The sequence below is a fragment of the Podarcis raffonei genome, chromosome 6 (genome assembly GCF_027172205.1).
Source record: "Podarcis raffonei isolate rPodRaf1 chromosome 6, rPodRaf1.pri, whole genome shotgun sequence".
NCBI lineage: Eukaryota > Metazoa > Chordata > Lepidosauria > Squamata > Lacertidae > Podarcis > Podarcis raffonei.
Genome location: NC_070607.1, coordinates 71,450,827 through 71,739,184, shown reverse-complemented (window position 1 = coordinate 71,739,184; position 288,358 = coordinate 71,450,827). Strand labels below are relative to the sequence as shown.

At 42.2% G+C, this 288,358-nt stretch overlaps 6 protein-coding genes and 2 long non-coding RNA genes across 11 annotated transcripts; 3 read left to right on the top strand and 5 right to left on the bottom strand.

Annotated features, from left to right (window-relative positions):
* The first annotated feature begins 9,849 nt into the window (after window positions 1–9,849).
* PIGU (phosphatidylinositol glycan anchor biosynthesis class U) lies at window positions 9,850–38,711 on the top strand. The gene is made up of 12 exons (XM_053393966.1): window positions 9,850–10,050; window positions 12,008–12,072; window positions 14,879–14,938; window positions 17,509–17,571; window positions 19,126–19,235; window positions 22,162–22,262; window positions 22,798–22,895; window positions 23,674–23,828; window positions 25,749–25,892; window positions 29,006–29,130; window positions 30,424–30,566; window positions 37,185–38,711. The coding sequence occupies exons 1-12, from the start codon at window positions 9,921–9,923 to the stop codon at window positions 37,296–37,298; spliced, it is 1,308 nt and encodes a 435-aa protein (XP_053249941.1). The 5' UTR covers window positions 9,850–9,920; the 3' UTR covers window positions 37,299–38,711.
* Window positions 23,293–24,733, bottom strand: LOC128416341 (uncharacterized). The gene is made up of 3 exons (XR_008331192.1): window positions 24,478–24,733; window positions 23,647–23,897; window positions 23,293–23,383 (listed from the first exon to the last, which is right to left on the bottom strand). It is a non-coding gene; the product is annotated as an uncharacterized LOC128416341 (long non-coding RNA).
* A 5,866-nt stretch (window positions 38,712–44,577) lies between the features above and the next one.
* Window positions 44,578–83,366, bottom strand: MAP1LC3A (microtubule associated protein 1 light chain 3 alpha). Its single transcript, XM_053393973.1, has 4 exons — window positions 82,989–83,366; window positions 61,441–61,496; window positions 46,867–46,973; window positions 44,578–45,768 (listed from the first exon to the last, which is right to left on the bottom strand). The coding sequence occupies exons 1-4, from the start codon at window positions 83,026–83,028 to the stop codon at window positions 45,606–45,608; spliced, it is 366 nt and encodes a 121-aa protein (XP_053249948.1). The 5' UTR covers window positions 83,029–83,366; the 3' UTR covers window positions 44,578–45,605.
* Window positions 83,367–88,035: 4,669 nt separating this feature from the next.
* Window positions 88,036–94,235, bottom strand: DYNLRB1 (dynein light chain roadblock-type 1). Its single transcript, XM_053393956.1, has 4 exons — window positions 94,112–94,235; window positions 90,891–90,966; window positions 88,938–89,105; window positions 88,036–88,442 (listed from the first exon to the last, which is right to left on the bottom strand). The coding sequence occupies exons 1-4, from the start codon at window positions 94,112–94,114 to the stop codon at window positions 88,399–88,401; spliced, it is 291 nt and encodes a 96-aa protein (XP_053249931.1). The 5' UTR covers window positions 94,115–94,235; the 3' UTR covers window positions 88,036–88,398.
* A 4,876-nt stretch (window positions 94,236–99,111) lies between these two features.
* ITCH (itchy E3 ubiquitin protein ligase) lies at window positions 99,112–147,537 on the bottom strand. Of its 2 annotated transcripts, XM_053393954.1 has the most exons (24): window positions 147,365–147,537; window positions 132,521–132,611; window positions 128,956–129,097; window positions 127,032–127,156; window positions 126,033–126,170; window positions 125,077–125,119; window positions 120,668–120,837; window positions 119,637–119,859; window positions 117,434–117,529; window positions 116,556–116,730; window positions 115,641–115,701; window positions 114,489–114,573; window positions 110,866–110,994; window positions 110,062–110,134; window positions 108,871–108,942; window positions 108,520–108,608; window positions 106,885–107,044; window positions 105,805–105,938; window positions 105,015–105,155; window positions 104,459–104,579; window positions 103,820–103,924; window positions 102,535–102,631; window positions 101,412–101,484; window positions 99,112–100,130 (listed from the first exon to the last, which is right to left on the bottom strand). In XM_053393954.1, the coding sequence occupies exons 2-24, from the start codon at window positions 132,588–132,590 to the stop codon at window positions 100,031–100,033; spliced, it is 2,622 nt and encodes an 873-aa protein (XP_053249929.1). In that variant the 5' UTR covers window positions 132,591–132,611; window positions 147,365–147,537; the 3' UTR covers window positions 99,112–100,030. The 2 variants fall into 2 exon arrangements, with proteins under 2 accessions (XP_053249929.1, XP_053249930.1); XM_053393955.1 differs by lacking the exons at window positions 128,956–129,097; window positions 147,365–147,537 and having other exon boundaries at window positions 132,521–132,612.
* Window positions 147,538–157,648: 10,111 nt separating this feature from the next.
* AHCY (adenosylhomocysteinase) lies at window positions 157,649–187,437 on the top strand. Its single transcript, XM_053393952.1, has 10 exons — window positions 157,649–157,769; window positions 161,675–161,865; window positions 163,294–163,369; window positions 166,227–166,379; window positions 172,135–172,247; window positions 172,953–173,160; window positions 174,294–174,381; window positions 176,137–176,254; window positions 184,478–184,672; window positions 186,518–187,437. The coding sequence occupies exons 1-10, from the start codon at window positions 157,742–157,744 to the stop codon at window positions 186,647–186,649; spliced, it is 1,302 nt and encodes a 433-aa protein (XP_053249927.1). The 5' UTR covers window positions 157,649–157,741; the 3' UTR covers window positions 186,650–187,437.
* A 17,887-nt stretch (window positions 187,438–205,324) lies between these two features.
* On the bottom strand, window positions 205,325–287,619 carry ASIP (agouti signaling protein). 2 transcript variants are annotated; one of them, XM_053393950.1, is made up of 4 exons: window positions 287,501–287,619; window positions 214,210–214,370; window positions 209,576–209,637; window positions 205,325–207,822 (listed from the first exon to the last, which is right to left on the bottom strand). In XM_053393950.1, exons 2-4 carry the CDS (start codon window positions 214,367–214,369, stop codon window positions 207,646–207,648), a joined length of 399 nt encoding a protein of 132 aa, XP_053249925.1. In that variant the 5' UTR covers window position 214,370; window positions 287,501–287,619; the 3' UTR covers window positions 205,325–207,645. The 2 variants fall into 2 exon arrangements, with proteins under 2 accessions (XP_053249925.1, XP_053249926.1); XM_053393951.1 differs by lacking the exon at window positions 287,501–287,619 and adding an exon at window positions 226,883–228,394.
* Window positions 208,759–226,219, top strand: LOC128416330 (uncharacterized). Of its 2 annotated transcripts, none has more exons than XR_008331191.1 (3): window positions 208,759–208,896; window positions 212,968–213,099; window positions 226,144–226,219. It is a non-coding gene; the product is annotated as an uncharacterized LOC128416330 (long non-coding RNA). The 2 variants fall into 2 exon arrangements; XR_008331190.1 differs by lacking the exon at window positions 226,144–226,219 and adding an exon at window positions 224,312–224,417.
* Window positions 287,620–288,358: the final 739 nt, after the last annotated feature.

Genomic DNA, 288,358 nt, shown 5'->3' with positions numbered 1-288,358 from the left:
AACCACCCTGAACAAAAGTGTTTCATTAAAACATTGTATTTTTAATTCTACAGTTATAATTATAAAGCTATACAAGTCCTGCTGAAAACCTGTCATGGTAAAAGCCTCAGAAAGGGGGGGGGGATAGGAAATGCACAGGCTCCATTTTCACTGAGAGAAAGCCAGTATGGTGTAGTGGTTGAGAGCGGTAGACTCGTAATCTGGTGAACCGGGTTCACTTCCCTGCTCCTCTACATGTAGCTGCTGGGTGACCTTGAGCTAGTCACACCTCTTTGAAGTCTCTCAGCCCCACTCACCTCACAGAGTGTTCGTTGTGGAGGAGGAAGGGAAAGGAGAATGTTAGCCGCTTTGAGACTCCTTAGGGTAGTGATAAAACGGGATATCAAATCCAAACTCTTCTTCTTTTTCTTTTTCTTCTTCTTCTTCTCTGGCATAGTTATACAGAGCTAACCTTAGCATGGGACAGGCACACTGCAAATGAGGCTTTGCCTTATCCAGCAACATTTTGGTTGTATATTTCTGTCTGCCAGGATGAACAAAAGGAAAAGGATGGAAAACGTAATGCACCCTTTAAGGTTAATGGAATACCCTCCCCAGGAAGACCTGCCCTAGCACCCACCTTTTTTGGGGGGGTGCCAAGCAAAGATGGCAAGAGTGCCAACATCTTGTCCCATTCAGCTGGCAGCAAGAGGGTTCTTTGAATTAACATCTCCAGCCTAAATGAATCACATATAGAGTTGAATATTATCCTGTCTGCTAAATGTTATCAGCCATGTGTATATGGATACCTGACTATTTGACAGTGACGAAATCAATATGGGCTTCATGTTCAAGGGCCTAGACAGATAAATCTACCTATGGGGAAGATAATTTTTAAAAGACAAATAAACATATTCAGACAGATGCATTACATGGCAGCAGATGTACAAACATATAAGAATATTATTAATCACACTAGCATTTTAATAGCTGACGAGAGATGTAGGATGGCACATATGTTGTATCCTGTCACTGGCATAGTAACGTGGCTCTCTTCCTTGTGGAAAGCAGAAGGGGATTGATAGCAATATGGTTCATTGCTTTTTCATTAGCTGATATGCTCAATACATCCAGGTGTTTGAATTGTCTGCCTGTAGAACATTCATAATTGGAAAAATCTAGGACTGAACATGTTCAAAATGTTGCTGCAGAGTAACAGTTGTATTTAACATTTCATCAAGTTAATTGCTAGCACTTTGGAGCTCTTTAGAAGGTCACATAAATCATGACTAGATAGGTCACTGGTGGCAAAAGAACATTCCCAAGAGTAATGGAAAAGGAGATTTATAGAAAATAAAGCACAACAGTTCTTGGGTTAGAACAAACTAACTTGAAACCACTACCATCCAGTATATATGAATAGCAGAATAGGGGATCCTGAAGTTGCCAAAATCTGTGGCACCATCCATGCAAAAGAGAGGGGTAAACACAGGCATAGGGGTACCCTAAGACTTGCAGAGCCCAAAAAATATTTTGTGGAAACCTAAAGGAAGTACCATCTTGGCTGTCTCTTGGTGCAGATCAGGTCATTGAGCCTAACTGCTTGGGGAGGAGGAATAAAAACTCACAGGGAGAGGGAATAGAATGGAGTATCCTGTTCAGGGTATGGCTGGATGGCTGGTACCCTGAACAAGAATACTCCACACTGCAACATTTTGTTGCAGGACTCCTCTTTAGAATCAAGGAAATTGCATCATTGCTATTCTCCAACTATTCTATTGCCTTCAATGTTTGCCTACAGGCATTCTCTCCTCCCTCCTCCACAAGCCTCAAGTTTTCCTTGCTTAGAAAAAAAATCCCTTAGGGATGCATTCTTAAGCTAGAGGTCAAATTCATTTGATTTGCTTGGAAGATTTATTTTTTTAAAAAAAACAGTAAGATGCTTAAGGGATATGCAAAAGCTTACTTGTGCATATATGATATATAGATGCCTCACTAAAGTTGGATAAATAGGAATGCAAAGAAATTTCAAGGGTCCCATATTTTGCAGCCTCTGTTGATGTGACTTGCCACAAATACGTTTGCCTGTGAAAATAAAGGACATTCATGTGAAACTCAGAAGCAGTTATACTTTTTAGTCTTCTAATCTGCTGCTGCTTTGGTTTTGTTGTCTTTGGCAGATTGCGTTATTTTAAATTGTTTCTGCTTTTGCTGTTTTACTGTTAGAGAGCCTTAGGACATTTGGTTTACACTGAAAAGTGATGTACCGTATTTTTTGCTCTATAAAACTCACTTTTGCCCTCCTAAAAAGTTAGGGGAAATGTGTGTGCGTCTTATGGAACGAATGCAGCCTGCGCAGCTATCCCAGAAGCCAGAACAGCAAGAGGGATCGCTGCTTTCACTGCACAGTGATCCCTCTTGCTGTTCTGGCTTCTGGGCTTCAGAATATTTTTTTCTTGTTTTCCTCCTCCAAAAACTAGGTGCGTCTTATGGTCTGGTGCGTCTTATGGGGTGAAAAATACGGTGCCAATTTGAGATATCAGGGTGTGTACTGTAAGTGTGTGAAGGAGCGTGATTGCAGCCTTAGTCCAGCTTTCTGCTTGTGTGTAAACCCTCCATGTGAGTTGTGTGTGTGTGTGTGTGTGTGTGTGTGTGTGTGTGTGTGTAATTTGCTCACCTCCCTGAAGCCCCAACTCCAGCTTGTGGGAGGTGACAGTCTGAAGTAGGGAGCCTAATCTACCCATGGCATTTCCCTGCAAAACAGTTCTCCACTGTAGAGTGGAGAAGGATCCCTGCTTCACACAATGCCCTCCATGACATCTCTTCCACTTACCAAGACACGTGCCAAGACAACGGTTGAAGCTTAGTGTGGACCGACCACCCCACTTGCCAAGTTCATGTGGACGACCTACATCTGAGCAGACTACGTAAACAGGGCCTGTGCTTCTTCATCAGTGATGCAGAAAAGTGTTGACTAAAAGACGCCAGTATGTTCTGAACCAAAAAGTCTGTTGATCAGAAAAAATGCAAAATGGCTAATATTTTAAAAAAGCTCCCTACTGTACATTGTCCAATTTTGATCCCCTCACTCCCAGTTGTAACTCCTTTAAACATTCTATTGCTCTACATTGCAGCAGAGTGAGCTTGGCTTGGTTGTTGGCACCACCGTGACAATGAGTGTTGTGGCCCCACCTGCACTTTCCAGCTTTCAGAGTGTAAACAAGGAAAGAAAAGATTTTAAAGAACCTAATACAAGCTGTACAGGGATATAAGATACACAAAACACCTGAGCTTGGAGATTAATTGACTCTAAACATCTGATCTGCATGCGTAAGTGGAAGAGATGTCATTAGCAGGAGTCAATTAGGGCTTAAATGGTTTCAACAAATGCTGGCTCATAGTATTTACAGAAGCTCAGCAGCGAAGCCACATTTCCCCCATTTTCGTAAACTCTGTAATTTAGCATTTGGTGGAAAGGAGTCATATCCTCTGGCTTCTCATAGCATTATGAAATATATTTCAAAGCTCCACTAACAGGCATCTAAATAAATAAATAAATAAATAAATAAATAAATAAATAAATACATACATACAATTTACACATATCTATTAGCAATCACATCCCCAGCTTGCTATTCAAAATAATATAATAGCAGCCCTTTGGACTGAGACGAAACATCCATTTACTCTAGCATACTGTTACCCCAAAGTGATCTGGCAGGTACTGGCTATGCACATGCCAAATATTCAAAGCACATTTAAAGCGCTACTAATCACCGAGCTGTAGTTTGCTAAAGGTGTCAGGGACTGTAGCTCTCTATAGGGGGTAAACTATAGTGTGCAGGGTTCTTTTTTTGGTGGAGAAATGTGCTTTAAATTTGCTTTTAATGCATGGTGGGTATGCACTTGGTGGAAGTACACAAAACAGACACTAAGGGAATAGATCTCCTGCACCGTTGCTACCCTAATACATGGCAGGACTGACCCTACTATGTGGCAGGGCGAAGCAGCTGCCTCAGGCGACAGATTATCCGGGGCAAGGAGCAGCAGTGAGGTGTTGGGAGGACAGAGCGATGCTTGCTGTGGATGCCACGTATGTAAAGAAACCACACATACATACACACTGGGCTCTGTTTTCAGAATATGTATTTACTGTACTGTATTCAAATAAATGGGGATAGAACTTGCTCCTTAATTGTTTTTGTTGAAAGATTACAACTGCTTCCTTTTGAAGCAAAGGCATTACAGTGGTACTTCAGGTTAAGTACTTAATTTGTTCCGGAGGTCCGTTCTTTTTTCCTTTTCCCCCGGAGGTCCGTTCTTAACCTGAAACTGTTCTTAACCTGAAGCACCACTTTAGCTAATGGGGCCTCCTGCTGCTGCCATGCCGCTGGAGCACGATTTCTGTTCTCATCCTGAAGCAAAGTTCTTAACCCGAGGTACTATTTCTGGGTTAGCGGAGTCTGTAACCTGAAGCATATGTAACCTCGGGTACCACTGTATATACATGATCAGAAATTCTAAATAAAACACATAGTGGTTGAGGGGTCATGACCTCAGATGTAAGGGGTGGTTCTAAATTGGTGTAGTTAAAGGAGGGGATGACTACAAAACCAAGATAGTTTTTCTCCTTACCCTACTGAGTAAGGGAAGGGAAGGTTGTTAGCTTTGGAGATGTACCTCTCATGTTGCTAAACATGTCAAACAATTTGGACAATATATTTCAGTGTCCTCCAAACACATTACACTCTGTGAACCTTTTTATTTACTATTGCATTTTCCTTTTAGTATAAAACAGCAGCCACGATACAGCACTTTAAGCAGAAGATAATGAGTCATTAAGAGAAGATATTCAGTAAATACCTGCATCTGTGTTTAGGCCATTAAAATGCCCTGGAATTGTTTAGTAGTTTCTGCTGCAAAGGAAAGTATGGCACATCCTTGATCTTAAAGTGGTTTGGGGCTAATGTGTTAGCATTCTGGATGAACAGATTCGGTCCATGTTTATCCTGCTGCACTCTCTGGCAGTAATAAACCTATCAAGTGATTAGACTTGTGTCAACATAGAGGACTACATGGTGGCCAAAATACGCTGAGGATGTTGCGTGTAAGTCCCCATGAAAACAGTGGATACTACTTCTGAGTAAACAGATTTAAAATTATGCAACATGTTAGCAAGACTAATGTAACACAGTGACTAAGGGTGAAACTGGATGTGACTTTTATCACGTAGTTTGGTGCTGCATAGCTGTTTCTTGTTTAATAAATGGGGTGGGGTGGGGAGCAGGACTGGGAAATTGGCACCGTGAAGGAAGCTTTAACCCCCGGTGTTATGTACTGAAGTTCCCCCAGCAGGGGGATACTGTAGATAGTTTTCACTCAGGTCCACATATGCAAATAAGGGATTGAAAGTGACGTTCAGTGATTGGATAGTTACAGAAAGTTGTTATAGTTGCGTTGTACTGGAGCTCTATATAAGCAGGCTGGCTGAGCCCTTCCGTTCAGTTCTGTTCAGGCCTGTGAATAAACAAGAACAGTTTGAAAAATCGCTGTGTCGTCTGATATGTTCACCTACAACTCAACACCCTGCTTGCCTGAGTCCCAGTTGGAATCAAGCCTACCCCTTATGCCTGCTATTCACTATGCAAGAAAAAAGACAGGTATATGGACATGGAAATAGGTGAGCCTGTATTTTATTTTGACAGCCAGCACAGTAACCCATAAGATAGACCCCTACCCCTAAGTTAGCCTTGCAAATTGCCGTATAACTCTGCTTATGTCTTAAAGGAGGCTTACCTCTGAATACTGTAGTTCTGCAATTGATTTATCTAGCTCTGTAAAGAGACTTGCTTTTACAACCGAGTATTTCCCCCTTTTGTCCCATTAAAACCTTTGAAGGGCTGTCTTTTGTGGGGAATTATATTCCGTTCTTCTCCAAGGAGGCTCACCTGGCTCCTTCGTTACATATCTTTAGATGCCAGGCATTCCTCTTCTCTCAGGCCTTTGGCTAATTGAGCAGTCTATGGCCTTTTGAAATGTGTTTGTGGGATGTGTGGATTGGTTTTGTTTCTTATTAGGGCATGTGTTTTGTGTTTTTATATAGTAAACTGCCCCGTGGTCTTCAGATGAAGCATGGTATAGAAATTTAATGAAACAAATAAATGAATAAATTCTTACCACAGTGTAAACTTTAGCTCTTCCTAGATCTGTTACAGTTTCTGCTGCAAGACACAAGCACCATGGCCAGCCCCACCGTTAGGCAAAGTGAGGTGACTGCCTCAAGTGGCATAGAGTGTAGTAGCAATAGCCCCTGGCTCTTCCTCCTTAGCTCCCCAGCCATTTGTGGCATCTCCTTATCCCTCATTAAATACTCTTATTCACAGACAAGTCCTACTCAACAGCTTAGTGTACGTAATCTTACATAATAATCCTTGGATGCATTCTCAGAAGTGCCAATGAAAATTTATACTTGTGTCTGTTGGTATCATTTCTGCTGCCATTGCCCAGATTTGCTCATGTTTTCAGCACAACAATAGGATGTAACGTTATCATGACAACAAATGTCAGTACTGTATTATGACTGCTGGGGGGGGGGGAGGCTGTTCAGAAGCTGCTCCAAAACTGTTCAGAAGCTTCCAAACTCTGGTTAGATGCAATGCACTACATAAATATTTGCTTTAGAATGACACTCCAGAGAGATGTGCAGGGAATCTTAGCCCCTCTACATTGCTGGTGGTGATTCAGAGGCTCCTAAAGTAGAATTTAGCTTGTAAACTGTACTTTGTTGTTAAGCCCGGTGCATCACAGTCACAAGAAAAGAATTTGAGTAAATGTCATATCAGGTGATTCACTGTTACACTTCCCAAATATTACTCATTTGGGGTGTGTGTGTGTGTGTGTGTGTGTGTGTGTGTGTGTGTATGCCTGCATGCAAGCAGGCTGTTAAGATCCAACTAAAGAAGGTCTTAATAATGACAAAATGGAAGTGACATATGGTTGGCGCTTGCCTTGTTAGGGTATTAGGATTTCCTAGGTGCTCTTGCCTCAAGATAATTGTCCTTTTGTGATCACATGCATAGCACAGCAAAGACTGATAAAATTGACATGCACAATCATATGGATTAGGCATGAGAAAACATAAGACATTGCTAGGGGAAATCTTATCAAGTCTATCCTTGACTCCCTCTCCCCTACTGTAGTTTGTGCACATAACAAATGGGTATATACTGCTTTGGTTTGGAATATAAACCTCTCCTCCTCCAGCTTAGCAGAACATGAGATCAAGTGTGTTATAATTAATGGACTCAGGAGATCTGGGTTTAAATGTTTGCTCAGCCATGAAATTCATTGAGTCGGTCATTATATCACACCTCAAGTAGCTGTTCAGAAAATAAAAATGGCCAGAGCTCATGTGTGCTCTGCTGAGCTCTTTGGAGAAAAGATACACTACAAACATGAATAATAAATAAGCATGTGTATTGGTGGATTATGCTGATGGGTGTGATTAATAGAGATAATATATTTTTTTATATGCTTTCTTTTTTTCTAGAACTCTAATTGTTGTTGTTTAGTCGTTTAGTCGTGTCCGACTCTTCGTGACCCCATGGACCAGAGCACGCCAGGCACTCCTGTCTTCCACTGCCTCCCGCAGTTTGGTCAAACTCATGCTGGTAGCTTCGAGAACACTATCCAACCATCTCGTCCTCTGTCGTCCCCTTCTCCTTGTGCCTTCCATCTTTCCCAACATCAGGGTCTTTTCCAGGGAGTCTTCTCTTCTCATGAGGTGGCCAAAGTATTGGAGCCTCAGCTTCACGATCTGTCCTTCCAGTGAGCACTCAGGGCTGATTTCCTTAAGAATGGATACGTTTGATCTTCTTGCAGTCCATGGGACTCTCAAGAGTCTCCTCCAGCACCATAATTCAAAAACATCAATTCTTCGGCGATCAGCCTTCTTTATGGTCCAACTCTCACTTCCATACATCACTACTGGGAAAACCATAGCTTTTACTATACGGACCTTTGTTGGCAAGGTGATGTCTCTGCTTTTTAAGATGTTGTCTAGGTTTGCCATCGCCTTTCTCCCAAGGAGCAGGCGTCTTTTAATTTCATGGCTGCTGTCACCATCTGCAGTGATCATGGAGCCCAAGAAAGTAAAATCTCTCACTGCCTCCATTACTTCCCCTTCTATTTGCCAGGAGGTTATGGGACCAGTGGCCATGATCTTTGTTTTTTTGATGTTGAGCTTCAGACCATATTTTGTGCTCTCCTCTTTCACCCTCAATAAAAGGGTGAACTCTAATACATGTTGTATAATGTCTAATAGAACTCTAATACATGTTGTATAATACCTTTTCTGCCATCCTGCTCTGCTTTATGCAAGGCTCGTTTTAGGTTGAACATTATCTAAACATGCCTATGTCTTTGTTTTGACTTAGTTATACTTGAGGAAATTCACCTTTTTTGTCATCTTGTAGGGAAGCTCACACACTTTGGGAAGCCTTGTTTCATAGTACTCCACCTATAGGCAGATGCTCAGATTGTTAAATTTAGTCTGTTAATAAAATTCAGAGGCAGTTTTACACTATTGAATTGCACAGGAAGCATTTCTTTGGATCAGTAGTACTTCGTAGAAAATTTTGTTTACTAACATTCAAGTTAAAGAGCTTGTATGGTTTTTATATATAAAAAGGAGATGTTCCTAAATTAAATTATGTATTCCAGATATTAGCACCTTTCACTTGTGGCAAAATGAACAAAATGAATGAAACAACTGGAAGATTCACCAAAGGAAATTTATAAGAATTAGTGAAATTCTAAATACTGTAAGTAACTTTTCCAGTAAGATTAAAGAAAGTATAATCTTCCCAGAGGTATTCAGCTTCTGACTCCCTGCAGAATGAGTATATACCATGATGCCACCTGCAGTAAAAGCAGAAGCACTACATTAGTCTTTAATTATTATTTCTGTAGCAGTTGAAGAAGCCTATAATTTGTAGTCCCCTTTCTTACAGAGTGCACACAGTCTCCAAACAAGTTATTGTGCATTTAAACATGCACTCCATTTGAGACGCATGTAGTTTATCCCAAAATAAGGAACATTAGTGGAAAATAAACTGATTGTTGTATGATTGTATACAGTGCTTTTTTCAGGGGGACGGGGATGCGGGACTACACATACCCCTAAACATTTTGTGAATCTAAGCGTGGCCTCCTTGAGGGGCAGTATTTCAATATGAGTAGGAAAATGAGAGTACCCCTAAACAATTTTTAAAGAAAAAAAAGCACTGATTGTATATACTTATTTCCAGAGGGGTAGCAAAATCAACAAAGTCTTGTGCCACCTTAAAGACTCACACATTTTTTTTATAGCATCAGTTTTCATGGACTCCAGTGCACTTCACTTCGTGCATCTAATGAAGTGGACTCACTAGGTTCGTCTTAATTTTAATTAAATGTCGCAAAGCCTTACACTGCACCCTGTGCAAGCCTCATTTAGTTATGGGACTTACTTCCATTTAGGCAGGTAAAAGGACTGCAGCCTAACAAGGGAGCTTACTCCCAGGTAAACGCATATGCCCCTGACTGTAGGAGTTTTTGAATGAATTGGAAATTGCAAGGGGACATCTGCTTCAGGAAAGCGACATTGAAATGCACTGAGCTGCTGAAAGAAGCTGCTGAAATAAGCATCCTGATTCTGTAACTAAAGAAGCTCAACGCGCGCACAGCCCTCCCCTAAGAAGAGCAACTCTCCGCTCGTTGTTAGGCCGGCTTTATTTTGTCCCGCTTCCCTTGCCGTCGGTCTTCGGGAAGTAAAGGCTTCCTCAGCCGATGGGATTCTGGGAGTTGTAGTCTCTTCACCCCAGCCCGCTCTGTAGACGCCCAGCTGTAGGGGCGAGCCTGGGAACTACCGCTGGCATAGGCCGGTGTGTCCTGCCGCTAAGATGGCGGCTCCCTTGGTGCTGGTGCTCTTGGTGGCCGTGACAGTTCGGGCCGTGCTGTTTCGCTCCAGCCTGGCCGGGCTCATCTCGGAGAGGGTGGAGGTCGCGTCCCCTTTAAATGCCTGGAAGCGAGGTGAGAGGCCTGAGGTTAGGAGGGGGCGGCGGGGGGAGGTGGGCATCTTCGCCCGCTCCTGGGTGGCTCCCTCGAAGGAGGGGACCCCAAGCCCTCCTCGTGGGCTGCCTTCTGACGGCCGGACCCAGAACCTCTCGTGGGAAGGGGGGTGGGCGATTTGCAGCCGCCCTTCGGCCTGTGCCCTGGTGCTAAGCGCTCCTTGGGCGCGGAGAGGGTTTCAAAAAGTGCACCCGCGGGATAGGTTGCCAAAAGGGCTCCTCTTCCCATTGAATAGCAGAAGCCTTTCTTCGCATGGAGAAACAGTACTGTAATTAATAGGGGGAAACTTCACCTGTTGAATTTGTTTGTTTTTTTCAAAAAAAATTATTGATTCTCCAAAAAAATGTAAACAAATAAACAAACAAACATAAATCTCAACCGTATTTAAACCAAACTTAGTAACATTGTTAAGTGACTTCCTCGTACCCCCCTGGTTGAATTTCAGTGTATATCATTTTAACGGTTTTCCAAAACCAATATTCTTATAAAATTAACTTAACCACTTAACATATTTCTTTCTTTCCAATACAGCATTAAACATATTAATTCATCATATTACATATTTAAATCCTAAGCCTATCTGGTATTTGCAAGCTTTTCCAATTAATTTGTTTTATTTCTTTTTACCTGTTCTTCAAGTCCCAAGGGCACAGGAGTTTGCAAAGTAAACGAAACAAAAATAAGTTAACTCTGTTTTCTCTCTGTACGGTTAATGTCTGCAGAAAAGGGCCACGTGGTAAAAAGGTGTAAATAGGAAGAGGGCTCTTCTGAGCAACAGAAAACAACCTGCTGAGCTCTAGTCAACTGTTTGCTGTTGTTAAAGGTTACAATTAAAGCCATTCGAATTTCTTTTTACTTTATTTCTGTCCTCCTGTATCCCTGTGATCAAATACCACATAAGGCACATAGAACATTCAAGGGGTGTTTACCCAGCTGCTACCATCAAAAGAACTGGTAGCTAAAAATATGACTTCTCTTTGTAAAACTTCTGTTATAAAAGAAATAATAATTTGCTTTCTCTGTGTTAGTTAATAATGGAAAACTCTGGCAACTGGAAGTATGTCATCTGACAACTAGTACGATATAATGTACCAGTTATATCAGACATAGGCAAACTTCGGCCCTCCAGATGTTTGGGACTACAATTCCCATCATCCGTAGCTAACAGGACAAGTGGTCAGGGATGATGGGAATTGTAGTCCGAAACATCTGGAGGGCCGGAGTTTGCCTATGCCTGAGTTATATGAAATGCATATGTATGTATGTATTTGGTCAGGAAAATTTTCAAAACCAAAAACAATTCAATTCAAAATGCTGTTTTTGACCTTTCAAGCGCATGCAACAGCAATACCTGAAGGATCACCTCTCCCCATGAGGACCAGCCCATGCCCTGCAATCATCATCAGAGTGTGTTCTCTGTGTGGCCCACCTGAGAGAAGAGTGAAGGGTGGCAAAACAAGAAGGGGCTTTTTCAGTGTTGCCCCTGCATCTGTAGAATGCTGTTTTCAGGAAGGTGCTCCTGGTGCCATTCTGTCAGTTTTTAGGTGCCATGCTAAGACTGGTTAATTAAAGTTGTCTCCTGTGGTGATGCTCATCAATTAGTGGGATGGGTAAGACTTTGCCCATATGAATTTACTCTTGGATGAGAATTTCTATGTCTTGTGTATTTAGTCTTTCAAATTTACTCTGATTTTAAATTGTTTTTATATGCTGTGATTTATTGTTGTCAATGTCACTTTAAGACTTTTTAATGTAAAAAGCAACTCGTGAAACAGAATAACTAATAAAATAATAATACATAGGGTATGTTTAAGTGGTGAATTTGTGTTTGGATCTATATGAGTGAACCCTCACTATTTTCAATCTTGGGCATTTAAACATTTAAACCAATAACAGCGATTTTGCATGTTTTTTTCAGTGGTTGAGGGGCTAGCCTTACTTGATTTGGGCGTGTCTCCATACTCTGGTGATGTATTTCATGAAGTAAGTATGCAGTGATTCATTTTTATAAAATATATTGAAATGCTATTTATCTTGGAAATTCTGAAGTCAGGAGGATATGGTAACTGATGTGGAGGGTCTTTGAGACACTGCACAGAATCCTGTTAATCCCTTCTCACTTCTGATAGGATGAGATGGGATTGGCTGGTTTTAACATTTTGGCATCATGCTAATTGGTTATTTCTGGTGATTTGTCATCCTTGGGCAGAGCAGAGGTTGCATTGTTTTTGTCCTTGGTATATTTTAATTGCTGCAAATTTTTTTTTAAGAAAAAGGTATTTAATAAATTTACTGAAGTTATATGTGAACATACAGTTAGTGTAACAGGGCAATCTGGGGAATGGAAGGGTTGTCTGCATCTTTCATATCCTCATCCAGCTTTTCCTCAAAGTACTGTGGAAGTTACTGAATCTCTGAATCTCAAGTAACTGATACTCAAGTAATTTATTCTTTTATTCTGTTGTTATTCACTCTGGAAGTTTATTTTCAAATGAAAAGACTGCTATAAAATATTAATTAAAATAAATGAGCCGATACAATTCCACATTGTGAGTGAGAATTGCATACAGGGAGCTCACAAAGATCTGCTCAGGACTGGTCCAAGACTTCCTGAGGCAAAGGTCAAGATGGCAACCTTTCCATGTACAGTACATGAGTTGCCCAGTCTGACAGCTGAATTTTATTTCAACACTGGTGATGGTACAATGCCAGCAGTAGCAATTTTAGGGCAGTAGGCTGGCTTAGGAGTGCAGGCCAGGCCATGTGACACACACAGCTCTGTCTTCCTATATCCTGCTGCTTCTGTCTGCTCCTCAGAACTTGCCACCTGAAGTGGCTGCCTTACTCTTACTCTGCCTTACATTTAGAAGACATCTGAAGGCAGCCCTGTTTAGGGAAGTTTTTTATGTGTGACATTTTAATGTATTTTTAATCTTTGTTGGAAGCCACCCAGAGTGGCTGGGGAAACCCAGCCAGATGGGCGAGGTACAAATAAATTATTATTATTATTATTACTCTACCTAATACTAGGGTTGGCCCTACTCCCGTTACTCCGATCACCTTGATACAAGGAAGGAAATACCCAGGGGGTTTTTTCCCCAGGAACAGCTTTCCATAATTTTAATTGCTATATAAACTTCTTTTGGATGGGAAATCCTATTTGTCCAGTGTAAACTTAGAGAATTTGTTGTTATTTTTTAGCCTGAAGAAGGCAGTAGCTGACCTAACTATGCATTATCATTGGAGCATAACTAGAAATGTAAAAGCAACTGGTGTTTGCTCCGTAAGATAAAAGGAACGCGGGTGGCACTGTGGGTTAAACTAGAGCCTAGGACTTGCTGATCAGAAAGTCGCCGGTTCAAATCCCCACGACGGGGTGAGCTCCCATTGCTTGGTCCCAGCTCCTGCCAACCTAGCAGTTCAAAAGCACGTCAAAGTGCAAGTAGATAAATAGGTACCGCTCCGGCGGGAAGGTAAACGGCGTTTCCGTGCGCTGCTCTGGTTCGCCAGAAGTGGCTTAGTCATGCTGGCCACATGACCCGGAAGCTGTACGCCGGCTGCCTCGGTCAATAAAGCGAGATGAGCGCCGCAATCCCAGAGTCGGCCATGACTGGACATAATGGTCAAGGGTCCCTTTACCTTTACCTTTTACTGTAAGATAGAATTGAAATTAGGCTGGTAGCTAAAGTGCAATCTTATGCTTGATGGGGGAAGGGGCAGAGCTTTCTAGTTTGGCCCTATATGCCACCAAATTACTCCTTATGCAGATAGGCTCTATAATTTGGGAGGGGAGGCAGGAGATGTTCTCCACCTATTCCCATCCCCAACACTTTCAGAGTGTGAGGAATGCTCGCTTGCCTCTTCACCAAAATGATATTGAAGGGCAATTGGTTATTTGTTTTGGAGTGGGGGGCAAGAAGAGGGGCACAAAAGAGTTATCCTCCCCTTTCCTCAATGCTTGTGAGTCCCTTCTTGTAATATTAAAGGCAAAGGCACAGCTTCTCCAAAGAGGAGGCTGTGGGGCTGTTCGAGTTGCCTTTGGGAATAACAGTCCTCTTCCTTGCCCTTCTTTGCCTATGTCAGTACAGTGTTTATACCAGAGGTCAGCAGACTTTTTCAGCGGGGGGCCGGTCCACTGTCCCTCGGACCTTGTGGGGGGCCGGACTACATTGGGGTGGGGGGGAATGAATGAATTCCTATGCCCCACAAATAATCCAGAGATGCATATTCAATAAAAACACACATTCTACTCATATAAAAACACACTGATTCCCGGACCGTCTGCAGGCCGGATTTAGAAGGCGATTGGGCTGGATCCAGCCCCCAGACCTTAGTTTGCCTACCCATGGTATATACTCTTGTGGGGCACTTAACAAAGTACACAGGAAGTCAGGAGCAATCATAAACGCCACAGCTCTAACATCAGTCACAGCTGCAGCATTGGTTGAGTTGCAATAGCACAGATATGAATGATATGTGGATTAGTGGTTCTGCATTACATGTCATGCCATACTCTGAAGATACCATGGGTTGCATTCAACTAAACTTTACTCTGAGTAGACCAATTGAAATTCATGTAGGTCTATTAATTTCAATAGGTCTGCTCTGAGTAAATGTTAACTCAATGCATCCCTAAGTAACACAATTATATGAAGCTAAAGTGTAGATTTTGTGTCATTTCCAGGAAATAGTGTGTTTGTTTGTTTGTTTGTTTGTTTGTTTGTGTTGCTTTGATTTGAAAGCAGTTTGCTCAGGTTAATTGTATTTCTCTCTTTGTTTCCCCCCTTAGACTCCACTAATAATATACCTCTTTCATTTCCTGATTGATTATGCTGAGCTAGTATTTATGGTAAGTATTTCTTTCATTTTCATCCACAGCTCAATTGCCTCCCTTTCAGAGCTTATTCCTTGTTTTATTGAGCATGTAGAGTACACTTTCCTATATATATATTGTACTCTTATAAATTCACACACACAGAGATATATATATGAATTTCTAAGAGTACAAAATACAGAACTGAAGAATATAAAACAAAAAAGTGAAAGAAAAAGAAGGGAAAAATTAGATATATTACATCAATCCATATTTTTGTGAACCGCCCTGAGACCTCTGGGTATCGGACAGTATATAAATTCAATAAATAGATAATTCTGTTCCATCGACTTCCCATCCATCCTTCCATGGCTCCCGAAAGTTTCCCATTCCTGCTGCATATGCTTTCTTTTCCCTAACTATTCAAACATTCAAATTCTACAGTACACTTTCCTAAACAAGGTGGTAGTTGTAATTTTTCCTCCAGAAAGCCTTTGATTATATGATAGTCTGTCGACATGTGGCATATCCTAGAATGCATTAAATCTATACATATTTTTTCCTTTTTAAAAAAAGTTATCATGGGATGTTTGCTTGCCAAGAAAGACAGAAGTGGAGAGTTTATAAATCCCAGCTTTATTGCTTTTTATACTGCCTTAGAGATAATAATAATAATAATAATAATAATTTTTTATTTATACCCCGCCCTCCCCAGCCAAGGCCGGGCTCAGAGCGGCTTACAAGCAATAATAAAAACAAGTTGAATGATTACAACTTAAAAACAAAATTAAAATACAACATTAAAATATTACAACATTAAAATAAAATGTAGCCTCAACGCAGGAGGAGAAGCAAAGAACAAAAGAAAGGGAGGGAATCAAATTGGCTCCAAGCCAAAGGCCAGGCGGAATAACTCTGTCTTACAGGCCCTGCGGAAAGAAATCAAATCCTGCAGGGCCCTGGTGTCATGAGGCAGAGCGTTCCACCAGGCCAGAGCCAGAGTTGAAAAGGCCCTGGCTCTGGTTGAAGCCAATCTAACATCCTTAGGGCCCGGGACCACTAGGGTGTTGCTATTTATGGACCTTGAGGCTCTCCGTGGGGCATACCGGGAGAGGCGGTCTCGTAGATACGAGGGTCCTAGGCCGTGAAGGGCTTTAAAGGTCAAAAGCAGCACCTTAAATCTGACCCTGTACTCTACCAGGAGCCAGTGCATCTGGAAAAGCACTGGGTGAATATGCTCCCATGGCAGAGACCCCGTGAGGAGCCTTGCTGCAGCATTCTGCACCCACTAATCTTAATTTACTGTGTGATAGGGGTTTGCTGCTTCACAAACAAATACTTCTGCTATCTGGTTCTAGTCTTGCCTGAATTTAAAAAGACCCGCCCGTGATAAATTTTTCTTTTCGTTCCAAGTATCGGGTCACAGCTGCAATTATCACACATTTAACATGATGGCGTGGATGAACTCTGAAACAGAGTTTGTCAAGCTGTTTGAACTCGCATGGGCCTTGATGAATGAGCTCCACTGTCGACTAGGTTCTCAAAATGCTCCGTTTCCTAGATCCTTCCAGGGAGATTGATGAGCCAATGATACTGTTTTACCTGGGACTGCCTTTAAATGTGATCTAGAAACTTTCGTTGGTTCAACATAGGGCTACAAGATTGTTAACTCTGGGACTGGCTGATATGATCATATTACACCAGTATTTTACCATCCGCGCTGACTTCCAGTCTGTTTCTAGCCCAATTCAATATGCTGATAGTGACCTTTAAAATCTTAAATGGCTTTGTGCAGACAATTTGAAGGATTACCTGCTCCCTGGAGGCCTTTCTCTGGCTTTTCTGCAGGTACTCCTACCAATTGAGATTTAGTGGGTGGCTTCCAGAGAGAGAGGACATTTTCGGCTATGGAACCTCAGTTCCAGACTATCTGCCTTACTGCCACCTGGTGCCTGAATTGTGGGCTCTTTGGTGCCAGGCAGATACCTTTGTTTTTTCTCATTTTTTTAAAATCTTAAAATTTTCAGGACTTTTAAGGTCTTTTGAACTGCTGTTGTTTCTCATTGCCAGTTTTTAATCAGTATTTATTCTTCTGCTGGCTTTATACTGTTTTGGATTTTATGCTTATGCAGTATTGTGGTTTTTAAAATTTTGTCTTTTTACTGTAACCCACCTGAGGGTATACTGGGAATTTTACACTTGAGATGTATATTTTTAGAACCCACTTTATTTCTGAATTTTATGTTGCTTTAAACTGTTCTTAATAATGCGTCTTAATTGTTGTAACCTGCCCTGGAATCTTGGGGTTAAGGGTGGGTAGTAAATTGTGGTTGTAGTTGTTGTAATAATAATAATAATAATAATTTTTTAAAAAGGGTGCTGTAGAAATGAATTAAAATATATAAATCAACTCATTATAATTTAAACTTACAGGTAGAAAAATACAATTTTAATATGTTTTTGGCCCTTGATGTTTGCATTGCTGAACATTGCAAATTGCAAAGCTGATGTTACTTTTTAAAAAACATTTTGTAAAGTAATATGTTTCATTGTGATCCTTTACATTCTCAAGTGTTTTTCATTAATATTGGTGATATTTTTTTCAGATTACAGATATGTTGACTGCTGTCGCTCTCTATTTGGCCGTTCAGGATTACAACAAAGTTACGGTAAGTAAACATGTGTCATTTGTTTATTTGGTTACTGTCCACATTGATAGGGCATTTGCTGTGTGTTGTCTTCGCTTTCCTCATTTTTCTTTCTAATAAGCATTTTCTTTACTTGTTGGGTTACCCACCTGCTATGTGGTGTAATTTGCGCATCTGTTGTGTATGAATATCTGCTCCCACATATTGAAATTTACTGTCACAGATCTTCACAATAGTTACATTATTTTGCAGTCATTGAGTACTGAAACCACACAGTATCCCTCTCACACACAAAGAGAAAGAGAGAATATAAGAGGGAAGCAGGACAATAATTGGGCAAGAGAGGGCAAAAGGCTGCATTTGACTCTGCTCACGAGCTCCACTTTTGTTACGTTGCTGCTGGATTTGCATCCAAATGCATTTTTGCAGCATAATGTTGGAGTGGGAAATTAGCCTTTCTTAGGCACGTGGCAATACCTGCACCCACTCTTTCAGTTTTTTCAATGCTGACTGCAGTGCATGCCTCATGTGCAGTAAGTAGGCAGTGCAGACAAGGTCATACAGCACTCGCTGCTTTTCTTGCTGTTCCCCTTTGCCTTCCCTTTGCATGAGCTGTGCTTAAACCAAGAAGCGTTTAATTGACTATAGCTTCCCATTTCATCCAAACTGGGAGACCATAGTTGCCAGTGCCATAACAATCCAGGACATTAAGTCCTGGTTTGAAGTTGGGTTAATATTCTAGCTTGCTTGGAAGCTGGTGACCATAGTTTCCCAGTTTGAACGAAAAATGGGAAACTATGGTTAATTAGAGATGTTATGGTTTGTTTGCTCACAACAGAAAGCAGAAAGGGACTGTGGGTGCAGGGGGGAAATATTGTAAATATTTTGGCTTCAAGGTATTATTGTCCCAACTCAGCCTGTCTAGTCTAGTATTCCAGCAGGACTGATTAATCCATACCAATCCCTTTGAAATACCATTGAATGGAATATGAAACTAAAAACCCTCTCTGGAAAGGAGAGGATAATACTTTCCTTATGGTCAGTAGAAGAGATCCTTAATATAGATTGATATGCCCATTATCTTGGTGAATCATTTTCCAGTACAAATAGGAGGCAGAGATACACAGTCAGTATCCACCCAATAAATCTCAATCTAGATTGTGACTTGACCTTTTCCTTATTAACTCATGAAAACTGAAAGGAAACTACTGAAGCTGTAATTGCTTGCAATTCAAGCAGTTTTGAATGCTCTCTTCTGAAAGGTCAGTATTGATTTATCTAGCGAGTGACATTTTAAATATATAATTACATCAATATATTTCTGAAATTGTCCTCAAATGAATCTGATGCAGTGTTGAGGGGGGAAACTGCTGTGGTTTGTAGATGTTCATGTCACGCAATATACGGTCGTTCTGCCTGTGAAAAGCTAGTAACAAAAAAATCTAAGTTAAGTACTAAGTTTATAAGCTTTGGGCTATAGTAAAAAGAAATTTTCTTCAGGCAGCACAATAATGAGGCTCGGTAACTTATACAAATACAGTGATTTGTGACATCTCATTTTTTTCCCCTATCCAGTTTAAGAAGCAAAAGCTACTAATAGAACTGGATAAATATGCACCTGATGCAGCTGAGCTTATTCGGACCCCCATGGAAATGTACTATATCCCTCTCAAGGTTGCACTGTTGTAAGTATTGCCTTCAGTGGGTAAAAATCTTCTAATACACAGAACGTTTGTTATTACTAATTATATTGGCTTGGATCCAGAGAAGTACTAGTGGAATCTTGTTCACACAGCTGGGCTTTCCTGTCTCCTCATTCTGCCAAGCATACCATCTCCTAACCAGCAAACTATGGTTTGATTACGACAGGAAATAATGAATTATGCCCTGTCCACGAGGGGAGGGGAGGCCCGGGAAGAAAATGGCATAGAAGCCCACTGCTCATTCACAGTTCTCAAAACTATGTTTTGGAGCATTGTCTGCTACACAACCATCCTGTCCATTCCAAAGGTGCACAAGACCGTTATGGTTTGTGGTTTTCCCCTCTCTTTTCCCCCAGTAAACATTTCTGCCCTTTCCTTCTTGTCCCTCCAACAAGAGGGAAAGAGGATGAGCTTCATGAACCCAATGAATAGTGTACTACCTTCTGCTAAAATTGCAGACTTCTTTCCCAAAACTACCTTCACAAGTTTGACTTTCAGAAACAGAGAATCTCTCCTTCCTCCTGCCCTGATCCAGTTTCTTGAAGGAGCTGCCTAGGGCTTATCCCAGGATAGCACCCAAGGAAAGGGCTTTTAACTCACACACCTTATCTTGCTGTGTCTTTATTACTAATAGTTTTATTATAATGGTAATGATTCACCCAGAATCTCACCTACTGAGCAATAATCTATCTGTGCGTCCCTTTTGAGCCTAGTGAAAAGAAACAACTGAATTGCTCATTTTTATCATTATTAAGGAACTGTATCTTAAAATAATTAAAAAGAACCATCCTCTGGAAGATATACAGTGATGTGTGTGTGCTTTTTAATCTTGTAATCTCTCAGCCGCTCTAACTCAGCTGTGTTCAAGGCTTGCAACACCTCCCACAAAGCCTGCCACCCACACAGTTGCAATCCAGCCCATTGTAAGTGTTCTCCTGTTAGCACATAATTGTCCTTGAATCATCTTCTCTGTGTTCCCTTAATTTCTTTAATAAAACCTATTCAGTGGCAGACCATATTTTTTCTTAAAGATGTTGCATGCTATTTTCTCCCTGTTTTTACTGTTTATCCATTACCAAATGTGGAAGGACAAGTATTAGTAATTGTATATTAAGAAATGGGGCCTCCATCAAGGTGTTACTCATCTCTCAGTAAGACTGCTTCTGTTCAGTGTGCTAGCCAACCAGCCAGCTAGCCATGCCCTCTTCCCCCAGGCCATTCCACTCAGTCTTTCCCCAGTTTTCTATTTTTCTTTTCTTGCAGAAAACTGAACATGCTCAGTCCTTATTGAGCTTTTCTGGGAGGGAGCTGCCCCTTTGGGGTCTTCCTGTACTCTGGCAAAACTCAGGGTTTCCCTGCGCATTTTGATACCCCCCTTTTGTTTCTCAGTGACCATGGTTAGCTACAACAATGTTTTAATATTCTGTTGGGAGCTGCCCAGAATGGCTGGGGAAACCCAGGCAGATGGGTGGGGTATAAATAAATTTTTTATTATTATTATTATTATTATTATTATTATTATTATTATTATTATTATTACATTCACCACCTGAATTTACAATTAGAGGGAATGATAGGTAGGTGAAGTCTCAAGGTCTGAAAGGCTCGCAGCCTGACAGTGCAATCACATACACGTCTGCTCAGAAGTACATCCCACTGGCTTCATTCCCAGATAAGTGTGTACAAAATTGTAGTCTTAGTCAAAAAGAATATGCATAAATGAAAGAAGAAATGCATAGGGGGAAAGGGAAAACATAATCTTTCTAATACTTCATCAACCTGGTTCCCATGTAACGCTAAGCCAAACCATGATGTATCTTACGTAAGCAAACCTTGGTTCCCAAAGAGAACATGGTGGCTACTCTGGTCCTGCTCTGGTCCTATCGCTACCATACTGTGAGCTAAGCCATGCTTTGGGTCAGGGTTACATTTGACAGTGGGCTGATGGTTTATCTCCCCCAGACAAACCATGATTGCTGAATCATAGGAAACAAACTTGGCTACAGCTCATGGTTTGTCTTGAGTCACAAACTCTGGTTCAAATGTAATGCTAGGCCAAACCATGGCATAGCTCACAGTAGTGCACCTTCAGCAGCGAGACCGGTGGAGGAGCAAAGCAACCATGATCTTTTCTTTAGGAACCCACACATTTGCTCGTTTGCACTACTAAACCATGGTTTGGCTTAGTGTTGCGTGCAAACTGAACGAGTATAAAATATATCAATCCAGCCCTTTCAAACTCACATTTTTTTGTTCCGCTACATATAAAGTTTCCATTCCTCTACCCATCCTAATCTCACCCCCTGCCAATCTCACTTTGCGTTCAAAAGGTCAGTTTCCCCTATTACATCATCATGCTTCCGAATGAGATTGCATTTTAAATGTACTCTTTCTCCTCTAACATTCTCCTTTCCTCCTTAGACACTTGTAATTGTCTTGTACTGTGCTGGAAAATAGGTTTGTCTGCAAGGGCAGTACTTAACTTGGCAGGGTCCCAAAGGTACCATTTCAGTTCAGGGTCTTGGATGACAAAGCATGCGCAACCCAGAAATAAAAAAGAGATGGCAGAATCCTGATTGCTTGGGGTTTGTTTTAACTCCTTATCTGCAGCTGCTTATTTTATACAGTGCCCTTAATGTACAGAGTAGCATAAGCAGAAAGAAAAAGTACAAGTCTCTACCCTAAGCAGCTTATAACCTCCTTTTGATGAAGGAGAAGGAAAGGAGAGGCTAGATAAGCAAAGGGTGAATGTGCCAATACAATTATGCATACTTAAGGTTTGTATCGGGTGGGGATGCGAATTACAGGGTTAGGCCAAAGGTTTCACAGAAGAACCAGGTCAGAGGAGGAAGTGGGAGATAGAGTAGGCATTCTGGGACCTTGACTTTGCGTTTTTGCTCTTTTCCAGTTATCTCTTGAATCCATATACTGTGATGTCTTGCGTTGCAAAGTCCACTTGTGCCATCAACAATACCGTAATTGCATTCTTCATTTTGGCAACGATTAAAGGTAATTGATCTGGGGGAAACGGGCATACCTCTCAGCTTATCTTTTTATAACAGTTGAAAAATGTGCCACTTTAAATGCGGAAAATAAGTGTGTGGTTGTGTTTGAGCTGTCAGGCAAACCAGATCGCAGATAGGTTTGTGGTTCTGCAGTCTTTGATGTCACAACTGAAAACCTTTTCGGTCTGAAGGCCACATTCGCTTTTGGGCAGCTTTCTGAGAGCCACATTGCCAGTTGTGGGCGGGGCCAGAGGCAAAAACGGACTTCCGCTTGCGCAATGGTTCTTCATCCCGCCCCCCCACATGCCCCCTGAAATTGGTTTGGGGTGTGTAGTATTGTCAGGTTAAAAGCACACAGAGGGAGGAGAGGGAAGACCATTCCATCTGGCTATCTGCAATGCTTACATGGAGGGAATGTTTGTCTTAGCACCCTTCAATCTCCTTTTTTGACCAAATGCTTCCATTTTAGAAGCCCATTTGACTATGGAAATTCTAGTGAATATTAGCTGTTGCAATTATTTTGTTTTCCTGTTTTGCAGGTAGTGCCTTGCTCAGTGCTGTATTTCTGGCCTTAGCAACATACCAGTCCCTGTACCCTCTCACCTTGTTTGCACCAGCCGTTCTGTATTTATTGCAGGTAAACATTCTACAAGAGCAAAAGCTATGTTTTTAATACGGCTTCTGCTATCAACCATCAGCAAACAGAAGCTGATGCAGCAAGCACAAACTGATAGGTACCAGAATGGCACCGGTTGCCAACAGTTTGCAAGACTTCCTTGGGGGCAGACGGCTCAAACTGGAAAGCAACCTGCAAGTTGTTTTCAGCTCATCTTGTCTGAAACAGAGCACTCTTCCATTCTCTCGTGGCCAATGTTACTGAGCAAATTGTGAAACGCCAGGCATTTGCCTGTGCTGATCTAGCTAAAGTGGGGAGAGTTTTGATGACTGTCTTTTCTTCTGAATCAACTAAGTCTAGGAAGGCCCTACAGTTGGCAACAATTCTCTTTCTTGCCCTTCTGTAGAAGATGACAAGCATCCGGCTTCTCTCTTTCTGAATGTTGATCTGAGTCCTTGAGGGAGTCAGATGCGGTTGGAATCTTGAATTGTTCATGTATATACACAGCCCTGTAAAACAGATTAAATGAGATTCTCAGAGGGCACAGGATATTTCCCCAAGATTTGGGGATTGATAATAAAATTTTGCAAACCATTTTTTAGTGGTTTTTAGCCCATTGTTACCCTACCATTCCCAGATATTTAGGATTTTGCACTATTATTAAAATACAAGCGCCTTCTGTATTACAGGCGCTCTTCCATAAATATGCAAACCCTGATCTGGAAAAGGTGGGTTTTTTTCATATTATATGTTTCCATTTCAAAAAACTTACTTTGCGATGTTGTTTGTTCCCCAATAGCGTCAGTTCATACCAGTGAAAATGAAAAGCAAAGGCTTCTGGCTTTACACCATGCAGTATGCAGCTCTGTATTTGGGAAGCCTGGTGGTGATTATTTGTCTCTCATTCTTCCTCCTCAACTCTTGGGATTTTATTCCGTCTGTGTATGGTTTCATGTAAGTAGAACTTGCACTGGATCTATCCATCTATAAAACCACCGTCCCCCTTAAGAGCTTCTTATTGTACTTGTGAGTTCAGAACACAAAACAGTAGAACAATTAAAATATTGAATTAAGCCTCCTGTTGTTAAAAGATACGTATGTTTGTTCAATGTCATGTTAATTAGGGGTGATTCATTGCTAGGTGAATAGCATAACTTCATTTATCTGAATGGTTTGGAAGATAAACAGTTTGGAAGATGGTTTGGAAGATACTGGATAAACGAGCTCAAGTAAATTGATGTACAGTACTAATTATGTAGCGCTGTACTGGCATTTTAACTGAGGAGCATGCAGTGATGTTTGGATAAGACGCATTTATAAGGCTGAGATTTGTTATAATGGAGATCCTGTAAATTAAGAGAAGCTGTGTTCAAAGGCTCTTTAAGAGCAGTTGTGTGCTTCCCATAGACATCTGATTGGCCATGGAGAGAACAGGACTAGATGGGCCCCTGGCCTGATCCAGAAGGACCATCTTATATTCTTAATTCAAGTAGTCACAATTCCTGGAGAAAGCCAATGTCTAAGAGGAGTTTAGATTATGTGTGGATTAAACATGGCTCAATGTATTAAATGCTAACAAGAAAGGAAAAGCAATAAACAATACCCGATGTTGCTCTGCTTGTTGCATCCTTTAGGTAAGCATAGCTTCTGATACATAGTTCAGTCAGTAGGGCGTGAGACACTTAGTATCAGGGTCATGGGTTTGAACCCCACATGAGCAAAAGATTCCTGCATTGCAGGGGGTTGGACTACATGACCCACGTGATCCCTTCCAACTCTGCAATTCTGTGATTCTATAAGGAGCACTGCCTCAAAGGCACCAGTTCTTTGGACAGGTTATACAGAATGTGCTTGCACACAGTGGGAAGGTGAGAAGCCCCACAGCCTCCAGATATTCCAACCTGAAATGTTAGAAATGGAAAGATGTGGAACTAAATGTTTGCCCCCAGTGCATTGTGTTGTTGTTGTTGTTCCTCAGAGTCATTATTGTTTACCTAACACAGGACAACGGTGTTCCTTGAATAAGCCAATAGGTGTCACTGTTTTCCCACAGAAATAAATTTGTGGTTGAAATGGAACTGCAAATGCCATAGTGAAGATAATGGGGGAAAGCCTAGCTTTGGGTGGGTGGGAGAGGCAATGCTTTGTTTATTTTTTATAAAAATATATGTATTGCTTTTCAAACCAAATTGTTCCCCAAACAGTTTGCAAATATATATACAAAAAGCTAAACCACAGTTCAGTGTTATAACTAGATGAAAAACCAGACCTTTTAAATAGTCCAAAGTACTGCTAAACCCAGCAGAAGCTGACATGAGTGTGGCAAAAAGAGAGAGAGAGAGAAATACAGACTAGCTGCTAAAAGCAGCAGTAAAAAGATTGATCTTTAAGGCCTGTTTAGAAAGGATGGAGCAAAAGGATGGAGGCTTCCTAACTTCATATAGAATTGAGTTCTAAATTGTGAGGCCACAGCCAAGAAGTCCCTATTCCATGTTCACAACAGCCTATCTTTATAGGTGGGCACCTAAGTGGGGCATCTGAAGCAGATTTTAAGGCAGGGAACGAGGTCCTTTAAATATGAGCTGGGTCTCAAACTATTTAGGGCCTTAAATGTCATCACGAGCACTTTCAGTCAGGCTCAGACACTGGTATAATATGGGTGTAATATGCTCCAGCTTCCCAGCCACAACCTGTGGGTGGGCAGTTATATTTTGCACCAATTGAACTTTCTGAACCATTTTTAAAGGCAGTCCCAGGTCTTCGTAATGTCTTTGTCTTTAACATGCTGCTTTTACTCTCAATTGTTCGTTGATCTACTGTTCTACTAAGCTGTATTTATACTCCCTGATTCTGACATTGTGCCATCCATTCCAGCCTTTCCGTCCCAGACCTGACACCCAACGTCGGCCTCTTCTGGTACTTCTTTGCTGAAATGTTTGAGCACTTCAGCCTCTTTTTCGTGTGCGTCTTTCAGATCAACGTCTTCTTTTATACTATTCCCTTGTCGGTGAAACTAAAGTAAGTAGACTCTCTTCCTCTTGCCTCTCTCTTTGTTGCTGCTGCTGCTTCCTCAGTTTCTGCTGGCCAGGAGTGTTAATTTTTAATGCTGCTGACAAAAGCTTTTGCTGCGCAAGGTGGTGTAAAACCATCACCAGGAGTGATCACTGTTCTCTTCGGGGGGGGGGGCTCTTATTGCTCACTTTAGCTTGGCTAATCCTTGTTGAACATCACTATTATTCTTTTAGCTGAAGCTTGGTTTAACATAATGCTGTGCGTGTAAGAGAAAAATGTGCTGCATTCCGCATAGCTGGCTTCATGTTTCAGCCAGAATCTTCAACTGCTATCCATGGTGCTCACCTGGACCATGAAGCCATAGCATGCTTACACAGCACATGCAATCCAATTTAAATGAGATGGAGCAAACATACGTAAGATTTTCTTACAATTCTGATGCTGTGCTTACAATTGAGCCTTATTCGTTGTATAAAAGGGACTCTGCATATAACAGCAGAATTATTCAGTGTTGAGTTTGAGGTTTTAATTTAACTCCTGTATACCTCCTGAGGAATAATGGTGTAGTTAGGGTTGACAGTGCTGTGTAGCTCAAAATATGATCCCCTTCCCCTGGCAAATGCAAATTAAATAAAGTGACATAAACATTGCTTTGTATGCATTATTTATTTATATATTAGAAATGTTGTGTCTTTCAAATAATTTGGAGCTACAGAGGACGAAAAAGATACGAAAGTATGGATGAGGTTTCATGTGTCGCAACCTGTTGTTACAAAACTATACACAGGCTGTTTCATCATTTAACTTCATTTATTGTTATTATTTAGGTATCTGCATGCCTCTCAAGTGGGTGGTTTGCAATAAAAAAAATTAAGATATTAAAATAAGACTTTCATAATAACAGTTCAATCTAAAAATCAGAGTAGTTATATTATGCTTAAGAGCCTAGACTGTTCAGAGTTGTTCAGCTCATAAATGTACCACTTTGTCAATCTGTTTCATGCATCTTATAAAAGCATCTTGCTCGCAAAATAAGTAAGCTGTCTCTGAGGCGCTATCAAAGCATTGCCATGTTGTGTATTGATTTGTTGACCGTGGGTCAACAGAGGCAATTTGGTGGGACAGAGGGTGCATGTGGGGGCAGAAGGCAGAAACCCCACTGTGCAGGTGGAAGTCCTTATGCAGGGCTTCCGCTGATGGGACTCAGGTGAATGCTTCCCTCTGCAGCTATATTTTATCTGTATAAGTGCTGAAAATGAAAGCTATGAGATCAAACTTGAGAAATCACTATACATAGTTGTGCAAATCAGAACTTAAAGTCACTGTGGGTTTTTTTACTTGTCCTTGGAAGACCTGGGTTAAAATACCCTGGCTTCAGCCGTGAAATTAGCTTGGTAGCCTTGTTATCTCACAGGGTGGTTGTGAAGATATAATGCAACGATGGCTGGGAAATGCATAGAAGCCTAGAAGCCTCCATTATTAAGTAGCAGTCTTGGGAGATCCATTTTGTCCTTCTTGGTTGGAGTCATGCCACACTCTGCCTGTCCCATGTGCTTGCAAAGCTAAGAATAGCATGGAAGGGATTCATGTGACCCCATGTTGTGACTGCAGTGTGATGGCACAATAGTCTCTCTCAGTTTGAAGGCACCGTCGTCTGCCCCTTTCACACCATGCTTTCACTTCCCAGCAACTGTGGTCAGTCTGACTTTGCCAAGGTATTTCAATCTAGTTTAATATCTTCTTTCCTCATCAACTGTAGCCACAACACATACTATAGGCCCAGTTTCACATGAAGTTATTCTGAAAAGGGATGCGATTGCCATTCAGTTTGTAGGCATCATCTTTGCCCTGTCGAAGTCAGAAGGCAGCCATGCTTCTTCCTGCTTCTTGCACAAGGACTCCCAGCGTGATGTATGGGAGGTAGAGCAATGGAGCCGGGCCATGAATCTTAGCGGGTGGCCTTGGGCAAGTCTCTCGGCCTAAGTTAGCTCACAGGTCACCCAGCTTGCAATTTATTGTGAGGATAAATCAGGACAGCTACATTCACACCACTCCTGAGTTCCTTGGTGGAAGGGTGGGAGATTTATTTTATTTTTCCATTTCCTCCAGAGAGCTCAAGGTGACATACGTGGCTCTCTTCCTCCCCATTTTATTCTCCTGACAGCCCTGTAAAGTAGATAAGACTGTGAGAGTGGCTTTCAGTCAACGTAGGGATAAGAAAATGTTCTGTCAGGGCAAGGATTGCTCATTGTTCTATAAAATGTTCTCCTTCCTCTCTGTTCCCCTTAAATACGTTCCAGGGGTACCTTCAATCCTCTGAAGAAGATTTGGGGATGGCACATGGCGCTCATTGGTGGAGGAAAGGGAGGGGATCTGCCTTTGCACAAGCAGAAATCCTTGTGTAAATATGTGGAATACTGTTCAATGGCTAACCCAAGGTCACCCAGTGAGCTTCATGGCTGATAAGGGATTTGAACCCTCATCTCCCAGGTCCTACTTGAAGACGTCAGCTGCTACACCACACTGGTGCAGCAGTCAGAGCTTCGTACATTGGAAGGGTACAGCATAAGAGTTTGCCCATCTCTCCGACTGTATTGCTAGACTCTCAAGTTGTGGTGTAGGTCTTTCTGCACACATGCACTCTGCTGCCTCTGTCGTTGTCTACACCCAATTCTGTCCACCATGTTTCCTTACGCAACCAAACCTGTACTCATGTTGAGTGCATATGATGTCATCTAATGAAATAATGGTGGCAATACGACAAAAACTCATAGCTAGAGTGTATATATCACAGGTGAGGCTAAACTATGTCTGAATGCTGGAAGAAGGAGGGGGGCAGATTTTGTATTTTAAATACTCCTGGTGGCAGGGAGCACAAACCACAGAAGGCTAGGCTCCATCCTGACATGGCAGATTTCCCCAGGCAAAGATCTTTGATGCAGGGAGTGTTCAAACATTTGATTTCCACCCCAGTGTGAAATGGTGCTATCCCTGCCTAAAGGTTTTAATTTTGCTGTTAGAAGGCCAGCTGGTTACACTGATAGTACAGCAGCCTCTACCGTTCCTGCAGCATCTACATCATCCAGTTATTTACAACCTTTTCTGTTTCCCCCCTCTAGGGAGCACCCCATTTTCTTCATGTTTGTTCAACTTGCCATAATTTCCATCTTCAAGTCCTACCCAACTGTGGGAGACATTGCCCTTTACATGGCCTTCCTTCCACTCTGGAGCCACCTGTATCAGTGTAAGTTATTTTGCGTTTTATTCTTTCCCCTCCTCCATCCCTAATCCGGTCGTTTTTGCCCACCTTGGAAAAGCCATTAGTGACTGCCGTTCCTTGTTGAAAAGCGAGTGTAAAGTAGCATTTAAAACGACAGAGGAATGATTCAGCCAAAGTTCTAAGACCTTTTGATTTCAGTAGGAGAGATCCAAGCGCATGCTTATCTTTCCCAGTGAGATCAATGGAATTCAAAAGTGATTCGTTTGTGCTGATCTAAAATTGGACCGGAGCGTGTATGTGTGTGTGCGTGTTGCAGCTCAGAGCTCTGGCATTTCATCACTCTGGCTGTTCAGCTGCAGCTTCCAATTGACACTTGCTCTTCTTCTTTCTCCCTCCCTGTATGTGTGCAGACTGAGAATAAATCATTCTTCAAGATGGCTTTAATTGCCTGCTGTGATGACGTTGACAAATTCTAGTGATCCAGCCTCCTTTCACAACAGGAAGCATTTGTTTTTCTTCCTGGAGTGACTTGCTTGGGGGCAGGTTTTGTAATCTCAATTGTTCAGCTGTGGCTGACTGTATTTTGGATTAAGAATTTAACCTGATTCTTTTTTAGTTCACTTCTGAGTTCAGCCTGGATATGCAAGCAATTTTGGTAGGATCAAGTATCATGAAATCTAATTAGTTTCATCAGAATGCATAAAAAGAATTTCCAAAACCTCCCCCCTCCCCAGTTTTACTTTAAAAATGTTTAAATTGGTTTTGTCAGTGAATCACCTTGGGAATTTTTTTTTTTTTTGTTAAAAGGCGCTATGTCAGAAGCAAGTAAGCAAATTGAAATGCTTCACCAACAACCAATATTATTTATGGGAATTGTCTTGTGCTGGCATGACTAGTGTGTCTGAAAAGTAAAAAAGGAAATGCTCTACAAAAGCTATACAAAATGTTTCATTGTATTTTAGGACGGGAAAAGTTTGGTCCAAATTTAGCTTTCCATTCAGTCCCCATCTTTATTTATCTTCCAGTGTTATTGCTTAGACTTTTTGTATGTTGCACCTGCTAAAATAAAAAATGTGGAAGCGATGGGGTGGTGGCATTGGGAAATGAGTGCAGAATAAGCCTGTCAAAGCTTTCATGTGACACAGGAGTTGCAGTTAATTATTTATTCTAACTAGAGGGATTTCTATAGCAGCTGTCTCTGGAACAACCCTCTAAATTAGTATCTGCCACCCCATTGTAGTTGGTATGGTACAATGCCAAGGACTCATTAGTATACCAGCTAACCACTTTTAATGACGCCTCTGCTTTTTGTTGCAGTCCTCCGGAATGTCTTCATCCTTTCCTGTGTGCTCATTGTTTGCTCCCTGCTCTTCCCGGTTTTATGGCATCTCTGGATTTACGCAGGAAGTGCCAACTCAAATTTTTATTATGCCATCACTTTGACGTTCAACGTAGGACAGGTTAGTAAAACAAGGTGGTGGGTGAGGTTTAAGTAGTCCTCTTTTAAGTTCCTTGTAACAGATTTTGTACTGGACACAGAAATCAAATATCATTGGCATTACAGCAATAGGCTAGAAAGTGTTTGTGCGCGTGCATGTGTGTGCGCGCGCACGCATGTGTAATATCTAGTGAAATCTCCAGAGTCGGAGGGGAATGTGTAAGATTTCATTGTTAAGTTGCCTCACACAGTTCCATGCCTGTCCCATGGGCCAGAGCTTAGTTGGAGAATATCTCCTTTGTATACAGAAGGTCCCAGATTCAAAGCTCGGCATCTCCAGGTAAAGTCTGGAGGAACACTTGTCTTAAATCCTCAAGAGTTGCTGCCTGTGCCAGTTTTGACAATACTAAGTGGACCAATGGTCTGTCTCAGCATGAAGCTACTTCCTAAATTCCTATATAATGCCTGGAATAAATTTAATAATAATATAGTCAGGTATGCTCAGTTTGCATAATTTATTCATGTTTTCTTGGCGCATATTTTATGTTTAGTGAAGACAGGGCTGCCTAGCTAGCATCTTACCTTTGAAAAGTAATTTGTCAAAATGTGTTCATGTTGTGTGTTTTGTCCTGCATCTCCTGTCTCTCTTTTGGTCCTAGATCTATATGGCATAAGAACAAAAATGGGGAAGTGTAACTGCAGGATCTTGTTATCTGAATGCTATTCTTGTACATTCTGATTTGGGGCATGGCAGCTTTGAAAAGCAGTTGTTTCCCTTGTTATAGGTGGATTTTTCGATTTGGCTTGCTAGCTCCCTGGACCCATCTGCTCTTATCTGGCTCACCACATTTCACTGAGCAGCCAGGAGTGCTCCACTATTACTAAATGTTGGGTCACCAGGAATGGGAAGGGGCACCGCAGCAATCTTGCAATTGCTTTAGATCTCCTTCTTAGCTGTATTGCTCACTGTGCTGGAGTGTTCTGTATCAGAGGTTCCAAATTTCCTTTGCATTAAGCAGATTTTGCTGTGAACTAGTAGGGAGCGGAGTATTACAGATGTGACTGTGGGCCTCCCATGATTTGTGCATCCTTGCATGGTATGTAAGCTAATGCCAAAGGGGTGTCACATAGTCATCTTTTGTTCTCCTTGTGCTCAGTACATCAAGGTAATAATCCACTTCAGTGGAGATTTTGGCTTCTAGACTAGGTCTCCTGTTACTCCATCTGTCTACTTTAATTGTATATTTCATCATTTGAAGCAACGCCCCTCTCCAAATTTCATCGTTGCATCTATTTCTGTTCCAACAAAAACAATTAAATTTCTCCCTGTTGCTGATCTCCTGTTAGCTTCAAGATAATTTCTTGCAAAACAGTTTGGTTTGATTTTTCTCCTGAAAGGTATTAAACGTTCATTTTAATATTAAAAGGGACATATAGTTGCTTTGCCAGTCTCTGGGGTTGGCAAATTGGTTATTTGCACTGAGCATTCTTCTAACCTGGGCCTGCTTAGGGGGGGAAAAGCTGATATATTAAAGAAATTAGAATAAAAACTGTTGTGAGTGTTTGGTACAAAGGCAGAGGAGATCGTTAGAAATACATCACTTTCAGGAACCCCACTGGAGAGCAATAGGCCCTGAGATACTTATCCAAACTGCAGCTTTAAAGATATGGGGTAATTAGTGAAACAACAATTTTTCTGCAGTCCCTAACTGATATGTTATATACATACCACAGATTGTTATATACATACTCTGATCAACCTAGTTAAATTTAATTGAACTGCATATTAAATTTAATTGAACTGCATATTGTGTGCATGAATCTTGTCAATACCAGTATTTAGTGAATGTGTGGGACTTACTGTCTGATAACTTTTACACTAGAATTTCTAACTTGAAAAGACAAAAATGACTGTGTTCCTCCATCCCTAAACTGCCTATGACATAGGCTTAGAAATAGCAAGATTGCAACGCAGAGTGAATTCAGTGTATACTTGTCCACTTTTTATTAGCTTTGTGGTGTCTTTTTTAAAGCATTTATTGTCTTTGTAACCGACTTGGTCTCCAGTGGTTCTTGCTTTAGATGCAAGAGGTTCTGGGTTTGAATCCCATATGGGACCTTGAATTGGAAAAAAAGAGGGTCTAAACTTCTAGAATTTGGGGAGGGGCCATAGAGCACATACATTGCACACTAAAGGATCCCTGGAATCTTCATTTGTGTTGGGAAAGGCTCCTACTTTAAACCCTGGAGAACTGTTGCCAGACAGTGCCTATGCTACTAAGCTACAAGCTTAGTAAGCTTACTAAGCTACAGCGTCCCATGGTCATTGCAAATATAGCTAGCGGGTTTCTTAACAAATTAAAACAGAAGTGCTCTGAGGACCAGTATGAGCCTGCAGGCTGGACAGAAGTATTTGGGAAGCTGTGCATTCCAAATCCAATTGCAAGAGTCATAAGTTGTTTCTGCCACTATTCTTCATCTCCTCTAGCAGCCTGAGCCTAGATATGCTTCCGCAGTTCAGTGGGGATATTTTCCAAGGAGAGTGTACCTTGGATTTCAGCCTAAGCCGCAGTCCTTCACTTTGTCCAGTATGTCTAAGGCAGGGTTTCCCAAACTTGGGTCTCCAGCTGTTTTTGGACTACAATTCCCATCATCCCTGACCACTTGTACTGCTAACTATCAACCTCCCATCAACCTCTGGGGATCAATATTGACCACTTTGGGAAACCTTGATGTACACAGAAGGCTCCAGGTTTCCATGCAGAAGGTCCAGGTTCTCTAGGTAGCACTGGGAGAGTTTCCCAGCACAAATCCAGAAATGCCGCCATCAGTCTGTGGAAACAGCACTAAAGTAGATGCTCTGATTCGGAATAAGGTAGCTTCCTATGAAGATTTTTGTGAGCCTTCAGCTGCAGTCTGGAGTTGTGCAGTCCACACTGGTCTATCATCTTATCTGCTGTTTGTGTAAACTGGTTGAGAGTGTTAGGTTTTGAAGTTCAAATCTCCATTCAGAGTCACTCCATACTGTATGTGACACTGTTTGACTGATGACTACTTTATCCCTTCACCGCTTGTCCCTAAGGTTTCCGGGAATCCACATCTCCTCTTCATCTTTTGAGTTTAACCATGGAAGACCTGCAGTATATAAATATGGAGTGACTTACAGCTGGATATATTTAGGTCAGGGATGGGAACCTATGGCTCCCATCAGCCCCAGCCAGCATGACCTCTGTTTGTGTTTAAAAGTGTACCTTGGAAATTGCAAGCTTTTTAGGTCCTCTTGGTTTCTTTTGCTTGAGTAGATGGTTTTCTGCACAGATGGTTACTTTCAGTCTCCTATATGCAGAGTGACAGGTCTGCTGTCTTTTTGAATATTAATTGCAAGAGGAAGAATTGGGTCAAAATGAAATGCTCCAGGGGTCAGGTGCACAGCACACTGGAAGCCATTAAAACATTTGCTGCTGTGTTGGAGAAATATAAGGTGCCTATGTTCTGAATGCAAATAAGTGTGGGGGACACTTCTGTCCTGTCCACTCCCCAAGCTCTCAGCCTTCATGCTTCTTTTGCTGGTGTGGACAGTAGCAGCCAACTGTAGCAGAAAGGGTTAGTGGAAAGGGTGCTGATAAATTCTTATATTTTAAAAAAATTGCTGGGATATGTTGGCTGAATGCATACGTGGTTTCTATTAGACCTTGCACTCTCACAAACTATGATGCAACAATATATTTATTCAGAGAATGATAGAGTTGGAAGGGACCCAAGGGTTATCTAGTCCAACTCCCTGCAATGCAAGAATCTCAGCTAAAGCATCCGTGACAGATGACCATCCAATCTCTGCTTAAAAACCTCCAAGGAAAGAGAGTCCACAACCTCTTTTGGGAGTCTGTTTCACTGTCGCACAGCTCTTACTGTCAGAAAGTTTTTCCGAATGTTTAGTCGGAATCTCTTTTCTTGCAACTTGAAGCCATCGGTTCGAGTCCTACCCTCCAGAACAGGAGAAAACAAGCATGTGACAGCCCTTTAGATATTTGAAGATGTCTATCATATCTCCTCTCAGTCTCCTCTTTTCCAGGCTAAACATGGCCAACTCTTTTATTTATTTATTTATTTATTTATAAAATTTTCAAATTTAACAATAAAAGAAAAACATTCCATTTGAATTATACATCCAATTCTAATCTTTCCACTTTCAGACTTCCTTTAGTCTATCTGGAAATTTTCATGTTTTCACAGTTATTCACATTTCTTGCATCTGTATTGTTTTGTTTTGTTTTTAACCAAATTAATCTTAACAATTATTATTAAACAATATTTCTTTCCATTATTATCACAGAGCTTCTTGAAAACCTACAAACGTTAATTGACCTTCACATATATTCTTAATATACTCTGTAAATTTATTCCAGTCCTCGGTAAATCTCTGGTCTCGCCGGTTCCGAATTCTCCCCGTTAGCTTGTCTAATTCTGCGTATTCCATCAACTTCATTCTCCATTCTTCTTTTGTTTCCATTTTTGTGCCACCAAAATTCTTGCCGCTGTTACTGCATATAAAAACAACTTCTCATCCTTCTTTTTTATGTCATTTCTTAGTATTCCTAACAGAAAAGTTTCTGGTTTTTTAACAAAGGTATATTTCAACATTTTTTTCAATTCATTATAAATCATTTCCCAGAAACCTTTCATTTTTTTACATTCCCACCACATATGATAGAATGTTCCTTCTTTTTCCTGACATTTCCAACATTTATTACTCACTTTATACATCTTTCCAAGTTTTACTGGTGTAACATACCATCTATATAACATTTTCATAACATTTTCTTTTATTGTAGTACATGCAGTAAATTTCATTCCTTCTTTCCACAATCTTATCCAATCATCAAATTGAATATTATAACCAAAGTCTTTGGCCCACTGAATCATTGCAACTTTAACCTCTTCATCCTTAGTATGCTACTCAAGTAGTAATTTATACATTTTTGATAAAATTTTAACATCATTATTCACAATTTCTTTTTGAAATCTAGATTTTTCATCTTGAAAACCTCTTTCCAGCATCTCTTTTTTAAACATCGCATTCAGTTGGAAGTAGTGTAACCAATCAAACACATATTCTTTAACTTCATAGTATGGCTTCAATTTCCATTTATTTCCTTCTTTTATAATTAAATTCTCATATGTAATCCAACTCCCCGTCATATTGATCTTCTTAACACTCATTACCTCTAATGGCGACAGCCAGAATGGAGTTTTAAACTCTAATAAATTTTTGTACCTATTCCATACTTCAGTCAGTGGACCTCGGAAAATGTGATTTTCAAAACCTTTATGCACTCTTTTTTTCATACCATAAATATGCGTGCCAACCAAATCTATTATCATATCCTTCTAAATCCAAAAGTTCTGAATTTTCCAACTTTATCCATTCTTTCACCCAGCAAAGACATGCAGCCTCAAAATATAACTTTAGGTCTGGCAGGGCAAAGCCTCCTCTATCTTTTGCATCCGTTAAAATCTTAAATTTTATTCTAGGCTTCTTGCCCTGCCAGACATATCTTGATAATGCTCTTTGCCATTCTTTAAATATCGTAACACCCTTAATTATTGGTATTGATTGATTGATTGATTGATTGATTGTTTCTTATATTGTCTTTCATCTGCCTCCCTGGCAGAAACATGCCCAACTCTTTCAAGTGCTCCTGGTAAGGCTTAGTTTCCAGACCCTTGATCATCTTGGTTGCCCTCTTCCACACATGTTCCAGCTTGTCAACATCCTTATTAAACTGTGGTGCCCAGAATTGGATACAGTATTCCAGGTGTAGTCTGACCAAGGCAGAATAGAGTGGTACTATTACTTCTCTTGATCTGGACGCTATACTTCTGTTGATGCAGCCTAGAATAGCGTTACCTTTTTTTGCTGCTGCATCACACTGTTGTTGACTCTTGTTAAGCTTGTGGTCCACCAAGACCCCTAAATCCTTTTCACATGTACTGCTAGTAAGCCAGGTGTCCCCCATCCTATATTTGTGCATCTGGTTCTTCCTGCCTAAGTGCAGAATGTTACATTTCTCCCTATTGAAATTCATTTTGTTAGCTTGTGCCCAGTTCTCCAATCTGTTAAGGTCATTTTGAATTCCCCCAGCTACACTTTGATATGTCACTGAGTTCTAAAAAGAAAATGCATTTAAGGAGGATTGTTTATAGTGCTGCTTCTGAAGAAATTAATCTTCCTAGGAAATCAGGACATTGGGTAGCCTTACAGGTCAGGAGTTGCTGGTCTCTTTCAGCCTGAGGGTTGTTAGCCACAGCATCTATGGCAGCTCTTCTCAGAACAGATTGAGCATTCCAGAATAAATTTGTTAAGATAATGCAGCATTGTTGGGTTTTTCTTTACTGCTTCAACACACAATCTGGCTATTCTTGAGTAGCTTTATCGTCCTTTTGTTACTGGTAATGTTTTTATGGTTTAAAAGCCTTACTGCTATGCAGGTTGGCTTGTGTCTATAATAGTTCAGTAAATATAAACCAAATAAACATTGATAGTGTAAAGTACAGCATGTCTTGGTCTGGATGTGCAGCCATTTTGTTCCGAATGAATCAGGTGTCACTCCTGCATGTGTTTTCTTCTCTTCCCCTGCAGATCTTGCTCATCTCAGACTATTTCTACGCCTTCCTGCAGAGGGAGTACTACCTCACTCACGGAATCTACTTAATTCGAAAAGACAGGACAGACCCCATGCTGGTTCTCAAATAAAGTTGGCATTTGATGCGACTGCGGGAACAGACAACGGATGATACTTGGGGAGGGGTGGGGAGATACCTTTTTTTGCGTATGGTGAACGGGCTCCTGTTTGGGGAATAACCAATTCAGTGCTGGAACAAAGCGTGATGCAGAGAGCATGAGAACGGGTTGAACAGCCCACCTGGGTGGCCCACAGCCGCATCAGAATCTTCTTGTCACCGCTGCGAATGCCACTCATCAGTTCTGGATAATTCCTCAGGACTTGGTGAAATGCATTTGAACTGACACCAAGGAGGAGTCTTGCATCCAGGCAAGTGACAAGGCCATGGGTGGTGATTTTTATTATTATTATTATTATTATTTCTTGGGGAAACTCCTGGGAATTTTCTCCTTGAGGAAAGGAATAACTTCAGCAAGCGTTTATTTGGTTCCTCTTGCTGCTCTGCTTCCATTGCTTGAATTGGCAGCTCGTCTGCCTGATGTACAGGGATCCTTGCGTCCTCGGGAGAGAATGGGCAGCTACTCTTGGACACTTATTCTCCTTGCACTGATACTGGAGACTGGGAGGCCCCAAGTATTCTGTGTGCAGTTTTGTGCTCTGGACAAATGGTCAGTTTGATGTGCGTCAGAGTGGAGCTGCCCAGTGGAACCAGCCTGGGAGTCATGGAGATTTGCATTCTGCTGCTTGTAACCCAGGAATTCGGAGGACGTTTGGTGGAATCACCAGGTGGATCAAACTTGTTCACTTTTCTTTAACGGGGAAACACTATGGACATGCAAATGAATCATTCATGTGCAGTCTTACAAAAATGAAAATTAAGAGTTACAGAAAACCCAAAGTGAATGCATATTGACCAGAGAAGTCATGGCTGGGCTACATAATCCATTCAGCTTTTAAGATTCATAGGAAAATTATTCTTCCAAGCTCTTCCCAACCTGAGATTTGAGGCCAGAAAGCACAAAAGTGGGAGCGCTGTCAATGGAATGTTTGGGCCCAACAGTAGTTATAACCATTACATATTCTACCCAAAGTGTTACTGTTTTAGTAGGAGAAGCAGTAAATTGTGACTGTATTAGAAAAGCAGCTATGCAAAAATGGCTACCCCATCCCACCTGCTTTTAATGCTTGTGTGTTCAGTTGGTTCACTTCCCTTCAGTAACCAAGAGACAGGTATTTTTGTTTGGAGATGGCTGCTATTTTTAACTCTTCTAACCCAGCACAGCTACGGCTAGTTTCTTTCTCTGACATTTTAATTTTACCAATGGTGTGGTTCCCTCACCGGGTAGCCAAACGAGACCCAGCCAAACTCCTAAAGCCCAGAAGAGGCCCAGTAACAAAACCACTCCACCTTTATAACTATAAGCAGAAGAGATTAATTTCAGACCCACTGAACCTGCAATTTAATGTGCCCTCTGTCTTTCTTTTTTTTCAAAGTTGCTCCACAGGCTATAGCTTCCTTTCTCTTACAGTGTATTAAAGCAATCTTTCAGAAGGGATTTTTTAAAAATAAAAATAAAAAAGCTTGCCTTATTAAATTGCACTTTTAGTGATTTTCTAGAACAGGGGTGGGGAAGTTCAGACCCAGGGGCCTTCTTGGAATGCGCCTTTGAATTCTGATGAGCAAGAGGTATTGTCTGGATGGAAAAGAGAGGTGTGTGAAACTAGCCTACCTTACAAAGGCAAAATTTATATTCATTGCTCTGTCCACTTTTTGCCTGTGGCCCCACCCACCATAAGAAGTGGCCAAGAAAGGAATGTGACCTTTGCCTAAAAAGGCTCCTCCAACCCTAATCTAGAAGACCTCCATAACGGGGTGGCTTTTACCTAGGCAGGGCTTCCAGGACATAACCTTGTCTGAAAGAAGTGCATGGGGACTATGGTACTTGAGTCTGAGTTTTGATGGGCTTTCTGAAGAAGACTCTTTCAGCTCGATTGTACAGGTGGGTTGGGGGCACAGTGTAACTCAAGCAATATTCCGACGACGTTTCCACTCCTGACTTGTGTGTGCTCCCTGTACCGCCTGTCTCGTTCTCTCCCTCTTTCAGGGTTCATCTGAATTTAGGGCAGATAATATTTTGGGTTTGTCCGTCAGATGGCAGGGGGTGTCAGCACAAAGTGATTCCTGATGCTTTCGAGAAGAGCCTTACAGTGGCAGCAGGGAAGGCGTGTTACCTGTATTTCCCCCTTTTTGTCTCCCCCTACACACCTTAAAATAAAATAAAAAAGCCACCAACTCTCAGCAGCTTGGACAGGATGACAAGAGAGCTCTGAGCTTCCTTCCTGAAAAGATGCAAGCAGAGATGGATTTAGGGGACCATGACTGGTGCGGTCGCACTGGGTGCAGATTGCCACCAGGGGCACCACAACTATGATTTACAATGGAGTGTGAGAGGTGAAGGGGCGCCAAATTTTGGGATCGCACAGGCTGCCGCTGAAATTTGAGACCCCAAGATCCGCCATTGATGCAAGCGTGTATGATGAGCACTTCTAAATTTGAAAGCGCTCAGAAGCTCCCTCACCCCACCACTGCCCTTGTGCCTCCTAAATGACCACCTCCCAATATGCCGCCAGTAAACAAGGTGATGAATTGAAGGTTGGCTGTTTCAGGGCCCCACCACCCTTATGTTCGTGCTAACTGCATGTGTATAGACTCAGTGCATGCACCCAGGTTGGGGTGCAGGACCCTGTACCGGGATCCAGCTCATCCACCGCCTTCTTGCATGCACCTCCACTCCACGAGCATTCGGTTCACTTCTGTTGCAGGTAAAATGTCTGGCTTTTCCAACACTCTTGTCGCCATTGAAGAACCTGCCAGGGGTACGCAACCTGACCAAGGTTCAGAAAATTCTGACGAAAAACGGCAGTCATAGCGGTTTAAGCACTGTGCATTGTGAGGCAGGCATCATATATTTACAACCATTTTTGTGTCTTACCAAGGCATTTTATAAATGTATGGTATTGGCTGCTCGTGTGAAAAAATGCAAGGGTATTGCAAGGGTGTAGCTTTTTCTGGTTTGGATAAAATTGGGGGATTTCGGGTTCCTATTTTAATCAGCCATTTACTGAGGGTATGTTTTGCAACACAACACTCTTGGGTGGATTGATGCCTCCCTGGTTGAGCCTGTTTCCCAAAAGAAATATATCAGTTTTCAGCGCTCAACAGCAGTGGAAGACAATAAACGGGGGAGGGAGCCTCTGTGAATGTTGCATGTGTTTATGAAGTACTGCTGCATCTGTTTGATGTCCTTCTCTGTGTGTGTGTGTGTAAAAGAGAGAGGCTGAGAGGCCACATTCAAACCATGCATTTATCATAGTCTCTGGTTTTGTAGTCTCTGGCTTGGCTCACCGTAGTGCTCTTCTCAAGGCATGATCACCTGACTGCGAGAACAGTGGACTACATTACAGGGTTGTCGTAAGCCAGGCATGACTAAACTTGGCCCTCCAGCTGTTTTGGGACTACAATTCCCATCATCCCTAACCACTGGTCCTGTTAGCTAGGGATGATGGGAGTTGTAGTCCCAAAACAGCTGGAGGGCCAAGTTTGGCCATGCCTGTGTAAGCCATTCTGCCTCAGCATTACCATCACCCTTTGGGAGCAGTATGGGAATCGCAAGAACAAATGACACTGTATGCCTAGTCTACTTTTTGAACCAAAGGTCAAAAATAATAAAAGATGGCCTACCTTACAGGGTTTGGCATAAAGGTTGCTAGGATATGTGACATGCTTTAACCAACGTAAAAGTGAAGCATAAATACTATTATAGAGTTGTGGTTAAATGCTGTCGTTTGTTAAAAACATCTGGTTCTGCCCAGCTGTTGAACATCCCCGATGGTCACTGATGCTTCAGAATGTTGCAGTCCACCGAACAAAATGGATGTCCTTCATTTGAGTCCAAATGTATCACTTATTTAGGGGAAAGCATAAGCTGGCAGAGCCGTCTGAGCCATGTGTCAGCATTACCTGATAGCTTTTGGCTTTCAAAATGGCTGCCTTGTCAGAAGACTTAAGCCCGTGGTTGTGAACGGGAAAACTGATCAATTGACATAAAGATTACCGTGGTCTGCAATACAGTTCATTTCCCTCTCAGCTGGACTGCCCCTTTCACTTATGGGCGTTTTGAGGATTCATGCTGTCTTTGTAAACTGGAGAATGACCACTGCCTCAGGTGCATTATTCTATTTAGGACTGAGAGTGGAATGATGGTCTAATGGTATTTATATTATTTGCAGTACATAAGAGATAATTGGAAGCTGACATTGGAAGTGTGCACGTGTAATGGTTAGTCGAGAGCGTCTCTAGTCCGTCCTTACCCAAGGGCTATTAAAACCTTTTAGCTAAATGTAATTAATGTAACATAATATTTCCCCCTGCTTTAGCTCGGCGGTGTCCTGATTCTAGAGTTTCTCTCCCCATCCCCCTCGCTTTCATCCTCTTAAATCCTAATCTGGGCTGGCATGCAGAAGCCCTGGAGCTGCAGCATCTTGGCACTGAGCGGTTGCCATGGCATCAGCCATTTTGTTTCCAATGTGAACCGTGTAGAATAATTTGAGGCTTGCACTTGTCCTTCTCCAATGCAGGTGGCCATTTTTGCAGAGGGTCAATAACTTGCTAGGCTGTGACAGGGAAATAAAAAAGCAAAGGCTGCACACATACCCCCCAAGAAGTGAAAAAGGAGGTTGTTTAGGGGAAGAGGAAAAGAGAAAGAGAACCAGGTATGTTAGAACGAGAGGAAGAGGCAAGTCAAGAAGCAGGAGAATGTTTGGTATGGATTTGGTACAGAATTATAGGGCAAGTTTTAGACCCAACCTAGGTTGTCGGACCTGTTGCTTACCGACGTGGATCATAGCCAACACTCACATGCAATGAAAGATGGATGGCAAGCAGCTGGCAATCTTCCTTTTAGAGCATCTTACTATTGCTGATCTCATGGAGGGATCTTTGAGAAGCTTCCAAAAAACCCTAGGGTTTCTCACAGCGCAGTTTGCGAATGGCAGGAGCTGAATCTGGACCCGGATTCCTAATGACTGTACCAGCACGCCATCCCAAATTAGTTTGGGTCCATAAGCTCAGGACAGGTCAAACTCAGGCTTCCCAAGTGGGGCAAAGGCTATGAGGAGCAGCAATGGACTGAATTAGGATTACTTTTAACAGGGAAGGGTTTGTTCTAATAACGAGATTGCTTTCCTACACATGGAAGGATCTGTACAGCAGGCTGTCAAGCTGGCAGGCTATAAAAGCTATACGGCATGAATAAATTGGTGCCAGCAGCCATGGGGAAGTGGCTTCTGCCTGCACCGAGGAGGATGAAAGTGTTGCTGAGCTATTTTCTCACAGAACGGAAGGCATGGTTGCACAAAGCGGGGGGGGGGGGGGGAGCTGGTGTGTTCAGAGGCTCCCATCCAGATAGAAACTACATTGCTTCACTGTACGACTGGTACTATCCAATTCTGTTCCAAGATTTTAATTGTAAACCTGTTGCTGGTCGACATGCTGCTCTCAGCAGTTTTTCTTGTGGGCGTGATGTATTTTGTGAATCTGCTCAAGGAAAGAAGTTGGCATTTGGCAGCAAATTCAGTCTTAACTTTTGTAAGCATATTTCTAACCCTTATGGCTGCCAACGTAGGCTTTAAAGGGTGTTTGCAATTGCGGGTGAATTCTAAAAAACCAGGAGGAGTTCCGGGGTGGGGGGGTGGGGGCTCTCCGTATTACTCAATGGTCCTATGAGAAGCAAAAGTAGAATAAATGGTGCAAATTGACAATTTGCATCACTTATACTAATAATAATTTATTAATTATACCCTGCCCATCTGGCTGGGTTTCCCCAGCCACTCTGGGCGGCTTCCAAGAAAATATTTAAAATACAATAAAACATCAAACATTTAAAACTTCCCTAAACGGCGCTGCCTTCAGATGTTTTCTAAAAGTCAGGTAGTTGTTTATTTCCTTGACATCTAATGGGAGGGTGTTCCACAAGGTGGGCGCCACTACTGAGAAGGCCCTCATGGTGTTGAGACCTTTGAGCCTATGCAGAATGTACAGTTACGCTGTCAACATGAGTTAGAGCATGTAGCCTGGCTTCTCATAGATCTCCCAATAGCAGCAACTGTGAACTTGAAGGCAAGTTTCAAAGATACAGGAAGCATATGTGACACAAGACCTCATAGGTCTCATGTATCACACTGCTCTCATGAGAAGATCTCCTTTGGGAGCTTTCTATATTTACAGGAGCAATGCCTAACTTAGCACAACCAAGTCTGTTGCTGCATTTCTCTTCCTTTAAGAGACCTAAAGTTCAGCTTTTCCCCTTTGCCTCTTCTGTGTGGTCTTACAGACATCTGAAGGCAGCCCTTTTTAGGGAAGCTTTTAATGTTTAATAGGTTATTGTATTTTAATATTCTGTTGGAAGCCACCCAGAGTGGCTGGAGAAACCCAGCCAGATGGGCAGGGTATAAATAAAATATAATAATAATTAATAATGATGATGATGATGTACATGTGCAGAATGGCACGGTTCTTCCCACTTTCTGCTTTGCTCATGTGGCAAAGGGAATGAAATTACTAGTGGCACCAAACGGCTCAATTTCATTTTTTTTGTGTGTGGCCCTTTCTGAGCACCTGAAAGGGCTAATAGTCGAAGAGGTTTACAGTAGTCAGTGAGCCTCATGCCTCCCCATCACTGCAGCAGAGCTCATGAACAAGAACAAGAACTACATTACAGCTTGGTTCCTTGGGGTACTGAGGAAGTCCTTTAGACACCTATGAGTCTCAACCAGCAGGGCTAAGGGCAAGGGACGTTGGGAGTTATAGTCACAGAGGTTCCCAATCCCTAGACAGTAACAAGGGAACAGGCCTAATAGGCCCAGAAGCCATCTTCTGGTTTACTAAAAAAAACCCAGTGGTTCCATTAGCCAAATACATTCTCTAGGGCTGCAGTGTGTAGATGTGTAATTCTCTTCCCAGGGCTAGTTTAATCTCCCACTTGCTAATAAAACTGAATTACTGTGTCATGATATGATGCACATCTAAACACTGTGTCACTGACATGAAAAGTTTGGAAAGCTCTACTCCAGGGCTACAAAATTGCACAGAGGTTTGTGCACATGTTCCATTTACAGCTCCATTTACACTGCACAACTAGGTTCAGCATTTCCGTGGAAGTTTGTGGCACAAGGACACGAGCAGAGAACAGGCGTGCTGTCACGACTCCTCGTCACCAGCTCCTTTCAGTCTGACTGTATGGTATGTCTGAGATTGGAGCAGATGAAATCTACTGCTCTGACAACAAGACACAATTTTAACTTATCTTTATTTATATAGTTATTTGTATAGATTCAACTGGGTGGGGAGTTTTTCCTGTCATACACACACGTTTTTGGTATCATAAATTTAAAAAAAGAGAGGAAAAAAGCAATATAAATCAGTACATTCCTTGAGTGAATGGTCTGCTTGCCACAATGGGACAAAGAAAATTAGAAAAAAAAGGAAAAGAAACTCGTGCATGCAAGAAAGGAGAGGGGATGGCTTTAAAAAAACGAAACAAAAACAATCCTAAAAAGGCAAGTATAAATATCGACAGAGACACAGCACAGGGTACGGCAGATCTGTGAAAATTAAGCTAATTCCACGCTCACCTCTACTACGTTTTAAAGTGCAAAGAAGCTTGGGCTTGGTTTGTTTGTTTTTCAAAATCTACATAATACAAGCAAATTATATTCCCCCGTCGTGCTTACAAAATAAAATAAATCTAAGAGATATACATTATACACAGTCCTGTAGAAGACGCCTACATCTACTCTGTAGCACCAAGAATTGATATGCAAGTAATTAAAAACGCAAGAGCAGTGGTAGTTATTTGTTTTTGTTTGTTTGCCTTCAGATTTCTGGCCCTTTAATAAAAGTTCAGCGGATAAGCCCCTCCCCTTGCTGTAGCGGTGGCGTTTTGCTTCCTCCGCCTGCCACAAGCTCCATCAATTTGGCATTGGACTAAGAAAAAAGGACATGATGACAATAGAGACAGAAAAGGAGACAGAGAAAGCGCACGCAGCGGGGAAGGAAGGGGGACGCAACCAGTGTTCCACACGGGGGGTCAAGGGCAAGGAAGTAGAGACTTGTGGGTCACGCAATCATACACACACGGAACTAGCTTGGTCTGTTGCACTGCAAAGGTGGAGGCACACCAGTTGCTTTTTGTGCTGCTCCCGAGCCACAGGCCTCTGTCTGCACTGGTGTGCCAAGGGGGGGGGCAGGGGGAGTGTTGGGGAGGCAGGGATGTCGACGCAACAGTTTGTGGAGTCAGTCCTCTGGTGCGGACAGGCGCTCAGTAGCCAAAGGTCTCCTGCGAGGCGTAGACCATGTAGAGGAAGCCGTCTTCGTCCTTCTCTTGCTCATAGATCTCAGAGATAGGGGTGGAAACGCTCACCATGCTGTGCTGGTTCACCAACAGGAAGAAGGCCTGGGTGGGATTCAGCTGCAGCCGGCGACTGGTGGAGAGGGGTAGAAGGAAGTTCAGGATTAATCAATTTATTCCATTTCTGTGCTGCCCTTCGCCCGAGCGTCACAGGGCAGTTTACAGCGGAACAACACAAAAACACACAAACCAAAATAATAACATACCTGAGCACAACAAACACAGTTTAAAGGGCCATAGGTTGTTTAATTAGCCAAAGGCTTGGGAGAAGAGGAATGTTTTGGCCTGGTACCCAAGGATATGTAATGAAGGCATCTGGCGGGCCTTCCTGGGGAGAGCATTCCACAAGTGTGGGGCCACTGCAGAAAAGGCCTGCTCTCGTGTTGCCGCCCTCTGTGTTCCACGTAAAGAGGGCACATGAAGAAGGGCCTCTGATGATGGTTGCAGGGTCCAGGTCAGTTCATATGAGAGAAGGTGGTCCTTGGGTCCTTGAGGTATTGCAGTCCTGAGCCGTTTAAGCTTTATAGGTCAAAACTAGCAATTTGAATTGGGCCCAGAAACTAAACTGGCTGCCAGTGCAATTGGGCCAGGAGTGGCATTAAATGCTCAAACTGTCTTCCCCCAGTGAGCAGCTCGGCTTCTGAATTCTGTACTGGCTAAACTTTCCGAACCGTCTTCAGTGGCAGCCCCATTTATAATATGCTGCAGAAATCTAACCTAGAAGCAGTTACTTCAGCAGAGCTAACAGGCGGACCTGCACTGTAGAATCCAATTCACTTACTTGTTCAGACCCAAAGATGCCACAAATAGCTCAAAAGAGAGAGATGGCATCTTTTGGTGGCAAACCTGGTCGGCATCTGGAGTGCCTACAGAACTGATGATGGTATAGATTCAGGGAAATATTCTTTCTGCTTCCCCCAAGCAGCAGCACTACCTGCTGTTCCTTCAGCTCATTAAGTCAGTGCATGATGAGAAGCCACGCTGCACCCTTTGCAGCTGCCCCATCACCCTTCTAATTCATAGAAGAGGACTGCCCTATCCCCATGTCCTACTTTAGGAAGCTAGTTAGAAGGGCAAGGAAGGGCAAGCTGTTCCCATGCCAAAAAAATAACCCTTGATTTGCACTATCAGGAGCAGATCACAGCTGGCTGCTTTGAGGCCTTTCACTTACCGGATTATTTTTACCAATTCACTCATGTTGACATGGTCAGGGACTAGGAATTTGGTCTTATCCAGCACAGGCAGCTGCTTCTCCCCCTTGTATCTTTCAATAATGACCTGATGAGAGAGAAATGGGCGCAGTCAGGTTTCTTCTTATCCAACTCTATCACGGCAGCCCTTAAGGAGACAGCCTTTCAAACAGCAAACAAACCCAAGGATGTGAAGATAATTAAAAATCAAGAACCAAACCACATCAAAGCTTTTCCCAATTGGCACCTTGAAGTCAGGAGTGGCTTCTGTCTGGTTTTACAAGAACCCCTTTTGAAAGCTGTACTGTAATCAACAAATTGAATGCTGACTCCACATTCGGTCTTGCTCCTCTCTCCTTCAGATTGCTTGCGCCAACCTTCTTAAAACTTATTTTAAATGATAGCCTGAACATTCAGTCATTAGCATGTTTGTTCCATATCTTATTTGTAAAAGCAGACAAATGAAAAGTTTAAAAGAAAATTATTTCCATGATCTTGAATGAAAGCCAGCATTTTTTTAAAAAAGTGTTTTATTGGCTCGTTCACTGCTCAAATTATATGTGCCTGTCCACAGCCTTAGCATCAGTGAGAATTCAGTAGGTCCAGGTCCCCTTTGGTGTTGTGTACAACACAAAATGTATGCCACTGCTCACAAAAAGGAGAATCTTCTGAATCAATAAAGGCAACAAGATGGTGCGACAGCCACTCGGCAGTGAAGCACAGAGATGGCACAGCTCTGTGGCATGGTGATGGTGGTAATAATAATAATAATTAATAATAATAATAATTTTATTCATTCATACATTCATACATTCATACATACATACATACATACTTACATACATACTTCCCCAGCCACTCTGGGCGGCTTCCAACAAATATTAAAATACAATAGTCCTTCAGATATTAAAAGCTTCCCTAAAGCTTTTGATGATGACACGGAAGGACCACCAAGTTGATATTTAAAAGGCAAATGTGAAGGCGCTGGCAGTAAGCAGCCAGCTCAGATCTGCTGAGTCTCCATCTTTTCCCCTCCCACTATCTCAAATTTTGAAATGCGACCACTGGTTCAACCCCTGGACAGAAGAAATCCTTTTAAGCATCCATATTCACTAGTGTCACAAACTCAAAGCCACACAACTGCCCTTTTTGTTTAAATACAGTGGTGCCTTGGGTTACAGACGCTTCAGGTTACAGACTCCGCTAACCCAGAAATAGTACCTCGGGTTAAGAACTTTGCTTCAGGAAGAGAACAGAAATCACACAGCAGAGGCGCGGCGGCAGCGGGAGGCCCCATTAGCTGAAGTGGTACCTCAGGTTAAGAACAGTTGCAGGTTAAGAACGGACCTCTAGAACGAATTAAGTTCATAACCTGAAGTACCACTGTACTATGAAATAAAAGGTATCCCTGATGGGGCTTTGCAGAGGGGCAGGGCTGCTTCATCCACAGACCTGCCATGCATGAAAGCCAAAGCAACAGGTGGAGGGGCAAGCAGACCACAATGCCGGCCTGGAGCTGGCACAGCAATTTGGCACAGATTGGGATCAATACCATTTAACAGCAGCAGTGGGGCTGGCTTCAGAACTAACAGATCCTGCCCTTTCTCTGGAAAGCCCTGATTTGGAGGGTTTTGCTGGCTGCCACTGGCATGGATCCCACCAGCTGCCCTTCTGCTCACTCTGCAGGTGAGGGACGGATGCCGCTCACTCCATTGGATTGCCCTTGGAGGGAAAAACCAGATAGATGGACAAGATGAAGTTAACAGTGGACACCTAGGTGCCCTTGGCATGCTCATAACAAAGGCAGGCCTGAGTGCCCATCTTTCAAGGGCCATTTCTAGCTACGGCCAATAGCGGTAGACTGCCTTTGTAGGCCTGTTAGTTAATAGCCACTGAAAGACTTTTCTCTGTGAATCGATCTAATTTGCTCCTTTGCAGGGTAAAGTCATCTGTAAGAACAGCCACCACAACACCCTGGAGCTGTGCAACCATGTTAATTTCATGCAATTTTGAAAAGAAAAGTTTTCTTTTATCTGCCCTGAACCTGCTGCCAATCAGTTTTGCTGGATAATTCTACGCCACGAGACCGGTTTTAGCGTCCAGAGTGACATTTTCGTCTAGTCAGCTCTAGACAAAAACAATTGTGGGCCAGAGAAAGGGAACAACTGCCAAGCAATGTGGGAATCACATCTGCTCTGCGTATCTTGGGATATGAATTATTCAACCACTGTGCCCGTACATAAAGTGTGTCTCTTATTAGATAGGAAGCAGCCAGAGAATAGGCCAAAGAGTAAATGCAAACAGGCAGTGTGCACTGTACCCAGCACAGAGTGGTAGTCACCAACAGAGGCTTTAGCAGACATGCAGTAGTGGTTGTAATACTGTCTTCCTACTGAATCAGTTGTAGAGCACCTGCACTTCATGCAGAACATGCCAGGTTCCATGGCAATTTCCAGGCAAGACAGGGAAAGACGAAACCCACTGGCAGTCAGAGTGGGCAACAGTGACAATGCTAAATGGGTCAGTGGTCTGACTCTATATGAAGCAGCTTCTGACCCAGAGGCATCTACTCACAGAAGGTACCAGTTTCAGTCTGCTTATCTAGGAAGGCACATGGCTGCAGACTTGGCCCAGAAGTAGAAAAGCATGGCATCTGCACTCAACTCGTGGACATCAGGGCAAGAGTGGTGTCAGGGCAGGCCCTGTGGCGTCGCCCTGCTCCTGCTCCCGTGTATGTGTGAGAGTCCTCTATGTGAATAACACGTGAAGACAAGTAGAATGTGAAACAAAGGATGATAACCACACCAGAATGACGGTGGGGTTGTGGAGTCAACATGTTCTATTTATCTTATGTTAAGAAAAAGCTCGGGCCTCCAATTGACAGCTAGAGTATCAGAGAAAAGGGGTTAAGCCTAACTGTTCCTTGGATATACTAGCTTTTCCCATGCAGAAGAGTACCCAATCATTATATACCCTATATATATACACACACACCTAAAAAGCTTTTATCCAAACTGAAAGCATAGTTCAACTCTAAGCAGTAAGTGGATTTTGTTTTTCACCTACATATACGGTATATGCCAGTGTACTGGAAGAAGCAAAGATCACAAGTGTCAAAGCAATGATTCTTCAATATCAACTTCAATTGACTGGTCATGTTGTGCAGATCCCTGATTATTGTCTTCCAAAGCAAATACTCTATTCTGAACTTAAAAATGGAAAGCGTAATGCTGGTGGTCAACAAAAGAGGCTTAGAGACTCTCTCTCAAATCTTAAAAAATGTAGTATAAACACCGACTGGCCTGTGAGCACTCCAATCGCAGAACAGCCTTTACCAAAGGGGTCATGGACTTTGAAGACACTCGGACTCAGGATGAAAGGGAGAAACGTGCTAAGAGGAAGGAATGTTTGGCAAACCCTCACCATGATCAACTCCCGCCCGGAAACCTACGTCCCCACTGTGGAAGGACGTGTGGATCCAGAATTGGCCTCCACAGTCACTTACGGACTCAACTGTTAAGACCGTGTTCATGGAAGACACTCTTACTCAGCTACGAGTGAACACCAAAGAAGAAGATTATGCATCCATCATACATATACAGTCATACCTTGGGGTGAAGTAGCTTCGGGATGAATATTTTCAGGTTTTACTCTGCGGCGACCCGGAAGTAATGGAGCGCGTTACTTCTGGGTTTCGCCGCTCGTGCATGCGCAGACACTCAAAATGACGTCACGCACATGTGTGGAAGTGGTGAACTGCGACCCTTGCACGCACAGACGCGGGTTGCGTTTGCTTCAGGATGCGAACAGGGCTCTGGAACAGATCCCGTTCACATCCAGAGGTACCACTGTACATATATGTGCATTTGTATGTATGTGAGATACATATGTGTATATCCCCCTGCCTCTCATAACCAAATAAACTGTTCGCTAATCTTGTTATTCTCACAGTCCTTACTTGCATATTATTGTGATCACTGAAATCTAATGTGCCAACCCTGCATTTATCTATTTACAAACTGAGCTGAGCAGAACCTGCTGCCATGAGTTTGCCCCCCGCCCCACCACAAAAGAAATGTCTTCTGAGGTTTCTGACAATCCTCTGGAGCAGATTTGGAAGGGGTTCATGTGGAAAGTACCACTGTGCAGGCAGCAGCCCTTGTGCTAAATACAACCCAGTATGCATCTGAATGAATACCAGTTACTGGGGGACATAAATGACACAGGGCGGGTGTTGCTGCATTCATGTGGGCTTCCCAGAGGCATCTGGTTTTTGTTTCATCAACCCCTTTTGGGGAATTAATTTGATTCAGTGTTGGCCATATGTTCTGTATTTTATGATGTTTTGATGCTTGTATAGTACACTTCCACGGTATTTTTCTCAGGCGTTGGCAGCTTACAAATACTTGTATAAATAAATAAAAATCTGGCTGGTTAATATTAGAGAAGAATGCTAGATTGGATGGGCCTCTGGTCTGCTCCAGCTTCTTAACATCATTTCATTTACAGACCCGAGAAGCTATATAGGTACGTAATGGGGAAGGCCCTGATCCCCAATTACTGATGTGTGGGAATGGTTTGGGTTGCTCACTAGTTAGGAAAAGGAACTCTGCACATCCTCAGTAGTTCTGCTGCTTCACTAGATGACCCTCACGGTCCCCTCCAACTCTACGATTCTATATATGCTCAAGGGCTGGGCCCCCAAACTGAAAACAGGTTCTGGGGCTGAGTTCCAGCTGAATGCTGATCTACCCTCATTCACCCCCCATTTTCAGTCCAGATTTTATTTTTATCTCTCCTTCTAGGAACAGAAGTGCTACTTCAACAGAAAAATGTCTGAAGCCTTTTTTACAGATAATAAATGCAGTTATTGTGCAAATGCATGATTGTTTGCAAAAAAAGGGGGGTGTCCTAGTGTAAGAATTGGCCTTAAAAGATCAGGCCAAGGTCCATCTGGCCCAGACGTCCATCTGAACCACTGCCAACCAGCTGCCTTTGGGAAGAGCCAAGAAGCAAGGCATTCAAATACATGTTCAGGGCATTGAATCACGTCTGTTCAATGTCTCCTTGCCATGCAGTTATTAAAAAGCATAGTGAATAATCGCCTTCAATCAGAGCCTTTTAGGATACAATGGATGTTGCCCCTCTGCTCCTTGCCAAAGGTCCTTCCAGATGGGAGCTTATTGTAGATTTGGTGCGGCTCATGCCTGCAAAATATTTTTTTCCAGCATCCACACAATGATCCCACTGTCAAAATGCCAAGCCATACTTTTAAAGATTTTCTTTCACTGCAGAAAAATCTATTAAGTAAAAGCTACCCATTCCATCTGCAGTATGGAAGCTCACTGTTTCCCTCTCTCTCTCTCTCTCTCTCTCTCTCTCTCTCTCTCTCCCTCCCATATATATATATATATATATATATATATATATATATATATATATATCTATTGGTAGCTAATTTGGGGTGTGTGTATGTGTTGCCAGTCTGATAGGTGGCCTCTACTGCCACAGCCCTACTTACATTTGCTCCAATCCAGTACAATCCAGCCATTTTATTTCCAGCAGCCCAAAAGATACTAGAATGCCTAATTCCATCAACTGTTGCATAATGAGGGCATGTTTGAATTTCAATGACCCATTCTCTCAAGATCTCAACATGTGGGGGATAATTTTGGGGACTGTAATTGTGGTATATAAACCAGGCTTTTAGAATAATAAAATAATAATAATAATTATAATAATAATAATAATAAAAATAATATAGTGCCTTTGCACAAGGCTTCTTCATCACTCTTGCACAAACCTTAATCAGGAAACTATCAGTTCTCGAACTTAATCCATTCTGGGAGTCTGTTCGACTCCCGAAACGGTTCGAAACCCAAGGCACAGCTTCCAATTGGCTGCAAGAGCTTTCTGCACTCAAGCGGACTCCACGCTGAACATTCGGCTTTCAAAAAATGTTTGCAAACTGGAACACTTACTTCCAGGTTTGCGGCATTTGGGAGCTGATTTGTTCGGCAACTAAGTTGTTCGGGAACCAAGATGCCACTGTATTGTGAAACGTGATAACTAAGGCTGGTAACATTTGCTTTTGCACTTGGGTGCACTACGTAGGATTTTTCATTTTAAAGGTGTGCATATACACAGAGAGATACAGAAACACCTGCATGCGTGTCCCCAGACTGAAAAAGGGTAGTGAAGGATAGAGTGAGAGTGACTGAAGGGGTGGCACACATCTGCCTGCACAGATGGTGATAAGTGCCTAGCTACTGTCAACCGTCTGAGTTTAGGAAATCCTTATGTTCTACTATTAGACAAATGGAAGATGACAAGAGCACAGCATAAGCGTTGCTGGCTTCAATAGCTTCCTCTCTGGATCCTCACCATTCATCTTCCTCTCTGCTAAAGTCCTTACCGGTGTCTAATGGCAACAGTAGGAGATAAGAGGCATCCTTTTAATTACCAATCCCACCCACCATCCTCACAGGAGGAAATCATTCCTCCTGCAATGAGAGTAGGCAGAGTAGGAGCCCTTGCTGTTTCTGCTGCTGCTGTCCACAGCTTGGAGATTACAGTGACAGCTGATGCCATTCAGAGATTTATGACAAGACTCTGTTTCTGCACCCGTGGGCTGAGAGGCACCCAGGAGAAGTGAATGGGAGACTGCTTACTACAGCAAATTTGCTACTCGCTTAGCTCTAACAGCATCCTGGGTGCCCTAGGGAATACAGAGGTGACACAACTCCAGGCTTATTTATCTACAATCTAAGCAGTGCAGGCAGGACAAAAAATGAAGGATGGAGAGGACTTTGGTGGGGGAACAGAGAATAAGGAGATGTTGCTTTCTCTCTCAAAATTCTAGAGCCCAGGGTCACCCAATGAAACTGAGTAGAGGAAGAATCAAGACAGACTATTAGGCTGAGGGTGGCATGATATTAAGGTAGGAAAGGGAGTTTTTTATATACAGTGGTACCTCGGGTTACAGATGCTTCAGGTTACAGACTCCGCTAACCCAGAAATAGTACCTTGGGTTAAGAACTTTGCTTCAGGATGAGAACAGAAACTGCGTGGTGGCGTCACAGTGGCAGCGGGAGGCCCCATTAGATAAAGTGGTACCTCAGGTTAAGAACAGTATCAGGTTAAGTACGGACCTTCAGAACTAATTAAGTTCTTAACCCGAGGTACCACTGTATATACCGAAGGCAGTTGTCTTCATTCTTAAGGAAGAGCATGGATTAAGACGGGAGTGGGGGAAAGGGAGACAATAAATGAGGTATAGAGTCGGACAAGAAAGAATGTGAACCTTATGCAAAAGCTCCAGAAAAAAATAGTTTAGGGTCTCTGAGTCTTCATGCATGAACACTTGAAATGTGTTAACATCACAGTGCAGCAACAGAGCAGCATTGACGACATGCACACACAGACTGAGTGTGGACCTGTGGAAAGTTGTCAGTTGAAAGCAACCTTAGGAATAAGTGCAGGAAAAGAAGAAGCTGAAGGTGTGTGTGTGTGTGTGTGTGTGTGTGTGTGTGAGAGAGAGAGAGAGAGAGAGAGAGAGAGAGAGAGAGAGAGAGAGAGAGAAGCAGAACTGAACAATGACACAGAAGTGTGGAGTGGCAGGCGATGGGCAATAGATAAGGATTATGCGTTCTGCTTTCAAACACATTCAGGTTAAGAGTATGGCATGACTGAGATGGCTAGGATGAAATTTCAGAGCCAGCTAGAGATACTGTATTGAGCAGAGGAGGTGGGGGAAATGTCAAGAGCAGAAAGTTAAATTTGTGGTTGAAGGAAATTATCTAATGTTTTTTTCTCAAGCGGCACTTAAATCTCTTTCTTTGTGTGCTTCCCCATGTTTGCAAAGTAGATGGAGATCTTGACAGTGACCAGAACAGTGTTGTTGTTTTTTCTTCAAACTATGTTGCTTGGATCCCTGGGGTTCCCTGGAAAGTAACAGGGGGTTCCTCAAGGAAAATATCAGTAATGGCGGATACATCTTCTGGAAAGGCAGCTTGCCCACCACTGATTTTTCCTCTGCAATGTGCAGCTACAGAAGAATGCTGTACATGTTCTCGGCTGCATTTGTAGTTCTGGCAAGGGCGATGGCAAGACCCAACACGCCTTGCTAGCACCATGCATCAGATGAGTGTGCGTCCTAGAACACATACCCAAATCCTCTGCAGTGTGCATGAGATCCTTGGAAGACTCTAGAAACAGATCCCTCAAGATTGAAAGGCTGCAAAACCGCTCAGCTAAAACACTGATTTGCAAAGGGCGCTCTTTTCCTTTTTTAAAAAAAGCATCCATATTAACAAACAACACATTCTGCAGTAATAGGCATTCTTCACACCTTGCAACATTATTTTTCTAAATTATTTCCCCTTGCCCATATTCCATCTAATTTGAAGGTAGGAGGGACTGAAGGCTGTTCACCTACAAAGCTCCAAAAATACTGTCCACAGTGACTTTGAGCCACAGTTATTTGTTGGTTGGTGCTGCTGTGATCATTGCAATCTGTTGTCAAAGGCTGCCTTGTATTGTAACTTCCCATAGGGCATTTGGAGAGAATGTGGCAGATAGCAGCCACGACACTGATGGCATCCAGGACTGTGGGGAGGAATGCAGAGACGATAGCACTGCTGGCACTGGAGAGAGAACCATCACTCTATCCGCAGCTAGTAACATCATGAGCTGCTCTTGTGTGGTGCTGCTGGGAAAGAGCCATAGCTCAGTGGCAGAGCATCCTCATGATGCGCATAGTTAAACGATGGAACTTGCTTCCTCAAGAGGCTGTAATGGCCACCAACTCTGATGGCTTTCAAAGAGGATTAGACAATTTCATGGAGGATGAGCCTATCAAAGGCTACTGGCCCTGATGGCTATGCTCTCCCTCCACGCTTGGAGGCAGCAATGCTTCTGAATACCATTGTTGGAAGAGTATACTTGTGCTCAAGTCCTGCTTGTGAGTTTCACACAAGCACCTGAGTGACCACGATGAGAACAGGGTGCTGGACTGGATGAGCCACTGGCCTGATTCAGCAGGCTCCTCTTATGTGGAAGGATCCAGTTTCAATTCCCAGCATCTCCAGGCAGGCCTGGCAAGCATCCGGTTCTGAATCTCTAGAGAGCTACTGCCAGTCAGGCACTGACAATACTCAGCTAGATGTACCAAAGGACTGAGCTAAACAGCTTCCCATGTAGCTATGTAAACCAAACCAAACAGTTATTCAAGTATCAGTAGCAGAGAACAGATGGGTGTACATACAAGCACACCAGATATCATGCTTGTGGCATTTTAGAGTCCAATAGCTAAAGAGCTGTTGGCTAGGGAGCTGTGTACTTTGCAATACTGAATGAACACTATGCAAGGTACAGGATTTGGTACCAACCACAAAGTTCAGAATCTTAGCGTTGTAGGAATGCCTTTCCATTTTGCAGATATGTGGTCAATGCCTAGTGAAATCCAAGGAGCTAGAGGGGATGCTGAATAAGATGCCTACTTGTCAGCACTGCCGATTGGATTTCAAAATCCTGCATAGCCTCCCTTCAGTTTCCTCACTGACCAGCAGCGGTGGAATTATGCAAAATATCACAAACCAACTCATTTTCCAAGTGGTGATCCTTATGTAGCCTAAACAGCACCACACATGAACAAGGAAGAATTACCAGGATGCCTGGATAATCAAGATTTATAGAGCTACAAATAAAATGTTAAGGGGAGCAAATCTGAAGGAGTCCAAAATACCCCAATGAGAACTGAACATGCTGATAGTTGAGAAGATGAAGAACATATATTTTTTACAAAACTAGAGAGGAAGGGGATGGAGTATCCTGAGAGCGCGCATGGTTGGCTGCCTTGAACCCCAAAAGGAGCAATCCACACACTGCAATGTTTTGCTGCTGGTCTCACTTGTAAGAAAATACAATGCAGACTGGGTTAATTTGCATAGACAGCAGAATGCAGCTCAGTAGCGGCAAATAGTTAAACTATGGAACTCATTCCTGCAGGACGCAGTGATGGCCACCAAGTTGGTTGGCTTTAAAGGAGATTTAGACAAGTTCATGAAGGACAAGTCTATTAGCGGCTACTCGCCATGATGCCTATATTCTACCTCCACTGGCAGTGGCAGCTGGCCTCTGAACACCAGTTGCCAGAAACTGCAGAAGGGAAGAGTGCTGTTTTTGCTCATGTACTGCTTGCAGACTTTCCACAGGCATCTGGTTGGCCACAGTGAGAACAGGGTGCTGGACTCGATGTGCCTTTGACTTGATCCAGCAGGGTTCTTCTTACTTTAAAAAGAGCTTGGCTCCCTCTAGCCAGGAGAACCTGTCCCCGTTCCTTCTCAAATCAAGCAGCTGACAGCAGAGATTATAAACAGGCAACCACTGTGTGGTCACAAGATTAGCGCTGACCCAGCATGGACTCTCAAGCAGGAGAGGCTAGTGAGAGACAGGTGGAGAAGAAAGAAAGACGGCCAAGGAGACAGCTGGGGAGAGCAGAACGATTCTGTCCAGTCATTGCAGGAGCAAAACAAGACAGGATTGTCATATCCCATCTCTCCATTTAAAAAGGAAAGAAGCAAGAAGACTTCAAGGCCATCTTACAATATGAAAAAAGAAAATAAAGGTATTACAACGAAGATGTGAAATACCATTTAAAACCCTCAGGCAAACAAGACAGACTTGGCCTAGTGCCCAGAAGAAGTAACAATGATAGCGTCCAGGGACAGTGTTTCTTCCATAGCTAGGGATTTAAAGGGTTGCTCCTGAATAAACATTTTCCAGGTTTGCACTGGGGCAGAGCATCCATCTGAAACTAGGTGCTTGAGACAAAATCACCCTTTGTTTTTATTTTATTTTAAATTCTTACATATATATCTCACTTTTCTTCCATCATGGAATCCAGAAGGACAGAGAGTCAGGTCAAAGGTCAAAGGCCAGTCTAGTAGCCCAGCATCCTGTTCTCACAGTAGCCAGCCTATGGGAAGCCTGAAAAATACACTTGAGTGCAACACAACACTGTTCTCCTCACTGAATTCCTAGTCCTCATAATTTACTGCATGAATGATCCTGGAAGTATGTCTGGTGAAGTCTGAAGGAGCGTTAAAGATTTCCCTACTCCCACATACCCCTCTCCAAATAAATTTCCTTTTATAGCTGGGCATTTAGCTTCTTCGGCTTAAACATGAAATTCTCACTAAAATTTTCCCCATGACTGCCCCTCGTGTTATAACACTATCCATTGTATTATAATGATATTTCACGACGTTTCATTAAGTTCAGTGTCCTGTGGACTCTGGCAAAGTAAAGTTCCTCTTGTTCATTTCCTCCCCAGAGGTGGACTGAAGCTCAGAAACTCCACAAGCAGCTAGTCAAACTAGGAATTGGCAAGAGTTTCATTCCGTCTGGTGGTAGCCTAATTTTCTGGATGGGGAGCAGGGACATATAAAAATGGGGTCTGCTAGTAATCCCCCCCCCCCGATGTGTCACAACCCCTTTGGATTCTAGAATGCTATGGTTTTTGTTTTTTTTTTCACTCGCAGCACAGTTTGTCTGCATGATCCCTAAACTATAAGCAGAAAATATTTTCCACCCTTTTCTTTTGTCTAGTCACCTGCCATTCACATCTTGCCCAGATTAAGTGACAAGTTGATTGTATTCAGCTTCTGATTTTGGCCACATTTCCTCAAGCATGGCACCTGGCACTTAAGAGAATGTAACTTAGACATACAAAATTGTGCTGGGGCAGCTGCTAAAAATGGCAAAATTGTGATCGGCTGTCTCCTTTCTCCCCATAATGCATAGATTAGTTTTGCCTGCTCTTGCGCCATTTTCATAGACAGGCAGCAATGGTTCCATTGACCTTTGTGCAATTGCTACCCAGCGACAATGGCTAAGTATTTATGAAGGAAGTTAAGTTTCGCAGTATTTGGAGACTGGATGAGAGAACAGCGCAAGTCTAGAGCCAACAGTGTTATTTTTCAAGAACTCATATTTCAATGGAACAATATGCTCATAACAAAAGAGCTAGTATACATTTCTCTGAGCCACGGCAGAAGGAATCTGACATTGCTGGAGCTGTCAACAGAACAAAGCAGCAAAGCGGAGGCCCTGAATGCTCATAAAAAGGAAATACAGTTCTTTTGAGAGCAGTGACTCTCATGCCAATATATACCGTAACTCACAATCTAGTAATTCACCAACCAGCCATTCTGGCAGACTCCCTCTGTTCTTTCCCTACCTGCTAGCCATGCCTATTGCCCATCTGAACTGTTGCCCTGTTCCAACCCAAGGTTTGGCAAGTTTCAGTAGACAATTTGGGTATCCCTGTTGACTAAATTTTAGATCTTCTATCAGAATTTATTCTGTTCCTCTTGACACATTCTTCCTCAAGTTGTTGCCTCAAACAAACCCATGTCCAACATGATGGAAATCTATGAGCAGTGGCAAAGGACATTAGTAGCCCACAATTATTAGAAACATTCACGGAAATCTGATTTAACAATGAGAATAGCTCCACACAGGCAAGATCTGTTAAATTCTTCTGCCACTTCAGGCAAAAATTATGATTTGGGCACTCTCCCTCTCTCCTCTTCATCCAAGAGCAAGAGAACTACTGCATTCAACCTTCAAGGGGATGCTTGGCTGCAGCCCCCTCCTCTTCCTCTGCTCCATGCAAGTGAATGGAACAAGGAAGAAAGGGCTGCAATCCGGAGAATAGGGAGCTTTTAAGGAGGTCAAGTACCCCTTCCCAGAGACCCTGCTCTTCCACGGGCCAACACTACAAATGAGTTAATTGCAACAGGTTTCTTTGATTTCTCAAATTAAAAGATTAACTTCAGATTAATGTGGGGTGGGGAGTAAATGTGGGGTGGGGAGGTAGAGGAAACATAGGCTAACATCTTGATGGCAACATCTTTGTGCAGATGCAAAAAAAGAAAAGGAAGCTTGCGCACCCATCCAGAAGCACTCATAGATATCCAGATGACAGTTTAGCCTGGACATTGAGGTCCAGCTCCAAGGGCCTTCTGGCGGTTCCCTCACTGCAAGAAGTGAGGTTATAGGGAACCAGGCAGAGGAGCTTCTCAGTAGTGGTGCCTGCCCTGTGGAACGCCCTCCCATCAGATGTCAAGGAAATAAACAACTATCTGACTTTTAGAAGACATCTGAAGGCAGCCCTGCTTAGGGAAGTTTTAAATGTCTGTTGTTTTATTGTATTTTTAAGATTTTGTTGGAAGCCGCCCAGAGTGGCTGGGGAAACCCAGCCAGATGGGTGGGGTATAAATAATAAATTATTATTATTATTTAATTTACATTATTCTTTCAGTTGGGGACAAACAAAGAGGAGGAGGAATAAGTATATGATCACAACCAAAAAAACAGTTCAGAGGATAATTTCCTGGAAAGTCTCTCCCATGCAAAAATTACTGCTTTCTAGTTTAGACTCTCCAGTTCGTCCTTTGATAAGGCTGGAGTACCAGGTACGCTTTTGCTTTGGCACAAGTGAAAGAGATTGCAGTAATGTTTGTGCCTTGAGGCAACTACCTCCCCAGAGAAACTTGAATTTCTCTTTGGCATTCACTTGATTACTTCAAGGTTAAAGCCAGGAGGATAGAATCATGGATAGAATCAATCGAGAAGATAAATGTTTGATAATGTTGTAATTAGAATCCCAAGCCCAAAGAAGTGTTTGGGAAGGAAAGTTCGAAATAGGATGGGGTGGTGAGCAAAAGAGAGCCACAAACCATGTAGGAAGTAAACGGAGCATGCTCAGCCCTTGTAATTAAAAGGACTGCTGTTTCTTTTTGCTGCTTCCTTTGGTTAGGAAATAATAAACGTTGCCAGCAGCTGGCAGAGGGGGTCACTTACAGGGGCCTAGTTATATTTCCCAGAGATTCCTGGGAAGAGGGACTGACTATTAAACCACTCTGGCAATTGTAGCTCTGTGAGGGGAGGAAGGGTTTTCTAAGAACTCTCAGCACCCTTAAACTGCAGTTTGCATGATTCTTTGGAGGAAAGCCATGACAGATTGATGTGGTATAATACTGCTTTAAATGTATAGTGCAGATAAGGCCTAAACCAGGCAGCTGAGGCTCCCTGGAGTAAATAAGACCTTGTACCAGCAGTTTGAAGTTTATTGTCAAATTTCTTTTAGCTTTGTACTTACGTATTTCATTTAAGATTGCTTCTTTTGCAACATTGAATTTATTGAATGTTTGCTAAATTGTTGGGTTTTGTCTTCTTTGAACTTATTGGCATGCCTTGTAAACTGCTTTCTCCCTAAACATCCATTTCCACCTTCAACCTGCAGAGTGCATATCCTTGCCCTCAAATATTGGCTATAATTTTTATAAGGGGACAGGCCCCATTTTATTATTTTCTGCTTTCAAGATGTTGAGTCTTAACAATACAGCGATTCCATCTCGGCCCATGTAAGGGGAAAATGAGCAACTTTAGCAGGCTGGCACTGAGAGCAAAACCGAAGCATGGAACACAGGAACACAGAAGTTCAAACAAAAGCACACACACCACACAACCATCCGTTCTATACTCACTGGAATTTTGTTTGGATGTTGTTCTCGGATCTGCTGTACTTCTTTACAACGATCCGCTGTAAAAGGGGAAAAATAGCAGATTTAGGAATTTGGAAGACTTTTCCTGGCTATTTTTTTCAATAAAAAATTGGGGGGGGGGGAACCTTGCAAATGTTTGCAAGCAGGATTATACAACTCATACCAAACTGGGACAGTGGTCAGAATGTAGCAGTTACAGCAATAAATAAGAATATTTGCTATTTATATAGCAATCCCCCCATCTAGGGGAAGTCTTGTATATCACCTGACGTCCACCCACACCCAAGTAGCATGCAGATTAGCAAGCTAGATAACACAAAGTATGCTTCTAGACAAGTGCTTATTATGGAATCGGTGCTGCTCATGCACACAATGTTGTTGTTTATTTGCCACATCCACATGAGGCCATTGGCATCAAAATGCCACCCTGAATCCTCCATCCCTGCCCCATTTAATCCCAATTTCCCCCTTCCCATGGAAAATCAGAAAACCTGCTGCCAATGACTGGCTTGCAACATTAAGTCCTTGTCTGGAAACACCAAAGTACAGAGCTGCTACAGCAATGAGATGGTAATTTACATTGACGTGGGTGGCGCTGTGGGTAAAAGCCTCAGCGCCTAGGGCTTGCCGATCGAAAGGTCGGTGGTTTGAATCCCCGCGGCGGGGTGCGCTCCCGTTGCTCGGTCCCAGCGCCTGCCAACCTAGCAGTTCGAAAGCACATCAAAGTGCAAGTAGATAAATAGGTACCACTCCGGCGGGAAGGTAAACGGCGTTTCCGTGTGTGGCTCTGGCTCGCCAGAGCAGCGATGTCACGCTGGCCACGTGACCCAGAAGTGTCTCCGGACAGCGCTGGCCCCCGGCCTCTTGAGTGAGATGGGCGCACAACCCCAGAGTCTGGCAAGACTGGCCCGTATGGGCAGGGGTACCTTTACCTTTACCTTACATGTAACTAAGCTGGACATTATCCACATTGTGAAAGGCTTATGCCAGCTCATCAGGAAAGCATTCAGGAAGGAAGCCAAACTTCTGATGTAAAAGGATGCCTTAGCCTATGCAGATTACAGTGGTACCTCGGGTTAAGAACTTAATTCGTTCTGGAGGTCCGTTCTTAACCTGAAACTGTTCTTAACCTGAGCTACCACTTTAGCTAATGGGGCCTCCTGCTGCAGCCCAATTTCTGTTCTCATCCTGAAGCAAAGTTCTTAACCCGAGGTAATATTTTTGGGTTAGCTGAGTCTGTAACCTGAAGCGTATGTAACCTGAAGCATCTGTAACATGAGGTATCACTGTATTATTTACGGGATGTCTATGCTATTTTTCCGTCACTCAGCGCCCTCAAAGCAGCTTACAAAACACACATGCTCCATCTCCTTATAACTAGGACAATCAGGAAGACTACTTTATACGTTCGTTTTTTAAGGCATATCCATGAAGTCTCAGATAAACATCTGAAAACATGTGGATGGGACATGCATTTGAAAACAAGCAGATCATACACCTGCCCTCACCAGGGCATCACGAATAGCTGCAGCTCTCTGCTGAGTACACACTGCAGCAAATCCAGGTTTGTCCCTATAGAACATGTGAAACAGCCCACATAAATTAGTAGACTCAAAAAATGCAGAATGAAATACTCTATGCCAGACATCCCCCAACTCGGCCCTCCAGCTGTTTTGGGACTACAATTCCCATCATCCCTGACCACTGGTCCTGTTAGCTAGGGATGATAGGAGTTGTAGTCCCGAAACAGCTGGAGGGCTGAGTTTGGGGATGCCTGCTCTATGCACATTCATTAGGAGGGAAAGAAAAATCTTCTTAGTTCCGTTCAGGCATGGTTTCCACATTGTTACAGAGATTTCACTGCTTGTGTCTCCTGATGCCAGATATATTTCTGATAAACTGAGTCCTTTCTGTTGGGGATAATTCAGACTGAAATTCCCAGGTGTCAAAAAAGGTTATTTATGTATGCTACTACTGTGGCCCGTATTTTGTTAGTCCCCAAATGGAAAATGAGTGAGGTCCCAACCAAAGAAGAATGGCGACTTAAGTAGATAGAATATGCACAACTTGCAGACTTAACATATAGAATAAGAGAACAAGAAGAATGTATGTTTAAAGAAGATTGGAAAATGTTAATTGTGTACAGCTGAAAACGCTGGCAACATTAAGATAAATTCAACAGTGTAAATAAGTTCTGATGGATGCAATAATGAAATACTGATTGGTATAGTTTTTGTAAAATATGCAGGAATTTATAATATGTAAAGTGAACCATGGAAAGAGAAGAAGGGAAGTCACTGATACCTTAAGGATGTAAAATGAGTATTTTAAATTGTAAAACAGAAGATTCAATAAAAAATACATTTAAAAAAGGAAATAATTATTATTTTAACAAGTGTTTGAAGTGCTTCCAATGGTCCATAAAACAAGTATATAAAATTAAGGCCAGTATTATTATTATCATCATCCCTGTATAACAGATGGGAGGCTGAGAACAGAGACAAGTCCAAAACTATCAGGTGATTTTGAGATGACCCAACATAACCCAAACTAGGGAGTTCCAGCACCCAACTGGTACCCTTAACTACCATAGTAGCTCACATACACCTATAGTTCTGCACATTAGCTGCAACCCTCTTGCTCATGGTGCATTTCCAATATCTAGGAGAAGTTGTCTCCTTCAGGCTTGGGACTTAGGATATAGCTAAGCCAGCCTTTTTCATGCAAACTCGGCATGACATGTTATTCTGCAGTGACACAAGAATTTAAATGAGAAAGAAGTGGAAGGGTCCGTCCGGTGTATTTGTGAGTAATGAGCCAGCCCAAGTGTAAAGCTCAGCGCTACTGCACCATCAAAGACCATTCAAATTTAGTATAATCTATATGTCACCCATTTGCGCACTACAAATGCATATGCTGTCAGCTGCTCACAGTATGTCACGGGTGAACCAGACACACACGCACACACCAGTAATTTATATGCATGAATATTTTTCACATAAAAGCATTGAAGTGAGGATAGAAATAATAGAGCCAGTAAAGCCCAAAAGCACTTTTGGATCCACTGAGATTACAGGGATTGAAGAAATGTGCAAATATTTCTAGTTTCAACATACGAACCCCCCCTCCCCAATAAGCAGACCATTTCTCTGCATTCACCCTCATGGTTCCATCACAGCTAATGGCTACCCAGCATCTGATACAAGTGAAGATGAGAGTTGACTGTTCTGTGTCAGATCCACTGTGGAAAAGTCAGCCAAGCTAAAATTGCCAACAAGCACCCAGATCACTGGGAGGAGGGGGAGGGAAGCAATCTGCAAGCCATTATCCTACAGATCAAGCAAGTTTAAACTGGAATGAGGAATAAAAGGGAGGAATTTAGTACAGAGAGGTATTAAATCTATTGCCATCTTTAGAACACATATTTTTTATGTAGGAAGAAACTGAAAGGCAAAGGACTATGGAAAACTGATAAGAAGAAGAAGCAGCAGCGTTTGGATTTGATATCCCGCTTTATCACTACCCTTGGGAGTCTCAAAGCGGCAAACATTCTCCTTTCCCTTCCTCCCCCACAACAAACACTCTGTGAGGTGAGTGGGGCTGAGAGACTTCAGAGAAGTGTGACTAGCCCAAGGTCACCCAGCAGCTGCATGTGGAGGAGCGGAGACGCATGTGGGGGTTTTCCTGGCTGTGGGAGCTGCAGGTGGCCATCTATGTTTCCCACAATGCCCTGGAGCCATCGACGGCACTATGGGAATTTGAGTATGGCTTGTATCCAATGCGGCACTAAGTAAGCATCCCATCAGTGCAAGTATTCATGCTTGCACAGCAATACAGATACTCCCTCTTTACCAAAGTGTTAGAAGCCATAATCCTCAAACATCCAGAGCAGCTTCATTAAATAAGAAAGAAATTGATAGCCAGGACAGAAGGACTGGGAGAAAAGGAGTAGGAGTCCTTTCTTGAACATTTGAGACCAACATTCTACATCTCTGCTTGGAATGGACCAGGAGTCAACATGGATAACTAATACTGTATAACCTCTCTCTTAAGGAACATTCCAAGGCTAAAATACTGTATTTTTCGCTCTATAAGACGCACCAGACCATAAGACACACCTAGTTTTTGGAGGAGGAAAACAAGAAAAAAAATATATTGAATCCCAGAAGCACAAACAGCAAGAGGGATCGCTGTGCAGCGAAAGTAGCGATCCCTCTTGCTGTTTGGCTTCTGGGATAGCTGTGCAGCCTGCATTCGCTCCATAAGACGCACACACATTTCCCCTTACTTTTTAGGAGGGAAAAAGTGAGTCTTATAGAGCAAAAAATACGGTACCCCTCTCAGCTCCTTGGAGGAAGACTGCGATACAAGTGGTACCAATAGATGCTCTATCAAAAGACAGCTACTCTATTTATTGGTAGCAGCAGAAGGGAGTTTAGGTCAAATGAGAAGATGTGTGTGAGGCATGTATGGCCCTAGTTTCAGTTATGTTGAACGCTTGCAATTAATTTCAGTGGAAAGAACAATCAAGAGGAGTAAGTGAATGTGGGTGGCAATCCTGGCTCCAGTGCATGATCAGCAGGGCCGATATGGCTGGATAAGAAGGTCTCCTCCTCCCTCTTTGCTCCATGCACATCCCTACAGAAACTGTGCACTTGGTGGAAGAAAGTGACCTCGCCAGAATGAAAAATGCCACACCAGCAACATTATGTTTATAAGCTGCACTGCCTCACAGTAACTTCTGTTTCAACTGGGAAGTGAGGGATGTTATACCTGACAAAACAAAACAGTAAAAATAAAATAAAAAAATACTTCCACTTAGTTACAAAAGTAGCTGGAGGTGATTTTGTATTGGTAAACAGGAATCCGCCAGGAGTAAACGAAGCCTGCCACTAGTATAATATCCCATCAGTCACTGTTGAAAATGGGATGCTGGACTTGAAGGTTGCACAAAGATAAATCCAAAAGAAAGAACAAGACTAAAATCAAATTATCACATGCAAACTATCTCAGGTAACCTCCAGCCCCAGCAAAGCTGACAGTAAGCAGAGAGGTCGGAGCTTTGTTTGCAAGGGGATTTCATTATTAGCAGCAAGGTAGATAAGAACACTAACTCTGTGCAATATCTGTTATCATTCCACTTGCCGTCAAGCAGGAACAGCAAGTTCTTGGGGAAACAGGGCACAAGGTTGCCTCACTGCAATCAACAAACCAAGACAGTGTTACTGAGGGGGTCTTGCAAGTGTTTTCTAAACTCGCAAAGAATCTAATTAATCAACCATGTCCTCAAATGGGTAACCTTAATAAGGGGGCGCACAAAGCAGATCCTAGCCTTTTAGTTGGCTAGGTTTATTTATGTTTCTGCAGGCTCGTCACTTCTGTGGGTTTACAAGAGTAGGACCATCCAGATATTGTTGAACTTCAATTTCCTATATAACCAATGGTTATATAATCCAGCAACATATGGAGGGCCACAAACACTTGTTTGCAAGGTTACTGTAAGGATTACTCTCTAGCCACCAACCTCCCAGAAACCTATATAAGGAGGATTCTCCCCTAACTATCACAAACAATTTTTCCTTTCCCACTTGGCTCCCTTCCACAGCATACCAGAAACAGGAAGTATTCTTTGTTGGTGTCCCTTGCTGTATTCTTGTGAGTGCAATCCAGTGGTATGCCTGAGCCTCTCCCTTTCCAACCCCATTTTGGATAGCAAGGAAGCAGGGAGCAGCTGCTGGTTTTCCCCCACCCAACTCTCACTTTTAGCAATGGCTCACTGCTAAATTATCACAGCAAGGCAGTATCACAGAAATGAGAGGGTTGGTAAGCTGCATAGGGTCATGCTACAGAGTAAAATTCTACATCCCAGTCTCCTTATGTGAATAAATAGAGGTCCAGCATGCCGCAATCAGAGAGCAATGATGAACCTAGAGAGCTACAAGAAAACCAAGTCACGCAAGATCAAAACACCCTCCTGGAGTGGTTGGTGCATCCTGGAAGAAAAATGCTATCCGAACACCAAGAGAAAATGGTAAGCAAGACTTTGAGTGTGAAGCAAAACAGACCCTTCCACTAAGTGAAACCCATGGAGCACTGCTTTGCTGCAGACAAAAGCACCAAGCACTGCTTGGCTAACCATCAGAATTTGTCCCTGTGGATCCAGTTTTGGTTTTCATATGCAGGCACATATGCACAAAAAAGGGGAACAGAAAAGTACTTCTAAACTGAAGCATTTTGTCGGCCCAAGAGGCAGAACTGGGACAAAATATTTGGAGACATAACACAAATGGAAAACACCAGGCCCAGCAACATCTATCCATCCTCCCACCCACCAGCACCCAATCTAAGAGTCTTTTGTGGCTTGAAAACTGCCACCCAAACTTTCAATTGTAAGTTGGTCCACATAAATTCATTATTGCAACTTGCTAAGTTTGTAGAGCTCGGAAAGGGATTTGCTTGGAAAGGGATTTGCGAATCATTGACTGCAAACACTGGCAAGAAATCTGCTCCTTGGGGCTATCATTTTGTTTGCCCTGTGCTTTATCGTTGCAACAAAAGACAAAGATGACTCTTGTGGCACAGTCAGGGTTAACATGTTTATTGTGGTAGCAGATGGCATACACACCTGATTAAGTAGACAGGGCTTAGCCCATGAAAGCTTATGCCATAATAAATTTGTTAGTCTTGATAGAGGTGCCGCAAGTCTGAGTTGTTATTGTTGGATAGTTACACCCACTACATGCTAATCTTTTAAATGGGTGCCAATGCACCAAGCCAAATTACCTCTGAGTTAGAGGACACCAAACCTGCCAGTTCCATCGCCAGCCAGCACCTCCCCGCTTCTGTTAATACATTACACGTCACATTGCAATCAAGCAAGTCAGGACATTTCATAAGTGGCTGGCGTTTTCTCAAAACAGGTCAGCCATAAGTTAGGCAGCTTCAGCTTCACTGTAGCCCCAGTAATGGTAGATGACAGAGAGAGGTTTGGTCCCAATAAGGTTTCCAAAAGGGGAAACGGATAAATATTAAAACACAAGTCTGACAGATGGATATTTTTGCACAGAGGCTGTTAGTTACACATGCTACAAAGAGATTTATGTCACAATCCTGGAGAGTCATGTACTGTATTATAATTGTACCAGAAGCTACAAACAAAAGCCAATCAGGCCTAGCTGATTAAGTACTTGCAGTTCTGTCCTATGCGCTTTCTGGGAAGGAGCCCTGATCAAGGACAGTTTAAAGACCTTGATTTCATGGTCACTGATGGAGAGACAACCAACCCCTGGTCACATGTTCAGGGGAGAAGAGAAGCTGGAGTGTCAACAGCACAGTCAAACTCAGAGTCTCTCTTTCCAAGATAAATAATAATGGAAATAGCAGGAGGCTGTTTATATCTGATGTTAACAGTTCCAGTGAGAACACAGTGACCTGTGAATAAACCCAAGATAATAAAGGGGGTGCGTCTAGGACATCTTAGAAGCACAAGTTCCCATCGATAATCTCTGAAACCTGATTGCTTAAGTCCTAAAGCCAAGAGATGAAGAAGAGGGAGAGTGGCAATGTACAAGAAAACAAAATCCACAAGGAGTCCTGTGCAGATATTCGATAGTGTAAACAACTGAACTTGTGAAGAGTGCCTTGGGAGACACCTGCTCATTAACGGTTCCTCATCATCCTGGAAAAATGATAAACAAAACTGGGGGAGTGGGGGTTGATTTTGAGGAAGGATAACTGTAATGAGTGTTTTCCTCACACTCTGTGACATCTGGTGGGGAGAAAGCTCTTGGCTTTCCCACCATCCAACAGGCTGGTGGCCACTCCATAACGTTCTTTCAGGGGTGGCTGGCTAGAACCAGTTACCAAATTCAGTGGTAGATCTGGGAAAACCGGTCCTTTTACATGAGCTGCCAAGACCACTCTCTTTAGGCAAAGCTCTTAAAAGAAAGATGTTGCTTTAATGCCACCCCTCTGATTTAATTTGTATTAACAATGTTTTGTTGTGATGGCTGCTAATTTTTATGAAGACATTTTATGGGATGGGGTTTGGAGCTAAATGACATCTCAGGGGTCCCAGTGAGAAGATTTTGGAAAAGACTCAGGATTAAAAAGTGCAGAGAGTATATAGGAAACCAGTTGGGCCATGTTTGGGCCTTTGCCTGGTCATGATGCAGGTTTAACAAAACTATTATTGGTCTGGAGGGATCTGGAAAGATGACACATTGGGATTCCCCTTCCCTCCTCAAAACTATGGAATGTATTCATGCAGTTGTCTGCGAATGGAAAGGACAAGGCACGCAGCTTGTACTTTGGAACAGAGAATCAGAAAGCAAATCCAGAGGTCTGAGATTTTTTGGGGGGAGGGGATCTGTTGGGAGTGCTAAGCTGTGATCCACCTGTACCCAGCTTGTTAAATAAATACAAATACTACAAAACACCTAAGACCTCATTCCTAGTGCTGCTCCCCTGAAACCTCATAGCTTGGAGGACTGGGCTAAGCACACAACTATATTTTTCTTTGCTTGTTAACACATTTTGAGAACAGTAAGTAGGATATAATTTTTTTGCCAAAGAAACAAATAAAGTTGCTGTTTTCTTGGATGTTAATGAAAGGCACTTGCGCTTTGAGTACCTTACTGCTGTAGGAAAGAGAAGACCAAGTAATTCTGGCAAAGCCACCAATGACATACAGTAGTACCTCTGGTTACGAGCTTAATTCGTTCCGGAGGTCCATTCTTAACCTGAAACCGTTCTTAACCTGAGGTAACACTTTAGCTAATGAGGCCTACCGCTGCCCCGCCGCACAATTTCTGTCTCATCCTGAGGCAAAGTTCTTAACCTGAGGTACTACGTCTGGGTTAGCAGAGTCTGTAACCCGAAGTGTTTGTAACCCAATTTGTTTGTAACCCAAGGTACCACTGTACTTCCCTTGCAGCCTGTGACTTGGGGTCACTTCCACACCATGTTTAGAGCACATGACTTCCCCCAAATAATAATAGGAACAATAATTTACCCCTTGTAGAACTACGTTTCCCAGGATTCTTTGGAAGAAGCTATGTGCTTTAAATATATGGCATGGATGCAACTCAAGAAATGGGGAGAGGGGTATCAACAGCTTATAGCCATGGCAATATGAAGTTTGGCGAGAGAATAAGCAAGCAATGTTCCAGTGACACCACTGAATGACTGTAGCTTCAAAACTATCTAGCAACCAGCTGAATCCTCTCTTACCACTACATGTTTATTTCCCTCCTTCTTTTCAGAGTGGAAATATTACAGGTAGATAGTTTAAGAGGGTGTATTACCTGCCCACTCACAAAAGTCTTCAAACAAAACCTCTCTGCAGCATAAAATTATTATCAGTTGTTACTGCTGTTTTTTAAAAAGTTCTCTTCTTGAAGTTCAAGTGTCCCAATGTTAGAGAAGAATGAAGAGGATACTTATGCCAGATCAGAGCCTTTAGGTTGTCATTTTTCAAAAATAACCTCTCTTGCCCCAGTCCTAAAGTTTAACACACACTTTTGAACGCGGCATTAAGAGGGGGGAGGTGTCTCAATCCGCTTTCATACATGCATGCAATCTGTTTATGGGAGAACAACAGTTTTGTTGAATGAGGACCTTCTGATCGGGGCTGTAGCATTGTTAAAGCTCTTAAATGTATGGAAGAATAGGTTCTGCAAAGGAAGAATAAGCTTGGCTTTTGCAAAGGGAAGTTTGGCATGACTCACCCTATGTTATTCGAAGCATTATTAAGTATGCAGTTGGAACAGGGCCCATGGGCACATTCAGATACCCAAGAAACAATTGTGGGCCCTCACCCACCACATGCACCCCTCAATGCAAGGAAGTGTTTTAGCTTTTCCCAAACCTAAAGAGGGGAAGAAGTGATATTCCTGGACAGCACAGCCTACAGGGAACCCACCCTTGCTTACTGAAGTCTCTAAAAGACAACAGGTTTAGAAAAAAAGCCTTCTCTTGGAGCCAAAAGACTTCTTTTGAGCCTAACTACAATTGCCGCGGGGTGGGGGTGGGGGTGGGGGGTGGCTCTTTTTGGTGGGATTGCTGCTAGAAAGAAAGCATTAACCCTTCCCCAGTGGTGACTCCAAAATTTCCAACACACATCAACTAGCCTTCTATTGGCTACAACAGATGGCTTTTTTCAACCCTAATTTCAGCAAAGGAAGGGGCAGGGTGAAGGGTCCTCACGGTGGGGGTGGCGGCGGCCAGGAATGCTTTGGTAGGTTAATTCCATGCACTGGGCTGTTGAACCCTATCAAGAAAATGGTGCCATCACTTGTGCCTTGGGGTAAAAACTGGTCTCTGGAAGGGAAGCTACTTCCTAACAACTGGAATGATCTCAGCAAGTTGAGACACCTGTGTTATCTGGACATATTATGCTTTAAGGCCAGAGGGCAAGCTATCTGGGAACTAGTTTCAGCTATGAGAAAACACGTACACCAAATTGCTAGAAGATTCTAGCTTTTGAGACTTCTGGTTGGCTCACGGGGTTCCCCTGAGTTTTTATACCTTTGCATTTTCCTCTGCCTCCTGTTTTCTGTCATCTGTTACAGCCTTTAAAATCAACGCTCAATGGGATGGACAGAGTTAGGATCAGTTAACTTTTGTCATTATATTCTGGTTCATAATTCCTAACCATTCTTTCTAATCTACAGTGGTACCTCGGGTTACATATGCTTCAGGTTACATACGCTTCAGGTTACAGACTCCGCTAACCCAGAAATAGTATCTCGGGTTAAGAGCTTTGCTTCAGGGTGAGAACAGAAATCGTGTGGCGGTGGCACAGCGGCAGCAGGAGGCCCCATTAGCTAAAGTGGTGCTTCAGGTTAAGAACAGTTTCAGGTTAAGAACGGACCTTGGGAACAAATTAAGTACTTAACCTGAGGTACCACTGTATAACTTTTATGGGCCTTTGATTATCTCAAATGCTGCTCTCTTTTCTTTTCGTTTTTAAACGAAATCTACATCATTTAAATCCGGCGTTCTGTCTCTCTGGGGAACTGAATCCAGTTCCTAACTTCTTGTTTACTTGATTTTATCATCATTTTAACCAGTCCTTCACCTTTAGGTTCCAGGGACAGTCACATTAAAACTCAATGTTAAAAACAGTTTAAAACAACATACTGTGTAAGTTGGCAGCCTGAGGCTCAGGAAGCAGAAAGCCCCGTTCATACTTGCTTCTTTGGAATCTTAGGGATAGCTAGTAAAGTATGGGCCCAGGCAGGTTGGACAAAAAGAGTGTTGTGTTGTGGTGTATTATATAATACTTGGACTTAATTATTGGATTCTCATCCCTGTTTTCAATTCAAAGCATCTCACAGTATTAACAAAGTACACTAAATACATTTAGAATAGCTATAGCTCTGAATAGCAAAGAGTAAACAACTCAGAAGGGATATTGCTGCCACACCCTGCTTTTGTTTTCCCCAAAGTCATCTGGTTGGCCATTGTGAGTGAGAAATAAGGTGCTGGACTGGACGGACCCTGGGTCTGATCCAGTCAAGTTCCTCTTCAGGTAACCAGAAATTCTAGAAGACAGGTGAGCAAACAGTGGCCTTCACATCCCTTTCAAGTGGCCCTTAAAGTTAATATCAGGTGGGTAGCAAAGAAGGTGAAATTGAGAAAATGGGGTGGAAGAGTGAGGGAAAAGAAAGTAATGGAACAGGAATGAGATCCCATGCACCTTTGGTTTCACCACTACCACTGTAGAACTGCAATTCCTGATAGATCAATCACCTCTAAGGAAATGCAGGCCTAGGCAGAAAAAAAGGTTGTCCACCCTGGCCAAGAACTTTTACTGTATGTTAGGAACAAATGAGTTGAAGAAGAAATTGTTTTTAACAAGAGAGAGAGAAACCTAGATTTCTGGCCAAATATTTTGTAGACGAGTGCCACTTTGATATAAAGCAACAACTGCCCTCCATTATCCAGCAACTCTGCTAGAACTTAAGTTTTGAAAGTGTTTCAGAGCGCCACAAATTTCACTGAATGTTTTCTTTTAGAAAAATATTTACTTAACCTACAATGCTCGGCACAGCTGTGTGTGCAGAAGTCCTATTGCAACCAGATTGCATGCCAGTGGTTATGTGCCAGATCACAATCTTATACTGGAAGAAAGGAACTCAAGAGAAAGAAAAATATACAGTCAAGCTTCTACAAGGATTATGAGGATAATTTATTTTGGGCGTTAAAAATTATTGTTAAACCCACTGAAACTCTTATTCAACAACGGGTTACAAACATTACTACTTAGAGGTGCCAGTTCAGAACTTTAACCTAGCTATGAATTCGCTGGATGGTCTTAAGCAACAATAATCTAGCCACCTTGGCCTGTAACTCTATACCCATTTATCAGGGAGTAAGCCCCAATTGACTCAATGGAACTTAATTATGAGGAGAAACATGTAAGACTGCACTGCCCGGTGTCCCATTTATTTATCTGCAAATTTATAATTTGCCCTTTCTTAAAATATAAAGAGGTGGTTTACAACATGTAAAATAAAGTATTTTGTTTGGGAAATGCACTATATAAATAATAAACCTTGGTTAGTATTACTTTGGGGACGCGGGTGGCGCTGTGGGTAAAAGCCTCAGCGCCTGGGGCTTGCCGATCGAAAGGTCGGCGGTTCGAATCCCCACTGCAGGGTGCGCTCCCGTTGCTCGGTCCCAGCGCCTGCCAACCTAGCAGTTCAAAAGCACCCCCGGGTGCAAGTAGATAAATAGGGACCGCTTTCTAGCGGGAAGGTAAACGGCGTTTCCGTGTGCGGCTCTGGCTCGCCAGAGCAGCGATGTTACGCTGGCCACGTGACCCGGAAGTGTCTCCGGACAGCGCTGGCCCCTGGCCTCTTGAGTGAGATGGGCGCACAACCCCAGAGTCTGTCAAGACTGGCCCGTACGGGCAGGGGTACCTTTACCTTTACCTTTTTAGTATTACTTTGATAAGCACATACAGCATCATGGAATTGTGTATCCTGGGGAGGAATTGTTGTCAGAAATATAATGTATATAGCTATATGAAAGGCGTCATTGTGCCATGGCCACACCTAAGCAATAAAGTTAGAATGCAGCAAGGCAGGAGTGGACAATGAAAGGAGGCAAGGCTAGGACTGGCATGATCAACATTCCAGCTCAGGCCTCATAGTCCTGTAACAATAGCCCAATTTCAACTTTCAACATGTGGGTTTTATTTTAAGAGTTGGCTCATGCCTTGAATTGAATTGTTATTTATACATTATATGACGACATGCTTCTTCTATATATTTGGGAAAGTTCTTTGTTCGTCCACTATGCATTTGGACCTCTTAAAAACGGCTGAACTAAAATTTGCAGGAATGCTCCTGGGATCAAAGAGCAGGTTTGCAGTGGACAAACAGGGGACAGTTGAAAAGAGTAGCATGGCCTGAATGTGAGTAAACCCATTTATACGTACTTACAGAACAATCTTGTATGTGTCTACTCATAAGTAAGTCCCCATCAAATTCAATGACACAGTGTATACAGGTTTGCAGCCTTTCATTATAGTGCAATGAGAGATGGATATTTTAATTGGGGGAGGGGGGCTAAGCAATGGCTTCCTACTTCCAGCTACAAAAGTGTTTGAACTGAAAACAGATGCCTTTCTTAAAATAGTTTTGGGGCGAACACAGCAATTTGTTTTCATTTTGGACGTGCTGCACCCAGAGTTTTAGTACAGTATTGTTTTTGCATTTTTAACTGTTTTTAATTAACTTTTGCCTTGAGACAGTGTTTTACAAGGAGATGAATAAATTAACTGATGGTGATGATGATATGTTTTACTGCTTGCTTCTGCCTCATCTACGCTGCTCACCCTTTTAAGTTTCCATCAAGTTTGGTTCAGCTTTTCCCCATCAGGTTGTCACTACAAGGGAACAACTCGGTCAACAACCTTGGAGACTCTTATCCCAGAAGGCAAAGACAAATAAACACGATCAAGGCTTTTCAAAGCATGAAAACAAAGAAAACCTAGAGCTACATCCAAAAATCAGCCATAAAAGAAAAGGGGGGAAAAGTGGAAAAATACATCTAAACAGGAGCACCTGAAGTTTTTCAAAAGGGAAAGACTCTGGCCCCTCACAGAGCCACAACTTCCATAATTCCCAGGGAAAAGAAGAGTCATTGTTAAACTAAAGACGCACCAGACCACAAGACGCACCTAGTTTTTGGAGGAGGAAAGCAAGAAAAAAAATATTCTGAATCTCAGAAGCCAGAACAGCAAGAGAGATTGCTGCGCAGTGAAAGCAGCAATCCCTCTTGCTGTTCTGGCTTCTGTGATAGCTGCGCAGCCTGCATTCACTCCATAAGACGCCCACACATTTCCCCTTACTTTTTAGGAGAGAAAAAGTGAGTCTTATAGAGCAAAAAATACGGTACTCTGGAAGTTTTAGCTTGGTGAGGGGACTGGGTGTCTCCTAACAACTCTCAGCACCCTTAACAAACTACATTTCCCAGGATTCTTAGAGCGAAGCCATGGCTGCTTTAAATAGTACAGGTGGGGCCTATGAAAACAGTGTACAGGATACAAGGAGGTCTTGTAAAATTTCAGGAGATTCTCCCTAGGAACTCCTCCGTGGGACAGGAAAAGGGCAGTAGCTTCAAACACTTTGTAAACAGATGTTCTTGTGACGACTGTTTGCCTTGCAGGCCCAGCCCACAGACTGTAAACTTTGCAGGGCCTGAAAGGGCAGAGAAGCCAGAAGAGCACTTGACCCTGAGGCATTTTCCTTAACACACTTTCTGCTGTGCTTCTTAATCCCATCCTGGAGGAGGTAGAGAAGGAAAACATGGCTACTTTTTTTTCTTTCTTTCTTTCTCCATAGAAGCAACAACATCTTTGGCTCAATGCAGATGGCTGGCTGGCTGACAACATCCCCCCTCTACCCTTTCTTCCCAGAAAGTATTTAGCAAACCAGTCAGCTGAGAGAGCCAAAAGGGCATGTGGAAAATAAGCTGAAAGGAACACGTAACAGTCAGTCGCAGCTGCCTTGCCTGACCTCGCCATTCCAGCCCCCTGTGCCTCCTAGGCTATTTTAATCCTGTTTGCTTTCAAATGGGATGGCTGGGATTGGGAGACGGGGGTGGGAAGGAAGGAGAGAAGAGGGCATCTGGAAAGAAGCCAAGCTCGCTGCTCTCCTCCTACTTGACCCACCCCCTGGCATCTAAAGCAGCTGTTCTCCCCCCCCCCAAGCTCACAGCAGGCGGTTGGGAGGGAGAAAGCAAACTTCAGCCATTGCCCTTCGCCAGCCAAGACGTCAGCAGCTCTAGATAGGTGATGGCATATACATTGCAGCAGTCAAATACCTGGTAGTCAGAAAAGCCTCGTGATATTTTTGTTTTTGTTACTCCCTTCTCGACTGGGGCGGGCGGTTGAGCAAAGGGCGGGTGAGTAAGCGGTTTGTGAGGACAACAAGCAACTCAAGAGGTATTCAAGTCTCCGGCATGTGGGAGAGTCAGCTACAGTGTTATGAAAAACACAGCAGTGCAACACGTGATGGTGTCATTTCCATAGTGGCTTTTAAGGCGTCAAGTGCTCTTTGTAATTCCTCTCATTTCTCTTCATTATAATTATGTGCCTTTGCAACTTTGGTCCAGGGTTAAACCCTCCACCTTTTCCTGACAGGGCTCCTGTACCTTTAAGAGCTGCAGCAAGCAGAAATTCGATGGGATAAAGCTTTCCTCAACAGGAACAGTGTGTTGCCTGCCCATTATAATCTGTTAAAAACACAAGAACCTGTTCAGGGGAAAAGGTTGCATCCCAGGACAAGTAGTGTCCCCGCAGTCCCTACTTGCTTAAGGACCCTTCAATTTGTTGCTAAGTTAATATTTTAGCCCAGGCCAAGCTGCTGCACAGGTTCAAAGCAGGGGTGTGACCTCAAATGTGCTTGCACAATACTTAAGAGTTGCTCACTGACAAGGCAGCGTTGTCACAGCATGACAACACTTGAAAACCATTCCGTGAGCTTTCTTAGAAATTACTGGACAAGGGTTCCAAGAATAATTCAAACTTTCCACAGCTCTCACCAACATACCACATAATAACCCCAGAATGTGGTAGATTTCAAGCATCAAGCAAGAGACATTCTCTATGGCTTCCTTTACTAACCTGTTTCGCCTTCCAGATGTTCCAGACTACAACTCCCATCAGCCCAACAAACGTGTAATGGCTAGGGCAGATGGGAGTTGCACTCCAATACATCTGGAGATAAACAAGATATCGAAGGCTGATCTGTGGTGTGGCCTGTTGGGTGGAATCTGAATTTGGTGCAAAATAATACACACACAACAAAAGAGAACATTTTGGAGAAAACATTTGCTTCCAGAAGGGCATACAAAACCTTCAGGAATGCCAGTTCAGCAAGGCTTCAAAGACAGAAGAAGGGAGCCTACACAAGACACATCTATCGGACCAAAACAGATGCGGCACAGAAGATCACATAACCATAAGAGTTAGAAGGTACCTCTAGAGGTCATCCAGTCCAACCCCTTGCTCAGGACAGGATCTGCAATGCAGAGTGCCATGTAGAAGAATCTGTGATCAGATTTCCCAATTAATTTAAAAAGAAAAAGAAGCCACATCTTTACAATGACATGCCCAATGTAATATTCATTCCAGCATCCCATTCTCCACTGCAAATGTTTCGTCTGGGGGCTTGCCTTTAGCTATACAAAATTCCTGTTTGCCTCACTAGGGGAAAGTACAGATACCCATGCTGTGGCTTCCCCCCGCCTTCCAAAAAAGCCCAAAGTTAAATAGCAGCTTTGGGGAGGGACAGTATGGCCAAGGACAGGTTTGTTATTTCTACAGCCTCCACCAGAGTTGCTGCTCTGCACAAAACTGAAACACCACCCCAGCTGTTTTAAACAAAAAACAAAAACCCAAAACAAAATATTCAGGGGATCTGATCACAGATCTGCAGTATCACATCTGTTTCAGTCTTTGGATAAACAGTACTCAGATAACAGAATACTAAGGTACTTGCATTCCTGGGTGCTTTTTCTTTACTCAGTTTCTGGTTACATTGCATGAGGTGATTAGGAAACCTATCCAACCCCAGTCATCAGCTCCCTGGATGCCCTTAGTCAAGTCATTCCTCTCACCCTCAAATTCTTCATCAATAAAATAGGGGTGACAGAGAACTCACACACATAATGGACGTGGAGCTGAAAAAAATGGTAAAGTAGGCTTGTACAAGGTCAATTGCCTGGTTCTTTCTGATAAGAACTACCCCCAAGGGAATCAGACAGGGAAGTTTTTCTAAATTTAGGAAAATGGTTAACATAGCGAAGTACTGAGGTGGGAAAATAAAAAGTGAGGTGCACAATAGAGCTTTATTATTGATCATCATCATCAACTGTTTTTAAATAGGATTAACCAATAATATTGTTCTCTAGGTGGCTCAAACATAAATGAAAGTTAAAGACAAGTATGGTACAAGGGTCATTAAACACACAGTCTAAACATTACCAGCACAGATAGGAATAAAACCAGAGGACACCATCCATCCCCTGAAAAGTCTGGGAAACATGGCCTAGTTTTGGGGAATCACAAGTGGGTAGAGAGATGTTGCACCCTGGTTCTATGTTTGGGCAACCCACATTCCTCTGGTTGGCCACTGTGAGAAGAAGATGCTGGACTAGATGGACTAATGGCCTAATCCAGCGGGCTCTTCTTATGTTCTTCTGAAAATAAGAGGTCTTCACCTAGTGCCTGCACAACCTTAAAGAAGGCACCAGGCGAGTCTCTCTGAGAAGGGCATTGGGGTGCCACCAATGAGCAGGCCATCTTGCTTGTAGTCACTTTCCTCACTGCACTGGGCACAGTGACTCAGGGCAGGGCTTACAAATAGGATCAAAGTTCAGGTATATATGTGTGTGATATTTCAGATATCCTGGTTGCAAGCCATTAACGGGCTTGAAATATAAAACCAGCACTTCATGCTGGGTCCAGAGATGGACCAAAGGTCAGAGCAGTAGTTTATAAGATTGTGCACAGAGTGGCCAAGACAACCTAGTGCATTGGGTGTTGTACAATTATTGTTATTCTTATTACAATTATTGTTATTACAGATATCCCCCTTAACATCATTAGAATTCACCCAACAACACTGAAAAGTGGTAGAGATTCAGGACAGATAAAAAGGAGTACTTCACACAATGCAAATTTAACTTATGGAATTCCCTGCCGTTTTGAATGTCTATTAAGGATTAGATACAATAAATTCATGGAGGATCCTCAGTGGGTGCTAATTATGACAGCTAATTGAAACCTCCATGTACCAAAAAGGTTGTATCTCTCTCTGGATGCTTGAGACAAAGGGGAAGACTGTTTTCTTCAAGCTAGCCACTGCAGAAAATAAGATTCTGGACTAGATATAACTTTGCTCTGATCCAGCTGGACTCTTCCCATGTTATTTTGTGGGTGTGCACTAAAAAGGCATTCTGGATCACCAAGAGAATAATGATTAACCACTGTTGCCATCAATAGTCTTTCCCAGCTCTCTCTCTCTCTCTCTCTCTCTCTCTCTCTCTCTCTCTCTCTCTCTCTCTATATATATATATAACAAAAGGGAACACACTATTTTAGGAGTTGAATGGATACATAACAATGCCTCTTCTAAAAAGAATAAATCTACATTTGAAAACAGTCATTCTTTCTAGCTAACAACACTCTCCAAGTTGGCATCTGAAATAAGAGATCTTGTTTATATGACAAAAGTGTTTTTAACTAAGGTGTAATCCTTTAAAAAAAAAGAAAATAATGCAATAGTATTTCAGCAAACTTAACACAGCAATCCTAGATACATATAAGTCTAACTGAATGCCAAAATAGGGAGGGGGTGGATGACTAGAAAATACTTGATAATCTGATAAGCATCTATTCACTTGCAGACATAGCCATTAAGGGGACACAAGGGCCTTGACAGCTGCTTTGAGTCAAAAATGAATAATGGAAAATGAACAGGGTCAATATTTATGATAGGAGAAAACTATTGATGAGTCACTGACATTTTCTTGGAGGAAACACAAACCTGTCTGGTAAACATTCTTAAAAAGGATCATTCTGAAGCAGCAGGACCTGCTTATGGTGAAAAACTCCAAAAGCATTCAACTGATCTTCATTCAGCAAGCTGTCATTTTAATGCCCAGGCTGCCATAGATGAAGAGCAGTGCTCTTGCACAACTGCAATTCATCACAATAGGGATGTGCTAGAGAACTTCCCTGTGGACTCACTTCAGTGCTCTGTACTAGTTTTGTAAGTTATGCATGTGTTCTTGTTTTACATAAAATATTTTGTTTTCCTACCACCCAGTGGCCAAATTGGAATGTACTGGAAGAGGCAGAGAAACAGAATGAAAATAGATGAATCACAGAGATTAGGGATGGGAATTTTGAGGAGAAATGAGATCCTGTGCATCACACTCATCCCCTGATGACTACAGATCCTGCTCATCCTTCCATGTTTCTGAATTGCTTTATTTTACACAATTGATAAGGACTAGAAACTTTCCTTATTTTTTTAATGAACTATTATGCCCAAGAGAGGAATAAGTGTCCAGCGCTGTACTTATTTATCCTCTATGAAAGACAGTGGCAGAATACAACAACTAACAACAAAGTCCAACTGTTGGAGAAGTATAAACATCAACAACATACAGATCTAAATATAATCCTTAATTAAGGATTAATGACTATCAGTCTGAAGACAATTTAACAAGTGAGAAGGTAGTTATTTGAACACAGATTCTGGAATGTATTTTACATTTTCTGGAAGTACAGTACTTTTAGGACAGCAGATGTGTGAAAAACAGGAGAGCTTGATATTTCTCAGGAGCCCTTTAGCTGCCCTTGATCAGAACAGGGTGCTGGTTTCAAATGGAAGACCAACGAAATATACATTGTGCCTATTCCAAACCATCGCTCACCAAAGGCAGCTGCCAATTTCTAACCATGGGGGGGGGGGGAGTCATAGACTTTTGTCCCTCCTTTCAGCTTCTACAGTGGGTTTTTTATGTTTGTGTGTGTATTCTTAGATATTTTCAGCAAAAGGGGATAACAATCTGGAGACCCTAGAAATCTACCGACACAGCAGATTACCCAAAGCCACACTCTCTGCTCCATTAATCAAAACAGAAGAATGACAAGTGGGAATACTGTGGGCATAACAAGCGCTTCGAATCTCGGGGGCGGGACCTGCTGAATGCCTTGGATCCCATTGGAGGCAGCAAATATTTCCACCCGAGTGGGAGTGAAATGGCTCTCTTCCAGCGGAGCTCCTCTTTCAACCGCACATTTGGCTCTTTCGAGGGCTGGGGGTTTCTCTGGCACAGGGACTTGGCTTTCCAGCTCCGCGTTCCAAGCCCCCATCATTGCAGAGGCTGGACCACATCAATGTTCCCCCCCCCCCTTTTCTTATTTGTAGGCATTACATCACCGCTAGGGTTCGGCTGGGCTGCTGCAGCTGCTAATTACCTCGGGCTTCCTTCCTGCCTCCTTGCCCTGCCTGGCTCAGCAGCAGGAAACTTGAACGATCAAGCAAAACAAAGAGAGTCACCTGGCTGCCTACAGCTACCAGAGTCGCCCAAAGCGCATTTATCTCCAGGTCTGGGTTGAACATACACCAAGACAAGGAGGGATTTTTTTCCCCAAGGGGCGGAACCTGCAGCAATTTGGGCACCGAGTTTCAAGTTGCTTTTAGAAGGTTGGGGGGGGAGGCAGGTTTTAGAGGGGGCAGGAGGAGCTGCCCCTGCCATTAGGAGGACTGCTCAGTTCTTTCACTCACCCACCCCAAACCATGAAAAAGAGCACCACAAAACGGGTGGGGAAAGTGGGAAGATGCCAGAGGCAAAGCAGTCTGTCCCAGTAAAGGGTGTTGAGTCACCCAGCACACCCCACCAAAGTTTCCTTAACGTGGGAGGGGGGAATCTTTATGAAAATGCCTTAGGTTTGGATGACCGAAGGGCACATTTTGGAGAGGAGGTGATCACCTGCCCTTGGGTTTTTAGGCACTTCTCATTCGCACACCCCAAACAGGTACGAGTTAAAAGTCTTGCCCTAGATTGAGAGACGCAGGTGAGCTGGAGGGAGCCAAAATCTAAATAATCTTGGGGAGGAGGCACTCCAAGGGGGTGTGAGTATGGCTCCCTCCAGCTCTTAGCCCACTGCGCCCTCTCCAACAGCATAAGGAACCCTGGAGGCGGAGAAAATGGAAGCACCCTGGGTGGAAAAAACAAGAGCGAAGAAAACAAGGACATTAAGCTCCTCCGCTTAATTCCGCGGCAGCGTTAATGCAGATCAGCAAAAAGGGCTCCGTTGGCGGCCAGGGGGCCCCCCAACATTTGCGCCCTCCAAACCTCCGCGCCCCCCTCCCCGCTTGTGCTCCCCAAAACGCCAGGGTAGGTGGGACGGCGTCAATAAACTCCCTCTCTCCCCACCGAAACCCCCCCCCAACCTGCTGGGCCTGGGAGCCGAGCGTTTTACCGACGTAGGAACTTACAGAAGCTCCGCCGCTGCTTGAAAGGCCGGTCCGAAGGCATCTCGGCCGGGGATGGAAGGGGTGTGAGCCAAGAGCGCCGCGACTCAGCAGGGACAGCGGGATCTTCCCCGGGCTCCAAAGACCCCGCGGCTGGAGAGGGACGCGGCCGAGCTCCCCACAGCCGCCTGTGGCTGCCGGAGGAGGCCGCCTATTTAAGTCCTCGAAGGGCAGCAGGTGCCTCGCGGGCGGCAAGAGCCAGCCGACTGTCGCTGCTGCTGCTGCTGCTTCGTCGTCGCTGCCGCCGGCTGGGCGATCCTCGGCGCTTCCCGGAGCGGGCAAAGCAGCGGTGACTTCACCAGCAGCCTCCTTAAAGGGGAGGTGCGCGGCCCCGCCCCTTCTGCAGTGCGGCCTCCTTGCCAGGGACGCACCGCGGCCGGAGCCGGCAGTCCTCGGCGCTCTTTCCGCTCCAGACGCCCTGGCGTGGAGGCTGGGCTTCGCGGGGAAGGGAACAATGCAGGCTCGGGGAAGGGCGAGGAGCATGCACAGAGTGCTCCTTCCTCGGGCTCATGTTTTTAGGTGGCGCAGGCCTCGCTACGGAGGGAGCCTCGGGTCTCTCTTTTAAACTAGGAAGAGGCCCGTTCATCGAAGACTTAACCTCGGATTTCCCCTCCCCGCCAATCCTTCCTTACAGGCTCTGATAAACCACAAGAATAAATCAAAGCAGAAAGCCTCAAATTGCCTTCAGAGCAATCCATAAAGCTTTTCCCCTTCTCTTGATGATATAGCCATAGTGATGCCATGAACCCAGTAAAATGCCTCTGAATATGTACAGAGTGCCCTCTTCCTACTGAATAGTCCAAGGAGAATAACCTAATTATGTGAACAGGAATTCTGGGTCAGAAGGAGCTTTGAGGTTGAGCAGGGTCTCATATGCTTATTTATATTTTTATGAGCAGGTACCCAAAGGTGAGGGACGAGGGTGGCACTATGGTTTAAACCACAGAGCCTAGGACTTGCCGATTGGAAGGTTGGCGGTTCAAATCCCCACGACGGGGTGAGCTCCTGTTGTTCAGTCCCAGCTCCTGCCCACCTAGCAGTTTGAAAGCACGTCAAAGTGCAAGTAGATAAATAGTTACCACTCTGGCGGGAAGGTAAACAGCGTTTCCGTGCGCTGCTCTGGTTCGCCAGAAGCGGCTTAGTCATGCTGGCCACATGACCTGGAAGCTGTCTGTGGACAAACGCCAGCCCCCCCCGGCCTATAGAGTGAGATGAGCATACAACCCCAGAGTCGTCTACGACTGGGCCTAATGGTCAGGGGTACCTTTACCTTTATCCAAAGGTGGTGTTCTACCCTCATCCCACCATTTTATCCTCCCTACAACTCTGTGATGTAGGTTAGACAGTCCGGAGAGATCATGACTACTTGGCCAAGGTCACTCAATGAGCTTCATGGCTAAGAAATCCAGCATGGCTCCTTGTGGAATTTCCAGCAGCACCAGCTCCCATTGCAAAAACTTATAGGCCTCTTCACGTCTCTAAACGCAACTAGTCTCCTGCTTCTCTCTCTCTTTTTTAATTATAAGGGCTAGTTATACTGCAGCAGGGGTTGGGACCTTAAGTCCCTAGCACCAAATCTATTTGGACCTCAGGAGTCTCCCTAGGCCACAACCTGCTTCACACCCTCTTTGAGTGGTTTTACCTGGTTGAAATGCATCCTTGAACTCTGATAATGCCGGGATATAGAAAAGAGCCGAGTGCATGAAGAAACCAGCCTACTGTGCAATTGTAAAATTTACATGCATTGCACCCAGTGGCCATCGGTGCCTCCTGTGGAAGTGAGTTCCGTGGTTTATGTGCTGTGTAAAGAAGTAATTTCTTTTATCTGTCCTGAATCTTCCAACATTAAGCTTCCTAAGTTATAGTATTATGTATTTAGCATTATGAGAAAGGGAGGAAACTTTTCTATCTGCTTTCTCCAGGTCATGCGTAATTTTACAAACTTCTATCATGTCTTCCTTGCCTTTTCTCTAAACTTTGTTGTTGTTGTTTAGTCGTTTAGTCGTGTCCAACTCTTCGTGACCCCATGGGCCAGAGCACACCAGGCACTTCTGTCTTCCACTGCCTCCCGCAGTTTGGTCAGACTCATGTTTGTAGCTTCGAAGACACTATCCAACCATCTCGTCTTCTGTCGTCCCCTTCTCCTTGTGCCCTCCATCTTTCCCAACATCAGGGTCTTTTCCAGGGAGTCTTCTCTTCTCATGAGGTGGCCAAAGTATTGGAGCCTCAGCTTCACGATCTGTCCTTCCAGTGAGCACTCAGGGCTGATTTCCTTAAGAATGGATATGTTTGATCTTCTTGCAGTCCATGGGACTCTCAAGAGTCTCCTCCAGCACCATAATTCAAAAGCATCAATTCTTCTTGGACTTCCGGGTTAGCGCCATCGGCTAATGGCGGATTCCCTCCGAGCTCTGGACGGAATCGGCTCCGCAGGATCCGGGTCTTGCCGCTGCGGTGACGCGGGGACCCTCAGAAATCACAGGCGCTGAAGCCTGTGAACCTGGTGACTCGGCAGGCACCATTTGCGCCCCCCCGACCCGCGAAGGAGCCTTTTTAAAGGCTTCGGAACGGGGGACGGGGTGAGCGGCGCGGTGCTGAGAGTTGACTGCTTCTCCTGCGGAGTGAAGCTGCATGCCATGGTCGGAGAGCGCTGACTTCTTCTTGTGAACAATTGGACTCTAAAAGCAACAACCCGTGAGTAATACGGAAATTGGATTTGTAAAGAAAAATTTTTTTTGAATTAGGCACGATCGGGGAAGGCGCAAACAGGAAGTCCGTCTGCCCGTCTTATAAATAATCTAAAGCAAGGACTAGCTAACTAAGGTCGAGAGAATTTCTTCTTCTTTATTGGGTAAAAGACATTAATTTCACGATTTGGCAGTATAAGTAATTTCACTGGAGGATAAGAGCTAATTTTGAGAGCTGAAGTGCCACCCCCCCGGACCCGGGAGTGATCCGCGAGAGAGCCTGTTGAGGAGATATAGAAGAGTTTGACAGCTGTCAAATTAGCTGTCAAGAAGGAAAAAGAGAACTTTGTTTCTGCTGTCTCTGCTGGATATATTTGCTACAATTTGGTTATATTTTGTTGAAAACAAGGAAGAACTGATACAAACTAACTTGATTTTTGGATTTGAACTGGAACTGGAAGGAAGATAAAGTAACCAAAATCCCTCTAGAGGGGATTTTGGGACATTACAAGAATGGCTGAAGGAGGAAAAATTCAAGCTAAATTGGACAGAGTGTTTCTTCTCTTGGGAAAGTTACAAGGCCAAATTGATGTTTTGGCTACAAATGTTGCAACTCTGGACTTAACAGTAAACAAATTCATTGAATTTGATAAGGACTTGACTCATGAAGTCCATGCAGCTGGACAAGAAGAGAAACTTGAAAGATTTGAGAGTGTGGAGAAAGAGATATATGTTGTTTCTGAGGAAAAGGAAGGAGGAGATGTAATGTTGCAGATGACAAAGGAGAGCCAGAGGCCTGACATGATGGCTACAAAGGAGAATAAGTACTGGATGATGAAAATCTGTTTTGAATTGAAGATTGAAGAATGGAGAGATCTCCTTATGTGGAGATCTGAAGACCTATGGATTACAAATTTGATTAAGGTGAAAGTTGGAGCTTTTGGGACATTTGGACTTAAAAGGAGTAAGAAACAAGATTCGGGCTCCACTTTTAAGTATGGAGGTCTGGCTGGAAGAAATATGGACCCTATCGGGACAGAGCTTCTCCGAGATCTGGTGTTTAATATTAAGGACTACCAAAAAAACCAGCAGAGAGGAATTGAGAGAGAATTAAGAGCCTCGGACGTGAGGTCTCCAGGCTGATAGTAGACTAAGACTGATGGACATTTGTTGGGGATTGAAACCGGGAAAGGGTGGGGTGGGGTTTGGGAATCCAAAGGGTGCATAATTATAATCTGTTTTTTCTATTTTGTTTTGTTATTAGTATGAAAATTGGGGAATTCGTGGAAGGGAATTTGGGTCGACTTTAGAAAAAAGTTTTAAGAATGAGCACTGATGTTTAAATACTGATGTTTATAAGTTAAAATTGGTTTTTCTAAAATGAATTAAATATAAAAAGGTCAAAAATTGGGGACAAGAACTTGTTGAATTAACAATTTGAATTGGAATATAAGAAGGGGAGGTGTGGGGAAGTCAGGGAAATATGTTATTGAAAATAAGGATTGTAAACTTTATGTGTTTTTAACTTTTTTGTTTTTGTTTTTTTAATGTATAAAGGTGGAAAAACTCAATAAATATCTTTTAAAAAAACAAAAACAAAAGCATCAATTCTTCGGCGATCAGCCTTCTTTATGGTCCAGCTCTCACTTCCATACATCACTACTGGGAAAACCATAGCTTTTACTATACGGACCTTTGTTGGCAAGGTGATGTCTCTACTTTTTAAGATGCTGTCTAGGTTTGTCATTGCTTTCCTCCCAAGAAGCAGGCGTCTCTTAATTTTGTGGTTGCTGTCACCCTCTGCAGTGATCATGGAGCCCAAGAAAGTAAAATCTCTCACTGCCTCCATTTCTTCTCCTTCTATTTGCCAGGAGGTGATGGGACCAGTGGCCATGATCTTCGTTTTTTTGATGTTAAGCTTCAGACCATATTTTGCGCTCTCCTCTTTCACCCTCAATAAAAGGTTCTTTAATTCCTCCTCACTTTCTGCCATCAAGGTTGTGTCATCTGCATATCTGAGGTCTGATATGCAGACCTCAATGAGGTCTCTAAACTAAAAAGCCCCAAATGCTGCAACCCTTCTGAGAGTCGCTCCATCCACTTACCATTTTGGTTGCCCTTTTCTGAATCTTCTCCAACTCTCCCAATATCCTTTCTGAGGTGAGGCAACCAGAACCGTACAGAATTTTCCAAATTCAGTCACTCAAAATGCTCGGGAATACTGTGACAGCGTGGGTGATTTCAAGATACGCAAGACTTCCAATTTCTGTATTAAAAACTCAAGGCTACTGAAATCTTTAAAAATGAAAGATCACAGTCCAGAATTCTTCCATTCTTTTAATCAGTTTCAGAAGAAACAGCAACTTCCAAATTTAAATAAGTGTCAAAATAAAAAGGATGCAAAATAAAAACTAATATATGATTAGAAAGGTTTCAGACAACAGTCCTGTACAATTACATTTTCTGGAAAAAATCTTTGACACTTAAGTTAGCCTGATTTCATTGCTTTTCTTCTTCATCTAGTTATATATTAGTTATATGAAGATACTCCTTGAATCTACATTTAACAGTTAAAAACAGAATCTCAGACATTATTAATGTGGCACAAACAATTTCTAACAGCTTTTTTGGATGTTAAATAAAAATACATTTAAGTATAAGGAACTGAAGGTCATTTTGAGAGGATTTCACTCCGTTGGATTCTGAACGACAATCAGGAAATAGTCCTTATCTGCAAGGAAATAATAGAGGATTTATTTTTTTAAAAAAGTATTTTATTGTTAGTGCTAATTTACCGTAATCACATGCATTCTAGGCTCAGTTACAGATAGAACACTGTAAGAGTGGAAGTCTCACTTCTAGACCATGCCTTTCACAACTGGCCAGTAGTACCTAGACTATCTTATATACAAAGCACAAGAAATAGAAGAAGTTCAAGAGCTGTTCAGAAGACTTTGAAGTAAAATATAAATAGGACCAAGTTGCAAGATTGTGAAGGATATGTAAAACCCCCATCAGTGATAAAGTTCTTCAATGTTATTTGAATCTGGATAGGAAACCCATCTAAAACTCTTTCACCACTATTTAGAACCCACACTTTTCTGTATTTCCTATACAGGTGTACAAGATAAAGAGTGTATCCCATATAAAAGTTTAGATTTAGAGATAATGAAATTCCACTTTGGCATCCGAATGTACCAAGAAGAACTTTCCCTGTTTGTTTTACCTGGTGCAACCATGATTTCATTTTTCTTGGAGCGAATCCGCAAGAACGTGAGGTCATTCTGGGGATCAATATCTCGCACGGTCCCCCTTGCCTTCATTATTAAGTTGTGCATTAAGCCTGCATACTGCACTGTGGTGGGGTTATCCATGGTGCTTTTGATGGGAATGCCTGCAGGGTGCAAAATGATTCTGTGGTTACGTTAGGCTAAGACACGGTTTGATATGAGAAACTTAAGGGCCTAACCAGCCCTGTCTGCAGAAGGCCTGTACAAGGACTTCCGCTTGTGCCTACCATGTGACAGCAGTAAAGAAAGCTTACTTCTTTGCCACCACTGCACCCGCAAGTAGCCGTATGGCAAAGCTTTTCTGAGTGGCGAATGGGCTTTTGTCATCTGGCCAAGACAGTATTGCTCTGACACCCTCCTTTGCAATTCACTTTAGGGGGGGAAATCACTCGTATTCAAACAAAATTGGATACCACAGTTACCCCAAGTCCAATGGAAGTGCCTAGAACACTGCATCTTCCATCTAAACTGAATCCGTTTAGATTATTGCAGCCTGTGGATGTGGTCAAGCTGCTTGAAGAAGTGCAGCTGACCACCTGCCCGCTTGATGCTTGCCCATACTGGTTTCTTAGAGCTAGCCACAGGGAGTTGACTTGGTGGATACAGGAAGCGATGGATGCTTCACTGGAGAAAGGGCAAGTACCATCTGCCTTGAAGAAGGTGGTGGTGTGGTGTGTCACCTCCTTAAGAAGTCCTCCCCTTGGCCAATAAGTGTTAAACAACTATCACCCAGTGGCAGATATCCCCTTTTGGGACAAAGTTCTCGAGAAGGTGGCAGTGGTCCAGCTTCAGGAATGCTTGGAGGAAGCTGATTACTTGGAACCATTCCAGTCAGGCTTCAGGCCTGGTCATGGCACTGAAACTGCCTTGGTCGCCCTAGTTGCTGATGTTTGGTGGGAGAAAGAAGAGGGCAGTCTCCTCCATCTCTTGGCCACTTTCAGTACTGTTGATCACAGTATCCTTCTGGAGTTTTTCATGGAAGTAAGGGTTGGGGGAACTGTGCTTCAGAAATCTGACTACACACCTATTTGCCCTGGCCTTTTGACACCTGAGATGTATATTTTCAGGACCCACCTAATTTTTTTGAGATTGTAAGTTGTTTTTAATGTTGTGTTTTCATTGTTGTAACCTGCTCTGGGATCTTACAGTAAAGGGCAGGTAATTACGGTGAAGTTCTCCACCACTGTTAATAGGGTCTTGTGGATCACAAGTAACATTTTAGAAACAGGCACACAGGCGGACATTCAACAGTATTACACCATCCCAATTAGTAGAGAAAGACGCAAAATTAATTGGCCACAAGCACTGCTAAATTCATCAAAGGTACAGCACATTCTTAAAGATATATACCATTCCTTTTGATTTCACTGGGTCTTACTCCCATATAAACATGCATAGGATAGTAGCCTTAGCATCACAGCAGACATCTTTAACATGCAAGTGGGTTTGTCTAACCCAAGTGTGTTATGTAGCCCATGGAAAACTCTGTCTGGCTCCTGGAATTCTCCCCAGATTGTACAACCCTTTTCCAAGCCACACCCCTCACTGGCTCCATTCCACACCTGGAATATTTCTGCCTGGCGAGAATGTATCCCTGAGTTCTGATAATGCATCTTCCTTGCCTGGATGAAGGCTAAAGAAACCAGTATACTGTGCAAAGGTAAAATCTACATTCATTGCTCCACCCACTTTTCCCTCTGGCCCCATTCATCACAGCATGTGACGGTTCACATATACTTAATAAAACAAAAACAAACTAATAACCCCCTCCCACACAAGAACATTTATTATTAAATTCATTGCACAATCAGGATAAATTTAGTATGTCAATAGAGCATCAGGGCCTAAAAGAGTGGCTTTCGCCAACAACAACCGTAATTGCACAATACCTTCTGAATTAACAATGATGATTCCTTGGACCCCCTTTTGACTCTGAATTCGCTTAAGGGTTTCTTCTACCTCAGCCTGGAAGAAAAAGAAAATATGAAAGCCTATCTTGAAAGATGCAATTCCCCCCCCCCAATAATGCTGTGTAATAAGACATCTTGAAAGACTGGAGGGGTAAGAGGATTCGGACAGTTACGTCTCATGCTCTAAACACAGAAGCACAGCTCTCTCCAGCACCACCATATCATCAAAGTCTGCTTAAGCTTTTCTTAAGGCCACAATTTTCCTCCCATCATCTGGTAATAAGTCCTGGGAAGCCAGAAACTGGTTCCGCTTATCCGTTTCAGTGGCTTTGCTTATCAGGCTCAGCCGTTACACAAGGCAGTGCGATGATAGGGGTGAAATCCTGGCGCATCTTGCACAGAAGTCTCCCCCTCTCATGTTACAACAAAGGCCTCTTCACACATCACTTCCTATATGGAAATCATCTTTATGCTGGAAAATATCTTGCAGAATGCAACCTGGGAAGCACAGTGAAAATATTTAAATGCTGCTATGGCAAGCCAAGATGTGTCATTTAAAAGGTTTCATGGTTCAGCAGCAATGGCATGTAGACAATTCTAAGAGGTAGGTTAGGGTCAGAAACAGACTGGTTCAAGGTCACCCAGTGAACTTCGTAACTAAGTGGGGAACTGAACTCTGATTTCCCAGGCCCTGGTCATACAAACACACATCCCCCACATATATATTTAAATGTTATTTTTTGTTTTGTTTAGGCATGTCTACCTAGATAAGGATTTTTATTACACATAAAAGTGCTGAATTTGCCCAAATTTTAATAAGTCTTCTGTCTTCTTGATTTTAACATTTGATTTTGCTTTTTTAAAATATGCGTGTTTTATTGTTTTGTCTAAATTACTTAGAGTTATAGTAATCATGTTAAACACACACACACACCAATATATATATATATACACACACACACACACCCACCCACCCACCCACCCACCCACCCACCTGCAACTCAGAATAATGCAATGCATCTGATAATGTGGACTTATACTATAATATACTATACTATATAATATACTATAATAAATTAGTTAGGTCTTTCAGGTGCCATGATACACTTGTTATTTTGACAAAACTATGTCAAAGGTACCCACCAGAGGTTTCTGCCTGCAGATAATTTTGCCTAGACAAGGCCAGACCTGTTATTAGGGAGACTACTTTATCTCTGCAGCCAGGAGGGCCATGACCACAACCACATGGAGAGGCACCAGTGATTAAGGAAACAAGTAAAGTGGCTTGGAGCAATCAAAATCCACAGCAGAAAATCCAAACTAGACAAGTCCTGACCATGATCAAGTAAAAAATGTTTAGTTCTATATGCAATCTGAATATGTGCTAACAGGCCCTTTGCCCTATGCTCAACCATAAAATTAGGTTATATATTTTTCAAACTTCTGCAAACCTGGCAGGGAAGGGGGAAAGGGTTCCCTGCAGAGGCTGCTGCTTCCCCTCTTCATTGTCAGTTTTGGCTACAATGCTAGCAGCATTCAGCTCATGAGTTTGCTATTATAGTGGAAGTGATAGGGGAACACAAGGTTCAATATCATACTTAAAATGTATGGTGTGCCCACACTTGAAATACCGTATTTACTCGAATCTAATGCTCACCTTTTTTGGCCAAATTATGCTGTGGAAATTAAGGTGTGCATTAGATTTGATGGCATATTTACATTTGCCAGCATTTTTTTTGTTTTTGTTTCAAAGTTCTGAACATTGAGGTGTGCATTAGATTTGATGGTGCATTAGACTCGAGTAAATATGGTACATGAGGCCACCACCATGCTGGAACTGTAAAGGTTTGACCAGTGGCTGCCTGGATGGCTGACTGCTTGGGAAGGACATGTTGACAGTCTTGGACTCCATGATGGAGAAAAGGTGGACTATGAATGCAAATCTATATGCACCATGGAACACCCATGCATTGCCTTCTATATACATGGCCAACAGGCAATAGTAATGCAATACTGTGTATTTCTGTATTTGGTGTGCTTATTCTATATGATTTATGCTGTATTTATGATGCTCTATTATGTTCTGTCACATTATTGCCGTTTGTAAGCCGCTTTGGGATTCATCTGAATGAAAAGCAGTACAGAAATATAATAAATTAATCAATCAATTCAAGAACATATGACAAGCTCTACTGGATCAGAAACCAATGACCTATTTAGTTCAGCATCCTGTTCTCACAGTGGTCAATGAGATGTCTCAACAGGAAGCCTGCAAATAAACCTGAGCACTCAGCACTCTCCACACTTGTGATTCCCAGGAACTGGCATTCAGAGGCACGCTGCCTCTGACAGTACAGGAAGAACATACCTGCTGTTGCTAGTGGGCCATGGATAGGGTCTTTTAAGTTTAGTTGTACTGTACACAGGACTTAGGAAGCAACCCACATGCATCATCTTACAAATAGTTTTGGGTGCCAACAGCATGCTTTGGAGAGACCTTTTGACGCAAAGGAGAGCTAAAGTGATTTTAATAATATATACATGCAGCAGTCCCGAATCTAGACATTTTGCAAAATTCTATACAAAGTACACTGAAGGGCCAAATGTTGTGCAGGGGCAAAAGTCGTGGGTTTGTACACTAGGAGCCACAAACGCAGACCCCACTCTGCCAACAAATACAATGCAACAGAAAGCCACTCTGTCAGCGGACCCTGCCTCATTGTGATGTTGCAGGGAAAAAAATGAGCTCCCGGGAGTGCAAAATGTATCAAGCAGGAATGCATGCAGGTGAGAGCGTTGCGCATCATGAGCAGTGCGCCTGTTCTTATAAGGGACCAGAAAGATGGTCACATCACGGAGACGGGGATGATGCTGTAAACAATGCAAGAGGCCCCGAAATCCGCGTGCCAAGAGGACGGCCGTGGAAATGCACGCGATCAGAGAGAAGCTGAACAGCAAAAGAAAAAAGCTGGTGAATGCAATGGGCCCCTCAGCCACATCCTTTGATCCCGGACCCCGGGGCGCGCAGGAGCTGGCCGGGTGTGGCACATCACAAGGCGGCAGCGGAGTCTGCTCCGGACTTTTCCAAAGAGCTGCCCAGGAAGTCTCCACTGGTCACCCGAAACCCACCCAGGAAGTCTCCTCTTTTCTGCGACGGGGAGAATTCGGCAGAAGCAGACCGCCCACCGCCCTTCACTCACCATCTTGCAGAGAGAGAGGGAGATCAATGCCTTCCCTGGGAGGTACCCACAAGCTGGCACCCGAGCCCCGTCACAGTGAGCGCGCGCGCCTGCGCCCCAGTCTCACCCCGCAGGGCGAGCCGCGTCCTTAGCCAATCGTTAGAGAGGGAAGGCGGGTTCCTAAGTTTAGGGACCGGGTGTCATTTCCTACACCGCCCTCTTGTAGGAAAATATATTCTATGGGGGTGGGGGGGAGTGGGGGTGGCGGCTATGAATCGTTGCTTTGGAAGGCTCTGCACAAACACAGAATGGGTGTTTGCAACTTCGCCTATGAAGGAGGAAAATGCGTAATGCTGGGCGGTCCAGCAGCTCAAACAGAGGCATCGGTGGCATAAGCTGTTCTCTCAAGGGGGAGAAAACTGAGCGTAATTTCAGAGCTGAGACCCAGGTTCAAATGCCTACTCGTTTGAAGCCCACGGGATGGTGCTTGGGGACACTCGCTCTCCTCGCGGTGGCTAAAATAGGAATTGGATGGGGAAGGAGTTTGCTACCTGGGTCCTTCTGGGGGATGTAGAGGTAGGTAGGTAGGTAGGTAGAAAGGAAGGAAGGAAGGAAGGAAGGAAGGAAGGAAGGAAGGAAAGAAAGAAAGAAAGAAAGAAAGAAAGAAAGAAAGAAAGGAAGGAAGGAAGGAGAGAGAGAGAGAGAGAGAGAGAGAAAGAAAGAAAGAAAGAAAGAAAGAAAGAAAGAAAGAAAGAAGTAATTTAGTGTTTGAACATAAGATTGGCTTAAAAGAGAACAAGCATTATGGAACATTTTCAAAGCACGCTTAAAAGCAGGTGGGGTGGAGAGGGTGCTTGACAAATTTCGCCTGGGAGATAGTCTTGATGCCACTGTCAAAGGGTGGGGTGTGGGCTGCTTCCGGTATTCAAAACCATCCAAGTTTTAACAAACGCAGTCCTTGGGAAAAACGAGACCCCAAATCGTTTAAGTGATCTGTGACTTTTCAGCTGTCACTGGGCTGCTGGGATTGAAGGGACACAGGACTTTAGGGAGGGGTGCAGGTTACCCAACCCTGGATTAGGGCTTGAGAAAGATCAATACCAACCCCTTCAATTTATCCAGGAAACACACTGGCACCAGTGATTTTCTTAATTGAGAAAAGGCTGATAAAAGGTCTGCAAACCACCCACCCTCATTCTCTCACTCAAATTCCTGCTTAGCTACAGGTCAGAGTTAAGGGCAAGGTTGGGTGGCAGGGAATGGTAACACCCCCATGTACATGTTCTGTACCTAGAAATCACCACGAAGCTTACTGGTATCACCACCACCAGCAGCAGCAGCAGCAGCAGCAGCAGCGGAGCCGCAGCAGAGCAGGTATACTTTTGCCATCTCTCCCTGATCTGCGTTTGCTGCTGCTCTCTGCAAGGAAGTGGGCAGCCACTGGATCATGGAGGACAGGTTCCCACCCCTGATTTGCAATAGCTGGCCTGGACACCAGGCTTCTAGCTGGGGTGGGGAGATCAAATATAAAACCAAACAAATCACAGGGTTGACATAGCTGACTTCTGGGTTAGGTTGTGTTGGTATTTGAGGTTTTGTTTTGTTTCATCTGCTGGTTAGGGGTGGAAGTATGATTTTTCTTTCACTTTTAGTGCATTGCCAAAGTTTTCTATCACAATTATAGGGGGCTGTGTGGTTTTTAACATGCCGTATGAGATGTCTGTTTTGTATCAGTTCTCCCTTATGATATAATGTATTTATGTGTATATCTTCCCATGTAGGTCATTTGAAAGCCTTTTAAAAAACAAGTGACTATAATGTTTAATAAATAACCATGCTTAGCCTCATTCTGTAAATGTGTTGTTTTGCATGAGGTCTTGCTTCCTCATTAACTCCTCTCAGTTTTAATAGCACAACATGCTATTTTAGTGCATGGATGGCTAACCTGTGGACTTCTAGAAATGGCTTTGCTCCAGCTCCCATCATCCCTGGCAGTGCTGGATGGGGCTGCTGGGAGTTTGAGCCCAACAAAATCTAAAAGGCCCCAGGATAGTCACCACTGATTTAGCAGAGGGCACACAATTGCTGGCTTTTTGACACTACTGTATTCAAGTGCTATTCTGCCATCTAGTGACGTGGCCAGGAAATACATGTCTATACCAGTAACAGAAAAATTCCTAACAAATGTCACTAAAATGCAGTTACCTGAGGACTAGGACTTGCAGTAATGTAGAAGTTTTGGATATGGGAAGTCCATCAATATAAATGGGTTTCCTCAGTTATAATTGGATGCAACACTTTGACCCATTTGTGATCAACGACAGTGAGAGCATAGCATACGCAAAAGCTTTAGTCATCCAAACAGGAAGCCTATGATTGATGTGCGACAATATTTCCTGGTACTGGTTTGTTACATTACAATACCTCCACCTCACAATGGCAACCTAGGCTAAGACTAGTTCACTAAGGAGTCAACAGGATAGGAGAGAATTACAATTGTGCAGACAGCTACAAGGTGTGTGTTCAAAGTCCATGAAGCACATACATGTCAGTGTGAAATAAAAGAGAAACTTTAACCTAGAGGAAGCATATGTGATGTGAAATTCGCCCCTTTGGTAAAAACATAAATAAAAATAAACCCAACATTTCATATAACATACATAATTCCATTTAAGTGACGATTAGAGTGAATGTACGTTGCTCAGTGACAGCTGTTGCATTGTTTAAGGCTTTCAAGAGAAACATTTCACACCATATAAGGAATGACAACCACCACCAGCTTTTCAGTACTTTTATAAAAGTTTGACTTGGTGAGAGACTTTTACAGTTACCTGAGTATTTGAAATTACAGTTCAAGGAAAATTTAACAATGGGATTCCAGTACAGTATTTTACAATCCAGTGCCTCTGATCCCAGTTCATAAACTAGTTAGCTAGGGCACATATACATAACAATGATTCCAGGGGGCAAAGGGGGGACGACGTGACAGACCATCACAAAAGGAGCTGGAGATACCAATGCACTGAATGGAGCTTCAATTCAAACCCCAATGTAGTTTGTATTTATGATGAATATGAATCAAGAGCTCTACACAATGAAAATGGCTGATCATGAAACCTTACACACTAAAAACTGGAAATGTAAATTCCATACAACCTATCCTGAGCTTTCCAGAAAGATAAGGCTTAGAAAAAATTAAGATCTGTAGGTTGAAGTACGTACTTTCATAAGGCAAAAATTCAAATAACTGATTAATGTTTCCAGTCAGATTGTGATGTTATCACATGCATGCAGCAGAATGTGGTTGTTATTGCTGTCCACATGCTGTTGAAGCTGTTTGAAGCAGAGAAGTCTTAATATTTGCAGAAAGGACTTGTTGCAATCCAATTCATTTCAGTCCGTCGCCCATCAAACCAAACTGTGCTTCCACAAGTCTCCCAGGTTCCCACAATGAGAAGAGTGCGCCGACTGCTCAAATTACTTTTTATTATTGCAACATTACATGGCATAAAAATAACAGAATTTAGAATTTACAATGCAAAGGGACTTTAAAAGCAAGTTTTCATTCTGATCTTAGAAATATTGCAAGCATAATGCTTAACAACAAATCTCTTTTAACAATACTTCATGGTCAAGATTCCATTTCTTAAATATCCTCAGTTTTGAGTGTTCAAAATACTTTCTTGTGCTTGGGATATCCAGCCCCCATTACCCATGTAATACAGCAGTAAAGACAAATAAACATGCCATTTAAATTAAAATAAATTGAAGAAGCTAGACCCCCAGACTGCAAAAATATATACAAGCTTTTACTTTTTCCTGAACTAAACATCTGAGCCATAAAAATATTAAACAGCCTCGCGCCCTATAGAACTAGGGCTTCAGCTATTTCAATTAGAACTACTCTTTATTTTAAAAATATAGGGCAGAAAGCCTTTTGAATGATATTTATACATTAACAATATTCCTAGGTCCCTAAACAAATCATGAGCCATTATGGAGAACAGACTATTTTCCATAGCTTACTCTTGGTTACTTCATTTCATTTCTGTATTGTAAATGTTAGTTAACTAAGATGTATTAAAATCAATAAACAAAATATTTCTAAGGCTTTTTCTCCTCCGTAAGCTATATTTCTAATACACCCATCAGGTGTTCTGATAGGTGGCATAGGTAGACATATCTCCAGCATTCACACATGCGTCCTCTACCCACAGAAGCAGTAGGCCATTTGTGTAAGGGGAAAACTTCTACATATATATATATATATATATATATATATATATATATATATATATATTAGAAGACACACTGAAAGGGAGGAAATGGAGAGCATGTTCTATTACCCTCTTCTTGTAAGCTCCAGCCGAGGGGAAATGGGCTGTTTATATTACTTCACAGAAGAGTCCTAAAGTCGGACAGTTGTAAAAATGGTTGAGCCCACTAGCTTTCAATAGCCCTGAATTAAGTCTCCCCCCTCCTTGCCCCCACCCCTCCAAGTCTGGATGGGGAAGATGATATTTGTTACCAAGACAAAAATGTTTGATCTTCAACTGTCACGGCAAGCTTTCAAACTTTGCTGCCTGCGCACAGCAGAACAATGCAAGTATATAGTTATCAACATGCACTACTGCCGGTTCAAATATCATCACTTCTCCCATTTCACAGCTGCATGCACACCATGGAATTATAACAACCTGGAGGAAAGGATACAAGGCAGCCAAGCTGGGGTAAAGAACAAAGTGCTTTCGTTCCAAAACTGGGAGTGTAGTTTAAGTACTGTTGTAAGCTACGATGTAAGTTTTGAAATTGTGATAATATAAATAACTGAAGCGCAAATCAGATTTAAAATCAAGGGCTGCACAAGCTGCCCGTAAGAAGCTGCTCAGAGTGCTAGCCTAGAAGATGCACAGTCTCCATCCTCTAAAGGGTTACTGGGTGGGTTTTCCAATGTAAAATTTGGATTCTTTCAAGAATTCCACTATTGCACATCTATTTCCTACAATACAATTCAATGCATGTTGACTCAGAAGTAAGTTTCACTGTGCTCAGTGAGGTTCACTTCCAAGCAAATGTGCACAGGATTGCAGCCCCAGAGAAATTAAAGTGGCGGTTTCATGGCAATGATTCAGCCACTACTTGGAAGTGATATTCCCTCGTTCAGAGGAAAACAAGAGTTGTTCATTTCAGGCATTCTCCTACAAACAGGACTGGAAATGAATTCCAGCTGCTGCCTTTTAAAGAGACCTTGTATTCTCTTTTAAATTCACTCCTAAAGTTGAGAATTAGTCAAGAATAAGTTAAAATTCCTATGAATTTGAAGAAGCACATTCAAATGTAGTGATAAACCTGAGGAATGTGATCATCATGGTTAAATAAATAAAAGTGCTATGCTCTGTAAGTGTGCATTAGCTTTTCAGGTCCTACTCTGCAGCTTGAACTGAGGTGATGCGGGAATAAAGTTTGGAAGGCAAACACAGTTAGATCTCACTTGGGTAAGAAACAGTTAACATAAGCAATGGATCTGTTTACAGCACCTCCGGAGTCTGATTGCAAGGAAGCACTGTTAGCAATAGGATGGGTGGTGCAGCAGCAAAAAGATGCTACTATAACAGAGTAACTTTTTTAAAAAAGTCAAGAACACATTCCAGTTAATGAACATGACCCAGGACAGAATCCCAGAAGTACAGGAAGCCTCTGGTTAGGGAAGATTTCATTTATAGTTGTATCATTCTTGGATTTCGCAAAGGGACTCAGGAGAAATCAATAATTAGTGGGAATAAAATGGCAGGATAACATCCATTTACTTACACACTAGCAATTGTTTAAATAAATCAAGGTCAAGTCCTGTTTACAGTAAGAAGTGCAACTAGCAGAGGCAGTGAAGAACTCACACCATATATGACTTAACGTTCTTCAGGTGCAAATTCTCCCCAATTGTTATTCTTGCCCAAATCCTTCTGTTTCTTCTATTGCAAACAACAGCTTTTCCTTCAGTTGTTCATAACTCTTGTATGGTGGCAAGTCCAAGCGGTTGAAACTGAAAATAAGCAGCAGACCTCACTTTCATTTGAATAATTAACCCACAAACACAGGAACAAAAGTTCCCCACTATTCACACCATTGACAGTTTAAAACGTGAGAGGCATATTTATCTGACATTATTCCTCAACTTTGGTTCACAGCAGCAATCTAGGTACAATACTGTGAACTTCCAGGTTTCTATCTTGTGTGCTAATCTGCTTCATTCTATTAGGAACATACTGTCCACAGGGTTGAATCCAGACTCTGCCCTCAATGAACAGAAGGGCTCCTGCACATACAAGACTTTTAATCAAGGAATCCTACTGGCAGAAGATGGGTGCCTCTTCCAATTTCTCCTTCCCCCTGCAGCTGGCAGTGTCATTTCCCACTGCGAAGGGAAGTGAGCAATGTCTCCTCCCCCACTTATATCAGCTGAAGTGAAGGGTTCAACTTCAGAGTAAGTCTATGTTTATTTCCCAAGACCTTAGGGAATACTGATTTTAACAGGACTGTGAATGAATCTGTTTTTCAATACTGGTGGTTGTTGTTTTTTAAAAAAACGTTTTCACAACTTTTCATTCCTGGGCAGTCAAGAATATATCTAAAATAGAGTGAAGGGGAGCCTCATCAAGGACTGTCATGTAGAATGGTATAGCAACGCTCTCAACATGCTTGAAATGTTTATTTTGGCATCTGACAATATGGTAAATTAAGAAGCAGCGAAGAACATCTTAAATACCAAATTATGTTTTGTATGAAGGCACACCATTTGCTAAAGGCAACACATGATTTTGTGTGTCTAGTGTTGAGACTACACGACCCTAATGATTCCTTGTCAAAACAGATTTAAGCAATCAATTACACAAACCAAATTACTCAACATTTCTTGTGAATTTGATCTAAAAAAAATACAGTACACCTGTCATTCTAGATGAAACCAACATAGGTTAAGCAAAAGTAAAGATACAGCAGACTTATTTTAAGTGCTCATTTTTAAACCAGAAACTTTGGCTCTCTGGGCTACCACACACATTTTGTGGAGTCAAACATGAGTTTGCTATCAAGTGTACAGTTAATAAAGAAGCTCCAGTTGATTATATCTTTATGATGCATACTGATAATTTTGTATGTCACATTCATATGTGTGCCATGTATTGAGATGTAATTTTATACATCTTATGTGTATAACTAAAAAACGTGATGTGGTGCTAAATCTGTTATTTAAATGCCAAATAGGATCATCAACTGTAGAAAGAAGTATCAGAATCACAATTTTCATCTAATATATTTTACTCACCAGGTATGGCTTCTAGGTAACCAGTTTTCTTTGCCAACTTTCTCAATACAAAACTTCTGGGGTCCATTACTCCCTAAAATAAAATAATAATAATACAGGATATGGGAAAATAAAAATTGCAAATATTTTTTTCATAACTAAATACACATTGAAAATAAAATCAGTTTAGGCCCAGACATTTGCATTTGATAAGAAGTAACCCTAAGACGAGTTCTCAAAGTTTTAAGAACTCAGATGTATTTTATGGCAATAGAAGACACTGGTCATACTATCGAATTCCTGTCAGCAAAATCTTCCCAGTAAGTGGCATTGCCAGTACAGCATGGTAAAATATTGTCATGCAAAGCTCTTACATGGGTCAGATATGACCAGGGAGTCATAAAGTGCTTTATGCCCCACGGAGGACCTTAAGGTCCATAAATAGCAACACCCTAGAGGTCCCGGGCCCTAAGGAAGTTAGATTAGCTTCATCCAGAGCCAGGGCCTTCTCAACACTGGCTCCGGCCTGGTGAAACACTCTGTCTCATGAGACTAGGGCCCTGCGGGATCTGATTTCTTTCCGCAGGGCCTGTAAGACAGAGTTGTTCCACCTGGCCTTTGGCTTAGAATCAGTTTGATTCCCTCCCCCTCTTTCTTTTTCCTTTCTCCTCCTGTGAAGAGGCTGCATCCTGATGTTTAAATGTTGTATTTTAGTCTTGTTTTTTAAATTGTATTTTAATCAACTTGTTTTTATTATTGGTTGTTAGCTGCCCTGAGCCCGGTCTTGGCTGGGGAGGGCGGGGTATAAATAAAATTTATGATTATGATTATTTAGCCTCTAGGTGAAATTATGCAATGCTTTATACATTGGGCTGCTTTTGAAGACAATTTGGAAACCATAAGTAGGGCAGAATTTGGCAGCCAAATATATGCTTTGACCACTCAGGCCACCAATTCTGGCCTGAGTAGAAAGTCAATTTGCTCCTAAGCCTAGTTGGAAGTGCTGGTTTTGACCCTATATGCCTCGGGACCACCATACTTCAAGGAACACTTTCCCCCAAAATTTTGAACTGGCAACTCAAGCCAACATTCTGACACACAGGGTCATCCTGGCTCTTGCACACTTAGGAATAATTCTGCATACCCATGAGGTCAGAAAATCCTCCAACTGGTAATCGGCATGTTCCAGTAACAAACTGTAGTAGTCTCATCCTCTTCTCATTATCTATGTCCTTCACAAACTGAAAAAGAACACATTTAAAATAGCTGTACAGACCCCATCCCTATTCTAGTCTTAAAAACAAATAAAATTTATATAATCCATTCTCATATCCTTGTGTTTTGAGGTTCTATTTTTTGGTAAAAGGGCAGTGGAAGGAACAAGGATAGAGGCGTAGGGAAAACAAAGACAGCTTCCATGGGGAATAGTAGTGGAAAAGCCTTTCGAGGAAGCTTATTTAACTAGAGTGCCTGGATAAGCTTCTGAAGTATTAGTGTGAGATATCACTGGTGTTAGCTGTATTCCACTGAAGATTTTGTATGGTTTAAAGACTGTAAAATGTCCTAAGAGGTAACTAAAAAAGAAAAGAAAAGAAAAGAAAGCCTTTCCTCCTCATCCATGATTTCTTTTTCCAAGCCTGGAGATGCCCACATTCTTCAGTGTTTGTTATCTCATTCCCATGTAAAGAAAGGATTTGAAAAAAAGAAACATTTTTGCACAGTTCTGAACATATAGATCCATAGAATAGTTTGTAAGCAACCACAAAGTAGCAGCCACATAAGATCACTTTAAAAAGGCTGCCAAAGGACACTGTACCTTAGTGAGTTTTGTCAGCCATTATATACTATCATTTTTAACTTTGTCACCTAAGTCTGGCTTCACTATTGCCATATTTTTCATACATAGAACTTGTAGCATACGTGCAAAATGTTCCAGCTTCAATCCCTGGCATCTTCAGATAGGACTGGAAAAAGACTGCTGTCTAAAACATTGAAAAGCCACTGCCCATCAATGTACTCTACAATTAAGGTAATACTGAGCTAGATGGACCCTGTTCTGACTAAGTGTAAGGCAACTTCCTATGCTTAAAGTATTTTTACTATCCCTCACATAATTCCAGTTGGAAAGCTGCTACTTTTCCCATTTTTAGATGAGCAAGAAAGGCTGAACAACTGTGACATGCACAGGGTCAAGCAGCAACTATAGCTGGGTATAAACCAGAAACAGTTTTAAGGTGCCACAAGCCTCCTGTTATTTATGCAGCAACAGTCTTAGCATGGCTCCCCCTCTGAAATCTGTTGGCATCCTGTAATCTTAGGTTTATAGGGCTAATACTTAGGTAACAATTGGAACAAGAACAGAAGAGATCCTAGATTCCCCCAAGTTCCATTAGTGGTACATTTGGCACAATTTTTGCTGCAATACAAACCTGCCAAAACCACATTATTTGCTTGCTTGTTCTGGTATAATGTCGGTAGATGGTATGCCTTTGCCAGTCAGTCAAGTCAATCTCTTGCATTCCACACAAAAGCACCTTTTTGAAGAGAAATAGTTGAACACCAGCTAGGTTAGTGAAACTCTGATGCCATGATACGTTGGTGTAAGAGATGATGGAAGAATCTCTTAGATACTCGAAGGGTTAATGAAGAGTTAATATCTTTCTAGACATGGTGCATTTAGGAATTCATTTTCTAGCTCAGCTGTCCAAGTATTTAAAACACAATTGCAGCATCCTTGTTTAGAAGAGTTTCTATGTACAGGACGATGTGCCTCTGTGTTAAAACATGTTAAAATATACTTTGCCGTGTTAAGGTGATCGTCTACCCTTGTATTTGGCTGTGTGATGCCCTCCAGGTGCTATGAAACTACCCTGACCAGAGTCAATGTTGGCTGGAGCCAATGAAGGTTGTAGTCCACAACATCTGGCTACTCCAAGTTAACTAAACTGCAACATCTTTATTATAACTCTGCTATGACTCATGTCATAAAAGTGCACCGCATTTATAAGCCCCTGCAAATATGCTAACCATTTCTCAACTAAGCCTTATGCCCAAAGGATTAGACATACCTCAAGCTCTTTTGCATCAAAGTACTGCAAGTACTGCTGTGGCAAGATCTCATTGAAACCTTCAAAGAAAGCTTGTGTCTGCTCTTCAACACCCCGGGAAAGTCTCCACTCTGCAACCAGCCTGGAGTATGAAAACACACAGTTACTCCAAACAGGCCCAACCAAGTCTGAAAATGTTGATTTTTGATGAGCAACAATATTAATTAAATTGTAGTAGGTATTATAGTAGACATTGCATTTGCAGTGGAAGGTCCACCTCCATGGCAGAATTACAACACTGTGCCGTGCGACACAGACAGAGGTTACTGTTTAAGACTATAGAACACCAGTCATGATAGTTTCCTATGCATGAATATGCTCACGCTGTATTTCGGGGAAGACTAGCTTTGATGTAGCATTTTGACTATTTTACTGATAAGCCCACATCTATTTTACATGTGGGCCTTCATGAAGAGGTTCAATAATACTTCCAAAACATTAAAAAGGGAAAGTTTATAGAATTAAAAAACAAATGGTTAAAAGATAAAATAAACTTGCAAACCAACTTTGAACTTACTTAATGTATTCCTCTTTGTTTTCCTCAGTAACCAGGATGTTGCTGCCATTGGGTTTCAAATCATGGCTCTTTATTTCACCTAGAATTTCCTTATCAACTGAGAAATACATCTCTAGGCCACATTCCTCAATATTGTTTTCCCTACAAAACAAATACCATATATATTAACTACTATTTTCATGAAGTGCAATCAGCAGTATCATTAAACAAGTTGATGTCACAAGCCGAAAATTCCTTTTGTTCATCAACAAATGGAGAGGGAGGCATATTCTACAATGAGATTTTCAAAAATTTGTAAGGAGAAAAGGTTTTCTGAATATTGATGTTGAATGTTCATATATATTTTCTGTATACCAAAAAGTTTGGTATCTATACTAGCTATCCAGTAATAATTTACAGTACCTCAGAATTGGCACGCAATAATATTTAACAGGTACATACTTTACATTTCATATCAAGTATTTTATAATTCCTACTTCCCATTTTAAAAAAACCAAATGGTCAAAGCAGTTTCCAATCCAAACAAAATATTACAAAAAGATTTAACGCTTGGCAAAATAAGGAATGTCAATATTCACTTCAGTTCTGAGGCAAATGTTCTTATTTTTAAAAATCACACTTGAACAGTAAAACTGACTTTTAAAACAAATTGCAAATATGTTTTTAACAGTAATCCATACATATAAAATCACAGCACTGATTTTCAAATGTGCTTACACACACACACAAAGTCACACATTTTAACATCTACAATATATCAAGAATTGAGAAGCTGACTTCAGAAACTCACTTTACCCAGATGAGTGAGTTGTAAAACTCAGGATCTACAGATTCTAAATCCTTTAGTCCTACTGGCTTGTTGAGGATACGTTTGTAGAATGGTAGAGAAAAACCCGTGTCTATAAATTTCACATGGAATAAAGCCTGCAAAAGATGGAAACTATTAATTATTTGTTTTATAGGAATCCTTGTCTAGTCAATCTCATAACCAGCAAACAGGTGCCTGCAGCCTAGATTTTGGAAGAAACAATGAATTAAAGGCCATCTTAAAGTCACTCGAAAACCAGTAACTATTTTCTTAGGTGGATGTGCTGTGTTGATGGTTACTGGTGACAAGAGAAAGGGGAAGCACAGAAAACATGTGAGGTATAATCCCTCCCTGTGTGAAATAATTCCCCATGATACAGATTATGGGTGGGGTTCACCTAATGAATCCCATCTGTGGAACCCTTGTGCAAGGATTTCCCCTTGCGCAAGAGGGCTTTCCCCCCTCCACTCAGGCAGAATTTTCAGGTGGTGCTTTTACTGGAAAATTGGTATAAGATACTATACATTTTGGAGCTGTAGGCTAATATGGATGATATCCAGCAAAGCCACACTCAACAGTATAGCCATTGAAATCAATGGATTCAAGTCATTATTTATTATACTCAGGTGGCCTATAACCCGTACTTCATTAAAACCAGCCCTAGAGTAGGGTGCAACTTAAAAATACACAATTCATAATAAAACAATTTGAAAAAAATCAAATAATAAACCAAATTTACAGCACAGCACAAGCATGACCAAGCATGTTTTCACTGTCGCAAGCATTAAGGAAAAAAAACAGAATTAAGCACCTGGTATGTTTTAAAATACACTAGAGTGTAAGAGTGCAACGCACTGCACTGCAAACAACGTCGTAATCCCTCTTGTCAAGAGTGGGTTTTTTCAGTCTAGGGTCCCCTGGCCCCACATGCGGACTTAAGAGTTTCTGTTACACATTAAGAAAAAAAATCAAAAAAATCCTCATTCTACCAGGAAACTTTCAGCTTGTCCTTACTGTGTTCCCACAAACTCCCCTATTTATTATTTTGTGCTCTGAACTCACCATGGCAATAAATCTGCCAATAAAGTGGAAGTATTTCAGGTGGTCTGGATTGATGTAAGAAGCTGGATTTATCTGTAGGCAGTAGTTATCCTTTCCTGCATATTCAAACAGGCAATACATTGGGTTCAGCACTTCATGCGACAACAGAAAGAACCATTCCCTGAAACCACATAAAGAACTCACAGTCAACACCACAAGAACCAAGTATTAGGTTTAGACATTGTGTACAGATTCCATAGTGCTAATTTAACCTCCAAAGCTAACATATAACTATTGGGGAAATCTTTTATGTTCAACCTGTCCACAGCTAGTTGGAATGAGCATGTCAAGTGCTTGGATAGGACACCAAAAGTAGTTCTCAGTTATAGAAATTCTGGTGCTTCTAAAAAGACTAGGATTACTCAAGGTTCAGATGCAGATAATTAGCAATTTACTTCTGCTGGCTTCAGCTCCTACATGCGCTCCTATCTGAGGCTTATCATTTTTCTTTTGCATTTGGAAACTCAGGGCCAACACTATTCTTGCAATGCCCATGTACATCTCTTAAACAATGTCACAATATTGAGTGAAATTAATTATGTCCAAGATGCAGCCCTGTGACTTCTGATGTGGAATCAGATGTTCGGTTTATAAATACTGATGCTGACTTTACATTTTTTTTAAGCTGAGGAGTGTATTGACTGATATGCTGGGATATTTGGCTTTAGAATAGACACTTACAATCAGTATAGCCAGAGTAGATAAAATCATTTTAAAGATAGTTATACGTATAATGAAGGACTGACCCAGCACTAAAGGTATGGTTATTTTGAGTGCCGCAAAAAACACAAAACTAGGAATCAATTTTAGTGGTTATCAAACTTTTTTGCTGCATCAGCTAAAGAACCAAGTATTGTGAGTCTAGCCCAACTCAGCTGATACAAATCTTACCAGGACACATGAAGATGTAAGTCAGGGGTAGGGAACTGGATTCAACCCAAAGGCCAGAACCTTTCCTCCCTGCAAAGGCCAATTTGACAGCTGGGTGGTGCCACCCACTTGTCAAAATCGGTGACAACTTCAAAGGGGCCTACTGTTGGCAGTGACCAGCTAATTGGTGCCAACAGCAAACCTTGCTTTGTCCATCTGTAGGCACTGATTGGACTCAAACTGTTACTGTAAAGAGACAATTTCCCTCTGCAAACGAGCGAAGTCTGCTGAAGGAAAATGCCCATTTGCAGGCATGTTTTGCCAAGGCACAATTGAGAGCACACTTCAAGCTCCTTATTGTTCCCTTGCAGCCATGTGATGTCATGCGTGGGGTGAATAGGAATGGTTTCCAGTCAAATTAGGAATCCTAATTAGGTCCACAGGCTGAAGCTTTCTCACCAATGATATTAATGTTATCCATGATACTAGAGCCCAAATTTGTTTATTGAAAAGTTGTGTATATAACACACACACAAGCTTTAAATCTGCAAGTTTCCCTTTTCCGGATACTGACAAGCTAAACCCCAAATTAGATAGAACTTTCCAAAGAAAAGGGTCACGGTTTTTTAAAAATGTCAACCCCTCAGAGTTGTCTAAAAAGCTTTCCTACCAAACAATTTCAAGTGCCTATGGTTCTATTTGTTTTACATAGTAAGACATCCCTACCGTGCAACACCTCCATAATCTAATCCTTCTTCTCCAGGGAAAATGACCCACAAACGTCTTCGTAGGTCCGCAGGGCTGAGGCTCATTATCTTAGTGGAAGAAGTATTAGAAGATTAACATTCTAATAATTGTTCACACAGTCATGCACATTAAAATGGACACTGGTATATGGTGGTTTTGCTGTTTTACTCAATTATTCTGGATCAGCAGATCCCTGAAACATTTAATAGGCCATTTAGAGAGGAAGGTTGACATTGAACAGATTAGAGGGGGCTGAAACATAGTTCAGATCAAATACACATACTCCACACATTTTACAATGCTTTAAGTACTGAAACACAGCCCAATTACCTGCTGAAATGAATCTTCAAACAATGTTTTTCTGCTCACTGTGATTTTAATGTGCTGGGGCAGGGCCAATTGCTAAAATGTTAAGAAACAGATTTGAAAAACAAGCCAACTACATAATAGGACAATATATGATAAAGTATATGAAAATACTGAATTCAAGAAACCCTCGTTGCACATATGTGAACTGGTTTGCATGTACAGTACAGTATTTACACACATGGAAGTTTGCCAGATGCAGCTGTGTATGGTTAAAAAAAGAATCCTAAGATATCCCTTCCACATGTGCATGTCAGCTATGAATCTAAATGCAGGCAGATCTAACACATAGGGCAGATCTACCATGAACGAATGCAATAGATTGATGTGTTTCCATCTGTACCAGGTGTGGGGAACCTGTGGCCCTCTAGATGCTGCTTGACTACAATCCCCATCATCCTTGACCATTGGCCATGCTGGCTGGAGCTGATGGGAGTGATAGACCTACAATATCCAGAGGACCAAAGGTTCCCCACCCCTGTTTTACAGAGATAGGTGCAACCATGGATTATTTTCCCATGTGTGGTACTAGCTACTTACAATGTATTGTTGCATACACATATCCTTGAACAGGGGCCATTGACACCACTGCTAGATATTGCCAGTAAAATAAAGTTGTATGTGGATGGTATTCCCATTGATGTTCATGAATAATTTCAAATAAACACGGTGAAAATAGAAGCTCTGTAAACTTTATTTTGTAAAGCAACTCCAATTCGAACTTATGCTGAGAGAAGTTTACTCCTTTGTGTATTCATCTAGTTTACTAATGCTTTCACCTAACAAAGTTTAATTATTTAATGACTGCCCTTTGGCCAAAAACTTCCAAGGATGTTTTTGAGTTTGCATGTAAGACAAACTCTAAGATAATGCTTTTATCTGATGGCAAATTATCACAGTTATTCTCATTAATATTCATTCAGGACATTGCAGTGGAAGATTCTGAGTAACCTCTCTCTCCACTCTTCTTTGGGGTGTCCAACAGAGTTACTGCCACCACAATTTCACCAAGCCTCGTGAAATCCCACAGGGCATGGGGGTTTGTGGAACTGGCAGCTCTTTTAGAAACAAACATACTATATAACACAGATTATGACAATGGACTCACTAGAAACTTGCAGTAAAACTCTTTCCCCCAAATAAAACATAACTTACCTGACACCAAAACCGGAAGTATTGGACCTTTGCTTTGAAATCACGAACATATGCTATCTGGGGTCCATTATCTCTGGAAACAGAAGTAAAAAAATCACTTGAATACAGGTGTGCAATTGTCATCCATTTCAGTTCCTTGCCTAGTTAACTGATTCACGAAAAGAAGGTTAATTTTGTGGAAGCACATATAGCTAGGTAAATTATTCCTTAGGAACAAAATCATCTCCCTTCTTCCCTTTACTTAGTGGCATGCTACTAGTACACCAAGGAGTTATAATTTTCCATGGGCCTCTGTAGGCTTTCCTCCTAGCATGGTAGCAGCCAATTAGGGAAGGATGCAAGAGATTGATTCTATTTCCCCCTCTTCTCTTACCTCAACCTGACTGCTACTGCCTCTCCTACTTTCACCATTCCACTAAGTAGGTGTGATTAAGAAGGGTGGAGGGGGATAGAGGGAGCTAGATGAGTGAAGAGTAAACTGGGAATTCTCTGATTTGAAATTTAATCTTTGGGGTCTTTGAAGCAAAACTGATAAAACGCTGAAGCACAGGTTAAATAAGCACTAAAGGAAAAACTGGTGTATATTATTTTATAAATAATGGAAGTATTTAACATTTAATAGCACATAAAAAAACTTAGGCGAGTTGTTGAACATACTCTGCTAACATTTTAAGAACAGGATCATTTGTTTTCACCACCAAAGGTAACCAAGTTTAATCGTACGGCTATCCAGGAGTGTGTATAACAGATGCCAATAGTAGAAAGGAAGTAGCAGTAATACAAAATTGTAGTAAGAAAGCTTACAGAGCCGATTTCCCAGTACGAGGATCGATATAGGTAGTTGTTCTTCTATTGTGATCCACAAAATATGGAATTCCATCTACAGTGAATCTCATCTCCCAGCCCTCTGGCAAAGGTTTCTCATTTAATTGACTGCAGAAACAGATATACACAACACATAAATCTCATTATACATATTTTTCACACATAGTAAAAGGTACTGTTCCATTTTTATTCCAGGTATTTCATTTAGCTTTATTAGACCCAAGATAGTACATTGAACTCTTAGTTATACTGAGCTCTAAGGAAGGCACCGCTAACACCACAAATCCAAAATGGAAAAATGTTTGTCAAGAAGTTAAATGCAGACCCCATCTCAAAAGGGAGGATCTGTTATTACAATTAATCACACGGAATCAGAATAGGGAAGAAAAACTAAACATGACACCAGACAGCCTAGTAAGAGAAGACTCAGAAATACTTTATATCCTGCTCACAGAATGTAGGTTGATGTGTGGGTTACACCCTGTTTGCTTGTTACCTAGGACTCAGCTATACTCGTTAATTGTATCGTTATAACTGCTTTATAAACACCAGATGGCGCAGTAGAGTTTGATCTTTCACCAATGTGATTTTCCATTATGAGCTTTATAACACGTTTTCCTGTAACTTTTTTTTATGTGTCTAGATCCTGCCTTAGTTATCTGTTGGTCACGAAAGAACTCAGGGAGCTTCATGGGGGTGTATCCTTCATTTCCCCCCTCTGCTAATGTTATCTAAATGTCTTCTTCTTCTTTGGCGATCACCTGTAGCCAAGTAAGATTGTCTTCCATAAACACAGTTTTAACAATGAGTCCGTAAGTGACTGTGGAGGCCAATTCTGGATCCACATGTCCTTTCACAGTGGGGACATTGGTTTCTGGGCAGGAGTTGATCATGGTGTGGATTTGCCAAGCATGCCTTCCTCTTAGCACATTTCTCCCTTGCGTCCTGAGTTCGAGTGTCTTCAAAGCCCATGACACCTTTGGTAAAGGCTGTTCTCCAACTGGAGCGCTTGCAGGCCATTGTTTCCCAGTTGTCAGTGTTTATACTACTTTTTTTAGATTTGCCTTGAGACAGTCTTTAAACCTCTTTGGTTGACCACCAGCATTACGCTTTCCATTTTTAAGTTTGGAATAGAGTAGTTGCTTTGGAAGACGATCATCAGGCATCCACACAACATGACCAGTCCAACGAAGTTGATGTTGACATTATTACATGTAAGAGGTGTATAAACAGGTCATTTTCCAGTGTATTCAGAGTGTTTAAGTGTTTGGGGAGAAATCCTCACAGGATTACAGAAATGCAGGGCTGGGATACACCTGAAGATTATTTAGCAGAATGCCTGTTTTTAAGGCCTTAAATATGTATTACTTTCTAATCCTTCTCGGAGATATTCTAGAGAGTATCTACTATGCCTTTAAAATATTAAGCTATTTTTCCATTCCTCCTTTTTTGAAGAATTCTAGCAAGATATGAAATAAGGAACAAGAGTAGAATGCTTATTGAAAACAAGTCTCTGCAAGACTCTGGCTGAGATCCAAGGAGGCAAAGTTCTTCCATGTGTGCAAGGCAGATTTCTGACTTTCTATTGTAGCAATGAGCACCTGTGCCTTTGGGAATGCAGCTTCAGAGGGTTCTTTATGCAGCAGAAAGGGGGTGCTCAGAACACCTGCATCCAGGCAGATGACGACACATGACCTTTGAGATCTCCGCCTTTGATCATGTTATTAGGTTAGCCAATAAAAGAATGGCAAAATGAGTCAAAAGTTGTATAATATGCTGAGTCGCCAGCAAGTAATTTGTAACACTGCACTAAAGGCAATACGTTCTTTTTCCCACCAACTCACTAAGACTGGATATGAAATAAATAACAGGATATGATATGAAATGAAATAAATAATATTGAGTACAAGAAATGTTTTTATTGTGTGTTGGATGCAAATATGAGGATTTCCTTTTTTGGTTCTTCTAGTAATAATTTTCTTATGTTTTGTTTCAACAAGAAATATTCCTAAGAAACCACTTCCTCATATCTGCTACTTTCCCCTCATGTTCTCAATACGCTTTTTAAAAAAATCAATCTATCTCCTTTATTGGCATAGAAAAAGTGCATCGTATACATGGATCAGAACACAACACAGTTAATGGAACATAGTAGGAAATACTTTAGGATAAAACTGTCCAGACATTGTGAGTTATGAAAATGACTTTTAGGACCTACGGTGAGATAATTTCATGGAATACACTTTTGATAAGCAACATGCTTTAGTAGTCTAAAATCTAGCCTTATTTCAGTTTAGATCCATTTCAACCTAGTGGTTTGGGCACTGAAACAGCCCCAGCAGCTCTGACTGATAACCTGTATGGAGAAAGAAACATGGGGAGTGCATGGTTCTCCTGGAGTGGTTCTGTGAGTTGGAGGCACTGCTCCTATCTGCAGGACCACCACCAGAGTAGCAGCAAGGGCAGACTGCTGCTTTGTCTTTTGGCATTTGTGCTGTGGGGTCCTGTGGGGTTCCATTCTGTACCCCACACTTTTTAACATCTATGTAAAGCTGCTAGGAAGTGTCATCTGGAGATTTGGAGAACAGCATACCTAGTATGCAGATAATATCCAGCTCTCGCTCTCTCCATACCACTTTACTAGTGTCTGGAGGTGATAATGGGCTGATTCAATCCCAACTTAGATTGAATCTGGACATGATGCAGGTGCTGATAGTTCTTATATTTAGGAATTGAGGCAACCTGTGTTAGTTGGCACCACACTCCTCCTGAAGGACAAGGTGTGTAGCCTGGGGGTGCTCTGGGAACCAGCACTTTCAACTGCAAGCTCAGGTGGCTCCAGGGGCAAGAAGTGCCAATTTCCAGCTAGGGCTGGTTCACCAACTATAGTCCTTCCTGAACCAAGATACCACAGCATGGACCACTATGGCTAGGTTAACCTCCCATTTAGCACTACTGCAATGAGTTCTAAATGAGGCTGTCCTTGAAGATGGTCTAGAAGCTGGAGCTACTGACAATGCATCCATCAGCTGAGTGGCACTGCAAAGTGGGACCATATCTCAACAAATCTTAAGAACTGCACTGGCTGCCTGTTCGCTGATGGGCCCAACTTAAGGTTTTGATTCTGGTATATCAAACCCTATATAGCCTGGGCCCCAAGTACTTGATGAAGAACTTCTGCCAATATATCTCACTCTTAGACTTAAAATCTGCAGAGCAGGTCCTATTCATGATCCCACCTATGCCTGTGGTACATTATGCAGGGACCTGGGATATGGCCTTCTCTGCTATGGCACCTTCATTTTGGAACACCCTCCCATTAGTAATACAGTTGTCCCCCTCAAAAACAGCTTGTTGTAGTCAGGTAATAACAGTTTTGTCCATCAGGTTCTTTGGGGGAGATGAGCAAAGAATGATTTTGTTCATCATGATTGCTAATCAGAATATATATGCATTTTGGTTTTCATATATCTTGAGCTATGTATTTATTATTTGCTGGGGAATCTCTCTGGGATGAAGGAAAGTTTAGAAATAGTAGTAAATAGTGCTTGATTTTGGATTATGTTCTGAAGAGAACTATTAAGAGAAGAGAAAAAGCTTACCCTTGGCTTCTGGGATCTTCCCACTGTGTGATGCGTGTATTGTGATTGACAAAATATACTCTGCCATTGGCGTCTGTTCTCTTTTCTGAGGGAATATAAATTAGGACCATTTTAGTTACCATGGACATATCGTTTTAACGTTAAGATAATAGCAGTGAATTATATATGCCAGGACCTATGGGGAATATCTCACTTTTTTCTCCCCTCTGCAGAACTCTCTGCCAACAAAAAACCTCTTAAGGGTTGGGGGCCCTCATGAAGGACTTGGGAGGTAGAACAGTGGGAACAGGAAATCTGGCAGAGGCAGCTTGCCTAAGCGTGATCTTTTCTGTAGGGACACAAGGGGAAGCAGAGGGCAGGAGGGAAAGGACGTTCACCTTGTGCAAGCAGTTCTTTAGATAGAACCCCATGTGTTTGGCAGTTCTGCTCCCCCCTTTGACTTGAATTGTGCCCAAATGCCCAGTCTGGAAACTTAGTATTTCATACCAGCTGTTTGAACATATCCTCCAACTAATGAATACATTGTGTTCCATCATCTTAACTTCCTAGTTCATGAAACCTCAGTGGAACAGCACTTTATATCCAAGTCAAGGACATCTCCTTCAGGGAGAACCTTGCACAGGTCAGTAGTATAGATAGCAGTACAGATGATTGGTTGTGAGAGCAGGGCTCAGATTCCTGTCCTAGATGAAACACCGTTACTTATGATTCTGCTACTAAACTAATAGAGGTCCCTAGAATTGTATACCAACTCAATGACAAGAGACTATAATATGTATGAAATATAGGTCTGAAGGCACACTCTTCCATTGCCTCCTGAAGCAGATGGATGCCAACCAATGGGTCTTTATGCTTATCAGATGAGCTGTGCTACATATTACACTATTCCTCTTGCGATATGAACACAATTTATCTACAAAGACTGCCCAACACCTACTGAGATTTGCAGTCTGGATGGCCGGAGAGCTCTGAATTTGAAGTGACATTATTGTGATCCCCAAATAAACACTTCTACTTTTATCAGGTTTCTGGAGTCATCAGAGTGCAATAAAAAAACAAACACCTCATGATGGTAGAGTAATAGCTAGACTCCATGTTGGCTTAGACCACTATATATGTGATGTTGAGAACCAGAACTTTTAAAGACCTTACCCCATCCATGTGGCAGGGGACCAAGAGGATCAAATTCTTTGTTCTGTGTGAAGTCTTGATTCTGCAATCACAAAAAAGCATACTGTAAACTACTGACTGAAAAATCTAAGCTTGGATAAATCATATACATTATACTTTTTATTTTTTAAAAGACCTTTCTACCTTTTTGTAATGAAAGTAAAATCACCTAACCAGATAGTCCCTGGACCTATTTGTTTTAACTTTGGCAAGTTTCTTACCCATCGGTACCTTTCTCACTTTTCCAAACAAATGCCCACAAAAACTAGGAAAGGAATAGGATTTTATCATCCTAAAATGATAATATGTCTGTCCTTGTGGGACAACCACTGCATCCACCTTTCTGGAATCTGACAGACTTCCGCTCCTCAGTAGAGGCAACCTACTTTCATCCAATTATGCAGAAAATAAAAATACCAAGCCACAGGCCTGATAATATGGTTTCCAAGGATGGCATCCTGTGAAGTTTAATCAAAATATGCTCTCACTATGCCTTGAACAAAACTTGCCAGTAACTCTGCTCTTGCCTACAGCTGCTTGAATTAACATGACAATGTTTGCTTGCAAATGGCAAAGTAAGAAGCCATAGGCAAAATATATTTGATTTGTAACCCTCTGGGATCAATTTAAACTACAACTAAATCTGACAAACAGGTTATACTTTGTATACTAAAGAAATTTCCATTGAAATGTTTGGATGGAAATGAGTAACTTCCATGTGTAGCAATCAATCACCCTGTTTTATTTAGATTCTACTCTATTTTTTGCAGTCTGTAAAGTATTAGTGATTACTTATTAGAAATTTTGGGCTGAGGATAGAGCAAGTGCTGTTGAGTTAATCTGCATTAGCAGATGTTATGCCAATATGAATTCCAGCCCAATCCTCAGTGTTCTCACCCCATATATAAACCTCTGGTTAAATTGTTGCATAGCTCCTTGAAGCTGGCTGCGCTGAAGTTGCCACTGTTCATAATTCCGGACAGATTCCAAAGTTGGCCGCTGCCAGGTTGTTGTTCTGGTGAAATGGTCAACATAGTAAATCCGCCCCATGTTGTCAACTCGACGTTCCCAGCTAAAGAACACAGATGATATAGTCAAATGAATGCACTGACTTCACAGTAGACTACAGTCTGACAGAAGCACTTGTTCAACATAATAGGACAAAGCGGGTCAGCACAATAATTCCTCAGTTTTGCTTTATGTCACCTTATTACTCAATTCCAAGGGGTTTATCATTTGATTAAAGGTTCTGCACTTTGCTCTGAACTTCCTAATTCGAGGTAGCAATATCTATTTATCGGTCCGCCATTTTTTTTGAAACCTCTAGAAGTGTGCTACAAGTCCAAAGGATGAGAAAATACCACTTTCATATGCAACAACATTATGATGCAGACCCCAAACACATCCAGTTTCTTTGGCTGGTTTTGATTCTCCTCTACTGAAACAGTGAGCAGCATAGCAGGCTTAAATATACCATATCCATGCCTAGAGGCACTTCAGTTCCTGCCAAGGAATGCCACAGATTTTGGCGGTTTGTGCCACCATTGGCCTCCCATGGCCTAATATAACTGACATTTCTACAGCCAGTCTTAAGATTCAACATACATAGAATAAAGGGCAAATTAGACCCATTTTCTTTTCACAAAACCTTGACTTAGCTATCCGGAAGTGCAATATTTTAACTGGACCTAAGCTGGACATGAAGATGGCAAGCTTGAAATGACATCTTCAAGCATGTTATCAAGCACAGTTTGACAGATCACCAAGTGACTCACCCTGGGGGAAGAGGTTCTGGCCTATCCCATGTAGTTCTTTTTTCAACATGATCTACGTAATATACTCGGCCATGTTGATCCACTCGTTGTTCCCAGCTGGAAATACACAAATAATTTGTATGTACTATTGCGCCAACCTATTCACCTTGTTGCTTTCTCATAGTTCTTATTTCCAAATGGTCCCCTGATCTGTTTTGTATACAGTAAGCCTGCCACTTAGGCGGGGGTTACGTTCCAGAGATTGCGTCTAAAATCACATATAGTCAAAATGCCAAAGTCATTTTTCCTTGAACCCCACCCCCTTCCCGTTCCTTTTAATTTTTATTTTGCCATGCATGTAAGTTGCGGGCTTACTGTAGGACTAAATCTTCATTGTGACAATTAATAAAATGGCATTTTCAAACACATTTGTTTCTATACAAGACAAAGACCAGGGTTTAATTTTACATTTGTATTTATGACACTAGTACCATATAACTCTTGAGGGACATTCTGTGATTCCTTCCCTTGGACACATTTTATAGGAATAGGATTTATTGATCATCTTTATAGTGTTCCCCTCCTTTCTCAAAGTTGCAGAGAGTAGCATACATGGGAATTATCTGTTGTGATATCATATGAATCTTGTAAACTATGTTAAGGCTGACAGAAGTCTGCTCCAAAGTCAACAAGTTAGGATCTGAACTGCCATCCCTGTGGTTGAGATCTGACAATTCCCATCTCATAAGGTATGGATGCAGGGTAGGCCACTATCCACCAGTGGATCAGTAGTTCTTTTCTTAGTGCCTGTTTACTTACAGACTTCCTATGGATATTTAGCTAGCCATTGTGGAAGAAAGCACACTGAACTAAATGAATCTTGACCTAATCCAGAAAGGCAAAACTTCTATTTTTCAGGAAGAGTGCATACTTTTAAACTGCTATGGCATGACTAACATTACTGGAGATTCTGAATATGTACTCTTGCTTTAGAAATTTAGTGAACCACAGAGCTTCTTTAAAACATACTCCATGAAAACATATTCAGCTCCACCCTGTACCATACCACACTGACTTAAGATCAAAAATTTCAGGACATTTAGATTTCAAACCCACCAAGCAACAGCAGCCACATTGGCCCACTGTGACTACATGCTATCACATATATTGCACACATAGAATTGTACCCATTTCTCACTATACATATGCAAACTGCACCCATTCAACTGTATTTATAAACATACTGGCTTTCTTGTATTGGTACTCAACTATGGAAGTTTTGAAATTCTGATCATCATCGTATTTGGGCACATACAATAGTTTTTTTAAGTGTTTTGCCGAGAATAGACATGGTGGAAAAAAAAGCTTCTAAAACTTATTATTGGGGTGTGTCATTTATCAGATCTTACGGAATGATGTGCTCGTGCCAGATTACCTTTTACCACTGTATTGTGGGGTAGTCCAGCACAATATAAACAAATGTATCTTTTTCCATAAGCCAAGTGCTGAACTTAGTAGTTCTTAGATAGGGAGACAGACAAAAGGATCTTATGCTCTAGTATTCATTTTTGCCTTTGCTCACTTCTTCAAGCAACAAAACTTGCTGCGAAGACTGAAAAGTATGATCATTATCTTTGATACTTGCCTTTCTCAGCTCATATTACTGCTCTAGATAAAGTCTGTTGATTGTCTCTCTGTATTAGCTTGGATTTCAAGAACTGTGAAGAGTTCTACTTGCAGGAATAGGGCTTCCCTGCCTCTTCCTTCCTGAAAAGGTATTCCTGGTGTCTGCAGACGCTACAGAATGCAAAGGTGTATGGCACAAGGAGCTGCAGTGAGTGAATTCATGAAAATTAGAACAAAAAGTTCCACTCATTGTGCTGTTTCTCATCTCTGTGATTTCTCTCAACTCAGTTAATTCATGGTATCTTTCACTTTAATATTTAGCTGACCTCTCAGCTTTAAATAATTAAAAACTCACATCTTGTCTCAAGCATTTCCGTGTTGGTGTTCTATTTTTTCTAATTATTACACAGGTTTTACTTTAACTCTTTTGTGGCTTTTTTTAGTTCCACCCTGCAAATGCAATGTACTGTATAAAGCACAGTACATTTTGGTGCTTTTAGAAATCAAATGGATGAGATGGAGGAAACTTGTATCTTGCAGTAAATTTTGTGTTAGAGACGTATGTATAACATAAAACCTAAGAGCATCAAACTCTTACCCAGGTGGAAGGGGACCTTGATTAACTGTGTGATGTGGCTGTGAAGCTGGAGTTACTGGCTGAACTTGTCTGGATATTGGTGGTGTGGCCAAAGCAGCTGCTGCAGGAGCACCCGTTCCTGCTGTTGCTCCCTCTGAGTTTTGTTCCGATGCTGAACTTGTAGTTGGCACCAATCCTGCACTAGCCCCTTCTGATTCTGTGGAGGAAGTACCATTGACACATGCTGCAAAGAACACAGACAAGAAAAAGACAAATATTTATGTTTATTTTAATTCCAGCATTGTATATTTATTTATACTCCACCTGTCTCCCTGAAATGGACTCAAGACAGCAGTACAGCAAAGCAAGAACAGATAAGCCCTCAAGTAACCACTTCGTACACGGCAGTTATTAAGTTCCCAGACTTCTAAGTAAAAGTAGTCAATGGCAGAAACTCTTTCAACAACATTTCCACAAACGTATCAGAACTCAGTTCAACCCTAAATGGAAAAGCCTTCTTGAATCTTACTTTGGCTCATTGTTGTATTTCATTTACAGGAAATCTGTACTCTGATTAAGAGAACACTATGAAAGAGATTCTTTTTGCAGCAGTTGCCTCTTTCTCTTGACCACAGAAAGCCTGAAGTCCTTGAAAAGAAAATTCCAGGCTGCAACTTCAGTAGGCGTCACATAAAGCTACTTCAGTATTTTGTATGAACAAAACTTCCATAATTTAACTATGGGACAATGTGTGCTCTCAGAATTACCATATGATGCACTTCTGAGCTGTATAGCTTTTCCTTTCAGCAGTTTAAGAATGCTTTGCTGAAGGTCAGACAGAAATATATCTGTCTTCCCAAATGCTAAAGCATGCTTATTATGAATTAAGCCACAATTTTTTGGCGGGGGGACGCATGTGGCATTATCTTTTATTATATTAGACACAGTTTTAATACACTAGTGCAGTGGGCAGAATACATTGAACAAACTTAATTCAAACAAACACTGCATTCAAGAGCTTTTAAAGTGATACTTTTCTCTTGCAGACATACCAGGTGGAGCAGAGGGTCTACGTGGAGTAGGTGGAGGTGGCCGAGATGGTCTAGGTGGTCTAGCAGGCTTACAACCGCCATTTGCAATTAATGGAGAATCATTGCCATTAGATGCTCTGCTGTCACTAGACCCGGGAGACTCACAGCTTTCAGGACCATTTGTATTGTTCCTTTATGAGAAAGCACAATACAAATTATCATGGAGACATGGAGATCTCACTGAATGTTAAAACAATTCTGAAAAAGAAGATTCCTAATTGAAGTCTTGTCACAATTCATATAAACAAATTGTATTGAACTTTATTACGGCCATTGGCCCATCACACGACAGTTTCCCATACCAACATAATGTACTTAAACCTCCAAATTTAAAACCGCCAAAACTTACAAAAAACAGACAAGAACCAAAGCAAAACAAAAACAAAAGACCAACATCATACGTTACAATAAATTTGTAACATAAACATCGCCCTCTACTCATAAATTAGTAGAAGACATCAATGGTGATATCACCTAATTACATCCTAAAACATAGATCATAGTTTAGAGGGATTATCCGAGCCGCACAGGAGTCCGTTTCTCTTCTTTAGGGATAGAACGCTGATCAAGAATCTGGCAACCATGAGTGATCTTAGGGGGTCATCATCATTTAATAGATATCTCAGTTTGGCTTCATTCGTATCATCGGCAATTCCCTTTAGATATTGAGCAAGAAACTTGCTCCTGGCCGATGAGTGAAATGCACAATCAAAAATTATGTGATGCAACGATTCCGGTGCCCCACAATTACAATCACATAAGAGCGATATCTGTCCATTGGAGAATCTATTTCTCAGCACGTTCGATGGGAAGGTGTTGAATCTTGCCTTTACAAAGGCATATCTATGAGCCGAAGAAGTTAAGGAATTCAAATAGTTTGGGAGCCTTAAGAGGGGTAATAAACCAAGGTTTAGAGGTGAGCAGGTACCATTGCCCAAGACCATTTTCTGCTGCAAGTCCATCTCCTCTAGTTTACAGGTTACTGTTCTTTTAGCTGGAACTATATCCTGCTCTAGTAATTTGGATGGGGAGATTCCCATTGCCGTAATTTTCAGTTGTAAATTTTTTACCCATGGGCTCTGGAAATCATCTCTCCACATGCATTGTATCAAGTACAAGTTTGGGAGATTGTGCCATAGAGATAACCAGTGACAAAGTATGTGCTTCCACAGAGCGTTTTCCAGGGATACAATATTAAGTTCCATGCGTAGCGCTGTATTACTTACACAGTTGGGCAGTTTCAATATCCCTCTTAAAAACTGATTTTGAATAACCTCTAGGTGGGATAAGTTGACAAAAGTCCCCCAAATTGAGATGGCATAAGCAATTGTCGGGATCACCTTGGCCTTGAAGACTTTCAACGCCGATGGGATATGAAGGGCCCCATCGGTGAAGAAAAATCGCAAGATCGCCAAGGAGATAGCTTTGGCTCTATTTGTAACATAGGCTACATGGGCCTTCCATCTAAGGTTATGTTGTAACCAAACTCCCAAGTATTGGAATCTATAGACTTGTTCGATGACTCTCCCATCAATTCTCCAATTATGGAGTTTCCGGCTCTTTGAGAAAATTAGAATTTTAGATTTCTCATAATTAATTGTAAGGGAATTTGCGTTACAATATGATCCAAAAAATTTTAAGGCCCTCATAAGACCAACTCTAGAAAAAGAAAGGATGACTGCGTCATCTGCATATAGTAACAAAGGGCAGCGATAAAGTGCTAGGCGGGGTGCATGAATCCTTTCTTGAGCCTCTATTAGGGGAGTCCTCATGTCGCTTATGAACAAATTAAACAGGAATGGAGCCAATATACAACCCTGTCGGACACCTCTGTTAATGGGAATTGAATTGGTGAGATCGCCCTCCGGGGTGAGTCTCACTCTAGCCGCTGAGTTCTCATGGAGTTTGATTATTAGCCAGAGCAGCCTTCTGTCGATGCCCCAGTGGGTGAGTTTTTCCCAGAGGATGCTCCTGGAGATACTATCGAATGCTGCCTTTAGGTCAATGAATATATAAACAAATTAGAACCTTATTCTTATAAAAGTTTAGAAACATAAATATGATCATAAACAGTGATGCCATCAAAACATATGCTCCTGGACCAGAAATATGAGTCACAGAGGCTCATAATGCTCACCTTAAAGATAAAACAAACACTGTAGCTTAATTAATTTTTCTCCAGCTTAGATTTTAGGCTACAAATTTTTACAACAGCTTCCTAACTACATTGGTATTTGTAACTGATACTGAAAATTTGATAGCAACTGTAAGGAGTTGATAGCTCTCAAATAAATAAAATAGGTAGGTAGGTTTCAAACAAACAAAAAAGCATCTGTAGGGTTATGGCTGAATTGTCATATACTCAAGCCAACTACTGACAATCGTTTTATTTTCAATTATAAAAACTTCAAGTGGGAAAAATAACCTAAACCACAAGAAATGTGCCCCTTAGATATCAAACCTTCTATAAGAGTCAGAGAAATACAGGACATTTTATTCAAATATTTGCAAATCTGCAATTATTTGAAATGCCACCCTGATAAAAACTTCTGACTAGATGAAATAGCTTACCATTTGTAAAATAAATTATTTTTATTATTGTGGAAGGTTGACATTGTGAAAAGAGACCTAAGCATTTCAGGTATAATGAGCAAGAAAATGTTTAAAATGAACTGAGGCTGTCTCAGGCAACTGAGCCAAGTGTTAATGCTCTGAGTAGCTTGGACTCGGAACAAAAAAACAAACCATCATTAAGCTTTAGTCATGATCATTACATCGTGACCAATTATAACCACAAAGAACTTTTGTAATCGCTAACAAAAACATCCATATTTAACTTTTCAACTGAAATGTACATTGTTTTGTGTATGTGTTATGAGTTTGTTTCTTGACATATCCTGAACAAACGAAATGTATATTTTAATTAAAATGTGTTAAGAAAACACAATTGGAAGATTCTGATAATTTAAGGCAGTAAAAACTACACATAAAATTAACTACACCATTTATTTACAGGCTTATAGTCAGAATCTTCACAGTGTCAAGAGCCTAACATTAGCAGCAGCATTTTAGTTTAGTATAAACACGGCCATGATCCTGTTTGACATATATTTCAAGTGGCACTAATAAACACTATTTCAAGTGGAATATATTCAGAATTCATCTTGCTGCTTCATGCTTTGTGGGAATTTTAAAATTGTCAACTCGGGTATTATAAAATATTTTGTTACTTGCAGTTTACAAGAACTAAAAACTGTATACCACAAACAATGTGCTTTTCAGGCTGGAATAAAGGAACTGAAAGGATAAGACACAGAGGTATTTATCCTATTGCATACAATTAACTTGGACTAATCGTGCAATGGGTCAGTGTGTCTGGCTGCTAACCAGAAGGGTGGTAGTTCGAGCCCACCCAGGGTTGGCGGCTGTGGGAAGGATTCCTGCATTGCAGGCCTCACTGTCTGACCACAACAGGGTCAGTATGGTGGGTAAGAGAGCTCCTTCTCCCTTGGAGAAGACATGAAAAGCTCTGAAGACCCTGTGAAGACCTTGCCTGCCCCCAGAAGGGGAAGTCATCCCAAACAAGAATGTCATCCATCCCATCTTAAAAAAATGTGTGCACCAACTCTTTTGCCTGAGTAAATGATTATTTATTAGTGACGAACTGAACAGAAACTGGATTTTGCTTTCATTTTCTTTCTTTCTTTCTTTCTTTCTTTCTTTCTTTCTTTCTTTCTTTCTTTCTTTGAAATGTGTGTCTATTATAACCAAGATTTTTACAAGCTAGACACTCTTACAATTACAGTGGTACCTTGATTCAGGTAGGTAGCCGTGTTGGTCTGGGGCAGTCAAAATAAATAAATAAATTGTCCAGTAGTACCTTAGAGACCAACTAAGTATGTTCTGGGTATAAGCTTTTGTGTGCATGCACACGGTATCTGAAGAAGTGTGCATGAACACGAGAACCTATACCCAGAACATACTTAGTTGGTCTCTAAGGTGCTACTGGAGAATTTTTTTATTTAGTGGTACCTTGGTTAACGAACTTAATCCATTCCGGAAGTCAGTTCTTAAACCAAAGCGTTCTTAAACCAAGGCATTCCCATGGAACACACTCAACAGGAAGTGGAACATGTTCTGCTTCCAAGGCAAAGTTCACAAACTTCTTAATCCGAGTTGTTCATAAACTAAGCTGTTCTTAAACTAAGGTCACTATACTAAAACTACTAAGGACGCTTGTATCCCCATGACCACTTCCAACCAGTTTCCAATACTCTGAAATATCTACAAAACTGCTAAATCTCAGCACTTTAAACATCACAACTATCAGCATTCCACAACTCCACTGCAGATGTGGAAAACCACCTTACCTTGTTTCATTTTTTGCCCTGGAGCCATCATTCTGCACAGGACCTTTAATATTAAAAATAAGGAAATGGAAACTTATTTTAACATTTGTGTTGTTTTATAAAGAGACATAAGAAATAAGCATGATTTTCACTATTGGTCAAAATATATGCCATTCGCTTTTTAATTATTGCAAGAGATCAGAGTTCCCACAACAGCCCCAATACAGAGTACGGATAAAGTTTTTTGTACTTTAGAGCTGGAGTGAGCAGAAGGTAGATTGGGAATTACTGGCTCTCTCAGTAATTTGCCTCCCACAGACAGACCACAAGCAGTTAACCAAGAATAAACCTTGTCTGGATTGAGACAAACCATGATCCCTACTTCAGACATAACACAAAGGTAAACTGTGGCTTAGCTCCAGGTAGTGTGGTAAGAGAAGCACCAGAGGAGCAGCAAAGCAGATGCAATTTTTACTGTGGCTACCAGTATATGTGCTCATTCATGCTTAGCCATGATTTGGCTTAGTGTTATGTGCAAGCCAAGTCACTGTCTTCAGTACTCTCAAACATGCATGTAAAGGTTTGTAACCTAAAGCACTTTGGCTTACAGTCCTTATCAGGGTTCAATGCATTCTTCAAGAAAAGCCAAATGCTACCAACAATAACAAATGTTATTTAATATAAACAACTACAGTGGTACCTCTGGTTAAGAACTTAATTCGTTCCGGAAGTCCGTTCTTAACCTGAAACTGTTCTTAACCACTTTAGCTAATGGGGCCTCCTGCTATCACCGCGCCACCGAAGCACAATTTCTGTTCTCATCCTGAAGCAAAGTTCTTAACCCGAGGTACTATTTCTGGGTTAGCAGAGTCTGTAACCTGAAGCATCTTTAACCTGAAGAATCTGTAACCCGAGGTACCACTGTAATTATATGATGCAACAGCAGTGTGCACGCATAGAAGGTAAATATTACTCACTTCTTCTACTTGAAGCATCACCATTACTCAGCAGCTCAGGATCTACCTGCATGCCATCTAAACAGACAGACAACTCTCCAATCCCGTCAGTTGATTCTTTGTCACCAATAAGCATCATATTCACCACCACTTGTTCAACTATTGAAAATATACAAAAAAATAAATGTTCTTAACTGCCTTGTATTTTTATTTCAGTGAACTGATTAAGGTTTATACAATTTCATGAAAAAGCTGAGGAAAGCTTTTAAGAAATGACCACAGTTCCATTTCATATTACACATTCAGTGATCACTGCACATGGTGAGCCTCAGAAAACTTTACTAATTTCTTTACTGAAAAATAGGATTCTGAAGCTTTAACTCCTTGTTTTAAATTTGACATCCATGCTCAGCCCATGCAATCAAAGATTAGTCCATATTCAACAGCTGCACTGAGCAGAGTTCATCTAGAGCATTTGCTCTTGTGGGTAAAGCCCACAACAATTACCACAGAACAGGTATCATCAGATTCTTAGCAATGAATTAATGTTATATGGTATATTGTTCTGATTTCCCTAAATGTCCCTAGCAGAACAATGCATAATTCTCATTTATTTTTATGTCATCCTCAGGTTGTGCCACCCTTCTCTCAATAATCAGCAGAAGCAAAATTCATCCATGAATATCTTTAACATCAAACAAAAGAGCCCTCATAACCGTACAATTAATAATAAGAGTTTAAGCATAGTTGCATATTCTCTGTGCCAGGCCTACTATTGTAGAACCCCATTCACAAAAGGGACCATATAAGTCAGAACCTAAACATGTTCCAAATGAACCAAATTTTAGTGGAGACTTCATGGACTGATTTCTAGTTCTTAGGACCCTCTGGAAGACTGCAGGGGTGGGCATCACACTTCTTAGGATCTTTCATATTAACTTTTGCCTACACACACACACACACACACACACACACCCCAAAGTTTACATCATTTCAAGTTATAAGCTTTTGTATACTTACGTTTCATATTGTTTGCTTTGAGAGTCTCTTTAATTTCTAGAGTGGCGCTTCCCAATAAGACATCAGATTTCAACGTTTGGTGACTCCATACACGGAAGCACAGGTTGCTGACAGGTGAGACAATTCTAAAAAGAAGAAGCAAGAAATACTGTAATGCATACTCGCAAGTTCCATTTAAAAATACTTCTGAGTAACTTAGAATCATAGACTTATAGAACTGTAGAGTTGCAAGGGACACCAAGGGTCATCTAGTCTAACACCCTGCAATGATTTCAGGGTCAGGAATTTGAGCCCCATGTTGGGCAAAGATTCCTACACTGTAGGGCATGGGTAGGTAAACTAAGGCCCGGGGGCCGGATCCGGTCCAATCGCCTTCTAAATCTGGCCCGTGGACGGTCTGGGAATCAGTTTGTTTTTACATATGTAGAATGTGCCCTTTTATTTAAAACGCATCTCTGGGTTATTTGTGGGGCACAGAAATTCGTTCACCCCCCCATAAAGTCCAGCCCCGCACAAGGTCTGAAGGACATTGGACCAGCCCCCTGCTGAAAAAGTTTGCTGACCCCTGCTGTAGGGGGTGGGACTAGATGACCCTTCATGGTCCCTTCCAACAAAATCTCAACTAGATTATACATGACAGGTGGCTGCCTAATCTCTGCTTAAAATCTCCAAGGTGGAAGAGTCCACCACCTTTCATGGGAGTCTGTTCCACTGTCAAACAGCTCTTATCTGTCACTTACACTTACAAAATTGACACCCCACCCCCCAAAAATGCACAAATCAATTGATCTTCCAAGAGCTATCATATTCCAAACAGTAGTAACATTGATAGAAAAATGTGGCTTTTTATGACAGAAATTAATCCTGCAAATATATGTTTACAGTGGCACCTCGGGTTACATACGCTTCAGGTTACAGACGCTTCAGTTTACCGACTCCGCTAACCCAGAAATAGTACCTCAGGTTAAGAACTTTGCTTCAGGATGAGAACAGAAATCATGCTCCGGCGGCGCGGCAGCAGCAGGAGGCCCCATTAGCCAAAGTGGTGCTTCAGGTTAAGAACAGACCTCCGGAACGAATTAAGCACTTAACCCGAGGTACCACTGTATTTCAGTAGCACATAAATGGGGAACCTTGTGCACAATAAAAACAACAACTCTAAGTGTATTTATTTCACAGTAAATCTTACAGGCAGATTTTTACATGCAGGTTTTGAAGTCTTAGAAGCAAGAACAGTATATACACCTTTCACTAAGTTTTAGGGGGAAATATCCTTTCTTCTAGCAACTATATGCTTCTTTAGTTCCCTCCTCATTCCTTCTACACTTTGGTTCAGATACAAAGATGTTTACAGTCGCTCACCTATGGACATTGGGACTTTCTGGGCTTCCCTTTTATGTAACAACTCCCTGTACTCCCCCCTATAGCCATTCATGAGGCTCAGGGAACCCACCTAGTGCCACACCTTACACAGTGTAAGGGGCTGAAACCCATATAACCTAGTTTGCAGAGCTACTGGTCTGCCTCTGTGCCTAATTAAAAACAAAACAAAAAAATTCTAAAACATTTAAACCAGTTAAATCAAACCAGTAACCTTTATTGGCATCACAGTATAAAACATTTAAGTCACTGGGATAATTAAAAGGACAAGGGTGAAGCTATCGAGGGTTATAAGGTCACACTGTGATCGTGTGCACTTAAGATATTATACAAATCAGGTGAATGAATTAAAACTGATTGGGGGGGAAAAGATTTGGAGTTCTCCAATTACAGATCTTGGGAATGACTCAAAACAAAATACTATTTCCCATGATCACACACCCTGATAAGACCTGCATTTTTCTCTTGTCAATATCCATCCCACAGTATAAGGCAGCTGCATTTCTGTTTCTTATAACAAAATAAGGAACATTTCCAAACCTACACGGTAAGATGTTGTTTCCATTTTGGACTATTAGTATTGTTGCACTTTTCTGTTTTCTTTGACTGTCCATCAACTGAGACTTCCACGTAAGGGCTGGGTCCAAACCATTTGTTTTTGTTTTCTTTCAACTTCGCAGAAATAACTATTGAAAGAGAATGAATGAGTGCTTTATTTGCTTCAGCAACTTCTAAAGTTTCTACTATTACCTAGCAAAGTAGATTATGGAACCACAGCCAAATTACGACTCTTTTACATTGACAGAAAAGACACCATGGCACAAAGTCCTTTCATTTGGATGTAATATTTACATTGGACCAAAGATTTCCCCTTCCATTCAATCAATTTAAAACCTAAGATGAAACATTTGTCAAGTCATCACTATATCAAGCCATTTAATTTTCTTAAACCTTTCCAAAACTATATTCACCACCCCAATTCTGATCCATTTAGCTCTTGTTGCTAGAATGCCCGCCTTTTGCTAAGTAATTACATGACACTTTTTAAAGCAGGGGTAGGCAACCTAAGGCTTGTGGGCCGGATGTGGCCCAATCGCCTTCTCAATCCGGCCTGTGGACGGTTCAGGAATCAGCGTGTTTTTACATGAGTAGAATGTGTCCTTTTATTTTAAATGCATCTCTGTGTTATTTGTGGGGCCTGCCTGGTGTTTTTACATGAGTAGAATGTGTCCTTTTATTTAAAATGCATCTCTGGGTTATTTGTGGGGCATAGGAATTCGTTCCATTTCCCCCCAAAATATAGTCTGGCCCAGCACATGGTCTGAGGGACGGTGGACCATCCCATGGCTGAAAAAGGTTGCTGACCCCTGTTTTAAAGTAAACATAAAGATACACACATTTTAAGTTAGGTGTAAAGATGCATGCAACAATCTTAGTTCTGTGTGCTCCATTTGCACTCACACATATTCTTATGCTGTACCATACCAACCACAACCAATCTTTTATGTTACCAGTATTGGCTGCAGCATGTAGCATTTCAAAAAGTAGACCAATTAATTCTGCATGTCTTCTTGTTGTCTTGGTGGTATTTATATAGCTACACTAGTCAAATTTAGCACCAGAAGTGTTGAGTCTCTCGCTGCAGTTACGAAAGTGAAATAAGTAGTAAGTTTTAAACAAATGTGCTTTATTTAGAAAGCTGAAATGTGTTCTTCAGTGTGTGAGTTAAGTAATGAGAAAGTGAGCCTGACTCGACAAAATTAACATCAAGCAAATAAAAAGCTTTCTCTTTAGAAATTGTACCACTTAGCTGGGGCAATTTTACCACTCAGCCAAGATATATTTTATTTTTGCTCGCACCATTGCAAGTGGCTTATTTCTCTCTGGTCTTGCCTCACCATCAACTGTTCACATCTACCTAGCACTTTTACTGCCAAAATTATTCACATATCTTGTCAGTCTGACCACTTCAAGCCCTTCTTTAAATCCCAGAATTGATTTTTTGCCTGCACCAGGATGTTACATAAACTTCTTGCCCTTATCTTCAAAACCCTCCATGTTTCTCCCCCCACCCTCAATTTTTTTCTGTTGTTCTATCCCAACACACTGCTTCCTTCCTGTGATTTTCACTTACCCAGGTCCACTCTACTCAATTATTTGAAGAGATCTTCTGCTACTTGAAACAAACCCACCCTTTCTCCCTTGCTTTCCTTTATGATTGGAAAGGCCATCCAGAACATCTCTCCATTTGACTACCTGTGGTCACTTGCTTCAAGCCCTTCCACACATTTTTCATGAAGCCTTTGAAACAACCCTCTGTTCTCAATATCCTGCAACTAAAGTGCATGTAACTAAAATAATTGCACATTCTTCCCTTGTTCATCCCTGCCATCAGTTCCCTTCCCTTCTTCTGTTTCCCTATAAACCTCTTGATGTAGGGGGCAAGGCAAACCTGTTCTTTGTTAAGTGCCATGTAAACAGATAATTCCATGTAAACAAACAAACAAACAAACAAACAAGTACACACTGCATATGTGGAAGTGGCTAAGAAGTGGCAACTACTTGGCTATATGGCTTATCACTTGTGTGAGTGGTCAACCATAGAACATGTCATCTGTTGCTTGGAGATAAGTGGAATTCCCTACTTATTGCTTATGATCATGAAGGCAAGCTTATCTGTTGCCTCCTGGGCCGGTCTGCCTACCTCTTGATAGATAGCAGAGGTTGCTTAAACTCCTTCCCCAAAATCTCCCTATTTCCTGGCCGAGATCACTCCGTATCCAGTCTCTCCAATGTTGGCAGTCTCTTATGATGTCATTATCTTGACTGACAATGCTGCAGACCTACACTGTCCTCTTCCTGTTTTTACAGTAGATGCACTAGTGCCTGGGTCACTGGAAGCACTGACTAGCTAAGCCAAGCTTTCCTTGGTAACACTCAATTTTTCTTGACTCAAGTGGGGGCTCACTGGGACATTTTTTCTAAAGTAACACTGATGGGTGTTATATACAAGGTGAAGATGCTAAATTCTAACATAATAAATAATTTGCAGGAAGTAGATTCTGTGTTAACTACTTACAACACAGTTATGATAGATGAAACAGATTTTTCAAAACAAAATGGACTTTAAAAGTAAGTTGCGACACCAACCCCTGTGCCTTAAAAATAAAAAATCACCTATCATTTGGTTCTTCAAGTTAGGAGTCTATACTGATCACTCATTCATATACCATATTTTTGGCCTTAACTGTCATAGTACAGATAAGACAAAATAAAGTTTCCTTCAAAGACCACTGGTATATACAAATGTATTGCTTATCTGCTACTTGATATCTATTAATACCTTCAAAGAAATATTAATGAATCAACAAAAAAGGAGGCAATGTGCATTCTTTGCAGTGGTTTTCAACCAGTGTGCCGTGGCACCCTGGGGTGCCTTGAATGATTGTCAGGGGCGCCGCGGGCAACACTGGACTCTATCCCTCTTTCTTTCCTTCCCTCCCTCCTCTGATGCCCTCTTGCATCTCTGCCTCACAAAGGCTTGTGGGGCTGTTTGTTGCAGGAGCCCTGGCTACAAGCTCCCCACTATGCACTAGTTGTAATGGGTTAAAACCAATTTATAAAAGGTCTGTAGAAACCTGCTTAAAAGACACTGAAAGAACAAAGCAGAGTGATTAAACCAACAACACTAGCTGGAACAGAAAAATTATTTAAAGGCTTCTGGCACAAAATTCCATTAAAACACCTCTGAATCAACAAAGAGAAGGAGCAATGTGAACATAGTAGTGGAAAAATTCTGTTCCAGTGGTCAGAGAGAAATAGTGACAGAGAACATGTTCAATCCTCAGCATCTCCAGTCAAAAGAAATCTTGGATAAGGCTGGGAAAGATGTTCTGACAATGTTAAGGACTTTGGGGCAGTTACAGTTAGATGGGCAAATGGCTTGACATGACATGAGGGATCTTTATATGCCTTCCAATAGGATTTGTTTTAGATTTCCCCACAAAGATGTGGGAAAAGGCCACAAAGATAGGAGTCTGCAATTCCTTCAGTTACCCTTAAAAGCAAAGGCTCTACAGTCAGCAAGCAGGCCTGTTTGAGACACTTACCAGTGATCTGAAGCTGTGATTTCATAGTTAGTCCACTGATAGGCTCTGAATTTGACCCATTGCCAGCCATACCACAGGAAGGTACATGAACCTGAATAAAGAAACAAGAAATAATAACTTTACTCTTGAGACAAAGAGACTAAAATTGAGTTCAATTGAAAAAATATAAATATAAAACTAAGCTCAGTTGCCATATACATTAATATATTAGACAACTACACTATAGGATATCTAGGTAGACTCCCACAAGAGGTTGTGGACTTTCCTTCTTTGGAAGATCTTAAACAAAGATTGGATGGCCATCATATATGATCTAGTTGAGATTCCTGCATTGCAGGGGGTTGAGCTAGCTATTCCTCAGGGTCCCTTCCAACTCTACAATTCTATTGTTTTATACGTGATGGACGGACCAATGTTTCTTAAGGCAAACCAGAACAAAACAAATACTGGTGAAATGCATGTTGTGATCATTTGTAATGAAGGAGCCAAAATATGTGGTTCTCTTCTCCTCCACCCCAACTCATCAGCAGATGCAAGCAACCAGCGGCTTGGGAATAAGGTTGTGTCTTCATCTTGATCACATCCATTTACTTTCAATGACAGAGCTGAATCAAACATTCATTTATATGGTTACAAAGAGAAATAAATGTTCAACAAAAACAATCACCACTGATACATCCCTCACCCCTTTCAAATGGACTTTGTTAACTGATTCTCCACACAGACAGGAAAAGTACTGACATGGTCTCAGCTGATTCTAGTACCAATTTCCAGTGTGAGCTACCCAGCTTGCCCTGCCTCACCTGCTCCCACCATCCCTTTCTCGTATTTATGTTCTTTTTCATTAGAACAAAATGATTTGCCCTCAATTTTCTTGGATTAGATCTAACTATAAAATATTTAGTATAACATCTGTATATACAGGAAAACTGTGCGATTAGACACAATAAAAACACAGCTAATTAACTAGTGCAAACTGAAGTTGGAAAACAGCTACATATACATACATAAATGAAACTGAAACAAATTACTCACACTAGATTAAACCCCATTGAAATATTTCTTCATGTATAAACTGCTATCTAATAACCCCACAAAGAGTTTCCAAAATGGCACAGAGATATAAACAGCTTCCGCAAACCCCATGTGTCAATATATTTCAGCACATAGTTCTGGACACTTCCACTAAGATTTGGAGAATACTTGCCAGACTTGACTGAAGTTATATAACAACAACAACAACAACAACAACAACAACAACAACAACCACCCATACATCTGGTAGGGCTGAATATCAGAATCTTACATGTGGGACTGGAAGGTCTCATGTAAAACAGAGTTTTTTAGTTTCAAAGTTCAAGAAATCAATTATTCCTATTTTCAAGTTTACTTTAATATGCCTCACAATTTGATAAGCAGACCTTAGTGTTTTAAAGTTATCACCATTGAATCAATAAGGAACCAACACTTTCAGGCTGGTAATAAAATTAATATTTCAAACATTTGCCTAGCTGATGTCAGCGGTGGTTTCTTCTTCCTGGAAATCCTTAGCTATAGGAAGCATGCTTTATGATCAAGAACCTTTTAGAATTTGCTGTATTAATGATGTGCTGCTCTCACCTCATGAACAAAAACATTTCCCTACTAGAAATGGCAGCTAACTTAATTATGTAGTTTATAAGAAAAATAGAGGGGAAAAGGGGAAAACAACAACAGCTCAGCAGTTTCCTGTAATTCAGTAATTTTCAGCTTTGCATCTGTGTGGAAACTCTGGACTCCTACAGAGTTGCCACGTTCCCCCCCAGACAGAAGCTTTGTACTTCAACTGCTGCAAAACCATCAACAGCAGCAGCAGAATGCATGGGGGTCAGCGAGGATCCTGCCACTGTTACTCTTCAACACCCACCTCTTCGTGTTTGCATTGAATACGTACTTTTTGTGTGAAAAGCCAGTTAGTATCTTGGTTATTTTTCCCTCACTTAGTGAATTAGGGGGTCTCTCTCACTAATAGGACTTTTCATTTTGGAGGCTAAGCACTCTAGCATAATGCCCCATTGACATGTACGGCTTTTTACACAAACAGGAATCTATGAATAATTCACATGGCGTGAGCTGAATTGCAGGGAAGGGAAAGGAGACAAAGAGCTTATGATTCCTTTGTGTGTGTCCCTTCCTTTCTCTCTTCAGTCAATTCCAAATCCCTACTTCCCTTTGCTATCCTTTTCGTGGCAAAGAGGAAAGACTTTGCTGCTGGAATCATCATGCTTTAGGACCCAGGCTCCTTTCCCAGACTATGCATGCAGCTCCCCAGTTATAGCCCAGGGAGGTGCAATTATATACATGATTAAGAGGAACCAGGACTCCATGTGGCGCTGCTGAATATGACTATGAGATTCAGCTTACATATTCAGCAAGTTCCTGGTGTTACCTCTACCAGGAACATACTAGGTGGACTTAGGCAATCTCACCTTTAGTTCCCCATGTGTAACATGGGTGACCTTGGGCCAGTCACCATCTTTCAGTCTAACATACCTTACAGGAGGATAATATGGAGATGAGGTGAGCTATGTAGGCCACCTTGAGTTCCTTGTATAAAAGGTGAGATACAAAGCAAAAATAAATGATGAGATAAAAATAATACTGTGCATCCTTATAGGATTGCTATGAGAATTGCAACAATAAAACATAGGGCAATTGCTGTAAGCACTATATAAATGCTAAGCATGATTAATATTAATTTCTTCCAACTATAATTACCGGTACTATTGCAAATAGTTAGCTTGCTGTATGCACATATGAGAAAGGTGGGGGATTTGCTTTATGGAGCATGGGACTCCATGGGTAGAGATGAATCAAACTTCTGGGGGCCAGGAATATAACCAGCCTATCTTGGGATGCACAGCTCTAATTTATCTACTTTAAGAAAACTCTGTGATGGTTAAAAAAGCATTTTCACAACCTAGCTTTATTTGTCCCTATGGTTAAGAGGAAAGCCTCTGGGCTTATTTCAGTCATATGAAGTAATTCCTATTTAGCAGAGACACACAACCTGTTTGATTATCTCTGAAAAGACAGAGACAATTAGAAGTTACTTTCAACTTGTCAAAATTAACCATAGGTTAATGTTCTAGCTATAGTGTCTGACAGCACCACGGAGACCTGTGTGAATGTTTAACAGAAAGGAATACAACAGACAGAGAAAGTTACTATTTGTTATTATTAACCTAATGGTGAATTCAGATGCTGAGTTTTATGCCGTGCAGTGATCTCTATTTAACATAACCCATTGGTGGCAAAATTGTCTGAACCAGTTCAAGGGCATCACATTTCACTTGGTTAAAAAAAACACTCCTCTGAAGTGCATGGGCCTCAGTAATTCAACTAATCGGGACCTCCTTTGCCCATGACTTATACCACATGATCATCATGGTAGGAGATTAGTCATCTGAAACAGTTATAAAAGGAAATGCTCATATAAGCATCCAATAACCCTAAAACATTAGGTAAGGAGATGTTTCTGATGCTCACTATTATGCAAGTCTGCAGATTTTGAATCTTTAAGAGCTTTCATAACTGCAATTGATAGGTTTAGCAATCAAGACAGTAGTGAGCCCTGAAACATCACCATCAACCTATACAAGTAATGGAAAACTCATTCTCTAAGTGCCAGTATTTAAGTAGCCAAAACAGCACTAACCACACAGACAAGGGAGGTATCACTAGCATTACTGGGGACTCAAAACAGGCCAATGAAGGCTGAGTGGCCATACAGTGCTGGCTTACTGTTTGGGGGATGGAGACTAGGGAAAGGGGGAAATAAAATGGGCTGAGGTACCCAAACTGGCTGCCATACTGGGGGGGGGATTAAGGTTAATAAATAACCCCAAATAGTGTTGTAAATAACTCATTTTGAGTTAATTGTTGAATTTATTAACTTCATCTATAATATGGCCATTCTGAAAGCTTTAGCCGCATCTGTTCACCAAATTTCAGCATCCTGATTATTCTTAGTTGAAAGGTATTTATTTTTTAAAAGTTGCAAATAGGCAAAATACTGTTAATAAGCAGGCTTATGAGTTTATCTCCCCTACATGCAATCGTCATGGAAAACTAATTAACAAGCTTAAACTGGGAGATTAGGTTTAAATTGAACAAACGTTTTCTAGCCAAAGAAATAAGTGAGTAGCAAACAGATTAAAGGCTGTCACACTTGTCTATTTTTAAATGCACTATATAAAACAGAAGATACAGCAAGTGCCTTCTTTAAAGGCAGAAGTAAAGACTACTTGGCACTTAAGTGTCTTCTACTCTTAATATCCTTTTTCATTTTATATTGAATATCAGAAGGTGGAGAATGAACTGCAGACGTGTGTCAATTTTACTCAGTATAAAATATATTTAGCACATATATTTGAAGTAGGAAATACCTTGAATGGATGCTGTTTCAAGGTACCTATGATGGTAATAGGGACACGGGTGGCGCTGTGGGTTAAAGCCTCAGCGCCTAGGACTTGCCGATCGAAAGGTTGGCGGTTCGAATCCCCGCGGCGGGGTGCGCTCCCGTCGTTCGGTCCCAGCGCCTGCCAACCTAGCAGTTCGAAAGCACCTTCGGGTGCAAGTAGATAAATAGGGACCGCTTACCAGCGGGAAGGTAAACGGCGTTCCGTGTGCTGCGCTGGCTCGCCAGATGCAGCTTTGTCACGCTGGCCACGTGACCCGGAAGTGTCTGCGGACAGCGCTGGCTCCCGGCCTATAGAGTGAGATGAGCACACAACCCTAGAGTCTGGCAAGACTGGCCCGTACGGGCAGGGGGTACCTTATGATGGTAATAACAATAGGTGTCACATTAAAGCATGAACTTTACTTGTTGTAATGTCTGATCCCAGACAAACTGTAGTTAATCTTAACTATGGTCTGAACAATCCAACTCCAGGAGGAGGGGGGAATTAAAGCCTATGGCTTACAGTGTCTTGTTCTCAAAGCACAACAACTGATTGGCTAGAAGATACCTACTAATTTATTTATCTTTATCTTTTACTAATTTAATTTACAAGCCCTCACTACTGACCAAGGGTTTGGTATCATAGAAATTTTAATTGTCTACAATTGCTTGAGGTGCTGTGATGTAACTGACTGTTCAGTAACATTCTAGTAAGAGGCAAACAATTAGCACAAAGAGACCAAGGGCAAAGCAAACTTTGTACAGCTGATGTGTGAAGAGCCATAAGAAGGCAAATTTCGGAAATACCCTTTGCTTCCTAAGTGATATTTGAGGGTGTGATTGCTAGATTAGGGCGGGGGTGGTGGAACAAAATGCTTTTCCTGACAGTGGCTCTAGCATACACATTTGTTACTGGCAGGAATCAGAACAACTCTAAAAATTAGGATCATTCCACCAGAATAATTATAATTTTGTTTATTATTAAATAATTAGTTTCCTGGTCCAATTCAAAGTGATGGTTTCGATCTATAAAGTCTTAAATGGCTCAGTACTGCAAAAGCTCAAGGACTGCCTCTCCCAATATGAAACAACCTGGACCCTGCAATCATCATCAGAGGCCCTTCTTCATGTGCCTCCCCTGTCAGAGCTTTGGAAGGTGGCAACACAAAAACAGGCCTTTTCTGCAGTAGCTCCATGCATGAGGAATGCTATCCTAAGGGAGGTTTGCCTGGAACCTTCGTTACGTATCTTTAGGCAAAAACATTCCTTTCCTCCCAGGACTTTGGCTAGTGAAACAATCTGTAGCCTTTTAACCTGGTGGGCATTGTTTTTGTTTGTTACTATTGTATGTATTTTTGTATTTTTATATTGTAAACCACCCTTTATTCCTCAGATGAAGGGCAATATAAAAATTTAATAAATATTAATTAAACAATAAATATGAACAATTGCTATCCTATATTCCTAAACTTCGCCATTGACATCCAGTTACATAACTGGAACAGGAAGTATTAGCATGGTTGAGAGAAACCCAATGTTTGCAGAAGTAGAAAAAAGCAAGCAAAAAAATCTCCCCATCCCAAAACCTAGTCCACTGAGGACCCTTTGTCACAGGCCAGATAACACTGAATGCAACTGGGGGGGGGGGGCTAAAATGGAAATTGGGCAGAACAGAGCTAATGGAATATACCAGAAGCATGACTGCCTGGCTGGAAGGAAGCCTTCTTGCCTCTAATAGCTTCTCTGACTCCACTTGTTAACCACATTGGCATCCTCTTCACACTCATGGTATCTTTCCTGAGCTTCTAAGACTGTATTTTTATACAGCTCCCAAGCATTCTGGAGTGATCTGATCTGACCTTCTTGACTTTGCCTTTCAACTTCCATTTTATCAAGCCACTCATTCTGGGGAAGTCTCAGTTTGTGAAATCAAATGTTACTGTGTCAGATTTTCTTGGTGATTGACCAAGAAATATGTAGTATATTTAATTTAAGAACACTATGATCTCTGTTCCCAGTTGGCTTAACAACACTTACATGTTGCAGCAGAGGTAACGGTGTCTCATTGGCTCTCTGCAGTCCACCTCAGTTAACCCACACTGGCTTGGACTCTTCTAACATTAGCATACGTATAAACACAGAGAATATACAAGACTCACTCTTCAAGTGTCTTTGGCACTTCCATTTTGATCTACGATGCTTTCTCCTCTCTCAACTGCAATCATGTGCTCCTGCATTCACAGTGCTGAGTTGTATACCTCCCACATTTAAATTTTCATTAATTTTATCATCGTCATTCGAGTGAGATTTGCTCCAAACCCTATTCAGCTCCTGTGGGCTTTTCCTCCCCCCCCAACAGTTTAAAAGCTGCTCTGCCAGAGCATCACAGCCACAGAGCCACCCCCCAGCCAAGCACCAGCTTACTGTTGCCACTGCCGCCACCACCAAGGGAGAGAGGTAGGAGGGTACCTGGAGGGTCAAGGAAGCCGCAAGGAATTGCATGGCCTAGCCCAGGCCCGACCCCGAGCTTACCTCCCTGGCAGCTAGTGCAAAAAGAGCACCCCAGGAAAAAATAAACACAACATGGCCACTCCCTTGCTGAAAAATTATTATTTTATTTTTTTCTTTGAAGAACTGTAATAGCGTCCATGCAGGAGGCCTGAACCACTGAAGGTCACTCCCTGGGACTGCTGCCTTAGGCCTAACCCAAGGACCCAACATCCAGGTCCTGTGGGCCCCGCAGTGAAATTAAAACTGCCTGTGAGTCAAGGCTTTGGCATTGCCACGTTTTGCCATGTGTCTTTGTTGATAGGAAGTGGTAAGAGAATTCCTCTTCTAGAGCATAGTATGACGGGGCTTCAGTGGACCTTAGGATGGAATCATAAGGAATGGTCTCAGGGTCGGTAGGCCCAACTCTCTGCTCACAAGGTTCCCAGAAATATGAGAGAGCCCTGCTCTGCCAGACTGTCACAAGGCCATCTGTTTCGGGTTTTGATTTTTTACATGGCTGGAGGACTGGGAAGGGCATTTATGTCTACTGGGATGCTACCTAGCAAGGCTAGGAGTATACAAAGCTGCCTAATACTGGGTCAAGGAGCCACTGGTTTACCTAATTCAGTGTTGTCTACTCTGACAGGCAGTGTTCCTAGGGGTTCAGAAAAGAAGGTATTTCTTATCCTACCTGGAGATACCAGAGATTGAACCTGGGATCTTCAACGTGCAAAACAGATGTACACCAACCTATGATCCTTCCCCATCAGGCAAAATGTGAGGAAGAGGAGGTATCACATAGGTCACCAAGGAGAAGGATGAGCAAAAGGGGCTAAGTGTTCCGTACAGGAGGCAGGCTATTGCTCCATGCAGAACATCTCCTAACTGGCTAGTGTGCCTGGTATAGCAGTCCAACCCTTTTTGAGTGTGCAGTTGTCACCTGGATTCAAACAAGGGGCCTCGAGGATGTAAAAAGGGAGTAGGGAACTGAATCCACCCAGAGGACGGGCTCCAGAACTGGCCCACTCTCCAGTTAATTTTGACATTTGGTTGACATGTGGGATACCATATGAGACAGTTCAAGGTGTGGGAGTGGCCAAAGGCTCATCTCCAGCCTTAGAGCTGTGATGTTTAGAAAAAAAGATGTCTTACTGCTTAGATTGGAGATAAAAAAATATCCACACCTGTCCTCATGTGACTGACATATAGGCCTGATTTGTACAAAATGACCACATGGCCCAAATTCAGAGGACTGACATGCTAATCAGACTTGTGCATGAAAGGTTCTCCACAGCTAATATAGAAAACAAGCTGCTTGGGTTTAGGGTTTATCTTGCAGTCCCAGTGATCGTAACATCTGATCCATGGGCTGCAGTGGGATGATGTCAATGACCCATGGTTTGTCTGATGCCTGTCTTGCTGCTGAAGTTGAGTGTGAACACTTTGTGGAGCTCGAACTGTGGGTTGGGAATCCCAGGAGCTCCCTCTTTTGCCATGATTATGATTTTATGTTATTTTGCCAGGCATGCAAAAGCTGAGTAGGAACATATTTGCCCCTTCCTCCTAATGGGGCTCAAACTCCCATTATGTGCTTCCTAACCTTATGTAGGGAGCTGCTGAAGAACGATTGCAGCAGTTAGTGTGTGCCTGTCTTATTGGATGTTTTGGCCACTTCACTTTAATTCTTGGCAACAGTGACTTCCCCTCATTTGGTCTTGAAACTTTGTCCTAGGGAGGGCTGTGTCCTGTTCTCTGGAGGCCCAGGAAACTACGTCAGTGTTGTTTTGCATGGACTGTCCTCCCTCCCTTTGTATGTGCTGTTCTTCCAAAAAAAGTGGTTGTGAGTGACATACAAGGATTCAGACTCCAGCCTATAAGGATGCATGGGGCCAGAAGCAGCAGAGATATTGGTGGCTGTGCAACCAGGGCAGATGAAGTGGAAATACTCTAGCAGTATCTTACATGTAGTGTGTGCTGGAGGCATATCCTCACCATCCTATGTTCATCCCTCTGAGTGGGATGGCATACGTGTGTTGCTGTCAGCACAGTTCTCTGTGTATGTATGTTGTTTTGACACCGTGTTGTTTTCTCCTTGTTGTACGTTCCCTGTCCCTCTGAAGCTGACCACACATAGAACATAGTGGTCATCTGCCAACCTAGTATTGGCATATCTCCATTCATGGTGTATTAAGAGTATAAAATTGCCATATAAATGCAGTGAAGCTATAACATACAGCTGGAATAGCTAACATAGTCCCCTTTAGACATTGTTGGATTCCCAGCTGCCGTACATCCCCCACAGTATGGCCAATGATAAGAGTTTAGACCAAAACATCTGCCGGGCACCACATTGGCTACCCCCACCACTGTCATTGCCATCAGAACATAGGAAGAGCCTGCTGGATCAGACCAATGGCCTATCTAATTCAGCATCACAGTGGCCTACCAGATGCCTGTGGCAAACCCATAAGCAGAGTTAGAGCACAGGATCCTACGGCTTCCAGTAACTGGCATTCAGAACCATTACTACTTCCAACTGTGGAGACAGAGCATAGTCATCATGGTTAGTAGCTATCAATAGTGCTCTTCTCTACGTCAAGTAGATGAGTTCCAAGCATTGCCTCCATGACAAATAGCCTTGGGAATATATATGCTGTTCTGAGCTCTTTGTAACAAATAGTATATTACATGGGTTGGTTGCTGCTATCTTGTTTTTAAAAATTGAGATATTTTTAAAAAGATAACATTTCTTTTGTATACTGAACACTACTGGAAAATCCAACTGCGCAGGTATAACTGCATTTTTCCTCATGATCGTAATAAGCATTATGTAACCTTGGTTTAAAAATTCAATTGCAGCCAAAATATAGGAAAACAAGTTTTTACTGTACTCCAGAGTAACTTGAGGTTATTATAATTCAAAGTGAAGAGGACAGAATAACTTATTCTGGTTAGTTTTACTTGCATGCATATCCCACAAGAAATATGCAATTTGTGAACAACAGCAGACCAAATTCTTTACCAAGACTCCATTCTACAAACTAATGCTTATAAGTGGAACCCTGTGCAGTACCTGGGATTTCAACAGGATTCAACATGGACACAACCACTAAAGATAAAAGTGGTATAACTGTAATTAAATAAAATAATAAAACGAACTCCATTCTATTCCTCCTCCCATTATTTACCCACAGTAGTCAGAATTACATGTCCAAAATACGGTCAGTATTCATTGGACAGTTGGGGAAGGGGTTGGCCCACTTATTTCATCTATTTTTCCCCTGCAAACCTCCAGTCAAACCATACTCATAGAGCCATGAAAATAAATGGACTTAAGTTGTGACTAATTGAAATCCATCAGTTTCAACAGGTCTACTCCACATATGGCTTGGTGGATGCTAGTCATAATAAAAAAAAGGTGTATGAGCTTAAAGTTTATAATATTTTTCTCAGCCTTGTCCAAACACCCAGAATTCCTAATAACTGAATTCATCAGAAATCTATCCTGTTAATGTTTTCTCTTGCAAGAGTACTTTTCTCTGATGTTCTCAAATTTTGCTTCCAACTGTGATGCTGTCATCCCTATTCAAACATCTGAAAGAAAAAACCTTGCCATACAGCTGAAAATATATGAATCTGCTACTTTATCATGGGATATAAATTAAGCTGCTGAAGACCGAGAATCTGAAGTGCCCACCCATAAAGGCAACCAACCTGTGCATCTTTGCATGCTTTGGCCTTGCCTCCTTCAAAACAGCTTCCACTGGGGCCAGGTAATTCTGCCACTTCTCTGTAATCTACAACTGGATTATCCAATCACTCCCAACGCAGTGGGAATTATAATCCCTCAGAGAATGTCCATGCTGCATCTCTGCATTAGTTGTTGCTCTGGCACTAGCCTCTTTTAATCAATATGTACATCTAGAATATAGTGGTTCACACAGATTGCTAGAGGATAGAGTCCTTTGAGGCAGATACTATTTACACATCCTAAAAGCAAAGTTTTCAAGGATAAAGTTACAATTCTAATGTTATTTTTTTAAACAGCACCTCAGAAGACAAGGGAATCAGACAAGTTTAGAAAACAATGTACTATAGGACAGAATTAACAAGTTAGACAGAAATACTTTTCTGGAAATAAATTTCATAAACCTCTTTCATCTGGCCTTTGAGTTTGTATATACTTTTCCCTTTATAGGAAAAAGACCCTGAATCATGATACCTGAATGCAGAAGGTCTTCAAGTTTAAACCTGTGCTCACAATGAGCCTGTAGCCTGGAAGAGTTTATTTATTTATTAACATTTTTATTTAAAGAAACATTGACATTGCAATAAAGATCAGTGGGAACATTCAAACAACTGCTCCTGTTCCTTTATATAAATGCTTTTCATATTTGAGGTAAGAACAAATAGGTACTGTACAGCAAATTTCTCATAATTACAAACCAATTTCACAATCTGTAGGTCCATGAGCATAAGGACAACAAGCTTGGGAATTATCTGGTTGCATTGGACAAGTTCCTAGTGACAAAGCCTATCATTATACGTGTCATCGCCTGGCAGTTTCAGAATCAGTGCCAAATACCACTGAACAAAGTAATCTACTATCTATGAAGTGGGGGAGACATTATGCCTTTTAAAGATATGCCACCTTCTCTTATCTGTTTCTGAATGTACCATTTTTCGAAACAAAAAGTTTTCAAGCATCCTAACAAATGTATTTGAGGACACCTTCTTGTGTATTAGCATAGTTTTCACGAACAGCATTCTATAGATTTGCCCTTTGCTGAATTCCAAAGAATATGTTTTGCTCCTATACCAATAGATATTGATCCAACAAAGACCATCACCTTATCTATTCTATATAGCCTACTTCCACAAAGTGAAAACCACGAAGTAAAGCAATGGTCATTGGTTCCAATGGCTTTAAAACATTTCATTACAGCAGAATTAGATCATCGTGGAGGATAAGTCTCCAGAATCCATGGATAATTATGTCTATCAAAAGCTATTAGCCATGACAGCTATCAGAACCTCCAGTTTCAGAGGCAGTATGCCTCAATACTAATTGTTATTAGTTATTGCCATCATGCCCTGTCTGTCAGGCACAGGAACTTTTGAGCGGTGTGCACCGTAATCAAAACACTTTAGACTGTGGTCTAATGCAATGTGTGAACAAGACATTTGTGTACACCCAATATGCAATGCAAGATTATTTAGTTCACAATTTCAATGGCCTCTTTTACAAAACAACTTTGTTTTGGCAACAGCATCATTGTGTGTTATTGGCATTCATCCATTATAAATATTTGCCTGTTAGCTGCCAAATGAATCAGAACACAAGTAATTTTTGGTGAGACCTACAAAACCATGTCTGTTTTCAGTTTCCAAATTCAGGCTTTATGGTGCTATTTTTACATGAATATCAATTTATCATTCATATGCTTTGTAATAACAAAAAGTGCTAAACTTAAGACTGCAGAATGAAATACCTTTACTTGGAGCTAAGATTTATGAGTAGAACTTTCTTTTTAAATGACTTGTCCACAATTTAAATTCATTTTTAAATGTATTTTCAATAATAATTCACAAGCTTTTTTCAGACTTCCTATGTATTTAAAATATTTTGCAGTGCTGCAAGATAAAGTTTGCAATTTACTGAGGAGTAAAAGCCACATAACTCAGTAAAACTTACAGTGCAATGCACCTGAAAGTAAGGCCCCAAACATAAGCATACAAAAAAAGAAACAAGTCACCCTTAATGGGACCGACTTCTTAGTAAGCATGTACAGGATCAGGATGCAAGTGCAGTCGGTTTTAGACTTATACCAGTGATTCAGTAAGTCCTACTGACTACAGTAATTTCTGTTTTAAGACATATTCCCCTCTTTTGGTACTGTTTCTCAAACATTTGTAACTTTACTTCAAGTGGTTACAAGTAAAGGTGTCTCAAGATTCTGTTGTATTCATCTTTTAATATTTCTTGTCCAACTTGTAGCACAAGATCCCTAGAGAGCGAGGCAATCTTTCAAGCACAACTACAAAATTACTGAGTAAAGAATAACAGGAAAAGAACAAAACAGGTTGTAAATAGATCTGTTGTGGTCAATAGGGCCAATTCCCAAGTAAGCATGTACAGGATTGCAACCTTCCCGTTCAATTAGTCATTGTAGAGCCTAACAAGTCACCTGATTTGAAGAGACTTAGGTCAAATGAATTCTGCACAGAATCTTGCTGAATGGCTGAAAACTTATGAACAGTTACATGAAACATTGGAATCAGAGGGGCTAACATTAGAGTAACCATTAGAAAGGCTTTATGTCCATATAGCAATTCCCCTCCTTACAGTGTAATATGCATCCAAGGAACTCTTACCACACATTTGCTGCAATGAACTGTTATAAATGGTAGTATAAAGCTTTCAAAACCTTCCCATTAATGTCTGAAATAATGTAAAATATTTAGCACCATCTCTACCCATTCCAAATCCTGTAAGATGAAGGCTCTGCTGTTCAGTGTTTAATATTCACAAACTGTATCTGAATTTAAAAGCAGTTCAGCCTTTTTAACTGGAACAACAGACACAACAGTTGCTAACAATCCTCAACTTTAATGACTTTCATTATCAATTATGTACTTCATTTCATTATATTTATCTCTTGCCTGTTCTAAACTTAAGAGTAGCACTTTAGCCTCACAATAACCCCACAAGGTGACCTAAAGCCATCTAGCAAAAGCCAATCCACCCTTTATGCCACAGGTATAGATGCAACATGTATATTTGCAAAGGCAAACATCATTAAAGCATCAAGGGGATACTGTGTTTGTAACCACACAGGGACACAAGCCAAGAGAGTCTCAGTTGGTCAGGGCTGTACTACACCTTTTGAAATGTACAATATTTTCACAGCTAAGAGTTCCAAAACATCATCTCCCACCCAGCCATCCAAACCAAATAACCTAAACAGCAGGATCTGCTTGGCTTCCTTAAAAAGTAGCAGGTGGAAGAGAAGAGAGTGCATTCCCTGTATTTAACAACTGGTGCTGTCCCGATATGGCCGCTAGATGACAGAGATATACAGAAGCCAACGAGAATAAGAACAATCCAGGAAACAATATACCGATAAATGCTAACGAAACTGGAATGGGTGAAAAGAGCCAAGAGGTGTGGAAAGCAGCAAAGGATACACATAACTACAGCATGTACTTTACACAAACAGCATTGGAGTGTTTCCCTGAGGCTGGGAACCTTCGGGTCACACATACAACCCCCCAGCTTTGCGTCCCAGACCAAAGGGCCACCCACCTCGGGACACCTCCATCCATCCCACCCACCCACCGGGCCTCGTCATCCTGACAACACAAGGTCGCGAAAAGGGGGACCGAGAAGAAAATTAAGCCATCTTGAGTGCACAATCCCTGCGAACAACTTCCGTGAAGGGGGAAAGAAAACGCCTACCGACGGCATAGCAGGAGAGGAAGGGAGAAGAGGCCGTAATGGGAGGGGGTGTCTCCCATCATCCCCAAACCCCTCAGTCTGAAGCTGTGAATGCCTCTCAGTCCACAGGTAAAGCGGGGAGGCACTGAGCTCACAGGCTGGAGGTGGGGGAGAGGGAGGGGAGAACGGAATCCCCCTCCCCTTCGAAGGATATAGGGCAGGACCCCACCCACCGCACCCCCTCCCTCCCCCTAAGCGAGGCTGCTGCACCTGCTGCCAGCCTTCCCCTTCTCGCCGCCCACCCTTCGCAAGCCAGGCCTACCTTGAGCTCCCCGCCCTGCCTTTTAGACGCCCCCTCCCTCGGCCTCGGCCTCGCCGCAGGCCCAGAAAGAAAAGCCTTCTTTCCCCCACCCCGCCCCCGCGGGCCCAGCTCCTCTACCGAGGCAGCCCGAAGAACACACAGCAAGCTCCTCACCAGCTAGAAAGGCGACGGCTCCTCGCCTAAGATGGCAGCCAGTCCAAGTCCAACCTGAGGCGGCTTCTGTCCAAAGTCAGGCGCGCGAAAGACGCACGCGCACAACAAAGGCGGAAGGAGAAGGAGAAGCGAGCGGGCGCGAGGCAGAAGGCGGGAGCCGGGAGCGACGAGGAGGAGGAGGAGGAGGCGTACGCAGACGCAGGAAAAAAACCCGGCGGGACTACAATTCCCAGCACACCGTGAGAGAAGCCCGGCGCGCTCCGACTGGCTCCTCAGAGAGAGAAAGGCCTGGTTCAGTTCCACTCGCCAATGCCTGGCTTTCTCATTGGCTCTCGCTTTTGTTTCTGTTTACTCGAAAAAAGGGGTGGGTTGGATCCAGGGGAAAGGACTTCTACAGGTTTCGTCCTGTTCTTAAGGTGGTGCCTGAAGGCTGTCAACTCTGCAGTTGAATTTAGCCAATTTCTGTTTCGAACTGTGGGGGAAACCGCTGTGGTTGACACGTGCCCCTGACTCATTTGCAAAAAACAGCAAGAGTCCTGGGGACTTAACACATTTATTATGGCACGAGCTTCTGTGAACCACGGTCCGTGCATCATGTTCTGATTTATAGGGGACCCTGTCCTCAATGTTATGTTCTTTAAGTATTCTATAAAGGTAAAGGACCCCTGACCACTAGGTCCAGTCATGACCGACTCTGGGGTTGTGGCGCTCATCTCGCTTTATTGGCCAAGGGAGCCGGCGTTTAGCTTCTGGGTCGTGTGACCAGCATGACTAAGCTGCTTCTGGCGAACCAGAGCAGCACACGGAAACGCCGTTTACCTTCCCGCTGTATTTATCTACTTGTACTTTGACGTGCTTTCAAACTGCTAGGTTGGCAGGAGTTAAGTATTCTAGAAACACACAATTACAAGTGTATAGAAAACTCTGCAAGCATTAGGCTGACCTTCGCCCAGTTATTTGTTGCTGAGATGGAAGGTAACACTGTAAGGAATTTATTTTATAGAATTTCCAGTTGGTTTGCTAAGGTCAGCTCTGAAATCTTCGTGTCAGGAGTGATTTGTGAGACCACCCCGGGGCTCAGAAAAACCTGCCCTTTTCTGGTATAATGAAACCCAGCTTGCCTTAGCACAGAAGAAGAAGCCAAGTGGCAGTTTGAGGTGATCTGTGTGAACTAATATAAAAATATAGTTTGATTTTTCTCCTTGTTTAGTTACTTGTCCATTTCTAACTATTTGGATCTGTCATGATGATATCCAAACATAACTACTGTATCTGTGAAGAGGTAATGCAAATGTATAAAATTTACATTAAATGTGTTTCTTACAACATACTGGCCCATAGTCTTTCAGTAGCTATTTCATATCAATTTGTATGGACGAAAGCAGGATTGTGTTGTTCCCCATACAATGGAATGGATATTTGATGGGACCAAACAGGAAAATAGCCTGTTTTATTATTTAAGTTTACATCACTGACAGAAAGAGTGAAAGGCAGAGGAGTCCTGAACATCCTTCAAAAGAGCAATCTAGTTATAACACAACAGCAAAAAAGCAGTACAAAGAAGAAAAAATGGCTAACTGAAGTAACTGGAAATCTTAAGGACATGGGAGAGAGGGTGTGATATCTCTGGCTTATGTTGTGCAGTTACACCAGTAAAGTTGGCTCTACAAGACAGCGCTACCTTTCCAGGAAGTATCCACCCTGAGAAGTACTGGTGTGCATAGAAAAACAGTTCTGACACATTGATGAATGTCAGTATTTGTAGTGCTAACAAACACCACATCACAAAGTAGCAACAATACTCCTCTGATCAAGCCCTGCACCTGCCATTCTCCAGATCTCTTATATGTATTGCTTCAGTAGTAATTTTAACACTGTCTATGTATTGTATTTTATATGAAGACAAATTCAGTGTAGTAATGTAGTGATTAGAACAGAGATATTTTATTAGTAAGCAGGCACCACATATATGTACGACATCAGTCAACTGACCTTAACATTCTCTGACAATCCTAAGTGACAGACTTGATCTTAAGATTCTATTCATCTTAAAGATAACTGCAACATCTATCTACAGTATATCCCTACTGTCTGTGTGACAGTTTCTCCTGCAAGTTTCAAAGATCTCTGAAGCCTTGGTAACACTGAGCAGGGCCTTTAGTGTGGCTGTCCTGTTCTGTGGAACAGCATTCCTGTCAATATATGACAGGTACTCATTATCTTCACTTTCCGGATATAAATTAAGACTTTTTTTCCCCAACAGGCTTTGCCAGCTGGATAAATAGTTCTTTACCAGAAGTATCTACTTTGCTGGGGTTTTAGTTTTGTTTTAAATTTAGTTGCTGTGTATTTATGTTTTCAACAATTTTTAATAATATTATGTGTAAATCACCTTGAAATAGTTGTTTACAAGGTGATTAATAAATGAATAGTGATGGTGGTGGTGGTGGTGGTGATAAGCAGTAACATTGCTGGTTTGGAATTTTTTGTGATTTAGTAACTGGACTTAAATGCCTTATTATATGCTGCTTGCTATTCTTGCATACTAAAACCTCTTCTGCATACACCCAAATTTCTAGGGAATTTTATATGCTGCTTTACTGCCTGTACATTGATTTAAAATGAAACAGTCTCTAATAAAAAGATTTGTGTAAGCAGAGCAGACTTTGGACTTTTTCTCTGAAGACGTGTTATTTCTGCATGACAGAGTTTTGCTTTTGTTCTTTACCATGGTGTTCCTGTTGTACCTTCCTGTTTTTCTTTCCTGCTTTTTTTTCAGCAGACATCATAAGGAAGAGCAGAGACCTTGAAATTATCCATCAGCAGTTGGCACCTGGACAGTAGATTGAGTAGCCACACAGGTCACCTCAGCGCAGACTGTCTCACTATAGTAAGATGTATTGAGTTTCTATTTACATAACAGTAATTCTGAGTTTCCATTTATGCTTCTAAATTAGCGTATGCAAACTTAAGCAAATAATTGTCCTCTTTTTCTTACGATGCTTTCCCTCTTTTTTGGCAATGTGTAGTTTACTCAGTGCTTCCCCCCGGGGGTACTCAAGGGCACATAGTACCGGCCCTACTTTTGTTGTTGTTAAAAAGTATGACACTTACTGTAACAACTTCATGGTGAGTACTAGCACTTAGTTTTCTAGGAAAAAACCACTGGTTGTACTTACACCACACAGTGAGACAAGCACTTCTCACATGCATAAATATTCTCTTTTTTACTTTGCTATTATGATGTGATGCTAACATTTTTAACATAACTTGAGTATAAAAAGCACAGTAACTCTACATCATAATATATAGTCAAATAAAATCAAATAATTAAGTATCGCACCTCTGTCAGATTGGTACTTTTTATTGGTGCTGCACCAACAATGCATGAAGACTGCTGCAATCATCTTCTTTACCAATTGTGAGATGGGTGAAGTGTGAAACCTTCCCACACAATATGAAACTTAATTATACTTCATCCTTGATCTGAAGGAGTAACCTCTGTAGCTGTGATTGAATTTGCACTTCCACATGTTCCCGAAGTTGCCAGATGTTCTTGTGCAATTTCTTGATGATTAGACTTGAATAGCAAGATTTCAGTCTGGCAGATTTAATATTATGCTTCCTAAGCTCTTCCTGAAGAACCAGGAACAGAAGCAAATGGATAAAATATTGGCTTTGAACGCAGGAATGTCAGATTCATATTTTCACTCGGTCAATTATTTATGCAGGTGGTTTTGAGTAAGTTTGTTTTGTAGAACTTATCATAATTCAATAACTAATGTAGAGTTGCTATAAAATTAAAAGAGGTAATGACTGCAAAGCACTTTCTATATCAAAATGTTGAAATCTTGATTAATAGAGTGTGCAGTTCTTGTTTACGCTCCCTCTTCTTTGTCTTAGTCCAAACATGTTTGACTTGTAGCAGGGATGTCCAACAGGTCGATCACGATCTACTGGTAGATCCCCTGGAGGTTTGGGTAGATCACGGTTGATCGCTGGCTCCCTTTCCTCAGCCAAGTTTGAGAACATGCTGCCACCCAAAAGAGTGGGCAGATGCTTATTAACTCTCACATTTTAAATTCCATTTTAGCTACTCCTGCTCACTATCAGATGAGTCAAAAGAGAAAATAATAGGCCTTGCGATACATAGTAAAGCTGTGTATTCAGGACAGAGGTGATTATCATTTCCTGAAGAACAAGTAAGGTGATTTGAAAACATAGGTAATTAGATTGATCTGGTTATTATAAATATGTCAGCAATGATCAGGTCTCCTTCCACAATTTGGAAGATGAACAAAAAAAATCTAGGAGGGGAAATGACACCATCTAGAATCTATGTTGCTTTCAGAGGCCTCAACCAATTAGTAGCGTGCGGTGAATTTTTTCGTAGGGGAACAGTTAGGGCCAGACATCAGTTTATGAGGACCATGGGGGGTGGGGAACACTACACGCATGATTTCATGACGGCCTGACATTGTGCATGTGAGCATTGTGCCTGCCTCCCTAAGCCGGGCAGAAGCTTCCTGGGCTTTGGGAAGGAAGCACCAGGCTTTAATACTCTAATTTACCAGGAACATTTAAAGGACTAGCCTGGTCCCCCTAGTCTACTGACTGCACGCCACTGTTACCAATTCATTTGGCAAAGGGCCTAATCCAAGTCCACATGAGAGAACCTCCTTCCTCTCTCAAGGAAAGGAGAAGAGGGATTTCTCATATTGCCCTTCTGAGCTTTGGAGATCTCAGCAATGAGAAACTGCTCATTTCCGATTCCTAGTTGGGAGAAGAGAGAAGGTGGGTCCCCTATGGCATGCTGCTGAGCTTCAGGAGATTCAGAATCACTCTATCCTGAAGCAATATAAATACTACACACACATGTATACACATTTCCAAAGTGAGATTGAGACCTGATCTTTCCTAGGATAAACCCATCCATCTAATTATTTATTTCAGAATATTTTTATTCTTCCATTTGATGAAATGATCATCAAGGCAGCTTGCAATAGATTGTAATAACACACACATATACATATATAGATAGATAGATAGATATAGATAGATAGATAAACCCACACAACCCAGAAGCCCATTTTTATTAATTGTCTACATTTATATTCCCTCTTTCCTCCAAGGAGCTCAAGACAGCATAGATTATTCTTCCCTCTTCATTTTATTCTCATAACTACCTTGTGAGATCGGCTCAGAGATGGTGATGGACCCATGGTCATGCACTGAGCTTCAGTGGAAGCCTGGTCTCCCAGGTCCTCATCTGACAGTCTTACTACACTGGCTTAGCTTCCTGGCTGATGGCAGAGATCAAAATGTGCTTTCCTTTAAGCTTTCTAGACCTAGGTCAACTGGAAGTTGGAAGAGAGTATCCTTTCTGACAGGTAGGCAAGCAAGGTCCCTGCAATTGTTCCTTCTCTGGTTGATGGATGGGGCCAGATTGCTCTCCCCTTTGCCATGATGTACTTCTTGGAAAGGTGTGTAGCCTCCCAGTGGTCCTTGGTCCCCTGGTCAATGTCAGATGCTTGAACATGCTTCCCTGTCATCCTCCATGTTCTGTGGCATGTTCAGAGGACTTCCAAAAAAGAAGAATGGTGACCACAAATTATGGGAAGCCAGAAATGTGCAGACCTCTGATTTTATGGATGTCTGTGGATCACACTGTCAATTTCATCATGATCATCCCCCCAGCCTAGGATGTTTTGGGCTTACTTAGACCAGAGACGATCTATGCCATGGTCAATGTACCATCTGGTCTTAACAGTATTCTGGCTTCTGTCTAGCCTGCACGTCCTCCTGCTTAATACTTTTTATTTAGTAACCACTTGAAATTCCAATGCAGAGCTTTCTTTCCTGCAGTGTTGTGTCTTTTTTATTGTGAACCTGAGAGCAGGGACTGTCTTACTACTGATATAAGATACCCATTTCTTTCATCTCAACCCTGCACCTTCAGCAGTGCTAAGAAGAATAAGTCCCCTTTGAGCATTATTACAGGGTGGGAAAGAGGATGCGAATTTAGAAGTGCAGGCATGGGGGTGGTAGAATAGGAAGTTTTTTCCTCTCTCTGTCTCATCTTTTTGAAAGCCCACATCACCACACACTCGTGATTAGATAACAGAAGGTACAGAGCCATGTCTCACACTATTTGCTTAATTATCCATGCTTCTAGAATAATTAACAACTATGTTTATACACATCATTCCAGCAACTGCAGTTCTTACAGGACTTTGGCCATAAGGCTATTATTCAATATGGTTTTTTTGCCAATTATTTTTATAGATTTTCCAAAGTTTAACCCAATTATACAAATTATACCCAAAATAAAAGCAGTATATTGCTAGTTCAGTGGCTGCTGATTTATAAATGGTACATTAGTCTAACTGAACTGGCAATATTTTGCCTTTTTATTCTGTGATAGGCCAGTTTATTGATTCCACATATTTGCAAACTACAAACTCTAAAAGTGAAATGTGCTTAACATATTAAGAATTATTCACTATCAAAACTGTACTTGTAACAGAAACTATCTTTTGAATATAAGTTCTGGGGGTGGTGGTACTATTACCACAATGCATTAGATGTGGTTTTATCACATTATTTTTCTCCAGAAATTAATCAAAATAAAGTTCTTATCCAACTGAAAGGCAACTTTTCTTTCCCATGGTTATAGAATATATCATATCTGCCCTCTGCTGGAGAGTTCCATTTATATGCAAACAGATAACACACTCGGGAGCAAACAACGTACAGTGGTACCTCGGGTTACATACGCTTCAGGTTACATACGCTTCAGGTTACAGACTCTGCTAACCCAGAAATAGTGCTTCAGGTTAAGAACTTTGATTCAGGATGAGAACAGAAATGAGAACAGTGCTCCGGCGGCTCGGCAGCAGCAGGAGGCCCCATTAGCTAAAGTGGAGCTTCAGGTTAAGAACAGTTTCAGGTTAAGAACGGACCTCCAGAACGAATTAAGTACTTAACCTGAGGTACCACTGTATAATGCTGAAAACATATTTATGAACCACATGGGCAGATCCATGCTATACATTTAAAGCAGACTCAATGCATATTTAAAGCACAGGACTTCATGCAAGGAAACTCTAGTTTGTTATGGGTGCTGGGAAAGGTAGCTCTGAAGGCTGCAGCATGCAGGGTGGGAAGTTTAATTCTTTTCCTCACCCACTAATCCTGATGCCAATTGCCTCCCTGCCAAACCTCCATGGGAACTTTCCTTCTGAAGCTAATAGCAGCAAATGTGGGAGGCGGGATTTCATTGGGATCGCAGCAGAGAAGAAAATGGCAAATGCTCCCTCCCCATTAGCTGTGGCCCTCATGTCAATCAGGCCCTATCCACCTGCTATTAATGTATAGATTATCTATGAGCAGATTAACACAAGGCTTGCACTTGCCCACCAGTTTAGGAAATTATGCTTGTAAGAAGCAACCATTAAATTGAGCAGATAAGTGTGGATATTGCTGTAAACTGGGATGGAAGGGAATACTCTAGATGTCATCTGAGGGGTCTCTCAGGGCCCTGCAATTCTTGGTTGTAAGACTGAGCTTTGTTCAGAAGAGGGTTAATAGGAACATGCACAACAAACAGAGATTGGTTTACGGTGACAGTGCAGTGATCAACGAGTCATGGCTTCCCCAAAGAATCCTGGAAATGTAGTTTGTTAAGGGTGTTGAGAGTTGTTAGGAGGATCCTGTTCCCCAAAGAGAGCTATAATTCCCAAAATGGTTTAGCAATTAATCCCTTTTCCCAAGGTCCTCTTAGAATTGAAGCAGGGACAGAGATAATGTATCCAAACAATTCCCAGCTTCCATAACAAAGTATGCTTCCCAAGATTCTTGGCTGTTAAAAATGGTTTAATACTGCTTTCAGTGTATAGTGCAGACAGGGCCCCTATATGTCAGAAATAAAGTTTCTGTCCTAGCCACACCTTCTCAGTGGCATGATATTTTTATGGGGATGGAATGATTGGTGTGTTTTTACAGAATCTTCAAGGGAACCACCCTCCCTTGCCATCCGAAGTGGTTTCGTCCAGAAAAAGGTTTGCAGCAAAGTGAGAAATTGGCCTAAAAAATAGAAACTAAGGGAACCACAGTAATCATCCAACTAGAAGAGCTTTTCTAATAATTTTATTGGGACGGGGGGAAGCTGTTATCCTCACGTTTCTACTCCTCTCGTGGTTATCTCCAGATAAGCACGGCTCGCGTAAAAAGAGAAAATGTGATGGCAAAACAAAATTAAATAAATATAAATCCAGCCAATATAAACACATGGTGCATTACTTAACTGCCTTGGCTTGATGTGCCTGCATGGGATTGGTTGTTCCAGGGGGCAGTAAATGGACTCATGATCTGAGCTGGCAACCTGCACATTACCAGCAAGTAGGAGACATAGACGATTACGCTAAAAGAGCCTCTAGTGTTTAAGGTACAATGCAGTATAGCAGACATATAAAACCTAGTGTCGTGGTAAATATCTATATTACAGGACTCAGCATGATCCCACCAGGGATTGCTATTGCATTTGTGGCTTAGTGCAGGACAAAAGGGCTGAGCAAACAAAGCACATTGTTATTGCACATGTGAACATAAATATAAGTGACTCGTATATAAAATGTGGGAGGGCAAAGCTGAGCCTGGTATATTAAGAACAGTTGTGGAGTGACAAATGTGCTCAAAACCATGATCTTATACATATTTCCTGGATTGCATCCTTCTTTGTTCTCTTTAGTTTAGTCCCAGGAACTGTTCTGGGCTTGACAATCACTGCATCTCACTGTTTTCATAATGCTGTAAAGTGTTTTCATAATGCTGGAGATCTTGATGTTGTCCCTAGACATGAGAAGAGTAAGGCTGTTGTAATCCAGGGCACATTTACTTCCAAATAAATATACACATCACTGAGATTCACAGAAAAGAAACCATAAAGCACAACTTCTGTCAAACACTCTACTACCAAGACAGAGGAAGCTGTGCCTTGTGAAATATTCCCACTTCTCTTAAAAAAACAACATAGTTCTTTTGGGGACTGAATCTGGGAATCTTAGACCATGATAATTCATGGGAAACATATGGGCACAGGCCATGAAAACTTCAAAAGGTAAAAAAGGGCATCTTTCACTGTGTTAGCAAAATTTTATTTTTAACTGGATTCCTTTGATCATTCAAAGGCAAGTCTCTGGGCTGGGTTCACTAAATCAAACAAACAGCACTTCAAAGCTATCACTGATGTGACTGTCTGTCTCTCTTCTCAAAGTTGCACGCCTTGATCATTCAAGGATCACAGCAAAAGTTGGGCAGGATGGGCTGCAGTTCAGCAGACCACCTGCTTTGCCAGGACTAGTTCAAGACTGGTTCCTGAGGCAAACCACAAAATGGCACTCCTCCTCCCCACCAGGGAAGACGTGGTGAGTGAAAATCTAAATCAGGAGCAGAGAGGATGGGATAAAGATCTGTGCTGGGATGTGTTGTCCCTGTGGATCCTGCCATCCAAGGCGGTCGCCTCACCTTGTCTCATGACTGGGCCGGCCCTGAGCTCTGCATATCTGCTCCAATTCCTGGCATCTCCAGGTGAGACTGAGCAAAAGATTCCTGCATTGCAGGGGGTTCAGTTGTTTCCCAAACAGCTGCTTTTGGACTACAATTCCACTCATCCCTGACCACTGGTCCTGCTAGCTAGGGATGATAGGAGTTGGGTCTGCAGCTGTTTTCGGAGTGCAAATTTGGGAAACACTGGGTGACCCTTGTGGTCCCTTCCAACTCTACAGTTCCACGGTCTGAAACCCCGGAAAGCTCCTGCCAGTAGAAGATGCTGAGTTCATAGGCGGACCAATGGTCCATTTCGTCTCCTCTGTCGCTGAATCTACTCTCCTGCTTTCTCACCGCGGCTACCTCGGAAAATCCCTTTCTCGACCTCTGAAATCTGGAGGCTGCCTATGCATAGTTGTCAACGTTTCCCTTTTTTAAAGGGAAATTCCCTTATTCCGAATAGGATTCCTCGCAAGAAAAGGGAAACGTTGACAGCTATGTGCCTATGCCCTGGAAGGAGAGGCACCCCGAAATAAAAGCACAGCCGAAACCCAAGGACGCGGAGGCGCAAGACCCGTTCCCCTCTCCCTCCGCCCACCGGCGCGGAATCCCCGATCCAAGGCCCGGCGAGCCGCCGCCGCCGCCGCCGCGCGCTTCCTGTTCCTCTGCGCCTCGCGAGACCGCGCCCCCTCCGTGCCCTACAAGGGGATTGGTGGAGGCGGCCTCGTACATTTGTCAACCTGGGCGAGTCTATTTAAAGCCTGCATTTTGCCGCCAGTGGCTTCTCGCCGCCTCTCGCTCCAGCGCCCCTCCAGCCGCAGAAGCGCCAGCATGTCCGACAAGCTGCCCTACAAAGTTGGTAAGGGAGCCTCGTTGCATGTTTTTGTGGGTTTTGATTGCTCTCTGTGCTTAAGGCCTGCAGAGAGCGAGCGAGCGAGAAAACTAGCGTGCTCCCGGTTTTCATCGGGGGTGGCTGGGCCTGGAATGGTGCGTTTTCTACCATGTTTCCCCCTCTCTCTTTTCTTCGTCGTGATGTTTTATAGGCAAATGATTTTTTTTGCACCGTTTTCATTGTTCTCGCTCCACTCCCGCAACCATTTTTTTAAAAAAGTAGAATTTGCAAATATTAATAATGATGCTGCTAAATGTTATTCCCCCCCCCCCCTAGCCCAGTTCTGGTGTGCAGGGAGGGCTTATTTTTTCTCTCCTTCCCGTAGTCCAAAATGGACTTTGGCTTAGCTGGGCTAGCGTGTAATTTCTGAGCAAACGCCATGTGGGCTCAGGAGAAAGGTCTGCTTCTGGGAAATGTAGTCCCTCTGATCATTCGGCAGAAGGTTTGTTTCCTGGTCGTGGAGCCGCGAGGACTGCATTTCCCAGAATGCTCTCGGGGACCATGCTGTCAAGCCGTCGCTGCTGCTTCCCTGCGTTAAGCACGCTGCAGGTTTCTATGAATCGCCCCTGCTTAGGGAGAAGCCTGACTATTTTGAAATACGTGGGTAGATCCGTCAGAGATAGAAGGGATTTTTGGAATTGGATAAGAAACCCACCCCGTTTCTCCAGTCGCGTACAATAAAATGTTTCGCAATGTCATAATCTGCTACCTTTGCAGAAGGAGCTTAAAACTAGGGCAGAGGCTTAAAGGGAAAGTTGTGCAATCGTATGACTACGTCAGAATATCAGGCTTTGATATACGTTAAGAAGATTCCCCCCCCATTTCTTTATAGTTTTAGTTTGGGCTTTTCCCATCTTGGCCTCTTCTAGAGATGCTTAGTGTATGATCTGAAGACATCTGAAACAATGATCGACAGGCAGAATGCCTGTCATGTGCTTAAATGAGAATGAAAAATGAAGCTATTGATGTACTGAGAAAATGTGGAAAAAATCTCTAGGTTTCACCATGCAAATCACTGGGATTCACTGTAGCGGGTCACCAAAATATCTTGCTACTCAGTTACAAGAATCTGACGTGTGCTAAAGTTAGCTATCTTATACCAAAGTGTGAAGATCTTAAAACTGCCCTTTCTCTATTTTCCATTCAATTATTGAAGTATCTGAAGTTTGGGTAGGGCAGGGGGGAAAACAAGACATCCCAGTTCTATTCAAGGTTAATGCTGGCATCCCAGTTACCCATTAAGCGGTTTGCATCAGCACTTTTGTTTCTCTGCCACTTCAAAGGCTTCATGTCACTTAGCTGATGCAACATTTGTCAGTCTTTTCTGGGTTCATTCCCACAAGAGTCTCTCATAAGATTATGACACACAGTGTAGTCAGGTAAGGTAAAGGTATAGGACCCCTGGATGCTTAAGTCCACTCAAAGGCAACTAAGGGGTGTGGCGTTCATCTCACTTCAGGCCTAGAGAGCCAGCATTTGTCCACAGACAGTTTTCCGGGACATGTGGCCAGCATGACTAAACTGCTTCTGTTGCATCGGAACACTGTGATGGAAGCCAGAGCGCACAGAAATGACGTTTACCTTCCCGCCGCAGCGGTACCTATTTATCTACTTGCACTGGTATGCTTTTGAAGTGCTAGGTTGGCAAAAGCTGGGGCAGAGCAACGGGAGCTCACTCTGTTGTGGGGATTCGAACTGCCAACCTTTCAATCAGTCAGGACCCCACTGTTTTTGGCCTTTGGTTTTGTGGCTTGGTCTAGCAGAAACAGGCACAGACAGAAGCCTCTGAACTACAAAGGGCAGCAAATGCTGCTGAGAAGACAAAATTATTTAGGTTAATGAAAGACCTATTTAGGTTAATGAAATACTAGTAAGTGCTTTCAGAAGACAACAAAGGTATTAACAGTGCCAAATCCTGCCTAAGGTTCTTTCATATGTTGTGATGAAATAGTGCCCAGTGGGATGGGTCAAAGTCGCAGATCATAGTGGGGCTGAAATGTGTCCACTGCCTCCCCCTACCCTCACCACCTACTCAAACCTTTGTTTCCTTAACATTTGAGTGCCCATTTATTCAACCACCTTGGTGAAGTCTTGGCTTATGGTTGCCAATTCTACTTACTGAATTATAGTTACTAGAAATCACTGCAAAGTGTGCTTGCCCTACTATACCATGGGGGTTGTTTGGTTTTTGATATATCCCTCCCATCTTTTAGTTCTAGCATCTGATGCAGCAATTTGCTAATGTCAAATTTATAGGGTGCTGTTAAGCTCCTGAGTAGCACTTCTGCAGGAGGAAAAGTTGACATTGCCATGCACATTCTTTTAAGAACATTCTTTTCAGGGTTTGTGGGTGGCGCTGTGGGTTAAACCACCGAGCCTAGGGCTTCCTGATCAGAAGGTCGGTGGTTCGAATCCCCGTGACGGGGTGAGCTCCCGTTGCTCGGTCCCAGCTCCTGCCAACCTAGCAGTTCAAAAGCACATCAAAGTGCAAGCAGATAAATAGGTACTGCTCTGGCGGGATGGTAAACGGTGTTTCCATGAGCTGCTCTGGTTTGCCAGAAGCGGCTTAGTCATGCTGGCCACATGACCCGGAAGCTGTATGACTGCTCCCTCGGCCAATAAAGCGAGATGAACGCCGCAACCCCAGAGTCATCCGCAACTGGACCTAATGGTCAGGGGTCCCTTTACCTTTTATATCTCCTTAGAACTAAGTCCGACTGATTCCAGTGGGGCTTCTTCCCAGGTCTGCAGCTTTACTAGATCCAGATCAGAGGTCCTTCTAGCTAGTATTGTTTTCAACAATAGCCAAGCGGGTGCCTCTACAAAGACAACAGGCAGGATACCTTGAACTTGGACAGGAGACAGAACCAAAGGAACTAGATGTGCACTCAAGATCTCTGCAGAAAAGAAATATGTGGGGTAACTTTATGAGATCTTACTTGCAGTGCACATATTCTTCTGTTCACTCTTTTGGATCATGTAGGCAGCAAGGTGTTTTAGTGCTGCAGATCTATATGGTCTTGGCCACACAGAATGACAGTAAAATGCATGCCCACCAATGTCAATGGTGGATGTATCATACTACCTTTAGCTTTTTTAGGAGCCAGCTTTTATTGTGGATGTTTGCACCTGAAAGGCTTTAAAATGGTATCTTCTTCATATATTTTATGAGATTTCTCTGAATATTTGTTTCCTGAGCTCTGTTGGCTGGCTGTCCCCTTCTTTTTAAAAAAGATTTTTAAAGATCTAAGTGCTTGGCAAATGCGTTTTCCTGTGTTTTCTGCAAGATTAGCATGTGGTGTAATACAAGCTAAGTGATGCTGTGTCATAAAGGTTTAATGTACCAATATTTGGAAAATGAAAGCTATATTTAGTTGCAAAGAACTTATGGCTGGGGTTTATCTTGCTCTTAGTTCTTTTAGAGCTGACAAATGCCCTCAGTCTTAAATGTATTCCTTGCAGAATGTTGCAGTTCCATGGAATGGTTCTCCCTCGGCCCTTATTCCAGAAGCACCTTGCTTCAAAGACTTTACAGAAGAAATTGCCTGGAAATGATGGTTTCTTGTAACTTAGTGAACATTACACCTAAATTGGATTACCTGTATATGATTTTTTATTTTTTATTATTTGTAAAACGGAGGTAGAATTTAATAAATCTCTTAGCATAGTAATACACAGTGTATGCATAAGCTCTTAACCAAAAGGTTTCAAGAGAAAATGAAGACTACTGCTCCTCTCTCCCAGCTGTTGCCAAATGTCTCTCTTGATAGCTTCATAGCAGTTGTGCTGCTGCTGCTGTTAGTGGAGAACCTGAATGAACTACAGTTTCATGAATGCCTGTTCCAACCACCTGTTACTCCTTATGCTTATAGCTGACATCAGCCTTGCAGAATGGGGTCGCAAGGCCCTTGAAATTGCTGAGAATGAGATGCCAGGGTTGATGAAGATGCGGGAGATGTACTCTGCAGCAAAGCCGCTGAAAGGTGCTCGGATTGCTGGCTGCCTACACATGACTGTTCAGACTGCAATTCTGATTGAAACTCTGGTGGCTCTGGGTGCGGAGGTAAGCATGTTTTGGATTCCTTCTTTAAGGAAAAGAGAGAAAGAAGGAACCACATTGTTGTTGGCTAAAGTAGAACAAAATGGCCCAGACAGTGTGTGTTCAATATTATTAAGAGAAATGGCAGAATAAAAAACAAAACACTTGAACTTGTTCTGAAAATTAACTTGTGTTTCCCTTAGTAAAGAGGACTACTGACCCATACCAAATGGAGCATTTTCATGCATCACGTTTAAGTAAAGCCACAGACTCTGAACACAGGTCTTTTGTAGGTATGGTTAGCCATTAAGAGTCAAAGTATAGTTGGAGTTGTGTAGCTGTTGAATAAATAGCCAGTGCAAGAGCCAGATCAGTACTGTGGCATGTGGTGTTTTTTTTTGGTTGGTTTTAAAAAAACTTTTTGCCCCTCCTGCAGCTCCAATCCCACTTTTGGGCTTCTTCTGCCCTGGCTATTTGTTAAACAAAAAAACAGGTGGACCAATTTGGCAGCCTCTAGATGTTGATTGGCTGCAGTTCCCATCATTCTTGACGATAGGCTGGCTAGGGTGAGTGAACGTTGGAGTATGACAACTGGAGGGCACCAGGTTAGGCAAGGCTGAGCTAGGCAATATTGAACACTTGGAGTTTGTTCCTGATCATGCTTCAGAGCAGTCATAGTTGGCACTGAGGAAGCACATTGGGGAGTACCTCATTAGAGCAGCAGCGCTGGCTATAGGGATTTAGACCTGCCGTTGTTTTTCTGGTGTAATGGAAGTTCCATCTCCCATAAGGATTCTAGCAGTGGTAAGAATAGATTTTCCTCCCCACCTGAAGTGTAGGCTGAGAGCAAGCATTAGTCATTAGACACATTGAAATTGAAGACGTTGTGGTCATTGATTCCAATAGGTCTGCTATGAGTTTGACTTTGAATACCACCCGCAGTTTGCTGGGGGATTGCATGTGATTGAGAATTCCATTCACCTGCAACCCAGTTTGCGCAGAGGTATATTTAGATGCCAACTTCCCAGTATTGCTATCATGTTGTTGACTGCCCACTCAACCCAAGAAGAAGCAAATCCGAAAAAGGACATAGAATTCAATTTCATATCAGGTTAATAAAATCTTGATTGGACCTTGAAAAGGGGGGGGGGACATCCACATTGTAACATTGTAAGTTAGCTCTATTCAAAACTTCAGTTACATCCTGATATTTAGCAGATGCATTTTAGAAAGGTTTTCTTTCGATGCGGGTAATGGTTCCCAAATCTGATTAAGCCTCAATTTGTAAATAATTGTTTCCTGTTTCTTTAAGCTGTTTTGCCTTTTAAATGAAACATGCAACAGCTAGCTTCAGGGAAGTAGAAAGGGTTTGGACTTGCTTTGTTATCTCTGTAGAGGAAGGTGGGGAAAAACCCCTTATGGTTTCTGGATATATTTTGATTTCTTTTGCAGGTGCAGTGGTCCAGCTGCAATATTTTCTCCACCCAGGATCATGCTGCTGCAGCTATTGCCAAAACCGGGGTTCCTGGTAATATGTTGCTTTGATAACACTTTAACTCATGTCTGTTTCTTTTGCTCGGTCCAGCCCAATGACTATCAAATAATGTAGCGTAGAGGGGTGAATTTGCCAGGCTAGCACCAGAGCAGAAGAAATGCGCCTGAGAGTGATTTCTCATTCTGAATGCAGTGCTGACAAGGCAAAATTCTTTTGGTGTATCATCCTAGCAAAGAAAAACTGTTGGTGAGAAATGGCTAAGCAGGCTGCTGATTATAGTTCATCAAAAAGAATGAAAACGTACATCGGGGTACGGAATCTGCAGCCCAGGAACCAAATGCAGCCCTTAGGGCATCGCCAACTGGCCCTAAGACTCTCCCCACTGCTACACCCCTCACTGACCCAATTCAACCCCCAAGTATTTTGCCTGGCTGGAGTGTGTCTTGGACTCTGATAATGACTTATTTGCCAGGATGGAGGACAGAGGTGGTGTGTGTGTGTGTGTGTGTGTAGAAACTAGCCTACTGTACAAAGGTAAAATTTACACTCATTGCTTCCCCACTGTTGCCCTGCCTACCACTGGCAAGTGGTCCTTGGAAGGTTGCTCAGAAGGAAATGCATCCCTAGCGGTGAAAAATGTTCCTCACTCTTGATGTAGGTCAGGGGTCGGCAAAGTTTTTGTGGCTTGGACCGGTTCACGGTCCCGCAGACGCTGCGGTGGGCCGGAGTGTGTGCACGCACTCATACGCAAGCACTATTTCCTGTGCTCCTTCCGGCGTGGAGAAGGTGTGCACAGCTTCCCATTGGCTGCAGGAGCTTCCCGCAGCCAATGCGAAGCCAGCCAGCATCGTGGAAGGCAGTCCCCGCTCTGCTCCAGGCCGGTTTAGCGCGGTGCACAGGAGCTGACTGAGCGGGCAGCGGTGGTCCATGGGCCAGTTAAATGACCCCCATGGGCCTTAGGTTGCCGACCCCTGATGTAGGTTATAAGGTGGAGGATAAAAGTAGCTCTCTAAGTACAGAAAGCTTACCCTAAGGAGTATGCTACTCTTGACGATGCAGTGTTGTGGCTTTGAAGATTGTACATTCTGTTTAGGAGTCCTGGGTCCTGACTATTTGCTTGAATATACTGTATAGTGAGAACCCCCTGCTCCCTCTTTGAATGATCTCATTGTATGAAGTCTACTTAACTGTTGATATCTGTTACTGGATAGGGGCTTAGATAAAGTGGTCTGATGTTTTCTAGTGCTGCATGTTGGACAATAAGAACACGTCAATGTATTTAAGGATATCTTGGGAATTTCAGCAGGTGCATCTTTGCTTACCTTTGCAAGAGAGTGTCAAACTTCACTTGTCCAAATTGCCTCTTCTATACAACCAAGAAAGGTACAATCCTCTATCCTAGATGGAGACTTATGAGAAATGGAGAAATTCCAGATATCTAGTTGCTCCCTATTCAGTAGTAGGTGCAGCAGCTTTTATTTTATTTTTTAAAAAAGAAAATTATGATCCTCCCCAGTTCTAATTTGGTTGCTTAAGGCTACAATCCTTAACACACTTTCTAGGAAATAAATCCTACTGATCTCAATGAAACCTTCAAGTAAACATGGTTAGGATTGTACTGCAAGTTAGTAATGACTTAAGTCTCACAGGTTTAAATTGGGATAAAATATGTCTTTCTGGGATCTAACCTGCTGATTATGCATCCTATGGGCTTCGTTATAGGCCTCAAAATGTGGAAACATGTGCATCACACCAAAACTAGCAAATTCATTGCAGCATAAGTTGGTGAACCAGACTCTAGTCCATAAGAAGTTTTAAGGCCACAATACAATTGTTTAGTTTTCAAGTTGCTGCAAGACTTTTGTTGTGTTTGCTGCAACAGGCTTAGGCATGGCTGCTAGTCTGGAAGATGTCAAGGCATGTATTTTGGAGGATGAACACTCTGCCTGCAGAAGTGTGAGTCTTAAGAGTTGACGTGTGGAGTGAGGAAAGCCAAAGGGATGTCAACAATGCTCAATAACTCTGTATATCATTTTCATGGAAAAGCTGAGATCTTCTTTAGTTGAAGATAACATAGCCAATCTGCCCCTACCTCCTTCACACCTTTCCTCCAAACCACACCTTTTCCCATCTTCATACCTGCTGATGCTACACCTAAGTAAGTGTTTATGAAATTTAAGTATACGTACTGCCCCTCTCTCTGTTGCCTCCACAATGCCAATTTAGATTGCAAGCTACTCAGGGCATGGACCTCTCTTTCTGTTGCTCTGTGACAGTATGGCATGAAGAGCACCAGCGTGTGAATGTATAAGAAACTGATGGATTCTGATTAAGGTCTTTAATGTGCATGATTAAGCGGTAAACTCTGAGTACTGGGAATGTATAAGTGATAATGGAATAACGCTGGTGGCATTTAAAGAAGCTCTGTAACAACACAAGAAATATTGTAAAAGGCAAAATAGAAGTGGGGGTAGGCATAAAGGCAATAGCAAAATTTGGAAATGTGTAATTAAAGAAGTTAGAATTCGGATGATTGGCAGAGAGGCCGAAGGAAGTCAAAAATGGAAAATTTAATAGAAGTTGTAATGTGGCATGAATGTATGGAAAATCAATAAAATATAATTAAAAAAAAAGATTAAGCGGTAAACTCTGCTTCCCTGTTCAGCTGTAATTATTTTGATTTCCAGTTGTTTATGCAGAGATGAGTTTCTTGTTGCTTCAAGGGAAGATTGCTGATACAACTACCAGGATAGCACATCTTTTCATTTAGCTCTTGAAACTGCATTCAGTTGAGTGTAGCTGACTTGACTATTAACTTAAGTCTTTTAATTACCTTTCTGTTTAATTACCTCTGTGTTTTAATTGCCTCTCTGTTTTGACTTGTGCCTAGTGTTTGCCTGGAAGGGAGAAACAGATGAGGAATACATATGGTGCATTGAGCAGACCCTCTATTTTAAGGATGGGCAGCCCTTGAACATGATTCTTGACGATGGTGGAGACCTCACCAACTTGGTCCACACAAAATATCCACAGTTGTTGAAAGGTAATATATGTGGTCTTGCATAAACATTTAAAATATGTAAAGCGCAATGTAAGAATGAAGGAAGCTGCTCTCCCGGTATGCCCCATGGAGAGCCTCAAGGTCCATAAATAGCAACACCCTAGTGGTCCCGGATCCTAAGGAAGTTAGATTAGCTTCAACCAAGGCCTTTTCAACTCTGGCTCCGGCCTGGTGGAACGCTCTGCCTCATGTGACCAGGGCCCTGCAGGATCTGATTTCTTTCCGCAGGGCCTGTAAGACAGAGTTGTTCCGCCTGGCCTTTGGCATGGAGCCAATTTGATTCCCTCCCTCTCTTTCTTTTTCCTTTTTCCTTTCTCCTCCTGTGATGAGGCTGCATTTTAATATTTTAATGTTGTATTTTAATCTTGTTTTTAAGTTGTATTCATTCAACTTGTTTTTATTATTGCTTGTTAGCTGCCCTTGGCTGGGGAGGGCGGGGTATAAATAATAATAATAATAATAATAATAATAATAATAATAATAATAATAATTATTATTATTATTATTATTAATACAGATCCAAACATTGTCCCACCAAGCTCAGTTTTGTCTAAACTGACTGGCAGTGACTCCCCAGGGTTTCAGATGGGGAACATTGCCAACCCTATCTGGAGATGAGACCTTCAGCATGCAAAGCACTTATGCTACCACTGAGCTGTTGCCCTTCCTCCTTGAAAGTCTCTAGATAGTTCCCTTCCACTATATCATGCACATAATGCAATGTGATTGAGGAATGCTATCCAGAGGCACTGTGTGCACTGACCTAATTAGCAATTCTTTCCACTTGAAATTGGTAGAAAAGGTTATACAAATCAGGCCATCATGCATACGGGCCTCCAGGGAGGGAGTCCACATGATACTACTTCAGGTGTATAGTGGGTTGGATGTGTTCATGCTACAGCACCACTGAGTCACTATCTAGGTAAGTATCTGAACTATCTTGGCAAGTAAAGAGGAGCCCTTTCTACACTTGCCTGCTTTTTGTAAGATTTTGCAGACTAGTAACTTCTGGGTGCTTTGTAGCATGGCTGAGTTAATCTTAACTATGGCTTGCTGAAGCAAGCCAACGCCATGAACTGTGCTTTGGAGCAGACTTGTTTCAACAATTCATAGTTAAGCCTACCCACAATTTGTCTAGGTTTGGATGCTTCAGCAAGCTGCAGTTAATCTAAAACAGAAGTGAAAGGTTCCAAACCTTCTCTTCTTCAATGCTCCTGAGGCACACAAAGAGGTGTGAGTCCCTTCCAGTAGCAATAAACAATGTAAAAACATTGTCTATTAAGCCATTACTTTAATAGATGAATTACTAAAGAAATGAAACTTGGACAAAAACATGCTGGCTAAATTGAGCAAGACTGGATACTGTACTCATCATCTGCTAAGCAGAGAATTCAGTGTTTCTGGGTACCCCCACTCACCCTCCTGCCAGTATAACTTGCACATGCTTTCTGCCTTCATGCCTTAACCTACAGAAACCTGTAAGAATAAATGCTGAGATTCTCAAAATATGAGGCAGCCTACCTACCCAGTTTCTGTGATTGTACAGTGGTATAGCAGAAGGATTCACCCTTTGGGATTTTAGTCTGGAGGAAACTGCCTTGTTAGATCAAAATCAATGGATCTTCTTATCTGTATATTTTAGTTACAGTACTTTAAGTGCTGCTGCCGTGGACTTTTTGTGTTTGTGCTAAGGGGCAGAAGCTTTTGGAAACACCAGTCAGACAACATACAGCCAGGAAGTTGCTTGCGTCAAATGGTTGTGCGCTGCGTTTTAGTACTTTTATGAAATCCACCCTCCTGTGTTATTTTCCTTGAAAGAAGAGGCATGTGCTAACTTTGCATATATAAAGTTATGTAAGGAACAAGGTGTTAGGTTGTGGGTGAACATATCAGACGACACAGCGATTCTTCAAACAGCTCTTGTTTATTCACAGGCCAGAACAGAACTGAACTGAAGAGTTCAGCCAGCCTGCTTATATAGAGCTCCAGTACAACGTAACTGTAACAATTTTCTAAAACTATCCAATCACTGAACGTCACTTTCAATCCCTTATTTGCATAACTATCTACAGTATCCCCCTGCTGGCCCAGGGTGAGAACTTCAGTACATAACACAAGGCATGGTTAAGATTAAACCAGCATTATTACCAAGCCCCAAGAAGTTACTAGCCTGCAAAATCTTATGAGGAAGATGAACAAGCATGATAGTAAAAAAGAAGAAGAGGTTGCAGGCTAGAATTGCAACTATGCCTTTTGCACTTTCCTCTTCTCCTGCCACCCTGCCTGCCTTCCCTCTTCTTCCCACTCAACACCAAGCCATAGAGCAGAAGTGGGCGCCTCCCCCCCCCCACTTTTAAACATTTTCCTGCACACAGTGCCACCTGAGCAAGCCCCACCCTCTGCCCAGACTGTTTTAGGGCCTGTGCAGACTTTGCATGCAATGGAGAAGAGAGCAGAATTGTCCCTAGTTAGCCTCTTATGGATTTAAAGCCCTGTTGGCAGGATGTAAGTTTCAACAAAAGAGAAATTCACATATAGTTAGGCGGATTTTTTAAAAAGGTGAAAAACGAGTAGCCGTGAGCACTACTGAAAAGTGATTTTTGCAAAAGGCCCACTAGAGGGGGGCATTGCACTTTACACTGCGTTGGGAGCTGAATTCCCCCACCCACTTTGATGGTAACAAAGTAAAAACATGCTGGAAAATATTTTAAAGTAATATCTGTTTCAACAGAGCAGGGACCATATGACTGTTAGCTAAAGGGCAAAATTCTCCCCATCACATGTCATGGAATGATTAGGGTCCATCCATAGATTTGTCTCTTCATGTAATCTGCTACTGATTGGCTGCATGTGACCATACTGTGCTCCTCTCTCCATCTCATGATCTGCTGCCAATTCCCATTATTTAATAAGACACCAGTGTTTTCTACATTTATATTATTAGATTCATTTGCTCCCGCCCTTCAACGTTAAAAGTTCTGAAAGCAGCCTCTCAAACATCTTGAAGGGTGCTGATTCATTCCAATCCAGTTTCAGGCCTGGGCTTGGCATGGAAAGAACCTTAGTCCCACCCTGGCAGATGGCTTAAGCCATGGAATGGATTTGGTGTGTGACCCTGTTAGTTTGCCTGGATCTCAAAGTGACTTCCCGTGTCAGTGAATATAGTGTTTCTCTAGGTTTCCTGGTAGGATTGGCTAAGAAGCAGCGTTTCCAAAGAAAGAGGAGAGGGAATTTTAGACACACAGGGAGACACATTTAAATTTCACTTGGTTAATTGTTATTAATTTAAGACTGTTTTATACCACTTAATACTTGCACTCGTGTATGTGTGTACACTGAGAGAAAGATAGCATATACCATATACTCTATCTTTTGTATTTGCGGGTGTTGATGATGAGACCAGGAAGCATTAGGATGCTTCTGGCATGTCCCCATAACTCCTCCTCTCTGGCCATTCTGACATTTGTTGGGTCATTGGAGAGAAGTGAATGACATCGAGGAAGTCGCTGCGATTGCACAAAAGGGGAGGAATTCAACATTGTTCTCTTCCAGTGTTCCATCAGCAGAAGCATTTCATCTTGTCAGAAGGAATTATCCTCCTCTTCACTCTGTGTACTGTTCTAGGGTTTCTCTTGACCTCCCCAAGCCAATTTTGGGGAGCCTGATTGGGGGGGGGTGAATCCCTGTTGCTAAAGCAGAAATCATTGCACAGGGCTTCTGTTGATGGGACTCATTAGGTGAATCCCACCCTAAGTCTTTTTGTTCATTTCTTTTGATCTCACTCCTCACTCCGCCCCCAGCAGTCTCAGACAATTGGGCTGCTCATGATGCTAATGGAAGGTGCTTTGTTAGTTTAGTCTCTCAAAAACCTTAAGCTCGTTTTCCCTCCCTCTCTGTCTGTTGAAGATTATATCTGTTCTTTTAAGGACCCTTTCAGATGCCAATCTTCAACCAGCCACCAGATGGTATTTATGGCCTCTCCCATTTTGAAGGATCCAAGTGTTTGTGTCTTACATTAATCTTGCCAATATAGGTGAAGATACTCTCTGACCTCTGAAGGACTACCTGGTTTTTCTCAAACATCATGATCCTTGATGGCGAGCATTACTTGCAGATGGAAATAATCTATTAAATGCAACTCATCCACTAAAATGCCAACAGGACTGCACTTCCATGGGCGTTTTCTTTGCCTAGACCAACCAGCCTCTTCCTTTCCACTTCTCTGAGGCCCTCTCCTCTGTTTGGTTTAATCCATGGGTTGCTAGTGCAGTACCTGTGGGCTTATCCATTCAGTAGAAAACATTCTTGTTAAATGAGTTTCATAAATTTTCTGTCACTGACTCCCCCAAATCTCCTGGAGACACTTGTGGAATTGGCAGTAATTCCTGTTTTTTCATTTGCACGTGAAGCTGCGCATTAACCTTTGTAGTAGTCATTTTGTTATTTTTAGTAAGCGCCATGTTGTAAATCTTTGTTTTTGTTAATGAGCTGCACAAATTTTAAGGTTACAGGCGATTTCAGACTTGGCATCTCCCCTGCAAGAAACAGGTGGGAAAGTCTTTATGGGAGGCCTGGGCCATCTCAGTTATGCATGCATGCATCCCGGCCCTTCACCTCCTTCTGCAACTGTAATTGGATAACTACCAGCTGCCTTTTCCAGAAACAAATACTTAAGCATGACTGTGTTGTAAACAAGTTAAAGAGCCATTAGGGGAGGGTAGCATTTTTATGCAATACTATCCACTGGCCACTTTCTGTTCTGCTAGGCTGCATTCATGTGACTTTTCCCTAACTGTTAAGTTCCCGTATTATATTTGAGCTTTCATGCCATGTAAAAGTCAATTCTGGAACTATAGTACAGGTTTAGTGCTTATTTCCATTTTACTTGCTTCCAGAAGACATCCATTTGCAAATAATATGGAAATGGGTGCTAAACTTGTACTATATTCCACTATAGTTCCAGAAGTGGCTGTTACATTGCAAGAAAGCTCAAATATAATACAGGAACCTAGCAGTCAGGAAAATGTTGTGGAAGTAGAATAAATGGCCATTTGAATGCAGCCTTATTAATCTGCTGTATTGCATCATAGGATTCTTTTCAGAAAAGCAGTTCACTGAACATCGCCTCTCCTGTTCTGCTGGCCTTGTGTCACAAGTCCTAGTTTCATCCTGATTTGTTCCTTTCCCCTCTGTTTTGGTCCTTCCACCTTGTGAAGTAGGGAGGGATGTCAAGCTACATAATGAGATTCATACTGCAAGCATGGAAAACCTAGTGGTCCTTTAGATGTTGTTGGATGACGGCTTCCATCAGCCCCGGTCAGCATGGCCAGTTGTAGTCCAGCCACATGGAGGTCCACAGGTCCCCCCAACCAAAGTCCAGGACTACCATGGCAACTGACAGTGGGTCTCTAAGGTCGCATGCAGAGGTCTTTCCTAGCCATGCCACCTAAGGTCCTATTGAACTGGAAATGCTAGAGGAATGAATTGCCCCAGTGAGGCTGCCCCTTCAGCTGTGTTGCAAAAGCCTGTTGTAAAAAGATTATTGGATATGAGTGAGGATACCGTGGTTCATGTTCTTAGCATTCAGATACAAACCTAGAATACTTTAGACTCGACCTTGTATGAAGAGGGTTCCTACTACTAGAGAAGTCCTCCTAAGAGGACTACTAAAGATGGCTGCTTAGCATTGGTTGAGATCTGCAGCATATTGTAAACACAGTTGGATTCTTCCTTGCAGGAATCAAAGGAATATCTGAGGAAACCACCACTGGAGTCCATAATCTCTATAAAATGCATGCCAAAGGGACCCTGAAGGTGCCAGCTATCAATGTTAATGACTCTGTCACCAAGGTAAGGTCACTAAACTCTTCTGTATTGTCTCTCCTTCCATAGCTGATGACTATGGACTTGTTCTTCCTTGTGTCTCATTTTTCCTCTTGAACCTTCACCTGCCATCTGAAATGATAAGGGTTCAGTAATGATTTTACTCTGATGAGCTGCTTGTCCACAGAACAACTCATCATAATTACTGATTTGTGATGGTGCTGGTCTTTTGCTTTGGGAAGCAGTGGTGGCAAAGCCTTCTGAGGTGTGTGCTTCAGAGAGGGCATCTGAGCAGTAAGCTAGTAAGTCATTCCCCACAGCAAGTCTTTTTGGGGAAAGATGCATAGATTTCCTTTGAAGCTATAAGCTTTTGCATTCAAGCTAAATTGCAGCGGGGGGCACCCTTCTTAACATCCGTCAACACTTGCAACAACTTTCCTCTCTAGGTTCCTGCAGCATTTGTGTCTAAAATATAGTTTGGATGCAAAATATCAAAGGCTTCTGTGAAGAAACTGCCTTTCTTTTGCCACCCCTGAAAGTTGACACTTTGCCAAGGAAGACTTCAGTGACAGAATTATGGATAGTAGAAGTTGGGTTTAAACATGCTGATTTATGGAAACTGATGAAACCTGGATGTATTTAGCCTACCTCTAGCATTCTGATGTGCTTGCTTCATGCTGCGATCATCTTTGGAAATTGCTTCAGTTTCTCAAATTCTGCTTTCCTCCCTAGAGTAAATTTGACAACCTCTATGGCTGCCGGGAATCCCTCATTGATGGCATTAAGCGTGCCACAGATGTCATGATTGCAGGGAAAGTGGCTGTTGTGGCAGGCTATGGTGATGTTGGCAAAGGTTGTGCACAAGCCCTGAGAAACTTTGGTGCTAGGGTCATCATCACAGAAATTGATCCAATCAATGCACTGCAGGCAGCCATGGAAGGTGAGAATTGAAGGACCGTTTGCTCAAGTGAGTCATTGTTCTTGGTGAATCCAGCTAAGACATATGTGGCATAGGCCCATTAGAATGAATGGGAGTCCCAAATCTGGGGTCCATGCTTTAGGGTATGTTGTTTTAACCCTACGTATGCCACCCTAAGTGCTATGGGAAAAGGGTCGGGATGATACAGCTGTGATAGATACAGTGGTACCTCTAGATGCGAACGGGATTTGTTCCAGATCCCTGTTTGCATCTAGAAGCAAACATAACCCATATCTGCGCGTGCGCGGGTCATGTTTCAGCGCTTCTGCGCATGTGTGTGATGTCATTTTGAGCGTCTCTGGATGTGCAAGCGGCAAAACCCGGAAGTAACGCACTCCGTTACTTCCAGGTTGCTGCGGAGCGCAACTCGAATGTGCTCATCTCGAAGCACATTCAACCTGAGGTATGACTGTACTTAAGAGCTGGCAAAACAGGAGACATATACTTTGTTTATGGATGCGGGTGGCGCTGTGGTCTAAACCACTGAGCCTCTTGGGCTTGCCAATCAGAAGGTCGGCGGTTCGAATCCCCGCAATGGGGTGAGCTCCTGTTGCTCGGTCCCAGCTCCTGCCCACCTAGCAGTTCAAAAGCACGTCAAAGTGCAAGTAGATAAATAGGTACCGCTCCAGCAGGAAGGTAAACGGTGTTTGCGTGCACTGCTCTGGTTTCGGTGTTCCGCTGCACCAGAAGCAGCTTAGTCATGCTGGCCACATGACCCAGAAAAACTGTCTGCGGACAAACGCCAGCTCCCTCAGCCTGTAAAGTGAGATCAGGAGTCCTTTACCTTTTTACACCTTGTTTAAGGCAACCATCCTCCATGGTCTAATAGTGAAAGAGAACAGATACATTCTGGATCAGAAAAGGCAAGATGGAAGGTGGGTCACCTTCTACAGGGCCTTTTGATCTACAGGGCCTTTTTGTACATTACACAGGGGAAGCCAGAATCTCCTTCCCTCTTTCAGTCTTATAATACACATGTTCGCTGCATTCATTTTTTCACATTTGTAGGTGTATGTGTAAAACTCTAATGTGTAAGGTGTGAAGAGGCCCACAGTTACAGTTCAATGTATCCTTTCCCTTCTCCTTATTTCCAGGTTATGAAGTTACAACAATGGAAGAAGCTTGCAAAGAGGGCAACATATTTGTTACCACCACTGGATGCTCAGAAATTGTGCATGGGAGGTACTGTATACGTTTTAGCTAGTGACTGCTATCCCTGTGTGTGTTGGGAAACAGGGATTGTGGAAGATGGTATTGCAGATATTACTATTCCACAGCTTTGAAAAATAGGATGAATAAAAACTGACTCCTCAGAATAAAAATTGTCCAAACCATAAATATTGTTCCAAACTTTTGCTAACAGAACTTTCTTCAAACAGACACAAAACAAATAAGTGATACATTCAAATGGTTGCATAAAATCATGTGCTTGTCGAAGCACAGGTTCAGCTTCTTATAAATATAAAATACTATTTATAATTGGAGCTGACAAACAGAGCTCTGTCTCTCCTACAGACTCCATCAGCCTGCATTCTAGCCTGAGGCTGTTTTCTCTCCAGGAGAGACATAAGCATGTCTTTCCTTTATAGGCGCTGAGGAACAAAGGACTCCCTCAAAATGGCGATTTGCAACTCAATACCTTGCTCATGTGATCTAAGGTTAAGCACCACATGGTCCTCAAGCAGCTCTCTAGTTATATCAATGGAAATCCCCCAATGTTCCCTTTAGCAATACACATACAGAGTCATTTTCTATTCAATGTACAATTAAGCAACACATGGTTCATTGAAGCAGCTTTTGTGATGGTCTTGCTATTATCTTGCTCCCAATGTCATCTTCTGCCCGTGGAACACAATTAAAATGGCGTACCCCTCTAGAATTTGTGTTCTGCAGATATAGGACTATTAACTTCTATCAGCCCTATCAGCATGGCAAAGGATGATGGGAGTTGTAGTCTAAGAGCTCCTGGGGGGCAGAATACTGACTGTTCCTGCAATGCACCAGAGCCCGTTCAGCTGTTAAAACAATTTAATCTGGCCAGGCCCCAGTTCTTCTGGATATCTCTGGAGTATTTTGGTTCATAGAAGATATAACAGCATGTGGAGTTTAAATCTGCATTCCATCCTTTCTATTCTTGATTCTGCGACAGGGACAGAGAATCTGTGATACTCCAGAGGTTGTTGAGATTCAAATTCCCATCATCCCCAGCCAGCGTGGCCAATAGCAAGGGATAATGGAAGTCAGATTCAAACAACATCTTGAGGGCTGCAGTTTCCCCATCCCTGTTCTATAATAAGCCTGTAACCAAATCTGCTGAACCCTACTAACTGATTGGTAGCTGATTATGAACCAGAACAGAGCTGAGAATTTTACTGCTTTCACAGGCTGCAAGGAGGTAATTGGGTCAGGCCGTGACAACCAAGGTAGATGGGCTTTACAGTAGATTGTAGCAAGATTAGCAAAGGTGCATTAGAATGTAATGGTGGAGTTAGACCATCTTCCCAGTTCCATTTTTAATATGCTGGATTTCGGATGCTTTCTGTTGGGAGTGACAGGAAAGCACAAAAGTGCCTCCTAGTGTGACGTGGGCAGCTGAAAAAATAAGTGAAATTCTTGGGACTTGTATTGGTCTGTATACTGCATGGACCAGTCCTTGGGTCGAGGGAATGCATAAGACATCTGCTTTTGCCAGCCTGGTGCCTTCTAGACCACAACCCCATCAAGCAAAGTCAGGTTGCTGAAGGCTACCTTACATCCTTGTCGTTTTCAGCAGATCTTTTTAGCTATGTAGCATCTGGTGGTCAAAGGACTTAGTTACTGGGATGAGACCCTTCCCAACTGTGATCTGTGGCCATCTTCAAGCAGTGTTCAGTTCCTTGGGTGCAGGACACAATGAATTACCTTCTCCACAAAGAGCTGTTTTTCTCCCCCTTCCAGGCATTTTGAGCACATGAAAGATGATGCCATCATATGCAACATTGGACACTTCGATGTGGAAATTGATGTGAAGTGGCTAAATGAGAACAGCGTGAAAACTGTGAACATTAAACCCCAGGTGAGTGAGAGCTAACTTAGAACACAAAAGATCCCATCTTCATGGAACTCATTCTTGGGAGGATAAAGTGCCATGGGGAGAGTGTGGCGGCTACTCCAGAATTGGAGAAGGGGACCGCATCTTTTGACAGCTTGTTTCTGGTGAACACTGCCAAGGTGTGCCCTGTGCATCCCTCCCCTTTGGGACATGTGGTGAGCAAGGGATGAGGGGGGTCCAGACCAAAGACAAGAAAGTACCTTATTTTCACAAGGGCTGGGCCTATGCAGAGACTTTTAGCAGAATGCGCAGTTGGGTTGCAGTGCCAAGGCACATATCGTGGGTTTGTGCAGATCACCGGAGAGCTTTACATAGGTATCGTTCTTAAACAAGCTGAACTCTCTGTTGGCTATTTGCAGATTAGTTGCGCTGCAGAAGGCGTGCTGGGGAGACCACACATTACAAAGAACGGAAAAATAACTTTTGCTAGGTTTTAATAACAAAAACAAAAAATCCTTTTACACTAAATATATCAATAAGCATGACCCATCCCCCAGGATACTGAGAGAGCTAGGTGCTGCTCTTTATATACTATACCCAACAGCTTAATTAACATAACTTAACAGCACCTGCTCTACTGCTTCACAACTGTAAAACTAGGTCACATTATTTGCTCTGGCCCTTAAAGAAATACACATCTTGTGGAACAATAATGAACCTTCAAATTTAAAGAGACCATTCAACACTCTCTTCTACCCCCTTATTACCACAGGGGAGATAGGCAGCATTACACTGCTGCTGATCTAAATTGTTAAAAGTTACAGGCCGGGTTGAGGACCTCAGGCTCCAGGTGTTGAATGCAGCCCACGAGGCGTCTCTGTCTTGCCCTCTGGTTTCTCCCCAGATCACCCCCCCTTAGTCTGCTTTGTACCCTCCTTGGGTGTTTTTGCTGGGCTGGAATATGTCTTTGAACTCTGATCATGCCTGTTGCTTGCCTGTATAGAGTTAGGTTTGTATATAGAAGCTACCTTACTCTACAAAGGTAAAATTTAAAATTCATGGCTGGGCCTATTTTGTCTCTAGACCTGCCTACCACAGACATGTGGCCCATAAATGGATGATCAGAAGGGAATGTGACCCTGCCCCTGTTTTGGACCAATTCTGGGACCCAGAAGGCATTAGTTATAGGAGGGAATGTAAAAAGCAGCAATTATAGCTTTGGAACTATGGAAATTTATTTCTTTTCACTGACAAAAAACCGTGAACAACATTTTAGAACCTTGCGAGTTCCTGCAGACACTTTTTGAGACAGAAGGGAGAGATGTCTAACATATTTTGTTACACACATAAAGTATAATGAGGTTATCCCTGTTTCTGGTCAAACACTAGAAACTCATGGTGTACTTTTAAATTAATTTATATACTGCTTAATGTCAAAGTAGACTTCTGAGCAGCTTAGAAGTATAAAACCAATTACACGAAGTTCCATAATTAAAATCTATAATTAGATTGGAAGATTAAAATATAAACATTGAAAAATAAAAGCATGTTATAGAAGAAACCCATTAAATGCACACACACGCACAGAGAGACACACATATACTAATTAAAACAGGAGACTCGGGTCCCCGGCAAGTACCTTTCTCAGACACTTCTCTGAAACCAGACCTGGAGGCTGGAATGGCTCAATTGCCCATCCTGAATGCATAACACGATGAAAGGTGAAGTTTTGTTCCTCTTGCACTCTTGAGGCTGATGTTGTTAATCTGCACACCTTCAGTAAAATGACCTCAGCCTTTTAGGATTAGACATGGTCCCATTTTAACTGCTTTGGCAGGCCTGGCTTGTATTAAATGTATATTAGAAACCAGCCTGGCAAAACTCTCACTTTGTGTTGCAACTGCTCTGGGTTGTGTCATGATTTTCTACCACAGATCTGCAGTCATGGTTAGTGTATCCTGTCAATGGCAAGTCCACATTTCCCTCTTGCCCCTTTCCTCGTGTGTTCAGCTACTGGTTTCCATTTACTCAAAGGTGGCTGGAGGCCTGGAGCTTTTCAGAAACACATTGTCATCCTCTTTCTTTCTTTTCTGAAGTGAATATATGGAACATTTTTCCAAGGCAATGTGCTAACTAGTTCTGAAATATTCCAGGTGCTGAGAATATGATACATCTTTTAGTGTGGCAACATCAGAAAACACTCCTTCCACATCGTGCCATCTAACATAAAAAACAACCCCCCCTTTCTTAAAAGCCACAGTATGCAACCTAAGCAAGAATGCTTGTTGTCAGAAGAGTAATTGGACCAGAGCGTGAGGCATATGGGATTGGAACCATCATAATGGAATTCCTAAGGAAAGACCTTATTCTGTTAGAACCAGGCTTTTGAGTGATCTCCTTCAAAGATAACCTCTGCAAACTGTTTTCAGCTCCCTTTTCATGCATGCAAATGCACATTTTACTGAAGCATAGGCTGCTAGTCATCAAGAACATTTATACTGAGGTTTTTTTGACATTGAATCCAACACATCCATATGTGTGTTGCTGACGGGACATTCCAGATGGAGTCTAGACAGGTGGTTCTCTTTATTGTATCAGCTAACCCTTAAGAGCCAGGTAAGCACACTCTCCTAGGATGTGTGCATACCTGTGTGTGTGTACGCATATATTATTCTTTATTTCATATATTTATCTATTTATTATATTAGCACCCTCAAACCGCATGTTGCTTGGGAATTCTAAGGGCGGCATCCAGTGAGGTACTTCTGCTAGTGCTATGGTTTCTGCTTTTGCAACTGAACTCCTGTCCCCTTCCCCATTTCTGCCCTGGAAGGTTGGGGTAACTTGCAGAACACATTTAGCGGGGCATGCTAGGAGAGGAGGGAGGAAGGGGAAGTTAGCATATTATATCAATCCTGCACTGGCTGCGCTGCCAATTAGTTTCTAGGCTCATTTCGATATACAATATACAATATATTTATTGTCATTGTCCCATGCAGAACAATGAAATTGAAAAACTACATAAAAACTATACAAAACTACATAAAACATTCAAAACCCCCTAAAAACTCTGAAACCCCATTTTAAAATACACTATACTATAGAGACCCCTTATGCTGCATTTAGAACCAGAATTGCATTTGCGTAGAAACTGTTTCTTAGGTAGCTAGTCCTGGCCTTAATAACCCTATACCTTCTTCCAGAAGGCAGAAGCTGAAAGAGATCATTTCTGGGGTGCGTACTATCCTGCGCTATCTCTGCCGCTTTCTTATGGCACCTGGCAAACTGTTGGTTTTGACCTATAATACCTCAAGGACCACATCTCCCTATATGAGCCTACCTAGACCCTGCAATCATCCTCTGAGGCCCTAAACGAGAGGTCTGGAGGGTGGCAACACAAGAATGGCCTTTTTCTGTGCTGACTCCCTGTTTGTGGAATGCTCTCCCCAGGGAGGCCCAACCCAGCGTAAATTACATACAAATACATAAAACAAAGGTACAATGAGCAATTTTCTTTTACAATGAAATAAGCATAGTTTTGTACCATTTATGATAGATCTTTATTTAATAGGGTAAATTGTAAATCAAGAAACACAATATAACCTGTCATCTGTTCAGTTTTGATCAAAAAACATTCTCCCCAGAACTCTTGTATATATTTATATGACCACATCATGTGAAAATAATTTCCTTGTTCTTCACATTTACTATTTCTCATTTTTTTGTATATTTTTAATTAGTTCCAGCATGGTATACCATCTGCTCATAATTTTAAAAGAAATGTCTCTAGTAGACACACTTACATAGATGCACCGTGGTTCCACCGTGGGCTATTGACTGTCTGGCTCCGAAGCGCCCTCTCCGATTGCATGGAGCCCGGACAGCCCCGTGGTTTTCCCCGGAGCTGAGGGTGATGAAACAATCGTTGAGACGGCTAGAGCGCTGGTGGCGGAAAACTCATTCTGAATCAGACCGGACACGGGTTAGAGCTCAACGTCGAGCCTACCAAGTGGCAATGGCGACGGCGAAGAGGGCCTTCTTCGCCGCCTCCATTGCATCTGCAGAAAACAGCAGCAGGAGACTTTTTCAGGTGGTTCGCAATCTATCGGAACCACCTGTACCACCGGGGCCTGGTAGGGACCCCAAGATCTCCTGCAATGCTTTTGCCAAGTTTTTTGCAGATAAAATCGCTCAGATTCAGAAGGAGGTAGACTCCACCGTGGGAGCAGGGCCAGGGCGGGAGAGTGCTAGAGTTCTGTCTGGTCCTGTTACATGGGATCAATTCCAATCTGTTACCTCCGAGGATGTGGACAGGCTGCTTGGACAAGTGAAACCGACCACCTGTCTCCTTGATCCTTGCCCATCCTGGCTGATAAAAGCAAGCCGGGAAGGGCTGGGCGATGGGCTCTGCGGGGTGGTGAATGCTTCCCTCTGTGAGGGAGCCTTCCCAGACCCGCTGAAAGAGGCGGTCATTAAACCGCTTCTTAAAAAAACATCTTTAGACCCGGCCAATTTGGCCAACTATCGCCCAGTCTCAAATCTGCCATTCTTGGGCAAGGTGATTGAGCGGGTGGTTGCTGAACAACTCCAAGCACGCCTGGAGGAAACGGACCATTTGGATCCCTTCCAATCAGGATTCAGGCCTCACCATGGGACTGAAACTGCCTTGGTCGCGCTGGTTGATGATCTCCGGCAGGCTAGGGACAAAGGTGAGAGCTGTTTCCTAGTTCTGCTGGATCTCTCAGCGGCCTTTGACACCATCGACCATAACATCCTTCTGGACCGTCTAGAGGGGCTGGGAGCTGGGGGCACTGTCATACAGTGGTTCCGCTCCTTCCTCCTGGGCCGTGTCCAGAAAGTGGTGGTGGGGGATGAGTGTTCAGACCCCTGGGCTCTCACCTGTGGGGTGCCTCAGGGTTCTGTCCTCTCCCCCATGCTTTTTAATATCTATATGAAGCCGCTGGGAGAGATCATCTCTGGGTTTGGACTGGGTGTTCATCAGTATGCAGATGACACCCAGCTCTACCTCTCCTTTAAATCAGAACCAGTGAAGGCAGTGAAGGTCCTGTGTGAGTGCCTGGAGGCGGTTGGAGGATGGATGGCGGCTAACAGATTGAGGTTGAATCCTGACAAGACAGAAGTACTGTTTTTGGGGGACAGGGAGCGGGTTGGTGTGGGGGATTCCCTGGTCTTGAATGGGGTAACTGTGCCCCTGAAGGACCAGGTGCGCAGCCTGGGAGTCATTTTGGACTCACAGCTGTCCATGGAGGCGCAGGTTAACTCTGTGTCCAGGGCAGCTGTCTACCAGCTCCACCTGGTACGCAGGCTAAGACCCTACCTGCCCGCAAACTGTCTCGCCAGAGTGGTGCATGCTCTAGTTATCTCACGCTTGGACTACTGCAATGCGCTCTACGTGGGGCTACCTTTGAAGGTGACCCGGAAACTGCAATTAATCCAGAATGCGGCAGCTAGACTGGTGACTGGGAGTGGCCGCCGGGACCACATAACACCGGTTCTGAGAGATCTGCATTGGCTCCCAGTACGTTTCCGAGCACGATTCAAAGTGTTGGTGTTGACCTTTAAAGCCCTAAACGGCCTCGGTCCTGTATACCTGAAGGAGCGTCTCCACCCCCATCGTTCAGCCCGGACACTGAGATCCAGCGCCGAGGGCCTTCTGGCAGTTCCCTCATTGCGAGAAGTGAGGTTACAGGGAACCAGACAGAGGGCCTTCTCGGTAGTGGCGCCCGCCCTGTGGAACGCCCTCCCATCAGATGTCAAAGAGATAAATAATTACCTGACATTCAGAAGACATCTTAAGGCAGCCCTGTTCAGGGAAGTTTTTAATATGTAACGCTGTACTGTTTTTAACACTGATTGGGAGCCGCCCAGAGTGGCTGGGGAAACTCAGCCAGATGGGCGGGGTATAAATAATAAATTATCATTATTATTATTATTATTATTATTATTATTATTATTCCAAATATCTCCTTAGTCCTCTGCTATCACCTCTTTATCCAGTCTTCCTCCCAATTCTGCATATTCTCCATTTTAGCATTCAGCAAACATGGAACCTTGATGTATCAGTTTTTGCCCCATTTCTAATGAATCATCAGCTGATAATTCTTCCCTTTTCTCCAGTTTACAAACTTCACCTGAACCCAATATACTTAAAATACCAAACTGTTTTCCCTCCCCACCAACCCTTTGGACCAGCCTTCTCCAGTCTTGCACAATTAAAGTGAGTTAAAGGGCTCTGTCACCCAAGGAAATACACTTTAAAAAAAGAGTTGGATGTTTTGTGGTTTGGAACATGATGGGGAAATGTCCTGAAAGTGTGGACTGGGTGAATGAGTAATGGGAAGACATATAAACACCCCTCAAGCAAATCTGGATGAATGCTTATTGTCAAATAATGACCCTGCAAACAAATAGGAATGAATAAAGAGGCTCAATAGAGACCTGATATAAATCTAACCTCTGTGTTAGCAAATTGAGATGAATGTTCAATTAAGCAGGTCATCTGGAGGATCCCAAAACATATATTTTCTAGTACATTCGGCGCATAAATGGGAATCCTCACTTGCCTTCTCTAGTGCTGCCGTACTGCTTCTTAAGTCCAATATCCTGTCCAGAGTGCCTGGTGCAAGCTCTTAAAAAGATGAATACCTCATGATCGTCATAAGATGAGTGCTGTGTGTTCCTTTCCAATGAGATAATCATCTTTCTTTCACTTTCTAGGGCAGGAGCTTAAGTATTGTTTCTCTCTGTTGTGCCTATGCCTCTGGAGGTTTGAATAGGGCTCTGTGGGTTTCCTCAATCACCCATTCATCGTAGCCTAGTTCTAGTCAGGATTGAATTAATCTGTTAATTTGCAAAAGGCAAACTGGTTTCATTGAGGATAGTTTGCAGACTGGATATTCAGTGCCCAGATAGCTGTGGCTCTTTTGCTTCCTTCGGGTGTGTCAGTTCCTAGACCTTTTTCCTCACTCCATCTCTTTCCTGCAGTTTTGGTTTTCTTGTTTCACTGGAAAATGGCAGCTGCTGACATTGAGGCTGTTGCCTCATAACACCATGACTTGAGATGTCTGTTGTCCACAGAATCCACAGGATGAACACCTTCTAAAGCACACAATTGCAGCACAAAATATTGTTGTACTTCATTGGCCACAGATTCCCCCCCCCCCCACTAGATCTGTGAAAAGATCCATGTAGCCCCACACCTTGCCTTGGGGAGTAGTGCCTTCCTTTTCAGTACACAACCTGCTGTGAAGAAGCTTATGCTTTGTCATGCAGGGCAATCCCTATGCATGGTAAATTCCATGGTGTTCAGTAGTGCACAAATCAAGAAAGCACATATAAAGATTATGGCCTTGATTCCTTTAATCCGGAGTTTGTTGTTCGCAACCAAGAAAGGTTTGGCAGACTGGTGCATTCTGAAAAGCCATTTGTCTAGGAACTGTACTGCCACTTAATAACCTTCTCAAGGGACATGGTTCTTAGCATTCATTGGATTACATTTTAATATACTGACTGTGTAGATAATACAGTGAAGAAGACTGGAGAAGGGCTGTAGCTTGGGGTCGACCATCAGCTCTGCATTCAGGAGGTTCCGGGTTCAATCACTGACATTTTCAGATAGGGTTGGGGATGCCTGCTGTCTGAAAGCCCAGAGAACCATTGCCAGTCTGTAGAGCCTACACTGTCTGGCAGTGGCTCTTCAGGGTTTCAGGCAATGCTGAACTAGATGGTGGCTTCCAGTGTTCTTTCATATTAGGGTCAGTTAATCATTTTCTGCCTGTTCTGCAGTGGTTGCTGAACTAAGGATTAAAGCTTTTGATCCAAAGTTTTTACCGCCCTGCCCCCCAGATGCTATCCTCTTCCTCCTCATGTGCATCAGTGAGAGCCAGTGTGGTGTAGTGGTTAAGAGCGGTGGACTCGTAATCTGGTGAACCAGGTTCGCTTCCCCGCTCCTCCACATGCAACTGCTGGGTGACCTTGGGCTAGTCACACTTCTCTGAAGTCTCTCAGCCTCACTCACCTCACAGAGTGTTTGTTGTGGGGGAGGAAGGGAAACGAGAATATTAGTCGCTTTGAGACTCCTTCGGGTAGTGATAAAGCAGGATATCAAATCCAAACTCTTCTTCATCATTCCCCATACCTGGCAGCCTAGCAGAGCTTGTAATAATGCCTCTGTGTCTTTCCCTGACTCGCTCCTTAGCTCTCACTGGGTCTTTTTTTTCTATTCAGGTGGACCGCTACACGCTAAAAAATGGCCGCCACATCATACTTCTAGCAGAGGGCAGGCTGGTGAACTTGGGGTGTGCCATGGGCCACCCCAGCTTCGTTATGAGCAACTCCTTCACCAACCAGGTTCTGGCACAGATAGAGCTTTGGACGCATCCTGACAAGTACGCAGTAGGAGTCCATATTCTCCCAAAAAAGGTGAGTGTTCAGACTTAGGTCCTGTGTTTCTCTGGATGAAAGTGGTATAAAGGTAGTTTTCGTTGGGGGCAGAGGAGGAGATAAACTGACTTCAGACTCTGGAAAGCTGCTGCCAGTCAGAGTAGGCTGATGAAAGGTTTGTGCTGACTGAAGGCAGCTTCCTATGCCCCTTGATTTGAATGTCGGTGAGTTTATGGCTGTGATATGATCTGAACTAGGGGCTCCCCAGCCCTCAGGTCCTTGCAACAACTGCTCTTAATTGTGCAGTGTAATGATTGCCAACAATGCTTCCTCCAGCTGTTGTTGGACCTTGGCTCCCATCATCCTGGACCATTGACTGTAATAGCATGGAATGATGGGAGCGCCATATTGGCTACCCCTAGTCTAGAAAAGCCTCATACTTTGTACAGTATCAACGAGCTAACCTGTGCGCTAGATCATATTTAAATATGTTTGCAACTTCTGCAAAGAATACTTCTTTAGACAGATTAATCTTGCGTGTCACGGGTCAAGAAGCATTGCTCAAGGGTCTTGTGAGTTTTATTTTCTGCTTTGGTGTTGTTGCCTTGCATTCCTGGAAAACATCAATTTGTCCCCAAACCCTTGCTTTTCAAAGGAGTTGGTGCACATGTAATCAAAGGAGAAATGGGAGTTTGTCCTCATTCTTTGTTGTTCCTTCTGGAGCCCAGTTGTAGCTTGTTCTTTTGTATAGGCATGATGGATAAAGGGGAATATACAACTGCTTGAACATCTAAGCAAAGGCAGTCTCAATCTGTTCCTAATTGTCCAAGTGTCCATCCTGTCTTTGTCCTTTTTGCCATTTTATTTCCCTGGGTTTATCCTTAATTATGAGTGAATTATTAATTATCAGTGAATTTCTCTGTTCTGAAAGAGGATGTGGGTTTGAGAGATGTAATAAATTACTAAAAACAAAAAGAGTCGTCTGGCCTCAATTTTCTAAAACAAGCCTGTGATTTTGACAAGATGGTAGTTGTTTGGTGCTTGGCCTAGGCTTAGTCATCTTTGAAATTCAGCCAGAAGTGATTAGAAAAGATTTTCCCTTTGGTAAATAACATAAACCTGTGCACAACCAGCTGACGCACATACTTGCTGGAAGAGCTTTTCCGTTTAGACTAGTCCCCTAGGAAATATGAGTCCCAAATAAATTTTGCTGTTGAGGACGCTTCCCCAATGAACCTGGAGTCACTATGTGCCAGCATTACAACAATCTTGGGATGCTGAAGAAAATTTTGGCAATTGCACAGTGTGCACAGCCTTGGCTCATTGCCTGTCCTTGCCAGGGGATGGGGCCATATGCCTCATTGGGCGTGTGGGTGTTTGTATGCTGCTGCCAGTCAATGTAAGCAATATGGAGCTAAATGGACCTATAAGGTAAAGGACCCCTGACCATTAGGTCCAGTCGTGACCGACTCTGGGATTGCGGCACTCATCTCGCTTTACTGGCCAAGGGAGCCGGCGTTTATCCGCAGACAGCTTCCGGGTCATGTGGCCAGCATGACCAAGCCGCTTCTGGCAAACCAGAGCAGCGCACGGAAACGCCGTTTACCTTCCCACCGGAGTGGTACTTGCACTTGACGTGCTTTCGAACTGCCAGGTTGGCAGGAGCAGGGATCGAACAATGGGAGCTCACCCGGTCGCGGGGATTCAAACCACCGACCTTCTGATCGACAAGTCCTAGGCTCTGTGGTTTAACCCACAGCGCCACCCACGTCCCTAAATGGACCTATAGTCCGATGCAAAATAAGGCAGCCTCCTCAGCTCCATAGTAGTACAGCTTAGTCTTTTACATCCTTTAAACTATTCCCTCCCCTTTCTTTCTTTCAGCTGGATGAAGCTGTGGCTGCTGCTCACCTGGATAAACTTGGCGTGAAGCTAACAAAGCTGACCGATAAGCAGGCGAAGTACCTCGGAATACCCAAAGACGGCCCCTTCAAACCAGATCATTACAGATACTGAGCAGCTAGTAGGGCCCCAAAGATCAAAACACAGGGACGTAAATCTTTCAAAGTACTTGCTTCCCTGCTGGGATTCAGCAGACGGCTCCACCCCAGTCACTTTTTATATAAGCATTTAATAGTGGTTCTAAATTGTCACATTTTGCTCTCCCCACTCACATCTCAGCCCATATTTCTTTTTTAGTGTGAAGTCCCCATGACTTTCCCCAAGCACTTTTTTCTCAAACAACTGTGCAGCCGGCTCCTCAGCAGAGCGGTTGCCATGCTGGAAGGTCTACGAGGAGTCTGCAAATTCACTTATCTTCAGGTCTGTGTTTCCAGGGGCGGCTCCTTTGCATCTTCAGGTACCTGGAGTGATCCTTCCCTAGCGGTTGTAAAGTACAGGCCACACTGCACAGCTGACTTCTTACCTAGCTGCTACATCATGCCTAGATAACTGGAACTTGGCTGGGGTTGACCTGAAACAAAAATGCAGGATTTGCTTGCATCTGCTCACTGGATCTCTCGGATCACAGATGCTGGTCCAGATCTAGCTTTTGGGCAATGTAACATGATCCCACTTTGCATATATAGTCTCCGTAGTAAGAAAGGACCTGAATGTGTCCAGAGAGGCAACGTCTAGAAGCAATTTCTTTTGTGTGTAACAAAATTATAAGCCTGGAGCCAGGGGTTGGGGCAGCCAGTTCTCCAAAGATGCCAGTGGTGAATGTCTACTTGGGCCTAATTTTTGAATCTTGTGCCTGTCATAGTGTCTTAAAACAAGTTTTCTTAATAAAATCTGCAATGGTTGCCTTGTTTTTCTTTATGATATTGCTATCATTTCACATTGTCATCTTAAATATTCACCTATTTAAGGCCACTTTTAAGCAGACGACTTTGTCAATATTCTGTGAATATATAGGGTTGCATCCAGAGTATAACCATTGGAATCAATTGATTTTTTTGTTAGTCATGTAATGTCCACTAATTTCAGTGAGTCTGCTCTGGTTATGACATAGGCTTAATGACATATGACTATAGGCTTCAGCCTATAGTCCTTTTCTGAAGGCAGTTCTTGTATCGCTTAGCACCATATCCTGTGACAGTAAATTCCAAAGAATGACAGCATGGGAGGAAGTCTACAGTATTATAGCGATGGCTCAGGGGAGGCACTGATTTTCACGCACAGGTGTATGGGGTATTTGAAAAGGGAAATTTGAGTGCTCACCCCCAAAATGTGGATGCTAAGGGTGGAATTCACTGTTGTGCAATGATGAACATTTCATCTGCAAGCATTTAAGTTGTTCTGGGGGTTCTCCCAACCACCCTCAGCCAATTTCAGGGGTGGGTAGGGCTGCCATATGTCCGGCTTTTCCTAGACACATCCTGGAATTGCTCAGCAATTGCGTCTGGGCGGATTGTTGCTGAATCAGCAAAATGCCTGGGGGGAAAGCTCAACAACTTTGACCCCACCCTCAAAAAGCAAGCCCCAAAACTTTGTTATTAATCCTAACAGGAAAGCCTCCATAAACCAATAGGGCTGGAGAATACAAATGCCCAGAATCTGTTTTTAAGCTTCCTGCAGTACTTGTATCAATTCACACATCCAGTGATGTTGAAGCTGAATTCTTCATATGCGATTTTCTTTTGGCTCTCGCCATGTGCACAGTTGGGTCAAGATGGCCTTATGTGATCCAGCTCTGTGTGTGCACTTATATGGGATTGCATCGTGATTTTCGGTATCTGTGCCACAAATTCTGCCAAGATAATCACTGCAGACTTGAAAAATTGTGCAAATCTGGTTCACACAGGATTGCCGCCACATGGTCATGGGGAGGACATAAATCCTCCAATTGGTTGAAGAGAAGTTGGCAGCTTCCCAGGTGTGAACTGGTTGTCTTCTGTAGTCTCTGCAGGCGCAGAAAGTGGTTCTATGTCTGCACAGAGCAGACACCAGGAATTTCTTGGGGAGGGAGCCTAGGAGTGAGTGCTCCTACACACCCCCCCCCCGCTTGAAGGTGAGAGTGCCTCCCCCCCCCCCCCAGATAACTATTGTACAAATCATCTCTCAGCTACCCACTGGTTACATGTCTCTCTGAAATGAATGAATCAGTTTCCCTGGTCCTGACCTCTTAAGCTGCGAAGGATGCTGTCATGGCAAGACAATAAATTCTCTGGTCATCTGTGCAATCACTTGACCTGCTCTATCACCTCCACTGCTTTCCTTAAATGGAATACTCTTGCAGCAATAATGAAGAAATGGAGAGGGGTGTCAGTTGCACAAGCACAAAAGAAATGAAAAATTGCTTACAAGAGATGGGGGAAGAGTTAGTGTTTCTTTTTAGAAAGTTCACAGTCATTGCCCTACACAGGTACAGAATCCATGTGTGTCTGTTGGCACAGACAAATGTGGCACCAGTTACAGGTAAATTGCATTTTTAAAAAATAAATAAATTGGGACTTCAACTGGATACATGTTTATGCACATCGCAACTTCTTTACAACCTTCAGTCAATATGCAGGATTCTTATATTGTAATTGCTTGCTTTTCTTTGATATATGCCACAGCTGTTCAAAACCTGGGCATGTTGGTTGGATGAAAAAAAATTACACCTTTTCCTCAGGCAGGTGTGATCTTTTTATATATAAAAAAGTGGTCTGCATTAAGGCCTTCAAACAAGCTGTGGAGGGAAGCACATGTCCCAAGATGGCAAGTTGCCTGCTTCCTTTTGATGAAAACTGGATGTGGGTTTTCCTTTTAACACCTATGCTCCCTTTTTCCTACCTATGGTTTAAGTTGCCTTTTACACTAATTCAGTTTATGGTGTTTGTTGGTAGCCTTGTGCTTCTTTCTGGAGATGGGGAAATGGACTAACAGAGCAATCCTGCACTCTTAAGTAATGCCAGGTGTGGTGCTGTAGGAAATGCCTGAAGCCCAGCTATGCTGGTAGAATGCAAGACATGACACCACCATAGGAATCTGCCTTATACTGAGTTAGACCTTTGGTCCATCTAGCTTAGTATTGTTCACACTGACTGACAAGACTGTGAGAGGCAAGTCCCTCACAGTGTGAGGGGTGGGGGTGCTGCTGTTACCAGGTTATATGAGGCTGTTAGTTGCCAAGTAAGAGAGGAAAGGGAAATGAGTCGTACCTGGTAAAGGTAAAGGGTAAAGAACCCCTGACCGTTAAGTCCAGTTGTGGATGACTCTGGGGTTGCGGTGCTCATCTTGCTTTACTGGCTGAGAGAGCCGGCGTTTGTCCGCAGACAGCTTCCGGGTCATGTGGCCAGCATGACTAAATTGCTTCTGGCAAACCAGAGCAATGCACGAAAACGCCGTTTAGCTTTCCGCCAGAGTGGTACCTATTTATCTACTTGCACTTTTCGGCGTGCTTTTGAACTGCTAGGTTGGCAGGAGCTAGGACCAAGCAACAGGAGCTCACCCTGTCGCGGGGATTAAAACCGCCGACCTTCTGATCAGCAAGCCCTAGGCTCTGTGATTTAGACCACAGCACCACCCGCATCCCTAGTACCTGGTAGGGCAAGACTATTCGGCAAAATAGCAGGAGTGCAGATGGAATGGTCACATGCATTGCCAGGAAATTGGTCGTGGTGGGTGTAATTCAACAATGAATCAATGAGACAGAATTGAAAGTAAATACACATTTCAGCAGTACCCAGTTAGGAGACAGTTAAGATCAAATGTTAACGGTGACAGCAACTGACTAAATGATATCAGAACAGATATCATATTCCGACAATCCTTTTACAAAAACAAATTTTAAAAACCCCAGTATTGGAAAAAATCCTCAGAAAGTTACTACAAGAAAGACCGCTTCACAAAGGAAGTGGACAAGCAGACTATGGGCCAGTTCAATGCTTGGCCCACATGTAATGAATCCCACCACCACCCCTAGGGAGCACATAAAGGTAAAGGTAAAGAGACCCCTGACCATTAGGTCCAGTCGCGGATGACTCTGGGGTTGCGGCGCTCATCTCGCTTTATTGGCCGAGGGAGCCGGCATACAGCTTCCGGGTCATGTGGCCAGCATGACTAAGCCACTTCTAGTGAACCAGACCAGCGTACGGAAACGCCGTTTACCTTCCTTGTACTTTTATGTGCTTTCGAACTGCTAGGTGGGCAGGAGCAGGGACCGAGCAATGGGAGCTCACCCCGTCACGGGGATTCGAACCGCGACCTTCTGATCAGCAAGTCCTAGGCTCTGTGGTTTAACCCACCGTGCCACCCCTGTCCCTAGGGAGCACATAGGGACTAGCAATAACAGGGAAGTTGCTGTCTGTGACACTGCGGCTGTCTGTGTTGGAGGTACTGTGGTGCCATCCTGCATGTTTGTGTGGTGATGCCAGAACATGTAACTGGGAGCATGTCATTATTACCTTGAATTCATTGACTTCTTTACTGCTGCCACAGTCCTTGACTGGTGGGCTGTAGTGATACTCCCAGAGATACTGGGGGAATATCTGTTGTTTGCATTTTCTCCTTATTTTGTTCCCTCCTCAGGAACACCCACCCACACATAACTGGGGTATACAGGTAGGTAGCCGTGTTGGTCTGGCGCAGTCGAAATAAAAATAAAAATAAATAAAAAATTGTCTAGTAGCACCTTATAGACCAACTAAGTTTGTTCTGGTATAAGCTTTCATATGCATGCACACTTCTTCAGATACAGGGTATACAGTTGCTCTGCCCAGCAGAACACACTCCATACCAGATTATTGGCATTTGATGACAATGTGAATAGACTTTCTTTATGCCTTTCTTTAGAACAGAGGTGGGGGGCTTGTATTCCTCCATTCATTGTTGGACTTCAACTCCCATTAATGCCAGAAAATATTATCTGGTGCCTGAGGCAGTCTCTTCAGTCACTCCTGTTTGGGGGATGGTAAAATGTGTGTGCCTGGCATGTGCTGGGACGTCCTTGGATTGTCCAAAGTATGCAGTCAGCTTCCAAGGGAAGAATATTTCAGAGACGACTTCTAGAGTTCTTTCATCTTTAAGAAGCGAAACCCTGTAAGCATTGCCCAGAAAATTCCCACCACTCGAGCACGCCAGCAGTGTGTAAGAAAACAATAAAATATAAGATGAGCTTAGAGTGCATATGAATCTGTCATATCTCCGTGAAGGTTTGCTGAGATTTTTAAAAGGAAGGTGTGTGTTTCCTACAGCCTTTCTAAAACAAAAGAATATGGAACCAGCAGGCATCTTTATGGTACCCGCACTGACAGAACATAACTATCCTGCTTAGCCATTTAGTCCAGCATCCTGTTTGCCTACAGGAAGCCCACTAGCATGACATGCGTTCAAAGAAACCTGCTGCTTGTGATCCCCAGGAACTGGTATTCAGAGGCATGCTGCCATCAGTCTTGGAAATATAAGTATAGAGCTGCTATGACAAGCAGCCATGGGTAGCCTTATCCTCCATTAGTTTGTCTAACCGTCTTTTAATGCCATCTAAATTAATGGCCACCACTATATATTGACACAGGAATCCTTTTAATTATTATATTTAATGGGGCTGCCAAGTTTTAACCTATACATTTCAGATTTCCCAGGACAGTGGATGATAAGCTAGTTGCAGCTTCTCCCACGAATTAGTCTCTCATTTCTCTTCTCCCATGAATTAGTCCCTCATTTCTCTTAATTGACATCACATCTACTTGCAGTAGCAAGCAGAACTCTAGGGCTGTGTACATACTTCCATTAAGTCTACATCTAGTGCATTCCCACTCACACTGCATTAGCCACAGGTAGGGGCTGAAGGTAGGGATAGAAAAACCAAGTCCTCTTGATTTTGCATTTTCCCAAATCCTCTTGATTTGCAAGAATACATTCATTTTAATGCACACTTTTACCTAATATTTGCATTTTGTAAACATCGGTTGGGTGGACCAGCGGCATTGTGAAATTTGAATAAGTGCAAATTTTGAAAGGGGGGGGCTAAGTTTCAGTTCTCAAATCATTTCAGGAAGTGCCTATTTGATACATTTGCCTTTAAATGTGAACTGAAATAAGTTTCTCTCTCATCCCTAGCCACAGTCCACACCTATGCTGTCATTTCTTTTTAAATGCTCCATTTCCTCATAAACCAGCCACAATCGAATTAGAATACATAATAAAACGTATGAAGACATCCATGCCCTAACTCTGCCCACTGGTGTGGACAGACAGCAGGTGACTTGGAAATAGATCCAGCCGTACTGATGTGAACAATAATATGCTAATACAGTCGAAAAAGCAACAGAGGTGGGGGAAGAACCCTGCTGCATTTTAAGGTGCTGGCGCTGCACACAGCTTGGGTGTGATGCCCAGTCAAAGGAAGATGGCAATGTCCGAAAAAGAAACACATGTAGGACAGGGACAGAGATGGAATGTATGCAAGCAGCTGTGACTCTCTTCTCTCCTGCTGCACTGTGGGAGTTAAAGATACGTTGCAGGCATAAAATGCCATTGAATACTTCTTTTCTAGTAATCAGCCACCCTTCTCTCTCTTTCTGGCTACAGTTATGGATGTCTGTTTTTGTTACTGTGATGGTTCTTCTACTCTAATATTCTCCCCCACTATGTAACGTTCTACACCTCTTTTCTTTCTTTTGTACAATTCAGCTAACATCTGTTTGGGGGGGGAATACTTCCCAGCATCATCTGCTTGAAATCATGCCTAATATGTGGTTTATGTGACACTCAAAAAGTGAAAGATGAGATCTTGGTACAATTACACCTTCTTGAAGAATTTAAGTTCTGAGACGTACAACTTCTTTTCTCTTCCTCTTTTTGCCTTTAGTCTTTTTATCCTACCTAATTCTTTTCCCACAAGGAGGAACTGCCTTCTCCCAGTTTCCATGCCATAAAATTGGATAGCCCTTGCTGTCTTTGTCTAAAGGTGGGGGATAACAGTTATAGCAGTTGATTGGACAGATGTGGTTGTATTGCACACACACCATACACTTAAAGCAAATCCCCTCAAACAAAGAAGCCTGGGAACTGTAGTTTACCTCTTACAGAGCTATGATTGCATCACCCTGAACAAACTACAACTCCCAAGATTCTTTGAGGGAGCGGGGACACGTTTTAAATGTGCTTTAATTCAACCACCACAAAGCCAAGATAAAGCTAGAAAAGGCAACTGAGTAGTGTTAATGGAGGAATCCGAGGGCTCCCTTGGACAAAAAAAAATGAGGACAAAAGCCAGGAATACCAGAGCAAAACAGCAGCCAGTACGCTTGGTCTTTATTGAAGACTGTCGCGACAGGACTCCCACCTGCCACCAGGTGAAACAAAATGGAAGCCCAGAACAAAAGAAGATCCCAACTTTTATTAGTTACTAATCCTCCAAACTACACCCCTAGAACTACATCACAACTACATCATGACTACATCATTGACACATCACAAAAAGGAGGGGTTGAGGGAGGAGTTGTGGAGGTAACCTGAGTATCTTGTCACCTGGCTGGTTCCTCCTTTCCCCCTCCCCATGAGTCATTTCCAGAGGACAAAGGGGAGCTGGCAGTTTCCTGCCCCCAGAGGGAAGATCTGACCATTGTCCTTTGTTCCAGTCCATGTTGAATCCACTCCCATATGCAAGTCCTTTGTGACCTTGATGGTCTTCTGTCTGGGAACATCAAGATTGTCATGCCAACTGGGTAGGGCTCCTGTGTATGTGCTGGTATGGTTAAGGGATTATGGCCGTCCTGTATCCAACCATCCCCCTTTGATAGTCCTTCCTTCATGGAGTAAAATAAAAGTGGACCGGTGTAAATCCGATGTATGGTTGATTTGCTATGAATTTATAACAGAAACGTTGCATATGTCGTGTGTGAGTGTGTCGTGTTTGTACAAACTGAATGATTGGGGGGGCGTGTTTCCTGCAACAGTAGACACTTGCACTGAAAATGACTGAATGTTGCCCATTCTTAAATATCTGTATCACCATTGCAACTTGTGATCTTGCTATGTAAGGAGAAGGGGAATAAACTAGAGGAACACCTCGGGTAAGCAGAAAAACAAAATGTGTCTGTATTCCCCCCCCCCCCCTTTGGCAATCTAGAGGTGCTTGGGGCAGGGGGAAATGCACTGTGTTTATGGGCCTGATTTTGTGAGAAATGAAACAGGGAAGGAATCAGCAGGAAGGAAGAATGATAAGGCAAAGTACTGATGAGAAGCAGGTGTGTTGGCCAGGGACCTTCAGAAGGAGCTGGCAGCCTCCTGGTGCTTTTAAAATAATGGCGTAATCTTGGCTAAAAGGATGAGATTACATTTCATCTTTGGATCAATTTGTGGTGTTTTCTGCTGCACAAATGATGAGCTGGGAGGTTTGGCCCACAGAAGTAGCAATAAAATCTTTGTGCCATCTTCTCTAGCTGGGCTAACTGCAGTTGCCAAAGGAAAAAGGTAACTTTATGTTCATTACTCTTCTGTTTGGGCAAGATAAACATTTTTATTAGGCACCTAAGGATTCTACATAAAACAGTATTCAGCCATTTCTGGCCCTTTGTAATAAATGAAGCTGTTGCCTTTATCTGTAATACATAATCTGATATTTTCCTTTCTCAAGATTTGACCCGTTACATTTTTTGGTGTCTTCTTGTCTGATTTCAATTCCTGTTCCTTTCTTTGTGTCTTTTTTTTGGGGGGGGTAATTGATGTTAATCCAGCACCAATAGTGCCCACTTATTGAAAATGTGGGCAATCTTTTAAAAGATCAAATTTCACAAAATGTAATCAAAAGCTCCACAACATTGTTGCAAAAGAGCGAAGTTGTATTCCTAAAGTTTCAGAAATTGTATCTCTGCATCTTCCACAGCAAATGAGTAACAACTGTACATCTAGGAAGCCCTTCTGAGTCTCATAAGATTCAATGTTGTTCTGTTTACTCAATTGCGATATGTACCTCTGACAGAGGAATGCATGAGCTCCAGTTACTCAGTGGTGTTTTTCATGGGTTATATTATGGGTAGGCAAACTAAGGCCCGGGGGCCAGATCCAGACCAATCATCTTCTAAATCCGTCCAGCAAACTGTCTGGGAATCAGCATGTTTTTACATGAGTAGAACGTGTCCTTTTATTTTAAATGCATCTCTGGGTTATTTGTGGGGCCTGCCTGGTGTTTTTAAATGAGTGGAATGTGTGCTTTTATTTAAGATGCATCTCTGGGTTATTTGTGGGGCATAGGAATTTGTTCATCTCCCCCCCCAAAAAAATATATAGTCCAGCCCCCCACAAGGTCTGAGGGACAGTAGACCGGCCCCCTGCTGAAAAAGTTTACTGACCCCTGGTTATGTCATGTAGTTAAGTGCAATCTCTCTCCCCCCACCCCATCTCTTGTATTAGTGATACTGCGGCCACCCAAAACTCACTTTTAATGAATTCTTTTGCCCTCAGTACATTGGCAAATGGCCACCACATCAGTCAGTAGAGAAACCTAAATTTCCAGAAACTAATCAGTGCTCCCCAGGGGAAACAGAACGCTTTAGCAAAAGAAACAGCCGTTTATTTAAAGAATTGCTTCTTATTGTGGCACCTGGCTATTGAGGTGATGAGTTTTAGCTAAAATGACAAATACTATTCAGGCTGGCCTTACCTCCCCAAGGGCCCTCCAGATTTTATAAACCGTTTTCATCTGCAAGATGATTGGGGATTTGGCCAGTTTTCTTTCAAGATCAAAAGGAATTCCAAGATCAAAAGAAGATTCTTGTTGTATGTGAATGTTTCTCTGGTTTGGGTTGAATTGGAGAGATTTGTGGCCTAGCTGGGAGGATGGAATGTGGGGAGGGTAGGAGAAAATGAATTTCATCAAATAAACATAGCATTACAAAATGGGCCCGAGTCTGTGCTGTGTAGGTAGACCTTACCTGAAGAAATAAAAAGTGAGAGGAGGGGCTGGTGAAGCACATTGCCGGTTGGAAGGGGGTTGTATCTCTTTGAAGCTTGACAAAGTTTATTCAGCTGTCATTTTGGCTGGTCATCTGTTCAGGGCTGGCTACAGCACCTGGATTCCCTTGGTAGTTACCAGGGAATCAGCACCATGACAAGGCCCATCATTGATGCTCATTGTCCTCACTATATTTCTGAAGCAACACTGCCTTTGGAGAAACTGGAGAATTAAAATGCTAGTCCTCAGCAGCCAAATGCTGTTGCTGCTACATGTGACATATTAAACTGTGTGTGCTATAATGAGTCACACTGTACATACTTAAAGTATGGAACTCATTCTCACAAGAGGCAGTGATGGCCACCAATTTGGATGGCTTTAACAGAGAACTGGACGAATACACTGGGCATAAGGCGATCAGTAGCTGCTTGGCATAATGGCTTTCATTGTCAGAGGCAGCACGTATCTGAATATTAGTTGCTGGGAATTGCTTCTGTGTAGTGGAAGTGCTGGCTTTGGTTGGACTAAAGTGTTGAACTAGGACTGTGAAGACCCAAAATCAAATTCCTACTCAGTCATGAAGCCCACTGGGTGAACTTAAGCCAGCCATGCTCTCTCAGCCCACCTCACAGGGGTGTTGTGTGAATAAAATGGGGGTAGGGTGGAGAACCGTGTATGCTACCTTGAACTCCCTGGAGCAAAGTTGGCATTTAAATATAATAATAAATATAATGTAATCATCAATAGACTAATGGAATTAGCTTTTTGACAGAAGAGAGAAAATAATTTGGTTGAAAGACAGACATAAACTTGGAGCCCACCATTCAGAAGTTTGAAGCAGAATATAATAGTTTCATTCATATACTGAGAGAAGACCTTGAGAGGCTCAGAGCTTTTGAGCAAAAGGATGTATAATATTCATTGTGGAATCATCTCCACAGTTTCCTTTATAATCACATTTCTACTGATATTATTATGTATGTTACTCTACAATCTATATTATCTTGACAGTGATCAGGAAATTTTCCTTCCCAACCCAATTATTTTTAAAAGTCAAGAAGCATTATTTTTGATAAATACTTTATTCGTTTCCATACCCTGTAAACGATCACGCAATGTGAGCCACGGCCAAGAAATTCAGTAAGGCATATGATTATTTCACAGTGCTTATTGTGGAACATATTGTCCTTTTTGCCATTAATTATCATGGTAATGAGTCACAGGAAATATTAGAAACAACATCTTGCGCACACCTTTGTATCTAAATACAGTAGTGGTGAAAAAGCAGTAGTAACAGAAGATCATGTGAGTGTATGGAAAAAAGACACAATTAATTTCCGGTTAATTCTAAATGCATAACAAAATAGTTAACTGCGGGCCAAAGGAGATATGACATCTGGGTGAAAGCAAGTAATGTGCACAGTTTAAAAAAATGTCAAAAAGTCATTATGGGGGGAGGAGAGGATATCGGGACTGTTTTCAATCCCCCTGACTTCTCCTGATAAAATTACCTCTGAAGCAGCCAATGGGAGCTCTCCCCTTCAGAACTAATAGGAGTTTTGGGGAGGGAAAATTTTCATTGGATTTTGAAGTTGGGGATATGGTCAAATCTTTCCCTGTGCACCATGCTATCAACATCACATCGAATTTGGTCCTGAATTACTGTGTTAAAAATCTCATAAAGGTCTAAGTAAAAAATATTTAACTGCATTTAGCTGCCCATGTGCTTGTTCACATCTCCACACACGTATACATGCCCACATGTAGACCAAATGTTGATTTGCTTTTCTTACCAAACTTTATGCTGCTTCGAAGTAAATAAACTCTAAATGAATACATCTTAATACTGGTCTTCAAATATCGGAAGGGCTGTTAATGCAGAGTATGAAATAGGCTTCCTCTCTGTTGCTCTGGAGATCAGGACTAGAACCAACAGGTAAAAATGGCAGGAAAGCAGATTTTAGATCTCTGTTTAGGCAAAACTCCCTAACGATAAATGTGGTTTGACAGTGAAGCTGTGCACATGCTGTAAATGTAAAGATGACCGCCCCCTGGAAAGAATTCTGATAGCTGTAGTTAGTTAAGTGCTGAGAATTGTAGCTTTGTGAGAAGTAAGCTACAGTTCCTCAGGAGGTGGGGGACTTTCCTTTGCTGGAGATATTTAAACTCAAAAAATCTTCATTTTCTGCAAAAGAGGTGTTTGTTGTTGTTGAAACAGGGAGAGTGGGAACTTCAGAAGAAGAAAAATGTGGGACTGGTGTGGAGCCTAAGTTGATAACAATATCTTTCCCCCCCAAAATTATATCTATGTTATAAAAGCCTTGCTTCTCCCTAGTAATGGTGGGGCTCTTTCACAAAGCGGAATTTGTCAAATTCGTACTTTCTGAAACAATATGAGAAGTGCACTTAACCAAATTTTGTGATGCAATTGTTTCACCAATTAGAGTTGACAAAAATGCACATATTAGGTAAAAATATGTATAAAAATGAATATATTCTTGAACATAACATATAAAATGCATTATATGGCTAGAAATTGCTTGCAAAAAAGCGTATATTAGTCAAAACTGCATATGTGTATATTAGACTAAATTTCCACTGAAATGCTGAAGAACTTTCACGAGGATCTTGAAACAGAAAATTGTCAAATTTCTCTAGAAATATGCAAAACCAAATTTAAGATTGGAAAAGTGAGAAATACAGAGAACCAAAAATTGACAGAAGTATCAGTGAGCAAAATGGGATTTACTTTCATTTTTGTTTTTGCATAGGATTGCAGGATTAAGAACTGATTGTTATTGGAATGGAATATTAATGGAATTGAGAAGAAAACCACATATTTGGTTCCTAAACCTGTATTTATTGAGCTAATACAAATGTGGGGCAAAGAGGATATTTGCCAGTGAGATTTGGTGGGTGATAAGGAAGAGTGCTTAAACTTTCTTATACTAGAGGGGCCACTAGGGGCGCATCAGAAGATGGCTGACAATAACATCTCTCCGACCCATACGAGGTAATTTGGAGGCTGTGATGGGAGTAATAGCCTCCCTACCCCCCCGGATTGTGGGGGGGGGGCCTGCCCTTGCCTGCTGTGCCCTATACCACCCCCGAATTTGAGGGGATGGGGGCACTAGGCAGAATGCCCTTCTGTGGATATCGGCGCTCCTGGACGCTGCCTCTGATCCGCGCCTCTAGCTGCAAGAACCTCAAAAGAAACGATTAGGATGAAGCGAATGCACATATTTCAAGGAAGGAGGGGGAGTAAAGACTGCTAACAGAAGAGACCTCTGATAAATGAGACGAGTCGGAAGAACAAGAATTAACCAGATGAAGACACACAAAGACTCGGTATGGCAAAAGGATTGGATGGGGGAGGGGGAAAAACTTTCCTTTCTTTCCTCTATGTGATTAAACAAGAATTCCCCCCCTCACAAGTCAGAAATGTCGTTTGAAGGACTTAAGCTGTGGATTTATGTCTGTGTGGAGATAAACTTTCTAACCAAAGCATGCTTTAAGAAGAGCGTGGAATGTATAAGGGCTTTGGAATGATGCAGTTAAAAATACCGTCGCCATATTGGGAAGTTCTGCCGGAGGACTTACCGTATTTTTCGCTCTATAGGACTCACCAGACCACAAGACGCACCTAGTTTTTGGAGGAGGAAAACAATAAAAAAAATATTCTGAATATCAGAAGCCAGAACAGCAAGAGGGATCACTGCGCAGTGGAAGCAGCAATCCCTCTTGCTGTTCTGGCTTCTGGGATAGCTGCGCAGCCTGCATTCGCTCCATAAGACGCACACACATTTCCCCTTACTTTTTAGGAGGGAAAAAGTGAGTCTTACAGAGCAAAAAATACGGTAAGTCTGGGAGGAGAAATAGAGAAATAGAGCTGTTTTTATATTGTGGGTGAAACTTCTCAGAGGGACTTAAGAACGACAGTTCTGTGATTAATGATGGAAAGAGCGATGTTATTTATGAATGCGATGATATATGAAAACCATCTCGATTTGAGGATTGGATAAACGGAAAATTCACACAGGATTATTATTGGTGTTTATCGGCTTAAGGAGATTATCAGAAGAGATCGTAAAGAAAAAAGAGAAAATATACGAACAAGATGAGATGCGGAAACAGCAAGATAAGACTGGATGGACATTAGCAAGAAGATGATCAGAATCCCCCTTCGGATCTTGAAATATGGGTCCCCTCAACAAAATTTAAAATTCGGCTTTGTAATTTGGAATTTATGTGATGTGATTTGATTGGTCGGTTAATAAAAATTATTAAAAAAAATAAATAAACTTTCTTATACTAACCACTTCTCTCCTGCAAATGATTCTCCCGCCTATCTTCCCCTCAGCTGAACTTACTGCTTTGGAGCCCAGGTGGGTGAAGAAACAATTCAAATCACTGGAAAGGGCATTTGTAGGGGAGAATCAGCAGCTGGAAAACTTCTTCCACTGCTGTTTCCTTTTAAGTTCCACCAGCCCTCATATTTCCCTTGTAAGGAAAACACGGAGTTGGGGACACCATATTTTCATCATGTGGTTCCACCTAAATAAGGAATTCATGATCTAGGCTGCAGTATTTCTATTTTGTTTTGCTGTGGTATTAGGCAGTCTCCTGACATAATATGTTATCCAACCCAAGTTAAACACATTTAAAGCCTAATTGATTTCAATAAAAGCGAAAACCACATTCTTAATTATCTTCTACAAGTTATTATCTTTCATTTGCTTCTGCTAATAATTGTATTTTTACTCTAGCACAGCCCCTCCCAACCTTGTGCCCTCCAGTTGTTCTGGATTACACCTCTCATCAGCCCTCAGTCCAAAACATCTGGAGGACACTCAATTGGGGAAGGCTGCATGAATCATTATTATTTGTCTGCTTCTCTTTCATTCCCATCTTCATGTATTGGTCTTTAATAACCAGTGTGATATTTTTATTACTCCTTTTTGAAGAGGAGCCCTCACAGCTGGGATTTTGTTAAGTTTGCTTGACAACCATACTACAAGGCTCCCTGATATTTTGTGCTGCCATTAATTTAAAAAAGCAGGTTATGATGCTGTGCAAGATTTCTGCTGTTTGGTGGAATCCAACAAAAGGCAGAAATGGGTTTACTGGATTGAGGCCAAGGTGGCTGGTTTGTCCTCTGTCAACACTTTCATATTAGACAACAAGATCAACATGCCATGCTAAAAATCTGAACTCTAATTTTGGAGAACATTATTGTGAATTTGGAAATGATTGAAACCTCATATCTGAACATCACTGGATGGATGGCTGCTTTTATGGTGTGAACTATCCCTTCTTTTCACTTTGGGGTTTTTCTTCGTAAGCAAATTAAGTGCAGATCTCCAACGCTGTAGGGCTGATTAGAAGTACCGTAATTGTTATGAGCATTTTAATAGAATCCAACTTTCTAAGATTTATGGCAGTCAATAGACAATGTTGAGGGAGACAAATGTTCTTTGAGGTTTTGTCTGTCACTGCTTAGACTCCCTCTTGGTCTCTGTCTCTGTCTTTCTGTCCCAACTTCATAGAAGGATGGACTAGCAAACCTGCCCTCCACTCTCTCTTAACATCTGGCCTTTATATTGAGCACTGGTCTTTGAAGAGGGTGAAAAAGAATTATATAGCAAAGGCATAAAAACAAACGTTTCTGAGCCCACTGAGCCCACAGAATACATCTATATTTTTTGTGTCTCTTTGTTTACTTTGTTCTCACACAGTTCTCTGTAAGGAAATCCAAGTCTGCAAGTTATCCTCATGCCCCAGAAAGCCCAATGACAGATGATTCACTGTGCTTTAATACAGATGTGAGAGCACATCTTAAGAAAATAGCCCCTGTATGCTTGGGGAATGTGTGAAGGGCACTCATGTAAATTCTGCTTGGATATAGCCACGTTATGCACTACACTGAGTGAGGTGGCAGAATTACAGATTGTACCACCATACCAGTGTTCAACAGCCTGGTGCTTCTAGATGGTTTGGGTTTTATAATTCTCATCAACCTCAGCCAGCACATTGCATGACTGTTGTTTGGAGGGTACAAGATTGGTGAAGGGTGAACCACGTAATGCTAAACCTTTTTCACATTGTGCTAATTAAAGCCTGTTGACTATTAAAGCTCTATGATGGATTTAGGGGTTGTTATTATTTCTGTATAGACCATAGCTTTTTTATATTAAAAAAATCATCATGGTGTGTTTAGAACATAATCAACCACTTCAACCATAATATACCACTTTTTTGGGGGGGGGGATTTGTAGAACACTTTTTTTTTGCAAAATCTCAAAAAACATTCTGACAGCTGAATCTTGGCATATGGCAGCTCTAACCAGAAGCAATGCAGTTCAGAATTCAGGCATGGTTAGGATTGTACTGTTGTTAGTCCGCCACCTCATCAGAGCATAAGACAAGACCTGCTGAATTGGTTCAAAAGTTCCTCTAATTTAGTACCCTGTTCCCAACAGTGATCAATCAGATTCTTCTGGAAAGGGACTTCACATCCCCCTTAGTTTTTTTGTATTCAGCAGTACAAATGGGGACGTACAAAAAACCAAAGTTCACTGTTTTAATTTGTATGCATTCTCCTCCTAAATTAAATAGTTTTTTTTAAAAAAAATTAAACATTAATAAGTGTGCCAAAAACTCATCTTCCTAAATATGCATATATAATGCTTTGCTATGTTGCGTGTTCATGTTCAGGGGAATTATTTTAAATTGACGCCCGCAGATAAAAACAAGACTATTGTTACACTGGTAAATATCCTGGAGGAAATAATATGCAGGAGGATTTTGGAAAGATCTTGGACATTCGGCTACCAGCACCCTGACCATGGACTATGCTGTCTGGGACTGATGGGAATATGAAAACATTTGGAGGGCCACAGCACAGCTGGCAACATCTGGAGGGCCACAGCACTGATCAAAAGTTCCTCTAATTTGGTATCCTGTTCCCAACAGTGAGTCCCTGTCTTAAAGGGACCGCTTTTCTCACTTGTGAATTGTTTCGCTGAGCGACAAAGCAATATTGGCACACACTTATCAAATTATGTATATTATTCAGGTGCCTGAATAATTTGACCATGGGTACTATATGCAATTTTCTGTTCTTCCTCAGGCAATAAGGTGTCTTGAGCCAGCCCTGAACCTTCAGTATTCTCTTTAAGTCATGCAGATAAAGGTGATTTCTTTTACAGTGCATCTATGCATATAGATGCCTTTTGATATCCTCTCTTCTTCAGTTTTTCAATACGGGGGTTCTATTTTGGTATAAGCCAGGGGTAGGCAACCTAAGGCCCGGGGGCCGGATCCGGCCCAATCGCCTTCTAAATCTGGCCTGTGGACGGTCCGGGAATCACCATGTTTTTGCATAAGTAGAATGTGTCCTTTTATTTTAAATGCATCTCTGAGTTATTTGTGGGGCATAGGAATTCGTTCATCCCCCCCAAATATAGTCCGGCCCACCGGCCCATGGTCTGAGGGACGGTGGACCGGCCCACAGCTGAAAAAGGTTGCTGACCCCTGGATAAGCAGTCTTATTTCCCTTGGTTATCTTCAGCTTGCTGTACAAACATTCTATATCTATAGTTATTTTTCTTTATTGACAGTATGCCAACATTGGTTCATTATTTTAAAAGAAGTGTTCCCTTTCCTTCCTTCCTCACTTTTATTTTCCTCACATAACTTCATTCAATTTTGCTTTCAGGACCGGCCTCACCATTAAGCAGAGTGAGGCTGAGGCAGCTCCCTCAGGCAACTGATTTTGCATGTTATGCAAGGGCAGAAAAAAGGTTAATTTATATACTTGTTGTATTTATACTCCCAGAGGGGAGGGGTGGAGAGGCACCTATGGGATTATCTGATTTAGGAGCCAAAATAACTAGACCAGCCAAAGTTACAATGCAGCTTGACTGGGAATGTTGATGCAACGTTTGCTGTTCTGCCTTAGGCAGAAAAATGATTTGGGCCTGCCCTCTCAGAAGGGAAACCATTTCATGTTTACTTGAAGCTAATAAGTAGTCCAAAGAATATTAGTCAATTTTAAGTAAACTTGAAATAAAGGGGGTGGGGTGGGAGAGAGAAATCAGGTTTACTTGAAGCTAATAAATAATTCAAAGACTATTTATTTATCAACTTCAAGTAAACTTGAAGTGTTTTTCCTTATCCCTGAGAGGGCAGGCCCAAGTCACAGATCAAAGCCTGTTTATTTACCAGCTTTGTTCAAGTAAGCTTGAAATATTTTTCCTTATCACCTCTTTTATTCAATTTTCTCCACTCTTTTTTGGTCATAAAACAATAATGTCTGTGTTTCCTTAGGCAGCTTATAGATTTCTTACATTATTTTTTAAAGTACTGTGTATTTACTTTTATATGCTCCTCCTCCTCCTCTATATGGTATGGGTCTTCTGTGTTGCTATTTTTCTCTGACAGTGCATGTGGAAATTTATTTATTTTTTAAACCCAAAAAGAAACATAAATAGCATAAGAAATGCTATTTTTATTGATCTGTTATTAATGCCTGTTATTTATGAAATACAAATTGAACATATACCGTTAATTTCCCCCCCTTATTCTTTCACTGTTTTTTTCATATATTTTAAAGTTGCTAAATGTTCCTTTTCTTCATAGTTGACGGTTGGTGGAGATTTCTGCATTGCAGTGAGGTGGTCTAGATGACCGTTGGGGTCCCTTCTAGAGATGGGAAGGCCTGGGGAAAAACCCAGAAATTTTTTTTGGGGGGGGACCCAGGTTTTCCCCCCCAAGCCATTTTTTCTGTTTGGAAAAAAACTGAAAAAACCCTGGTGTCTCTCCCCGCCCCCCGTATTTCCAGTTTCCCCCCAGGCCTTAGATATTCAGTGTTTTCATCTCCATTTAAGTTTCCTCTCTTTTTCTATTTCGCTATGGATTTCTGCCTGACATATTGCTTTGCTGCCCTATCCCATTCCTCATCCCGACAGATCCACACTGTATATTTAAAGAACATTCAAACAGACATTTAAAGCACATGACTTATTCTGAAGAATCCTGGAAACTGTAGTTTATGAAAGGTACCTTGGTATTGTAGGTCTGTGAGGAGGAAACTGCACTGCAGAGTTCTTGGAAAGTACCCATTGCTAGCAGATGTGTTGATTAACTTGTATAGCAAGAAAACCTGCTTAATCAACACAGCCTGCAGAGCCCAGGTATTTTTGGGACAGAGTTTGAATTAATTTGGTAAAGAAATCTTATCTATTTTAGCACAGGCTACCTAAAAGTGGAGATATTGAGATGAGATTTGCTGCAGTGACAGAATGTATTTAATTTTAAAAAATTAAAAGAATGAAAGAGAAGTGCATTTTTTCACAATGGGAAGTAAATGTAGTTTGTGATGTAGTGACGGGCACCAATTATGATGGTTTAAAAAGGGTTGGATTCATGAAGGATAGCTCAGTTGGTTAGAGTGTGGTGCTGATAACACCAAGGTTGCAAGTCTGATCTCTGTAAGGGACAGCTGCATATTCCTCCACTGCAGGGGACAGGATCAGGGATGTCCAACCAGTAGATCGTGATCTACTGGTAGATCCCCAGCTGATCCTGGTAGATCATGGGATCCTTAAAAAGGTAAAGGTACCTCTGACCGTTAAGTCCAGTCGCGGACGACTCTGGGGTTGTGGCGCTCATCTCACTTTACTGGAGCCGGCGTTTGTCCGCAGATAGCTTCCGGGTCATGTGGCCAGCATGACTAAGCCTCTTCTGGCGAACCAGAGCAGAGCACAGAAACGCTGTTTACCTTCCCGCCGGAGTGGTACCTATTTATCTACTTGCACCTTGACATACTTTCGAACTGCTAGGTGGGCAAGAGCTGGGACTGAGCAACGGGAGCTCACCCCGTCGCGGGGATCCGAACTGCCGACCTTCTGACTGGCAAGTCCTAGGCTCTGTGGTTTAACCCACAGCGCCACCTGCGTCCCCACATCATAGTAGCAAAGTAAAAAAAGAATATTTGTGCATGTGAGAAGTGCTTGTGGAAAAAACTAAAAAACTCTGTGCAATCCTCCTCCAAAAAAGCTCAACAATTCTGGGACTTCCCTCCTAAAAAAAGCTCAAAAATTCTGGGCAGTCCACCCCACGCATGCTCCTCTTCCCCCCAATGACAATGGGTAGATCACTGCCAGTTTGTTTTTTATACTGGGAGTAGATCACATTCTCTTGGGAGTTGGATATGCCTGGACTAGATGATCCTCAGGGTTCCTTCCAACTCTATGATTCTATGATTTCTTTATGGGTAAAGTCATTAATGGCTACTAGGCGCAATAGCCTTTTGTTACCTTTTGTTACAGAAGCAGTGCACCTCTGACAACCAGTTGCTGCGGACAACAGCAGGAGAGGTCTATTACCTTTGTATCTTGCTTGTAGGATTCCCATAGGCATATGGTTAGCCACTGTGGTAAATAGGATGGGCTGGATTTGTGGCATGTTGTGTTGATATCATACTATTCAGTAGGTGTCTGTGGAACTAAGTGCGGCCATGCTCACTGCTTCAAAGGAGATGCAGTGGTCATAATAATTTGGGTAAGGGCCACTCTTTTCTAGGACCTTGAGTTGGCAGTTTCAACAGGCTTTTATCTTCCACCCTTGACAGAGAGCTAACTATAAAAGACTCAGCAGTATCTTGTCTCCATCTGCCCTATACTATTTAAAAATCTTCTTTATTGCTACATGGCTGACTTTCTGGAATGTGCCTTTTGTAGCTAGTCAGTGGCCCATGTTTCTCATTCAAACTTGTAATGTGCAATATAATACCACTTCTGAAGAGAGATATAATTCCTTCTTGACATGAAATCTGCTTCTTTTCACCTCTCTTGTAAATACCCTTTCAGGCCGTCAGGCTGCATCTCCTTTCTTTCCATTCCTTGTCATACTTGCTAGGGCAGTGGCTGTCTTGTTTATGACAGCATTTACCTCATGAAATATATCCCATAATTCATGCAGTTGGGGAGGGAGTAAAAGCCAGCCAGCCAACCAGCTTCAAAAGTTCTTGGCTTCCTTTGCAATGCACATAAGACAAAGAGGCCTAGAAGACACACTTATGGATCTAATAAGACACAGAGTCCCCGTGGCATCCCTGGCTTTTGATTTAGCAGTTTGGGTTTCCCATACGGCAGTAGCAGACTGTCTGAAATAGTCGGCAGTGACAGAAGGCACAAAAATCGCAGCAGGGACGAGATGGTGGCTTGCAGCTTGACCAAGTAGGCACACAGTTGGGTGGTGGTGGTGGTCTTGGTTGGGGAGGCTTTTTTTGCTGTGCCTTTTTCTGAGGAGGGGAAAAAAGGATGAAAAGCTTAATAAATCTTGGCTACAATAAAATATAATAAGAGTTCCAACAGTGTAAGGTTGCCATAGTTCAGGACACCCCAAAAGTTGTTGAGCTTTTTAAAGGAAAGCCTGCACAGTTTTTCTATTGACTTGCCTAAGATCCAAGACAAAGCACCACATTCCCCCTGGACGTCAGTTCCACCTCTGAAATCCTGTTAATCTCTGGGAAGATCCAGATGTATGGCAGCCCTGCAACAGTGAGGATTTGTTGCTCTTAAAAAATCTACTTAAAATAAAACCCCAGAGAAGGGCCATAGATCACTAGTAGAGTGTATGCTTTCCTTGCAGAAGGTATTGGGTTCAATCCCAGGCATCTCCAGTAAGGGTGAACTGAAACCCTCAAGAGTTATGGCTTGTCAGGGTTGACAATACTAGGTTGGATGAACCAATGGTCTAACTCAGTATAAGGCAGATTTCACTGTTTCTACTGGTCTGTGAAGCTGGTAAATGTAGAATATCAACATTGTTGAATAATAAAGAAGCTTAAAAAAACATTATTGAAGGTCAGGAAGAAAGTCTGTGATCCATTTTTAAATCCAATTTTTTGCATACCTGTCAATTACCGTAGTTTTACTATGGATATGTGTAGTTCTCTGGAAATAAGCTTAATTTCCTATCTAGTTGTTCTGCTGAAGGCAACCGTATAATTTTTCTTTTAGCATGTCTGGCATTCACAGATAATCTCATGGTTCAATTGATCCGACTGTATAGATTCTGATTTAGTTCTCTACTAGCAGTCAAACCTAATATCAAACTTGTAATTAGTGCCAACCCTGCCCCCCCCAAACTGTGGGATATAAAACTGTCAGTCAAGTCCAACATTCCGAGAAGACTAACTGCCTCTATGTGGCAGGCAGTTTTGTCAGTTGGTTGGTTGCTGCTAGGAGTTTTAACTGGTAACTGCTCGGATGCAGTGTTCTCATGATTCACTACTATCTAGTATATAGTTTATCTGTCATGTAACCTAAGCCTGCCTTCAGGAACAACTGTGTAAACCTGAATGAATCTGAAAGTAAAGTAGTTTATGTTAATATGATTCAGATTCATGTGTATTTTCTTTAAGAGGAACAGAAAGGGATTATCAACCAGGAAGGTATAATTATTGATAGGACTCAAACGAGTTAGCAACCCTCTTGTTGCTGCATAAACTCAAACAGAGGATCGTTTAAACTCTGCTAAATTATATAAACGTCCCCACACGAAGCATATCCAGTATACAGGCAACCCCTGATTTACACTAGGGTTATGTTCCAGATTATCACGCACTTGCATGAAATCATGTGCAATTGAAACACTTCACATATGGCACATGTGGCCACCATCTTATTGAAGCTAAGTAGTTCTGGCCAGAGTGGTTGGGAATTACAGTTATGCTTCCCAGAGTGCTTGGGAATTACAGTTATGCTGCCTTGGCTTCCATGAAGGATATTGTGTGTCTGTGTATGTATGAACTTTGGACTAAACTAGATGTGAGGTACATACCTTGCTTTTTTCTTAACTGATTTTAGAGTGTGAAGACACAGATAGGTGAGTTATATATATAAGTACAGAGATACTGTACTTGTTAATATAAGCTGGTAATATAGATATCCCCATCAGCAACAGAAATGTAAAAGTGAGAAGTCCTATAACCTGTTACTGACAACTTGAACTATTTTGACCTTGCTGACTTTTCAAGATGGATCACTCACCTTCATAGATTTCCTTTTCTCAGCCTCATTCCTGCTGAGCTTCAGGGACGTTTTGGTTAAATCTTTAGAGGGGAAAAAACATATTATTAAAGGTGTTACAATGCACGAATGTGTAACATGAAAGTAGATACTTTGAGAGACATGGATTTTCTCACATTGCTTGTCTCTGTCCCCTTATTCCAAGTAATGTGGCAAATTACAATATGTAACATGATGACATCACCCTCTGTGCCACCTCACATTTTGCTTACTTCAGGGGTAGGTGATGTAGTACCTTCCAGATGCTACTACAACACCATGTTTCATCCCCGTGAGTCCATATACAGACCGGGACGAAGGATTGACTGATGCCCCAAATAACTCAGTTGCAGGGATTCCAAAGAAATATGCATAAAATGGCAAAGTGATCAGTTCAAGTGCTTTATATCAAGGAGGTTACATACAGCAATGCAATGCAGGATTCCTTGCTGCTATACCTCAGGACGGACTCTGAAACAGCAAGCACCATGGCTTTGTTTGTGACAGGCCAATTGTATATGGGCTACTTATATAAAAAGCCAGCTACGTAAGCTGGCCCCAATTAACAACCCCTGGCTTAGAGGTCCGTTCCCCAGTCCCATCCATCTCTCAGATAAGGAAGTGGCTGAAAGGCAGCCAGCTTGAGACTTAAAGCTTCAAAGCAAGCAGATAAACATGTATGAGTTTATTTTTGCCATAAATACGAATTAGTCTTGGGGTTATCTTGACTACCAAGATGGTGTTTACAGGCCTTCCGGGACATTTGCACCATTTGGTTCTATACCCTGCCACCTCACCCTCCCTGATCATTGGTCACATTGACAGGGGGCCTGCTGAGTACATTTGGAGGGGGGTACTGTATTGCCTTTTATATGCCATACATCATGAGATGTCAATTGTAGGGTCAGAAGAACTATACATACAAAAATATACTTATGAAGAATGGGGGGGGGGGAAGAGATGGGGAGTGATGGCAACTCTATGCTTCTCATCTATCTGAGCACTAAAAAACGTTTTGGGTAACCCTTACTGAATTATATATAATCTAGTGCAACCACCTTGCTCCATATGTTCATTTGATTTTGAGCATGCCAGGTTTGCTTGAGCTTTTGAGCATTCAGCTTATCACCAGGTGACATTGCCTATAACTTTCAGCACTTGGAGACATAGCTTCTGCAACTCTCCTCCTATTTCTCCAACAGTTCTCTAACCCACCTCCTTTCTTCACCTCTTGCAGGTGAAAATAATCTCCTTAATAGGCTGGGTGGAAGTATGACATTGAAGAATTGGGTAGGTTTGGATGTAATGAGAAGCCATGGTTTCCTGCTGTGTCAGGTGTGGGGAATCATTGGTCCTCCAGATGTTGCTTAACTACAGCTTCCATAATCCCTGGCTATTGGCCATGCTTGCTGCACAGATGCTCTTACAAAAATATAGTACTGCTAAAAATCATTGTAATTCAAATCAAACCTTTATACACCACCTGGATATAAAGCCATAACTGACCCTCTGCAGACAGATGTGATCCATGTGACGCTGTCAAAATCCTATGTGGGCTGGGAGTATAAAGTGCATTGGGGCAGACAGGAAGGAATGTCTCTGCCTATGTTGTACCACTGAAATCACTGTTGCCCTACCACTTTCCAGATCAAAAATAACTCCACCCAGGAGAAAAAATGGCTGTGGGAAAGTACCCTTCTCACTCAGCTGTACATTAAATTACCTCCCTCCTGATGCTTTATAGCAATTTAGCACAACCTATGTCAGATCATGTTTCATCTAGTTCCTCTCTTGGAAATCTCACATAATAGATAATATGCCTTTTGTGTTTTAAATACACACTGAAAAGCCTTATGGTACTTGTTCATCATTTCCCTACTGAAGGATGTAATTGAAAAGGCCTACAAAAAGAGAGGTCACACCTTCTATCAGCGCTGACTTCCAGCACCTCCGCTGACATTTACTTTTGTCTTGCAGCCTTTCATCTTCCTGAATGCATCCATTGCTGCTGCTTCTAGGTCCTCAATTCCATCCTGATTTGCTTCATGTGCTCTTTGTAACTGATGATTACTCAAGAGTATAATGATCTCCATGTAATCTTGATGACAGTAAATCTATACTGATAGAAAGTGTGAAGCATCTTTTTACAGGCCTTTTCAATTACAGTCATTTCTCATTTGTCTTTTTATAGTTGTTTCTAATATAAGCAACCTCGCTTATATGCTCCCTTGCCCTTGCAGGGATTTATTTACACATACATTAATGTACATAGCAGACACATGCAAGGGTACTAGACATGTACCTTGTCTCTTTTCCTCTCTCAGTACCTTACTGTCTAGAGTCTAGAGTTTGGAGGTAGGTCTGAGTCACACAGTTATACTGTTCCTTTTTTGATTTGTTAGAAAACCCAAGGTTGCAAAACAAAGAATTTCTCTCTGCCACTCATAAGAAGAGCCTGCTGGATCAGGTCAACGGCCCATCTAGTTCTGCATCCTGTTGTCACAATGAACAGCTAGATGCCTATGGGAAGCCCAAACATAGGAACTGAGTGCAAGAGCACTCTCCTCTACTGTGGTTTCAAGAAACTACTATTCAAAAACATCCTGCTTCTGGCATAGCCATTGTGGCCAGTAGCTAGGAGCCATTCGTCATGAATTTGTCTAGCCCCCTTTTAGAACCATTGAAGTTAGTAGTCATCCCTGCCTCCTGTGGGAGTGAATTCTATTGTTTAACTATGTATAAAATAGTACTTTCTTTTGTCTGTCCTGAATCTTCAAACATGACTCTGCATTGGATGTTCCTGAGTTCTAGTGTTATGAGAGGAGAAATTTTTTTCTCTATCTACTTTCTCCAAGTCATGCATAGTTTTTTACTCTCCATTTTCTCCCTCCTTTCTCCCCTTCATCCTCTCTCTCTCTCTCACTCTCATATACACACAAGCACATGTCCTATTCTGCCATCATCCATTCATTCTTGCATGTGCAGGTCCACTGGGTAGAGAAGCTGAAAGTATCATTGGAGGTTTGGGCAGTTGTTGCTATCCTTCCCACCATTGCATCTGAAAAGCTAGCTAGAATGGATCTTGGAAAGCAGTTGTTTCTTCAGTACTGAGCAAGGAAGAAAAGTGAGCTGCTTGTTTGTTCTGATAATACTGTGGTGTTCCTCCACAGATGGCTTGTTTTTCTTCAGTGCCAGATACATAGAAATGATCTATTGCTCCTTGGCAGCTCACTTTGGGAAGGAAAGAACCAAAGAGGAGGCTAGGCAGGGGATGTTCTATGGCCTGGTGGTTCTGGACCCATTCCAAGACATCTAATTTTAGCAACTGCCTGTATATCTTCATTTTTCCAAAGTGGACTTTGTTGCCATTACAGATGGATTGTGATAACACATCTTCTACCAAACCTCATGCAAGAGATAACTGAGATCCAGTTGACTTTGTCAGAGGAAGTAGAACACAACTTTGCTCCATTCTGGTAGTAGTGAACCTGACTTTAGCAGTCAAGGTAATTATTGAGATTTATTTTACATTGCTTTTATACTGCACCCTTCAGTTATATTCTATGATGGTTTACAAAAATACTTTGGGTGGGATTCACCTAAGGAGCCACATCAGCAGAAACCCTTGCAAGGGCTTCCACTTGCACAATGGAGCTTTCCCTCATCTTCTCCCCTTATGCCCCTGAAATTACCTTGTGTGTAAGAGAGAAAGCCTCCAGAACAGCACATGGGGAGGAGGGGGGAATCATTCCATCTGGTGAGCTGAAATGCTTATGCAGACAGAATGTTCAGAATAGTGCTACATGGAATTCCAACCGATATAGCTGGTGTTCTCATTCAAGAGCATTATAAAGGAAAGCGAATTCCACTATTGTCTTTTGCAATGTTCTGTGATTTATTCCCAAGCATTTAGAAGTCATGACAATCCTTAACTTGGGTAGGCTGTATTCTGAAATGATAGCAGATTCAGGTCAATTATGAAAGCCATATTTTGCTTAGATGTTGAGCTTTCCCAATATCAAATTTACTTTACTCTCAATTTAGTTCAATTAGCTATTTGTGAACAGATGGCTAATGTAAATGTGTTTCTATTAATCCCAGAATGCCTATGAAGAGCCTTTATAAAATTAGCCTTGAAGTTTTGATTGACTCATCTGGTAACTCTGTGATGTGGTGGAGTTCATATGGGTTCAGTTTGAGTAGTCCTGGAAAGCTACCCCATAGCTTTATGCTTTTTTAAAGGATGACAGAGGCATTGGTGGGATTGTGGCGATTTGAGCTAAAGTGCAAATATAGCTAAGGGATTTACATGGATTCAGTCACTCAGTATCTAATAGGAGTATAGGCTTTTGTTTTTGAAAACGTAAAATTAATCAGCTGAATTTGAGAGGTGTTCCTTTCCACTCCTACTTGCCTGAAATGACGGTATTAGTTTATTTTAAAAATAAATAAATAATGGCAGGGCTCAGTTCCAGATTAGGTCCAGGTTGATCAAGGCTGGGCTACAGAGTACCAGAAGAGAGGCAGAGGTAAAAGAGACACAATGAGTTCTTCTTTCAGAAGTTGCATGCCTCCCAGTTCTGTTTTTAAGATTCCAAACAGAAGACTTTACTGACCTACTATTGAGATAGGTGGGAGATCCGGAAACTTGATTTTGTTACTATTTACCGTACTGTTGACGGCATTCTGCTTTTCTTCAAAGACCATGTAAGAGTAGCTGGTTATGAGCAAAGTGCAGCAGAGAAGGAAGCCAAGGAGGAAGTTCCTATATTCCATTCTGGTGAGAGAGAGAGAAAGAAAATAACACCATATTAATTTTTTGTATCAGTCACATATACCTGAGGGAAAAGAGGGTAGTGCATATAATGTCAAAGTATACAAATATTTTTGCAACGTTTCGTTCTGTCCTTCCAACTAGTCACCTTTGCTAGAATGGAGAGAATGTAAGACCTTAAGCTCACAAACCCTCTAGAAAGCCCTGGATTCACTTCTGGATTAGTTTTTTAGAAGATAAAAAGGCATCAAAAAGGATGCCAACTTTTTGTTGTTGTTGTTGCTTTGCTCTGTTTGCAATAACCTCAGTTACTCACATCAGTATGGGGTCAAAGGAAGCAAAGGCTGTTGGGTTAAAGAGGCAAAATTATTACAATAGGGCAGAAATAACAATCTCACTTTCATTTACTGATTAACCTAGCATCATCATCATCATCATCATCATCATATATTTTTATTTATATCCTGCCCTCCCCAGCTGAAGCCGGGCTCAGAGCAGCTGACAACAGTAAAATAATACAGCTATTTAAAAAGATAGACTTTCTGACGTGCTCAATTTCCAGGCTAACCGAAAAAGTGATGGATATGGATGCCAAAATTGCCCTCAAAAATAACTACCAGAGGGGACCTCCAGTGGTAGCCCCACCAAACTCCGGGGCAAAGGGGATGGGAAAATACAAACTAAACGATCTCATGTGTAAGCAAAATCTAATATTGCAACCTAAGAAGATATGCCTAACGATAAGGTCTGAGATATGGGACTGGTCAAGCTTGGAAGGAGCTAAAATTGCCCTAAGTAAAATCCTGAGAATAAAAATAGTTCATATTGATCTTCTTGCTTTACTTCCGCTAACTCAATCAAATGGTTTTTACAAAGTTATTTTAGCTTTCCGTTCGCTGAGACTACCCTTATTAATAATAAGACAAAAATGGAAATTTATAAAAATAAAAATCATACCCACAAGGGTTTTTGCGGACAGCATAGTAAAACCACTACTTGTGGAAAAGGAGAAAGAGATATTAGATTCAGAAACAAGCTCTACAAAATCGTCAAACAAAGAGATGTTGCTCTCCCCACAGAGAACGGAGGAGATTGCCTGCAGTCCGCAACCAGGAACGAACTTGGGTGGTTCCAGAATATCCAATGATGAAAGCGCCCTTATGAATTCATTTGACGAATTACAGTCACAAGAAAAAGAAAAAATAATAAATAAATTAGACAAATTAAGGGAGAAGATGTCTCAGGCCAAAAGCAAAATAGGAAACAAAGAAATTCAAACCAACAGGGCTATTGGAGGCTCAGTGGACCTTCTCAAATTTAGCCCACAGCCTCAAAATAGGTCCATAAAATCCAAGGCAACGATACAGACAATCGTCTCGCCACCCCTATTAGTTAATCTGGAACCAGCTCTTCCTGCACCTGCCGGAATGGTTATACCTACTAAAGAACAGCAAAATGTAAACAAAATTTCGACACATTCCTCAATGCCTGACCTGGAGTCATCATTATCGGACGGAGAATCTCTAGCTGATGATTTAGAAGTTCAATCCGCTACCGTTACGGACTGGACAGAAGACCCCTTGGGCCATATAAATAAGGTGATATACCCACGGAAGGAAAATCCAATAATAGTTAAAACCTGTACTGACTTAATCTCTGCTCCCCAAGGTGATAAGCTCTCTGATAAAATAAGGGATTTCAGAGAGGAGACTAGACTAAACCAGGACACTACCCCTATAGGATCGGGCGAGCAGAGCATAATTACAAATAATACAGCATTCTAAAAGCAATTCATTATAAAATCAGTTCAAATCAAATTAATGGGCTAGAGTTCTGCAAAGTAGCCAGAATATTATCACCACTGCCACAAGATAGGAAACACCTTTAAAATTTTGTTTCTATGACAAGATCTGTTTAACTATATTTTTGACTGGCTCCAGGAAGAAAATACATGCAATGTAATTGAAATAACTATGATTTGGCTTCTACAATTCGAAAAAAATCTGGTATACCAGAACAGGGAATGTAAACTGTAAACTGTTGTCAATGTGCAAATAATTAAAATAGAATTAAAAAGGGCTCCTTTTATACCCCTATGCCCTGTTCCTGCTATGTTGCATTCTTACAATTTCTCTTTGTTACTGTAAAGTAAATATTTGTCACTGCCTTTTGCTGAAACAATTGAAGTTATTGTTGAAGCATTGTGAAGACATACATAAGAGAAAATACGAAGCACCTGATTGCTTGCATAAGGCAAGAGGAAAGTAAAGTATCAGCTTTCTTTAATCCATGAACAAACAATTAAACCCAAGTGAACACTATCAAATCAACTGAAAAATTCCAGTGGTGATCAAATTTAAGCAGCCATTTCCAAGTCAAACAGTTCCAAGTTTATCCATTCTTAAATATCAACTTAGTCCCATAAAAACTGCTGAACACATTTAAACTCAGTCATATTAACAACAACAACAATTTATTATTTGTACCCCACCCATCTAACTGGGTTGCACTGGCCACTCTGGGTGGCTTCCAGCATATATATAAACATTAAACCTTAAAAAGCTTCCCTATACAGGGCCACACTAAGAAGCTATTTTTAAATATCCCCAGAGTTAGGGGTGAGAGCTATGTATATAAATAAATAAATAAATAAATGGAGAGATCCAGTATTTTATTGTAGCTGAGATTTGACACATCTCCTCAAAACCATAATGGAGCTCCCCACCCTGAAAAAACCCAGAGCCAAATGAAGATAGGTTGTGGGTGCTCAGTGCACACTGGATGCTTTTGGACTGTTGCAGGAGGATGGGGAGATAAATATTTGGGGAGAAATAATGGAACGGCTGAATCACTATATATAGTAACATTTTATTTCAGTGCCCCACTTCTTGTTTTCTATTTTTAAATTGAACTTGTACACTGTCTTGAAATCCAGTATGGTAAAACACAAACCAACACTTGTTGCGTTGTGGATTATCTCCATAATATTTTGCACAAAACATGTTAACCACAATCCCACACAAGGTCAAGTATGCTTAAGTTCAATGAAATCAGCTTCATGCTGGTTTGTATCACCCATCACAATAAGTTATGGCCTGCTATAATTATGCAAATTGTTTTATTACCCAATTGATTAGGGGGAAAATGACTCTCAGGGTTCTTTCCCACTCTACAGTTCTATGGTTTTGACAGCTATCAATAAACAAGAACACAGAAAAGGTTTGTTTTCAGACTTTTAAATAATTTTTTATATGCCCGTCTACCTTTGGGAATCATTATGTTGGTATGGGAAACTGTCGTGTGATGGGCCAATGGCCGTAATAAAGATCAATACAATACAATACCTTTGGGAATGTTACATATTGAGAACACATTCAAACCAATTCTCACCACATAATCCCAGAGAAGATAAGGTGCAAAGACTTGTGTGTGATGTGTATGTCTGTGTGCAGGATATAGTACATTTTAATCATTATTCATGAATGTTAAAACCATCCCACATTGAATATGTATTATGAGATTCATGCTATTTAAGAAATAGACCTTAAAAACCCCCAACTTAAGCTCGAAACACCACTCATATACATATATTTTTGCTTCATTCTTTTTCCATCTAGCCCTTTATGCAGTTCTTAAACTCAGAACTAATCCTATCTGTTACAGTTAGTCTGCATCGATTGATCACAGTCCATGACAGTTATGAGTGCAGAAGCTCACTGGAGTCAAAGGGCTTCGGTTCTGTGATGCATTATGGCTATCGGTGTGTTCTAGATATGACGTGCATAATTTGTTAAGTATAATAAATCCCCTTCTGTTTTGCAAGTGCATCAGAATCCATTCGTTTCAGGAAAACCAGACATATATCAATTATTCATATTATTCAGTGCCTCCAGATGGCCTTGATCTCTCAATACAAATTATTTCATAGTTACCTTCTCTGGAGCAGCTCTCTAGGACTTCTCTGTCCTCTCCTTTCAGTTCATTTGTAAAGAGCAATGAGTCTGTTCATTGGCATTAAATGTTAGTTTTTAAACTTGTTGACAGGGGAAAAAAGACGACCACAGAGCAAAGCTCTATCAGTAGGGAAATGCACAGTGAAAGTCTGTGATCACGCCTTCTTACCAATAATATATTTCAACTCTAGGGCATTTTTCCATTCTGGAAAATTCACTGGCACAATGCCACATCTTAATATGGAACATAGCCTGGGCCAGCTGATTGCTCCTGTTAAGACTTTGTCCGGGTTAATAAAACTACACTAGCTGAACTAATTTAACAGAACATATTTAAATTTTTGCAAATATTGAATTTAGGCTCACATAAACCAGCTGAGCTCTTGTTGAAATCAATTTAGCTCAAACCATCTGTAGCAAAACCAATGGATTTACAGTATTTTTCCATGTATAACACTCCCCCCCATGTATAAGACACCCCCTATTTTTGGGAACTCCAGATTAAGAAAATGGGGGGAAGATTGTGTCCATGTATAAAATGACCCACAATTTTGAACATAATTTTTTTTATTATAAAACCTCATCTTATACACTGATAAGTACAGTAAGTGCTATGTAAACTGGTTTAAAGAAGAATGACCAGATAGTAAGTTTGCACTTGATCTGCTGCTATAATGTGGAGATTTACGGGTTAGGAGCAAAACTGAATCTGAGTAAGTAGTGCTAAGTTACACATCACACTGAAACATTAGTCCCTGATGCTTGTGCTGGAAAGGGTATCCGGTAGACAATTCCAGATACTTCGTTTGCTCTTCTCAGCCATGGCAAGGATGTTCACACATGTCCTAAGTTGTTGTGGTGGGCATTTTGCCAGGCTGGCACAAAGAGGGGAAATACATTAATTGAAGAGGGCATCTCAATGCACACTCCTTAATCATCTCTAGGATGACCTATAGAATGCTTTATGGCTCAGCCACACTTCTGCTTATCCCATGCCTAGGACGCATGGGTCTGGGTAGTTTACCGCTTGTCACATGCTTTCTAGACACAAGTCTGAGTGGTTTTCTGTTTACTCTACCACTTTCTCCAGGAAAACCCATTCTTTAGCACCGAATTGGAGCAAACATCAATCCGCAGAGAAACTGATGTTTGCTCCAATTCCATGGTAAAGTTCAGAGTTTTCCAAGGGAAGATGTCAGGATAAGCTGAAGTCTGTCAAAAAAAGAAAGAATGAGCTGAGATGCAGAAGTTTCCATGTGCAGTCTCTGTGTGATAAACTCACAACAGAATGTAACCTTTGTGGCATGTGGCTTGCCTTGGCCTTTTTAGGACTGTTGTGAAGGTTTTCAAAAAGAGTTGCTTATTAAAAGGAGCTATAGTTATGATAAATATTAGTCTGCATAGTATTTATGAAAGGAGTAACCTCAGATAGTCTTAAAGGAATTCTACTTTGTTCTATCGTGAAAAGATAGCCAACCTTTTGTCCAGCTTTCTAATCGGTACTGATGGCAAGAAGATACATTTCTTGTACAAGGAACCGGACAAACTTCGTGTGTGTTTGTTTGTTTGTCTGTATGTATGTGGTGTGTGCGTGCGCAGTACCTTGTGTATGTAGCACTAAGAAGGAAACATAAAGCTAGAAAGTATATAAAGATTCTGAAGACTGAGTTCTTGCAGTTACCAGTATTGCTCCAAGAGCATGTTATCTCCTTTGTTGCTTGAGAAACTAATTCTTCTATAAGAGCTATCTGAATGTTTGCCAGCTAGCCCATATTCACTTTGCATTAGGATTGCCATATTTCAAAGAGTGAAAATCTGGACACAAAAGTTTTCGACGAACGAATCCCGGCTATGTCCAGGAAATTCCGGATGTATGGCAGCCCTATGCTGCATATTTGTAAAAATATAACATTTCCAAAAAAACCCCTGTGTGTCTAGATTTATTTTGGGGGGTTTATATTTTATCCTCACAAACACCCTGTAAAAAGCTATAATTTATATCATTTGCATATATCATTTGCATTCTTCCCGGTAAGCAATGTGTTCTGGGCAGTTAATGATAAACTGAAGCTGAAATAAACCCTGAAATTTACTACCAACTGGGGTCATGGGAAGCTGAGAACCACTAGTATTAACCCTACAACTGGGATCATCCTTGGAGTTTGGGGCATGAGGAGAGTAGGCTACTATCTAGCATACCCCAAACAATGTTTCGGTCAGCAATTTATAAAAAGGTTTATTCTACTTTATGCCAGTCCCCCCAATTCACTGCTCATGCATAATACAGTTCATGTTATTTCGAACAAGAACATGCAATCAGCTTTTTGTTTGTTTGTTGTTTACAACAATTTGGGCCTCATTTAGAGATGCTTTAGGAAATTGATCTTTGTGAATTTCAATACAAATTGACCTGATCTGAACCACCAAGACTAATGTCCAGATAGGAACTTACAGTGCAATTCTCCCCATGCCTATTCAGAAAGAAGTTCTATTGAATTCAATGATGCCTACTTACAGGAAAGTGGTGTTCAGTCTAAGCTATCCACTGGCTTTTAGTTTTGATGTCAAAAGTATCAAAATATGTTTAAAGCATGTATTTTGAGAGAAAATATGTTTAGAATGGCATTTTTAAATACTTAAGTGAAAATTGACATTATTTGGCAGATTAATGTGGAAACAGCTTGGGTGCAAATTAATAGACTATTTCGTTTTATTCGGGGAGATTTCAATGGGAAATTAAGTAGCTTTCCTTCTATGAAATTACATAAATTCTATTAATTTCTAAATGCACCATTATTTAGTAGGATACCCCTACCACTACGGTATTAATATTTATTATAAAATACCAGTATTAAAATTTAGTCTCCAGTCCTCGAACTGTACCTGGAAGGAAACTAGATGCCAGTTAGCTGATACAGAAAAATATAATACTGTGGCTTTAGGTTTCATAAGTGTATATCATAGTGGCAAAATTCAAGGACTGAAGGATACAAGTCATGGAGCAAGATGTTCTCCATACTAGATGGCACATTGACATTGATAATAATAATAAGCAAACAACTTTTTAAAATGACACATCTGGCAATGATTGTCTGAATTGCACTAATGTCACACAGGGTGAGCCAAGTCAGCGTTATCAAGTTGTGTGAGAATTCATAAACAAAAGCAAGTTGCTGAAAAGCTAGATGTTGTAAACAGCTTGCATAAAGTTCTGTCCAGTATGAAGGATCAAGAGGATAGGTAGTTCAGTTCCCAGTGATACTTGACGTGACAATTGAAACACTTTTGTACAAGGGCTCAGACTGTTTATGAGTCTTACAAACCAACCAACCAACCAACCAACCAGCCACTCCAATATATCTGAATGCGGAGGGATGCAAAGAACATTCTGGGAAACAATAGGGTTGGTGCCATCTTATGCCATTCCCACACATATATTAATCTTCGGGGGGGTGGGGGGGAGGCCAAGTGGGAAGCTTTCAGTGGCTTGAATGCAACGCATAGTTGTCTAAATCACACAGTAACAGTCTATCTAAATTGTTAGTAGCAAGATAGATTTCTTCCTTCATTCTCTGTGGATTATTTATCATGTTTATATACTGGCAGTTTATAATTTAAATTACTAACACAATGAATGATGCAAAATAATCTCAGGCTGTTTTCAGGAGGTGATGACACTTGCTCCCTAGCTTCTGCTTTCCCTCAGGGCAGCCAGATCTTAAGTAGCCCAAGGAAGGTGAGGTTGGATTCCCAAGCAGTTCTTTCAGGATACTTCTTTCAAGGGCTGATTGTTATTTGCTTCCTGCCTGGGCGTCTGCTCTTTTGGCTTTGCTCAAGGCACACACAGGTCTTTCTGCTTTTGGAAGTGGTGGATAATACAGCCCCAGTAGTATCAGCTTGCTTTGGTTTTATTTTCTTCATGTTCATTAATAGATTTATTCGGTATCATATGTGGATTATTGCCTAAGCTATGGATGTCTAACAGAGACCTAGAGTGCGAATATATGTAGATATTATTTGAATTCATTGTACAGTGGTACCTTGGTTCTCAAACTTAATCTGTTCCAGAAGTTTGTTCCAAAACCAAAGCGTTCCAAAACCAAGGCACGCTTTCCCATAGAAAGTAATGCAAAACGGATTAACCCATTCCATACTTTTAAAAACAACCCCTAAAACAGCAATTTAATATTAATTTTACTATCTAACAAGACCATAGATCCATAAAATGAAAGCAATAATAAACGTACTGTACGATAAAATAAATAAGACAGTATTGTAGATGATAAAAATTTAAATTATTATTTTTTCTTACCTGCACTGATGATAGTCATTGTTCGGATGGGGGGCTTATCCATTTCCACAGTCACACAATCAGTAGCTGAACTGGGTTCCACACAGTCACAAAAACAAATTAACCGAAAAAAGCCTCAAAATCAAAAATGCAAAATAAATAGCAAAAACAAAAGCGCCAAACTTAATCTGTTCCGGAAGTTCGAAAACTAAGGCGCAGCTTCTGATTGGTGCAGGCACCCCGGATACAATAGCCAACAGCTGCACCAGACATTCGGCTTCTGAAAAACACTTATTTCCAGGTCTTCGCTGTTTGAGAACGAATGTGTTTGAGTACCAAGGCATTTGAGAACCAAGGTACCACTATAATCATAAAAATAATGCAACTGCTTTAGCCTAGTGTATGCTTTTCAGAGGGGCAGAGCAATTCTAACCTCTGTCAAAGTCCAGTTGAGGGAAGTTACCACATATAAAGAGGCTATATCAACCAAAGGCAACATGAGATGATGTCACTGGTGTTAAGAGACCAATAGATCTGGACAAGTCTCATCTTGAACTGGGCTGGGAAAAGACATGGAGACCTGCCTGCCTTGCTGTTTATGCTGAGTCCAAAGCTATGGGTTTGGGGGCCTCCCTAGAAATCTTATAGGGAAGCAAGATCTGTTGAAGTGTTAATGCTGTGAACTCTTCCATCTAATGCTCAGCTTGCATATAGGTGTGTAAATAAAACTATATATCACAAAGACACCACTGTCTCCAGTAACCTTCATTCAAAGGAAATCAAGCCCAAGATATATGCTGACAGCCCTGAAATCTTTCATTATTTGGAAATTGTGGTGCAGCTAACAATATAAATAAATAGGAATGCAAGATACATATTATTAATTAATTAATTAGTTAAATTTATTAGTTACTCTTTTTTTACTCAACTCAGAGTGACTTACAAAACAACAGTATACACATATAAAATGGAACAACTGTAGGGTTTTTTGCATATTTATCTTGGAGTTTTTAAGCACTGGCTTGCATAAATTTCTTTTGTAGTAGAAGAAGAGAAGAGTTTGGATTTGATATCCCACTTTATCACTACCCAAAGGAGTCTCAAAGCGGCTAACAATCTCATTTCCCTTCCTCCCCCACAACAAACACTCTGTGAGGTGAGTGGGGCTGAGAGACTTCAAAGAAGTGTGACTAGTCCAAGGTCACCCAGCAGCTGCATGTGGAGGAGCGGAGACACGAACCCGGTTCCCCAGATTACGAGTCCACCGCTCTTAACCACTACACCACACTGGCTCTCAGTAGATCTTAAGAAAGTCCATGACCCTGCTGCTGGCTTCATAGCCATTATGGGGAGCATCTTAAATGAACTTTTATGGTTCCTATTTGGAACTTCCCTAATTGTGAAACCATCATGTGGTACAATTTAACTATGAAAAATTCAATGCCACTGCTCATAAAAATCTTACTCTGAAAAACAATAGGTTGCTACTACAGGCATATAAGGAAAGGGGAAGGGTGAAGTGAACTTAAAAGCTCTTGTTTGTTTTCATTTGCATACAATCTAGTTGGCATGTTCAACAGTGTTGGGTAAAGTGGGGTCATCACAAATACTGATTCTCAGTTAGATCAGTGCATTTCAAAGATTCTGCCTGAGAATACTTTCCATCAACATGTCTATAGAGGATCTCCTTTATGTTGCAGAGAATTGTGTGAGATTTACTAGAGCACACATTCATGCAGAGTGCTGCTATCCAGGCCTGTTGGGCTCTGCATGCATGAGAGGGCACCTAGAACCACAGTCAAGACTGCTTTTTGTTGAGTATTGTAAGGGAAACTGTAACGGAAACCCTGTTTGAAATGGATCCAGACAATCCCAGAAAAAGCTCCAGAAGCCCCTGAGTGAAGAAGTCAGTATTTATTTATTTAATATTTCTACCTCACTTTTCACTTCATCTGGGGGTCTCAAAGTGACTGGTAGAAAATGGAAAATATACAATGTACAACATTTAAAACATAGATTAAATAATCAGAGATTGAAACAAAGACCACCACAAAAAATGCACAGAAGACCAAGAAAATCTGACAGGTTGCCCCAGAAAAGCTCAACAATTTGGGTTTGTTCCACCAAAAAAGCTGTCGGGAATTTTACTTTTTGAAATATGGCAACCCTAGATGTAACATCGTGTAGCGAAGAAGCAGAATCAAGCCTCCCCTTCCCCCTCCCTAACTGGAGATAAACTCCAATTCGCTTTATCATTATGTGTGAACTGGGAAAAGCCTGGTCCCTTTAAACTGTGATTTGTTTTAACAACACGGGATTACAAATCATGGTTTGATCCTCAACAAACCATAATTGAAAGTAACTAAAGATCCCCTGTCTGGTGCATCTAACAATACACAATGGTTAGTTGAAAACAAGCAGTGAATGCTTCCTATCTCCTCGTGGCTGTGCCAGAGATGGAGAGGAGAGCATGTGAGCCCTTTGCTCATTTCTGCTTGTTAGCATTATATCTGAAATTCAACATTAAGTTTGTGACATTTCTATCCAAAGCCCAAATGTATACAAGAATAGAGTGACCCATTCACTGCAACAGTAATAGGCGGTAATCGTATTATCATGATGAGGGTCATGGAGAATTTTCCAGACACAGAGAACCATGAATTCAAAATGGCTAGTCATATAATATAATTAAGTTAATTTCATTTACATTAGTAAGTTCATTTTATTCAAGTCGATTTAATATCTGAAATTACCTGAAAGTATTATTATTATTATTATTAAAAAATGTGTTGAATTAAACAGGATCTCCACAAAAGCAAATTTGTGTCGCAAAAGACAAAGTTACATTGTTCATCACAAAACATAACTTGTGTCCACATATCTGTCAGTCACATGGTTATAAAAATAACCCATTTCTCTTTCAAAAGTCCATCAGTTTGCCTGCTTTTACTGTTTTTCTTTATTTTTTCTACATATAATGGTTAATTATATCTAAGTTATAGAACTAACTAAGTTATAGACAAGGACAAATAGTGTCTGTTTCTGTGGGCAAAATTCCAGTATTTAAGTGTTGATCAAGGAAACAGAATTTGATCTTGTGCAGACTATTTTGCATTTTCCCTGCGTACTAGAAACTTTTATTTTCTCCTTCCTGCAAAAGCAACAACACCCCTGAGAAGGGAAAAGAAAGGACTTAAAACTGAGGAAAATTTATAGATGTTTAAGAGAACAATTGCCAGTATGATTTTATTATTCTAAATTACAAACCAGAAGTCACCATAGTCTTTGGAAGCAAAAGGAGATCCTACAGAATCTTTCAGACACTTTAAAAATGATAAGAATTCCTCTCCCGAAAACAACCAAGCCAACAAAAAGTACAAAAGATGGATTTCTTGTGATACAAAATGTTGCTTCATTTTGGAATAATGATAAAATTGAAAATATGTAATTAAAAGGGGAAAAGAAATACTGAATATTGTTAAAACAGGAAACCAACATTCAGAATACTAATATGCAATAAATTACTTTGTAGTTATATGGAAGAAGTTTATAATCATTCTACTGCCATTTAGTCACCACTTACTTACACAAGAAAACACCTCTGATCATGCAACTTGTTTTTTTGTTTTATCAGGCAACTTGTTATAAATTAAAAATAAATAGATCCTTCTTTTATTTTCAGTAGTGTAACAATGTGTAAGAAATGAACAATGTGTAAGAAATGAAAGAACAATGTGTAAGAAATGAAAAACGGTTACTATTGTCTCCACGGAGTGATTCCAAAACTTTCAGAAAACAATGAAAGAATACTAAATAAATGCTGCCCCACTTAAAACGTCATACACCATTCCTAAAAATGCAGATACCGAATGTATTTGACCAGAATACATTTTTTAGTATAAAAAAGTGAAGGAAACAAAATCAAAAAGAATCTTTTGAACCAAAGTTAGAAGAAGTAAAATTGATAAGATTAATGAAACAAATGAGCTCAGTGTAACAAGTGATGATAAAGTTTTGTTTTAAATGTTAAAAAGGAGAGCAAATACAGCACAATATTTGAATATTAGGAAGATCTGAGTACCGGTAACTCTTGGATTCACTTTTTCATCCCACCAAGCCATCCTTTGGGGTCTGGCTGGAAGTGGGAAATGGAGAGTCTAAAATGTAAACTTTTCTCCATAAAAGTATGTTAGAATGCAGAATTTATCAGAAAAGGCATTATTAATATTTTCCTATGAAAGTAGCAAGTGGCTACTGCATTCAGTACTCACTAGTGCAAATCAGAGCAGCTTTTCTTTCTTGTCGTCCTCTTGTCGTCTTGTCTGAAGAGAATACGAGCGATGCTCCTGGAGTTTTTGCTGTCACCCTCGTCCCCTAGGATTGCTGCAAACCTTTTCCTCTTCTAGCCTTTCTACATAGAGCCACACCGATTTGCAGCCAAATTAATCAGAGTACCTGGATGGGCTCCCCCCCTCCCACTTTAATTTACTGCATGTGGTCAGGTGTCTTTTTCCGCTCCGCATGACTCTTCAAATCATTTGCAAACAGGAAAAGAGTGTACTTGAACTTAATCCTGTGTAATTTTAATCATAGAAAAAAGTCCACTGAGTGCAATGAGAACATCCCCAGATGCAAGCCAGACACAAATAATTGCTAGAAAAGCATTTGGAATAGTTCTTTGGTAAAATATCAAACCCTTCCGTAAAGTCCAGTTTTATCTGTTGACTAGGCACAGGCTTTGCTGGCTTTGATGAATGCAAAAGGATTGGACACTCACTCACAGCCCTAGTATAGTTCTAGCCTTTCCTTAAGTCTGAGGAGAAGAAGAAACCTGGCAATGATTTGAAATTGAAAAAGCAAGCGACGTCTTAGTTATTTTTAAATACTTTAAAAATGCATAGAAAGAAATTAATAGTCCCAGTAATGACAAATAGCAGGTATGAGTTATAGGAGTAGCAGTTTAAAATTGTGTGTATCAAGGTTGGGCTTTTATACGTTCCAGTCTCCCCTAGTCAATTTCACAAGTGTGCTCTTAATTGATTCTGCATTGGTTTACACCACTCCATGCAACGTATATATATTTTTAGTGCTGAACTGAAAATACTGCTGTACTGCCATAGTCCGATTTGCAGACTGCAAAATCATGCTTGCGTTTTTGTGATTTCTTGGGGGATGTTGAAAGAAAGTCTAGAAATGTAAACCAAGAGGCTTATTTGGGTACAAGGTGCCGGTGCACCCAACTCAGGCTCCCCAACTTTGCTCCTCCCTTCCTCCAGAGGGGAAGCAGACCATGGAGCAGCAGACTTTGCATGATATCCAAATCAGGGCTGAGAAACCATGATCTGAAATGAATGTTCACTCTTGGTTTGTGGTTTGCTTGGGAGCAACAAACAATGAGCGCTGAGTCAGAAGTACGGTAATTCTAAGCCATACTGTTATCTGTTTTCTCTCTGGATAAAGATTAGAGTAGATCAGGAGTGCTGGAACTACTGTTGTTTGTTAAGGGTGCTGGGAACTGTAGGTTTTGAGGCATGAACTACAATTTCCAGGATTCTTTGAGAGAAGCCATGTGGTCTAAATGCACATTGAATGCACTTTAAATGCATGATGTGATTCTGCCATTTGTATTACATCTGAATATGGCCAACAGTCACACATGCCTCAATACAGTGATGTTTTCAGCCTTAATGTGGGTGTAGAACCAGCTCTCACTTTTAGACTCAAGTATGCATGACCATGTTCAGAAACACCTCTTTCCCTCCTGCTCTTCCCCCTCCATTTTTATTTTGAACTTTCCCCTCCTGATAGAGTAATATGTAAATCCAAATTTTATAACGCTAAGTGGTAGAAATAAAAGTTACTGATTAGCATCCACTGAATCATGGAACTAGGTCTGTATGCCCCACAAAGTATTGAGCATGTGTTTGTTGAAAAGCAGCCTCCAGTGCCATAAGGAAAATGGATCATTATGAAAGCAATGGATATTTCAAAATTAGCTTTTAATATGTCATGGAAAATCTGCTGTTCAAAGTGTATGTGGGGGAGTGAAAAATTGTAATTAGAATTCCCAATTCCAAAGTGGCTCTTTGGATTGAAATGGGAAATGGTACTTTACAGTGCAAGCTTATAACCTGATTCCCAGGTATGGGTGAATATCTCAGTTTTGATTTCTCTGTTTCTCATTTTCAAAGCTTAGCATTGTTTCTTCATATTTCTACATCCAAGTTTTGTTTTTTCAGGTCCTCATGAAAGTTCACCAACATTTCACTACAATTTTCTCCTAATATACACATGTTTATATATACTTTTTGCCTAATATACATATTTTGCAAAGCAATTGTGCTTTTGTATGCTATTTTCATTAATGTATGCATTTATATGCACACTTTACCTGAATACTATATGAGTGTTTTTGTATATTTACATTGGCTGGAGAACTGCACTGCAAAATCTGGAGGAGTTTGCATTCTGAAAGATGACTGTGTCCCGTTTTGCTTATTGTTTCGGAAAGTGTAAATTTCATAGGTTTGGCTATAAATGTGAGCTGAATTTTTGCCCCATCCCTACTCCCAGGCAAGCGGGTAAACAATTGCAGCTTTAATGTCAGTTCACCTGAAACCACTTGGACATACCAAAGAAGGAGAGAGGGGAGGGAGAAGCATACGGACAGAACCAGTACTTAGCAGTTCAGATTACACGTAATGCTAAGGCAAACTTTGCTCTAAACCCAGACCCATGGTTTGTCTTCTCCAGACTAATTGTGGTTAAAGATTGTTGTTTGTCTGGAGCAAGACAAGCCAAAAGCAAGGGTTTGGGCAACATACTAAGCCAAACCATGGCTTGACACACAACAGCAGCAACAGGCCAGATATGAAGAACAATGTAGCCATAATCTCCGTTTTGGGAGCTCACATGCTTGCTCATTTATACTAAGCTGTGTGTAATGGCTTTAGGGGTTGCTTGTGCGTAAGTTACCGCCGCTCTGGGCTAGGTTGGCTGGTTAAACAGTTTCTCACTGGACAGCCATCCACTCCGTGGCTGTTCAGTCGCTGGCAGAATCCGTCAGTGGGTGTTTCTTAAACCTCTTCCAGCAAAGAAGTTCTTTGATGCCAAGTCGCCGCCTACTTTCCCTGCGCGGAAGTCTTCTGCGCAGGGTGGGTGTGGGCAGCGGAGGACCTGTGCTCTCCTCGCTGGTCTCCCGCGAAGAGTCCTGGAGCCCCCTCTCTGCTTCCCCCATCGGGCCCCCTCTATCCCTGGTGTTGCGCTGATTTTCTTCCCCAGCCGGAGACCTGCCTCTCTCCCTGCTTGGCCCCTCTCCAGCATCGCTGTGGAGCCTCGCCTCCTCCGCTAGTTCCGATGGCAGTTCCCTGACATCCATCTCCCCCCCAGAACCTCCTCCACCCCCGGCCCGGCCTTTGGATCCAACTTCATCCCTGTCCTCGGCCGACGATGCAGGGAATCCCCGGAAGGAGCTGTCGCCATCCTCAGAGGATTCAAAACCCGCTTCCCACCCGCTCTGATCTCTCCCCGCGGGGTGGGTCTCCCAGTCTGAATCCTCCCTCTCCGACGCTTCTCCTCCCTCCTCTTCGGAGGCAGGAAAACCCTCAAAGTCCTCCTCATCGTCGGTGGTGCCACATTGCTCCTCCCTGAATCTCGCTGGTGGCTTTGGTTTGTGTGGGAACCGACTGTGGAACTCTCCTACTAGATACCCGTCATTGATTGCCTCCGTGGGAACCCACGTGTCTTCTGACCGGGGTTCTCCCTCCCAAGCTACCAAGTACTCTACCTTGCTCCCTCGCCACCTGGAATCGAGTATTTCTGTGGCTTGGTTGTGGTGTTCCCTCTCCTCTACCTGCGGGTGTGTGGTGACTTCTCCCTCCCGTCCCGGGAATTCCCGCCCCTCCCTGTACGGAGAGAGTAGGGACCTATGGAACACCGGGTGTAACTTCATGCTGTCAGGCAGCTTGAGCCTGAATGCCACAGGGTTCACCTGCTGAGTTACCTCAAAAGGTCCCAGCCGCCTCGGCTGCAACTTCTTGTACCCTCCCTTAAAGGGTAATCCTCGGGTTGACAACCACACCCAATCTCCCACCCGTATGGTCTCCCCTTCCCGACGGTGCTTGTCTGCCTGCCTCTTGTAGATTTCCTTGGCCCTCTCCAAATTCATCTGGAGATGCTGGTGCAAGGCCTCCATTTCTTCCACAAACTGCTCTGCTGCAGGTACGCTCCACCCTTCCTCCCCCCTCCCCGGGAAGGCCCTGGGGTGACACCCATAATTGGCCATGAACGGGCTTATTCCCGTGGACACGTGTTCAGCGTTATTGTATGCAAATTCAGCCAGCGCTAGTTTCTCTACCCAATCGTTCTGTCTCTCGCTGACGTAGCAGCGTAGGTATTGCTGGAGTATACTGTTCGCTCGTTCCGCTTGCCCGTTGGTTTCCGGGTGTCTCGCCGTCGAGAACCCCACCTCGACCTGCAGCAAGCTCATGAGCTTCCTCCAGAACCTTGAAGTAAATTGTTTCCCGCGATCTGAGATGACCCTCGAGGGAGCTCCATGCAACCTGAAGATGTCATCCACAAACAATCTGGCCGTTTCCTCTGCCGTCACCGCATGTGAGCAAGCTATGAAATGGCACATTTTTGTCAGTAGATCGACTACTACCATGACTGCTGTCTTCCCTCTTGATTTGGGCAAATCTGTCATAAAATCTATGGACACCACCTCCCAGGGTCTTCCCGGCGTGGGTAAGGGTTCCAGTAACCCTGCAGGGGCCGCCCTCTCCCCCTTTGCCCTTTGGCAGCGGTCGCACCCCCGTACGTACTCCCGTACATCTTCCCTTACCCTTGGCCACCAGAACTGCCTGGTGACAAGCAGCATGGTCTTGTGCTGACCAAAGTGCCCCGCTGTTGGGTTGTCGTGGAGTTGTTTGAGTACCCTTCCCCTCAAGGTCTCCCCCGGTACGTACAGCGCTCCCTTATAGTACAGTACCCCTTCCTTTTCCTCAAACTCTCCATGGTTTTCCCTTCCTTCCCGTAGTTCCCTGATTTTAGTTTGGGCGAACTCGTTGTCCCTGGTGAGACCGGCTAGTTCTCGTTTCCTAACCAACACTCCCCCACACACCCATTTGTCCTTGGGGAACACGTGTCGGGCTTCCGGTGGTCCCTCTCCTTCCATGTACTCCGGCTTCCGGGAGAGAGCATCGGCTCTAACATTCTCCTCTCCCGGCACATACCGGATCTCGAAGGAAAACTTGGAGAACTCTTGTGCCCATCGAATGTGTCTCTGGTTGAGTACTCGCACAGTCCTCCAGTACTCCAAGTTCTTGTGATCCGTGCAAACCTGGATCTTGTGCCGCGCCCCTATTAACAGATGTCTCTATCGGCGAAACGCTGCATAGATAGCTAGCAGTTCACGGTCATACACCGTGTAGTTCTGCTCCGACTTGTTCAGCTTCCTCAAGAAAAAGTCGCACGGCCTCCAGTCTTGCTGGGTTCCTGGCTGCAAAAGTACGGCTCCTTTGGCCCGGTCTGACGCGTCGGTCTCTAGCCTCATGGGCTTCTCCAGATCCACGTGCAGGAGCTGCTCTTCCGACGCGAACGCTTTCTTCAGGCTTTCAAAGGATTGCTGAGCCTCTTCCGTCCAGACGAACTTCTTTTTGCTACTGAGACAGTCTGTGATGGGTGCTGTTAAATGGGCGAAGTTCTTGATGAACTTCCTGTAGAAGTTGCTGAACCCTAGGAACCTCTGCACGTCCTTCCGGGTCTTGGGGGCCTTCCATTCCAGTACCGCCTGCACCTTGCTGGGGTCCATAGCTAGGCCCTTGTCTGACAACTTGTACCCCAGAAACTCGACCTCCCTTGTGTGAAATTGGCATTTTTCCAGCTTGACCCACAACTGGTGCTTCTGCAGTCTCTTTAGCACTTCCCTGATGTCTTTGACATGTTGCTTCTCATTGTCAGAATAGATTAAGACGTCGTCCAAGAAGGCTACGCAGTTTTTGTACAGCAGGGACCCCAACACGTGGTGCATGAAAGCTTGAAAGCAGGCGGAGCCCGACTGTAATCCGAAGGGCATAACTAAGTACTCGAAGGCTCCCAGGGGGGTGAACATGGTGGTTTTCCATTCGTCCCCCTCCCTCATCGTGATCAAATTGTATGCTCCCCTGAGGTCCAGCTTGGTAAAAATTTTCCCCTGCCTCACCCGTGTTAAAATGTCAATCCTGGGCATTGGGAAGGTCACGGGTTCTGATACCCGGTTCAAGGCCCTAAAATCTACGACTAATCTGGGCTGATTAGTATCCTTTTTGTCCACAAAGAACACCGGACTGCCCCCCACCACCTTTGATTCTCTTATGAAACCTCTTTTCAGGTTCTTGTCAATAAATTCCCGCATCTCCCTGTCCGACATGGCATACAGTTTACCCACTGGCAGCTGAGCCCCTGGGAGTAGGTTGATTTGGCAGTCAAAGGGCCTATGGGGGGGTAGTCTATCCGCCTCCTTCTCGCTGAAGACCTCCTGCAGGTCAGCATATTGGGGTGGCACCTTCCCTTTTGGCTCCACCGCCATTCCAGCCACCCTGGCCACTGTCATCCTTGGGGTTCCCCCCCCATGCAGTGTTCCAAGCAGTAAGCTGACCCAAAGGTGACTGACCGCTGATGCCATGCCACTACTGGATCATGCAGTGCCAGCCAGCTCATTCCCAGTATTATTGGGGGTCCTGACAGTGTGGCTACGTGAAAGGCAATGGTCCCTGTGTGCCTGGAAACCCTCATTCTCATTGGTGGGGTCTGGTGCGTCACCTCCCCTCCCAGAAGTTCCCTGCCGTCGATGGTTGTCACTTGCAAGGGAAAATCCAGAGGCAGCAGGTGGAGTTGGTGTTCTAGAGCAAAGCTCTTGCTGAAGAAATTGCAGGAACTGCCTGAATCCAGCAGCCCCTTCACCTTGACTGGGTGCCCATTTGGGAGTTCTAGCACCACTTCTATGGCTATAGCTACCCGGGGAGGGTCTGGTTGGGGCACTTCTATTGGTTGTTGGCTTGGCTGCTGCCCCCGCTGATTGGCAGCCAAGCTTGGCCGTTTCCCTGGTCCTGATCCGTTTCCCCCTTCCCCTCACAGCCAGCAGCTCCCACCATCCCTTGTCCGGCCTTTCTTTGAGGGCAGACCCTGGCAAAATGTCCTGGCCGTTGGCAGAGGAAACACTTCTTGTGAGTTTTCCAATCCTTTCCCTCCCTCTTGCGCCCTTCAGTGGTGTTTGAAACCTCGGGCGCGCGCGCGCGCCATCAATTTCCATTGGCTCAGCCGACTGGGAAGGCTGCCTCGGTATTTCAGGAATGCGGTAGTCATGGTAACGTTCCCCTCTCCCTTCGCTCTTCTCCTCAGCCCGCGCTTCCTGTCTTGCTCCAATCGCAAGCACAGCCTTGGTCAGCTGGTCCATCGACTGCGGGCGGGGCGCACGGGAAAGCTCATCCTTGACCATTGGGGACAACCCCTCCTCAAATAACATCTGAATGGGTTCAGCGTCCAGATCCCACCCAAGCCAGTGGATTAACATCGCAAAGCGCGACCAGTACTCTCTAACAGATTGGCTCCCCTGCTTGCACCCCATCAATTGCCGTCGAACCACATTTTGCTCCACTTCGCTTGAAAACATTGCATTCATTGCCTGAAAAAATTTCCTGACGTCTTTCAAGGCAGCATTTTGTGTTGCCATTAGGGGCCTGATCCATTCCCGCGCCCCATCCTCCAGATGCCCCACAATGTAGGCCACCCTCTCCCCATCATCCGCAAAGTCATCATGCTGCAGTTCCAAAGCGTGCTCTATTTCCGTTCGGAACGCGTTGTAGTCCTGGGGCTTCTCCCCAAACTTGTGCACCAGCCCCGGTACCTTCCTTGCCAAGGGAGCTGGGTCTGACCTTGGCATCCTGAGCCCTCCGTTCTTCCAGCCTCGCCGTCAGCAGAGCCACATGCTGTTCTAAATCTCGGTTCCTCTCCACCAGATTCTGCACTCCAGCTGCTTGCTCCGTGGCGCCGGCTTCTCTGGTTTGACTCATTATGCTCCCCTGCCTGTCGCTGCGCACAAGCAACTTCAGGAACTGACGGATTGCTGTAATGGCTTTAGGGGTTGCTTGTGCGTAAGTTACCGCCGCTCTGGGCTAGGTTGGCTGGTTAAACCGTTTCTCGCTGGACAGCCATCCACTCCGTGGCTGTTCAGTCGCTGGCAGAATCCGTCAGTGGGCGTTTCTTAAACCTCTTCCAGCAAAGAAGTTCTTTGACGCCAAGTCGCCGCCTACTTTCACTGCGCGGAAGTCTTCTGCGCAGGGTGGGTGTGGGCAGCAGAGGACCTGTGCTCTCCTCGCTGGTCTCCCGCGAAGAGTCCTGGAGCCCCCTCTCTGCTTCCCCCATCGGCCCCCCCTCTATCCCTGGTGTTGCGCTGATTTTCTTCCCCAGCCAGAGACCTGCCTCTCTCCCTGCTTGGCCCCTCTCCAGCATCGCTGTGGAGCCTCGCCTCCTCCGCTAGTTCCGATGGCAGTTCCCTGACACTGTGGTTTTGCTTAGTGCTATGAGTGAACTACATCATGCTGCCCTTGTTTATGAAACAAAGATTTTCATGCTCAAACTGTCCCATTGTCTTGTTCACTGTTTCTTGAGCCATATTTCGAGAACTTAGAAAAGTCAGCCATATGGGCCCTCCCCATCACAACCCATGCCTCTTCCAGATAATTTAAACAGGTCCAACTACTGACAGTGTGGCTTTTGCAGTGGGCATTAGTCCAGAGAGGATATTTTTCAGAACCCTCTTGCTTCATCTGCTCCCTTGTAGGTTCTCTTGCGTTCAGTGCCAATAAGATAAATTTATTGTCATTGTCCATATATACACAGTATACACAACAACGAAAATCAAACACCCACCCAAAGACCGGGTTCACATACACATTTGCACGTATCTCCAACATTCTCATCCTATTCAGACATAATCTATAAAACATAACATAATCCAGAATATAACATAACCTATTTAAAGGCATAACATAACCTAAAACCTATCTCATTCCTTCCTACTTCCTGCTTGCTATTTCTTGCAACTGGCCCTAAGATCATTATTTAGTGCAATCAGAGCTCTTGGATAGAAACTATTCAGAAGGCGTGTGGTTCGTGTTTTCATTGTCCTATATCTTCTGCCCGAAGGCAACAGTTCAAAGAAGTTGTGAGCAGGATGGGTGGGATCTCTCAGGATATTGTGTGACTTCTTCAAAGTGCGAGACGTGAAGATCTCATCCAGGGTTGGTAGTTGGAGCCCAATAACATTCTGGGCAATTTTAATTATTCTCTGTAAAGCTTTTTTATCCGTTTCAGAACTGCTCCCATACCACGATAATACACTATAGGTTAAGACACTCTCAATGGTACTGTGATAATAGGACAGAAGTAGGTGCTGAGATAGATTCAGTCCCCTGAGCATTCTCAGGAAATACAACCTCCCCTGCACCTTCCTCACAACCATATTAATATTTGCAGTCCATGAGAGGTCCTCAGAGATATAAATGCCCAGGTATTTAAAACTACCAACCCTCTCCACCTCCTCGCCATTTATGTGCAATGGTAAAAATACACTTTTCTTTCTCCTAAAGTCAATTATGAGTTCTTTGGTTTTTTTGGTGTTAAGCATAAGATTGTTTTCTTTACACCATTGAATTAACCCCTGTACTTCTTTCCTATAAGCAGTCTCATTGTTCTCACTAATAAGCCCCACCACCGTTGTATCATCCGCAAATTTGATGATTGTGTTGGACTTATACAGTGGGGTGCAATCAAATGTGTACAGGGAATAGAGAAAGGGACTTAGCACACATCCCTGAGGGGCTCCTGTGCTTAACACTAGAGTAGAAGAATAGTGAGGTCCCATTCTCACTGTCTGCGGCCTATCAGTCAGGAAATTCCTTACCCACAGACAGATCTTCTGATGTATACCCAAGTTGGTCATTTTAAGAAATAACCTGTCTGGCAGAATTGTATTGAAGGCAGAACTGTAGTCCACAAACAACAGCCTTGCGTAGGTTCCCTGTCGTTCTAGATGACTCAGTACAGTATGGACAGCGATGGAAATAGCATCATCAGTAGATCTGTTTCTTCTGTATGCAAACTGGAACGGGTCTAGAGTGGATGGAAGACCAGCCTTAATATGATCTAGCACCAATCTCTCAAAACATTTCATAACGACAGATGTTAGAGCTATTGGTCTATAGTCATTGAGAGATACCACCACTGACTGCTTGGGGACTGGCACTATAATCGATGTCTTCAGGCAGGTAGGGACAGAACCCTGCAACAGGGATAGGTTAAAAATGTCCGTAAATACCCCAGCTAATTCTGCAGCGCAGTCCCTAATAACCCGTCCCGTGATTCCATCCGGTCCAGCTGCCTTCCTAATGTTAATGCTCCGAAAGGCACGTTGTACGTCAGAAGTCTGTAATAAAAATGGTTGTCTATCAGTAGTAGTTTCTGATGATGTGCTGGTAGCCAATGCTGTAGTGACGGTAGTTCCAGTTCCCACCTCAAAGCGACTAAAAAATTGATTCAGTTGATCAGCCAGGTGCGCACTGCTACTGGCCAGTTCGTTTTTAATATTTTGCCCTGTAATTTGTCGCAGGCCTTGCCATACTCGACGAGGGTCGGAGCTTTCAAAATGTTTTTCAATCCTCCGGCAGTACATAGCTTTGGCGTTCCTAATGCCCTTTTTCAATTTGGCTCTGGCTTCTCTATACTGTTGCACATCACCAGAGTGAAAAGCAGCATTTCTTGCCTTTAGCAGAAGATACACATCCCTGTTTAGCCAGGGCTTGTTGTTAGGGAACACCCGTATTTGTTTGATGGTAGTGACAACATCAATGCAGCTTTTAACGTAGAACAGTACTGTTGAAGCGTATGTGTCCACATTATTCTCCACAAAAAGCGACCACTCGGTGCTCCGAAAGCAATCTTGAAGTTGCTCAGATGCACCTACTGGCCACACTCGTATCTCTCTAGTTGATGGTCTGATTCTGCATACGAGAGGAAGAAAAAAAGAGGGAAACGAATACAGGGACAATAACTTAACTAACTGCATCCTTCTCACCAATTTGGCAGGTTTATAAACTTCACTGAGCTGTGAACGAGTCATGCATTTCTCACAACCTGCACAAAGCCACACAGTTTTTGGCATATAAAATAGTCACAACCAGTTTAAACACAAGACTTGAAGGCTGGCAGTTAATGCAATGGAGAAAGCCAAAGGCAAGGGCCACAGTGGAATGGCATGATGTGGGAATGTGTGAACCAGATAGGTTGTGGGTAATATAGCAGCAGACGGTCCGCTTGGGTTGGAAGGAAATTTTTCTCATGGTGTTTCAATCTAACATTTATCTGATATTTGGTGTTGCTGCAATTTACACAAATCAAGTTACAATACATTACTGATCAGGTGGGCACACTCCAAGCTTGTGGGATCTACTTGTTTTTTTTGTTTTTTACTAAAACCTCAAGATCTATTAACTGTAGCCAAATTAAAATTAGTGGCAGGGGCGGAAGCAACATACTGTTAGTATTAAGGAATAGGGTAACTCTGAATTGATATGCAGTACCAGCACTTAGCTCATAGTCCTATCACACAAAAATTAATTCCTGATTCCACCCTACAAGCTTTATTCATCTTAGAAGCCTAATTGGAATGTGGAGAAAGGCTTTATGTTGCTATTATTAAACAACAGAGAGTCAGAATCCTTGCTGATCTTATGCAGCTTACCTAGAGAACTACTGGTAGATCATGATCTAAGAACATAAGGAGAGCTTGGTTGGTTCAGGGCAAAATTCCATCTAGTCTAGCATTACGTGCTTGTAGTGGCTGTGATGGCCACTCCCAATCATCCTAGTTCTGGAGCTGTCTGAGGGGAGCGTGTTCCCTACTAGCACAGAGTATATCCATTTGTTCAGAGTGTGTGGTATGTGTGTTGTTGTATGTCACACTCACTGTTTCTGGGTACTTTACAAAAATGCAGGATCCCATACCTTTTTAAAAAGATTAATTTATGAGAGTTTTTGCTTGGGCTCTTCTTTTTTGTAAGCTCACTTATATTTAGGTAGGTTGTTTCAGGACTTGGCACAAAAGAGCCTGTGCTTATGCATCCTAGGAGTCAAGCAAGAGAACAGGTTTGCATTCCATCATGCATAGGGTTGTCATCCATCCCTAGAAAATTGGGATCACACTGTTTTGGGACAAAAGTGTCCCCTGTCCTATTTGGACTTCAAACAGGATGCCCCCCCCCCATGTTTGAGCTCAGCTGGCCCAAAATGTCAGTTGTGTCACTGTTGGTATGGCTGAAGGGGCGTCTGGCCCGGCACAAGTGACAGTAGAGGGAAGGACCAACCTCTTCTCTCTCCCTCTTCCTTTCCTTCCTTCCCTCTTGCTGCTCCTCCTTCTCAGCCACTGCCCCTCTACCACCTTGACCTGACCTCTCCTCCTCCTCTGCCCTTGAGTCTTCTCTGATGCCAGCTGGGGCAAGAGGATGGAGCTGTAGCTCAAGTCGCCGTGGGAGCTGGCCTTCTACCTCTGGCCCCTGCCCATCTACAGGAGTCAAGGGAAAGAGCAGGGCCAGGGTGGCGGGAGGCTGAATGAGGAGAACCTCACCTCCCCAAAGGGGGGAGGGAGGATTTGGTGCCATGAGAGAGAATGTGCCCCACAATTCCCCCAACCTGTCCTTTATTTTGTCCCACCTGTCCTGTATTTTGGCTGACCAAAGATGGCAACCCAAGCTCAGTAGCTAATATGCATTTGCCCCACCATGAGACAGTTACAGATTGATTTGCACATCCAAGCATGTGGCTGACAGACTCATTGCATAAGCTGCCAGGCTATTTTAACAAGTCCTCAACTAAATAACTATATCCAACAGTACGCAAGAGTCCAGGCTTCTAAAATGGCTTTTATATTGAAGACTTCATTCTGCATAACAAAAGCATAAAATCAGTTATTCACGAGATGAACAAAGCTCACTTATTTGAACGGCCCACTCTACCACATTTGTTTCGTTAGAGACACATAAACATGCCTTGATCTAGCAAGTGCAACCCGCACATGGAATCTTTTCTGTAATTGGCAACCAAAGAGCTATAAACAAGTTCTGCCCTACTTTAGCAGACTTTGGGCTTCTTTCTTTTGGGAAAAAACCCACCCATTAAGATGTAATAAAATTTGCTTTTAAAAGTTAAAAGACTTTCATAAGAGCATTTAAATAGGATATAGTTGGACCTGCCCAAGCCCATGCCTATGGTTGATGAAGATCCTTGTTACTTAGTTCACATATAGAGTAGGGTGAGGTACACATAATCCCCATCGTGAAGCCTGCACAGTTGCTGGAATGGGGCTGCCTGCATAGTGCTCACAGTGATCAGTTCTGCTAGCAGGCATGCTAATTCTGATAATCTGTTTGGGCTGAGGGCAGTCATCAAAGCAGACAGCACAGACCATCTGTTGGATAGGTGTTCTCAGTTCTTGCAAGTATCATACATTGATATATTTGCACAGAGCCATCACCGAATTCCTATCCCTCTTCATCATATAGATAAAAAGAAATGGAGAAGAAATACAGCTGGGGCTTCAGGAAGAGTGGGCAGCTAGATGCTTTGAGGAAAAGGACAAAAGCGTTTTGTTTTACCACAAGCCTGGTCACAGTTTTTGTGCTACACTGCACAATAGCTTTGCCATAACTCCTTCAAACATAAATAACTTTGATATTTCCCAAGTGTTTCCCCCTCAAAATCTTCTCAAAATGTCACTAAAAAATCAAATCCAAAATTCTTTCTGTTGAAAAAGAAAGAAAGAAAGACTCTACCCATAGTACAAACATCTGTAGACATTGTGCAAGAGTTTTGGAACTTCATCCTGGATCAGCACATACCACCAGAGCCTTTTCTGCTTCTATAGAAAGCAAATGATTCTTGCAAAATATGGTTTCAATGATTCCTTCTCTTTGTTTCTTGGATCTGTCAAGACAAGACCTTTCTTATCTCAGCATGCAATACTGTTGTGAGCCATCTCAAGACACGGGAAAGGCTGTACAGAAATAAAATATATACATTTTAAGAAACCCACAAGTATATAACTAAAGAATCCTTACTGTCTCGCTCTACAAGTGGTTATATTTTAACTCCAAGAGTAAGTTCTATTCCGCAACCTATTCAGTGAGGAAGAATGCTAAGAGACTGAAAGGTAGACATCTTTGTTATTGGCATTGTCATATATGTAACTTTCATTATTAATTTATTAGATATGTATGGTCTGTAGCTTATACAAAGAGACATATGAAGGCACACATACAGTCTGAAATAAAGAAAAAGCAAGGTTGTGGTTGTCTGAAACTTCTTATGAGCACAGGTGTAATATAATGGCTAAGGAAGTGAGCTATGAATTTGGAAGTTTCTAGCTCACATCTCAACTCTACTATAAACTCATTAGGTGGCATTTAACAAGCCATTCTCTCTCTACGTCAGTCCCCTTCTCTCCATATGCAGTATGGGAGAATAGTAGTATATACTGGTCCATTAGGGCAAGTGGGGCACTGCCCCACCAAGATGATTCTGCCTTCACTCAGTCCCCACCTGTCTGCCTCCTAACTTACAACCAGTCCAAGGGTTGTGGCACTGACTGTCAGCCTCCTCCTTAGTCTCACTCAGTGATGCCTTTGTTGAACTCAGCAAGGAGGAGAATGGAGGCAAATTATCCTTGGCTCTGTCGCCACTGTTGGTCTTCCTGTCTTCTGCCATACCAGTCCCCTTTATTAAATTAAAGATTTATATTTTAGATTTATCAACTGCCCAATGAACAGTTCTCAGGAACTGGTATCAATCCAATCTGAGTTTCTCACACTGATATGTTTATTTTCTGTCCTTAGTCATGGCCATCTTTAGTTCAGAATTTTGCAGTGTGTGTTAGGAGATATTTGATCAATCCAGAAATGAAGTGGGGGTTAACTATTTTATTTCTTGTAAACTTTATTGAAAATGCATTACTTTTTTGTTATATTATTGGTTAATGTAATTTCGGAAAACATTGTTCTTAAGCTGCAATCCAAAATACATAGACAGCTGAGGGGACAGTAATTGCACAAATGCCATTAATGTTTGTGTATTTGTGATGTAAGTATCAGCAATGGAGGAAGCAGTATCAGGACCGCAGAAGACTACTGGCTGGATGGGCTGGGGGAGTTAAATGAACATTTCTAGAAAGGAAGTTCCAGAATCTGGGCACTGCCACTAGAAAGGCGGACATTGTGCATCTTCCCTGCTGAGGCTACCTGACTGGATTTAATTATTTTGTCATAGAAAAATGTCTGTCTTTCTCAGGAAGATTGAAAACAACTACCCTTGTGTATGTATTTAACTATGGAGGTTTAGGAGTTAGGAAGAAAATGGGCTGCAATGTATTTGTGACTAAGAAATGAAGGCCCCTTTCGTTTCTTTTCCCAGAAACCAGATGTACATTTTGTCTTTTTTCTCTAGAGAAAGACTGTTTTGCTTTAAAAATAATGATAACTGAAAAGCACTTCAAATTCGGCATAAGTGTTTTGGGTCTCCCCCAATGTGAGGCCACATGGAGGTCACTGGCTGTATTTTGCACAAGACTGGTCTTATTTCCAGGAATTGTAAGCAGAACAACTCAGAGTGCTTCTTTTCCATGAATGGGCATCACTCGCAGTGTGTGGAACCAATGCCATTTTAATTCTTATGCAAGCAGTCTCTGTTTGGTAAAAAATATTTCTTGTGGATATTCATATTGCTTCGAGATTTGTCTCTATTTTGTGAGTGGGGTTCAGTTGCAAACTGGCAAATTCAGGTTGCACAATTTTGTGCAACAAACCTGTCCCCCTCCCCCACAAAAAATCGGGAACGTTTTCTGCAGTATGTAAAGCAACGGGGAAAATACACCGAAAAGCTTGCAGTAACAATTGCTCAGTAAGATGTTGTATAACTTCACTGGAAATAAATCAGAATGAATACTCAATAAATAGCCAACATAGCATAACCATCCTGCAAACTTTGTGCCATCAAATCAAGATCAATGCTAAATAAGCAGGTTATTTTGAAGAGACATCTTCCTTCTCCCATTGTCCTTCCAATCCAGTCTCAATAGCTAATACTAATACTAATTTGTGATTAACCCTGGACATCCTAAAATACTAACTTGAATGTTAGTGATGTTCAATTAATTCTTAATCAGAGTAGAGCCATTGAAATTAAGGGACCTAACTTAACCATATTCATTCATTTCAATGGGTGCGTTATGAGTAAAATTTAGTTGACTACCACCCAAGGTTTGGATCTGTCACAATCATTGCAAGCAGCGGCATGAAGGCATACAAAGGAGGGGGCTTTATTTTTCCACAAGGGCCATGCTGAATTCTCCAAGCTGCTTTCCTATGCATAAGGCAAATGTATATAGAACTATATCCTTCCCCGTTGTGAACAGAAAAGCATCCTAAGGAGGCCTATTTTGAACACAAAATGGCTGACACCTCGCAGCTGTTGTGATCAAATCTGCATCACCTTCACTGCATGTGGGAGGGGGGCAGCATACAGAAAACTGGGAGACCAATAATAAATCTCAAGGTGCCACATGTAAATTGATGGCTCAAAACAAATGAGAGATATCTAAATAAATTTTTGTGTTGTGTAATAATAATAATTTTATTTATACCCCACCTTTTTCCGTGACTGGGACTCACGGTAGCTTACAAATAAAATAACAGCTATTCCAAATTAGACCCAGAAAAGCAACCTTGAAGGCAGAGCCATCTTCTAGGGCAACATGCCAGAAGAGATGAGGCAACCCCAGGCCAAGAGACAGTGAAAAGATTATGACCTGTTTGTATCTGGAATTAAGACGTGTGTTGTGTTTATGGCATTTTTACTGTTTTTAAATGTAAGGGGGATAAGCTCAATCCTTTGTAAATTTATCTCTGCCACTTCAAACATTTTTTTTAATAAAAAAGGCAAAATCATGAGCTTTAAAAATCAGCATATGGAAATGGGATTATGTTTATTACTTTGCTCATAACACTGCCCAGCTGCCCAAACGAATCTCATGTTAACACATCATTTTTTAAAATATCATTTTAGATACAGTGAAATTTATTAGCTGGATCATCTTCCCCCTGTGAAGCGGATGATAATAACAAGGGACATTTTTCTAGAAAAAGAGGTGCTGGAACTCACCATGAACTTCTCCCTCACTCTCTTAGAATGGCAATTGTGCCCACCCAAGAGGGACGGGAGCTGAGCACTGGTGAGCTCTGGTTGAAAAAAAGCCCCGATAATAACTAAATTCTCACTTCGATGTACTGTGCTTTTCTTCTTCTTTGGATTTAAATTTGATCATTTCCTTTGCAACCGTGGCTCCAAAAAAGTGGTGGTTAAAACTGTATGTTGCAGAAAAAACTTTTTTTCTTTCTCAAAAAGCCTGCTTAAACTATCCACTTGCATTTATTGATTTATTTATTTTTGTTTGGGGAAAGCAGCCATGGCTTCTTGATCTAGGATAGGGGTTGCACAACTGTGGCCCTCCACTATGGCCAATGGCCACAGATAAAGGGACAATATCTGGAACACCAAACCTTCCTCCGCTCTAGGATACATTTCCAATCATAGCCAGCCCAAGATTTTTTTGTGACCTGAGGCAAACCATAAAATGGTGCTCCCTCTCTCACCATGCAACCTGACTAGGACATTGAACAGTCACCAGGTGATAACTACTAACCCGTAGGATCTTAGACACACCCTCTTAAACATTTTTAACGTATTTGTTCAGTGTTGTTGAATGCACATTGAGCAGCACATTCATGACTTCCAAAGACTGTTCCAAATCAAAATTGCTATGATGATAATTGGAGCAATCTAACTGTGGAATTTAAGGAGCCTTGTAATATTGCAGATTTTTACTCGGGTGAAAAATAGCCCATTATGTTCAGCAGCACTTACTCTCAGGAAAGTGTGCATAAGATTTGTTTGTATGCTTGTTATCCTAGCCTTTGGTACTGAAACAAACAAACAAAAAAAAAACCAGAGGGATTGATAATATAGTTAACATGCCACCCCAATCTCTATGAGCTGGGTGAGAGTCCATAGGCTGCAGGCACACTTACTAGGGTCTAGATTCCCTTTTAGGAAAATGAGGCACAGCAGAGCCTGTGGTGTTTATGATATATGGTTTATTTACACATATACACAACCTGCTCCTAGATGGAGAGAGTGCAGAGCATTCACATTCCAAGAGGGTCCTGTTTTTCCCATTGCTGCAGCCTCAGATTCCAAATATCATGTCTGACCCTTTATGGAGCATAAAACAGACTCCCCACCTCATGCTCTTTTACTAAATCCAGGAATTATGGGGAGGATCTGGCACTCAAGAGTTCAGGGAATCCTTGCCCCTCTCCCAACTTATAGCAATACTAAAAATACAAAGCTAACCTTAATTACAGGATTAAGCCTAAAAGCAGGAACCATGGGGGGAGAATGCTAGGATGCTCTTTTGCTTCCAAGTGTCTTCATTTAGGCTGCAGTTACCAGAGGTGTGTGGGTTTGGGTTTTTTACTGTAATAATAATAATAATAATAATAATAATAATAATAATAATAATATACTATTTTGCACACACAGCTCTGGCTGTGGAACTGCATGCACACTGCAGTCATTCTCACATCAAAGCCCCCGTCCTTTCCCAAGCCAGGGACAGGCATTTGAAACATTTGAAGATGTTCACCAGTTGCAAGGCTCTTTAAAAAGTCGCTTGATCAGCAGTGTCCTGCAATTAACAATACAGTGGTACCTTGGGTTACAGACGCTTTAAGTTACAGATGCTTCAGGTTACAGACTCCGCTAACCCAGAAATAGTACCTCGAGTTAAGAACTTTGCTTCAGGATGAGAACAGAAATTGCACGGTGGCAGCAGCAGGAGGCCCCATTAGCTAAAGTGGTGCCTCAGGTTAAGAACAGTTTCAGGTTAAGAATGGACCTCCAGAACGAATTAAGTTCTTAACCCAAGGTACCACTGTATATATCAGCTGTCTCCAGTTTAATTAATATACTTTATGTAAAGAACAATATGATAAAGTTAACCATTTGGGCATATGCAAGGCTTTACATATGTAGCACCATTTCAGAGGAGTGATCTGAACAGAAATCTACATTTTGAAAAGAAAAAGGGAGAGCCTGTTGTCCTGGTATATTCCCTGAAAATAAAATAAAAATTACATGTAGTGTTTCAGATTATTTCTCCACAGAAGGATTTATCTGTGTTATTTGCTCAGAAGACATTTGTCTTCACTAAATACCCTTCAAAGTTGACGATGGTTAATATTTCAATAGGTTTAATTGACTGAAGGCTACAATCACACACTTGCTTGGAAAGAAGTTTGACAGAACTTAGTAGGCATTGCTTTTGATTACACATGTACAAGGTTACACTGTAAATCAGTTAAAACACTGTTTTTCTGGCTAAACCTTTAAGCACCTTGAAATACACAGACAGACAGACAGACACACACACACACACACACCCCTGAAGCATTTTACAATGGTATAGGGTTGGAATGTGTAAATGCCAAAGTTTTGAAAATTATCAAAACATGACCTACTAACATAATTAAATATGAGACTTTGCTTCAGAGGCTGAAGTATGTTCTTTCATCCCAGTGGTTAAAATGAATGAGTTAAACCTGTATCTTACAGGGGTCTTTTACATTTATTAGATTCACTTTGAATGTTAGAACAAAAGAGAAATCATGTTCTCCGGATGATTATTAGCAATTCCTATGTTTTCAAAGATAACCTTGTTTTAATAAATATGTTAATTCCTTTTACTAGCTCCCTGGTTCTATGTTACACAAAAGTAAAGCTTGAACTCAACAAAAAGTTTCTCCCACCAAAAGTGTTAAGAGCCAATGTGTAAATCTAAGAACTAGAAGATATCTCTGATGTCAAACTGATTTTGCAAAAAATTTGGTAAAGGTTTATAGATGTGCACACAGTAATTTGCACATTGGTACGCACTATCTGGGTACATTCTTTAATTATTTTCACTGATGCTTAGAATAAAAAAAAAAAAATCAGGTTTCTGGATAAAAGCATCACATAAGGTCCGAAAGTCCAGAATATTGTCATCATAAGAATATTCTCTTTCTTAAATACATCTTTGATGCATCATATCTTTATATTTTGTTTATATTGTAACTTTTAGCATCTCTTCACCTCCACCTAATTCTTTTAAAAAAACCAACCCTGAACATTAAGTCCACAAGTGATATTCTCAGAAATAAAAAGCCTTGGTTAATTTTCTACTAATGATTGCTAGGGGAGAATAAAGTTTGGGCACACAAGTGGTAGGGTTGACTAAGATTCATAAATCCTCAAGCATAACTGCCACATACCTTAGTGTTGTGCCAGGCACTATAAAGCTTCAAACGATCTGCTTCTCCCTTTTTTCTCCTCACAGATAGGCAGCTAAGCATCGGTTGGCGAATTAAAGATGCTAGTCGTCTTGTTTATATTGCCTGTCATAGTTGGGCTGGCAGGGGCGGTATCCCAAAGCAGTACTCTGCACCCATACTCAAATTCATGTACACAACACAGCTGCTTTCGTCACCCCCATGAGGGTTGGAGAACTTTGTAACAGTAGACTTTAGAATGCTTTGATCTTTTTCAGACAGAAGAAAACCAGAAGGTGCATAAGGCACTTTTCAGAGGAAAGAAACGGTTGAAATAAACACGTGTCCTACGCCATGAGGGAATGCAATCTGTCACACCATTGATGAAAATGGATGCATTCCTCATAACTCCTCGCACTATATACCGCATTTTTTGCACCATAACACTCACTTTTTTCCTCCTAGAAAGTAAGGGGAAATGTCTGTGCGTGTTATGGAGCGAATGCCTACGGATGGCGGGGAGATCTGCTGCAGTCGTGAGCAGAGGATCCATGGTTCCCCTTCCTTCCCTCCGTGGCTTGCTTTGAAACAGCAAAGCGGGAGAAGATCCGCTGAGTGGGGAGGAGAGAGGAACAGAGAGCCTGCTTGCTTTAAAGGAGCAAAGCGGGAGAGGAGAGGAGCCGCTTACACGGGTCACCCCAAATTCACCAGCAGATCACATAGCATGTCCATGGCTACAGCTTGCACCAAAAAAATCACACACCCACTGTTGCCTGGGGCTGCAGTGGTGCAAAAACGTGGTTACAAAGCATGGATCCACATGGATCCTCAGGATTTTTGCATTGGGCTACCCCAAACTCACCGTCAGATCACATGTCTGTGGTCACAGCATGAACCACAAAAATCATACATCCACTGTTTCGTTTAGAATTTTTTTTTCTTGTTTTCCTCCTCTAAAAACTATGTGCGTGTTATGGTTGGGTGTGTGTTATAGAGCGAAAAATACGGTATGTTTTGCCCCCTTGGAGGACAGCTTATAACATGTTGAGGGAAAAGAACAAAAGGGTGTATACAAAGCCTGTACAATGAGCAACAATTTACTTGTGTAATTTTCAATACACAGAAGCCAAAAAGATTACTAGAATAATTCTTCAAAATCTGCTTTTGTAGATCACAAATGCCAGTTTTCCAGGTGGGCGTGCCACTGATGTTCTGGATCTAGTTCTAAGATTCAGATGACCTTTCCTGAAGCTAGGGATGTACAAACATCTGAATTTCAGTTTCTTTCAGTTTCTCTGCACTTGCTTCACTTTTGAGAGGTAGCTGCCTGTCACTATCCTAAGCTTGTGATTCAGTCGAAATTAATTTGCACTATATAGCATCTCTTGAAAATGTATTTATAGGCTATGGTTAAAAGAAACCACTGCCTTCCTGTTACCTTCAGATTCTGTTCCTTATGATGCAATCCCCCCATGCCTATTAAAACAGCATCTGCTGGGCTGTGGGGAGGAGAACAGTTTGTGCCATCAACAAAAGACTGGAATGAGCTACTTATTAATTTATGAAAATGAGCATCTAGGTTTTAACTTAGCACTGCTTGCTGTTTATCTATATAATGTTTACCGATGGTTTTCGATCTTAAAAACAACAACATTTTAGGTGCTTTGTGTGGTAGTTCTTTTTCTGTATTAATTTTAATGTTTTACAGGGATGCTTCTGATTTGCATTCTTTTCCTTTAAGCTGTCCCTAACTTTGGAGAAGCAGGATCTTTGTCTATACAGTATTTGTTTGTGCCTGTGAGTACGTGAAATAAATAGGGCGCCCCATCAGGCTTGCTAAATGGAAAGAAAAATCTTGCAAAGCTTAAAAGGGAGTGTAACTGCCCGGTTAGCATAAGCTCCTTCTGTTTTGAATTCAGTCTGATTCTTGCTCAGTTCAGCTACTCTGGTTTGAATCAGCACATGGTCGTTGCTGAAGTATGACAGGAGCAGCTGGAGGTGCTTGGTAATTACCTGATATACCTTTGCTGAGTGCTTTTCCCACCCCAGTGGTTGCCGCTTGGAATTCTCCCTAAGGGTACTATTTATCAAGCATCTCCTGTCCCACGCTGGGTCACAAAATTTACAAGTAAACAGAAATTGACTAAAGGGGTGCTTTCATAATTTAACTTTAGGAGAAAAGCTGCTACATAATAACCTCTGCATATTCCTTAAAGGAGGGCCCTGTGTGCAATGTAATCAAGGCTCCTTATTGGATACTTCTCTATAGCCCAAGCATTAAAAAATGCATAGTAGTACTAATCACTTCCAGATGCGCATAATAGCAATAACTTGGAATATTGTGTCCAGCTCAAAAAGGATATTGTACAAAAGGGAAACCACAATTATCAAGGGGCTTGTGATTAGGTTTGGGCTCGCACTAAAGGCTGCTGTGAAGAAGGGCTATATATATTGATTTATTATTTTTACCGAATTTCAGTGGGGAGAAAAAGGATTTATTTGCCCCAGTTGTATATAAACCTTGCCAGTCATTAAGATCTTCTTTGGAGGCCTCCTTCCAGTTGGCTGTGCCTTTTGAGGAGAGATTTGTGGTGTTAAAGCAGAAGATCACCTTTGTGGCAGCATATCAGCGATGGAATTTCCTCACCTGTTCCTTATTTAGTATTGACTCAAATAAGGAACCTTGTAATAGGGAACAGGAGGGCAAAGACTGCTTGACACCTTCCTCTTTGTTGAAATATATGCAGCAGACCAAAATGGCGATCTGTATTCTTGATTTTTGTAAAGTGCAAGATGGAGAGCTAGGAATCTGTGGCCCTCCAGCAATCCTGGAACTCCTATCAGTCCCACTGTGTGTGGCCAATGGTCAAAGATTATGGGGGTTGTGGTCCAATAACATCTGGAGGGCCTACTGGTCCCCACCTCCCACTGTGAAGAATTCTTGCTGACTTTGCAGAATCTTGCTGGTCAATAGTTTTATTGATTATTTTTACATTGGGTATTGATGTTTTTGAGTTATCCCTTGTTTTGTTTTAATTTAAAAGAAGATGCGCAATGCAGGTTCCAAGATTCATTTATGTCTTTAAATATGTCTAGACCTCACTTTCATATAAAGTCGTATGCAACCTAGTACCAGTACTACAGTAAAAGCTGAAAGATTGAACATTGAGATACAGTAAGACCCTTTGTCAAAATGTGATCATGCCTGTTTCAAAAACTAGCTAGATTCTAAATGTGCACAAGAAAATAAGAATAGACTCCTGTGTCACTCCAGTGCCCATCTAGTCTAGCACCCTGTTTTCATAGTGGCCAGCCAGGGGGTTGTGGGGAGCCCAAAAGAAGGACTTGATCGCAACAGCACTGTCACCTCCTGTGGTTTCCAGCAACTGGTATTCAGAAACATATTTTTGTGCTTTTATATTGTAAACCACCCTGTGATCGTCAGATGAAATGCAGCATAGAAATCTAATAAATCTAATAATAAAGATAATATTGCTTCTGATAGTGAAGGCAGAACATTGCTATCAGTGTTAGTAGCCACAGATGGCCTTATTCTCTCCATAAACTTGTATAATCCATCACCGTCTCTTGTTGCCAGTGAGTTTCATAGTTTAACCCTGTGATGTGTGTGAAGAAGTAACTTTATTTTATCTGTCCTGAACCTTCCAACATTCAGCTTCCCTGAGTTCTAGTCTACTGACGGGGGGCGGGGGGCTTTTATTTGTCCACTCTCCTCCCTCATCCATATTTTTATACACTTCTGTCATATCTTCTCTTATTCACCTTTTTCTCTAAACCAAAAAGCTCCAGATGTTGTATCCTCCATCCCCATGTAGCAAGGAGGCTTAAAACTCATACTTTTTCTGTGACAGTTAAGGCCTCTGACTATCAGCAGACGTTCATGACAATCCTGGGGATTTGGAGCAGAGGGCAAGCAGTACATCTGGAGCTTGCAAAAAGCTCTTGAACCTCATTAGCAAGGGCAGAAACCCCATGGTTTACTATAACAGAACTATGAGGAGGGATGAGGAGGAGGCCAGGGCAGCCCAGAGGGGGAAGGTCATTTGGTGGCAATGTCTTATATACCAGCTTGGTTGCTGCCTAATGGGTGCACATGGAAGTGAATTATATGAGCATAAAATAGTGCACAGCGCAGCATGGCTAGAAGTTCCTGGCAGGAGCTGGAGAGAGAGAGAAAGAGAGAGAGAGGGAGGGAGAGAGAGAGAGATGGCACCAGTTTGGGATCAAAAAGGCCCCAACTTTATTGATTACAGATGTAAGTTGGTTTTGGTTTAGGCATTGTGTATGTATCCTGAATCAGCCCACCCGCTTGCTGACTGATATCTCCATCAAGGTCAAACCAACTGAATCGGTGATCCCACCAGGTTGCCCTTTTGGGATGTTCTACGGCCCGTCAGCCCTCTTTGGGCTTTCAGACAGAACCCAACCCCTGGACCCCTTTACTAGGGTCCAGGGGTGGGGAACCCACCCATCCCTAGGTTGACAGGGGCAGGTGCCAGAAGCAGGTACTAGGCGCGGGTCAGCACATGGCTTCAGTGAAGTCAACTCTTTATTCAAAGAAACAAGACAGCCCAGGAGGTCAGGCCTAGTGAACACAGCAACTCTTCCTGGTAGAACTTGACCCTATGAGGCTGTTGCAAGGGTGGGGTTTTTTTTGGTGAAGGTGGTGGGAGGGCTCTTGGATGAGTCAGAGCAATGTGCCTCCCTCCCTAAGCCAGGCAGAAGCTTCCTGGGCTTTGGGAAGGAGGTGCCAGACTTTAATACTTTAACACTCTAATTTACTGGGAACATTTAGGGGACTAGTTTAGTCCCCCATGTCCACTGATTGCATGCCACTGGTTAGGCATGCACTTATTTGGATGCTGTTGACTTGTTTTTGACAAGCTCTTCATATTGGGTTTATAATGTCCATGATTTTCCATTGTACTTTAAAGACACTTCTTTGCAACAAAGTGACTCATAGAAATGTCACAAATAAATAATAAATGTTTATGATTTATTGAGAGCTGGCCCTTTCCAAACATTCCTCCAAATACATGCCAAATGGAAGCTGGAAGAGAACAACAGGGGACAGTGTGTTTAATGCGTGTTTTGTATTGTGGTGGCCTGTTATACACAAACACTTCACAGTGGAGCCAAATTATTCCCAGGATGTATTTATTTAATGTATTCATATCCTGCCTTTCTCCCAAGCTGGGAGTTGAGGCAGCTTAAAACATTAAAAAACTTTTTTAAAAACTAGTAAAAAACCCCAAATAATTTAGATACATCAGAACACAGGTACAGCAGCCCCAGTGATCAGCATCACTTGCAGCTTAGTTTTCGCCTGCCAGTGGAAGGATAACAAAGAGGAAGCTGATCTAGCCTCTCTCGGGAGAGAATTCCACAATATGGGAACAGCCACAGAATCGGTTCGCCTGTCACCAACATCCTTGCTTCTGATGTTGTTGAGAAGGTGCTCACTGAAGGATCTTAGCACCCAGAGAGACTTGTATTGAGAGATACAATATTTTAGGTAGGCTGGGCCCAATGCCTTGGCCTTGTATATTTAAATGTTTTCCCACCACACCATCCCTGCAAATAGAAAACTAACATGCCAAGAAGCAAGCTAGGCTAGAACCTTCCCCCTAGCACCAATTCACATAGGAAGACCCACTGTATGGCAGTGCTAGAATTGGTGGCGGCAGTGCTGGAACCACATGGTATAAACTCTACAAGTGTGCAATTTGCCATTACTGGCAGCATATATAGCTACAGCACATCCATAGCACCATAGTCATGTCAGAAGGGGCTCTGGATTGAGTCCAGTTCTAGAGATCCCTTGCATTTATTAATCTGACCTGGGTGAAACTAGTTTTTGTCTGCAATGTATGCACATACAACAGTCTTCCAAAGCCTGATGCCTTCCATCAGCTTCAGCCAGCATAGTACAAATGATGAGATTTGTGATCTAAGACATCTAGAGGGCACCAGGTTGGTGATGGGTATTGAGGCTAAATTGCTGCATTGGTGGAAGCTACAACAATGTTTTTGAACCTCTCCTTTACTGCTATGAGGCCCCCCCTAATACAGGTTTTAGATTTTGATTGGCTTCTGTCAAAATTGCTTATTCCTTTTCCTCTGGTTTGGGATGGGCAAATATATCAATTTTGGTTTCTTTCCATTTCACATTTCTCCAATCTTATGTCTCCTCCTACTTCTCGAAAGCTGCCTTATGTCAAGTCAGAACAGTGGTCTATCTAGCTTAGTATTGTCTAAAGAGACTGGCAGTTGCTCTCCAGGATATCAGGTGGGATGTCTCCCAGTCCTATTGGAGACATTGGTGATTGAAACCGGAGCCTTTTGCATGTAACACATGTGCTCTGACCTTGAGTCATGGACGATGACAACAACAACAACACCATCAATATATACTTGTATGCTTCAGGTGCCAAATTGCCTTCATCAGTCATTTTGTCTGGTCCCTGGCACATACATAGAAACACACTATATAGTTCTAAGAAGAATTCCACCCTCAAAAAAATTCTTGAAAAATAAAATAGGGACAGTGTTTTAACAAAGAACAGGTGCCAGAAAACAGAAGCCTGTCTGTGATATATAGGGACACTGCTGTAAAGAGAGATTGAATTGTGAAAACATGACACCCCCCCTTCAGCTCCAATTATATCTGTAGCTTTAGTCAAGCCACACTCTTGCTCAGCCTAAACTCAACAAAGGGATAAGACTACTGATACTATCTTGGAGGGTCATTGTGTTAGGTTTTATTGAGATATGTGAAGTGCACTGAATACTCTTTTGTTGTTGTTTAGTCGTGTCCTACTCTTCGTGACCCCATGGACCAGAGCATGTCAGGCACTCCTGTCTTCCACTGCCTCCTGCAGTTTGGTCAAACGTATATTGGTAGCTTCGAGAACACTGTCCAACCATCTCGTCCTCTGTCGTCCCCTTCTCCTAGTGCCCTCAATCTTTCCCAACATCAGGGTCTTTTCCAGGGAGTCTTCTCTTCTCATGAGGTGGCCAAAGTATTGGAGTCTCAGCTTCAGGATCTGTCCTTCCAGTGAGCACTCAGGACTTATTTCCTTCAGAATGATCTTCTTGCAATCCATGGAACTCTCAATTGTCTCCTCCAGCACCAGAATTCAAAAGCATCAATTCTTCAGCGAACAGCCTTCTTTATGGTCCAGCTCTCACTTCCATACATCACTACTGGGAAAATGATAGCTTTAACTATATGGACCTTTGTCGGCAAGGTGATGTCTCTGCTTTTTAAGATGCTGTCTAGGTTTGTCATTGCTTTTCTCCCAAGAAGCGGACGACTTTTAATTTTGTGACTGCTGTCACCATCTGTGGTAATCATGGAACCCAAGAAAGTAAAATCTCTCACTGCCTCCATTTCTTCCCCTTCTATTTGCCAGGAGGTGATGGGACCAGTGGCCATGATCTTAGTTTTTTTGATGTTGAGTTTCAGACCATATTTTATGCTCTTCTCTTTCACCTTCATTAAAAGGTTCTTTAATTCCTCCTCACTTTCTACTATCAAGGTTGTGTCATCTGCATATCTGAATACTGAATACTCTAAATGATTATATAGGCAGGCTTGTCATTATTACTCCCAAAGTCACACACAGTTTAATAACTTGACCACAAGAGGGATATTATGAGACAACTTTTCACTGTTTTGTAGCTTTATGACTGATCCATCAACAGTGCACCCACCGCTCGCTTTGTTCTGGTTTCTAAATACAACACTGCTCCCTTGCGTGCAAATAATACATTGCTTTGGAAAAAACCATTTCCCTTGAGGTTGTTAATGATTCTGCACGTTTCTCCAAGATAGTAAGTGTATAAGCTTAATAAGGTGTTTCTGCAAGCTTAGCAACAAGCCCTTTGACCAACAAGCTCCAACATTCTTCATCTGAAAAGCGGGACACGTGTCTTTGGGTGTTCAAGTCAATGGGCCGCCTTCCCTGCCACAGCTGCTCACTTCCTTCCTTCCTCACTCACTTCCTCCACTCACACTGTGGCAGAGAGGGGCTGGCAAGAGCATTGTGTGTGTCCACCACCTCCACTCCAGTGGGGAACTGACTCTCCCACTCACGAGGGTTCCACTTCACAAGGGTCCTACTGCAAGCACAAGCGCCACCTGCAAATGCCGGCTGCAAGCGCCAGCTCACTCTCCTCTCTGAGCTTGGTGGCAGCAGCGCTGGAGGGGGGAAACAGGACATTCTGGGATCAATTTAGAAGCCGGGATGGCTCCTGTAATTTCAAGATGTCCCAGGGAAACTGGGACGCTTGAAGGGTATGAACGAATGTATCTGAACAAAATGCTGGTTTTTCTCCCCTGGTTTCCTAGTGAGACAATTTTGCATTGCCCTTTACATACACCTTGAATCAGGCCCCAACTGCACTATACATTTAAGGTAGTATTATACCACTCTAAACAGTCATGTCCCAAAGAATCCTAGGAACTGTAGCCTGTTAAGGGTGTGGATAGTTGAGGAGACTTCTATTCATTCTCAAAGAGCTACAATTCTTGAAGTGGTTTAACAATCAACCCTTCTTCCTAAGAAGCTCTACCACAGGCATAGGCAAACTGGGAGCTCCATATGTTTTGGGACTACAATACCCATCATCCCTTACCACTGGTCCTGTTAGCTAGGGATCATGGGAGTTGTAGTCCCAAAACATCTGGAAGGCCGAATTTGCCTATGCCTGCTCTACCCTGAGAGGGGAATGGTGTGTGTGTCTTCTAACAATGCTCACCACCCTTAAACCACATTTCCTAGGATTCCTGGCAGTGGCGGCAGGGAGAGCCATAACTGTTTAACGTGTTTAAGTGTTATAATGGTGCTTTAATTCTCAGAGGCACCAGGTTGCCCCCAAGATTGGGATACTGGGTGCCTGTGTGCGTCGTGTGTTTGTTGTGCGTAACGTGTCACGTGGAACACAAGAACCCTGGAGGATCTGGCCACTGGACCTGCATCACATATTGCATGTGTGACATCACACACGTGCGATGCACGCAGGACGTCACACACACTTGATATATGTATCAAGGGGGTTGAAACAGTTGGCGTGCCGGATAGTGAAGATGAAGCCTAAGGCTGTAATCATATAACCACTGGGGGTAAGCTCTATGGAACTCAATGGGACTTGCTTCTGTGTAGACATGTGTTAGGTTTGCACTGCAACTTTATCACAGTGACAGGGAGATTGCCTCCAAATGCTGCAGTCAGGAAAGTCAGGAATTGTACTTTTGACATGGAAGTCAATTGATCTAACTTCAGCAAACTGGGCTTAGTTTTATGAGATAACATCTGGACTCCAGAGAATGTATTCCTTATGTCCATCGTTTATAATAGCCAACAAAAGAAAGAAAGCCAGTGGTTCTTTTTTATAGATAGATAGATAGATAGATAGATAGATAGATGATAGATTATTAATTTTATTTCTAAAAAGATTTTCCATCAGGGCAGCTCTCAATCAGTAACACCTTTTAAAACAAATAAATTCAACATCAATGAAGCACACAGCAAACCCACAGCAGAACAATGATAAACAGCAATTGGAGTTAAGTCAGCAGTGAAATTGACTCTGCTCACATTTTTATAAGACACATGTCTAAATAATATTATTTTTAAACTGATTCCACAGTGCACTTAGTGGTTGAGTGCTGGGTGAAAGAAAGAGCTTATGTATACTCTTGTGAGGCTTGAGAGCTTGTTAAATCTTACAAACAGAAGTTGAGTTAATGAAGAATTATGAACAGCATGCACTAAAGCTGGACAATCATTTCCAGGGAGTTCCACGGAAATGATTATATGTCAAGACCTGCACCATTCCATATTCTTGGGTAAAAAGGTGGCAGCCCCTATTCATCCAAGTACTACTGACCGGTAGCAGATGGTGTGGTAGGATGACACCAGTCACCGAACCTTTGAGCAGTTGTGTTGTTGCTGCTTACTGAGAGGTAAAGGGGAGGGGTGGGAAGGCAACAACGAGATCAGTATGGTGCAAATGCACAAGAGCCAGTTTGGCTCCACCTGTGCTACACTGACCTTGCTTCCATATTGGTCACCTACCTCCTGATAAGCTCTTAAGGGGTGTGTGTGCTGTAGCCTATCAACTTTATGATTCCGCTTTGGGGCTTCCTTGGTGGGAAATTTCTGTATTGTGGGAAATTTCAGAGCTGGTGGCACACATCACTCTTACACTTGAAAAGAGGAGGCTACCTGTGTTTCTTTTACACTCAGTGCAAAATTTTACCCTTCCACCATGCAGGCTGATTAGCAAGAGGCAAAGGTGGAGCAGTGACAGCCGACATTTTGGATAGTGGAATTTGGACTCAGATGGTGTCTTTGATTTATTTCTTTTTTACATATGAACACCAGCACAACACTTGAGAATCGTTGATACCAAATGAAACTCATTTGCAGATCAGTTAATCCTGGAAAACTTTCTACTTCATATTGGCCCTACTCCAAAAATGTGAATTGGCTACATGTTGTGTGGACAAATCTCCACATGCCTAGCTGTAAAATGGGTGTCTGGTGCTGTAATTTTGACTAACTCAAATCACCTTGTTTCAGAAGGATTGTGGATGTGTTAATCCAAGCTCTCTCCATGATGTAGAAGCTCAATAGCAGAGCACATGCTCTACTACTACCAATCCCTGGTGTCTCCAGGTAGGGCTGAAACAATAGAGAGCTGCTATCAGCTGGTGTCAACAGTATTGAGTCACATGGATCAATGACCAAATATAGCTTCCTATATTCCTGAAACCCCATACAAAATGTCAGTCAAAGCACCTATAACCTGTTCAATACCATCTTCCCTATGTCTTCCTCTCTCCCATTATAAAGGCTAAGCCTATTGTATTGTTATGTGTTGGGGGGGGGGTAGGCTGGATGCCGAGACCCTTCTTACCCCTGGATCCAGCAAGTGTTGGGGGGGGGGGGAGAAGACAGGCTAGCTTCCTGATGAGGTGATTGCCTGGGTGATGAGCCATTGAGGGGAACAAAGAGAAAACACTCTGTGCGAGATGGCAAATGAGTGGGGCCCTTTTCTCAACTCATGGGTAGCTAGAAAGACAAAGCCAGAGTTGAGGGCAGAGAGTTTGGAGTGATGTGAGCTAGAAGCCAGAAAGAGAGAGAGAGAGCACACCATGTCTGATTTCTGCTGGAATCCAAGGCTGTGGCTATGGGAGAAACAAGGCGTGTTTTGGGATGTTAATGCTGTGAACTCTTCCATCACAGACTCAGGTTGTATATATGTATGAATAAACCTTATATCATAAAGACATCACAGTTTTTGCTGTCCCTCGTTCTGAAGGAAACACAAACCCTGGGTAAGCGCCTAGAACCCCTAGAATCTCACATCATTTCGAAATTAGAGTGGTGTGCAATAGTATTGTAACCCTGCTAGCAGGAATACCCCCCCCCAAAATAATTCATAATTAGCTTAAGGGCTGAAGAGTTGATTAACCAGAGGTTATAGCAAAGTTTTGTAAAACTGCTTTGGTTGAAGCTTGATTACCAAAATAGACAACTTTGTTCTCCTAACATAACCTCTGTTAATATACTCTCTGCCTAAAGCTAGATTTGTACAGGCATTTTGAATTTTTATTATGTTATCAGTTGTTACAAGGTTATTTGAATAGCATGCGATTATCAATAGAGCATTTTGTAATAAAGCCAGCCAGATCAAGGTTTAGTTGAGATTCCTGCATTGCAGGGGGTTTGGACTACATGACCCTTAGGATCCCTTCCAACTCTGATTCTAGGAAACTCAATTTACTCATGAACTGGCTTCAGCTGTCAGTAAATAACTACAGGCTAAATGTAATCTTATACTGCCATCTAGCTTACAGCTCTTCACATTTCCCTCAAGTATTTACTGCAAAATAAATACATATTTTTATTTAAAAATTATCCTCAATTTTCCTTATTGGCAATTTGGCATTGCTCTTGAAAAGAAAAAAAGGAAAGGGAGAGAAAGAGAGAGAGAGAATAAAAAGCCGTCCAATGGCAAGGGGATACATCTAACTGAATCTGCTGACTCTAAAATAACTTAATACAAAATGAAATAACATTTCTCTGAACTCTGAAAATGTGCAGGAAAGGAATGTATTGGCTGGGGTGACTTATTCTGTGCAAGTGGGAAGAAGTCTCTGTTGCAACTTTGTTCGTTGGTTCTTATATTCTCGGGCAGTACACAAAAGCTTTCACCTTCAAGAATTCACATGATCTCATTTTTTAAGGCATGTTTATGTACTAATTTCTGCTATAATACTTCTTAGCTTGCTTATTATTATTGACCACTTTGAACACAGTCTAAAGCATCTTTCCTCTACCTGGTGCTTTCCAGATGTTTTGGAGTGCAGTTCCCAGCAGCCCTAGCTCCACAAGCACTACCTTATTCCAACTCTTTACACCAAACCTATCATGTTGGTGAATATGCTGTAATCTTACAAGCATATGGGAGTAAGGCCTCTTGACCACAGAGGGACTTATTTCTCAGCAAACATGCATATAGCATTGTTCTGTATAATTATCAACGCTGTGGTGTAGGCGAGTGGGGAAGCTGATGCAGTGTGTCTTGTCTAAAGAAGCCTGGTTCATTGTAAAAGGGACACATGGATCAGGTACATCCTGGTTAACAGTGCAGTTTCTCAGCCACTGTAGTACTCTACTATTAGGAAGGTTAGTGGAAGGTAAGCTTTTGCATATGAAGCACTGTGTTGGGATAATGCAAAACCTGAAAGAGTGGGAAATGATGGTCAATAAGGGAATTATGAGTATTGAGTTCCAGGGTGGAACAACAGTGGAGTGAGTGAATGTAAGAACTGTTTTAACAATGGTGTCATGTGTTCTAGACTGGAAACACCCACCAGAATTCTCTCTGGGCAGTTGGAAACCTTGGAAAAGTTGGGTTATTGGTGGTATGGGGAGAGTTTTGTGTATGTACAGTCTATACATTTATGTACGCATGTAAAAATGAGGTGCTGGTACTCATATATTAATAAATCCTCCCCCCCAATCCATTCATCACCCACACCACAAATACAACTCTTCCTCTCTCGAACAAATCACCTACATACCTCTCTCAGTTTTTGCCTCTTACTCCCCCTACAAATTGAGCGACTCCTTCAGAAAATTTCCTCCATTTCCACCTGACTGGCGGGCAACAGCAGGCTGAGTTTGCTGGAAATACCTCACTGCTCCTTCCTTCCCTCCCCAACCTTTTTTAATTTTACACAAGCCCTAGCACAGGGTGAAGAAGTTGCCTGCTGCTGGATGGTGAGCATGTGGGGATATCTTGCCACTCCTCCCTATCCACTTTCCCTCCAGCTAGTCCCAGCATGGGATGAGGTTCAGCTGCCTCTTGGTGGGCGTCTGACTTGTGTTTAATAAGTGTGGAGTGGAGCTTTCAGAAAGAGTTTTGAATCCATGCATTAGAATAGTATTAGAATATCAGAGCAATGCCATGGCAGCAACTGCTGGCAGAGAAGATCTCTTCATTGATATGTTACTTCCAACACATCAAAATTTTCCAGTTCATGTCCACAGAAGCGAGAATACGGTAGCAACGAAACTGTCTGCACATTATAGTAAGATTTGAAAGTGTTTCCATGTCATGAACTGCTTGCAGCTGGGCTGCTTGAGAGAGCATGGGTCCGATTGTCCCAATTTGGAGGACACATCCCCCCAAAGCAACTGGTTTGATACCCTTTCACAAAATGGTATACATTTTTGCAAAGCAGTTTCATCTCTTTTAATGCGTTTTTCGTTGTTATTTTTATACATGCATTTCTATGCACACTTTACCCTAATATATGCCTTTTTGTACACATTGTTTGGCTGGAGAACTGCACTGCAAAATTCAGGGAAGTGCACATTTCAGAGGAAGGCTACATATTGTTTCAGAAAGCGCAGGTTAGGTAGCTTCAATTTTTAATGTGAATTGAATCAAATGTCTGTCTCATCTGTACCTTTTGCAGCATAAACTACCTTTCTAGTTTAAAGTCATATGTGGGAGAGCTGACCGTATGACTGGCCTCTAAAATGTATGGAAATATTTCTCTGGAACCAAAACACCAGCTGCCCTCAGCCCAAAAGGCCCTATCTCTCATTTCCTATAAACATGTGAGAGGGATTTCGTTTACTGAAGCTGGCCAGCAGCCCACAAACACTGCAATATTACCTTCAGGAACCTTTCCTTTGCCGCCTAATAAATCCTTCACAGATCTCTTCCATTTGCCTGGCAAGTTAGAGTTCACATCTTTGGTTTGTGAGGGTTTCTGGCCCTTCCCTAATTTCAGGAAATCTGGTTCTCTAGTAGATTTCTCAACACATCTGTTCATCTTCTGGGTGCATTTCATGGGAGTGAACTAATTTTCTTTCTTCTTTCTTTCTTTCTTTCTTTCTTTCTTTCTTTCTTTCTGTGTTTTATTTCATTTGAACACTTCCCCCGAAACTGGCAAGTCATTAAGAATTTATATCTTGTATTGTGAGGAATCGACAAGTGGATTTATGGAGGTTTGCTGGTGAGAGAGATTTTGAAAAGGAACATCACATAAATTACCTGTGTTCACTCAGAAGATTTAATAATCCTCATTAGGAAGTGAGAAAAGTGCAGGAGGCCTTTGTAAACTTCACCAAAGGAATTCTCTTTGCTGAGTCGTCATTCATAGGCCTATCCAACAAGGCATACACGGGAAAGAGGCAGATCATGACAGGCCCTGGCCTAGGCTGCAAACAGAGGGACCATCTCCAGGGGATCAAAAGATCAGACATATGGCAGGAAGTGTCAGTAGGAGGGGGAGTGAAGAAGGCCCCACCAGAACTTCTATTTCACATGGAGAACCCAAGAAGCTCAAAGCGAGTTTGAGAAAATCTTCAGTTTATACACTCTTCCTCTTCCAGATAAAGATGGTGCTGGTATCAGCACTTGTATCCTTGGGTCGATCCTGGGGAATAATGGTGTGATCCTAACCCTGGCTATTAACAAACAGGTGGGGTGTAACGAAGGTGGTGGTGGGTGGAGAAGCAAATTGCTATTGTAGCTTGGAATTGGCAAAGTGATCAGGCGCAAATTGGGCCCAGTGCCATTACATGATGACGGCGAGGGTGCCTTGGGAACCAATGGATCTCTGCTGGCTGAGAAGAAGAACATGATGATGATGATAATTTATTTATTTATTTATACACTGCCCATCTGGCTGGGTTTCCCCAGCCACTCTGGGTGGCTTCCAATCGAATATTAAAAACAATACAGTGTCAGACATTAAAAACTTCCCTAAACAGGACCGCCTTCAGTTGTCTTTTAAAAGTAAAATAGTTGTTTATTGCCTTGACATCTGCTGGGAGGGCATTCCACAGAGCAGGCACCATTACCAAGAAGGCCCTCTGTTTCCCTGCAACCTCACTTCTCGCAGCGAGGGAACCGGCAGAAGGCCCTTGGCGCTGGACCTCAGTGGCCGGGCTGGATGATGGGCTTTAAAGGGCTTTAAAGGTCAGCACCAACACTTTGAATTGTGCTCGGAAATGTACTGGGAGCCAATGAAGATCTTTCAGAACCGGTGTTATATGGTCTTGGCGGCCACTCTCAGTCACCAGTCTAGCTGCCGCATTCTGGATTAATTGCAGTTTCCGAGTCACCTTCAAAGGTACCCCCACGTAGAGCGCATTGCAGTGGTCCAAGCGGGAGATAACTAGAGCATGCACCACTCTGGTGAGACAGTCTGCAGGCAGGAAGGGTCTCAGCCTGCGTACCAGATGGAGCTAGTAAACAGCTGCTCTGGACACAGAATTAACCTGCGCCTCCATGGACAGCTGTGAGTCCAAAATGACTCCTAGGCTGCGCACCTGGTCCTTCAGGGGCACAGTTACCCCATTCAGGATCAGGGAGTCCTCCACACCAGCCTGCCCCCTGTCCCCCAAGAACAGTACTTCTGTCTTGTCAGGATTCAATCTCAATCCATTAGCTGCCATCCATCCTCCAACCGCCTCCAGACACTCACACAGGACCTTCAACGCCTTCACTGGTTCTGATTTAAAAGAGAGGTAGAGCTGGGTATCATCCGCATATTGATGAACACCCAACCCAAACCCCCTGTTGATCTCTCCCAGTGGCTTCATGTAGATGTTAAAAAGCATGGGGGAGAGGATGGAACCCTGAGGCACCCTACAAATGAGAGCCCGGGGTCTGAACACTCATCCCCCCCCCACTTTCTGGACATGTCCCAGGAGAAAGGAGCAGAATCACTGTATAACAGTGCCCTCAGCTCCCAGCACCTCAAGACGGTCCAGAAGGATGTTATGGTTGATGGTATCAAAAGCCGCTGAGAGATCCAGCAGAACTAGGAAATAGCTCTCACCTTTGTCCCTAGCCCGCCGGAGATCATTGACCAGTGCGTCCAAGGCAGTTTCAGTTCCATGGTGAGGCCTGAATCCTGACTGGAAGGGATCCAAATGGACCGCACCCTCCAGGTGTGCTTGGAGTTGTTCAGCAACCACCCATTCAATCAATCACCTTGTCCAAGAATGGAAGATTTGAGACTGGGTGATAGTTGGCCATATTGGCTGGGTCTAAAGATTTTTTTTAAGAAGCGGTTTAATGACCGCATCTTTCAGTGGGCCTGGGAAGGCTCCCTCACAGAGGGAAGCATTCACTACCCCCGAAGAAGAAGAAGAAGAGGAGGAGGAGTTTGGACTTGATACCCTGCCTTTCACTCCCCTTAAGGAGTCTCAAAGTGGCTAATCTCCTTTCCCTTCCTCCCCCACAACAAACACTCTGTGAGGTGAGGCTGAGAGACTTCAGAGAAGTGTGACTAGCCCAAGGTCACCCAGCAGCTGCATGTGGAGGAGCGGGGAAGCAAACCCAGTTCCCCAGATTACAAGTCCACCACTCTTAACCACTACACCATGCTGGAAGAGATTGATCAGGTAAGGAACAGGCCAGTAGATTCCTCACTATCCTCCACCCCGCTGTCTCCTAGATGCAGAAGGGGGTTGAAGAGGGAAGGGCAGGGACTGCTTTTGTGATGGGTGCTTGGAATATATGGTTGGAATATCAAAATGTGGATGCTTTTAACAACAACAACAACAACCACCACCCAGCAATGTTAGCAATAGTTGGCCACTCTAAGAACAGATTCCTGGGCTAGATAGACCTTTGGTCTGATCTAGAAAGGGTTTTCCTAAGTTTCATCTTCTACAAAGACTTTTCTTTAAGTAGCTCACGACTTCATTTCTTATAAATCTGTGATCAATGGATTATTATTATTATTTGCATTGTTGCTGTGATTAACTGGAGCATTCAGTGCAAGCAAAGAAGCATTTGTTAACATCTTTTGGCAGTTTGACCTTTCTTCATATAATAAAGAAAAAGATATGCTCCTATGTTTATTTAACCTGAACCTTTAAAAAGGAACTATATCTACTTAAAGCCCTAAAGTGGGGCTTTAAGTCTAATCGTTGTCATTCACATTTTCACTCACTGGAGATAATTTGGCCATTTTCATTCATTATTTATAGTAGAACAATTGTGTGGGTGGGTGGGGGGACGGGACGGAACGGGACACAAACACTCAGTAAAAGAGCAAACATTTGGAAGTATTTACAGGTCTTCGTGCAGAACTGAAACTACAAAATAGCAGTGCTCAGAGAATTGGTTCCAGGTGCAAATTAAGAACAAAAAGACTAACAATTTTATAAGCATCAGGGCATATATATTTCTCCTTTTAGAATATATGTAAATATTTAAAATATGTGCTACCACTTATAACCATTTCAAAACCATATCAAAACACACAAACAAAAATATATGAGTTAAATATTAAGGGAGGAAATATTTAACATATATATATATACACACACACACACACACACACACACACACACACACTGTGCTAAGCAGATTACTCCATCAATGCAAGGATTTCTGCTTGCCTGATGCAACAATATTCCCTCTCCTCCTTCAAGGCAAGAAAGTTTCTCATCTCTTCCGCCCCAGCAGTCACCTGCACCTCCTACAAACCATCTCATGAGTACCATGTAGTGTTGCCATGTGTCCTCTTTTTCCTGGGTAGAGTTGTCATAGCGATCCATAAAAGTAGAAGTTGGCAAATGTGTCCTCTTTTTTGCTCTTCAAAATATGGCAACCCTAATTAGGACATAGGGTGCCAATGATCCCTCTAGTTCCCTCTAGTTCCATATTGCCTGCATTGACTGAAATTAGCTCTCCAGGGTTTCAGATGGAACATTCCCAGCCCTACCTTGAAGTGATGGAAATCAAACCTCTAACCTTCTGCATGCAAAGCAGATGCTCCACCACTGAGGTATGGCTTTTACTCAGGTGAAGGCAGAGGGAAGTCAGGTATGGGAGACGTTCCTTCCATCTTTTGCCTTAAGTTAACATCTTAGGATCTGAGCCAGTATCTTTATTGATATTTTCTGACAGCTTCCTTCCTTCCTTCCTGGTGTATGCACCGTGTATGTTAGAAATTGACCCCTAGCGTCTTGCAATTTTTGCAAGATCTATTACTATTACTACTACTATTATTCTATTTATATCTTGCCACTTATGGCAAAGCACTTCCAGGTGGACTTGCAGCATAAAATAAACACAGAAGAGGTACATTTATCTAATTATTATATTTATGAGGCACCCCATAAAATAAATTATCCAGGCATAATAAAGAATACAAAGAATAAAATATAAAAACATGCTGCAATAAAACCAGACTATAATACACTGCACACTACACCAAAACCACAATAAGGTTAAAGACAAGCAGCCTGAAAAACCAAATACAAAATCAGCCCCCAAAGAAGCACATACAGCAGCATAGAACCTAACTGCCAACCATGCTGCGGGGTCTTAAAATCAGAACTGAGAGAAAAGAAAAGTCCTCATCTGAAAAAGATTACAATGTGGGCACCAGGCACGATTTGCTAGGCAGAACATGCCACAGCTAGGGGGCTACAACAAAAAAAGCCCTGCCATCCTCCAAACAGTAGTTATAAAAATGTTAATGTTTTGCATGTTTCTTCTTTTCTTTTTCAATAGTTTAATGTACTTATATTTTTAATGCAAGTTGCTTGGAGACCTTAAGTAACAAGCAAATAATAATGATGATGATGATGATGATAATAATAATAATAATAATAATAATAATAATAATAATAATAATAGGAGGGTGCACACTGAAAAGGGTGCCTGTTGATGACCTGAAGGCATGCCTAGGTGAATATAGGAGGAAGTATTCTGTTAGGTACTGAGGTCCCAATCTGTGCAGGGTTGCCAGTAGTGTGGAAGAGAAAAAAGCAGTCGCAATGTGTGACCAAAGGTGCAGACACACAGCCCCAAATTCACTCTTTAAAACATCAGATCAAACAGCAACAACACCACTATAAAAGGAAAGTGTGGAAAGGTCTGTGGCCTCTGTCCAGGCAGCTCCCGCAAGCACCTGTGTGATGTGAAGTCGCTGAAGGCAGAGGAAACCTATCAGGAAAAAAAGTCTTTCAATCCTATTCAGAGAGTGAAATTGTTAAGCGTTGACAATGTGCATCATGCATGCCACCTCACATCTTTCACAGCTGTATGACAGGCAAAAATATAACGTGCTTCTCCATCAAATAGATTTGTTGATGGGGAAAAAATACCACTTTAATTTCAGAAATGTCTGCCTGCCATGTAGCTGTCACAAGGAGTGTGTGCTTTTGTACTTTAACCGCTACATGAAACAGGAAAAGTCAGTCAATGAAGCTGTTCTCAACGCTGCCTCATGTTAGGGCTGGGAAACTTGTGGCCTTTCTAATGTTTTTGGACTCCAGCACCCATCTGGCCCAGGCAGCATGGTTGAGGGTCAGGGATGATGGGAGTTGTAGTCCAGCAATGTTGGGAGGGTCACAGGTCCCCTACCTTTGTGTTAGGAAAAGCTTCTCCTGCAAGATGTCTACATATTGAAGACACAAGGGTGCTGCCGGGAAATTTATTTATTTTAAAAACACACAATTTTAATGTTATTGCTGTATGTGCTGAGGCAGGTGTTGGGCTGGATTGCTTTCATGTGCTGAATTTTACTTTCAAGATGTGCTGGAGTGATCACACAACCAACACGCTAAATTCCATACTAATTGCTTCAATCTACACTCACAGCAGTGTAGCTCAGTGGTATGAATTGGTCATTTGCACTGCTTTGCAAAGCCTTCCAAGATCTTTCTGTTTAAATAAACTCCCTTATTGAAGAAGCACCATTTCAGCAATATACTGAGAGCCATACTTCACGTGAGGCACAGCTGTGTGGGTCTTAAATGCTTAGCCTGGAGTGCAGAGAGGGTCCATAAAGAGCAAGGTTAATTGTGAGGCCATGACTGCCTAAAATAGTTGTCTGTTAGACAAGCTGTGATCTTGGGTTTGATTACTGGCTTGTCACAAAGGCTTAGTTCTGTGAGGTGGTGAGAAGTCCCACAAGGTGAGGTTTATATGACATAAAAAAAAATCCTTTCTGTCACAAAGGCTTAGAAGACTCAATGGTCAGGAAGCTGCACAATGACTTTATTATCGTAAACAAGAACATGCCGCCACAGGAAACTCCATCCAGATAAAACGATCAATCCTACACATTCCTGCCTGGGAGTAGAGCATCTGTTTTGCATTCAGAAGGTCCCTGATGTCTCCCTGCCTATGACCTTGGAATTGTTGCCTAAAACCTGCCAATACAAAACTGGATGGACCAATGGTCTGATTCAATATAAGGCAGTCAGCAGAAGAACATCTTTTCTTTAAAAGGAAACCCCAGATGTATTCTCACAAGCTATACTTACATTTGAAAAAAGGCATGTTTCATGAATGCATTCATTTTAAAAAGAGTCCTGGGGTGGTAATTTCTCATTGCTAATTGCACAGGCTCAGAACCAGTTGCCTATACTACCATTCTGCCACTACATTTGCGCTGCAGAAACATATGCAGTCGCTGTTGCAAATTTGGATTAAATTCTGTAACTGACATGGCTCCCCCCTAAAAAATTATAGGAATTGTGGTTTGGTGAGGAATTCTCAGAAATCCTGAGATCCCTTTCATCCAAACTGCAGTTCCCATAGCTCCTAGAAAAGGGAATGAGTGACAAACAAGTTTATTGATGCATGTTTGCTCAGAAGTAAGGTTGCAATCCAATAAATACCAGGAAGTAAATCCCATTGAACTCAATCTGATTCACTGCTGAATAGACACAATGGGCTTGTGCTGTATGTCCCATTGGAGTTAAAGGAACTGACTCAGTTCTAAGTAAGTATAGGCTTGCAGCATCAGGCTAAACTGAACAAAATATCTGGTTTCCACAAAGACTCTCCTCCCTGGAAGAGAGGGGAGTGGTTGTGGGCGGGAGCCCGAGCTCCGCCCCTGGCCGGGGGCCTTAGCCCCCGCCCCTCCTCACCTGGCTGGTGCCCACGCCCACCGGAGGCAGCCAACCAGGTGTCTCCGGGGGGCGTGTTTAGCAGCTTAATGCTGCGGCTCCAGCTCCGCCTCCTCCTCAGTCGTCGTCGTCCTGCAGCGAGTCATCATCAGCTAGGAGAGTCATCACAGAGAAGAGCCATGAGGTTTGGAGTCGGGGGGGGGGGGGTCTGGTTCCTTGCATGCCTTTTAACTTTAAGAGGCTTGCGTGCGCTCATTGCTTTACTGCTTTGAAAAACCCAGGCATCCAGGTTTGCCTTGCTGTGTTCTCTTTTCCATGTAAAAACCTACATTTAACCTTCTATTCCCCCCCACTCCTGGTGCTTGATTTGTTTGTGCCCAGCACGTGCCCCCAGCGAGGTCTGAGTGTGAGTGTGGCTCCATCTTTCTTTCTCCCTCGTCTCCTCACTTTCCTTCCATTTTGGCCAGGATGCTTGTATGTTTTTCCCCTCTATTGCCCTTGCCTGTCCAATTGCATGGCTGGTCTGGGTGACTGAGTGGGTTTGCCTTACATTTAATTTGTTGGCCAGAGTGCTTATGTGTTTTCCCCCCTCCATTGTCCTTGAGAGCCTGTATGGGACAGCTAAATATTTCTGCATTGCTTGGGTTGGACTAAATGATCCTCAGGGCTCCTCTCCAATTTTAAGTCATGTGTGTGTGTTTGCAGCATGTGTTTGTGCCTGCCGTTTATTGATTATTACTCTTCTAGCGTGGGTTTAATTTACCCTGCCATCCCTTCCATTGGTACCACTTAAATCGGGAGCCCACTGTAAAATTTAAAGGCTGCTGGGGCTTGGAATACATTGTGCACTTAAACCTCACCCCTCTTGGTTTCTCTAAGCCACCCCCCCCCTTCGCTTGATGTTTGGGGGAAGAAATAAGGCAGGGCTTGGGGTTTATGATCAGGGAACCATTCCTCAGCACTGCATGTTTATACGTTTAGAACCTTTGAAGGTGTGCCTTTGCCTGCTTCTTGTCATTGGCTGCATTTGCCAGTACAGGCTCCCTAAAGAAAACTGCTTTTAAACAACAACAACAAAAAGGTTTTGGCTTATAGTACCTTACTAAAAAGTCCAGGTTAACTCACGGTTTATATTTTATCCTTTTCTTCAAACTTCTTCCTTGCCACGCATCCTCATTTTACACCCTCCACCCCTCCTCCCTCCAAACTCCCCCCCACGCTTTCCTCCTCCTCCCTCCACCCCTCCTCCCTCCCTACACCCCCCACCCTTTCAGGAAAGAGATACATCACATTAACCTTAATAAATAAATAAATAAATAAAAAATAAGGCATCTTTGGATTTCCCTTTGCTTCTTGCCTGAGTCATCACGGTTACCAGACAGGTTTTTTCAAATGCTGGGCAGGCTTGATTGTTCTTTGAGTGACCGGCAGATTGTGAGGCATTGTCTTTAAGCACCGGGCAGTTCAGCAGCTCCAGTTGCATTGTCAGTTTAACTAACCAGCAGTTTGACCAATTACAGTCTTTTGTCTATTTAAGCACCTTTATTTCCATCAACTGGTCTTGAGCCGACCTTGTGGGCAAAAAATTTACTTTCTTTGTTTGGCAAAGTTTCTTTTGTTTGGTGTAAGTTTCCCCTTAAGAGCAACCTCACCCCTCCTTTTCAGAGGGCCGCTGGTGTGGGCCTGGAATCTTATTGATTTCCTTTTCTCTTAATTTGGCTGCAGCTTCTGAGCATCCCCTTGTAAGCAGTTATTTTCAATTCTGTTTGATTACTTGGCAATGCTTTGCACCTAGATTTGCCTATCATTTAAAAGGGGCAACTTTTTATTGTAGGCAATTATCTTCTAATTCTGTTTGACTGCAGTTGGGGTTGCTTTGTGTATGGGATTGTTCCTTGGAGCCAGGTGCTAATATGTAGCTGAGCGCTGCTGCTTGAACTCTTGCTGGGTTGTGATTTAATAAATATAAATAAATACAAGCGGTGCTGTTAAGTGACGTATAGCTTGTTCATTTTGTCAGCAGTTACGTGGAGCAATTGATAATAGTAATTTCTACTCATAGCTATAAATACATTGGCTATTAATTGAGATACTATTGATTAATAATTAATTCATCAACCGTGCTTTGAACTTTATTGATGCACAATAATTGTATACTGACATTTAATTACAGTCAAGCTATTAATTGATTGGTGATATTAATACTAATTAAAAATAATCACAACAATAATAAAATAAAATAAATTTGAAAAATTAATAATAATAAATAATAATAAGTAATTATAATTATATAAAAAAATAAAAATTATAATAATTAATATTAAAAATATAGATAAATAAATAAATAAATGAAAATTAAATTTAAAATAAAATAAAATAATTAGTGACAAAATAAATAGTAGGCGCATTTTACTAGTGCACAGAGCAGCTCATGGCGCCCAAGAGGAAGCGCACGGGTGCAATACCAGCACACATTGCAGATGGCAACCGTCGTAATAATAAACCCAAACCCATTTCGCAGTTCCTCAATGCCTTCAGATCATTCAATTTATTGTATTAAGTAAGCTTCTGAGCACATCTGCCTCAGTGGCAATTTATATACAGTATAAATAAAGGAGGGAGGAAGCAAATACAATTTATTATATTTTAAATAGCTTCAACAGTGCAGTTCACTGACATTCAGCTTAATCATTTGCCTCCAGTGGCGGCGAGCTATTGATAACAGTAATATTAAAACTAAGTTATAGATACAATTTCATTGGGGGTTACTTGAGGAACTAATAACAATTGTTTAATATTGAATTCATCTACCTTGCTGTGGACGCTATTGGTTGTACAGTAATTACATATTAACATTACAATCAAGTGATTAATTGATTGCTGGTAATAATATTGATCATTTTAACGATAGTAATAATAAAATAAATAAATAATAGAACAAATAATAATAACAAAAGTAATAAATAAATATTAATAATGATAAATAACAATAATAAGTAATAAATATTAATGAATAATAATAAAATAAATAATAAAATAACAAAAAAGTAAAATAAATAAATAAATAAATATTAAATAACAACCCAACTCGTTAAATAACAACTACACTTTATCACAGCACAACACAGCTCATGGTGCCCTAAAGAAAGCACGCATCAGAAACAGCACGTAATGCGACTGGAAATGCAACGGGAAATCCATCACGGGGGGCTACGTGGAAGGAATTATAACCAAAAGCCCATTTCCCATTTTCTCAAGGCATTTAGGTCAATTATGGATGATTATGAGCAACGTTTTCCCGATCAAAAGCCCAGCCCACCCCCATCTGCTGATGCCATTCCTGATACAATCCAGAGAGTGGAGCCTATTCTCAGGTTGTTCCAGAGAGCCCTCCTCCTTCTCAGTGGGATGACCTTCCCGGCACCTCGGTTGCACTCTCTGGTGACTCTCAACCATCAAGGGCGGGTGTAAGCACCAGGGCAGAGCCAGTCCGGACTAGGTCCCAGTTACGTTTCGCAGCATCCACTCCTCGGTTTGTTACTTTGCGGCAAGATTTATATAGTGCTTCAGAAACCAAGTGGCTGCTCATACATCTATCATTTCATAGTAGCCAACTGACGTTTCATACAGCTTATTTAAGTTTTCGGGTATATTAGTAAAAGGCGGCGTGCCCCTTTATAGTAACCTCGTGACCAGTGGGGGGGATTGTATATTTGAACTAGGAACCTTGTCTTCGTGAGTTTTCACAGCTTTTCTGTACTTTTTGGCTTTATTGCACTGAAGTTACACTGGTCTGGGTACAGCTGAGCACAGCACAAGTGTTGCTTGGTGCATTATTTCATTGCAATTCAAAGCAATCACTAGCCAAAGCTAATCTAATACATTCATTAATTGATGTTGGCACAGTCATTTTAATTAGCTTGTTTTCTACAATTTATTTCCGAAGTTGGGCGTAGTCATTAGGGGCAAGTCTATTGAACCGAACGCAGTTGACTGCACACCAAAAATAAATAAATAAATAAATAAATAAACAAATAATAAATAAATAAATAGAATAGAATAGAATAAATTGAATTCATTAATAATAATAATAATAATAATAATAATAATAATAATAATAATTTAATTATTTCATTGCAATTTTGTTGCCTTACGCCCAGCACAGTTTACTTGAATACATTAATTCATGGTAAGTGATTTGGGTTATTTGTTCATAAAGGCCGGTGTTTGTTTAGTATCTTTCACGTCCTTTTTTGGGGGGGAAAGGTAATACAACTCTGTCCATTATTGAGTTGTTATAGATTTGAAGCAGCTGGGTTAACTCAGTTAGTAGAGCATCAGGCTCTTAATCTCACAGTTGTGGGTTCGAGCCCCACATTGGGGAAAAGATTCCTGCCTTGTAGGGGGGCTGGACTAGAGGACCCCCTTTTAAAATACATAAATAATAAACAATTGATCCCAGTTTCATTTGCCATTAGGGATCAGTGGTTTGAATCTGATTTCTTTCCAAGTGTGGTCGGTTTAATCAATACGGAACTAGGCCGGCTGGGCTAAAGTGTCCTCTGGTAATAAAGGCTTAAGTTAAAAGGGAAAGACACAGGCTGGCGGTTCTAAACAGTGCCTGGCCTGCTTGACCAATTTGCTCAATTGAAGTGATATAGAATTGGCTTTTCGCCTTTTGCCAGTGCACCCCAAGGACTTTTGGCTGCTGGGTTTCAAAATTCCAAGAGAAGTATTACATTGACAAGGCTATGCCAATGGGCTGCTCAGTAGCTTGCTCGGCATTTGAATCATTTAGCACCTTCTTGGATTGGGCCCTACGATTCCGAACTAACGCCAATGGGGTCACACACTTCTTTTCGTGGGGAAACCAAACACTGGGGAATGCGCCTCTCTGCTTGGGGCCTTTTCAGGACCAGGGTGTTCCCCTAGCAGCCGGAAAAAATGGAAGGTCTGACTACGTGCCTCACGTATTTGGGTATTGAGCTGGATACAGTTGCCCAATCATTCCGCTTACCGGAAGAGAAGATTGACACCCTTAAGGAATTAATTCATGCTACCCTCACACTTAGAAAAGATACAATCCCTGTTAGGCCATTTCAGACAGATACAATCAGACAGATACAACCCCTGTTAGGCCGTTTCAATTTTGCTTGTAGAGGGGTTTCCCCTGGACGCCCTTTCTGTGCCCGCCTAGCCAGGCTCTCGGTGGGTCTCAAGCACCCACACCACAGAGTCCGTCTTTCAAAGACAGTTAAGGCCGACCTGGAGGTTTGGGCGACATTTTTGGGAACACTATAATGGAGTGTCCCTATGGCAGGATGTCCTTAACTTGTCCTCAGATTTTCAGGTCCAATTGGATGCAGCAGGCTCTCTGGGATTTGGCTTGTATTTCAAGGGTCGATGATGCGCCCAACATTGGCCAACGGGGTGGCAGGGCAAGGGCATCACGCGGGATCTCACTTTTCTCGAGTTTTTTCCAATAGTAGTGGCCGTGCATATCTGGACGGAGGAGTTCCAAAATCGCAGAGTGTGCTTCAGAACCAACAACCTGGCAGTGGTGAACATTCTAGTGAGGCAGTCATCCCGGTCTGAGAGGGTCTCCTCCCTCCTGCGATGTCTCGCATCCGGTCGCTGGCACCTCGAGCACAGCTGTTGCCCGAACCCTTTCCGGAGCACCTGTGGAACGTTGGAGACGCAAAGTGATTAAGGGAGTATTAGTGTCTGTCGCACCCTCCACCCTCAGGTTTTACAAGAAGGCCTGGTGCGATTTCTTGGGCTTCAGGTCTGGGACATCTGGGCTTTCGCCTAACGTGTCGCCCACCACTGACTACGTTCTGCAATACCTTTCACACCTCGATGACTTAGGACGTGCGCCTAAAACCTTAAAAATACATGTAGCTGCCATTAGCTTCTTCACCAAGGCCACGTTCTCCTCCGATCCATGCAGTGACTTCCTGATCCGCAGAGCTATCGAAGGCTGGGGCAGGTTACAACCGGCCGAGGGCCGTAAGCCAATTTCTTACGGGTTGCTCTCTCAAATACGCAAAAACAAAACAAAACAAAACTTAGGTCAATCTGTTGGTCCCGGTTTGAGGCCCGCCTCTTTTCCTCGGCATATGCCATCGCTTTTTTGCCGCCCTAAGAGTGGACGAGGTTGTAGTTGAAGGTGGCGCAAATGGTTTAATGCGTGGCCTCCTTATGGAAGACGTGCAGCTGTCCGAGACGAGCATGATGGTACGGAAATGTCAATCCAAAGCTGATCAGGCCGGTAGGGGTGTCCTTCTTAAACTCACAGCGTCTGGGGGAGCAGGGCCCATGCCCGGTAAAGGACACTAGGCGGTATCTTTGCCTCAGACCGCCTGGCCAAGGTCCGCTTTTGATTCACGAAGACGGGTCCCCCTTATTGAGACACCAATTCACAAGGGTACTCCGCAAAGCTATTGATGCTTGCGGTTTAGCTTCCCGGGATTGTGCTGTCCACTCCTTTAGGACGGCGCTGCCTCAACTGCTGCACGCTTGGGCTCGCCTGCGGACAAGTTTAAAGAAATGGGCCGATGGAAATCCAATGCTTATAAAGGGTATATCCGCTAGTATATCCTCCGCTATGTTGAATCTACTTACCCGTTTTCCCCTTTTCCTTTCGTCCTCAGCTGTTCCCAGGTGAAGTGTGTGGATTTGTGGCCACAGTATAGTCCATTGGGCCCGCGTTCGGGCGGTCAGCTGCGGCCTTACCCATCATTTTGGTTTGCCACCTTGGATGCGAGTTTCCTGGTTTTCGAGACGCGGCATGCGTTGGGAAGAGCTTATACCATTGCGGATTGACAGAGTAGCCACGTTTGGCCCTCCTTACATCCTTATCATTCACTTGTGAGAGAATGACCTTGCTAATAGGAGAAGCGTGGACTTGTTGTGGAATATAAAGAGAGACTTGGAGGCGATCGCGGCCTGGTGCCCCAGAACAATGGTGTTCTGGTCCTCCTTCTTGGCGCGGTGCGCAGAGCTGTATGGCCATTGAAAAAACCAGGAAACTCTCGAACCGGGCGGTAGCCCGTTGTGTACGCTTTATGTATGGCCAAGTCATTTATCATGACCGTATCCGGATCGGCGAACAAGCCATGTACCGGAATGACTGAGTTCATCTAACAGACATTGGGAATGACATCTGGTTGGACAGCGTCATTAGTAGCATTAGGGATTGGTTGCAGCTGTGAGGGTATTGGCGGCGAGCCCCTTTGCGGCTCGGGTGGCGGTTAGGCATTGGATTCATGTGTGTCAAGGGCTAGGTGTGGCCATCGCCTATGCTATCTACCGTGGGTTATTCCGTTAAAGGAATCTGGCGGTCGTGTATTCCGTCCGATGCCTGCTTGGCGGGAGGCCATGGCACGACCCTCGGTGACATCAGGGGGTGAGCCTATAGTTGGATTAGCATCAACAGGCTCCACCTACTGTTGAATAAACCCACCTCCTATAGTCATCCAATGCCTAAGCCAATACCTTTTCACTGCTGTAATCAATAAAGTTGTGGCCTTTTCTTGCCCATTAACCTTATATCGCGTGTCCTTGTGTGTTTATTTCACATAGCGGGGGTCGGGCCCTCGATCCACAAAGACTCTCCTCCCTGGAAGAGAGGGGAGTGGTTGTGGGCGGGAGCCCGAGCTCCGCCCCTGGCCGGGGGTCTTAGCCCCTGCCCCTCCTCACCTGGCTGGCGCCCACGCCCACCGGAGGCAGCCAACCAGGTGTCTCCGGGGGGCGTGTTTAGCAGCTTAATGCTGCGGCTCCAGCTCCGCCTCCTCCTCAGTCGTCGTCGTCCTGCAGCGAGTCACCCACCCTCCACTCCCATTTAGCTCAGGGTCTAGGTTTTTTGGCCTTGCTATGGACCTTAGGTTGGTCGCCCCGGTTGTCTGGGGGGCCTGGTAGGAATTTTTCCATTTGGCATTAGGCTTTTTGGTTTTTTCGCCTACCTCGTAGCAATCGTCACAACTTTTGTGGTATTGGTGGGTAGGTTAGGCATTGGATTCATGTGTGTCAAGGGCTAGGTGTGGCCATCGCCTATGCTATCTACCGTGGGTTATTCCGTTAAAGGAATCTGGCGGTCGTGTATTCCGTCCGATGCCTGCTTGGCGGGAGGCCATGGCACGACCCTCGGTGACATCAGGGGGTGAGCCTATAGTTGGATTAGCATCAACAGGCTCCACCTACTGTTGAATAAACCCACCTCCTATAGTCATCCAATGCCTAAGCCAATACCTTATATCGCGTGTCCTTGTGTGTTTATTTCACATAGCGGGGGTCGGGCCCTCGATCCACAAGGAAGAATGCACCAATTCTGCAAGTTTGGGCAGCAGCCAAAATTAATTAATGGAATAGTTTTTAGCAATTTAAAGGGTTGAATATGCTAACCTTTTCCAGAAGTGAAGAATTGCTTGAGATGTTTCCCTCCATATATTTAATTCAGGCATCTTTTATTCTGTTACATATATGCTATAAGAGTGAGAGTTCAAAATTGGAGAACCAAAACAGATCATGCCCACAAAATATGAACACATGTTGTGTTACTATAATTACACATTGCTCAGTTTCATGGGAGATGTAATGTGGAAAATCATCAAAAGGCTTAGAATTGTTTAAGTCCAAGTTGGGTCCCCACATCAACCCCTTCCCTACATATTCCAGTTATTGAAAGTATGCAAACACATACAAAATCACAGAGAAATATCTCAAAGAAAATCCAATTGTAAGTGCAATAAAAATATTGTGTATCTGGATGGCATAATTTCATAGGAAAAGCGCAAATGTTTATGGAATAAATATGACTGAAAGAATTAAAGGGATCAAAAACTGCTAACAGTCACCAACAACTGAACCACATAATAGTTTTCAGGAATTATTAATGGATGGTTATTTCTAGGTTTTAATATGTGCAGTATTGATATAAAGTAGTTCAGGCAAACATTATAGCTGCAGTAAAACAAAACAAAACAAATCCTTGGTTTGTATGTAACAGGTTAACTGCTGGCCTACTTGCATAGACCTGTATGGATATAGGCTGTATGTGCATTCTGTGAACCTGATCGTAGGAGTTTGGAAAATACATGGAAAGCTAATGCCTTAATGGAGTGCCACTACCATAAAGGCCCTATTCCTAATGGAAATCAATGCACTAGAATTACCAGACAGGTGGGTTGACCTGGAGTCTCCAGGTTTGCCTAACCCCACACCCCAGGTGGTAGGTGAAGGGCTTGAATCTCCAGGTGGACGATAGTGGCAACAACAATTAATCAAGAAGACAACATGCAGCTTGGAAGCTTCAGGCCAGCAGGAGCTGGCTGAAAAATATTGCATATACTTGCAGGGGAAGGGGACTGCCCTTTCCTCCCCTACCCGTCCCAATTAACCCCCATCTCTGCAAATGATTGTGTAGATGCTCTGGGGTGTGTATGTCTGCCCTTCTCTACTGTCCCAATTAGCCTCTGTCTCCAGGCCTCAGTGGTGGGAAGGAGCACAGAGGACGAGAAAGGACTGGGCTGTGCTCAAGAGTCCAGGTTATGACTACGCATGTACACCTGGCACAAGGTGTGGGGCTGCAGAGGTGAGCAGAGCACAGCAAGAGCAGGAGCTAAGTCCTGCTGCTTCTGCCACCCACAGCAACTCATGGATGGCCCTTTGTTCTTCCTGAGCGAGTTTGAGGAGGTGAGACTGAATACCGACTGAGGAAGTCTAGTGCTGAAAAGCTGGAGTGGAGGAGGCATTTATTATTTTCATTTGAAGTGGAGTAGAGACTAGATAGATAATTTCAGGGAGAAGTAGGTGGGGTGGGGTCTGCTTGGAGACAGAGGAACAGAAAAAGCTGCCAAGATCCCAATCTCATCCTAGTGTGTTTGCCTCATTCCAGTGTGTTCCCTCCCCTTTTTCCACCTCAAGGGCAGCCCCTCCCAATAATCCACTTGGGAACCCTAGGAGTGTGCACAAGAAATCAATTTGGATATTGGAAAGAATGGAGTGTGGAAGGGGAGGTGTTTAAGAAAAATGGCAGAGTTTGCTTTCCAAGCTAAAATCTGAATTGATATATTGATCGACAGAAGCTATATTGATTCACAGCTACATTAATTCATAAAATGGGCATGTGCTAATGATAACCTAGTAGTTTCCCACTCCCACATGTCTGAAACACAGAGTTTGTGGAATATATTGTGCCTGTGTATAAAGCAGATGTTTGGAAAGTGCTGTCTTGGGGGACAGGGCAGCTGTAGATCGTGAGATTAGAAGGAAATTAAATGCATACCGTACTGACTGGCAGTTGTGTCATTTACACTGGCTGTTCACAAGAGCAGTTCACAGCAAGCACAGGAGCAACGCCTTTAGCTCATTTGTTAGACTTTGGTTTTTTACTTGAATGACATGCTCTCGGCAACTGTGGTTAATGCTTGGTGTGCCATGCTTAATTACATCACTGGGGGGCCACCCCTTGGTCTCATGTTTGGGCCCTGGGATCCTCCTGATCTACAATGCACAACAATACAGGTCTACATTTGTAGACTTTCCCTTGCAGGCATCCATGCCTAATGCATGAATGTCAGTCAACAAACTGCAATAAAGACATATGCTGCTGCCATTAGTTGATGGGATTGAGCAGCCCTGGAACTTCACACTTTACTCCTTCCAAAACTGACATAATTCCTTTTTCATTTTATCACTCTGTCATGGACAGAAATCAGGACCAGAGCTTCTTAGTGAAGTAGGAGCTGCCACATGGTTTGAAGGTTTCAGTGCCATTAACCAAAAGCACCTCCATCTTAGAGATGTCAGATTTCTGGACATTTTGAGGCTGTAGGGAATAAACATTTTTTCCTCTCCCCTCCTTGGTAAAAAGGAGATTTTTGGGGAAATTGAGATGTATGCAATACATAAGCAACAAATGTCCTGTATATGGGCCTCATTAAGATGCCATCCCTCACTAAGTGCAGGGACATACCTTGATTATGGCTATTTTATATGTCAGAATTATCATTCTTGAATGTTGTAGGCCATCTTAGAAAATTGTGATTTTAAAAAACATTTTGTATTATAAAAGAGAATTTTTTTTTCACATACCCCCCAATCAGATTTTCTATTGGAAACATGTGGGGAGGGAGAGTCTTTAAAAATGAAAAAAATCTAAAATGCATTTAAAATGCTGTTTTTTGACTAATGTAGCTGAGTCCCAGATCTCTACTCCTTCTAGAAAGCCTTTGAACAAACTGGGCTTACCCACTGGTGCTTTAAATTTCGGGCATCACACTGTGACATCTAGAACAGAAGATGACTTCTAGAAGCATTGGCTTCTGTAGCTGTCCACGCGCCACCTCTTCACCAATGTATTTGTTTGTGGCCCTTTTACATATTCAAGCATTGTAAACTGAACACATAAGAGGCAGCAGCAGTGCTTTTTTCTGGCAGTATGTGACAGTACAGAGTACCACCACCTTTTTGGGGTGCAGGGAAGAAGGCGGGAGGGCTCTTTGATCCTGTCAAAGCATTGCACCTTCTTCCCTTAAGCTGGGCTTGGGGAAGGAGGCGCAAGCCTGTGCCCCAGCAGAATGTTGGACAGTTTGACCCTGTGGTACACAGTCAGGTACTGAGAGTACAGGAAAAGGTATAGTGTTGTAGCAAGTCAATTGATTATACATTATGCAATAATGATATACCAAGATCTTAATGATGTTCCAGTAAAACATGCAATTGTTTTACATGCAATTGTTTTTCCTGGCCCTAAGGAATTTTTGTGTCCAGGGCAACTACCCAGAGTACTGGCACCTTTTTTCCCTAGAAACAAAGCACTGGGCAGTAGGATGGCAGTGGCAGGCCCCACCCTGTGCACATCCGTTTTTAGGCTAGTATAGGGGCTGTTGTTACACAACTGATAGCCCTGAAAAAGCAGGCCAAACATTTTATCCACTAAATCCACATTTTGTAATGCCCCTCTTTAGTTGTTTATCTTCTACACTAAAAATCCTCCAAACTTTAATTCAGTATTCACCAACTTGGTGCTGGCTGGGAATGATGGGAGGTGTATCTCAACAACATCTGGAGGGCACCTCGTTGGCAAAGCCTGACTTAGCTTTTCCTTGTATGGAAATTGCTCTGACCCCTTAATCATTTTGGCTGTTCTTTTCTGCACCTTTTCTAACTTTTCTTTTTTTTATAGATGGAGCAACCAGAACTGTATTCACATTATTCCAAATGCAGCTGAACCATAGACCATAAAGGGATCACAATACTGGCTATTTTATTTTTGCTCTATTTCCTAATAATCCCCCAAATGGAAATTTCCCTTTTCACTGCTGTCCTGCCACACACAGAGCTGTTCTTACCACCAAGCTATTCTCTTTCCTGTTTAGTCACTGCCGAATTAGGCAACATCAGTGTCAATGTGAAGTGAGGAATTTTTGCCCTCATCTGCTTCATAAACATTGAATCTGATTTACCATTTTGTTTTTTTCCTGCTTTGTTTTGTTTATTTTTGTTTGTTTTCCGGTTTGAAGAGGTTCTTTTTCTTTACCGTGAACAATTTGGAAGTATAATTTGGAAACTTAGCCACCTCACAGCACATCTGTTACTATAGATCACTTTTGAATACATCAAATAGCACCATTCCCAATACGGATGTTTCTGGGACCCTGCTGTATCCTGCACTGCAAAGATGGTATAATTATTACCATCATCCACTTCCTGTTCTTTAACTAGTTACTGATCCATAAAAAGACCACTTCTCTTACCCAATGACTGTTAAGTTGAGCCTTTGTTGAAGGAAAAAGCCTTTTTAGAAACGAAAGTATATAATGGTCTCGTTCCCACGACATGCATTAACAAACCTTGGCTGCAGTTTGTGGTTAGTGTTGGTTATTGTCCAGACTCGGCCCCATAGGTAGTGTATGATTTTGCAAGTTGTCCCCCCCCCCCAACTGGGGCAGAAACACAGCAAAAATGTGAATCACAAAGATATAGCTCAAAGCTAGAACATAAGTGGGACGTGGGTGGCATTGTGGGTTAAACCACAGAGCCTAGGACTTGCCGATCAGAAGGTCGGCAGTTCGAATCCCCGTGACGGGGTGAGCTCCCGTTGCTCGGTCCCTGCTCCTGCCAACCTAGCAGTTCGAAAGCACGTCAAAGTGCAAGTAGATCAATAGGTACTGCTCCGGCGGGAAGGTAAACAGCGTTTCTGTGCGCTGCTCTGGTTCGCCAGAAGCGGCTTAGTCTTGCTGGCCACATGACCCAGAAGCTGTACGCCGGCTCCCTCGGCCAATAAAGCGAGATGAGTGCCACAACCCCAGAGTCGGTCACGACTGGACCTAACGGTCAGGGGTCCCTTTGCCTTTAGAACATAAATTGCTAATCGTCAGGGGTCCCTTTACCTTTAGAACATAAGTTGCTACATGGTGCAAATGGCTACATGTAACACAGGTTCCCAACATGCATACTAACACAATGTAACAGATCTAGTAAGAAACCACACTGAATCAGCAAAATTGCCAGTGCTTATTGCACATGTTTAAACGAGGTCATGATGTACATGACTGGTGAAAATTGAAATGCTTTGTTTGAAACTTTATAAATACCACTGCCTGAACCACTGGGCGTGGTTGCAGTTTTGTGGAACAATCCTACTGTAACCTATTGCTTTTGCAATAAACGTTGGACTCCTAACTCCTCACGTTTCTGAGTTTTTATTGGCATAAACTCAGGAGATAAGCCATTTTTGGCTTACAACAGTAGGACTGGATCCACTTAATACAATACCAGTATACTAATCCCATGACCCAGTTCAGGAGGGACCTACATCCATTACACTCATATCTTCTTTGTGGGCTTCTTTTGGGCATCTGGTTGGCTTTTGAGGGAACAGAATGTTGGACCGGATAGGCCTTTGATTTAACCCAGCAGGGCTTTTCTTGCCTTCCAGTGAATGTGAAAATGTTAATGGATACAGTTTCAAAAGAACACAAGAGATTTATAGATACAGTTCTGAGCTTTTCTAGCAAAAAGTGAAATGGATCCTCACTGGGGAAAGCTGTAAATGTCAAGATTCTGAACTAGAAACAATTATTTATGATCACAGACCCCATGCACTTGTATATTTAAATGGGGCTTGTGGTTTTTTTGGGGTGGTGGTGGTGATTTAAAGCTTTCACAAATCTCCTTCAGTTATGTGTATATTGTGTTACAGAATTTTGGTAGGTGAGAAAACAAAATTGCTCTCCATCTGATATTTATTTAGCAATTACCAAAAAGCTAAATTCTCTCTAACATCACAGTTATCATTACATACAAAGTCTAGGAGCACAGAACATATAAGGAGAAAAGAAACGTTCTGCACAAATAACTCAGATCTTTGATTCTATAAATCAAATTTGCCACTTCTGAAAAACAGGAGAAACAGCTGTATGCTCCTCTTTAAAACATCAGTACTAATATTCTCAATTTCATCATACTTTCTTTTCCCTTGATGAGGCAGATCTGTTCTGAGAACATATATAGGGAGCTTCAAAAATGACATTAGTTTGTATGTTTGCATGACCTGGGCAATATTACGTAAAATTACATCCACTTATTAAACAATTCTACAAGAAAGTTGTTAATGTGAAACCCAAAATACGTAGTTTGACTTTGAAATGTTACTAACCAAGTCTCTAAAATAAATTGCACACCGGTCTTTATTGCTCTGTATATATTCCGTGTATAGTTAGCCAACCACAATGAAGATTTCAGCCCAGTCTGAAAAATGTACAGAATGCCAGAGTCTTCCCATCTCTCTCGCACTGTGGAACAAGAGCTCTTTGACAGCGGTGACGTCTCTGTGTCTTTGTTCAACTAAGGTCCAAGCTATAATGGACTCTCCAGGTGTTTGTTTGGTTTGGTTTTTAAAGCTATGGTGCAGGAACAAAATTTGATGGAAGCAGTACCATTGGGAAAGGGCCTACCAACTGATTACCCCATGCTATTTCCCTGATCTAAATCAAAGGACCTGTGTGGCAGCTAAATCTGCGTCCCTGTATTACCAAAGGCTAACGGCACAGGTTTTGTTTGCGGTAACAGTATAGGGGAAAGATTACCTCTTCATCTAGTGCATGGGTAGGCAGACTAAGGCCTGGGGGCCAGATCTGGCCCAATCGCCTTCTAAATCTGGCCCACGGACGGTCCTGGAATCAGTGTGTTTTTACATGAGTAGAATGTGTCCTTTTATTTAAAATGCATCTCTGGGTTATTTGTGGGGCCAGCCTGGTGTTTTTACATGAGTCGAATGTGTGTTTTTATTTAAAAAGCATCTCTGGGTTATTTGTGGGTCATAGGAATTCATTCATTATTATTTTTCAAAATATAGTCCGGCCCCCCACAAGGTCTGAGGGACACTGGACCGGCCCCCTGCTGAAAATGTTTGCAGACCCCTGATCTAGTGCTACTGCTATGATCAAATTTATCCCCCTTTCCCTATAGCTACTCTTGAGAAAAGGTCTGGAGATATCATCAGGAACATCTATGACATGTGTCATTTGGTCCTTGAGTTGCATAAAAAGCTGCATTTTAACAATGCTATCCTTAAAAAAAGAAAAAGAACGAGAGTGTAGTTATTCTTAAAAAGTTCTATGCTACTCTGTGGGTTCCAAATACATTAGAAGCATGGGGCATAAGCAGTGATTTTTTCTTTAAAAAAATGTTTAGGGGTACTCTCATTTTGACTCAAGAAAATCACCATTGACAGGAACACCATGACAGGAAATGAGGTCACCATTGGGGGTAGCAATGGAATTGATGATTCACCGTGCTAGAGAAGAAACTAAAATTTTTAAAATTTTAAGTTTCTTCTCATGTTAGAGTCACAAAATGTTTAGAGGTATGTGTACCCCTGCGTACCCCCAGAAAAAAAGCACTGGGCATAAGTTTTCTAAATGATAACATTGCAATATAAACAGAATATAAAAACAGCTATGGCTAATAGTTCCATGAAACACAATGTCAGAATTTCATCTGTGTTCCAGTAGAACATAATTTTCTTCTTCTACAAAAATTATTATTTTGTAAAATGCAGAGGAAACAAGAAAAAATAGCTTCCCACTCAAATAAAATTAACATATGGAAGAGTATGATGAACATTACATTAAAACCTATCTGAGAACCTTGTTTATCAATTACTGTGAATCCATTTGCCTTTTCAAAAAACAGTATGCAGTCTACAAAATAATTTTAGTTCCTTGATTCTTTCTCAGAATCGCACATTCATTCTAACTTAAATAAAAATAGAAATAGTATTGCAACAAAAGCTTTGGCTTCTCTTTCAGTATCAGTACAACTGAAATAAATGGACTTGTTAAAGCATAACTAACTTAAATCCATTTATTTCCGTGGGTCTAATCTATGGTTTAGGCCGGATTAAGGGAAGACCACCCTAGGGTCTTAAATTACCATATGTAAACCTGGTGAAATTCTTTGGGCTTATAGCTGGCAGGCGGGGGTAGAACTAAAATTTCGCATAAATTTTTTATTAACATAAATTATCATTATTTTTAAAATACTGAAATAATTTTGATCTGTGCCAGGCACACAATGTTTTGATTGCTCCGTGTATTTTATTTTGTATGTGGGATTTAAAAAAAATTAGAAGATGCAGAAGTACAGGACAGTCATTTTGTTAATTTGAAAGAAAAGGCTTTGGTTTCTTTCTAATGCATTTTTATGAGAAATGTACAGTAGCCTGTATATAAAATGTTTTAAGATCTTGGAAAGATAAACACAAACACTCCTGTACAATTTAGGGCATGGTACCCACTTGTGTGTGGCTTACTTCAACACAGAGAGAATAGTAAAACAGTTTTATGCCTTCCTGTTGATTCTAGCAACTGTATCTGAGTGGCACCAGAATCTGTAAACATGACTTTTAAGTAGCATCATTTACACAAGAAGCTATGGACCACAGTACTTGTGTTCATTTGATGTTATTTATCATCATGTAAAACTATTTTAACCCTGAAATCCTATTCATACTTTCCTGACCACAAGCCCTATTGAACACAGTGGGACGGCTGGTTAAAAATGCACAGGGTTGTATTACACATTTGTTTTTATAAGTTTGTTCTTATTAATCTCCACATATAAAAAATACAATTATAAATTAAATGAGCATCAGAATTTAACATACTGTAATGAAAATAAATGCAATTCGTTATAATATTTAAAATTAATTTGAAATGTACTTAATTCTTTATTATTATTTTTACACCATATCAATTTAGGATCAAGTCCTGATGTGTTAAAAGTTCAATAAGTAATAGTTACAGAACTAAAAGTTTGAAATTTACTGGTAATTGCCTTATTTGTTCTGTGCAAGCTTGAAAAGCATACCAGGTTGCTATAAAATCTTCAGGATTAGCTAGACTCATTGTCTCTCTGATTGGTTCTGAGCACTTTTCTATGACAAGGAGAATTTTAAATATCTCGGAGATCATTATGGACTCATTCATAATAATCAGCATTTGAATGATATATGTGCAAGTTCTATAATAATTTTATTGGGGGGAACAGATACAATTCTTTCTTGCTATGAATTGAAATATGCCTACAAGAAGAATTTTTTTTATTTTCCATATGGTAAACATTTCCATTGTTCAGACATTGCTGATAAACCTATAACCTAGCACATTCTTTGTGGGAAATAATCACAGTTTCAAAGCACATTTATCCCACACACTTCAATGAGCTATTTCTGAAAATCTTTAAACAAATTAAAAAACATGTGGTTTAAAAAATATATATATACACGTACAACAATTTAATGCCTTATCTCCATGCCTTTTTTTATTGTAAGTTGAAATGTAATGCACCCTGACTTGTAAGTAAATTCAGTTGAAATCAATGAAAGTTTCTTCCAAGTAAATAAGTTTTAGAATCAAATTCATACAAAGATGCACATTATTGAATTAAAATTGTATATAGAAATCCACTGGGTTACTCCTAAAACAAAGCATTTGAAAATACATTATAACTTAATTCATGCAAATTCAAACATGAATGAGAGAAAAAAATGCAGCATTCATTTAAATTAGTATCAAAAGCATTGTTGGGATTAAAAAGAGGATCTGTTCCTCCCAAGTCAGCTATAGTGTATTCTTGTTCGGTAAATGTAATAACGGAGCATGTTACAGAGGCACAGAACTAACGACAAATATATCAGGAGCAAATGTATGCATTTAAAAAGCTATCACAACAAGAAAAAAGCATAGTACAGTAGCCAAACCTCTCTAAGCCAATAAAGGTACTTGAAAGCATAATTAGGCACTTCGAAAATTCAAGCAACAGTGCTACAGAGCAGCATTTAATTTACTTTTGATGAGAGCCTTAGGGTGTCTTTGCAGAGCAGAGTATCTTAGAAGCAAATAGACCTTCTCTCAACAGTCAGCAGATTCCTACAGACAGGCAGCCCCACAGCTTCATAGGGCTTTAGCATTGTCCACTCACTCCCCTCCCCTCTAACTCTCACAAATTCAAACTGAAAACTTTCTGTGAACAGTAGGGTGGTCAGTCAGTCAACAACCATAATAGTATAAATACACACGAAAGCTCATACCAAGAACTAACTTAGTTGGTCTTTAAGGTGCTACGGGAAGGATTTTTTTTTTTTAAGTATAAATACATGACTACTCAAAGGTGTTGGGAGTGTCATTCTTTGCAAGAAGTTTGACCCTGAAAGGGGGGGGGGACTTACTAGTATGCTGCATGAGCATAACACTGAATTTTCACACGCACTTATTGCAGCCAGTTTGCAGTTCTTAGAAGAGTCTGACAAAGCACATTTGCAATTATAGAAGCAGAAACCCATAGGAAAGAGGTGCATTTGAAACCTCAAGTAGTAAAGCAGTACAAATCTGAGCGGGACAGAAAAAAGGCAGGGAGATGTTAGTAAAGGGTACATGAGAGAAACAGAATTTTATTTGTTATTCGGGGGAAAAAATGTGATTTTGGCTCCTACCTGAAAAGAATGTGCCTCTATTTATTCTACCTTGGGAAACAAAAAGTTCCAGATTCTCCCTAGTTATCTGGATTAGCTTTCCCCTTTAAGAAGTTGTAGGTTCATAGCAAGAGGGGAATTTTTTTTGGCACAAATGCCTATTGAAAAGGGGGGGAGATGGGGGAGGAGGGAGGAGGGAAAGGGTGCGTGTTGGGGGGGAGAATCAAGCCCAGTACAATAAATGAGTAGAATCAAAATACTGCCTGCACATTGAATCCATCAGGCTTCTCTGACACTCCCCTAGAGTCTAATTCATCTGAGAGGAGAGGGGATGCCAGCACAAGATAATCTCAGTTTCTTTCTCTGTCGCAGGGCAGATCAAAACTCCATCTACTCAAGGAATATGGCATAGTTTATCGTCTCTTTCCTGCTTCTAATTTGCAGTGAATTTCACAGGGCTTCCTGATTCATTTCCGGTCCCTTGTAAATCAATGTACAGACTTCGCTGTTTGCACAAGAAATTCACTGTTTAGATTTAGGCCAACGAACCATTTTCTGCCTTTAGATTGTCATACATGACTTTCTGGCATATAGGACTTTTCAGCGAGTAAGACTTTGCTTTTCAGCAGAATTAGAAAAGATACAGGAAGACAATATGCCTAGCAAACAGAGTCTTACAAAATCTGCGGCGTGGAGGACCCTTCAGTAAGCATCAATCGTTTGGAAGTATTAATTTATTTAAATGCATATTTGTTTAAAATTGCTCATTGATAAAAACAAACCTGGACTGGGTAGTACTTGGAGATAATAAAATGTTTAAAATAACCTTCTCCAACTTTTGCTAGGCTATTAAAGAAAGACCTGAAGCAAGACAGGAAG

What these genes read in the sequence shown, in the direction of transcription:
- ITCH (XM_053393954.1), bottom strand. Translation starts at nt 132,590, where the DNA reads ATGGCTGGCAATGGGTCAAATTCAGAGCCTATCAGTGGACTAACTATG. An exon ending in TGGAAACAACATCTTACCGT is followed by an intron (nt 127,157 to 128,955) that starts GTAGGTTTGGAA and finishes TCTTCTTTTTAG; the next exon opens with AATTGTCTCACCTGTCAGCA. An exon ending in TTACCTAGAAGCCATACCTG is followed by an intron (nt 100,131 to 101,411) that starts GTGAGTAAAATA and finishes GCTTATTTTCAG; the next exon opens with TTTCAACCGCTTGGACTTGC.
- MAP1LC3A (XM_053393973.1), bottom strand. Translation starts at nt 83,028, where the DNA reads ATGCCTTCGGACCGGCCTTTCAAGCAGCGGCGGAGCTTCT. An exon ending in CAAGCAGCGGCGGAGCTTCT is followed by an intron (nt 61,497 to 82,988) that starts GTAAGTTCCTAC and finishes CCCCTTTTACAG; the next exon opens with CGGATCGTTGTAAAGAAGTA. An exon ending in GAATTGGTAAAAATAATCCG is followed by an intron (nt 45,769 to 46,866) that starts GTAAGTGAAAGG and finishes CCTCTCCACCAG; the next exon opens with TCGCCGGCTGCAGCTGAATC.
- DYNLRB1 (XM_053393956.1), bottom strand. An exon ending in CATCATTGTTAATTCAGAAG is followed by an intron (nt 89,106 to 90,890) that starts GTATTGTGCAAT and finishes TGCACCCTGCAG; the next exon opens with GCATTCCCATCAAAAGCACC. An exon ending in TGAAATCATGGTTGCACCAG is followed by an intron (nt 88,443 to 88,937) that starts GTAAAACAAACA and finishes ATTTCCTTGCAG; the next exon opens with ATAAGGACTATTTCCTGATT.
- ASIP (XM_053393950.1), bottom strand. Translation starts at nt 214,369, where the DNA reads ATGGAATATAGGAACTTCCTCCTTGGCTTCCTTCTCTGCTGCACTTTG. An exon ending in CCCACCTATCTCAATAGTAG is followed by an intron (nt 209,638 to 214,209) that starts GTCAGTAAAGTC and finishes TCCCCTCTAAAG; the next exon opens with ATTTAACCAAAACGTCCCTG. An exon ending in AGAAAAGGAAATCTATGAAG is followed by an intron (nt 207,823 to 209,575) that starts GTGAGTGATCCA and finishes TCCCCTCCTCAG; the next exon opens with AAAAAGGCACAGCAAAAAAA.
- AHCY (XM_053393952.1), top strand. Translation starts at nt 157,742, where the DNA reads ATGTCCGACAAGCTGCCCTACAAAGTTG. An exon ending in TCAGAAATTGTGCATGGGAG is followed by an intron (nt 174,382 to 176,136) that starts GTACTGTATACG and finishes TCCCCCTTCCAG; the next exon opens with GCATTTTGAGCACATGAAAG. An exon ending in TCCATATTCTCCCAAAAAAG is followed by an intron (nt 184,673 to 186,517) that starts GTGAGTGTTCAG and finishes TCTTTCTTTCAG; the next exon opens with CTGGATGAAGCTGTGGCTGC.
- PIGU (XM_053393966.1), top strand. Translation starts at nt 9,921, where the DNA reads ATGGCGGCTCCCTTGGTGCTGGTGCTCTTGGTGGCCGTGACAGTTCGG. An exon ending in CTGGAGCCACCTGTATCAGT is followed by an intron (nt 29,131 to 30,423) that starts GTAAGTTATTTT and finishes TTTTTGTTGCAG; the next exon opens with TCCTCCGGAATGTCTTCATC. An exon ending in TGACGTTCAACGTAGGACAG is followed by an intron (nt 30,567 to 37,184) that starts GTTAGTAAAACA and finishes CTTCCCCTGCAG; the next exon opens with ATCTTGCTCATCTCAGACTA.